Source organism: Pongo abelii, chromosome 1 (genome assembly GCF_028885655.2).
Source record: "Pongo abelii isolate AG06213 chromosome 1, NHGRI_mPonAbe1-v2.0_pri, whole genome shotgun sequence".
NCBI classification, from domain to species: Eukaryota; Metazoa; Chordata; class Mammalia; order Primates; family Hominidae; genus Pongo; species Pongo abelii.
In genome coordinates this window covers 44169008-44386225 of record NC_071985.2, presented here as the reverse complement: position 1 = coordinate 44386225, position 217218 = coordinate 44169008, and the positions used below count along the sequence as shown (strand labels likewise).

The following is a 217218-nucleotide window of genomic DNA, read 5'->3' as shown; positions in this document are numbered from 1 at the left end:
ACAGGCGAACTCCTGGACTTCCCTGTCTATGCTTCCCACGAAAAGAGAAGCATAGCGATAGGAAATTGGAAAGATGATCAATGGCCCCTTGAGAGAATTATACAATACTATGGGCCTGCCACTTGGGCACAAGATGGCTCATGGGGATACCGGACCCCCATTTACATGCTCAACCGAATCATACGGTTGCGAGCTGTCTTGGAGATCATCACTAATAAAACCGGTAAAGCCTTGACTATTCTGGCCCAGCAAGAAACTCAGATGAGAAACGCTATCTATCAAAATAGATTGGCTCTCGACTACTTGCTAGCAGTTGAAGGAGGGGTCTGTGGGAAATTTAACCTTACCAATTGCTGCCTGCACATAGACAATCAGGGGCAAGTAGTTGAAGATATAGTTAAAGACATGATGAAACTGGCACATGTGCCTGTACAAGTGTGGCACAGATTTGACCCTGAGGCCATGTTTGAAAATGGTTCCCAGTGCTAGAAGGATTTAAAACTCTTATAATAGAAATTATAGTAGTAATAGGAACCTGCTTACTGATCCCTTGTTTACTACCTGTACTCATTCAAATGGTAAAAGGTTTCATTGCTACTCTAGTTCACCAGAATGCTTCAGCACAAGCGTACTACATAAATCACTATCGATCTGTCATGCAGGAAGACATAGGTAGTGAGGATGAAGGTGAGAACTCCCACTAATAAAATGAGTGAGTCTCAAAGCGGGGGAATAAGGAAGGAGACCACCCCTCGTATTGTCTTATGCCCAATTTCTGCCTCCAAAGAAAGAAGTAAAAACTAAAAGGCAGAAATGAAATCCACAAGCAGACAGCCCGGCCCCACACCCTGGGCCTGGTAGTTAAAGATCGACCCCTGACCTGATCGGTTATTTGCATAAAAAAGGCACTATGAAGATCCTGTCCTGTTCAGTTCCTTTCTAATTACCGGTGTATGCAGCCCCCAGTCACGTACCCCCTGCTTGCTCAATCGATCACGACCCTCTCACGTGGACCCCCTTAGAGTTGTCAGCCCTTAAAAGGGACAGGAATTGCTCACTTGGGGAGCGCGGCTCTTGAGACAGGAGTCTTGCCGATGCTCCCAGCTGAATAAACCCCTTCCTTCAACTCGGTGTCTGAGGGGTTTTGTCTGTGGCTCTTCCTGCTACAGTTCCTGCCTACTGATTCTGTGAGTCTGATCTTCCAGTTCTAGTTGTTGATTTTTTGAGGCACTAGTATTTTTCCAATACATATTTCCTTCCTCCTAAATTAGCCAGGATTCATTTTCTAGATGTTCATAGCAGATAAACAATACAGTAACAGAAATTCCATACTCTAAAAGTTGGAAGTTGCCTCTTTAGGAAAATCACTATTATCAGTTTGATTTATACATTTACAATTTTTTTTTTCTGTGCAGATGGGCTAAATCTCTGTCTCTCTTTTTTTTTTGAGACGGAGTCTTGCTCTGTCACCCAGGCTGGAGTGCAGTGGCATGATCAGCCCACTGCAGCCTCTGCCTCCCAGGTTCCAGTGATTCTCCTCCTGCCTTAACCTCCCGAGTAGCTGGGGTCACAGGCATGCACCACCACACCCGGCTAATTTTTGTATTTTTAGTAGAGACCATATTGGCCAGGCTAGTCTCAAACTCCTGACCTCAGGTGATCTGCCCACCTCAGCCTCTGAAAGTACTAGGATTACAGGCATGAGCCACCATGCCCGGCCAAGCCACTGTGCCCAGCCTACAGTTTTGTTTTTTTGTTTTTGTGTTTTTTTACATTTACATCTCTCCTAGACCTGGACTTTTTTTTCACATGATGATTTAAGTATTTTTTTTCCTCAGGTGGTGATATGATTTGAATGCATGTGTCCCTCCAAAATTCCTATGTTGGAACTCAAACCCCAAGCTATTAAGAGGTGGGGCCTTTGGGAGGTGATTAGGCCATGCGGGCTTAGCCCTCACGGATAGGATTAATGGCACTATAAAGAGGCTCAGAGGGCTGCCTAGTTCTTCCATCTCTTCTGCCATGTGAGGACAGCGTTAGTCTCCTGAAGGACGCAGCAACAAGGTGCCATCCTGGAAGCACAGAGCAGTTCTTACCAGATAGTGACCCTGCTGGCACCTCAATCATGAACTTCCCAGTTCCCAAAACTGAGGAATAAATTTGTTATTTATAAATTACCTGGTCTGTGGTATTTTGTTACAGTAGCAGGAAAAGACTAAAACAAGGGGATAGCCAACTTTACTGACTAATCTATTTTTTTCATGGATTTGAAATGCTAACTTCAAAATATACCAAGGGGGCCAGATGTGCTGGCTCATGCCTGTAATCCCAACACTTTGGGAGGCCAGATCACCTGAGGACAGGGGTTCGAGACCAGCCTGGCCAACGTGGCGAAACCCTGTCTCTACTAAAAATTCAAAAACTAGCCGGGCATGGTGGTGCGCGCCTGTAATCCCAGCTACTCAGGAGGCTGAGGCAGGAGAATAGCTTGAACCCGAGAGGCGGAGGTTGCAGTGAGCTGAGATCACACCATTGCGCTCCAGCCTGGGAGAGTGAGACTCTATCTCAAAAAAATAAAAATAAAAATATACCAAGGAACAGACTCTCCCTAGAAGGGGCACAAGAGGCCTCAATCAGTGCGTGTCTCCCCGTAGTAACTGCACTTCATGGACTCCTTGGGATTCTGCTAAAGACAGAAATTTTGAAGTTGAATTTAATAATGTTCAGAAGCCTGAACCCCACCCAAATAAAGGATCAGGAAGGCCACCCAAGTTGCCCTACTCAGGGCACATACCTACTGAGGGATGTGTTCTTGAAAAAGCATGCCCAATCTGAAAATGTGTATACCACAAGCTATTTTTTTCCAAAGTAATAAGGGCAAAGGAAGAGGTTAAGAGAACTCCGTCACATTGAACTTCCTAGGAAAATACAGGGCATATGCATATAAGATGGGTTATATTTAACTTTGAAGGGTGCTGGAGTTACTAGAGAGTTTCACAAGTGTTAAGAGGCTTATCTGGGCTGGGTGCATGGCTCACACCTATAATCGCAGCACTTTGGGAGGCTGAGGCAGGAGGATTGCTTGAGCCCAGGAGTTTGAGACCAGCCTGGGCAACATAGCCAGACCCTGTCCTTAAACAAACAAAAACAGCCAGGCATGATGGCATGCATCTGTGGTCCAGATACTCAGGAGGTTGAAGCAGGAAGATTGCTTGAGCCCAGGAGGTCAAGGCTACCGTGCGCCATGTTTGTGCCACCGCACTCCAGCCTGGGCAACAGCAAGAGCAAGACACTGTCTCCAAAATAAAAATAAAATAAAATAAGGCTTATCTGCATTATTAGCATTAACCAACAGAGCTAACCGGCTTCAGTTGCATTAAATGAATACTGTGTGGGTATGGGTTGAGAACCATCGAGATCAACTTCAAGGAGCAGGAACACACCAGCTACTTAAGATGTGCTGCCATCTGCTGGCTAACCTTGTGTTGCAGTCAAACCAAAAGTAGTTACAGCAAAAAATGACAGCCACACAAGTCGGACATGGTATGATAACAAAAAACAAACCAAAGCAAACGCACCTCGTGCTGCACGCTGACCTTCCCTGGTGACTACAAGTGGTGCCTGTCTCTTGGCGGTGGCCCATGGTGGTGCCTGTCAGGCATTGCTGAGCAAGCAAATCTCAGCACTGGGGTGAGCCTAAATAGAAAATTCAAAATACACTACATGCAGATAGGCCAACGTAAGATTATGTGCCCAGTTCCCTCACAGTGTAATAGAGTAGCTAGGCTCGTATATGAACTCACAATGCTGCAGGTTCGTGCTTAAAAGAAGCTGGAAAAAGCATGTCACCCAGGATAGGCTCTAGAAGATACATTGCTATCATCTCACCCCTTTCCTCCACTATCCTATCTCCCATTCCCTTGCCCCACCCTCCAGTAGTGATGATGTAAAGTACCCAGAGCCCAAGAGCCATGGTGGCTGGGGAGGGCCCCTGATGGGAGAGGAACATGTTCCACCCACCTCTCCTAACGCAAACTGAAAGACATCTGACTGAAGGTCACCAGTGGAAATGGAATGGATTACGGAACGTCCTGTTACTATGGGTAGTGAGGTAAGGGAAAACCAAAACGAAACAGATAGAAACCTAAAACGTTAATGTGATCTTTATTATACAGCACATCTGGTATTTGTGTATCCCAACAAGTATACAGAATACTCTATAAAACCAAACCCAACCCTTCAATATTACACTAATGAAGATTAACCCAGAGTCGCATCTCTTCAAAATGCACACAATTAACACGGTCCTGCTGTAACAATATTATGGAAAGAGCCAGGTAGCACAAGAAAGGAGAGAGGATAAAGACTGAAGTGTGTGCCAAAGTCATTGTCTTTTGTTATTGCACTTTTATTCTACACACTTAGTATGTTACACTTTTATTTAACACTGTAATACACATTAGTCCTTTAAAACAAACAAAAAACATTACATGAAGACAAAAGACAACAGGTTGTCCAGACCAATTTTCTTTTCAACCATCTGGGCAAGGTGGCCTCCCCAGTGCTAGATGTCCTGATGCACCTCTGAGATCACCTCAATTGGACTGGATGTTAACAAAGCAGATGAAGTTAAAAATAAAACCCTTTTAGGAACAGTAGTGCTACTGGAAACCTCCAGGAGAGTTTGGAATACAAGTGTCTCAAGGCCACTCCCTCCTTACCCACTTTAACATCAAACAAGCTCTATTCATCCCACCTCCATAATTGAAGGATTAACCTTCTTTTTCTTTTCTTTTTTTTTTTTTTTTTTTTTAGATGGAGTCTTGCTCTGCTGCCCAGGCTGGAGTGCAGTGGTGTGATCTTGGCTCAATGCAGCCTCTGTCTCCCGGGTTCAAGCAATTCTCCTACTTCGGCCTCCTGAGTAGCTGGGACTATAGGTGCCCGCCACTATGCCTGGCTAATTTTTTCTATTTTTAATAGAGATGGGGTTTCACCATGTTACCAGGCTGGTCTCGAACTCCTGACCTCAGGTTTTAAAAAGTGGGTTACTTGATCCAGAAAATCCAAAAGCTTTGGAAATTCAAGAAAACCAACTACTCTTTTGGCAGTGAACTCTTCCAGGGTTGTTAATCCCACTCTGACGCAATATGGATGGACTAGGGAGGCTTCCTGATTATCCGAATGGAATACCAAGCATGCCATCATCTCTCCAAAGCAAGTCCAAAGGGGGCTTTAACTTCCCAAAGTGCCACTGTAATCACCAATTCCCCTGGGCCTCCCAGTGCTAAATAATAAGCCAAAGCCAAACAATAAAGTGTCATTCAGTGCAGTTGTCACTTTGCAACCCTGCAACCCCGAGGCACTTCTTCCATGAGGAAGAACACTTTGTGACCCTTCTTTGGCAGCTCAAGCAAAGACGCAAAAATGCATTTGAGAGCTGACAGGTACTAGTCGAGAGTTCTATGAGTCCCCTATTTCTATCTGTGGTAGTAATGCATTTTTTCCTCCACTGCTTCCTTGAATTTTAGTGTTAAAAACTAGGAGAAGCTGCTGCCTAGGCTCTGTCCCCTTGAAGTTGATGGAGTCAAAAGTGACTCTCTTTGGTCTAGGAACAACCAGCACAGTCCTCCTGAAGCGCTTGCTCAGTCAATGAGCTACTCTTTGCAGAGGATCAGGGAACTAAGGTATGCCGGGGGAAACCCCACCCAAATGAGCCATGCCAGACAGCCCTTGCCATCAGCTCTCTAGGCACGGGGTCAGCCATACCAGGGCCCCAGGCTCCACCATTTCTCCTGACTGGTCTGCAGGAAGGCCTCTCACTCATTTCTGAAACAAAATGAGAGACCAGACTTCAAGCTCTGGCCATTAAAAATGGCCAGGTCATCATTTTCATGCTGGGGTAAGCTGCCCTAATTATGTTGATTAGAAGGACAGACCACAATAAGGGTCATTCTTTCATGCCATCCTTTTTCTTCCTCCAGCCACAATCTCACCTCACCACTTGGGAACACATAAAACCAAAGCTGGGAGGTAAAATCTTTAGGACTTTGGTCATGCTGAGCCCTCTATAACCCAAGTGCTGCCAGACTTGTATGAAAACCTAGTGTCCTCCCAAGTAATATACAATACAGTACATTTCATGGCATTCCATCACTTATAATAAGAATGGATGCCAAAGAACAAAGAAGCCAAAATTAGCTGACAATGTTATAAAACAAAAGCAAAGTATACACACGCTATACACACGTATACCTGCACTCAGCCTGCTGAGTATTTAAATAACATCCCCAAATATCCATATGTGGACTTTGGCTGGCCTAGAGACTTTCAAGAATATTTTGCACCTTTTCTCAAAATACATTTTTTAAAGAAAATGAACTGTAACACAACTACTCATCTCCTTACTTATATCAGTCCCTCCCTTCCACCCTCCCCACTGGGGAAAAAGCTGTTGGGGAATCTGCTAGAGAACTGGTATCTGATAGCAAACTAAGCCATGGGGTAAACTAAAAAGGGACTCTGGGTAGAGGAAAAAAATCTAACCTCCCATATGTGAATGAGTATGAGCTAATACTTCCCAAGAATACTAGGAATGTGACCTTCATAATGGAAGCACAGACTTATGATTATAGCTAGAGTCAAAAGAAAACAGTCTGGAAAGGGAACTATGTAAGACTTTTCCTAAAATTTCATACACAACAGACTTACAACGATTTTCCAGCAAGTAGAGAGTACTTACCCCTCCTTTCTTGACACCTGACTCCCTTGAAGACCCGTCATAGTTCCCAGAAGGACAGTGAGTTAGTGCAGCGAATAGAGTACTTGAAGTATAGCTAAATAGGTGGTAAAAATTCTAAGAATATACTGAACATCCTACCAAAACAAGGCTAAAGCCTGCAGACCCCAAAGACACTGAGTCAGTTACTTTATCATTTGCAAGTAAAAAGGTTATTAGCACTACATGGAATTTCTGAAAGGCTTCAAGAGTTTAGGGAGCTACTATGCTCAAACATATCATGATCAGAGCCCAGGATAGCCAGAGTTAAAAGTTATATGAAAGACCCATTATAGACTCCATTTATACTCCATTAATATTTAAAAGATGGTCATTCTGTCATAGACAACCCTAGAAAATCCCAGCAGCAGATGTGCGACTCATCTTTTTTTTTTTTTTTTTGAGATGGAGTCTCGCTGTGTTGCCCAGGCTGGAGTGCAGTGGCGCCATCTCGGCTCACCACAACCTCTGCCTCCCGGGTTCAAGCGATTCTCCTGCCTCAGCCTCCCAAGTAGCTGGGACTACTGGTGCATGCCACCACGCCCGGCTAATTTGCAACTCATCTTATACACCTACCTGGGGACCTGTTTTACAAACTCTGGGGCTGGACACAGGGGCCAGACCAGTTATTGGGGATTAGGCAGATGGAGGGAGACTACTCACTTCCACTGTCTATTTCCTCGTCTACCTGTTTTTCTGAATCTAATGGACCAGTTTGGTTGAGGAAGGCTTGAAGTCAAGTGCATCTGAGATGCATCAAGGCATCTGAGATGCCTAGAATCAGAATTTCTTTCCTCAAGCACACTTCATGAGGAACCCTCCATAAGACCACCCACCCGCCTCCCACCTTTCAGGGAAACTTCCCAGACACTAGCACACAGGGGTGAGGGGCACACACACAGAACTACCAGAGGAGGGTTTTTCTCTTTCGTCTGCTTCTTTTTTTCTTCTAACAGATTTTTAAAAAGGTAAAAAGAAAGAACAAATTGCGGGAGAAATTGTGGTTAAAAGCTCATTGATCAAGTTTTAAAAACGTCAGTGTGTTAGATTCAAACACAAAAAGAAAAATTTCTGATTGTGTTAAGTTTTAAAAACAAGCTGGTTTTCTTCCAGTATGTTTGTACACAGGCCATGGCCTCCAATCATCTCCCACCTCTCAGTTCTCACCCAAATACTTCGCATTGGGTTGGTTTTGCTCAGACTCTCACTCCTAAGTACCATGTTATCTGGGGCTTTCCCACTTTGAGATGAAAAGAGGTAAACAAAAGAAAAGACTCAAAGGTAAAAGAACAGATTCTGTTCTGGGGTTAGCAGTAACTCTAAATCCAATAACTTATGTGTGTATGTCTATATAGATAGAGATATAGACACACACACACGTATATACATATACACACACATATATGCATACACATTCTATTTTTTTTTTTTTTTTGAGACAGAGTCTCACTCTGTCGCCCAGGCTGGAGTGCAATGGCATGAACTCGGCTCACTGCAACCTTCGCCTCCCAGGTTCAAGCGATTCTCCTGCCTCAGCCTCCCAAGTAGCTTGGATTACAGGCATGCACCACCACGCCTGGCTAATTTTTTGTATCTTTAGTAGAGACGGGGTTTCACCATGTTGGCCAGGCTGCTCTTGAACTCTGGACCTTGTGATCCGCCCACCTCGGCCTCCCAAAGTGCTGGGATTACAGGTGTGAGCCACCATACCTGGCCTCTTTTTTTTTTTTTTCCTCTTTTCAGGGCCTCTTGGTGATGTAACAGTGAAACCCTCCCCCAGAAACCAGGGATATGTGGTCCTATAAATGTAAACACACTGGCACTATGAGGAACAGATAGCTCTGTTTCTAGCTCCCTCACTGGGACTTCTGACCATTGCAACCTGAGATCCCTGGCTGTAGACAGCAGGAACCAGACATCCACAAGTTATTGTTTTTGTCCCCATGTTTTCATAATCCCAGAACTAAGCTCAAATTTTCTGAGTCCTGACTAAACTATTCCCAGCTAGAGCCAAAAATCATGAGAATGAGACTTTTTAACACTAGTGTCCCGCTTGTTGTCTTAGAAGTATATACAGTGAATAGACAGTGGTAACATCTGCCTCCTTTTCATTTGTGAAGCCAGAACATCACATTCCTCAGCTTTTACACATCTTAAACATTTTTTTGCTAAAGGGATAGCTTGGCGCTTCAGTGAGCTGCTGAATATGCTCAGTCATTCAACTCTTCACTGTCCAGGAGTCATCCCTGCCTGGGAAGGTTTCAAGTTTCCCAGCAAGCACCAGTTCCCTTGGGAGTGTGTCCTATAGTGAATAAATGTCAAATTCTCCCCATGGCCAAAAGGTGAGGGGGAAGGAAAGAACTAGAGAGTGAAAGAGAAAGGTCTTTGCTTTCAAGTAGAATCATCTAGTCCTCTGTTTGGCTGCTCAGAATTGGACTTGCAGAGCCGATCCATGATGCCCTGGAGCATGGGCTGGACAATGCCCAAGAGAGGCCTCTTCAAGGGGTCGCCATCCCAACAGGCTTCCATCAACTGCCAGCACTCCTCATCAAACACAGGAAGACGTTCTGGGCGAGCCCCTAGAGAAAGGAGCATGGAAACAAGACCACAGTGAGAGGGACCCAGCATAACAAAGAGGCATGACCAGCTCAAAGGGTGACTTCCCAGTGGGGCTCGGAATACTAAGAATGCAAGGAGTTTTGACTTCGATTGCAAACATCTAGGTTAGAACCCAACAGTATGAGTAATTAAAAAAAAAAAGAAGAAGAAAGAAAGAAAAAAAAAGAAAAACTGGAACACATTAGCATATGAAGCTGAAGAATCGGACATTTTTTAAAAAAGACTTTTTGAGATAGTTCAATAGAGAGTTGACTGGAAGCAAAGGTTGACTTAAATATCTTTTCTGGATTCATGACAGTTTAAACGTATCTATGGCCCTGCTACGGAGTGGCCAGATAGGATGACAGGAGGCCGGGTGACATTGCCTGGGCTCAGTCTGCGCTAGCCAGGGGAGTTAGAACAAGGTAGTACTTGTGGCTCTTACCCCTCCGCACATTGTTCCAGAGATGGTCTTTGCTAGCACACCTCTCAAATGCCTCAGGGAGCTTGACAGAGCCTGAGCAGATATACCAGAAAAGAATTCCAAAAGCGTAGACATCCACGGAATTATCGTACTTCCCTGATGGCAAGAAAGGATGAAACGTAATGAGCCGCGGAGAGTCAGGCAGCAGCATCTACACCACCTTGCCTCAGTAGAGGGTTGGCTTTTTCCAAAGCTTTTAACATCTATTATCTCTCAATAACAACCCTGCCAGGTAGGCAGGGCACATTTATAATGCCCATTTTACAATACAATCAACTAAGACATTGGGAGGTCACAGCTCAATACTAAGAGAGCCAAGCCTAGAACTTGACAAAGAAGAAAGAAAATAAGGCCTTTCATTCTGCTAGGACAGTCAAAAAGATTAATCACAAAAGGTCATATTAGGGAAATAAAGTTGGAAATACAGGTGGGTAGGTATGTTGGAACCAGAATATAATAATTTTTGAAGTCAGGTAGAAGAGTCTGGATTTAGTGAGCAGCAGGAAGTCATTTATGTTTTAGAGTAGGAGGTGACATGAAGAATATAATATTTTAGAAAGATGATTCTGACAGCAATAGGGTGGACTGTAATAGAAACAATAAAAGAAATTTGAGTATGAAGTAGCCAAAATAGAATAATAGCAGTGGAATTAGAAAGTTTTTTTTTTTTTTTTTTTTGAGATGGAGTTTCACTCTTATTGCCCAGGCTGGAGTGCAGTGGCACGATCTCGGCTCACCACAACCTGCGCCTCCTGGGTTCAAGCGATTCTCCTGCCTCAGCCTCCTGAGTAGCTGGGATTACAGGCATGCGCCACCACGCCCGGCTAATGTTGTATTTTTAGTAGAGATGGGGTTTCTCCATGTTGGTCAGGCTAGTCTTGAACTCCTGACCTCAGGTGATCCACCCGCCTTGGCTTCCCAAAGTGCTGGGATTACGACGTGAGCCACCGTGCCTGGCCGAAAGTTTTTTTTTTTTTTTAAGTAAATCTAGAGAAAGAAAAATGATGACTGTCTACTTGGTTCAAATGTTGAGTACGACTACAGCTGTCTCACTAACACCTAATCCTTACATGTATCACCCAGTGAAGGGCTGGGGGAAGACTCGTACATGAAATGAAAGAAATGTAAATATATTGCTAATTTTAACTCTTACCAATACTAATGACTGACCAGGGACTACCTTTCTATCTTCGCTGGCAATGGAACAATCATTCCCATCACTTGGGCTCAAAACCTTGGAGTCATCTTTTAGTTATTCTTTTCTGTTCACTAACCATATCAAGTTAGCACCAAAATTTTGTTCATTCTTCCTCTGAATTAATCTCAAATTTCTCACGTTTGTTTGTTTCAGCACTAACACCAGCTTAATCATGGAGGTAACCATAGAAGACCAGCTATCTGGTCTTACCTTGGTTCTTCCCAAATCTTCTTTACCTACTGTTGCTAAAGCTCATCTTCTATCAACATTTTCCTCTGTCCCCTACTCAAAAGCTCAGTAGCTCCTTAAGTCTTGCACAAGAAGCCTTGATTCTTCTGTGGGAATTTCAAACTCAATGTATTTTATCTCCAACCTTGTTTGCTACTATTCCCCAAATGGATTTCTTTCCTGTCATGCTTATTTCTATTCTGTGATTTTCTTCATTATTTCCCCTTCTTTAGCCTCCAGAATTTTCTCTCCTTCATGCTACAGGGTTATACTATGGGGACAGAAAGTCCTAGAATTAAATCACAGCTCCATTACCTTTTAGCTCAATGTTTTTGGGAGTAGGTTTCTTCATCAATCTGGTCTCAACTTTATCCATTGAATGGACACAAAAATACATCATCATCACAGAATTAAACAAAATATGTGAAAAACCTACCCATACTGCTTAGCTCCAGGTATATACTTAATAAATGAGTTCCCTTCTCACCTACCAATTTCCCAGATCTGACTCAAGTTCTACTCAAAATCTCACCTCCATCACAAAACCACCAAACATTTCCACCTTCATTTATTCCTTCTCTAAACACCAACAGTACATTATATAGCACTTAATTTAGCACTTAATCATACGTTGTGTTGTACTGCTTCCTATTTTACCTCTTAATGTATCTCTATATCAACGGTAAGTTCTTTAATGATAGAGGACAACTCCTATCACGCAGGAGTTATTCAATCAATACTTTATGATTAAATAATTGGCTGATTATGGCAATTATGGCACTAATAACCCAGAGAGATGTCCAAATGGTGATTCCCATTTGTACTTTTTCTTTCTTACTCCTTTACCTCTTCACTTTCCCTGCTACTTGCCTTAGGTAGGTCTCCCCTGATCTGGTTTATCCCTTGCCTGTGCCAGACCTGCCACTAGTGATTGTGGAAACAAGCTCAAGGGGTAGCACTCAGGATTAAATACGCCCTGCCCAGACCCACTGCCTGCCCTCCAGCCTTACCTGTGAAAAGTTCAGGGGCCATATGGATTGGTGTCCCCACAATGCTGCCTGACATCATGGCCTCTGGCTTGCAGAATCCTAAGTCAGTGATCTTGGCACGGTTCTGCTTATCCAGCTGCCAACAAAGCAGGGCAAGAGTCACCTTGTTTCTGATCCTGCACACAGCACTGCTGCATACCCATGCTCAAAGGTAGGTACCTCAAAATAGTGTCACTGGACAGGATTATGCTCTGAAAATGAGTTTTCAGGTGATTTCATCCTTGTACAAACACCAGACTGTGCTTACACAAACCTGGATGGTATACCTGCTACACACCTAGGCTACATATTAATAGTATGGTCTTTTGCTACTAGGCTACAAACCTGTACAGCGTATTACTGTACTGAATACCATAGGCAACTGTAACACAATGGTATTTGTGTATCAAACATACTTAAACATAGAAAAGGTACAGTAAGAATACGGTATAAAAGATAAAAAATGGTATACCTGTAGAGGGCATTTACAATGAATGGAGCTCACAGAAGTGGAAGTTGCTCTGAGTGAGTCAGTGAGTGGTGAGTGAATGCGAAGGCCTAGGATATTACTGTACACCACTGTAGGCTTTATAGACACTGTATATTTAGGCTACACTAAATTTATTTTTAAAAGTTTTTCTTCAATAATAAATCAACCTCTACTTACTGTAATTTTACTTTATAAACTTTTTAATTTTTTAAGCTTTTTGACTCTTTTGTAATAAACACTTAGCTTACAACACACATTGTATAGCTGTACAAAAATATTGGGTTTTTTTGTTTTTGGTTTTTTTAAAGAGACAGGGTTGTGCTCTGTCGTCCAGGCTGGAGTGCAGTGGCACAATCATAGCTCAAGGCAGCCTTGAACTTCTGGGCTCAACGGATCTTCCCACCTTGGCTTCCTGACCAGCTAAGACTACAGTTGTATGCCATCATGCCTGGCTAATTTTTTTATTTTTAGTAGAGATTGGGGTCTTTCTCTGTTGTCCAGGCTGGTTATAGGCTTTCCTTTTTTTTTTTTTAACTTTTAAAACTTTTTTGTTAAGAACTAAAACACAGACATATTAGCTTAGGCCTGCATGGGGTCAGGATCATCTATATCACTGTCTTCCACCTCCACATTCTGTCCCACTGGAAGGTCTTCAGGGACAATAACACACATGGAGCTGTCACTTCCTATGACAGCAACACCTTCTTCTGGAATTTGTCCTAAGGTCCTGCCCGAGGCTGTTCTTACTGGTTTATATATTTACTATATTATACTTTTTATTGTTAGAGTATCTAAAAGGTATAAAAAGATAAAAAGTACAGTACAGTAAATATATAAACCAGTAACAGAGCTGTTTATCAAATATTATATAGTGTACATAATTGTGCTATACTTTTATATCAGTAGGTTTACATGAGCATCACCACACGTGTATTGCACTGTGCTGCAACATTACAACAGCTATGATGTCACTAGGCAATAGGAATTTTTTAGTCCATTATAATCTTTTTTGTTTGTTTTTGTTTTTTGAGGAGTTTCGCTCTTGTTGCCCAGGCTGGAGTGCAATGGCACAATCTCGGCTCACTGCAACCTCTGCCTCCCGGGTTCAAGCGATTCTCCTGCCTCAGCCTCCCGAGTAGCTGAGATTACAGGCATGCGCCACCATACCCAGCTAATTTTGTATTTTTAGTATAGACGGGGTTTCTCCATGTTGGTCAGGTTGGTCTCGAACTCCCGACCTCAGGTGATCAGCCTGCCTTGGCCTCCCAAAGTGCTGGGATTACAGGCGTAAGCCACCACACCTGGCCAGTCCATTATAATCTTATTGGACTACATCGTATATGTGGTCTCACTGACCAAAATGTCATTATGCAGTGCATGACAGTACTTCATAAATCCTGCCGCCAACCTTCCTGTCTCCAGGTTCATTTCCATTACAGGTTGAGTATCGCTTATCTGAAAGGCTTGGAACCAGAAGTGTTTTGAATTTCTTTTTTTTTTCAGATTTTGGAATATATCTATTATATTTGCTGATTCAGCACCTCTAATTAAATATCCAAAATGCTCCAGTGAGCATTCCCTTTGAGGGTCATGTCAGTGCTCAGAAACTTTTGGATTTTGGAGCATTTTGGATTTGTAATTTTTGGATTAGGAATACTCAACTGGTACTGTCTTCCTCCCCATACTATGAGCAGCATGAGGGCAGGGATTGCTTGTTTTCATCTTTGTATTCCCAGTGCTTAGAACAGTGCTTAGCCTGGTACATATGAAGATCCTAAAAAACCCTGGAAGAATGAGGAAGTACAGGTCCATGGAAGGACACCAGGGAAACACTTCAGCGCCTGACTCACCTCCTGACCCCAGGGCAGGAAGTTGAGGTCCTCCGGTCAGCTAAGGAGAGTTTCCTAAAGTCCCTGTAGTTTCCTTTCCTAAAGGTCGAAGAGGATAAGTCTGTCTAATTTGGCTATTGATCAGCCTTTTACATTTCAGCTGTCAATTTTAGTGAGAACGTTCCCTTCCCCTAAACTGCTGTCATCTTTATAAATCATTTAAGTATTGCCAGAAACAACTTAATGATATGCCAGTATACTTTCAAGAGGAGTAGGTCGAAAGATTCTTTACAATTCAAATTACAGGACTGGAGGGTTTCATGACCATCTCACCATTTAAGGTACATTTACCTATCTCAGCCTTCATCCTACATCTCTGATCAAACCTTAAGCAATAACAAGGCTCAGACTCCTCAAAGGCAGAAAGACTATTCTAGATTAAAGGAGACTAAAGAAACATGACAACAAGATATACTATATATTTCCTGGATTGGATCCTGTATCAAACAAACAAACATACCATATTTAGGGCAACTGAACATATTTGGGACAACTGAAAAATGTTAATACAGATTACATATTAAATAATAGTATTGTATCAATGTTAAATTTCTTGGGTATGATAATGACACTTTGATTATGTAGAACAATGTCCTTTTTCTTAGGAGATACTTAGGAATAAAGTGTTTTCTGTAACTTACTTTCTTTGTGTGTGTGTGTGTGTGTGTGGCAGGGTCTCACTCTGTCACCAGGCTGGAGTGCAGTGGCACGATCTTGGCTCACTGCAACCTCTGCCTCCGGGGTTCAAGCGATTCTCCTGCCTCAGCCTCCTCAGTAGCTGGGACTACAGGCATGCACATGCCTGACTAACTTTTTTGTGTGTGTGTGTATTTTTGGTAGAGACAGGGTTTTACCATGTTGGCCAGGCTGGTCTCGAACTCCTGACTTCAGGTGATTCACCCACCTCGGCCTCCCAAAGTGCTCGGATTACAGGCATGAGCCACTGCGCCTGGCCTTGTAATTTAATTTCATATAGCTCAGTAAAAAAGTATGCACACGTGTGTGTGTGTGCATGTATAGAGAGAAAGAGAGAGCGTACATTTTGGAGAAAAGAGAATATGAATTTGGGTGAAGGGTATATGGGTCTTCATGGTACCACTCTTCCATAAGTTTAACATTTTTCAAAACAGTGTAGGGGGAAAAAACCTTACACAATACCAGCTAAGTCTATGATGAAACTCCTCCCTTAGCTTTAAGTCTCACACACTATCTTTCACCATGCTGTTAACTCTACTACTTTCTGATATGGTTTGTCCCCATCCAAATTTCATCTTGAATTGTAACTCCCATAATCCCCACGTGTCGTGGGAGGGACCTGATGGGAGGTAAGGGGCTTTTTCCCCTTTTGATCAGCACTTCTCCTTGCTGCCACCATGTGAAGAAGGACATGTTTGCTTCTTCCCCTTCCACCATGATGGTAAGCTTCCTGAGGCCTCTCCAGCCCTGCGGAACTGTGAGTCAATTAACCATTTTTCCTGTAAACGGTACCCAGTCTCAGGTATGTCTTTATTAGCAGCGTGAGAATGGACTAACACAGTAAATTGTACCAAGAGTGGGCTGCTGCTGTAAGGATACAAGAAATTGTGGAAGCAACTTTGGAACTGAGTAACAGACAGAGGCTGGAACAGTTTGGAGGGTTCAGAAGAAGACAGGAAAATGTGGGAAAGTTTGGAATTTCCTAGAGACTTGTTGAGTGGCTTTGACCAAAATGCTGATAGTGATATGGACAATGATGTCCAGGCTAAGGTGGTCTCAGATGGAAATGAGGAACTTGTTGGGAACTGGAATAAAGGTCACTATTGCTATGCAAGGAGACTGGAGGCATTTTGCCCCTGCCCTAGAGATCCATGGAACTTTGAACTTGAGAGAGATGACTTAGGGTATCTGGTGGAAGAAATTTATTTATTTATTTATTTATTTATTTATTTATTTATTTACAGAGTCTCACTCTGTCACCCAGGCCGGAGTGCAGTGGCACAATCTCAACTCACTGCAACCTCCGCCTCCCAGGTTCAAGCAATTCTCCTGCCTCAGCCTCCCAAGTAGCTGGGACTACAGGTGTGTGCCACCACACCCAGCTAATTTTTTATTTTTAGTAGAGACAGGGTTTCACCATGTTGGCCAGGCTGGCCTCAAACTCCTGACTTTAGGTGATCTGCCCACCTCGGCCTCCCAAAGTGCTGGGATTACAGGTGTGAGCCACCATGCACACCCCGGAAGAAATTTCTAAGCAGCAAAGTGTTGAAGAGGAGGCAGAGCATAATAGTTTGAAAAATTTGCAGCCTGACAATGTGATAGAAAAGAAAACCTATTTTCTGGCTGGGTGCAGTGTCTCACGCCTATAATCCCAGCACTTTGGGAGGCTGAGGTGGGCGGATCACTTGAGGTCAGGAGTTAGAGACCAGCCTGGCCAACATGGCAAAACCCTGTCTCTACTAAAAATACAAAAATTAGCCCATCTGCCTCTAATCCCAGCTACTTGGGTGGCTGAGGCAGGAGACTCGCTTGAACCCGGGAGGTGGAGGTTACAGTGAGTCGAGATTGCGCCACTGCACTCCAGCCTGGGCAACAGACCGAGAATCCATCTCAAAAAAAAAAAAAAAAAAGAAAAGAAAAAAAAGAAAACCTATTTTCTGGGGAGAAATTCAAGCCTGCTGCAGAAATTTTCGTGAGTAATGAGGAGCTGAATATTAACCAGCAAGACAATGGGTAAAATTTCTCCAGGACATGTCAGAGGCCTTAACAGCAGCCCCTCCTATGACAGGCCTGGAGGTCTAGGAGGGAAAAATGGTTCTGTGCGCTGGGCCCAGGGCCCCCCTGCTCTATGCAGCCTTCAAACATGGTGCCCTGCATCCCAGCTGCTTCAGTTCCAGCTGTGGCTAAAAGGGGTCAACACATAGCTCAGGCCATTGCTTCAGAGGGTGCAAGCCCCAAATCTTGGCAGCTTACACGTGGTGTTGGGCCTGCAGGTGCATAGAAACCAAGAATTGTGGTTTGGGAACCTCCGCCTAGATTTCAGAGGATGTATGGAAATGCCTGGATATCCAGGCAGAAGTTTGCTGCAGGGGTGGAGCCCCCATGGAGAACCTCTGCTAGGGCAGTGCGGAAGGGATATATGGGGTTGGAGCCCCCACAGAAAGTCCCCACTGGGACACTGCCTAGTGGAGCTGTGAGAAGAAGGCCACTGTCTTCCAGAACCCAGAATTGTAGATCCACACACAACTTGCACCGTGTGCCTAGAAAAGCCACAGACACTCAACACCAGCCCATGAAAGCAGCCAGGAAGTAGGCTGTATCCTGCAAAGCCACAGGTGTGAAGATGCCCAATGCCATGGGAGACCACCTCTTGCATCAGTGTGCCCTGGATGTGAGACATGGAGTCAAAGAAGACCACTTTGGAACTGCAGGGTTTAATGACTGCCCTATTGGATTTCAGACTTGCATGGGCCCTGTAGCACCTTTGTTTTGGCCAATTTCTCCCATTTGGAATGGGTGTATTTACCCAATGCCTGTACCCTCACAGTATGTAGAAAGTAACTAACTTGCTTTTGATTTTACAGGCTCACAGGCAGAAGGGACTTGCCTTGTCTCAGATAAAACTTTGGACTTGGACTTTTGGATTAATGCTAGAATGAGTTAAGACTTTGGGAAACTGTTGGGAAGGCATGATTGTGTTTTGAAATGTGAGGACATGAGATCTGGGAGGGGCCAGGGGCAGAACGATATGGTTTGGCTGTGTCCCCACCCAAATCTCATCTTGAATTGTAGTTCCCATAATCCACATGTGTTGTGGGAGGGACCCAGTGAGAGGTAATTTAATCATGGGGGCAGTCACCCTCATGCTTTTCTCATGACAGTGAGTTCTAATGAGACCTGATGGTTTTGTAAGGGGCTTTACCCCCTTTTGTTTAGTACTTCTCCTTGCTGCTGCCATGTGAAGAAGAATGTGTTTATTTCCCCTTCCACCATAACTGTAAGTTTCCTGAGGCCTCTCCAGCCCAGTGGAACTGTGAGTCAATTAAACCTCTTTCCTTTATAAATTACCTAGTCTTAGGTATGTCTTTACTAGCAGCGTGAGAATGGACTAATACACTTTCTGTGAGGACTTTTCTTAGGATCTAACTTACATTTACATGTACCCTCCAAAATCACTCAGCCACAGAGGTAGGGTATAATCTTGGGGAAACAGCTCTTACTTACCAGCACATTTTTCAGTTTGATATCACGATGGACAAGTCCCTGGCTGTGCAGGAAGCGGATTCCCTCCACCACATCTAGTGCTATCTGCAAACGTGTCTCCAGGGTCAGCCCAGCCTTGGGGAGACAAAAGAGCTTACTTGTCATGATAAGGCAACTCCTCAATTCAACTGACTATACTAGGGCACATGAGGACAGAAAAGTGATTTTTAAAAAGGGGAAGAGCCGGGCACCGTGGCTCATGCCTGTAACCCCAGCACTTAGGGAGGCCAAGGTCAAGAATTTCAAGACCAGCCTTGCAAACATGGTGAAATCCTGTCTGTACTAAAAATGCAAAAAAGAATTAGCTGGATGTGGTGGCAGGTGCCTGTAATCCCAGCCACTTGGGAGGCTGAGGCAGGAGAATCACTTGAACTCAGGAGGCAGAGCTTGCAGTGAGTTGAGATGGTGCCACTGCACTCCAGCCTGGGTGACAGCAAGACTCTGTCTCGAAAAAAAAAAAAAAGGTGGGGGGAGAAAAAGCAGTTAGGAGAGGGAAGTAGAGGAAAAGCGAGGAAGAGCAAGTTGTAAAGGAGACAAAGCCAGATAAAATCCCTTGCAGGCTGCAGTTAAGCCAAATAGATAACCTCAAATGTGACTAGCAGATAGAACCAAACAACTAAGGCATGAGCTCATTTCTAACACTTGAACAAATTCTGGAACTGCCCTTGAGGCTCAAAGTGACTATTTCTAGGTCCCTCAGGAAGATTTACTTCCATTGCTTTACAGGCCTGGTTAGCCCAGGTTTGGTTTTATGGATTCAAATACCAAAGTCACTTATATTACTTCAATTCAGGGTCTCCTGAATACTGGAAAATGTCACATCACTCATTCAAAAGCTCAAAGGACGTTCTCTAGCTCACTTGTGGAAATGCATCAGACAATGCTTAACTCCTCTGAAATGAAGAGGGAAAGCTGCTTGGAGAGTCATTTTCTTCATCATATTGATTCCTCATGACTCTGGGAAGCATTTCTAAGGTTTCCTCTGCCCTACTTCTGGAAGCCTCCGTATAAACTGGTCCAAGAGGAATCCGTGAGAAGGGATCTACTCAGAGACTCTGAGGTCAGCTTTTCTCTCCTTCTACTCAGCTCCTATGTAGGGAACAGACAAAAGAAACCTCTCTAATTCCCTCTTAGTGGTCTAGATAAGGGAAACTCAACATCCAACTGAGGGTTTCACCTTCACTCAAATAAAATCCTTTAGTAGCTTCTCACAGTCTATAACAGAATTCGAATTCTATGGAAATTCTTAACATTTTGGGTCTTATATAATTTGTTCCCAACATCTCTTTGCACATTATGTCTCCTGATTCCCAAAACGAACCAGCTGCTCCAATGTGCCCAGTGTCCTTACCAGCCTTCAAATGCTCTAGGCATTAAGCTGTTCCTTCTCCCTGCTATGGCCTCTTCCTTCCAACTGCCCAAATTCTACCCATCATGGTATATCTGTCAAACTCAAACGCCACATCTTCCTGAAATGGCTGCTGACTACAATTCTCTTAATAGTGCCTGTCAATTATACCTTCTGATATCCTCTAATGGTGCTTAATGCTGGACCTTGTACAAAGCAGTCACTAATAAATATCTGTTGACTAAACAACAAAAACTAGCTTTATCCTCTTACAGCAAAAATGAGAAAGAAGAGCAGAGTTACAGGAAGCTGTACTGCTCTTCCAAGGAGTTTAGATTTTACCATCACAGGGTCTGAGTGGTGAATGACAGTATTCTGGGAATATAATGGGGTGAAAATAGGTTCTGAGAAATCTTTAAAAATTTTTTTTATTTTTATTTTTAGAGATAGGGTCTTGCTCCGTCACCCAGGCTAGGGTGCAATGGCAAGATCATAGCTCATTGCAGTCTCAACCTCCTAAGCGCAAGAGATCCTCCCAGCTCAGCACCCTCGAGTAGCTGGGACTACAGGTATGAGCCACCACACTCAGCTAACTTTTAAATTTTTTATAGAGACGAAGTCTCCCTCTATTGCCCAGACTGGTCTCAAACTCCTGGACTCAAGTGATCCTCCCACCTTGGCCTCCCCACGTGCTGGGATTACCGGGGTGAGCCACCATGCCCAGCTGAGAAATCTTTAAGGGTTTTTGGAAATAAGTGAAATAAACCCTAATTACTCCAACAATCTCTGATGAAAGCTAAAAGCTCTGAATAAACAGGAGAGGATGAGAGGCTAGAAAGGAACCCGTGGATTTGGCTGCCAGCTGGATCTTGCTCTCTGCTTACCTTCAGCCCTGTGTAGAGATCCCGGTGTAGCCGCTCCATAATGAGGAGCACAGCAATGCTGGAGCCACCACCATAGTTGTAGTCAATGACTGAACCATGGAGATCCACCAATCGCTCATGCTTCGGCAGAGACCTGGAGGGAAGGAGAGAGGTCTGGGCTACAAGGCTTGGGCTCTAATCCTGCATGCCATGCCAGAATGTATGAGACAATAATTTCCAGACCATGCTTAGGACAGGTCCAGAGGTAATGGCCCCCAGTGCAGACAGAGCCCTCAGTACAGACAGAGCATGGCCTCTTCAACAAGGATGAAGAATCCTGGATTCTAAAAACTGATAAGGCTTAAGGACTAAAGAAGAAAGTTAAATGGAATGATGAGTCTGAGAAATTAGGATGGTGGAGAAAGAGCAAGCAAAGACAGTAAAGGCCTGAAAGGGAGCACATGTCTGTTAGACACAAAAACCTAAATATAGAGAGGCCATGCTGTAGCTCTTGGTACAAAATCTAAACCAGGCTTCTAGATTCTTCTGTGGATCTTTCTCTTAGAGATGAATGAGACCAGGACCCACCTCATATAGTGAAATTCCAAAGCCAGATCATTCCAGTGCTTCTCATCTGGAGGGACAACTGATTTGAGGGCACAAGGGAAGTGTCCTCCCCAGTTGTCACACAGGTATACCACACCATACTGGCCCCGGCCCAGTTCCTGTCCCAGTTTAGGTTTACCTATAAGGTACAGAGACAGAGATAAGGCAGGAGGGATGGGAACTTGGTGGGCAGCCTCTGTAAGATTTTTTTTTTTTTTTTTGAGACAGAGTCTTGTTCTGTCACCCAGGCAGGAGTGCAGTGGCATGATCTCTGCTCACTGCAACCTCTGCCTCCTGGGTTCAAGCGATTATTCTGCCTCAGGCTCCCAAGTCGTTGGGATTACAGGCATGCGCCACCATGCACCGCTAATTTTTACAGTTTTAGTAGAGACGGGGTTTTGCCATGTTGCCCAGGGTGGTCCTGAAATCCTGGGCTCAAGTGATCCACCCACTGTGGCCTCCCAAAGTACTGGGATTACAGGCGTAAGCCACCATGCTGGCCCTGTAACATTTTTCATTGTGAACCTGCCTTTAGGGTCAGGAAGCTGTAATCATGCCCAGGGATAAAATTCTAGTGTCATTCTAACCCAATAGAAAGTAATCTAACTGGTTTAATTCAAATAAACTGTGGTTATGTGGTATTTTTATTTTTTGGAGATAGAGTCTTGCTCTGTCACCCAGGCTGCAGTGCAGTGGTATGACCTTGGCTCACTGCAACCTCTACCTCCTGGGTTCAAGTGAATATTCTGCCTCAGCCTCCCGAGGAGCTGGGGTTACAGACAAATGCCACCACGCCCAGCTAATTTTTTTAGTAGAGATGGGGTCTTGCCATATTGCCCAGGCTGGTCTTGAACTTCTGAGCTCAGGCAATCCACCCACCTCAGCCTCCCAAAGTGCTAAGATTACAGGTGTGAGCCACCACACCTGGCCTGGTCATGTTATTTGAACTATATAAATAGCAGGAAGAGACTTTAGGAATTCAAAAACATCAGTAAGGGTTTAGGCAGCTTTGCAAAGAAGCAGCTTTAGACACTAGGATTCTCTGAGGTTGGACATAAGAATGTCAGGTATCCTGAACCATCCTCCAGTTTATCTAAAAGAAAACCAGACTCACGATGAAGCAAGACATCCTGTAAAGAACGGCTTTCCAGAGAAAGGCGGGCCAGGCGGGGAGCATGATCTTTCCGAACCCTCAGCCATAGATCTTCAGTTTTCTCTAACCGGCCTGAGTGGCCAGCTTCTAGCTGGGAGAGAAACAGAAAAAGTACATATGACTTAAGTCCCTAGCTTCAGCTTCCTCACCTGTTATACAGGGATAACAATATCTACTTCATATAGATAATTGTGAGAATTAAACAAGATACATGTAACATGTTTAGCACAGAGACTGGCACAGAGTAGACTCTCAACAAAAACTTTTCCTCCTGGATGCATACTCACATCTATCCACTCTCTGCCTGGACACACCCACTCCCCACCAGTGGACAATCAGATGTCAAACAATTATGAAATAATATAGAAGTTGGAAAGTCATGACCTTCTGTCATTTTTTCCTAAAATACTACATAAACATATAAAATTCCTACTCCTATTTTCTTTCCTCACTCAGTGAAATGGGGAGGAATTAACTGAGCTCACTCCATTCTCCCGAGAGTTAGGAAAATATCCACATGAAAAATTTATTGAAAAAACTTCCTATAACAGGCTAGAAAGAAAATATACTGATGATTTTAATATATATATGTGTATGTGTGTATATATGTATATAAACACACACGCGCACACACACACACACACACACACACATATATATATATGAAGAGCAGAGAGCAAAATATTCCCATCTGGATGAGGCGCTTCTCTGCTTGATCCAGCTGTATTTCCTTTCCTACATACCAACCTGCCGCAAGGAGGCTGCAAAAGCCTCGTGGGAACTATTGAGCCGAGTCCGGAATTGGCTGCAAATGCTCTTAGCCAATTTGGAGGCGCTGAGGCTCTCAATGGCTTCCTGGGCCACCTTCCTCTTCCATTCCAGAGTGATGGCAGGTGGGCTCACCCATGTGATGCGCTGGATGATCTACCAGGATGAAGACAGTGAGATCACCGAGGAATGAGAGACAAGAACCACTACAAAGATTCAGTGTCCTTCCTTTTCTGGGTTACCCATTCATTAAAAGCAGGCTCATAAGATGGGAGCCATATGAAGTCCAAAGTTCCTTTCCAATTCCATCTACCACAAAATCAGGTTCTAGCCAGAGAAAAGCATCAAAGAACACCAGGCCTAGTCTACATGCTCACAAACCCTCAATATATTACATTCAGTGCCAGGGAGTGCCTGATAATCTTTCTGAAGTCAGTAAATAACTCTACATAAGAGCCAGATCAAATTCCAGAACAGAAACCACATTCACAGCCTCCGGCAACAACAAAGCCTAGTTCTGAGAAAAGATTTAGGCTGGGAAAAAGAAATATGAAGAAGCTAGTGTGGTAGAGTCTTATGGCTCCATGAACTATCATTTATCTTTTTTTTCTATTTTTCCATTGTCCACAAAGAGCACCCAACATAAAAATCATTTAAACCCAAAATTTCTGAGAGTTCAAGGGAACAATGTTAATAATTATTTGAGAATAGGCATAAACCAGAATTCTCCCAGGCAGGCAAACCAGAACAAATGGTCACCCTGCCTTAACAGAAGATCCTAGATATCTGTTTCCTACCGGGGTCACTAGGATTCATTTGAGCCAACTAGGGGCTTCCAAATCTTTCTCTAAGTAATAATCCCTACCTGTTTGATTTGCTCCCACAGCATCCTTGTAACTGATGACCCTGAGTGAAATGTGACTTCAACATGATAGGCAGCATTTAAGATCTGAAAGAGACAACGCCAAAGAAAACATGCCCTCAGTAGTGTGGCTATTTCAAAAATGCAATAAATGATACTTATTTCAAGAACACAGTCCAGACTCAGGGTTTCCAAACTTACCCCTCAATATATATGCAGAGTCAACTTAAGCTGATTATTTATTTTGTGACTATCTAGCCCCTTCTACCTCATCTTTATATTCATCAACTTATTTTTTTATTCTTTTTTATTTTTTAGACAGAGTTTCACTCTTGTCCCCCAGACTGAAGTGCAATGGTGTGATCTTGGCTCACCGAAACCTCTGCCTCCCAGGTTCAAGCGATTCTCCTGCCTCAGCCTCCCAAGTAGCTGGGATTACAGGCATGCGCCACCACGCCCGGCTAATTTCGTATTTTTAGTAGAGATGGGATTTCTCCATGTTGGTCAGGCTGGTCTCGAACTCCCAACCTCAGGTGATCCACCCACCTCAGCCTCCCAAAGTGCTGGGATTACAGGCGTGAGCCACTGTGCCTGGCCTATATTCATCAACTTAACTGCAGTTTTACAGCTCACCAACATCTCCCACAGGCAGTGGTCACGTGACAGGAAAACAATAAAATTCAAACAAGATTCGCAAGAAGCTGAAAGGGAAATTCTTGCCTAATTTGAAGCGTGGACTTGTGCAGATTTTTCATGTTATCTATGACACGATGTCTTAAAAATCATTCTTTGTCTACCTGTTTGAGATAATTACTGGTGATGTGAACTGAGACATCCTGAGACTTCTCCAGGCTCTGCAGACATCGTTCCAGGGTTCCGACGAAGCTCTCCCTCAGGTAATCCACTGAGCTGATCAGCTTATTAGCCACTGCCTGATTAAGTCGGGAGATGATGAGTTCCTGGATCTGTCGGATGCAGCATTTGATCTCTCTGGTGCCCACTGGTTCTCCATTCTCAGGGACAATGACATCTATGGAGGCAGAGAAATAAGCTAATCAGTTGTGAGGAAGAAGCAACAGACACACTAAATAAAGTCATCTCCCAAATCAGAACCATGGAACTACCGTGATGATGATGGCTGTGATTCGTTGATGTCTAACTCTCACAATGATCAGGGGTCACGTAACCCTCAACTACTAAAGGCAGCTAAGATCCTGAGAAGAAGCAATTAAGTCCAGGTGCAGTGACTCACGCCTGTAATTCCAGCACTTGGGGAGGCTGAGGCAGGAGGATTGCTTGAGCCCAGGAGTTCAAGATGATCTTGGGTAACATAGTGAGACCTCATCTCTACAAAAAGTAAAAAGATGAGGCAGGCGGGAGGATGGCTTGAACCTAGGAAGTAGAGGCTACAATGAGCTGTGATTGTGCCACTGTACTCCTGTCTGGGTGATGGGAGTGAGACCCTGTCTCAAAAAAAAAAAAAAAAAAGAAGAAGCAATAAGTCTAGAATAAGACTGTTGATTTTGTTAGCTTTTTTTTTTGAGACGGAGTCTCGCTCTGTCACCCAGGCTGGAGTGGGTGGCGCGATCTCAGCTCACTGCAAGCTCCGCCTCCCGGGTTCAAGCCATTCTCCTGCCTCAGCCTCCTGAGTAGCTGTGACTACAGGCACCTGCCACCACGCCCGGCTAATTTTTTGTATTTTTAGTAGAGATGGGGTTTCACCATGTTGGCCAGATTGGTCTCGATCTCCTGACCTCGTGATCCACCCACCTCGGCCTCCCAAAGTGCTGGGATTACAGGTGTGAGCCACCGTGCCCGGCAATTTTGTTAGCTTTTATGTCACATTTATAGGAGGGAAGGAACAACATTTATGAAGTGCAAACTATTTGAAAGGCACTAAAATAAGGATTTTACACATGTAATCTAATTTCATCTTCACAATAACTTTGTTAGATGGGTATTATAGATCAGGAAACAGCCTCAAAGAGAGAACAAAGTAGACATGGGAAGGGGATAGTACAGTTAGGAAGTAATACAGCCAGCATTTGAACCCAGTGCTCATTATTCCAAATCCTATGATCTTTGCAAAATTTCACACTCCCTAGCATATTAATGAGAAAAACCCAAGAGTCAGGAATTTTATTCTATGTTTTGTTTTTTTGAGACTGAGTTTAGCTCTATCGCCCAGGCTGGAGTGCAGTGGCACAATCTCGGCTCACTGCAACATCCGCCTTCCGGGTTCAAGTGATCTTGTGCCTCAGCCTCCCAAGTACCTAGGATTACAGGCGCCCACCACCACGCCAGACTAATTTTTGTTATTTAGTAGAGATGGGGTTTCACCATGTTGACCAGGCTGGTCTTGAACTCCTGACCTCAGGTGATCCGCTCACCTTGGCCTCCCAATGTGCTGAGATTACAGGCATGAGCCACTGCCGCCGGCCAGGAGTTTTATTCTAATCAATTACTAGATAAATAAAAAGTAAAACTCAATTGTCCCCACCATGCTACACTATCTCTTAGGATTAGAACATCTATTAATATTGTAAATCAGAGGACAGAAGAACTTGAGAAGTCAAACTACTTGCAAAAAGATGTGCTCCTAAAAAGGCACTCTCATGTCTACTGGTGGAAACTTAAATGGGTGCCACTTCTTCAGAGGAAATTTGGCAATATTTATTAAAATGTTCAACCAACCAAGAAAAATCTACATACCCTTTGATCTAACTATTTTGCTTCTAGGAATACTTTTTCTTGAGATATACCCTTACAAGTCCCAAGGTGTATATGTACAATGATTATTAATGCAGTACAGTTTGTATTAGCAAAAGAGAAAATAAAAAATAAACAAATAAGCCTGGCCAACATGGTGAAACCCTGTCTCTACTAAAAATACAAAAATTAGCCAGGTGTGGTGGTGCACACCTTTAGACCCAGCTACTAGGGAGGCTGAGGTGCGAGGATTCCTTGAACCCAGGAGGCAGAGGTTGCAGTGAGACTAGACCAGGCCTCTGCACTCCAGCCTGGGCGACAGAACAAGATCCTGTCTCAAAAAATAAATAAATAAATAAAAATAAATAAAAAACAAAAACAAACAGTTTAAATGTCCACCAATGAGAGAATAGTTCAATAAATTCAGGCATATCCATTAGGAAAAGACAAATTTGTATGAATATTTACGGAATGCCCTCTAAGATACATATTAAATGAAAAAGACAAGTGCAGAAGAACATATGGAGAAGAAGTGGGTGACTGGGGGATGGTGTCTTTATAACTCTGAGTTAAGTACTATACATATAGGTTTTATCTTAAAAATAAATTTTATAAAGTGTGAATATCATGATACCTAGCACATATGCATTGTCTTTATTTAAAAACAAACAGTAATAGTAATCTGGCTCCACGCTGGGCACGATGGCTCATACCTGTAATCCTAGCACTTTGTGGGGGCTGTAGCGGGAGGATCGCTACAGGCCTGGGCAACACAGCAAGACCTGTGTTTTTTTTTTTTACAAAAAAAAAAAAAATCTGGCTCCACAGAATATGTGCTAGCTTGCTTCTAAATCTTCTTACTGTTTCAAGGGTACTCAGAAAGCACTTAGAACAAGGTAAGAACAATCGAATACTTTACTGTCTGCCCAGCCTAGCTGTCCTGACCTTCATTCTGTGTAATATGATGCCGGCAGTGATACTCTGGTGTCTTTAATCAAATATTGAGAAGACTTCCTAAGATTTCCACTGCAAGTAACACTTCTCAACAACTCCTCTCGCAGTGGGGAATTAACCAAAGAGGTATCTCTGTTCATCTTTAGAATGACTATAAGAAATCAGGCAACCTATGCTTGCTAAAGTCAACCATACTTCCTTTGTATTTATAAGTGTAACTTAAACTAGATATCATCATTCACACACTCATTGATTCTCCAAAGATGTACTGTATACAAGAGTCTGTGTTATTTGCTGCAAGGAATATGATGATGAATAAGACCCAGATCCTATCCTCCTTCAACTCTAGGATTTTAGGAAGTAGTCAGCAGTACATAAATATGCCAGAAATAAGTTACAGATGGAATGCTATGCGATTTCAAATGACTGCAATTGTTATTAGCTAAGAAAATTAAAGCAAGGCTAAGTGTGGTGGCTCATGCCTATAATCCCAGCACTTTTTAGGAGGCCGAGGTGGGAGGATTGCTTGAGGCCAGGAGCTCAAGACCAGCTTGGCCAACATGGTGAAACCCCTGTCTCTAAAAAAAATACAAAAGTTAGCTAGTGTGGTGGCATGTGCCTGTAGTCCCAGGTGTGCAGGGGGCTGAGGCAGGAGGATTGCTTGAGCCCAGGAGATTGGGGCTGCAGTGAGCCACGACTGCACTACTGCACTCCAGTCTGGATGGCAGGGCAAGAACCTGTCCCAAAAATAAAAAAAGAAGGAGAAAATTAAAGAAGACTTCATGAAAAATGGCATTTGGGAGACAAGCCCTGATGGGTAGGTAGGATTTGGAAGTTCACAGACAAATCAAAGACATTCCAGGTTTAAGGCAGGGTGTTAGCAAAGAAAAAGTAAAGGGAGCGTATGGAGGACAGAAAGAAGTTAAGACCAACTGACATAGAAAATACAGGAAAGTGCATAGTGAGGAAGTAAGACTGGAAAAGTTGGTAAGGGCTAGGCTTTGGGAGGTCTTTAATAATAGGTGCAGGAGTTAAACTTAGTCTGTAGAAATAGGGAGCCAGTAAAGGTGAACTGGGGAAAGAAGTCAGGGAGATCAGTTAGATAACAATAGTTGAGTTAGACTTAAGAAGACAGAATAGAAAAGCACAGATAGGGATCGAATATGTAAGGAGATTAATCAAGGCCAGGCGTGGTGGCTCACGCCACCCAGCACTTCGGGAGGCCGAGGCGGGTAGATTACGAGGTCAAGAACATCCTGGACAACATGATGAAACCCCGTCTCTGCTAAAATACAAAAAAAATTTAGCCGGGCACGGTGGCGCATGCCTGTAATCCCAGTTACTCGGGAGGCTGAGGCAGGGGAATTGCTTCAACCCGGGAGGCGGAGGTTGCAGTGAGCCAAGATCACGCCACTGCACTCCAGCCTGGGCGACAGAGCGAGACTCCATCTCAAAAAAAAAAAAAGATTAATCAGTACTTGGCAACTGATTAGCCAAGGGAAGACAATTCAAGACCATGCTGAGGTTTTGAAGGTGGGTACCAGGAAGAAGGTGGCATCAGTAACTGGAAACAGATTAAGAAGCAGTAAAGGATGGAAATTAAGAATACGGGCTCAGGAATCAGACTGTCTGGATTCAAATCCTGCCTCTAATATTTACTAGCTGTGTGACCTTGGGCAAATTACTTAATCTTTCTAAGCCTTAGTCCCTCATCTAGAAAAAGGAAATAAACAGAATCTACCTAGGGAGGTTATTTTTAAAAAATACTGATGCTGGGTCCCACGTCAGAAATCCTGAATAAGTCTGCAGTCATCTTTAGTGGTCTTGAGCATCTGTAGTTTCAGAAAGCCTCCCAAGGGATTAGGATACTCACAACTGAGACTCTAAAGGGTAACTTGTAAACCATGTCATTTTAATCTTCCATGGAGGTTTATACAGAAGTCAGTATACAAAATCAGCAGCATCTCAGACACCCAAAGACCTGACCAATCACTTTCACCCAATTTTGTTAGTAGCCATTTGTGAAGAATAGGACTGTCAAACGGCTAAAAACACAACTTTGGGAAATCCTCCTGATTTGGGCTTCAGAAGCAGCCTGAAAGGAAATTAGACCACGAGACAAAAAGAACCAATAAACAGGCATGAGCCATACTGCAGAAGCAAAGGTTAAAGCACAATTTACTAACATTCTCCAAGCAGCTCTTCTCCAGCTCCATTAGGGGTTGAGGGGGTACAGGCAGAAAGTGGAGATTAGGGAGCTATTAGGATGAATTTACCAAAAGTTGAGCTAATGTTCTTGGGAAGGAATGAGGGTGGAATCTTCCACAATGATCTTTGAGAGCAAGAGAGGCCACCTTGGCTAAATGGTGGGCTCCTGCTGATAACAGTGGGGTGGATGAAGTTACCCTGAGATTCCTTTAACCTTAAGAATTAACGTTCTTAATTTCCAGCTAGAAAATGGTTAGAGACTCCTCCTGTGCCAGCACCCCAACAAGCTCTCTGGGACCTACCTTTAAACTCCATGTTAGTAGCATCATCCAGAAGTTCCTCCTTCATGGTATTAAGTGTCTCAACAATCATATCCTTCATTTCCTCCTGCTTTCGGTTGGCAATATTCATCAATGATTCATACAACTCATTCTCCTTTTTTCGAGTATATTCCAGACGTTTGGGAGTGATCTGCAGGTCCCGCTGCATGTCAAATGCCTGGTTAATAAAGATGTCAAGGCAGTGGCAGTGCACCAGGTTCAGGGCCTTGGCTGCATCCACCAGGCGAGTCTGTAACACCTGGTGAGAAAACGTGCTCAAGTGTCTCAGCTTTTCACTCTGTTCCACCAACATGCTCTGAGCTTTAGTATCCTGGCCAGGAGCCCCACAGTTCCAGTGACTGCTGCTCAGATAGCCCAGGTCAATTAGCTGGCGATAAAGCGGTGATCTTTCGCTCTCCATTCTCCTGGTTGAGGAGTCTATTATCTCTGAGCCCAGTTTCGGCACTTTGAAAAAGAATACAGGAAAGGAGAAATACTTTCGGATTTCCTGAAGCTCTTGCTCATCCCTCTCAGAGAGTTCATCTTTGTGGAGTGCATAGGTTATCACAGGCAAGAAATCATTCACCAAGTCACCCAGAACATCCACTGTGGGCCGGAGGCCTTGGCATGGTGCTACCACAACGTCCACTTCCTGGATGGGGAAGGGGGTCATATATCAGCGCCTGAGGGTCAGAACCAATCCCTGTCTCCCCAAAGTCCCACACTGAGACCAAAATCCTGATCTATGATGGAACAATTGGACTTCAGTACCCTAGCCATTGATCCACCTCCTTCCTCGGTTACCAACACTCCCTGGTGCAGCCTATGAAGGCAGGCACTCATCTAGAGAGAGTGAAAAAACAAAGTACAAAGGATGGCAACCCCTTTAGCCATCAGATTAAAAAAAAATTTTGGTCTCTGCCTTCCTTTATTGCTTAGACATTCCCACTGATTCCCTCTGATGAAGAATTAAGACAAATAATGGAAGAAAAAGGAATTGTAATGGAAATTATCAGACTGGGAGTGAGTCGACCTGGGGTACTCCTCCCCTTCTTGCTCTCCTCTGACACCTCCATCCCTGCCATTCTGACCTGGCTAACTCCTAAGCATCCTTTTAGTTTCGATGTATATGTTATGACATATCCTTATAGAGCCTTTCCTATCACACAGTCCCAACTAAGCACACTCCCCTTTTCTTAAGGTTCAACATATTTATAATCCACTTCTTTAAAACCTTTCTTTCCCCCATGGGTCTGTAAACTCTTTGAGGGCAGGGACTGGGTCTATTTTGCTTACTACTGTAGCTCCAGTGCCTAGCATGTGGTAAGTCCTAAATACTGTTGAATTAATCAGTTAAGTAGGAAATGAAAAGCCAGGTTCACCAAACATTATTACTGTCCTATTCTGAGTCTGTAGGTATCCCAAAGTCTTAGCCACCTAAGTCTAAGTAATATCTTTAGGAATATGATCACTTGGTACGGCAGAGACCAAGGTTTGCCTATCCAATATCTGGTCTCCATGTTATAAGGGAAGGCAATGTCCTTTACAGATAGGGGTATCCAATAAGTGGGTGGGGTTTCCAGGAAATCCCTTTAGGGTACAGGGGGTGGATTCTACCAGAAAATATGTCCTTTGGCCTTGTCCTTCTTCCTGCTTGGAGCACAGATGTGACAGCTAGAACAGCAGTGATCACTCAGCAGCCCTAAGGCAAACCTGAGGGTGGAAGCCAGCACTAAAGATGATGACACCAAAAGAAAGAGGGAGCTTAGGTCTCTGGTGATCACAGAACTGCCACACCAGCTCTCAGTTACCTAGCTTCAGACTTCTTCCATGTAAGGGAAAAAAAAAAACCCAAAAACTCTATCTTTAAGTTCCTGAGTTTTGGTTTTTTTGTTTGTTTGTTTGTTTGATGATCTGTTACTTACAATTGAACCTAATCCTAACTGAAATGCCCAAGTTCGCTAAAGTGAGTTTCGAGAATGATCTTTAGGCTGGGCGCAGTGGCTCACGCCTGTAATCCCAGCCCTTGGGAGTCCAAGTCAGGAGGATCGCTTGAGGTCAGGAGTTTGAGATCAGCCTGGCCAACATGGCAAAACCCCATCTGTACTAAAAATACAAAAATTAGCCAGGTGTGGTGGTGGGCGCCTGTAGCCCCAGCTACTCCAGAGACTGAGGCAGGAGAACGGCTTGAACCCGGGAGGCGGAGGTTGCAGTGAGCTGAGATCGCCCCACTCCAGCTTGGGCGACAAAGCAAGACACTGTCTCAATTTAAAAAGAAAAAAAAAAACATCTTTGAGGTTTAGAAACAAACCTTCCACAGGTCCTTTGCCTAGTCTGCACTTTCCACTTTGTGTTCTACTTCTTTCCTGTGAAGGTTCCAAACACACAAGAGCATATGTCCATCTACTGCATTTCTATCCATTGCATAGGTTGTTCCTCTGTGTCTCTGACATTGTCTGCTTTGCCTGGCATTCCAGGTATAAACGGTTAACTAGGGACTCACACATATTAATATATTACCATTGTAGGTACACAGACTCCTGATGTCTTCAAGGGTCTGCAAACTCAGAATCAACCCTCCACAGAATTCTAGCATATTTTAGAGTTATAAAAGAACTCAACACAAATATGCTCACGTTTGTGTCCTTAACAGTTATCAGATGTTGAATATTTACTTTGTCTGAAGTCTAAAAGACACACAATTTTGTTTCTTTCAGATGAATATGCTGTTTTTATTTCTTACCCTATTTGAGCAGCAGGTTTATTGATTGATTGATTGAGACAGAGTCTCACTCTGTCACCCATGCTGGAGTGCAATGGCACGATCTCAGCTCACTGAAACCTCTGCCTCCTGGGTTCAAGCGATTCTCCTGCCTCAGCCTCCTGAGTAGCTGGGATTACAGGCACGCACCACCATGCCTAGCTAATCTTTGTATTTTTAGTAGAGATGGGGTTTCACCATGTTGGCTGGGCTGCTCTTGAACTGCTGACCTCAACTGATCCACCTGCCTCAGACTCCCAAAGTGCTGGGATTATAGGTGTGAGCCACCACACCCAGCATGAGCAGTAGGTATTTTTGATTAAAGTTTTTTGTTTGTTTGTGTTTTTTTTTTTTTTTTTTTTTTTTAGACAAGGTCTTGTGCTGTTGCCCAGCCTGGAGTGCAGTGGTGCAATTAAGGTTCACTGCAGTCTCAACCTCCCAGGCTCAAGTGATCCTCCCACCTCAGCCTCCCAAGTAGCTGATACTACAGGTGTGAGCCACTATGCCCAGCTAAATTTTCATTCTTTTTTGGGTATTTTTTTTGGTAGAGATGGAGTTTTGCCATGTTGCCCAGGCTGGTCTTGAACTCCTGAGCTAAAGCGATCTGCGCCTCAACCTCCCAAAGGGCTGAGATTACAGGTGTGAAACACTGTGCCCAGCCTTGTTTGAGTTTTTAAAATCTTTTTTATTCCCAAAAAGCACAAATATCTCACCTTCTCTTCTCACAAAGAACTATGCTATATTCTCAGGTAGGTCACATAACTTTAATTTGCCTGGCCACTTTGAACTCCCTAAAGCTCAAAGTGCTTTTAGCATCTCACCATTTGTCATTTTAGCAAACACTACATAAGTCAATCTACTCTTTATCCAACCCCAAGCCAAGAAGAAATTTGTTGTTTCATCTGTGTCTCAAGTTGCATGGAATGTTTTCTGGTTGGAAGACTAGTCTGATGCTCATCTTGCTATTCAAAACAAACCCCCTTTCACTACCCTGAGTCACACATGCTACAGTATGAATCACTTCAGTCAGGCATATTCAAAAAGTTGGTAAGTAACAAATTTTAAGGTTTAAAATAGAACATACAACTGCATAAATGACAACATTATAATCACATATAACAATGAGATAAAGACTAAAAAGAATCCCAAGAAAGGAAAACAGTTACATTAGGCTGGATGTGGTGGCTCACACTTGTAATCCCAGCACTTTGGAAGGCTGGGGTGGGCAGATCGTTTGAGGTCAGGAGTTCAAGACCAGCCTGGCCAACATGGAGAGACCCTGTCTCTACTGCAAATACAAAAATTAGCTGGACATTGTGGTGCACACCTACAATTCCAGCTACTCAGGAGGCTGAGGCAGGAGAATTGCTTGAACCCAGGAGACGGAGGCTGCAGTGAACTGAGATCACAACATGCACTCCAGCTTGGGTGACAGAATGAGACTGTCTCAAAAAAAAAAAAAAAGAAAAGAAAAGAAAACAGTTACATTAAAGTAAAGAATTATAGGTGAAAATATTTTTTATATTACAAAGTTGCCCTAAATAGATATTTTTTTTTAAATTTAATAGAACTTTATCCATATGAATATTCACAATTTTCAAGCAAAATATCAGCAATTTTCACCTCCTTTCACGCACCTGTCTGTCTCAATTCCAAGACAGGTTGGAGAAGTGTTGTTGCTGACCCTCTTTTGATCTGTAAGAAAATCAGGGCAAACTGTTTTCCCCTTAAAGGGCCTCAAGTGAATGGCTCCTGATCTTTGCAGTCCTCAGCTCAATGGATGGAAAAATAGTCTTTCCCAGAGAAGAGGGGAGTAAAATTTTACCTTCTTCTTCTGATCTAATACTCTAGGCCAGCATTAAGATATTGACTGCAACTTTAAACCCCGTGGATGAAAAGATAACTTAAAATGCACATTTCATCCCTCTTGTTGGCATTTCAAAGGACTTTGAGGTTGATCAGGGGACAGGAAGGCAGTAACATGGTAGTCATTAAAGAACCAGAGGTTTGAATGGGCTTTGTTCAACTGCTGCTAGACTCACGTGTCCACAAAAAAGTTTAAAAATGTGGCTCCCAAGGGCAGTAATTAAATGGATCTTGGCTTTCTTGTTGCTGTTGTCTTTGTCTTCGTTCTATACAAAGTGATATCTGAAATGTAATAACTGGAAGTTTCTCCAAAACAAACACCAAAAACTCTCAAGGACATGACACTTGGGTGGGACTTGGAGAGTGTAGTCTTCGTGGTCATTGATGGAAATAAGAAACACAATTTTGCAGCCGATTAGAGCTGACTGGTTATTGTCACAATCATTCATTTTGTTAACTGAGTACTTTTTGTGTACCTGGTACTATATCATGTACCCGGTGAGATTTTAAGGGGAAAAATATACTTTCTGCTTTTGATAATACCAAGGTGTCATTTCTCGAGTGGTACTGTGTGCTGGGCATTGTTGTTAGTACCCTACATGTAACAGTCAATAAATCCTCATAGCAATCCAAGACAGAGGTGTTATTATTACCATCACTATTTTACATATGAAGAAACACAGTCACAGAGATTAAGCAACTTGCTCAAGGTCACTGGCTAGTGAGTGGAGCTGCAATAGATATTTTTTAAAAGATATAAATCAACCAATCAAACTTATGAAAGGAAAGCCTAAATATTCAAAACCAAAGTATTGTTTAGAAATTTCAGGAAGAATTTTGTTTGCTTGTTTTTTCTGATGGATTATCTTAAAATTCTAGAATAAATTTTCAGGTTTTCCTCAAAGGACCATTTTGTGTGCACAACAGAAACATCAGCCCAAGCTGCCAAGTCCATCTGTAAGACCAATACGGTTGGTTTTTTTTTTTTTTTGAGATGGAGTTTCGCTCTTGTCACCCAGGCTGGAGTGCAGTGGTGCGACTTTGGCTCACTGCAAACCTCTGCCTCCTGGGTTCAAGTGATTCTCCTGCCTCAGCTTCCTGAGTAGCTGGGATTACAGGCATGTGCCACCACGCCCAGCTAATTTTTGTATTTTCTGGTAGAGATGGGTTTTGCCATGTTAGCCAGGCTGGTCTTGAACTCCTGACCTCAGGTGATCCACCTGCCCTGGCCTCCCAAAGTACTGGGATTATAGGCGTGAGCCACGATGCCTGGCCCAATACTGTTTTTAAGAGACCAGTTGACTTTATTTGCTCATAGATGTAAATTCATTATTAAAGAAATGGATTTTGGAAGCCAGGCACAGTGGCTCATGCCTGTAATCCCAGCACTCTGGGAGGCTGAGGTGGGCAGATTGCTTGAGGCCAGGAGTTCGGGACCAGCCTGGCCAACATGGCCAAAACCAGTCTCTATTAAAAATACAAAAATTAGGCTGGGCACGGTGGCTCACGCCTGTAATCCCAGCACTTCAGGAGGCCGAGGCAGGTGGATCACGAAGTCAGGAGTTCAAGATCAGCCTGGCCAATATGGTAAAACCCTGTCTCTACTAAAAATACAAAAATTAGCGGGGCGTGGTGGCACAAGCCTGTAGTCCCAGCTACTCAGGAGGCTGAGGCAGAAGAATCACTTGAACCCAGGAGGTGGAGGTTGCAGTGAGCCAAGATCACGCCATTGTACTCCAGACTGGGCGACAGAGTGAGACTCTGTCTCAAAAAAAAAAAAAAAAAAAAAATTAGCTGGGCATGGTGGCATATGCCTGTAGTCTCAGCTACTTGGGAGGCTGAGGAATGAGAATCACTTGAACCTGGGAGGCGGAGGTTGCAGTGAGCTGAGATCACACCACTGCACTCTACACATTGTCTTAAAAAAAAAAAAAAAAAAAGGATTTTAGGCTTTATTTTTAATTAATTTTTTTTTGAGACAGAGTTTCACTCTTGTTGCCCAGGCTGGAGTGCAATGGCACAATCTTGGCTCACCGCAACCTCCACCTCCCAGGTTCAAGCGATTCTCCTGCCTCAGCCTCTCGAGTAGCTGGGATTACAGGCATGCGCCACCACGCCCGGCTAATTTTTAGTAGAGACGGAGTTTCTCCATGTTGGTCAGGCTGGTCTCAAACTCCCAACCTCAGGTGATCCGCTCGCCTTGGTCTCCCAAGTGCTGGAATTACAGGCACCAGCCACCATGCCCGGCCATGGATTTCGGGCTTTCTAATGGGAGTATGGCCTGATATATTGGCACCCACAAAGAAGCTGCCCATTCCTTTTTTTTTTTTTTTTTTGAGACAGAGTCTCGCTCTGTTGCCCAGGCTGGAGTGCAGTGGCGCGATCTTGGCTCACGGCAAGCTCCGCCTCCCAGGTTCACGCCATTCTCCTGCCTCAGCCTCCCATGTAGCTGGGACTACAGGTGCACGCCCGGCAATTTTTTTGTATTTTTAGTAGAGTCGGGGTTTTAGCATGTTATCCAGGATGGTCTCGATCTCCTGACCTCGTGATCCGCCCGCCTCGGCCTCCCAAAGTGCTGGGACTACAGGCGTGAGACACCGCGCCCAGCCAGAAGCTGCCCATTCCTAAATACACCTTGTACTAAACAACAATGGATAGAAAACAGGTATCATGCTCTCTCTTCTCCCTTCCCCAGTTGACTAACATGTGCAGTTGGTCTCAAAGCTCTGAGTATCATGATTGTCAGAAGATAAGCAAAGAGCTGCTGGCAGAGACCCTGGCAGCAGTACAAATTAGGCTGGAATGTGATATGCGATTCTGCAATACTCAGTGAAGGGATGACTCATGCTTGACGGTTATAAACAAAAAAGGAAGCCAACACTGTCTCCTGGAGACAGGGAGTGAAAAAATAAAAATTAATATAAAGAGGATGAGCCAGAGCTGTTATGGGCCTTAGTATGGCCACCTAAGAGGGAAGTCTGACCTCAGACTGTTTCATGGATGTCTATATCCCTTCTTAGCACCTAGAACAGCGCCTGGCACTTAGTAAGCATCCAATAAATAAACATGGAATGAATTAATGAAGAAATGATGCTCAAAGCCACTTTCAATCGGCATATGTAAAATCTTCTATCTTTCAACTCCCATCCCACACATTTTATCCCACACATTTATCTGAAATTGCATTTGCCTCTACCCCAAGAATAAAGCAATGAGTAAGCATTTTGCTCCTAACTCAATCAAATAAAAAGAATCTCAAGGAATCATGACAGTAACTCATAATTCCTATATTGAGTCACAGTGAATTCCTAAAGAGATTTCTCTTGTAGAATGCATTCTGCATAAATCCATGGAATTTACAGAAGTTGATCTGTTACCACCCATTTTCTTGGCACAATTAAGAAATGCAATAGAGGCCAGGTGCGGTGACCCATGCCTATAATCCCAACACTTAGGGAGGCCGAGGCGGGCAGATCACCTGAGGTCGGGAGTTCAAGACCAGCCTGACCAACATGGTTCAAGACCAGCCTGACCCCATCTCTACTAAAAATACAAAATTAGCCGGGGTGGTGGCGTATGCCTGTAATCCCAGCTACTCGGGAGGCTGAGGCAGGAGAATCGCTTGAACCCGGGAGGCGGAGGTTGCAGTGAGCCGAGATCATGCCACTGCACTCCAACCTGGGCAACAAGAGTGAAACTCCATCTTAAAAAAAAAAAAAAAGAAAGAAAGAAATGCATAGAAAGGAGTTTGCTACTCTACAGACACCAGAATATACTTCTTTAGTTTCGTTTTGGGTATAAAGTGTAAAATGACACTATTTTATTTTATTTATTTTTAAATTTTTTGTAGAGACGAAGTCTCACTAAGTTGCCCAGGCTGGTCTTAAAACTCCTGAGCTCAAGCGATCCTCCTGCCTCAGCCTCCCAAAGTGCTAGGATTATAGGCATGTGCCACTGTGCCCAGCCAATGACACTGTTTCAAATGCCAAGAAGTAATCACTCAATCACTGATGAAGGCTGACCCCTTCCTAAGAATACTGACTCTTATAGGTGAAGAATCCTTACTCCGTAGCTCATGGCACATTACTAAAACTCTATTATAACAAAGGATGATTATACTAACTGATAATTCAAACAAAAAACAGTGGCCTGGCACAGTGTCTCACGCCTGTAATCCCGGCACTTTGGAAGGCTGAGGCTGGAAGATCCCCTTGAGCCCAGGAGTTCGAGACCAGCCTGGGCAATGTGGCGAGACTCCATCTCTACAAAAAATAAAACAAATTAGCCGGGTATGGTGACATCCACCTATAGTCCCAGCTACTCAGGAGGCTGAGGCAGGAAGATCCCTTGAGCCCAGGAAGTTGAGGTTACAGTGAGCTGTGATCACGTCACTGCACTCTAGCCTGAACAACAGAGTGAGACCCTATTTCTAAAATATAAACAAACATACAAACAAAAAGCCAGAAAACAGTTATGTACGCAGGCTAAAGTTGGTAGGTAGCAGATGTCTTTGCTTTCTCTAGAGTTCTGAAGCCTCAGGTTCATATCACATAGAAAAGTATACAACTATATATTAATAATTGTCCTGCCCTTGGACACCCTTGACCTCTATCCTTATCCCCATATTCTAGCTACTTTACTTCCAGTTCTCCTCTCGTGACATTCTCATGGGGCATTTGAAAGGTTTCTCCTGTTTGTTTTCACACAAGGCTGATTCTTTTTCATTTCTAAATAGTTCCCTGAACCATCACTCTTAAATATTAATTACATATTAAGTAAAATACCTCCCTATTTTTGTTATTGTATAGAAAATACCTTGACTTGGCTGGGTGTGGTGGCTTATGCCTGTAATCCCAGCACTTTGGGAGGCCAAGGCAGGTGAATCACTTAAGGTCAGGAGTTTGAGACCAGCCTGGCCAACATACTGAAACCTTATCTCTACTAAAAATACAAAAATTAGCCAGGCATGGTGGCAGGCACCTGTAATCCCAGTTACTCAGGAGGCTGAGGCAGGAGAATTGCTTGAACCCAGGAGGCGGAGGTTGCAGTGAGTCAAGATGGTGCCACTGCACTCCAGCCTGGGCAACAGAGCGAGACTTCATCTCAAAAAAAAAAAAAAAAAAAAAAAAAGAAAAGAAAATACCTTGACTCTTGTTGGTACATATACTTTCCAAAGGGAGCTGCAACCAAACAGGCTATAACATGTTTCTAGGTTATAACATGCCTCAAAGAAACTGGGATCAATGTGAAGGCAAACCAGAGTTTTATCCCAGTAGTCAACATTGAATGGATACGAGCTCATCTCCCTACCTAGTAAAAGCATCAGCGTGTAACTCAGGCCAGATATAAGACTTAGAAAAAACAGAATCACAATCATAGCCCTCAGTAGCCATAGAAAGCATGAGACCATCATGCTAAAAGTAGAAGAATATTTATAATCCCAAACACCCCAAAGCAAAGGCTTTAGCTCTGATTCTCAACTCATAAGCATGAAGACTTTAAGGATCTGAACTCTCTTCTCTCTATCTCAAATGACAATGGATTAGGTAACCAACAAGTTGATAAGAATATATTGAATGGTCTCTATGCATTCTACCTAATAGACAGTCAAACACCCAGGTATCTACTGATGCAGATAACAGTAGAAATCTGAATTTTATTCTCTTGCCACTTACTAGATTGAGAGAGAGAGACAAAATATTTTGTCTAGAATGGAGAAGAGGGAAAGAGAAAGGAGGGAAAACTTCACCTTTTAACTTTTATATACTTCTGTATTATTAACCTTTTATAACAGCTTTCTCCTTTCGTTTTATTACAAAAATAAGCCATAATGAATTACGAAGAATGTTCTCTCTACTAAGAGTAGAAGTATAACTATAAGTAAGTTGGAACAAGAAGCCTTAAGTTTTGGGAGGAGTTCCAATGTGGATGATTGTCAGGGAAAGGATGGGTGACTGAGAGAGCAGGAAATCTTCTCAAGGACACTGATTTATTCAAAGGGAGGAGGAAATAGGCTTACTATGTGCCAGACACTGTGGTAGGTGCTTTCAACACATTCTCTCACTTTAGCCTCATACCAATTCTAAAAGACAGGAATTATAGGCCGGGCACATTGACTTATGTTTGTAATCCCAGCACTTTGGGAGGCTGAGGCAGGCAGACTGCTTCAGCCTAGAAGTTCGAGACCAGCCTGGGCAACATGGCAAAACCCCATTTCTACAAAAAAATACAAAAACTAGCCACGCATAGTAGCATGCACCTGTAGTCCCAGGCACTCAGGGGGTGAGGTGAGAGGATCACTTGAGCCTGGGAGGTTGAGGCTGCAGTAAGCCAAAATCTTGCTATTGCACTCCAGCCTGGGTGACAAAGTGAGACACTGTCTCAAAAAAAAAAAAAAAAAAAAAAAAAAAGACAGGATTTATAGCCCCATCTTACAAATGAGGGAACAAGGTGACACAGCTAAGTGACAAAACCAGGATATAAATCCAGGTCCGTGTAGCTACAAAGACAATGTTTAAACACTCATTGAAGGCCCACTGTGTGTCAAGCACTGTCTGATTTGGTGTTCGGGAAGTTATGAAAGTAGAATAAAAGACAGACTAGATGCGGCCGGGCGTGGTGGCTCATGCCTGTACTCCCAGCACTTTGGGAGGCCGAGGCGGGTGGATCTCGAAGTCAGGAGATCACGAGCATCCTGGCTAACGCAGTGAAATCCTGTCTCTACTAAAAATACAAAAAAATTAGCTGGGCGCGGTGGCGGGTGCCTGTAGTCCCAGCTATTTGGGAGGCTGAGGCAGGAGAATGGCGTGAACCTGGGAGGCGGAGGCAGGAGAATGGCGTGAACCTGGGAGGCGGAGCTTGCAGTGGGCCGAGATCGTGCCACTGCACTCCAGCCTGGGCAACAGAGTGAGACTCCGTCTCAAAAAAAAAAAAAAAGATAGACTAGATGCTTTCAGGGGTCCTAACAATTCTAGCTAGGGTTCTGTATTAAGAAGTATATGCTGGTTACAAAGTAAAGGCTCTGTTATCAAACAAGATAATATCCTCTATGGATTGGCTGAGACATCACAAAAGCAGTCAAAAAGAAAATATTGTTAATAGTCCTAACAACAGTTTTTGCCCGTTGACAATACTTTTCAATCTCTGAGTCTCTGAATTAGGGAAGATTCCCTACCCCATCCATCCTCTACTCAGAAGGAAACAAAACAAATATGTGAGATAGTAAAAACAGAAAGGAAGCCATTTGGTGCAGGAAAGAGGTGGAATCCTAGCAAAGGCAGAAGACAAAAGGAGATTAAGACTGTGACTGCTGTCAGATTTTCGCCTCAAGAGCTAACCCTGGAAGGCCAGAGATGAATCACTGACAATGAATTGAGAAAATACAGCCTCAGCTTCAGGATGTTATTTTGTTTTGTTTTTTTTCACTTTAAGTTCTGGGATACATGTGTAGAACGTGCAGGTTTGTTACATAGGTATGGTTTGCTGCACCTATCAACCCGTCATCTAGGTTTCAAGCCCCACATGCATTAGGTATTTGTCCTAATACTCTCCCTCCCCTTTCCCTCCAGCGCCGACAGGCCCCCATGTGTGATGCTCCCCTCCTTGTGTCCATGTGTTCTCATTGTTCAACTCCCACTTATGAGTGAGAACATGCAGTGTTTGGTTTTCTGTTCCTGTGTTAGTTTGCTAAGAATGATGGCTTCCAGCTTCATCCATGTCCCTGCAAAGGACACGAACTCATTCTTTTTTATGGCCACACAGGATGTTTTTATTTAGTTAGTTATTTTTTGAGACAGAGACCCAGGCTGGAGTGCAATGGCACGGTGTCAGCTTACTGCAACCTCCACTTCCCAGGCTCAAGTGGTCTTCCCACCTCAGCCTCCCGAGTAGCTGGGACTACAGGCATGTGCTACTACACCCAGCTAATTTTTGTATTTTTTGTAGAAAGAGGGTTTTGCCTTGTTGCCCAGGCTGGTCTCAAACTCCTGAACTCAAGCGATCTGCCTGCCTTGGCCTCCCAAAGTGCTGGCATTACAGGCGTGAGCCACTGCACCCAGCCAGGCTGTTCTTTTAAGAGATATCAAGGTTACTATAGTGAGCATAGGGATTAAAAAAAATTATTGCCTCTGAATCACACATATCCTTCATAGGTATATTAGCCTGTAACAGGAACTCCCAGGTTTTTTGGTAAAGAGCAATGTATGCAGGATGGTTACATTTTACTATGTATGCTAGTGTATGCTAGGGTAAAAGGTGAGAGAGATATTAAAAACAAAATAGGATTACTGCCATAAAGAATTTATAATTAAGCATTTGCCTGAACTTTCCACATCCTTTTTAAATATATCACTTCAGTTTCCTTTTTTTGCCACATAAAATAAGAGTTTTTAAAATTTTAATTATACCTCTAGAATATCATTTCTTATTTCTCTGTCCTGTACATATAAACGATCCTTGTTTCTTTTCCCTTGGAGTTGACCATTTTTTGGCCCAATTCCATAGACTCCCTCCTCCAACAGTATCTTCTTGCCCTGAGGATCTCACTCAGCAGTCTTTCCTACCTTTTACCTATCAACTTTTATCTTTTAACCTAGATATACTCAAGAGACAATATAGTATCTAACTAAAGGTAAGTAATGTATAACAAATGTTGGGCTTGTTTTTTTTGAGACAGAGTTTCACTCTTGTTGCCCAGGCTGGAGTGCAGTGGCATGATCTCGGCTCACTGCAACCTCTGCCTCCCTGGTTCAAGTGATTCTCCTGCCTCAGCCTCCGGAATAGCTGGGATTACAGGCGCCTGCCACCATGCCCAGCTAATTTTTGTATTTTTAATAGTGACAGGGTTTTACCATGTTGGCCAGGCTGGTCTCAAACTTCTGACCTCAGGCGATCCGCCCACCTCAGCCTCCCAAAGTGCTGGGACCACAGATGTGAGCCACAGATGTTGGGGTTTGTGTGTGTGGGGGCGGGAGGGGAGGGGGTGTGTGTGGTTTTTTTTGAGATAGGGTCTCACTCTGTCACCCAAGATGCAATGCAGCCTCGACCTCCTGTGCTCAAGTGATCCTCCTGCCTCTGCCTCCTATGTAGCTGGGACCACAGGTGTACGCCTCCACACCTGGCTAATTTTTTGTAGAGACGAGGTCTCACTTTGTTGCCCAGTCTGGTCTTGAAATGCCAATAACTAGACAAAACTTGAGAGAAGCCAGTTTTCTAGCAACAAACAGTGTTTAGTAAATTTGGGGTTAAAATTTTATGTAAACTTGTCATTTTAAGATCCTTTATAATGCTTATGAGTTGTAAAAGCATTAATTACTGAAAATTTTAAAATACCAATATCTGTTTGTTAAAAACAGTTTAGCAAAACAGACAAACAAACAAACAAAAACAATTAGTGGCCAGGCATGGTGGCTCATCCCTGTAATCCCAGCACTTTGGGAGGCCGAGGCAGGCAGATTGCTTGAGCTCAAGTGTTCAGGACCAGCCTGGTCAACACGGTGAAACCCTGTCTCTACAAAAAATACAAAAATTAGTCAGCCATGGTGACGCACGCCTGTAGTCCCAGCTACTTGGGAGGAGGCAGGAGAATCACTTGAGCCAGAGGTTGCAGTGAGCCAAGATCGTACCACTGTACTCCCAGCCTGGGCAACAGAGTGAGACCCTGTCTCAAAAATTAAAAAGCCAAAACAAAACAAAACAAAAAAACAGATTAGCTATTAGTTGAGGAATATAAAGATAAAACTTTACTACTCCAATTGGTTAGAGTTAAAAACGGTTAAAAAAAAAAAAAAAAAAAAAAGGCCAGGTGCAGTGGCTCACACCTGTAATCCCAGCACTTTGGGAGGCCGAGGTGGGCAGATCACCTGAGGTCAGGAGCTCGAGACCAGCCTGGCCAACATGGCGAAACCCCATCTCTACTAAAAGTACAAAAATTAGCCAGGCATGGTGGCAGGCACCTGTGATCCCAGCTACTCGGGAGGCTGAAGCAGGGGAATCGCTCGAACTCGGGAGGCAGAGGTTGCAGTGAGCCGAGATCGCGCCATTGCACTCCAGCCTGGGTGACAAGAGTAAGACTCCGTCTCAAAAAAAAAAAAAAAAGTTCCCCAAAGTAAACCCCACCAGATAACACCATGAGCCAAAAACCAGGTCAGTATGTGGCAGCCCAAAGGGCCAAAAGCACCTGGTGGGGATAAACAGGCTACTGATCAGAGCAGATCAACTGAAGCTATGTAACTGCCACAGTAAATGAAACGCCACCTCCAGGTTGCAGGAATCCCATCTCAGGCTGAGCAAGTTTAATCACTTCTGCTGCTGCTTCTTCCTTTCCTTACAGGTGTTCACAGGAGAAAAAAAAAACCACACACAGATATATCAGAGTGAGCAACTCTAAGGCAGACAACTGTTCCATCAGATTTGTAAGAAGAAAGAAAAAGAAAAGGAGCTGTCAGATATACATGAAGGAAGGCATGAGGGTGGGGAAGGGGGAGTACTTTTGTATACAAAGACACAACTAGTGAATATGGTGAATGGTGAAATGTGCTGCCAACTGGAAAGTGACGATGTTTGAACACCAAATGAGGTTTCAGATACTAATGGCTTGACGGTGTTCCTCTATTGTTGAATTATGAACTGAGAATCTCAGGGGATCCAGAATTAAAAAGGTGGGAATACCAAGCAATGTGGGTCCATGTGAGTTGGCCTATTCTGGAACAAACTGAAAATGGCTAATTTATGAGGACTTTAAAATAATGTTTTAGAAGAATGACCATTGTATAAGAGGGCAGGGGAAATTCTGCTTTGATAATTTGACAGTTCAAAATGAACATTGCATTTCCCCTAATTCAATCTTGATTTCCTTTAGCTAAATGTTTCCTTTCTTTACTACCCTCTTCACAAATCAGATGGAAGGGCTGTTTAGAGCTAACTCACTGGTCCTAAAAATAACTGGAGCTAAACCAAAAGCTCATTCTCGCTGGCATGAACAGTCTTCCAGGTAGCTGCTGTGCAATGCCCCCAGCAGTAAGCTGAGCATTGCTGATGTATCTAACAGAGACAGGAGCCGGGCTGCAGTCAGAGGGCAGTGCTTGGATTCCACAAAGGTTGCAAGGCCCTCTGAGACTCAACATCAAGGGGTTCTAAACTTAGAACTACAGGGATCTGGTATGAGGCCTACATCAAAACCACTGGAGAATAAAGCAGATCTTGAGAAACACTGGCCAAGGAAGCCTCACAAACCACATGAAACAACATGAGAGGCTAGAGAATTCCTCAAGAAAAGAGAAGAGAGAATATATTTTTTAACTATGCTGAGAGAAAGCTGATTTGGTAACTCAACATCCCATCCAAGTAGTCTCCTCAGTTGTTTCCTCTGTCTGTACGCTTAGCACACACCAGGAGTAGGCCCTGGGAGCTCTCAGTAGGAAGACACATGCTCAGATATGCACTTAGGGGGACGGCTCATACTTTCCTTTCTGTGACTTTCTTATATCACCTCAATTTATGGAACAAAAGTAAATGAGCATTAGAAATTAAAAAAAAAAAAATTTAGGGCCAGGCATGGTGGCTCACGCCTGTAATCCCAGCACTTTGGGAGGGTGAGGGGGGTGGATCACTTGAGGTCAGTAGTTCGAGACCAGCTGGCCAACATAGTGAAACTCCATCTCTACTAAAAATATAAAAATTAGTCGAGTGTGGTGGCAGGCGCCTATAATCGCAGTTACTTGGGAGGCTAAGGAAAGAGAATCGCTTGAACCCGGGAGGCGGAGGCTGCAGTGAGCCAAAATCACTCCACTGCACTCCAGCCCAGGCAACAGAGTGAGACTCCATCTCAGAAACACAAACAAACAAAAAAACCCACAAAGTAATGAAGAGAAAGATCTTTAAAAAAATTTTTTTGAGACAGGGTCTCATTCTGTTGCCCAAGTGTTGTACAGTGGTACGATCACAGCTGACCGCAGCCTCCACTGGTTGGAGGATCACTGGAGGATCACTTGATCCCCCAACCCCAGCCTTTCAAGTGGCTCAGACCACAGGTGTGTACACAGGATCTCACTAGGTTGCCCAGGCTGGTGTTGAACGTTTGGGCTCAAGCAATCCTCCTCCCTCAGTCTCCCAAAGTGTTGGGATTACAGGCATAAATCACTGTGCTCAGACAAGCATTAGAAATTTAAACCAATAAAATGAAGGGGCCGGGTATGGTGGCTCATGCCTTAATCCCAGCACTTTGCAAGACTGAGAGGCGGGAGGATCACTTGTGGTCAGGAGTGTGAGACCAGCCTGGCCAACATGGCGAAACCCCATACCTACTAAAAATACAAAAATTAGCTGGGCCTGGTGGCACACACCTGTAATTCCAGCTACTTGGGAGGCTGAGGCAGTAGAATTGCTTGAATCTGGAAGGCAGAGGTTGCAGTGAGCCAAGACTGCGCTACTGTACTCCAGCCTGGGCCACAGAGCAAGACTCTCTCTCAAAAATAAAAAAATAAAAAATAATAATAGTAATTTTAAAAAATAAAATGAAGAGACTAAGAGAAAAAAGTCAAATGATTTGCCTCTCCTGCAGATGGCTTTGTCACATTCCAGGATTGTTATTAAAGGCAAGAATGGGGAAAATCACCACCTGATTCACAGCAGTCATTTCTGCTATTTAACAGTATTATTATTATTTTTTTTTAGAGACAGGGTCTCTAAAATCCTCATGCCTCAGTCTCCCCAGTAGCTGGGACTACAAGTGTGTGCCACTGAGCCCAACAGTGTTTTTTAAGCTACAGGTTATAATCTATCAGGTCATAGCATCAACTTAGTGGGCTGCTACTAACATTTTCAAAAAATGAAGTCGAAGAGAGAAGAAATTATCAGTATGTACTGCAGAAAGCAAAAGTAATATTTCATGAAACTTATATTTCAAATGTATATGTGTATATATGTACTGGGTCCTGAAAGAAAATGTATGTCTTACAGTGAATTAAAATATAAAAAAGTAGCCAGGCGTGGTGGCTCACGCCTGTAATCCCAGCACTTTGGGAGGTCGAGGCGGGTGGATCACTGAGGTAAGGAGTTCTAGGCCACCCTGGCAAACATGGTGAAACCCTGTCTCTACTAAAATTACAAAAATTAGCCAGGTGTGGTGGCGGGTGCCCATAGTCCCAGCTACTCTGTAGGCTCAGGCAGGAGAACCACTTGAACCCAGGAAGCGGAGGTTGCAGTGAACTGAGATCGCACCACTGCACTCCTGCCTGGGCAACAGAGAGAGACTCCATCTCAAAAAAAAAAAAAAAAGAAAAGAAAAAAAAATATATATATATAAGTTTGAAAACCACTGAGCTATTGGAAGCTTGAAGGAACTAGACCAAAACTGTATACTACAGAGAGACTGTGTATGGATGGATGAAATACTTGTGAATTGTGAAGAAGTTCATGGGTCAACTGAACATGCCACAGTTAATAGACAAATATTACTGCCAGAGTTACTATCAGAGCTATTCAAAAACCCTCACATTATCCTGGAGCTAGGAAATGTGAACTCTCAGTTTGAAAACACAGGAAACCACCACTGAAACTGAGCTGAGAGAGAATGGGGGCTTGTTACATAGCCCCCTGTGGCATTTATCAAGATGAAAGAAATATGGACTGTGGAAGGAAATGAGATGACAATTTTTACTTCTAGAGTGTCACAGGCCATGGCCACAACCAAAGGACTCATTCATTGACTGAGAAACTAAGCTTCTTAGAAGTGGGGTAGATGAAGTGGTTATAAGAAAGAAGGAAAGAAGAAACCACTCTTTCAGGTCCTGCCAAACTAGCCCATCCTTCCTGGCACAGTTAACCAAGAGTAAAACTCTGAGTATGGCCGAATTATTTTATCCCTACCCACTCCTGACCCTGCCATAGTCACATCCCCATTTGGTCTAATTAAATAGCCTGGTCCTAACTATCCAGTAGGAAAGGAAACACAGACCAAGACAGAAGTATTTCCTAAGTGATAATGTATAAAGTCTTAGATAATATGATATCTTACGAGATGGCACAGATCTGTGCTCTCTTTGGGAGTTTATGAGAGAAACTAAGATACTCTTCAAATAACAGGATCTCCACATCTCCTTACATTGAGCCAGACCTGTCCTCACATTCCCATGTTCCTTATAAAGTAGAAGAAATGATCTATCCTCTGTACTACTTAGTAAATTAATGGTTAGATCTAAGGAAGAACCCACAAAATTCTTCACTTGGTCTCAATTCCATTAAGAACAATACTCATCCATCATCTATCATTCCTTTTAGAAAGCGGTAACTGGAGACAATTCAAGCAATATCTTCCTGTTAAGAAATGAGAAAGGATTTCTAACTTTGATTACGATTATTCTGTAAAAGCATGCTAAGAAACAAGTATCACATACTCCTTTCATTTCAGAAACGGAGATAAGGAAGTGAGGAGACAAGCAAACTACTCAGGGCCTTGCAGCATGGTAAGAAGAGGCAGGAATGGGTATTGCTACAGCCTTGTTTGTTTTTCAACTTCCCAGATTATGTTCCTCTGACTCCACTAGCCACTGCTGCTCAGAGTTCAGACTATATATCATCGAATTACTTTTTTAGAAAGTCAAAATAAAAGGAAAGCTGGTATATATGTATACAATTGGTATAGAAGTATGAGATTGGTACCTGTAAGAGAGCATGGTGCATCGTTACCTCCAGTTCCGCTAAAACATGAGCAGCATCCTCATTGTTCTCTTGGACCTCCAGATCCTCCTCAGGGATGGTCTCCCAGTTGCCCTGATGAGCAGCCAGCGTGTGCACTAGTTCATACTGTCCAGGGAGTGCCAGGCTGACCCGAGTCTGAGTCCCATAGGTGAAGCGGAGGCGCCGAAGCTTACAGCTCTCCTCACTGCCCAGCTTGGTGGTGGGAAGCACCTGCACCCCCAACAGCAGATTCAACAGCTGGCACTTGACGTTACAATCCTGACCGAGGATCAGTATGCAAGGGAGGCAGTCCACAATCTGCTGGAGATACTTCTCTTCCTTAGGTGGGAAGGAAATGCAGCTCAGTTTGCCTGGTTGGGGAAGGGGAGAGTGGAGGAAGAGAAAGGAGTAGAGAGAGAGGAGTGAGGAAGGGGAGAGAGAGAGACTCACACAGAAATCCCATGAGGATGACAAGGTCCTAGAGGAGAAATTTCTAGGAACCTTGGTTGAAGGACATATCAGGGGAAAAACCCCAGTGAGAAAAGGCTCTTCACATATCAAACAGAATTCCTTTCCCTAGCTCACCCCCTAGGAACAAACTGTTATTTCTACCCAGAAATGTGGGAGTGACCTGATCTTCCCGCCCCGCTCCTTTTTCATTCAGTGGAGGGACAGCCTAAGGAGTTTATAAGGACTCCATCACAAACACCAAAATTATTAAAATAACAAAGCCCGAAAAAACTACACTAGTTGGGATGTGAGCCCAAGGAGAAACATAACTGAATGTGTCAAAATTAAACCCTTCCTTCTGACAGAAGACCTAATACTTGAACACAGATTACAGTCATGTGTTGCTTAACAACAGGCATACATTCTGAGAAATGCATCATCAGGCAATTTTGTCATTGTGTGAACATCAGAGTGTACTTACACAAACCTAGGTGGTATGGGTATAGCCTACTACACACCTAGGCTATAGGGTGTAGCCTATTGCTCCTAGGCTACAAACTTTTACAGCATGTTACTGTACTGAATACTATAGATAGCTGTAACAGAGTGGTAAATATCTGTGTATCTAAACATATCTAAACATAGAAAACGTATGCTAAAAATACTGTACCTTTGTTGACCAAGATACCATCATGCAGCACATAATATAGCACTACAGAGCCCTTTTAAATTATCTACCATATGCGGTTTTAGCTTATGTTCTTCATTGTGACATATTTTACTACTAAATGTATGAGCTATAAATGTATAAAATGTATAAATGTATAAAATGAAATGTTATTCAAGTTTGCATAAGCTCTAGAATCTTTTCCAGTTCATCGCTCTGATAGCTGGTGACAACGTCCCAGCTGCCGAGTCATCTGTTTCCTTAAAACACTGGGTGCTCAATTAACATCAATACCTCCTAATCAAATCACATTCCTTCTGTTTATGGGAGACAAGACCCTAAATAGGACAAAGGGAAAGAACTGCCTATTAGGATAAAATCCAGGCAAATCTAGAAAGAGATGTGATTTATTTCAAAAACATTCTCCTTGATGGACATCCCAATTACCCTGATTTGACCATTACCACATTGTTACCCACATATCGAAATACCACATGTATCCTATAAATACCACACGTATCCTATAAATATGTACAATTACTATGTGTCAATTTAAAAAATCTGTTTTTTACCACCCTTATGTTTTGCACAAAAAATAATAACAAATAAAAATCTAAAAATAAAACAAAAAACAAAAAAAACTTCTCCTTTTAAGGCAACTACTACTAATCTAAATGGATAACTTCCCCCAAACACATTCAACTAACGTTCAAGACAGAACAAGCTTCCTAAAGAATGAGAATCTGTGTTTGAGAAAAATAACCTGAAATTAGTTCACTGAAACTCTCAGCCTGAACTATATCACTTCCTTATTCCTTCAGTATCAGTGTCTGCCTATCTCTAAGATTCAGGCAATTCCTGCATTTGTTCAGAAAAGCACAGACACACAGTACTTAGGCCGCAAAAGGGCCAATCCTTGAGCCAAACACATCCATCATAATTGAAATTTCCGGTGGCACTAACTGAAACAGTATTTGCTTTAGTCACTTAACCATAAGCTGCATTAAATTATTTGTAGGCCATTTATTTTGTTTCCAGAATTGGAAGCAAAAGAGGCCTGAATCAATTAAGAGGTGGTTCTACTTCAAAGTGAACCTACCCAGCTACGATTTCAAATCCCCAAGCATCCTTCTCTTTCACAAACAGTAACACCAAAAGGGTTAAAGACGTCTCTGTTCACGCAGATCCCTCTATGCATTTCATTACGGCCCTTCTTTTCATGTCTGTCTATAAGGATATCAGCCTGGCCCGCACATATACATCAGCAACACCAGACACTGAAACAAGCAAATCTACTCTCCTGGGAAAGAGATGAGTGCCTTTCAAAAACCAACAGAGTTAACTAAGTATATAATTCTGTGCAAGGGTATTTACTAAATACAAGAGTGTAACACCAGACCACTAGTCTACTCTTTTGATCTACAACCTAAAAGCAAGAGGACACAGCCAATTACTTGTGTGGCCACTTAACAAGTAGCAACAGGCCAGTCCTGAGTCCCTTCATACCTTATTCTCAACTGCAGAACACTTACCATGCTTTATTCTAATTATCTGTTTATAATCATATAAAGCAGGAAGAACCATCCTATTTCATCCTCAACACCCGACACAATGCCTGACACTTACCAAGGGCTTAATGTCATAGATTTGTTTGTTTTGTCTGAGAATCCATTTAGTGGGGAGAGCTACCTATACAAAGCTGTAAGCAAACCCACTGAGTACTTTGAAAAGTCCGGTATCATGATGAATAGTTTAAGAGCAACCATCACTCCTAAAAACCTCTTTCATGTGGATAAAAGAACAGGACCCTTCGGCCAGGTGCAGTGGCTCACGCCTGTAATCCCAGCAGTTTGAGAGGCAGAGGCAGGCAGATCACCTGAGGTCAGGAGTTCAAAACCAGCCTGGCCAACATGGCGAAACCGTGATTCTACTAAAAATACAAAAAATCAGCCAGGCGTGGTGGTAATCCCAGCTACTCAGGAGACTGAGGCAGGAGAATCGCTTGAACCCGGGAAGCGGAGGTTGCAGTGAGCCAAGATCACACCATTGCACTCCAGCCTGGGCAACAGAGCAAGACTCCATCTCAAAAAAAAAAAAAAAAAAAAAAAAAAAACAAGAATAGGACCCTTCCATTCATCTTGTGGAATTTAACTACCATAGTCTCAGCTCGAGCAGTAAGAAGTCCAGCTAGACTGTCTTCACCTCATCTACACTTCCTAGCTTTCTTCTATTCCCAGTCCTCCCCAGATTTTCACATAAGTGTCTACGTGTGAATGCATACTGACAACTTTTAAATTCCTATAATAAAAATGGTTTCATCACAAAAAGACCAACAAACCTAAATAACCTTTGTTACTGCTACTACCAGGAGAGTGGATAATAGAGAAGAAAACCAACTAAATCACTTTTCAGGACGAGAGGGAGAGAGCCTCTGCACCTCTGAAACAAAGTGTCAACTACAGGACAGCCAATGAAACAGGCTGCATCAGCCAAAACCAGAGCAGACACACCTCATTATTCATCTGACCCAAATGAACACTTCCGCCCTCCATCTTTCCTACAAAAAGTCACCACAAATAAACTTGCTACTGTCAAAACAACCAAAGACCAGCGCAGTAGGAAAGGGTGCTGAAGTTGATCCCAGTACACTGTTAGAAGTCCATGGCAAACATCACCGTCTCTGTTTTCCAACACATCACTATCCAAGCCCTTTGCTTCTCCCACTAAATCTTTAGCTTTTTCATCCATTTGACATCTCTACCAGATTTGAACAAGGGCATGGAGAGAAATGAAGTTGAAAGCAGATGGTTTTACTCCTGGATTCTCACACACTGCTCAGTGATGTGGTGGAACGCAATATGGAAGTGGGAACAGCACAAGAATGAAGGCAGGCTTTGCCACTCTGACGAGCTCTGTGACCTTGGCAATCCACTTGATCTTTCTGAGCCTTGAAATGCTCGTCGGTAAATGAAGGGGGGTGGAGTTGGATTAGATAATCTTTAACATGCTTTCCAATTCTAAAATGCCAGGTTTTAACTGCTGAAAGAACAATGATGTGAGGGGGATGGGTGGTTGGTGTGGTTGTTTTTATTTTATTTTCAATTATATGTGAATTTAATTATGCAAGTGCCCCTTGGACCACTATAACTGCAGATCAAAAAGTAGACTGAACTAGCCAGGGGCTCTGAGGACCTACAGTGCAGTCTTAGCAGTTCTCTAAAGAAGAGATTAAAAGCTGTAGACTGACAGTAGGAGGGAGGAAGAAAACCTGTTTCAGAGCTGGAGCAGCTGCCTCACTGACAGTTAAAGGACTTCCAAGTTAATCGAGTTTTCTTTTGTAATTAATACAACAGCATCTGCATATGGGCTGCCAGAAGGTAACAGCATGGCTTCTCAGCTGGCTCACATTAACCCTGCCAACTCTGGCTGGAGAAAAAATCATATCAAATTGTCTTAAGTGCAAACCAAGGCTTTTGTTGTTGTTGTTGTTCTTGGTGGTTGTTCTTAAATACAGATTTTGATTTTTGTTTACTTCTAAACAAAAGTTTCAAGCTAGATGGAAGAGAAGAACAACTAAAGCAGCAACCCATTTTGGTTTTTGTTTTACATAACATTTATTGAGCCCTTTCTATGTATTGATCACTTTATTTGCTTCATTTTATTTAATGCTCACAATTCTACAAGACAAGGACTATTATTAACTCCATTTAAAAATGAAGAAATGGGCCAGGCATGGTGGCTCACGCCTGTAATCCCAGCACTTTGGGAGGCCGACACGGATGGATGGAGCTCAGAAGTGAGAGACCAGCCTGGGCAACAAAGGGAGCAACCCCCGCCGTGCCTTTGCTTCTACTAAAAATTTTTAAAAATCAGCTAGGCATGGTGGTGTGCTACTCAGGAGGCTGAGGTGTGAAGACTGCTTGACCCTGGGGAGATCGAGGCTGCAGTGATCTGTGATCACACTACTGTGAGACTCTCCTGAGGTGAGTCACCTGCCTCAAAAAATAATAATAATGAAGATGAGGAAATGGATGCTCAAAAAACCAAACCAGGCTGGGTGCAGTGGCTCACGCCTGTAATCCCAGCACTTTGGGAGGCCGAGGCGGGTGGATGGAGCTCAGAAGTGAGAGACCAGCCTGGGCAACAAAGGGAGCAACCCCCGCCGTGCCTTTGTTTCTACTAAAAATTTTTAAAAATCAGCTAGGCATGGTGGTGTGCTACTCAGGAGGCTGAGGTGTGAAGACTGCTTGACCCTGGGGAGATCGAGGCTGCAGTGATCTGTGATCACACTACTGTGAGACTCTCCTGAGGTGAGTCACCTGCCTCAAAAAATAATAATAATGAAGATGAGGAAATGGATGCTCAAAAAACCAAACCAGGCTGGGCGCAGTGGCTCACGCCTGTAATCTCAGCACTTTGGGGGGCCGAGGCGGGTGGATCACCTGAGGTCAGGAGTTCGAGACCACCCTAGCCAACATGGTGAAACCCCATCTCTACTAAAAATACAAAAACTAGCCGAGCATGGTGGCCAATGCCTGTAATCCCAGCTATTCAGGAGGCTGAGGCAGGAGAATTGCTTGAACTCGGGAGGCAGAGGTTGTAGTGAGCCGAGATAATGCCATTGCACTCCAGTCTGAGTGACAAGAGCAAAACTCCGTCTCAAAAAGAAAAAACAAAAAACAGCTCAGGTTTCTCCATTTCTCTGAGCAACAAACTGCAGAGATAAGCAGGAACTGTACCTAAGTCTCTGGGGGCCAGTAGACAATGCCCCCTATGCCACACTGTTTTCTAATCTGGGGTCAAATGCGATTTAGTAACTGTAGGACCTCAATGTAAAGCAGACTGATACAATCCCTATGAAAGTTGCCCCAAACCATGAGGAAATAAAGCATATGGAGAAAACCGCAGCATTACCACTGGCTGGTACACACTTTCAAAAAATGTTATTCTACCTGAGATCTCTAAAGTCTCTTTGCTAAAACAAACAGCAGGCTCTTTGCAGAGAAATTCTTAGTGCTCTGCTCAACAGTCAGTGTGTATTACTGTTTGGGTGACTACTCTGAAAAGAGAAGATGGGAGGGAGGAAATACTCATGACCTGTTTCTGTTGCTAGTGACTCTTTAGGATAGATATTTTATTTAAATTGTTTTTGGGGTAATAGCAATCGATTTGTAGCAACACGCTCTCCTTCTTGCCTATTTTCCATCCCATCAGGCTGAGAAAACAATACCCCAAAGTATGGTGCTTTGGCATGCTGAGCACTTTGAACTAAAGGAGATTGGAAGGCTTCAGAAGCAAGGTTGCTCTCTGACCTTCTCCTGGCCTCCTGTCTGCCTCCCCTTTTTCTCCCCCTAAGCTACTCACAGAAACCAGAATTCCTCTTCCTCAAGACCACAGAAACTAGAAACCCCGGCCGGGCACAGTGGCTCATGCCTGTAATCCCAACACTTTGGGAGGCCCAGGTGGGTGGATCACTTGAGGTCAGGAGTTTGAGACCAGCCTGGTCAACATGGTAAAACCCCACCTCTACTAAAAATACAAAAATTAGCCAGGCGTGGTAGCATGTGCCTATAGTCCCAACTAGTTGGGAGGCTAAGGCAGGAGAATCGCTTGAACCTGGGAGGTAGGGGCTGCAGTGAGCCGAGATCGTGCCACTGCACTCCAGCCTGAGCAACAGAGTGAGACTCTGTCTCAAAAAAAAAAAAAAAAAAAGGAACTAACTAGAAATCCTCTTCTCTGAAGCAAGCCATAAAACTAGAAAGGTTGCTCTCTTGTCCTCTGAAGACCCTCATTCCAGAGAGGACCTGCCACATCCCACACCCTGGGGGAAGGAATGCACATAGAGAGCCCAAGAATAACCTGAACAGACCAGCCTTGCTGGGTTTCTCAGTCTATTACCATTAGATCATGTCCTACTGTCCAATGACTTTCTACACGGCAGTCAATTCTTCATCAAACCTAAGCATAAAAACAGACAGTTTTCCCTGGGTCTTTGTGACTTCATTTCTAAAGGCTCCCGTGTCACATAAATTTGCTATGCTTTTCTCTTGTTAAACTGTCTTTTATTAGAGAAGTGTTGGCCATGACCCTTAAGATGAGTGAGGAAATCTATCACACCTTTCAGCCACTACCAATCAATAATACATACTCGTGAAAGGTAACTGAAGGCTCTTAAGGTACAGTCTATGTCCAAGGTAGGGAAGGCACTATAAAAGTTGGTGAAATAGAAAATGCTTTTGCTTTATTATACTCCTGTAGCTCATAAAGTTAACACGGACTTCAGAGTTAATTCAGGTCTCAACAGTTATTACTGCAATACTTGTTCCTGGTACCCAAGGATTTCCCTCCTTTGGTAGTTTTAAAAATCTCACTTTTTTTTTTTTAAATAGAGATGGGGTCTCACTGTGTTGCCCAGGCTGGTCTCAAACTGCTGGGTTCACGCGACCCTCCCACCTCAGCCTCCCAAAGTGCTAGGATTACAGGCGTGAGCCACCGTGCCTGGCCTAAAAAAAAAGACGGAGACAGAGCTCAAAAAAAGAAAACACCAGCTCTGTCGCCCAGGCTGGAGTGCAGTGGCATGATCTCGGGTCATAGCAACCTCCACCTCCCTGGTTCAAGCAATTCTTGTGCCTCAGCCTCCCAGGTAGCTGAGACTACAGGCGTGTGCCAAAACTCCAGCTCTGTCGCCCAGGCTGGAGTGTAGTGGCATGATCTCGGGTCAGGGCAACCTCTACCTCCGAGGTTCAAGTGATTCTCGTGCCTCAGCCTCCCGAGTAGCAGGGACTACAGGCAAGTGCCACTAATTTTTTTTTTTTTTTTGTAGAGACAGGGTTTCACCATGTTGGCCAGGCTGATCTCAAACTCCTGACCTCAAGTGATCCGCCTGCCTCAGCCTCCCAAAGTGCTGAGATTACAGGTGTGAGCCACCATGCCTGGCCAAAAATATCACTTCTAACATTGTATTTTCCATGCTTTTATGGGAAGTCAACTTAAGTCCCCTCTGAAAGTGAATGAAAAACAAAGGATTTTTATAGTTAACTGAGGCAACCAGTGACACAAATATGCATTTCCACAAATAGGTAGTGATGTTTTATTTCTTACGATCTATACCAAAAGTAGAGAAAAGAACAAATCCTAAATTGAGAAAGTAATCTTATGTAGTCTTTCTACTACAGTCAATTCTACCACAAGCTTCAAAGTACTGAGCTACAAAAATTCCAGGGACTGAGAGAGAAAAAATTCAGTCCAGAAATATTTATTTATCCTTCCTAAACAAGCTCTCTGACCTTCAGCTAAATTTTAAAGACTGACACAGGAGGCACCCTCATTTAAGGAAAACAGATGCTTAGGCAGTCTGGCTTTCAGAATCTTCAGGACCAAGTAGTACACGCTATTTCTTTGGAAGGGGATAGTTATTGAAGATTAGAGACTGAAATGCACTCTAGTAGGCAAAGCTCTTGCTGGAATCGGAAAAGTCAAGTTGGCCGAAGTCTCTCTAAAGTTATTCTATGTCAGGACCACATTAACATCTCTCACAGCTTTTAAGAAGCAGATAGTATTGGTGCCTGGGGAGAGGAGACTGCCTCCCTAGGGGCTGATACTCCCTGGGAGCCATGTGAAATGGGAACGCACTCAGCAGCATGCTGAACAAGCTCCTTTCTGGGTGAAACTGCTCCTGAGACTGGTCACACTACAGAGGGAACAGAATCACAGCTGGCAGTTGAAGCTTTAATGTATGGGATGCAGAGATGGAAGTAGTTCCTTGAAAGAAGCCAACCCCATGCTTCACAGAGGGCTTAGTTTCTGGCATTTGGAAGGCAGTGTGTAACAGTTTATAAGCATTAACAATGATCCAAAGGTGGGAATATGTCAAAAGGACACAGGAACCAGCTTGAAGGGAAACTCACTCACCAAAGTGGGGACAATTTACGCATAAAAATAAAAAGTGATAGGAAGATATTACAATCCATTGAAAAAATTCACAAGTCTACACTGATTAAATAAACAAGACAAAAGGAAAGCTCTTCTTTACAGCAGACTACAACTAATACATATAGAAGGAATGATGGATATAAAAATCACCATTGGGCTGCACACAGTCGCTTATGCCTGTAGTCCTAGCACTTTGGGAGGCTGAGGCAGGAGGATCGCTTGAGCCTAGGAGTTCAAAACCAACCTGGGCAACATAGTGAGACTCCATCTCTACAAAAAATTTAAAAATTAGCTAGGCACGGTGGCATGTGCCTGTAGTCCCAGATACTAGGGAGGCTGAGGCAGGATTGCTTGAGCCCAGGAGATTAAGGCTGCAGTGAGCTATGATCACACCACTGCACTCCATCCAGCCTAGGTAACAGAGCAAGACCTTGCCTGTAAAAAGAAAACAACAACAAAAAAAACCCCATCACTGAGACAGGTGGGAGTTGTCAGTGAATGCTAGGTCTACTGGAAGGAGGTTTTTTGAGAAACAGGGTATCAGTGAAATACAAGAACACCTCTCCACAAACTAATCAATTGCAAAGGAAAAAAATGGTGAATTCACAAACTAATCAACTGCAAAGCAAAAAATGGTGAATTTTTTTTTTTTTTGAGACGGAGTTTCATTCTTGTTGCCCAAGCTGGAGTGCAATGGCATGATCTCGGCTCACTGCAGCCTCCACCTCCTGGGTTCGAGCAATTCTCCTGCCTCAGCCTCCCAAGTAGCAGGGATTACAAGCATGCACCACCATGCCTGGCTAATTTTTTTTCGTATTTTTAGTAGAGATGGGATTTCACCATAGTGGCCAGGCTGGTCTTGAACTCCTGACTTCAGGTGATCCACCCGCCATGGCCTCCCAAAGTGCTGGGATTACAGGCATGAGCCACTGCGCCTGGCCCTAAAACTGGTGAATTTAAGGTGGAGAAAACATCTCCAGGGATGGGTTGATGTCATATACCCTGTGATGAAAGGAAAAAAAAAGGAGACATTGTTGGGACAGTTGGCAAAACCTGAACAGGGTCTGTGGACTGGATGGTAGTACTGAACCCATGTTAATTTCTTGATTTGGCGAGCTGTATGATGATCATAGAAGCACATCCTTGTTTGGGAGGAATGCATACTGGAGTATTCAGAGGAGATGAGAAAACCTAACTGCACTCAGCTCTCAAAATGTTCAGAAAAAGACTACATCTAATATAGATCAGGAAGAAGAGAGACCGGGTGATGGAACAAACCCATGAAAATGTTAACAACTAGAAAATTTGCATGAAGCAGGTATTGGAACTCTTTTATTGTTCTCGCAATACTTACGTATGTTTGAAATTATTTCAAAATAATTTTTTTAGGATCCAAAGGTATACCTAGCAAAGCGTATGCAGCTCTTGATCTCAGAGGAAAGAGATCAAGAGATAGGATTTTACTTGACAAGAAAAACCAGCCGGAAAAAAAAAAATCCATCAAATACAGCAATAACAGGATTTGAACAACAACAGTTTCTTCACTGTCTCCACTTTTGCCCTGCACATTACCTTCCATCCCATCAATCTTCCTGTGATGTTTACTATTGCTTGTTCAGAGTCTGGGGAGTTCAAGGCACTGATCTAAGCAAGTAGTTTAGGATCAGACTTAGAATCCAAATCCACAAGTCTAAGCAGTATAGACCAACATGATGCTCCAGTATAGAACAGTCGGATGAAAGTTACCTGTAACCATCAGGTTCATTAAATAAGAAACCACCAAGGCCGGGCGTGATGGCTCATGCCTGTAATCCCAGCACTTTGGGAGGCCGAGGTGGGCGGATCACCTGAGGTCGGGAGTTTGAGACCAGCCTGACCATCATGGAGAAACCCCGTCTCTATTAAAAATACAGAATTAGCTGGACGTGGTGGCACATGCCTGTAATCCCAGCTACTCGGTAGGCTGAGGCAGGAGAATCGCTTGAACCCAGGAGAGGCTGCGGTGAGCCAAGATCACACCATTGTACTCCAGCCTGGGCAACAAGAGTGAAACTCAGTCTCAAAAAAAAAAAAAGAAAGAAAGAAAGAAACCACCAGAGGAAGCTTGACTTTGATTTTGCACTGCCCGTAGTGGCCCCTTATGTTTATTAGTGGTAGAGACTATATCGCCATTATACACTAACTACTTTTATCCTATACCAACAAACCACTTTTCCAAGTTAAAGCAGCAAAACTTTTCCAATTCTCTCCATGGGACAGGACCAGAAGAGCATGTCAGTTGTTCAATCAGGAGAAAGTAAAAGAGGTTTCCTCATGGGGTTCTCATATACTAAAAAATAAGAATGACTTTTCTTCTACTAGCTATATTCCCCCACTTTCCTCCTTGCACCTAGATATCGCCATAATATTAAACGCTAAGGCTAGAGTATATCATATGGAATATTCCTAAAACATAAACTCCATACTGGTTCACTCTCACTGTCCCTCTCATTTGAATAGAAAGAGCTTTTATTTAAAATAGTCTTGTAACCTAGCTGCATTTGTGATAGGGCCTTAGTCTTTGCTCTGGCAAGTTTGACTTGATTTAAAAAAAAAAAAAAACCCTGGGAAATTCTCTCCCCATTAAATAGACTAGAAAGTGTTAAAAAAAGATCTAAACTGAAATTTGTCTGGCATAAATAAGGCACTAAAGCTTTTTTTTTTTTTTTTTTTTTTGAGATGGAGCCTCGCTCTGTCGCCAGGCTGGAGTGCGGTGGCGTGATCTCGGCTCACTGCAATCTCTGCCTCCCGGGTTCAGGCGATTCTTCTGCCTCAGCCTCCCAGGCACTTAAGCTCTTAATCTGATGAAACTAAAGTTAGACACTTTGGGGATGAAAGTACTTTTTAAAATAAGCGGAATTTTTTTTAAAAAATCAAAGGCTTTTATAAATACATAACCTGGACATAATTCTTTGGGACAATTCTGATGTATCATTAGTTAGACAAATGAAAAGCAAAACAATCCTCAAGTCCCACTCCCATCATCCTGCCCAGAGCACACCACCCCAGGGAACGGAAGCATGTTATAATAAAGCCCAACTCCAAAGAAACTGGTGGTCAAAAGGTTCCCACAGCCACGTGGCACACAGCTGGGGAATACATCCAAACTGCTCACATTGCCTAGAGAAGAAAATAGAAAAACACACTGCCTGTGACGGGCACTTCAACCAGAACCCACAGGGGATACTGATGAGTCTCCATGCTCTGACCAACTTTCCCTCCAAGAGTTTTGGTTTGGACTTTGGAGGAACATTACGCATAAGGGAACTTTCTCAGAGAGTCTCATTTATAGCTCAAAGCAAGGAGACACATATCTTAAGCATTTCTACATCTGTTCTCCTCTGGTCATGTAAAGTGTCAAGTTCCAGGTTCCACAGGATCACCAAACTCCCTGTGTGGCAAAGAACTGAATCAGCCTCCAAGCCTGGGAATGACCTATGCTGAGACTGGACATCTTCCCAGGGCACTCCAGTCAGAGCTCTGCGAGGTAAAATAGAAAAATTGCACCCCCACACGGACTCACCCTCTGTAGTCTTGTTATAAATGACACTACTCAGATTCCCTGCACCATGTAGGAAGCAAAACCCGTCATCCCTAGAGGCTATTTTCCTGTAAGAAGGAGCAAATTAACCTTAGGTTTTACAACCATAACCAAAAAAACCACATCCACCCATACCTTGTACTTTTCCTACCAGCTTCTCTGTGACTTCTAAGAAAGACAGAAATGAAAGAAGCTCTAACAGTAATCTTCATAAATGCATTCTGCATTTGAACCACAAAAACAAGATGATATAATTTTTCCATCAAAGAGAAAATAAGCTGATTTTCCTCTACTGTCAGAAAGTGGGCAGAACATTTCAATTCTTATTCTTTTTTTTAACAAGACAGAGTCTCGCTCTGTCACCCAGGCTGGAGTGCAGTGGCGCGATCTCGGCTGGTTGCAAACTTCGCCCCCTGGGTTCAAGAGATTCTCCTGCCTCAGCTTCCCAAGTAGCTGGGATTACAGGCACCCTCCACCACACCCCGATAATTTTTTGTATTTTTAGTAGGGACAGGGTTTCACCACGTTGGCCAGGCTGGTCTTGAACTCCTGACCTCAGGTGATCCACCTACCTTGGCCTCCCAAAGTGCTGGGATTATAGGCATGAGCTACCGCACCCAGTAAATTTTTTGTATTTTTAATCGAGATGGGGTTTCGCCATGTTGGCCAGGTTGGTCTTGAACCCCTGACCTCAGGTGATCTGCCCACTTCGGCCTCCCAAAGTGCTGGGATTACAGGTGTGAGCCACTGCGTCCAGCCTCAACTCCTATTCTCATCAATGCCATTTAATCTTACAACTTTCCATATGCCCTACACTCCTACCCACTCAAAGACAACTAATGATAACCAATTTGTAGAAAATCCTCTGGGAGAGACATGATGAAACACTAATCCTTTTTTCCTTCATAACATCAATTTGGAATTAATAATCTCAGTTAGTTGGACAGAGTGGTTCACCAATGTGTGTCCTGTGCCTAGTACGGAGTCAGGCATTAAATAAAGATTTGCTGAGTGAATGAATATTAAGAATTCACTTCCCATATCATGGTGAAGCTCAGGTCTACTGGTATTGCATGCAAGTCATTCTTTGGAACATGAAAATAATTATTTGGGATACTGGCACAGAATGCAACTGCACCTACTACTTGATAGCACAACAGGGTGACTATAGTCAATAATAATTTAATTTTTTTTTTTTTTGAGACAGAGTTTCACTCTTGTTGCACAGGCTGGAGTGCAATGGTGCAATCTTGGCTCACTGCAACCTCCACCTCCCAGGTTCAGGCGATTTTCCTGCCTCAGCCTCCTGCGTAGCTGGGATTACAGGCATGTGCCACCACACCCAGCTAGTTTTGTATTTTTAGTAGAGACGGAGTTTCGCCATGTTGGTCAGGCTGTTCTCGAACTCCTGACCTCATGTTATCCACCCGCCTTGGCCTCCCAAAGTGCTGGGATTACAGGCATGAGCCACCACGACGGCCCAATTGTATATTTTTAAATAACTTAAAGAAAGTAATTAGATTGTTTGTAACTCAAAGGATAAATGCTTAAGGGGATGGGTACCCCATTCTCCATGATGTGTTTATTTCACATTGCATGCCTGTATCAAAACATCTCAGGTATCCCATAAATATATAAACCTACTATGTACCACAAAATTAAAAACAAAATTTTTTTAATAAAAAAAAAAAAAGAATGCAACTGCAGCCTAACTAGTCACCTATCAAATGCATATCATTGTTCTTCTTTAGGGGCCCAGAGAGTAAAATGTGTGTGAATTTACAAAAATCCTTATGTTCTATGGGGCCAAAAAACGCCCTTCCAAAGAAGAAATTAAATTGCATTTAATTTCAAAACATCATTCCAATATCCACCAGCTGTGAAAATAATTTAACAGATATTTATTTGCCCATTATGTACAAAGCACTATGGTAGGCACTACAGGGGGTACAAAATGAGTAAAACATACTCTTTACCCTTAGTGGTACACAATCTTGTCAGCAGGCTAAGACAAACATACCCACAGCTATCATACAAAAGAAAAGGCTGGGCGCAGTGGTTCACACCGGTAATGCCTGCACTTTGGGAAGCCAAGACGGGAGGATCACCTGCGGTCAGGAATTTGAGACCAGCCTGACCAACATGGTGAAACCTGTCTCTACTAAAAATACAAAATTAGCCAGTCGTGGTGGTGCACGCTTGCGATCCCAGCTACTCAGGAAGGCTGAGGCAGGAGAATCGCTTGAACTTGGGAGGCAGAGGTTGCAGTGAGCCAAGATTGCATCACTGCACTCCAGCCTGGGCATCAGGAAAGGAAATCTGGGAAACTCGGGAAGGAGAAGGGGGAAAGGGAGAGGGGGAAGGGAGAGGGGGAAGGGAAGGGAAGGGGAAGGGGAAGGGGCTTCTTCCCCTACGTGGCCTGAGGTAATCTGTGAAAATGGTTCGCTATTCACTTGACCCAGAGAATCCCACAAAATCATGCAAATCTAGAGGTTCAAATCTTCGTGTTCACTTTAAGAATACTCATGACACTTCTCAGGCCATCAAGAGTATGCGTATACGAAAAGCCACGAAGTATCTGAAAGCTACCACTTTACAGAAACAGCGTGTACCATTCCAACATTACAATGGTTGCGTTGGTTGGTGCGCCCAGGCCAAGCAGTGGGGCTGGACACAAGGTCAGTGGTGCAAAAAGCTTGCTGAATTTTTGCTGCACATGCTTAAAAATGCAGAGAATAATGCTGAACTTAAGGGTTTAGATGTAGATTCTCTGGTCATTGGGTATATCAAAGCGAACAAAGCACCTAAGATGTGCCACTGGACCTACAGAGCTCATGGTCGGATTAACCCACACGTGAGCTCTCTCTGCCACATTGAGATGATCCTTACTGAAAAGGAACAAATTGTTCCTAAACCAGAAGAGGAGGTTGCCCAGAAGAAAAAGTTATCCCAGAAGAAACTGAAGAAACAAAAACTTATGACACAGGGCTAAATTCAGCATTAAAATAAATACAATTAAATATTTTTTTAAAAAAAGGAAAGAAAAGAAATAAAGGCATAATCTGTATGAGCAGAGCCTATATTAACTGAGTAACAGGTATAAGGTAAAATTCATATTCCCCTTTATTTCCATAACTTTTTTTTAGGTTTTATTCTGAAAGGATTGTTTTTGAGAAGTGCACTTATTGGAGAAAGATTCCCTGTTCTCTTAACCTAGTAAAACAGAGAACAGAAGCATGGAGAAAGAAAAGGAGAAAGTAGACAGAGCAAAACAAAATATAAAAACCAGATTGGATTTTTATTTAAATCCATGCGTTCTGTAAAAACTACTTGCAAGGCTGAAGAACTAACCATACTGAAATCAGTAATGACTTTTAAGACTAAACATATTGCAAATTATAATAAGCTTAAAGGCAATAATATTTTCTCTTTTAAAAGCAGGCAGGCTGGGCATGGGAGCTCACGCCTGTAATCCCACCACTTTGGGAGGCCAAGGTGGCCAGATCACTTGAGGCCAGGAGTTCAACATCAGCCTAGCCAAAACAGTAAAACCCCGTCTCTACCAAAAAAAAAAATAGCCAGTGTGGTTGGTGCGTGCCTGCAGTCCCAGCTACTTGGGAGGCTGAGGTAGGAGAATCACTTTTATCCAGGAGGCAGAGGTTGCAGTGAGCCAAGATCCAGCCTGGGTGACAAGAGTGAGACTGTCTCAAAAAATAAAATAAGAAAAGGAGAGGGGTGGGAAGGGGGAGGGGAGGGGAGGGGAGGGGAGGGGGAGGGGAGGGAAGGGAAGGGAAGGGGAGGGGAGGGAAAGGGAGAGGAAGGGAGAGAAGCAGAGGGGGCAGAATTTCCCAATCCTTTTTAATAGCAAGCTGACCAGCTGGGCAAGGTGGCTCATGCCTGTAATCCCAGTGCTTTGGGAGGCCGAGGCAGGCGGATCACCTGAGGTCAGGAGTTCCAGACCAGCCTGACCAATATGGTGAAACCCTGACTCTACTAAAAATACAAAAATTATCCGGGTGTGGTGGTGTACGCCTGTAGTCCCAGCTACTTGGGAGGTTGAGACAGGAGAAATGCTTGAACCAGGAGGCAGAGGTTGCAGTGAGCTAAGATCGTGCCACTGCACTCCAGCCTGGGCGACAGAGCGAGACTCTGTCTCAAAACAACAACAAAAATAGCAGGCAGACCTGTACCATGGGAAACAGATTACCCCCGGAAAGGAAGATTCGGAAGGAGAAAGACCAGAAAGGGAAAGGGTGCAAAGAGCCACTGTGGCTGGGGAGGCCATTTCCTCCCAGGGAGCAGGAGATAGCAAGATCAGCAACAAGGGGCCTGATGCCCTAAATGTCAGGGAGTGGAAACTAGAATAAGAGCCTGAGTAGGTAGTGCCACATTATATTCATTCAATCAGATAGTCTCCCACTAAGTAAATGACGGTTCCATACAAGCTGTGGAGCCTGGGTGATGACTCATTTGTAACAGAGTCTCTCTACTGCCAGGGTGTATTTTGTATTCCCATGGCCAGGTCAGAAAAGAACAAAGGAAGAGCTGAAGAAGCAGAACTGGACTGGGAGCCTAGAGACTCGGGCCTAAATCTGCCTCTAGCTCAAAATTGTTCTGTCCCACATTCCATCTTTCTGTTCCTCTCATTCTTCTGCCAACCCCATGTTCCAACTTTCTAAATCAATGCTCACCATACACACACACGCACACACACACACACACACCACTCAAACAGCCACATATATTTAGCATTAATTATATGCCTGTGCTTTGAGGTATATTATCTCCAAATATCACAACAACTTTGTAAGGCAGGCATTATCACTCCCATTTTATTTATTTATTGAGATATAATTCACCCCTTTTAAGTGTACAATTCAGTGGCTTTTAGAATGTTCACAAAGTTGTACAAGTATCATCACTATTTAATTCCAGAGCACTCTCATCTCCTCCCAGAAAAATCCCATACCCATTAGCAGTCACCCTTTATTTGCTCATTTTCTTCTCCCCACATCCCCTAGCAACCACTAATCTACTTTCTATCTCTATGAATTTGCCTATTTTGGATATTTCATATCAATGGAATCATACAATATGTGGCATTGTGTATTACTCCCATTATATATATGAAGAACCCAAGATTCAAATAGGTTAAGTAACTTGCCCCAAGTCACACAGTTAAAAAGAGAATGCACTAGAATAGGAACCCAGGTTTCATTCAAATGCTATGCTTGCTTTTGGCCACTGAATGCTGCCTCCATGAGGGAAGAAAATTAAGAAAGAAAGACCAAGTTTTGGATATACTTGGAAAAATGGGATTTTGTTAATCTAAGGTATTACCTTAGAATAGATTATCTTTTATTAAAAGTAATAAGAACCAAAACTATGGCACTATCTTTACTGAGCTTATGTTGAAATGCACTGGCAACTCTTCTTAACAGATGATGGCAAACTACCACAGAGCACACCCATCCCAGTCTCATCACTGCTGTCACTGTGCTCCACCCCACAATCCCAGCTTCTCCCCACCCCTCAGCCCCATAAAGATGACAGCTCTATAAAATGAAGCTCTAAAGAATCTCCTCTTTCCCAACTTTTCATCCCTTCCCCAAATGTTACTCTGCCACTTAAACTTTCTTATCAGACAAATTTCTAAGACGACCAAGGAAAATGCCTATTTATTTTATTATTATTATTATTATTATTTTTTTTTTTTGAGACACAGTCTCACTCTATCACCCAAGCCGGAGTGCACTGGCATGATCTCAGCTCACTGCAATCTCTGCCCCCTGGGTTCCAGCGATTCTCCTGCCTCAGCCTCCTGAGCAGCTGGGATTATAGGCTCGCACCGCCATGCCCCGCTAGTTTTTTGTATTTTAGTGGAGACGATGTTTCACCATGCTGGCCAGGCTAGTCTCGAGCTCCTGACCTCAGGTGATCCACCCGCCTCAGCCTCCCAAAGTGGTGGAATTACAGGAGTGAGACACCGCGCCCAGCCGAAAATGCCTATTTTAAATAAGTACACTAGTGCTTTTCCTCTTCTTTTAAATGCTGGCACATTTAAAAGGTGTGACAAAAAGAAGGTGAAGAATGTTGGAGAAACACAGCTGTGAGCTCACCAAAGGCAAAGAGCTATAAAAAAAACCTGAGAATTATAACTCATATAAAATGCTGCCTTAGCATTCTGCTTTTTTATGTATGTGTTTTATGTGTTGCACACGTATATAGTTTAGATTAGATTATACCTTTCTAGAGGACTAAGTTCAGGTCTTCTTGGACCTTTTTAATCCATCATCCAACATAAACGATTATTGATGATAATTATAATTATTTTTTCTTTCTTAAAAGTATAGAAGGGTTTTTTGACTGTTGTGGGGTGGGGGGAGGGGGGAGGGGGGAGGGATAGCATTAGGAGATATACCTAATGCTAAATGACGAGTTAATGGGTGCAGCACACCAGCATGGCACATGTATACATATGTAACTAACCTGCACATTGTGCACATGTACCCTAAAACTTAAAGTATAATAATAATAAAATTTAAAAAAAAAAGTATAGAAGGGAAAGACTGATCTTCACTGGCCTAAGGCCAAGGCCAATGTCTTTATTTGACTCTTTATCCCCCATACGCAGCACATTGCTCAGTACATACCAGGCACTCAGGTATTTATTGAATAATAGCTAATACTTACACAGCACCTTAGCAGGCACTGTTTTCTTTTGTTTTTTTTTTTTTTTTAGTTTTTTTTTTTGAGACGGAGTCTCGCTCTGTCGCCCAGGCTGGAGTGCAATGGCGCAATCTTGGCTCACCAAAACCTCCGCCTCCCGGGTTCAAGCGATTCTCCTGCCTCAGCCTCCTGAGTAGCTAGGATTACAGGCATGCGCCACCATGCCCGGCTAATTTTATATTTTTAGTAGACATAGGGTTTCTCCATGTTGGTCAGGCTGGTCTCAAACTCTTGACCTCAGGTGATCCACCCGCCTCAGCCTGCCAAACTGTTGGGATTACAGGTGTGAGCCACCGCACCCGGCCTGTTCTTTTTTTTTTTTTAAAGACAGAGTCTCGCTTTGTCACCCAGGCTGGAGCACAGTGGGGCGATCTTGACTCACTGCAACCTCCGCCTCCCGGGTTCAAGCGATTCTCCTGCCTCAGCCTCCTGAGTAGCTGGGATACAGGCACCTGCCACCCTGCCCGGCTAATTTTTGTATTTTTAGTACAGATAGGGTCAGGCTGGTCTCAAACTCCTGACCTCAAGTGATCCGCCCTCCTTGGCCTCCCAAAGTGCTGGGATTACAGGCATGAGCCACCGCTCCAAGCCCAGGTCCTGTTCTAAACGTGCACATAGATTCACTCCCAAGAACTCTAGAGATCGGTACTGTTATAATCCCTATTTCCAGATGAGGAAATAAAGGCACAGCACAGTTATGATTTGCCCAAGATCATTTGGTTAGTAAGAGGTAAAACCAGGATTCAAAGAAGGCACCACAGACCACAGAACTCCAACAAGACATATTTAAGTCACTCCAATATCTCTTTTTTTTTTTTTTGAGACAGAGTCTTGCTGCGACACCCAGGCTGGAGTGCAATGGCTCGATCTCGACTCACTGCAACCTCCGCCTCCTGGGTTCAAGCGATTCTCCTGCCTCAGCCTCCCGAGTAGCTGGGGTTACAGGCACGCGCCATCATGCCTGGCTATTTTTTGTACTTTTAGTAGAGATGGGGTTTCACCACGTTGGCCAGGCTGGCCTCGAACTCCTGACCTTGAGTGATCTGCCCACCTCGGCCTCCCAAAGTGCTGGAATTACAGGCGTGAGCCACCGCACCCGGCCCACTCCGATTTCTTAAAATTGAGAGGCTTATGACAAATTGCAACAGCTAGGAACTTTACTGGATCATAAAACAAGAAAAATACTTTCCCATGCTGGGCACAGTGGCTCACGCCTGTAATCCCAGCACTTTGGGAGGCCAAGGCAGGCAGATCGCTTGAGGTCAGGAGTTTGAGACCAGCCTGGCCAACATGGTAAAACCCTGTCTCTACTAAAAATACAAAAACAAAATTAGCTGGGCCTGGTGGCAGGCGCCTATAGTCCCAGCTACTCAGGACGCTGAAGCAGGAGAATCACGTGAACACAGGAGGTGAAGGTTGCAGTGAGCCAAGATCACGCCACCACACTCCAGCCTGGGCAACAGAGAGACTCTGTCTCAAAAAAAAAAAGAAAAAGAAAAATACTTTTCCCTCTGCTACTCTTAATACTCCACCCTGCCTTTCCTCAGAAGTGCTCAAAGCCTTTACTTATTTATTTATTTACTTATTTTTTTTGAGACAGAGTTTCGCTCTTCTTGCCCAGGCTGGAGTGCAATGGCGTGATTTCCGCTCACCACAACCTCCGCCTCCCACATTCAAGTGATTCTCCTGCCTCAGCTTTCCCCAGCAGCTGGGATTACAGGCATGTGCCACCATGCCCAGCTAATTTTTTTGGATTTTTAAGAGACGGGGTTTCTCCATGTTGGTCAGGCTGGTCTCCAACTCCCAACCTCAGGTGATCCACCCACCTCAGCCTCCCAAAGTGCCGGGATTACAGGTGTGAGCCACCACACCCAGCCTTACTTTTTAACTTCTAAAATATCATATACATTACATATTCTCTACACTGACCCCAGTGAATTCAGAACTATAAAATGTTAGAGGAAAATATTATTTTGGGGTCCTTTACTCTCTTTTGTGGGTGAAAGTGAGACAATAAAAATTTTTGGTATCATATGGCATTACAGATGGCATATAGACATGAAAATTGTTTTACTACTGTTACCATCCTTATACTCCAATCATTTCAAATTTAGAGTTAATCCCTGGTCTTCTTTCAGTTGCTCAAATACCACACTACATCAACCTAGAGGCACAGTTCCATTCTGAAATGATGCTTAAAACCTACAGGTTTGTTAGGGTAAGAATTGAGTGTTCCTTCAACACCCAATTTCCTATTAATCAGAGACTAACATTCATAAAAGAAAGTTGAGGGCTGGGTGTGGTGGCTGATTACTGTAATTCCAGCACTTTGGGAGGTTGAGGTGGAAGGATCGTTTGAGGCCATGAGCCAGCCTGGGCAACAAAGTGAGACCCCATCTTTACAAAAAATTTAAAAAAGAAAGTTGAGATAGTCTCTGAATAACTTGACCTTACAAAGATGGCCTGTAAATGGAGAGAACAAGAGCTAGTTGTCTTTTTAGGAGTGATTTCTACTTTCTGACATGATCACCTAAATAGCTAGGAAAAGGCATCCCTAAAATATACATATTAAGTGTCCCTTCACTAACTTTCCTTGGTGCATTTTTACCCCCAAACTCTCCACGCTGAAAGGAAGAGAAGCATTTTATGGAACAAAACCGAATTGCTCCCAGTCCTGCCATCTGCACCCTCCCAGGTTTTTATCTGGGATGGACAGACTCCCGATGGTGAAGAGAGTAAAATACGCAAAGATCAGTTGATGATGCAGTCAACTGGAAAAGCCAATGAAGCGAAATGCAAAGGTATATTTGTATGTCTTAAGTTGTTTTTTAAAGAATAAAAACAAGAGCCAACGAAAGTGCCTTGAAAACCTCCATCTCTCTGAGGTTAATCAATTCTCTTTGTTTTAGAAGCAAGTATAAAATAAATAGTTGTTTTAAAATAAGAACAGCAATAAAGGGCTTTTTAAGATAAGCTGTGAGAGAAACTTCCGAGCAGGAGACACCTCTGGAAAGCACTGTTATGGGAGCGGGTGAAAGTACACATTCTGGGGATCGTCTCAGAAAACACTAGCCCTTCCCATCAGCTGTTTTCTGGTAGCCTCACAGATACTAGTTCTCTCTACAAGTCCATTCCAGGACAGTATATTTCTGGACATAAGATGTCAAAAACACAACTTCAGAAAAACTAGTCATCCCCCTCCTTTTATGCTACAAAGTAAAATAAGGTTTTTTAAATTCCTATCCAAACCAACTAAATGGAACGGTATCATTTAGGACCCTGTCATGATCTTAGTATCTTATTTTTATCACCATTTCTGGATTCCCAGTCGGATGTAGGATATTAAGCGCAAAACTTTGGGAATATAAGACCTAACACGCAAAGTCAGAACAATTCATCCAGTTCTGAGCCTCGTGTTCAAATTTGCTATGAGCATCTAAATTCATGGTTCTGAAAATTTTAACAGACCACTTGCATCACATTCCCCAGTGTCTTTTATTATTACTATTATTATTATTATTATTGAGACAGAGTCTTGCTCTGTCGCACAGGGTTGAGTGCAGTGGCACAATCTCTGCTCACTGCAACCTCCGCCTCCTGGTTTCAAGCGATTCTCCTGCCTCAGCCTCCCCAGTGGCTGAGATTACAGGCGCCACCCACCACACCTGGCTAGTTTTTTACATTTTTGGTAGAGACGGGGTTTCACCATTTTGGCCAGGCTGTCCTCGAATTCCTGACCTCAAGTGATCCGCCCCGCCTCTGCCTCCCAAAGTGCTGGGATTACAGACGTGAGCCACCGCGCCCGACCCTCTTCAGGGTCTTTTCATGTTAAATTAGATTCTTAGGACCCACTTCACACACCTATTCAATCGGAATTTATGAGCTAGAGCATGAGACATGGTATTTTTAATACGCCCCTGGGGTGAGTTTAATACACACTTTAGTTTGAGAATCACTAAATTAAATCCACAGACTTCTTTGCTGTTTTGTCCCCAAGATAACTATCTACATGGAATGCCAGTCCTTTCTCCCTTCCAATCTAAAGTTATTTCCTAATTAGACGCAGTAGTTAACAAATCCTCCAGTTCCCCACCAACAGCAGTTTAAAAGGAAGCAAGACGTTAGGAAAGATTAAAGACTGCACGATTTTAAGTGTTTGGGGGCCTCTGGCACATCCTAGAAAGAATCATGCAATAAGAACAAGAGTAGCTAGTTCTCCATTGGCTCAGGACCAAAATGATCCCTTCCCTCTCTTCTTCACCATAAGCAGGAGCAACATCTCTGGCAATTCCCTGGCACCCATCAGATATGATTTCCTCTGGCGACCCCCAACCCTATTTAGAGAATGTCCCCTCTTCACAGAGCTGCCTCATGATTGGTGTGAACACATTTCACATACATCATCAAACCCACACACCCGACTACAGTCCCATGGCCTCCTCGGACTCCCGGGACTCCCTGCCGCCTCTGCTCCATCTCTAAACTGGGGCTCTGACCCACAACTGCGCACCCGCCCGCCCCCAACTCAGAGCAACTTTCCCCACTCCTCAGATTAACTGCTACCCTCTCCGAACGCCGGCCCGCCCCAGGTCCGTCAGCGTACACCCCGGTCCCCGGGGTCCTGCTCCGAGAACTCCGGCCCTCGGTTGCCCCTGGCTCCCGGTCCCCCAGCCGGGCCCTCAGCGGGCCCCTTCCTCCCCTCCTCAGAAGGATGCCCTCCCAAGGCATCCCAGATCCGGCCGGCCCAGGCCCGGGGACCCGGCCACACGACACGACTGCCCCTTTCCGCCTGCCTCTTCTCGGGCTTGTTTTGCAGGGCAGGGGTGCGGTCCGTCCTCCGATTTGCCTCTCCTGCCCTCTCTCTCTCTGGGCTGCCCTCCTTACCCGCCTGCAGCCCGGTTTCGGCGACATCGCCTGCAGGGCCGCGCTCGGCCCCGCCGCCGCCCGTGAGGGAGGAGAGACAAGTGTGGTTGTGGGAGCACTTGATGTCGCGGAAGAACTTCTGGGTCTCGCGCAGGTTCTGTCGCAGCCGTCCCAGGTAGCGGCGGTAGCGGCCGAAGCCCCGGCACAGCTCGCGGATCATTCCGCCGCCGCCGGGGCCGGGACCCGAAACGGGCTCGCTGCCCCATGGCACCCCATCGCTCTCCATCGCCTCTGCCCGCTCTGTCTTTGCGGCTCGGTCCCCGGCCGCTGGCCCGGCCTCCCTCCTCCCCGCCCCCCAGTGCCGAAGGGAGGAGGAATCCGCCTCCTGACGCCCCCGCCTGCAGTCAGCCTGGCTCCCAACCTCCGTCACTGCCGTTGCAAACAAACCAAACCGCAGTGCGCCGCTATCGGAACCTTTCTCTCCACTATCCAGAAGCGTGAGGGAAGGATCGCTGGAGGACACCCTCGCCGCGGGGTCTCCTGGGACTTGCAGTCCGGGCTGGGACCAAACGCCAGAACCTCAAGGCTGAAGGGGAGGCTGTGGATGGGACTGATCCCTTTTGGAGAAAACCCTCACTCGTTCTTGTGTTTTCGCGCTCTCTTCATTTTAAAAAGTGTTCCTAATCCCTCTATGAGCGTCCCTGAGGAGAGGGAAGAGCTGCAGAACCTGAGTGCCAGCAGAAGTGGGGGTCCTTACCGAAATCGTAGCGAAAGATGTTAATAGTAGAGAAAAGGAAGGAAACAAGACTGAAGACACTCATATCTCCATGGCTACCCTAATGGCTCTCTAGTGTTTCGGATACAGTAGATACTGGGGAATCGGCTGAAAGTACCCTGGAAATCGGCTGAAAGTACCCTGGAAATAGGGAAATCTCTTATGTTTGCATTGCGTTCCCCTTTTCCAACTTTCCTTCTCCAGGCTTGGAAAGGAAGGGTGTGAAAGGATCAACAAGAGCTGTAAGCTGAACTTCAGTGGGTTCCTGAAGTAGGGAGACCGGGCTGGGTAAGGGGAAGTTGAGGTTTGTAGCCTTCCAGACTATTTCTGATTATCTTAACTTGGCTTCTGCTGATATGGAGGACTTCCATTGACACACACAGTCACAGAATCCTGGACACAATTACAAAGGGGGCAAAACTTGACGTCACCTCTTTTGTGCTTCCTGAATTATCTCTCCCCTCTTCACCAGGCACAGAGCCCATCTGTATCTTTCTTGCTGTAGAAAGACACCGTCTTTTACCTAGGCCAGACCTCTTCTCTGATAGGCTAGATGATGTAGTTCCTTGACTGAAATTAAGAGGAGATTTGAGTTTGGATCTGGACTCTCCCTATACCTTGCCTTGTGATCTCGGGCAAGACCCCGTTTCATCTTCTATAAAGTAAGGGTTTAGAATGGCAGATCTTTAAGCCCTTTTGGCTTTAAATTTTTGTGAGCCCTGCTTCAGAAATTTTACTTCTCCTAACCTCTTATCGCAGAACACCCAGGTGTTCTTAGCCAAATGATGTCGTGATATTTGGATTAATTGTTGGAAAATGTGAAGGCCTTACCTTTCCAGGGGCATTAGCATTTTATAAAAAGGGGTCACTAATTCAAATGAATCTGTATTTGATAAATGTCTGTGAGGGCTGACTGCAAGGAGGGAGCCTCATGCTCCTTCCCATTTACCCACTCCCCCTTCTGCATTTTACTTGGTCACATATTTTCCATCAGCCATTCTTCTTTTGCAAGATTATAGTCCCCATGCAATCCCCAAAAGGTTCAGTAAAACAGAAATGAAAATAAAAAATGGGAATTTTATACAAAGTAGATACTATTTTTAAAATAGAAGAGCTGTAAGAAAGCAATGTGTAATGATTTGCCACACACACGAATTTCTAGCACAGGAGATCAGATAAGAGCACTCAAGCTGGAGTTATCCAGAAAAGGAATCTATCTTGAAGAAGGGGCAAAATTTGGATAGGTGGAAGTAATCAGAGAGGGCATTGTTTCAGGTAAATATCACAAAGCCCACCCTTTTAAAAACCATTCCTTAGTACTTTACATTTATTTTCAAAAAAGTATAATACACGAATGTGGTATAAAATTCAAATGGTGCAAAGGATATATAAGGAAAAACTAAGTCTTCCTTAGTTTTTCTGTTCACCTCCCAGTCACGTAGTTCCCTTCCCAGGAGGCAACCACTGTTGTAGATATAAATCATATGTAAATAGATCCTATATATGTATTTTATATATGTATTTATATATGTATGTGTATGCATGTATTTTAAATACAAATGATAGCATACGTAATACATATTTGATTATGGCCTTGCAGACTTCTGCACCAAAACATAAAGGTCTGTTTCGTTCTTTTTAACTGTGTAACATACTACCACATGAATTGGCATGTTTTATTTAACAAGTCCTCTATTGGCGGACCTTCAGGTTTTTTGCAGTCTTTTGATATTACAAACAATACTGCAAGAACTAATCTTCTATGTACATCATTTTTAATATGTGTAAGTATATCTCATACCTATTTTTGATCTGTTGAGAAAAGCAATAATTTTTTGCTATTTAAAATCTTAAAAAATGCAAGTGACAATGAGCCCTTCATAAATCATAATAACTTACCAATTAAAATACATATTTTCTTCAAATATCTAATTCAAAGGACAAATGGAGAAAATAAATTTTTGAACGGTAAGAAGAGAGGATTTAAGTTGGTATAGAAAAGTATTTCCTGGCCGGGCACAGTGGCTCACACCTGTAAACCCAGCACTTGGGAGGCCAAGGCGGGCGGATCATGAGGTCAAGAGTTCGAGACCATCCTGTTCAACATAATGAAACCCTGTCTCTACTAAAAATACAAAAATTAGCTGGGCATGGTGATGCATGCCCATTGTCCCAGCTACTCGGGAGGGTGAGGCAGGAGAATCGCTTGGGCTTGGGAGGCAGAGGTTGCAGTGAGCTGAGATTGCACCACTGTACTCCAGCCTGGCGACAGAGCGAGACTCTGTCTCAAAAAAAAAACAACAAACAAAAGAAAAGTATTTCCTGGCCACGCGCAGTGGCTCATGCCTGTAATCCCAACACTTTGGGAGGCCGAGGCAGATCGCCTGAGTTCGGGAGTTCGAGACCAGCCTGGCCAGCATGGTGAAAACCCCATCTCTACTAAAAATACAAAATTAGCTGGGCGTGGTGGCAGACACCTGTAATCCCAGCTACTTGGGAAGCTGAGGCAGGACAATCGCTTGAACCCGGGAGGCAGAGGTTGCAGTGAGCCGAGATCATGCCATTGCACTCCAGCCTAGGCAACAGAGCGAGACCGTGTCTCAAAAATGAGCAGTGGCTCATGCCTGTAATCCCAGCACTTTGGGAGGCTGAGGCGGGTGGATCATCTGAGGTCAGGAGTCCGAGACCAGCCTGGCCAACAGGGCAAAACCCTGTCTCTACTAAAAATACAGAAATTAGCTGGATGTGGTGGCATGCACCTGTAGTCATAGCTACTAGGGAGGCTGAGGCAGGAGAATTGCTTGAACCCAGGAGGTGGAGGTTGCAGTGAGCCGAGATCATGACACTGCGCTCCAACCTGGGCAACAGAGTCAGACTCTGTCTCAAAAAAGAAAGAAAAGTATTTCCTGAAAGTGTTGAGAGTTAAACAATTAATGAAGATGAACACACAGATCTACTTTTTTTCCCTCCTAGAACACCATTAAAATGACAGTAATGGGATTTTTTAAGGCACAGAGCCAGGATAATGAGAGGAGTTGGTAGCAAAAAAGAAAGTGGAAGATGAAAAGCAAATGGGCAAGTTTTAACTAAGAAACCTAATCCTAAACTCAAAGTAATAAAGTTGAGATCCAACCTGATATATATTGAAGAATCCCCTAAGTCTTAGAAACTGGTGACAATAGGTCCCCCCACTGCCTATTGTGGAAGTATAGTTGTTTAAGAGCAGTTAAATCCTGAGGTCACTTCCTCATCTTCAGCTTCTACCCCACCCTCCGAAAAACAAGACTGAAGTATTTATTCTCCAGAGAGGGTTAAATAGCTCTCTGCATAAACAGGGAGATAAGTGAATGTATGGATATTGGATACCCTCTTCATTCAATTCCTAGATCTTTGGCTACCAGCTGTTTACCCTCCAAAGATAAAACTTAAAGTGTCTTCATGAAGGAATATGAGCAGCCCAAGAGGAAAGACCCAAGTTACTGACATCAGAACCGAGATTTTTGTCTGGCTGTTTGTTTCACTGCTGTATCTCCAGCACCTAGAATAGTGCCTGTCACTTAGTAGGTACTCGTTAGATATTTGTTGAGTGACTGAGTGTTAACTGTAGATTGACTGATTGATTGATTGATTGATTAGAGACAGGGTTTCGGGGTTTGCCATGTTGTCCAGACTGATCTCGAACTCCTGGACTCAAGTGATACACACCTGCCTTGGCTTCCCAAAATACTGGGATTACAGGCGTGAGCCATCATGCCCAGCTGACATTTTTTAACATTCAGGAAATCACAAAAGAGAAAGTAAAAACCACTCATACTTTTACTGTTCAGAAAAAAACAGTAGGTTATATTGGTATCCATTAATGTTGTCATTAGAGGAAACGGGATAGGTGAGAAATAGTCTTTCTAACTTTACTTTTCTATTACAAGTTCCTCTTGGTTTGATGATTTCTGGAGAGATTCTGAAGCCTTGATCTTCCTGTTCATGTAGGTGGAAATCATTTTTTTAGAACACCATAAAACATTAACACTTAATTCTTCCATATGAATTAAGAACAGTTTACTAAGAGAAAGTATGACTATTTTCTATTATGCAACATAAAATCAGAATCACAAATCCAAGAATTTTAAAAATCTACAAATTGAAGGAAAAAATAAAACAAAGAATTACATATTATTGAGTTTTACTATATTATATTGAAAAATTATATTGAGAAATATAAGTATTTCTTTACTACTTGTTTGCTCATTATCATCTTGTAAAGTTACCAGCAGGTAGGTAATATTTAGCTCCAAAAAAAGAGAGGACAAATTATGGAAGAAAAGATGAAAAATACAACCCATTAACCCCAATTTTTTTCTATGAATTGGGAAAAGTCACCATTATCAAATTTAACAACCAAACATACTTTCTTGAATCTCAATACTGATTCCCAAGGGAACATGTTTGAGAATCCCTGGTTCTAGACAATCTTGCCCTCTTCCCTGCCTATAGTGTATAATGCTGGCAGTGTTGCAGAACAGTGCTTCTGAAACTTCAGTGTGCACATGAATCGTGGAGATCTTGATAAAATGAACTTCTGATTTAGTAAATCTAGAGTGGTGCTTGGGATTCTGCATTTATTTTATTATTATTATTAATTTTTTTTTTTTGCGATGGAGTTTCGCTCTTGTTGCCCAGGCTGGAGTGCAGTGGCACGATCTCGGCTCACTGCAACCTCTGCCTCCTGGGTTCAAGAAATTCTCCTGCCTCAGCCTCCTGAGTAGCTGGGATTACAGACGCATGCCACCACGCCCAGCTAATTTTTTGTATTTTTAGTAGAGGTGGCGTTTCATCATGTTGGCCAGGCTGGTCTCAAACTCCTGACCTCAGGTGATCCACCCACCTCGGCCTCCCAAAGTGCAGGGATTACAAGCGTGAGCCACTGCGCCCAGCCTATCTTATTTTATTCTATTTATTTAATTAATTTATTTATTTGTGAAGCGGAGTCTTGCCCTCTGTCACCCAGGCTGGAGGTAAGTGAAAGTGCTTTGAAATGGAAATCGGCCAGGTGTGGTAGCTCAGGCCTGTAAATCCCAGCACTTTGGGAGCCCAAGGCAAGAGGATTGCTTGACCCCAGGAGTTGGAGACCAGCCTGGGCAACATGGTGAAACTCCATCTCTACAAAAAACTTAAAAATTAGCCAGGTGTGGTGGCACATGCCTGTAGTCCCAGCCACTTGGAAGGCTGAGGTGGGAGGATCACCTGAGCCTGGGGAGGTTGAGGCTGCAGTGAGCCATGATCATGCCGCTGCACTGCAGCCTGGGCAAGAGAGTGAGACCATGTCTCAAAAAAAAAAAAAAAAAAAAAGAAATCCTGTAAAAATGTAGGGAAAAGCAAGGGAATCAGAGAGAATCTAACCCGAGTTTCCAGTCCTGGCAGTGCTGCTTACTTATTTCATGATCGTAAGCAAATTACTTAGAGCCTCATTCACTTCATCTGTAGAGGAGAACTAATACCCACCTCACAGGGTTGTGAAGATTAAATGACATAATGTGTAAAGCAGTTAGCACCTTACCTTGCACACAGACATGCTTAGGAAATGTTTTCTGTCTGTAGTAACTATTCACATTCAGGATTATGTATTTTTACAAGGAGGATAGCATTTCCAAGAATATTTTGTTTATGAGATTCTCTACATGAAGGTTTATTAACTTGAAGGTTAAAAGTCTATAAAATTGAACTGCTAAATGCTATTTAATTATACATCAAATATCATTCCAATGCTGAATACTTCATCAGTGCCATGCCTGGCTGTTAGGAGGTAGAGCACTGGAGGGAAACAATCAAAGGGAATTTGGTATAACTCTAAACAGAGATCATCTTTGTTTTTACTGCCAAGTAGAACAAGGTTTTCCAGAAATGTTTTAGAGTAACTGATCCAAAGCTTTCCAGAAGCCCTGAACATAATTTTGTCACAATTCATTTTTCATCGGTAAGATAGTAGATCGGCATTGCTTTTCTTTTTCTTTTCTTTTTTGAGACGGAATTTCACTCTTGTCACCCAGGCTGGAGTGCAGTGGTGCAATCTTGGCTCACTACAACCTCCGCTTCCTGGGTTGAAGGGATTCTCCTGCCTCAGCCTCCCAAGTAGCTGGGATTACAAGTGCCCACCACCACACCTGGCTAATTTTTTTTTTTTTTTTTTTTGAGATGGAGTTTCGCTCTTGTTACCCAGGCTGGAGTGCAATGGTGCAATCTCGGCTCACTGCAACCTCCGCCCAGGTTCAAGTGATTCTCCTGCCTCAGCCTCCTGAGTAGCTGGGATTACAGGAATGCACCACCATGCTCAGCTAATTTTGTATTTTCAGTAGAGATGGGGTTTTTCCATGTTGGTCAGGCTGGTCTTGAACTCCTGACCTCAGGTGATCCACCCGCCTCAGCCTCCCAAAGTGCTGGGATTACAGGCATGAGCCACCGGGCCCATCCTCATTATTGCTTTTCTAAGTCTAAATGGCTGTGATCCTTTCTCCACTATGTTATCTGACAGTTCAGTGGAACCCATATTTGGTTTATTTCCCTACCTACCTGGAATAACACCTTATAATTGGTTATATTCTTATCTCTGGGCTGATCCTAGGTGGATAAAGATGGATAGATTAACACCTACCAGTACCCTTTTCTATGTCAATGTTATTTATTTATTTATTTATTTATTTATTTATTTTTGAGATGGGGTCTCTCTCTCTCTCTCTCTCTCTGTCGCCCAGGCTGGGGATGAAGTGGCGCAATCTCAGCTCACTGCAGCCTCAACTACACAGGGTCAAGCGGTTCTACCACCTAAGCCTCCTGAGTAGCTGAGACCACCATGCCCGGCTAATTTTTTTTTCATAGAGTCTCACTATGCTGCCCAGGCTTGTCAACATTATCTTGATAGAGGTTTTCTACAAGATTCTGAAGCCCAATTCCTGAAACATATTCCATCCAGCTTTGTCTATATCTATCCACATATGCCAAGCCCAATGCCTGAAACAAAGAGTATACTCAATATATATTATCTGAAAGAAAATATTTTCTTTCATTCCCCTGTCTGTGCCCTTTCTCCTAAATCCAGCCACCTCTCCAGGGAGGTGGTTTGATGGAAGTGATGGTTAGGATTCTGAAGCAAAGGTGGAAGGCATTCTGGTCAAGAGAACATTCTCTATTCCCAAATTTCAGAGGAAAGAGGGACCTCCACCTATCGAGCTTCACGTGAGCCTCCAAGTGCTTGAAAGAAAGTTCCCGGCACCTAGTTGAGCCACCATCACATATCTCTGTGTTGACAGGGTCCTACCATTTTCCTAGAGCTGATTTCAGAAGCACCAGTCTAGGCACTTTCTCAAAATAGGGCTTAGGGATCCATTTAGGCAAGTTTCCAGTTTACATGCGCAAATTTCTTGCATAGGGACTATGATAAATTTTAAGGATGTGGAGGAATAAAGGGTAAAAAATAGTATTTAAAACATCATAAAAATAAATCCATTTTACATAAGATTTTAACAGTCTCACATTCTAGCATAAAATTTAGGATTATTTCTTCACACTCCCTCCCATATTTATCCATGACTTACCCAAAATGTATCAATATAGTTTATATCATATTTCTTTTTTGTTTTTTTTGAGATGGAGTTTTGCTCTGTCGCCCAGGCTGGAGTGCAGTGGCGCAGTCTCGGCTCACTACAAGCTCCGCCTCCCGGGTTCATGCCATTCTCCTGCCTCAGCCTCCTGAGTAGCTGGAACCACAGGCGCCCGCCACCACGGCCGGCTAATTTTTTTGTGTATTTTTAGTAGAGACGGGGTTTCACCATGTTAGCCAGGATGGTCTCGATCTCCTGACCTCGTGATCCTCCCGCCTCGGCCTCCTAAAGTGCTGGGATTACAGGCATGAGCCACCGTGCCCGGCCCAACATATTTAATTCTTACAACAACCCCGGATAATTTTATCCTTATTTTACCGATGAGGAAAGTGATTTTTCTAAGTCCATATAGCTAATAACACAGATTTGTTTGACTCCAAAGCCCTAATTCTTCTAGCTCTACACAATTTTGCATTCTAATGCTTTCATTTTATGTTACTTAAAGGCGGCTTTTAATGCTTCTATATATTCATCATATTATCCCTTTTAATAATAGCACAATGTTCCGTTCCATTATATTGTTGTGCCTTGTTCCTCATCCAGTCCCTATTCTTGAGACATTTCGGTAGTTTCAGGTTTTTCATTATTATTATTATTTTTGAGATGGAGTCTCACTCTGTCGCCCAGGCTGGAGTGCAAATGGTGTGATCTCAGCTCACTGCAGCCTCCACCTCCTGGGTTCAAGCAGTTCTCGTGCCTCACCCTCCTGAATAGCTGGGACTACCGGTGCCCGCCACCATGCCCAGCTAATTTTTATATTTTTTATAGAGACGGGGTTTCATCATGTTGGCCAGGCTGGTCTTGAACTCCTAACCTCAGGTGATCTGCCTGCCTCGGCCTTCCAAAGTGTTAGGATTACAGGCGTGAGCCACTGCGCTCGGCCAGGTTTTTCATTATTATAAACAATGCTGCAATAAACATTTTTGTTGTTGTTGTTCATATAGCTTATTTTCTTCTTTTGAATTATTTCCTGGAGATCAATTCCCAGGGGGTATTACTGAGTGAAAGAGTATAAACCTCTATATGGTTGTAGCTCTATGGTACTAAACTGCCCTCTGATAGAACTGCACTGTGTCATTGCCTGTTGAAAGAGAGTAATATCTTCTTTCACCAGCACCCTGTGAGAGATATAATACAAGCCTGGGTAGTCTCATTAATGAAAACAGCCTTTTGTCCCTATGTCTGCTTGGGTATGTCCCAGAGCCATATGAGCTGCCTGAAAATGGTTTATGACATAAGGATGCATAGTCCAGAATAGTATCTTACATGGATGGTGTGATTCCCCTTCTCACGAGAGACTTCCTTAAGTGGTCCTTTTGAAGTCACAAGATCAGCAGAAGGTTTTTCAAACAACTGACATTTTCCTCTTAATTCAGAGCAACTCTCCATTCCCATGTTGGAAAAAAGTGTGGTGCCTGTTAGAACTGAAGCCTAGACTTCAGTTAGAATGGCTCATGGTTTACCATTCCAATCTCAGTGTAAAAGAGTTGGGACATTTAGGTAGTTTCACGGTTTTCATTATTATTATTATTATATATATTTTTTTGATATGGAGTTTCACTCTGTTGCCCAGGCTGGAGTGCAAATGGCATGATCTTGGCTCACTGCAACCTCCACCTCCCAGGTTCAGGCGATTCTCCCGCCTCGGTGGGTCCTTCCAGGACACCAAGGAAAGGAAGTCCTGACAGAGCTGAAAAGGTTTGAGGAACTGTCAAGAAGAAGTGAAAGTAAGGAAAAGTCATACTAAAATAAGAAAGCTCTATTCCAACTGGTGGAAGGTGATACTGAGATTATATATTAATATGGCTCTTAGTTATCTTACATGGCAAGAATATCACTTGAGGCTATTGAAAGGTTTAGATCTAAATTAGATGGCACATTATTAGGAACTCAAATGATAGTTGCTATTATTAGTCTATAATTAGACTATACATAGTCTAGGTTAACAGTACAGTAGGCATTATAGAAAAAGTATGGACATTGAAAGGAAGCAGAAGTGGTTTGGCCATCTCTTTCTAGCCAGGTTACCTACGGCAAGTTTTATATCTTCTTTGAGCCTCAGTTTCATTATCTGTAAAATGATACTTAACCTACAAAGTTGTTTGTTTTTGGCCGGGCGCAGTGTCTCACGCCTGTAATCCCAGCACTTTGGGAGGCCGAGGCGGGCGGATCACGAGGTCAGGAGATCGAGACCATCCTGGCCAACAAGGTGAAACCCGTCTCTACTAAAAATACAAAAAAAAATTAGCCGGGCGTGGTGGCGGGCGCCTGTAGTCCCAGCTACTCGGGAGGCTGAGGCAGGAGAATGGCGTGAACCCGGGAGGCGGAGCTTGCAGTGAGCCGAGATCGCGCCACCGCACTCCAGCCGTCCGGCTGTATCGCCCAGCCGTCCCGCTGTATCGCCCAGGCTGGAGAGCGGTGGCGCGATCTCGGCTCACTGCAAGCTCCGCCTCCCGGGTTCACGCCATTCTCCTGCCTCAGCCTCCCGAGTAGCTGGGACTACAGGCGCCCGCCACCACGCCCGGCTAATTTTTTTTTGTATTTTTAGTAGAGACGGGTTTCACCTTGTTGGCCAGGATGGTCTCGATCTCCTGACCTCGTGATCCGCCCGCCTCGGCCTCCCAAAGTGCTGGGATTACAGGCGTGAGACACCATGCCTGGCCACAAAGTTTGTTTTATGGACTAAATGAGAAGGTGTGTTATGCATATAGTAAGTGCTCAACTAATTAATAAATCTATAAACAAATGTAATCAACCAAGTCTTCCCCTACATCAGTGGTTCTCAAACTTCAATGTACATATCACTTAGGAAACTTGTCTAAAAAGCAGAGTTTCAGGCTCCACCCCCAGAAATTCGGTTTCTATCAGGTTGGAATGGGGCCTGGGAATTTGCATATATAACTAAATTTCAAGGTGATTATGTTGCTGGTAGTCCATGAACCATACTTTCAGAAACACTACCCTACAGTCTCAGAGAACAAAGAGAAGAAAAATAATTCCGTTTTAATATGCCATACAACTCTATAGCATGCAGATATAAAATTAAAGAGATCCAAATATTGAATGTTCTATTTTCAAGATGATATTTAGTTCTTCCTTACTTAAAAGAATTAGAATCATCCTAAAGCAGTATTTTATCTTTTTAACATTCATGATATGGATGAATGTGTGAAAACATCTCTTTTTGGAGTCATCTTGATCCCTCACAGAGATCTCTCTCTCCTCCAGACCTTGGTACTTAATTAGCTCCCCTTGGAATGTTGGCAGGCATTCCCATTTCAATCTTGTGTTGTTAATTGACATTTCATCTGTATCTCACCTCCCCAACTGGACTTTAAGGCAGGGACGAATGTCTTTTATTGTTCTATATCCTCCACAAGCATATTGTAAAGCCTTTGTACATGATATGTGTTTCATAAATATATGTGAACGAATGTAGAGATATTGAATTGCAGACTAATATAAATTAGAGTATTACTTACCATAAAGTGACTCAAAATTATAGTTGTGAAAAGGTGAGCTATTAGGCATTTAGGCTTAGAGTAGGGGTGTCCAATCTTTTGGCTTCCATGGGCTACACTTGAAGAATTGTCTTGGACCACACATAAAATACACTAACGATAGCTGATAAGCTTAAAAAAAAAAAAGGAAAAATGTAATAGAGAAACATGTAATAATGTTGAAAATGCTTCTGAGTACATGATGGTTTTTTGTTTTGTTTTGTTTTGTTTTGTTTTTGAGACAGAATTTTGCTCTTGTTGCCCAGGCTGGAGCCAGGCCACATGATGTTTTAAGAAACATGGAGCCAGGCCACATGATGTTTTAAGAAAGGTATTTACAGGCCCAGAGCGGTGGCTCATACCTGTAATCCCAGCACTTTGGGAGGCCAAGGCAGGCAGCTCACCTGAGGTCGGGAGTTCGAGACCAGCCTGACCAACATGGAGAAACCCTGTCTCTACTAAAAATAAAAAATTAGCCAGGCGTGGTGGCGTGTGCCTGTAATCCCAGCTACTTGGGAGGCTGAGACAGGAGAATCGCTTGAACCCGGGAGGCGGAGGTTGCGGTGAGCCGAGATCGCGCCATTGCACTCCAGCTTGGGCAACAAGAGCAAAACTGTCTCAAAAAAAAAAAAAAAAGAAAGAAGTTTTACAAATTTGTGTTGGGCCTCATTCAAAGCCATCCTAGGCTGCATGCAGCCTGTGGGCTGGAGGTTGAACATGCTTGCTTTAGAGTCAGACGGAGCTGAGCACAGATCTTGGACCTATTTGTAAGTGCTGTAACTTCTCTAAGCCTATTTCTCATTTGTAGAGTGGGAATAACACACCTTGTAGGGTTGTTTCAGGAGAGTGTTCACAAGGTTCCTAGCAAAATGTCAAACACCTGTGGATCTCTTTAAATAGTGGACTTTTACTATGACTATTATACCTAAAACTGCCACATATGATTATAGATAGAACTGCCCACAGATATTTATTTTCAGATGTAAAATAATAAACAATCCATTCTCTCTGAGCCAAGCCGATATTTTCTCTTTCTTTTTAAGGTCTAGAATTTTCAGCTTTAAGTAACAGATTGTCCAGAGGTTTGTATGGATTCCCTATAGAGATGGGAAAGGGCACAAAGCAGCCATTTTACCAGTCCCAGGCTTTCACACATAGTAGTACAATCAGGGTTTAAGTTTATGCTTCACAGTCCTCCTCTGTTCATGGCCATGATTATCATTTTTTCTCCCATTACAGAGGAGAAACCAGAATAAAGAATATGCATCCTACCTGAAATGAGAAGCAGGAACTTCTGGCTTTTTCATATTACAGATAGGAGATTCACCCACCCCAGGAATGAAACAGACATTGGAATCTCCTGTGTAAGTCTTAGGGATGCTGTGAGAGAAATGATAACAAAGTTAGTAATCTGGGTTTGCTTACTCCTTTAAAACATTGCCAGTTTGGGCCAGGCGCCGTGGCTCACGCCTGTAATCCCAGCACTTTGGGAGGCCAAGGTGGGCAGATCACCTGAGGTCAGGAGTTTGAGACCAGCCTGGCCAACATGGAAAAACATTTTTAGTCTCTACTAAAAATTAGTCTGCAAAAAATTAGTCAGGCGTGGTGGCAGATGCCTGTAATCCCAGCTACTCGGGAGGCTGAGGCAGGAGAATCGCTTGAACCCAGGAGGCGGAGGTTGCAGTGAGCCGAGATCACGCCACTGCTCTCCAGCCTGGGCAACAGAGCGAGACTCCATTTCAAAAAAAAAAATTGCCAGTTTGGTATCAGAGATTCTGTGTTTTGAATGAAATAATGTATACAATTTCTGCATAAATATAGTAATGGCAGCTTTATTTCTAAAGACAAAAAATAGAGAAAATTATGTCAAAGAATTAGGTGGATAGTATGTTAAACCATGATATCTTCAGTTGACAGAACATTAAGCAGTCATTTAAAATGTTTACTTAAACATACGGAATATGGTTAATAATATATGGAATAATATGGGAAAAGGTAATAATGTTGAAAATACTGCTGAGTACATTTCAAGTAAAAAATAGGATAAAATTTAGTTTAGGCTAATAAGAGCTTTCTCCAATCAGGAGTGATGTAGAGCCTTCCTGGTCCACCCTTCCTTTTAAAATAGCCAATAAAAAGCCTGTGCTTAGGTGGTGGGATTGTGACAACATCAACAATCCAGACAATCTTCCTAAGGATTATTTGCATAGTTTACTTCTCCTAATCCAACACAACTCAATTTCTTTTAAGGAGCGCATTGAGTGGAAGTGGTCATCTCCAACAAAAAGGGAAGAGAATTACATTAACAAACGAGTATGTGCAATGATATTGGTATCAAAATTCAGTGACCAAAATTATTATATCTAGTCCCTCTAGAGAGTACTTTTACTTTGAATCACTCTACTCAGTATGTTAAATCTTAAAATAGCGCACTGACAACCACTTATCCATTTGATGTTTAAATTTTTTTTAAGTATTGCTATGGACTAGGACATAGAATTGCCTTGGATAATCTGCAAGCTTCTTACTATTGGCAAAAAGAGAAGCCTTTTATTTTTCAGACCTAATCGCTTTTACAAAAAGAAAGAAAACAAAACCAAACCCTACTCTACACTTTGTTGATCTTGGCACCTTATCCTCTATAATGAAAGCTTCAACCATTTATCAAACTAAATGAACTGGGTGTTGACAAGAGAGCAGGATTCCATAATTCTGCCCTTTATACTCCTTGTGTATATACTTATTGGTTTAGCAAATTTGATACTACCAGAGTGCTCCCTTTCATTAGTTTAACTGGGATTTCTGTTCACAAAAAGCATTCAGCTTAGCGGGATAATTCTGTCTTTCTCATATGGTATATGGGGGGCTTGGACAAGTTAACTATTTTTGTTTCACTTAGTTTTACTGCGCATATACCATGTGTCAGGCATTTTCACATGCATTATCTACCTTCATCCTCACAATAACCAGTGAAGATAGATAGTATTAGCCCCGGTTTATAGATGAGAAAACTGAGGGTGAAAGAGGTTAAGCTCACAAGAAGTAACCGAACTAGAATGCTTACATGAATTTTCTGACACCAAGACCAATGTTCTTCCCACTAAATCATGTTATTTCCTTGTAATTAACTAGGTGTGCCAAAACAGAATGGAAATGCTACTCCTACATAGAAAATATAATCACTTGCATTGTGTATCTGCAAACTTTTGTCTAATCTTGAATATCAAAACATAATTTGTGCCTATATTTTCCCAAAGAAACATAGAATGATAGAACAATCTAACGCTGTAAACAAAATTTCAACCAACCAAAGTACTTTCAAGTTCTGATTTTCTTAGGTGCTCAAGAATTTACTGCGGCTAATGAAAATTTGCCATTGGCTTCAAACTGGCGGTTATAGGTCACTCAGGTCTCTACACAGACTTCTCATCCAAACTTCTTTGGCAGTAGCACACTTATTCCATAATATGACACTCAGTGAAAGTCAGAAATTGGTGGGACACATTTGAACTCCTGAAGATAGAAGCATTGGAGTGAAATGTGCAACTCTTCTGAAACTGGATGACATCTGTGGTTATAGCTATGGCCCTCACTCTTTGCTAGGCAATGTCCAAGTGCTTTACATATATTACCCAACACCCTGTATGGTAGGTACTGTCATTATCCCTACTTCCAAATAACTCGGAAACTGGAGCATGAAGAGGTTAGCTAACGTGTCCCCACTCACATGGTCAGTGAAGAGCAGAGCTAGGATTTGTCCCCAGTCTGGCCATAGAGCCTGAGTGCTTAACCATTATGCTATGATGCCTCTCCAAAATGGAATGTAAAGTATTAGCTGATTTTATGAAACACACCACAGACTTTTTTGCTGACCTGAATCACACCTTGCAAATATGACCACAAGTAGAAAATGTGGCTGTCATGCTGTATGTATATGATAATATAAAAATCAAACTTAAGACCAATTTTTATCTGGTATAGAAATGAGGCATAATTCAAAATGATAATGCTCTCTGCTTCCTTAAACGAAACCAAATCCCTTCCTTAAACCAAATCCCTTCACTTTCCTTCGGCTTTGAGTCAGGTCATGCAAATGTGTCAATGCATGCCCACCATTTGCTGGCCACCGCATGCCCCTCAAGACTTGCTCAGGGTCTTTGGGGCCGCTGCACTTCTCTGGGCCAAGTCAGGCAGGGAGCAGTATATTCCTCTGCTTGAAACCTTGCACCATGGGAACCTGCCCCCACCGGTTCTGTCTAGTCCTGCCCACGGTCTACACTGGCATCCTGCCATCCCCTCACCATTGAAAATGCTAAATAAAGGCTTATAGCTTTGTGTTTCCACATTGTGCTTGATTCTTTGTGGTAGATGCGGGGGGGTGGTTCTACATTCCCAGCCCATCCTAAATTCCTATCTTCTAAAAGTGGAGCTGCCTAGTTTAGAAAGTAGCTGCTTGGCTGAAGTAAATTCTTAACAAATTAGTCTCTTCTAGGATACACATTAAAATGAGTGGTTGGAATGGGAAGAAGACAGAACAGAAAGTCAAGAAACTCCGACTAGTGAGACTGAAGTGAGGCTACAATGGCATGATGGGTGCGAAAGAGATTGGTAAACGGTAAAATCCTTTAGAGACCGTGTGGCCCCTTCACTGTCTAGGCCAGTGGTTCTCAAAGGGTAGCGTGTGTCAGAATTACCTGGAGGGCTTGTCAAAACACAGATTTCTTGGCTCACTACTTCTGATTCTGTAGGTCTGGCTGGTGGCCAAGAATTTGCATTTCTATCAAGTTCCCGGGTGATGCTGAAGCTGCTAGTCCAAGGACCACAATTTGAGAACCACTGGTTGCTGGATGAGTAAAATCCATTGTGTCCACAGGAGGTATACAATAGACACTCAGATGGGGTTGTTATTATTACTACTCTCCATATCTTGGTAACCCCAACGTTTGCTCTCTTCTGCTTCCAGATTACTCAGCACAGTTTGGCTGAGATTTATGCAAAGAGAGACAGCATTCCTTTTCTACACATCTATATGTAGCAACCTCCTGCCATTAATACCCTTTCTTATTTAAAAGCTGCTTCGCAGTTTGTAAGGAACTCTCACATACGTTACTGTGTTTTTATATGAAATTCTTCCCAATTTCTGAGCATAAATTATGCCAAGTAAAGTCTCATTAAGAAATAATGCACTTAAAGCGGGGGACGGGGCGATGAGGAGAGAACGCCCCCTCCCCTTAGCATTTGCAGCTCTGAATGTAGGCATAGATTTAACTCAGACCAAGTATCCTAGAGGGGATAGGTGTCTCCCTTATGGATAGAAGGTGCAAAGTTAGAGCCCCAAAAAGCAGTAATAATAAACATCCCTCTTGGGCTCCTTCTCGCCAAATAAAGCGAATGGGTGGAGGAAATCCTGGGCGAGCCCTCCTCGGCAGCGTCCCTCAAGCTGAAGCCGAAACTGCGACTCCCACGCCCGCCGCCCCCGCCCCTGAGCTGCAGCCCGCTCTCTGCAATGCAAAAACGCAGCAGCATCGCCCTCCAGCCCTCTCCTGGGGGATCGCACGGTGCAACCAACCCTAAAAACGAGGCTGCGCGACGCCCCCTCAGCCCCGCGGGCTTCCCATTGGCCGGTTGCCGCTGTCACTCTCTCCTAGCCTCGCCTTCCCGCTCCCGGGCGGAGGCAGCCGGGCGGGGTAGGTTGCGCGCTCGCCGCGGGCTCGGGCCGCGGTCGCGGCTTTGCAGCAGGCTGCGCGTCGGACGGGGAGCGGGGCGCGCGGGCCGGGGAGGGGGCCGGGCGCGCTGCGGGCTCCGCGGCCGGACCATGCGGGGCAGGGGCCGGTTGCAGGGCCGGGGGCTGCAGCCGGCGCCGATGGCGGCCGACTAGGACCTGCCCGGCCGGCTGCCCCGCGCCCCGCCTCGCCCCGCAGCCCGGCCGGCCGGGAGGGATGCGCTGTGCCGCCCAGCTCCTCTCCGTCCTGCCCATGCCCTGAAGCAGAAAGTTTGGGGGCCGGGGGTTGTCTCCCTTCTCCCTCCTGCAATGACTGCCCAAGGACTCTTGCTGCCCAGCCTCGACTGTGACCTGTCTTCGCTCCCCAGGTCGAAATGAACTATTCCAAGCTATAACCAAGGCTCCCCTTTCTCGCCCCTCCCACAGCCGCCTTTAAGAATTTTTTTCTTTAATTCAAGAAATTGTGGTCTGCCATCTCCCCTCCTTGTTAATAATTTAGACCCCAGGCCTCATATGAATATAAGAGGGGGTGCGGTCTTCCCCAAGACGGCGCGCTGGAAGGACAGATTCCCCTTGCCGACCCACATACACCATGAAGAGGTGCAGATCGGACGAGCTGCAGCAACAACAGGGCGAGGAGGATGGAGCTGGGCTGGAAGATGCCGCTTCCCACCTGCCGGGCGCGGACCTCCGGCCTGGGGAGACTACGGGTGCTAACTCTGCTGGCGGGCCAACTTCAGACGCCGGCGCTGCCGCGGCGCCCAACCCAGGTCCCCGAAGCAAGCCTCCTGATTTAAAGGTGAGCGCAGACCATCCCCCCGGCAAGCCCAGCCCGCGACTTAGCTTTCGCCACCCCACGCAGAAGTGCTTTAACAGGATAAAAGTGAGGGGAGAAGCCAGGCAAAGGTCAGAGAGGATGAGCGGATGCTTGGCTGGCACCCCAGGGGGGACGTCAGGTACCATTTATGCCTCTGTCTTTCAGCTCCATGTCAGGTCTCTGTGTTTGTTCCCCATTATTCAGCAAACGTTTTAGTGACTCACCCATCCGAGATTGTTTGAATAATGTGTGAAGTGTTATTGGCAGACAAAGGGCTGGAGAAATCCAAGATGCTAACCAAAAAGTGGACAGCAGGTGACCATTAGTTTTCCTTGCTGAGTAAGTCTCTACCCATTGGGATCTGTGTGTGTGTGTGTGTGTGTGTGTGTGTGTGTGTGTGTATGTATGTATGTATGTAGACGGAGTCTTGTTCTGTCGCCCAGGCTGGAGTGCAGTGGCGCGATCTCGGCTCATTGCAACCTCTGCCTCCTGGGTTCAAGCGATTCTCCTGTCTCAGCCTCCAGAGTAGCTGGGATTACAGGCACGCGCCACCACGCCCGGGTAATTTTTGTATTTTTAGTAGAAACGGGGTTTCGCCATGTTGGCCAGGCTGGTCTTGAACTGACCTCAAGTGATCCACCCGCGTCGGCCTTCCTAAGTGCTGGGATTACAGGCGTGAGCCACCGTGCCGGGCCCCATTGGGATCTTTGAGCGCTTTCCTGGATGAAGCTCCGTTTGCCGATCTGTGAAGGGGCGGGGGAGGTGGGGTGGGGGGGAAGGTGGATTTCCTGCCGTTAGGTGGAGCCAGAGGTTAAGATAGTGCTTGGAGATCTCTGCCTGCCTGCTGAACCAACCCCCAGGGTGGAGAACTGACAGGTGGTGGAGCAGTGCTTGGGCTGGTTTGGGGCCTCAGTTCAAGTTGCATACATGCTGAGCCAGCAGCTAGAACCAGAAGCCGAAAGAACTGTTCACATGGAGCTGTTTATTTTCCGGCCTGAGGTTGCCGAGACAATTGGCGAGCTGTCTTGAATATATCTCTATCAATTAAAACAGCAGCTGAGATGAATAATGCACCTTTGCCGGAACTGCCACAGGGACTGCAGGCTCAGGCTTCTCAAGCCAGCTCACCGTCCAGCTGAGCGAGATGTCAGCCCAAGGAAGGAACTTAGATGCCTTGGAGATTGATGCCTCACAGTTATTTTCTCCAGAGAAGGTGCAGGGTCTGGGCTAGGGAAACGGAAAGGACTCTGTTGCATTTAATAAAGCCTGTATCCTATGGCAGCAGCCACTAAGGAGCTCACCAGAATAAGCCAATGCCATTCCTCATTTGGCCTGAGCGGCTCAGAGTCAGGAAGTCAGAGCGCAGGTGAGTGTGTGTGCTCTTACCTGTGTATGTTACCTGTCTGTGTGCCTTGGGAAGGAGTGAAAAGGGGGACGACTAGGTTATTGTTGTGTGTGTTTTTTAAACTTTGCAGTAATTATTCAAATCTGAACTCTGGTTCTGCCGCCGTCCTTTTCAGAGCCTCGTGGCTAGCCTTACGTCTAGAGGATCTCTGTGGGGATAGGCTCTCTCTGCACAGGAAGCTTGAGCTTTTGCCAGGCCCAGGGAGTCCTTGGTGTTTATCTCTGCTGTCACCCCTGAGTCCATCCCATGTGGTCAGGAGGTGTAGTTCCTGTTTTAAGTGAGATGGTGAGGAGGAAGGGGTCCCTTGAATGCTGTTGTAGGGAGGAGGCTAGCCTTCTGCTGCAGACTTCAGCCTCATTCTGAGCTGGTCCAGATGAGTCTGGCCAGCAAACCCTGATTCTTTGATCAGATGAGACCCTCAGCTGAGTCTGTGAGAGGCAGCTTTGGAAATTCCCCACTCTCCAACTCAGGACAGCAGTGGAAACTGCTTTCTCCATTTATTCCCCCAGTTGCCTTCATGAGGAAGATGGGTTGGTCATGGCATGGGGGCTGCAGTGTCTCTGTAGAGGGACGCCTTAAGGGATGCCACATTTCCACTGTATTATCTTTTTTTTCTTTCTTTTTTTTTTTTTTTTTTTTTGGCAGTGCCCTTATTCTGGTCAGAGGCAGATGTAGTAACAACTTTACACTTGATATTAACTGCCATACTGCCCTCAACCAGAATTGAAATCAGGTGCAAGAAAAGGAGGATTCTCCTTACCCCGCCCGCCCCCCCCCCACCCCCACCCCCAGAGAAAACATACCACTGAACCCAGGAATGTGGACCCAGCAGTAAGGAGCAGAAAACCCAGCTGCAGCCTGCTTGTGGGAGCACGGAGAAACAAGCAGGGCTTTTCCTGTTTATCTCTGTCTGCTTCATCACAACATGTTTACTACCGGGTGCAAGGGACTTCCAACCAGATGTGACTTGGGGACTTTCACAGTTTGATTTGCTGTGTGGTCTCGGGCAAATCACTCAACTTTTCTGAGCCTTTTTCTGGTGAAAGGGACTAGGAATATCGGAGTATGTCCAAACTTATTTATTTATTTATTTATTTATTTTGAGACAGCGTCTTGCTCTGTCACTCAGGCTAGAGTGCAGTAACATGACCGCGACTCACTGCAGTCTCAAACTCCCAGGCTCAAGTGACTCCCCAACCTCAGCCTCCCAAGTAGCTGGGACTACAGGCACACGCCACCATGCCTGGTTAATTTTTAAATTTTTTTGTAGAGACAGGGTCTTGCTATATTGCCTAGGCTGGTTTTGAACTCCTGGGCTCAAGCGATCCTCCCGCCTCAGCTTCCCAAGAAGCTGGGATTACAGGTGTGAGCCACCGTGCCCAGCCCCTCCAAACTTGCTTTCCAGTGCTGGAAAAGTTGTTTTCCAATGCTGGCACAGTTTTCCAATGATAGAAAAATTCCATTATTGACTGTGGAACTGGGTAGAAGTTGACTTGTTTTAGATTTGTTGGTGGTACCACAGAAGGGTGTTTAATTTTTAATGCTCCCTACTTCATACCTGTGTTTGGTCAAGGCAGATAAGCAGTTCTGGTTTGCTTTTGTTTTCATTTTAAACTTTGGAGATGAGAACTTTTGGTATCTTAGTTCCACTTCTGTTTTCTCATGACAGCTCCAGGCACTGTGATGAATTAAGTGCATTGGAAGAAATCATCTTGAGAAAGGGGCAAAAATAATAATAATAATAAAGGACTCTGTGTAAAGCACCTCCATAGTGGTTGGGGAGGTAGGGGAAGAGGAGAGAATTTTTATCTTTGCCAAAGAAATCTGAATGGTGTTTAGTGACAGTTAGTGGTTTCGGGGGCTCCTATGGTCTCCCTCTGGTCCTTCAGCACTGTGGACCATCTTGCTGTACACTGTAAATTTCTGCTACAGTGCCCTGGATCTGTGATTATAGGGTGGGAAGGGCCAGTGAAAAGTAGTAGTTAAGCAGCAATTTTAAAACTGTAATTGAAAAATAACCTAAAAATGGACATTGCCTCACAGGAGGCTCATGCAGATACATTGAGGGCCTTCTCAACTGTTCCACACACCTGTGGGACCTTCGGGGAAGATCTCAGTAGACACTCCCGCAACAGGAGCGCAACAATTCAGTCCCATTCTTCAGCCACTTGCAGCTTGGATTCCTGTTGAAACACTCGAGTTCATGTTTCGATTCATTTGTCCTTATTGCCCAGTCTTTTGCTGCTAACAGATTCCCTGCTTGTTGGGAAGAGATGCTGGGGTTGCTAAGCCACAGAGAGTGCTGGCTGACCAAAAGTACACCAGAATTCTACAGCAAGAAAACCCAGTTCCATTGCATATGGGAGGAGAAGGGGTGCTTAGGGGAATACTGCAGACAGGGAGCACACATTCCTGCTAAGAATACAGCATACGGGCCGGGAGCGGTGGGTGGCTCATGCCAGTAATCCCAGCACTTTGGTAGGCCGAGGTTGGTGGATCACTTGAGGCCAGGAGTTTGAGACCATCCTCGCCAACATGGTAAAATCCTGTCTCTACTAAAAATACAAAAATTAGCCAAGTGCAGTGGCACACACCTATAGTCCCAGCTACTTGGGAGACTGAGGTGGAGGATCGCCTGAGCCCAGGAGGTTGAGGCTGCAGTGAGCCATGATCATGCCATTGCACTCCAGCCTGGGCTACAGAGCGAGACCCTATCTCAAAAAAAAAAAATAAATAAATTTTAAAAAATCAAAAAAAAAAACCACAATGTGTGGTAGATACTTCTGAGGCCCAGGATGAGTGGCCAAGCATAAGAGTGAGCTGGTTCTATCCTGATATGTGATGGAAGCCTGAAGGCACAGGAGGAAATTACCGACCTCCCCACCTCTCTCACCCCTTGTGCAGTGGGAAGAATTGAGCCTTTCCTGAAAGGAGGTGTCTGGGGATGCTGGCCATGGGCTTTCCCCCTGGACTTCCCCGAGGTTCTCTTTCCTCTCACAAAAGCCCCTTTAAGTAATTTCCCCGGAGATTTCTGAGCAGTATTAATATCTTTCCCTGAAGAAAAAGGGGGAGCTCCAAATTCCATCATTCCCCTCCTGGTTTGAAGCACTTTTGACTCAAGACTCACTTGGGTTCCAGCTCATGTTCTAGTCACACCATTCACTGGTCTTCCTGCCTAATTAGTGAAGAGCAGGAAAAATAATTCGAAGCCAGGTATCTGAGAGAAAGTCACAACTGAGTCCTGTGTGGTTCTCCCTGCTGGCTCTCCGCCTTTCCTGGTGGTCACAGGCAGCTTCCTCCCCCTGTGAGTGGCCTGTGTTCCTTCACCACTCCTGCAGAGAGCCCACTAGAGAAGGGTTCATGCAGTCAGCAGATACCACCTTCAGCAGGAAAGGTGCTGCTGAATTAAATTGTGAAACATGCTTATAAAAGTGCCTGAAAACATGTATGCAGTTTAAATAACAGAAGCAAAACAGACACCTTGTCTACCCAAGTCAAGGAAAAAAAAAACTGACGTTCCCGAGAAGCACCTGCTTATTTTCTATTTGTTTGTTTCTTATATATGTATTTTTCAAGGCTCAGGGTTTTGATAAAATTTATAGGTCTCAGTTTCTCCTTTTTTTTTTTTTTAAGGCTAGTCAAATGAAGTAGTGGGAGTGGAGTGTTTCTTCATTTTTTAAATGAAGGAGAAGACAAGCTACTTCATAAGAACGTGGGTGGAATGAAGATGTGTGCGTTCCCTGGGGCTCTCCAGGAGTGTTCTGATGGTTGCGATGGCTCTCTGAGGGCCTGCTGCATCTTGAGGCCCAGTAGATATGTTAAGGCTTGAAGATTCCTGCAATCTCAGGTGGGAGCCGGACACCTGGGATACGTTTTATCAGAGGAGGTAGAATTGAAGTATGCCTAAAAACAAGGACATGGGAGGCCAGGCGTGGTGGTTCACACCTGTAATCCTAGCACTGTGGGAGGCCGAGATGGGTGGATCATGAGGTCAGGAGATCGAGACCATCCTGGCTAACACACTGAAACCCCGTCTCTACTAAAAACACAAAAAAATTAGCTGGGCATGGTGGCGTGTGCCTGTAGTCCCAGCTACTCGGGAGGCTGAGGCAGGAGAATTGCTTGAACCTGGGAGGCAGAGGTTGCAGTGAGCTGAGATCGCGCCACTGCACTCCAGCCTGGGCGACAGAGCAAGACTCTGTCTCAAAAATAAAAAACAACAACAAAAAAACAGCAAAAGGAAATGGGAAATTAGTTATTTGGCCTCACTTCCAGCTGATCTCCAGGTCAAATAGGATGAAATACTTGTAAGAAAACCATCATGGAAATACACATAAGTTAAAGGGTACTTAGAGCATCATGCAGTGCAACCAGAAACTTATGGGGGTTAATCAGGAAAGTTGTTCTGCAAGAGGTGGGTTTAGAGCAAGATTTTTTTTTTTTTTGAGATGGAATATCATTCTGTCTCAGGCTGGAGTGCAGTGGTGCAATCTTGGCTCACTGCAGCTTTTGCCTCCCGGGTTCAAGCGATTCTCCTGTCTCAACCTCCCGAGTAGCTGGGTCTACAGGCATGCACCACCACACCGGGCTAATTTTGTATTTTGAGTAGAGATGGGGTTTCATTATGTTTGCCAGGCTGGTCTGAAACTCCGGACCTTAGGTGATCCACTCTCCTCGGCCTCCCAAAGTGCTGGGATTATAAGTGTGAGCCACTGCGCACGGCCTAGAGCAAGATTTTAAAGAAGGGGTGGGATATTTATTACCAAACAGGAGAAGAGGGGCTTTCTAAATGGGGGAAGTGAGGTAGCAAGTGCTTTTGTAGGGTCTTTGCCCTGTTTGACTAGAACGATCAGGAACAATGGAGGGTAGCGCAAATGCTGAAGTTAACCGTTTTGTCCCGCTTGCACCTTATTATGAAGCAGGCAGAGGGTTGGAAGGCCCAGGATTGCCCCACCCCCACCCCCTCCAGCCTTCCGTAATATTCAGAGCAGCCCTGTATGTGGGCTCTGGGGGAACTGGTGACCGATGGGAAAGCATGTGGCAAACGAAACTCCCTGTTCTCCTGCCACATATTGAGTTCTAGATTAATTCCCAGCTGCCCTAGTTGTTCTAGTGGGAACTGTCTGGCAGGCTCAGTATTTACAGAATGTGCTTCTTTTTGTGTATCTAATTATGTCTTCACTGCCAATCCCATTAACAAGAATCTCCTTCAGCAGGGAGTTGAAATGTCTGATAGGACCTAAATTTTGGGTTGAAGTTTTCGAAGTGTGGGGTTATCAGGAGCTGGGGAAAAGGGCTCAGGCAGCTTCTCAGTGGTGGTCTTAAAGGCCAACTCAGAACTCATTTCTGTTTTCATCTCTTCCTTAAGAAATGGCATCTGCCTTTGAAGTCCCCATAGACTACTAGCATGGTACATTTTTGGAATGAGGCCATAGCTGGACAGGGTCCACCTTTGTCAGCCAAACACTTAAGTCTCTCTTCATGTAAGAAGTTAGAACAAAGCTGTTGGGGGATAACAGGTATGTTTTGTGACTGTGCTAGAAAAACAGTTATTTGGCTGGGTGCGGTGGCTCACGCCTGTAATCCCAGCACTTTGGGAGGCCGAGGCGGGGGGGGGGTCACGAGGTCAGGAGTTCGAGACCAGCCTGGCTGGCATGGTGAAACCCCGTCTCTACTAAAAATACAAAAAATTAGCCAGGCATGGTAGTGCGCCCCTTTAGTCCCAGCTGCTCGGGAGGCTGAGGCAGGAGATTTGCTTGAACCTGGCAGGCAAAGGTTGCAGTGAACCGAGATCACGCCATTGCACTTCAGCCTAAGCGACAGAGCAAGACTCTGTCTCAAAAAAAAGAAAAAGAACAGTTATTTTTAAACCAAATGACTAAAAGCTTCCTTACTCCAGCCAGGTTAACTGAGTGATGTCCACCAGGGAAAACAAATCTCGCTGTAAGGACATGAGGCCCCTCCCAAGCCCTCCCTAAGCCATTCGTGAAGACATCACACACATTCTGGCTCCTTGGTCTGTGTTCATCTCCTTCCAAGCCAACTCAATCTTGGCGGTTACTAAGATAATAGAGTGAGAAGAGGGTTTAAACTGCAGCAGGAGAAATCTGAGTTAGACACAAGAAAAGGCTGCTGGAGCATTTGAAATCTTTGTGAAAGGTTATGTCTTTGGAAAAGGTAGTCATCTAAGGATTAAAATCACCTTTGTAAGAAGGATTTATAGAGACTTGGATAGTGGCTGCTCAGAAAATAAATGAACAAATAATTTGCATAGCAGTCTTCCATGTTTGTGTTGAGGCCTCTGTCAGGTAATGTTAGGGACACAGAGATGTAGGCGCTGTAGCTCCTGCTGTCCAGTCACTCATATTGTCATCAAGGGTTCCAACCATCAGCAGGTGAGAAGTTGGATAACAGTCGGAGAGAGCACTAGAAGTGATGTCACAAGGCAGTACACGATTAATTGCAAAATGAATGGTGCAGATAATGAGTGCTTATGTGTTCAGAGCAGGGTGAGATCGCTGCAGACTGGTGTGATCAGAGAGGGCTTTATGGAGTGGCGAGGTGGTGAAGGATGGGTAGGATGCAAAGAGGCAGAGAGAGGGCATGCCATGCTGGGAACTTTAATAAAAGTCTTCTATGTTGGTGTGTGCTGAATCAGTTCTGCCTAAAGACATGGTGGATGAGGTGACCTTTTCCCACTTGCTTTGGCTCCAGGCTGAATTCTCTAAGCAATAAAGGAAAGAGGAATCAAAACAGAATTGAGAATGGGGGAATTATTTGCCCGTGTGCCCGTGAGTTGAGATTTTTTTTTTAAATTTCATCTGTGAGGCTGGGGAATAAATAAATGATTCCAAAAATCTTTCATCACTGGGTTTCCAGTAGGAACTCCAAGTGGGCCTGAACAGTTGCAGCTGCCTACTGTACACCACTGTGATCATCAGCGCCAAACCTGGCGTAATGGTTCCTCTCCTGCTCCTGCCGGGCTCCCCACCCAGAGCTTCTTAAGGGCAATTGGAGACTTCTTCAATCCACTTTGGATCCTAAGAGTAGAACTCTGTGGGTTTTTACAGTGATTAGTTCTCTAATGCTGGCCCTGTTTCCATAGAGACCCTATAAATAGAGGAACGTTGGCGACCTAGGCTGGCAAAGGCTCAGGGTGACCCAGTCACCCCACTGAACCCTCATAGCCAAACTGTTGGTAGGACGGAAGGAGTTTCAAACCCAGGTAGGAGGAAGGGCTATGCAGTCAGCTGCCAGGTGGGATAATTAGCTATAGATTAGTGTGACTTTAAGCTTTCCTGGGATTTGTTGAGAACACAGGGACCTGTAAAAATTAGAAACCACTTTTGGTCATTTTTAACCAGATGGTGCCAATGACACTGTACCCCAAGCATTTTAGTTTTGTATTCATGCAGCTGTGTTTGCAGATTTTGGAGCAAACTTCCCCTTTGGGGGACCCACACCCAGGGAGAAAGACGGATGAAGCCCAACTGTTCAGAAACCACAGCCTTCTCAGGAAGGATCTTTCAGAAGCCATCTAGTCCTCCCTTTCTTCCTGAAAGGACAATGCCACCCAAGGAGATTGGGTCCTTCCTGCCCTTTCAGATAGTTCCAGGGGAGGGACAGCCAACTCCCTTCACTTCCTTCCCCAGGGCACCTCACCCTGGGAAGCTCTCCTTTCTGACTACCTTCTGGCCAGTTCTGGGGACGGCACTTCTTGCTTCGGTCTTACGGATCATGAAAGCCCTGTTTGTGTGCCACCTCTAACTCTGAAGCATCTCAGCTGTCTAATGCATGGCTTCATTTGGCCACCAAAATGGTTTCTGGCAGCCAGGGAAAAGCAAAAGTCAATGTGGAAAAGCAAGTGACATTTTAGGAGCTGGAACCTGTTAGTCAGAGCAGGTGGTGCTTTCTGCTGCGTTGGCGGCTAAGTTCCCTTAAGCTAGTCACCATGGTTTTCCTCACTTCTGAAACTTGTAGCTGGTTATGTGTATGTGCTGAGTTTCTTTTTTTTTTTAAACACTTACCGTGTTATGTCAAAACTCCTTAACCATCTCCTCCCTGACACCCACATGCAGAAGCGGCCCAGCCCTTGAGTCACTTTGCTGTTTCCGCCTCGCACCTTATCAGTGAGGAAAAACCCCTTCATTTGGAGTAATCTCCTCTCTCCACACATTGTTCTTTGACTTCCTTTTTGTTATTTCCCTCCTGCCTGCCACAGACTTTAATAGATTCCTCGGTCTGCTGGGGCAAAGGTCCTGGGGTCTCCTGGTCACTTTCCCTAGGTTTCCTTCAGCTGCAGGACAGCTCAGGGAGGTGGGAAGTAAAGACTTTATAGTTGAGGGTCTTGTCTTATAACATGGGATGGGCAGGTCACAACTGCAGTTCAGGGGACCTAACAACCCTTGACCCAGGCATTTTTGTTTTGCTCCTGCCTCTGATACTATTCTGGGACACATGCAAATACCCTATCTACTTTAAATCTTGAGTCTTGAAATCTTAAGTCTTGAAATCAGTGTATGGGCCCCTGAAGGTAAATTCAATTAGAAGTCGGGGGTTTCTCTGTGTGGCTTGGATGAGCCACTTAGCTATGCTGTGCCTCCGTTTCTTCATCTGCAAAATAGAAAGACTGATGCTATGACGTCTCACATTCCTAGCTCCTGAGATTAGGCTAGTGTCAGATTATAATGACAGTATAAATCGGAACACACTTTGCAAAATGCTGTTGTATAAATTTTAAAAGTAAATTAACCAAGGATTTTAGGCTCCAAGGCAATATGGCAGACATTGGTGGCCACCATAGCTCTCCCCGGCACCTCCACTGGCCTCCCGGGGATAGGGGAGAGGAAATGCCTCAGAACTCTAGGACCTCTGCTGAAGTCTTTAGAAGGGAAACTCTTTCTGCCTGAGTGGATCCTCAGTGTTGGAGAAGCCAGTTTAGGAATGGGGGGAGAAGAGGAAGGGACCTGGAATAGAACACTAGAAAGACAATTCGTATTATGGAATGTGACGATTTGGCAGAGGCAGCTGGGCAAATGCCAGAGCCAGCTGGCCCCATCACAGTGTCTAGAGGGAGGTCTTGCATCAGCTTGGGCCTGGGGAAGAGGGAGGTGTCCTGGCACGTCCCTGGTCTGAAGGCTGCAGGATCTGGCCCGTTCCAAGTCCATGGCAGAGTTGACATCTTGGTTCTCCCCAGCACAGATTCAGGTGAGCCTTGTGACCCTGCCTCAAGCTGGCCCCCAGGGGATGGTAACTCCTGTGGGAAAAGCTGGCATTGTGTAACTTAACATCTCGAGGGCTGCCCCAGAGTTCCGTTCTTGAGAAGAAATCATGGTAGCCTTAATTTCCTCATCTCTAAATGGAGATGTTCCCGTTGTTGCTTTTGTTACTATTTAGGAGAATCAAATGGGATAATGCAGGATACAAAGCTCCTTTAAAACGAAAAACCGTTAGTTCGAGATGAGTTGTGATGATGTAATTTATCTGGTCTGTAAAATGGGTGATGTAAGGGCCTCACCTACTTTGAGGATTCTGGGGATACTCAAATGAGGTGAAAAATGAAAACCCTAACATTTTACACAAATACTTAATAGTATAGTTATTTGTATCCAGCTGTAAGTGCAGCCATCTGCACAAACTCAAGGCTGAGTTGTAAAGTAACCTAAGAGTGGGGTCAGCTCGTTCAGAGGATGTCAGGTTGCTTTTTCTTGGTTTCTATATGGTCTAGATTTTCTGCTCTGTAAGTTTGTTTCTAGGGAAAAAAAAAAAAGAAAATCCAGTCTGTGTAATTTTTTGGAACATTTTTTAAATGACTGAGGTGGCCTGGTGAGATTGTGGGTTGTTCCTCACAGGAAATCCTGCTATGGCTCATTGAGTCCCAAATGGCTGGGTCCTGAGTTTTCCTCTAAGGAGCTGCAGAATGTGAGGTGTCTCCTGGTGCTCCAAGTCTCACCCCTCCTTCCAACAGCTCCAAAGCTCTCATAGAGGGCTCAGCCTGGCCAGATAAGCCATCCCCTGACAGAAGCAGCTGTCTGGAATTATACCACAGTTGCTCGCCCTGGCAGGCCATCCAGCTGCCCCTCTGTGAGCAGTCTTGCCGGAAGAGCAGCTGGAGAACCTCAGCGACAGGGCTAAGAGGAAAGGCTGTGGCCTGGGCAGCACCGGGTTGCAGGGCCTCTATGCTTTGGGTCTAAGGGGAAAGACACTCATTTGGATAGCTTGTTCTGATGTGTATGCTAAAGAATTGGTCACATTACTATGTCACAAGGTTTGCTCATAGAAGTAAAGTTTATTTCATTGCCAACCGTATCAGGAATAAAATTGGTTGCAAATAACAGAAAATCATACTAGAGTTGTGTAGACAAAGATGGGTTTATTTCATGCAACAAGAATCCCAGGATAGGTGTTCACAACTGGTTTGGTGGCTTCATAGACCTTCAAGTTCCCAGGCCTGTCCCTTGGGCTCCACCACCTGTGTGCAGACCCTCATCATCAACCATGTCATCCTGTGGTTGCAGAACGGCCACTGCATCTCCAGGCACTATGTTCCCATTCCAGATGGGAAGATTTGGGAAGGGCCAGTATCTTTATCAGGAAAGCAAAAGTGCTCCCAGAAGCTCTCACCTTGCTTTTCGTTGGCCCAAACTGTGTCACGTGGCTACTTCTAGCTGCAAGGGAGTCTGATGAAGCAGGAATTTTTAGCAAGGTGAGTTAAGTCCTTGCAGTTTGGTTGGTAAGAAAGAAAAATAGATATTGGGTAGGCAATTAGCAGTGTCTGCTACAACAGTATAACTTGATTGTATGACCTTGATTTTCCTGGGGGAATGTTGGAATTAGGCAACTTTGGAAATCGATGCTTGGTGGCCTGAAAGAACTAGTACAGCTTGAAGGGATGTCTAACTTGGAAGGAGGGAAGGACTCGGGGTGGGGATCAATCTAGAGGGATACAACCCCATGAGCCAAGTGCTACCTGTGTATGCCATTAAGCCCCAGACTGAAGCCCTGAGAGCATCATTCCTAGAAAGTCTGAACCTTCATTTTGATTAGGAATGTCCGGTGGAAAACCGTGGGGGCACATTTCTTTCGGAATGAAAGGATGGGTCTGTGTTGCCACCTTTTCGCAAAGTGACCCTTTATGCACGACAGGCCATCCACAGAGATCTTCCAGGTTCAGATGGCTGCATTAGCTATGCCAGTCTACCAAGGACAGATCCTTCATCTTCACCCCCCTACTGACTAGGCAATCAAGAGCTTTCCACTCACCAGGGTTCTTCATCTCTCCCCCTTAAGAAAATCCAGCAGCTGTCAGAGGGCTCCATGTTTGGCCACGGTCTGAAGCACCTGTTCCACAGCCGCCGTCGGTCTCGGGAAAGGGAGCACCAGACGTCTCAGGATTCCCAGCAGCAGCAGCAGCAGGGTATGTCCGACCATGACTCCCCAGATGAGAAGGAGCGCTCTCCGGAGATGCACCGTGTCTCCTACGCCATGTCCCTGCACGATCTGCCCGCCCGGCCCACCGCCTTCAACCGTGTGCTGCAGCAGATCCGCTCCCGGCCCTCCATCAAGCGGGGCGCCAGCCTGCACAGCAGCAGTGGGGGCAGCAGCAGCGGGAGCAGCAGCCGGCGCACCAAGAGTAGCTCCCTGGAGCCCCAGCGTGGCAGCCCTCACCTGCTGCGCAAGGCCCCCCAGGACAGCAGCCTGGCCGCCATCCTGCACCAGCACCAGTGCCGTCCCCGCTCTTCCTCCACCACCGACACTGCTCTGCTGCTGGCCGACGGCAGCAACGTGTACCTCCTGGCTGAGGAGGCCGAAGGCATCGGGGACAAGGTGAGATGGGCCTTCTGGGGCAGGGGAGACTCAGAGGCAAGGGCCATCTGCTGAGGGGCCTTGAGATCTGGGGAGCTGAGCCAGGGGCCCTCCCTGGCAGATACTGACACCCCGCCGCCTGCAGAGTTATTTGTCTTGGTTAAAGGAGTCAGGTATGACTAGGCCAAAAACAAGAGATGATTCCCAGGATGGCTAATTTTTGTTTCTTTAGGGCTTTGTTTTTCAAAATTGTGTTTTGCTCATGCTGATATTAATGTTGACTTGTTTTCCTTAAATGGGCTATCAAGAGGCAATAGGTATAGTAGTTTAAAGCACAGACCGGACGCAACTCTGGTTCTGCCACTTACTCAGTTAACCTCTGTGTGCTTGTTTCACCAATTGAAAATGAGGATAATAATAGTACAGTTATAGGACTAAATGAGTTAATATATATAAAATACTTGGAATAGAGCCTGGCGTAGTATCATCTTTACTATTGGCACCAACCAAAGAAGATAGGGAATCCATGAAGGGTGATTTGGGAAGGAGAAAAGCTAGTCTGGCACTCCATGAATTTATATATTCGTTCTTTTATTCGTGTAACAAGTATCTATTTAATTCTTATTTTGTGTTACAAGAATGAACAAGCCAGTGTTGCTGTCCTTGTGGAGCTCACTCTAGAGGGGGTACAAGTGGGTGAATGAACAGAGAGATGGGAGCTGCTGTGGGAGCTTCAAGGGAGAGGGGACTTGAGGAGAGAGCGAGGAGCTGGCAAAGACCTGTTTGAGGAAACCGTTGAGCTGAATCTTGAATAATTTAGCCAGGGAAGAACTGGGAGAGGGGAAGGGGGAAGGGAGGGCATAGTATGTACAAAAGCACACAAGCTGGTGCTAGGGGTTACTGGGGGTTCATTATGGCCAGAGCATCTAGCACTTTTGGGGATTGACAGGTAGGCAGAGGCCACATCACAAAAGGCCATGCCATGTTGATTCTGGGAGTAGTGTGAAGCTATCAAAGGGTGCTAGGCAGGAAACTGGCAGGACGAGGTTCCTCTAGGTCTCAATATAAAGAGTAGATTGGGGCCAGGCACGTGGCTCACACCTGTAATCCGAGAACTTTGGGAGGCCGAGGTGGGTGGATCACTTGAGGTCAGGAGTTCAAGATCACTCTGGCCTACATGGTGAAACCCTGTCCCTACTAAAAGCATAAAAATTAGCCAGGCATGGTGGTGGGCGACTGTAATCCCAGCTACTCGGGAGGCTGAGGCAGGAGAATTGCTTGAACCTGGGAGGCGGAGGTTGTAGTGAGCCAAGATCGAGCCACTGCACTCCAGCCTGGGAAACAGAGCGAGACTTCGTCTCAAAAAAAAAAAGAAAAAACCAAAAAAAAAAAACCCCAAAAAAACCAACAAAAAAATCAGTAGATTGGGAAGGGAGTGCAGGACGGGAGTTAAGAAGACTTTGGAGCTAGTGCAGTAGTCTAGGCTGCAGCAGTGGGGATGGAAAGAAGGCGCCAAGTGCAGAAAACATTTGGAAGTGAAAGTCAGAAGTAGTAGGTGAGAAAGCGAATAGGAGGCAAAGGAAAGGGAGGCGTAGAGGATGATTCTAAGATTATGGGCTTAGCGGCTTTAGAAATGGGGGAATTCTCTAGTTGAGGAATCACAGGAGAAGGAGCATGTTTTGGGGGGAAGGTGATGAGTTCAGTTTTGGACCTGTTGAGTTGCGAGTGCCTTTGGGAGCTGTCCAGCTAGGGAGGACCAGCTGGTAATTGGGTCTGTGGGGTAGGGGCCTGGGCTGGGGCCAGTGCTCTGGTTGCTGGCACTGAGGTTGAAATCATGGGTGTGGGTGTGATCTTCAAAGGAGGATGTGTCGAATGAGAAGGAGGCCGTGGACAGACCCAACTGACATGTAAGTGACAGGCCAAGCACCAGGGGCCTGAGAGAAAGCAGTCAGATGGATAGAAGTAAACTTGCAGCAAAGCAAAAGAAAAATGAGCTTGAAGGAGGAGGAAGTAATCAGAGTGAAATGCATAGAAGGGGCAGGTCACATCTGGGTTTGGAAATGTGCACAGGCAGTAGCAAGCGGTGGCTGTCGTTGGGAACCGTGGCCTGAAGCCAGTTTCTGTGGATTAAGGAGAGGGTGGAAGTGGAGGCAGGTGTGTAGCTTGGCTGGAAAGAAGGAGGGTATCAGGTGGAGACAGTCTGATTTTGTTGGTTTTTTTAAGTTGGGAAGCACCTGAGCCCACCTCCATGCTGGCTGGAGAGGTCCCTATTAGGGAGAGATTGAAGATAGCAGTGAGGAAGGGGAATTCTCACTGGGGTGAGGTCAGTGAGTAGGTGAAAGGGTGTGAGATCCAGAAGTCAGCATCGTCCTTGGTCACAAAGAGTTACCTGTGGGAGGCAGAAATGAATTCTTACTTTGTTTTTATTTTCTATGGGGGAAGAAACCAAAGGTGCAGGTGTTCATTGAGAGCAGGAGGGGAGGTGGGAAGGGCTGGCTTGAGGAGGGCAGTAAAGGTTTGGCTTGGGGCAGAGCAAGGCTCTAAGCAGGAACTCACGGGTGACCTGTCTGGTGTTGTAGAGGCTCGTAATTTGTGCTGGCAGCACCCTAGTGGTTGCGATTTGTTTTCTCTCTAGTGGTCCTAGCCAGAGGGTAGGAACAGAGCTGAACGATTATCAGGCTAATCCAGGGTTGGGGGTTGCTGGTAGGGCATGTAAGGGTGACGAAGGAGTTGGGGGTTTGTTTGGGTCAGAGAATGCTCAAAAGGTTGGACCTTGAAACCTTGGCTAGCAGAGAAGGAGGTGGGGATAGGAGAAGGCTGATGAATGTGGAGAAAAGGAGATGGGGTACTGAGGGAATGAGGGAGCAGGTACATTAAGAATAAAGAGGAGTGAGAGAGACAGGAGAGGGCATTGGAGTTTACAATTTGGGGGGTGGGATAGGGAAGACAAAGGTCAGAGTATACTCATAGAGCATGGCAGACAAGGAATGAATGGAAAGATAATTTCAGTGGCAAGAGCTGAGAGGCTAGGTTGTGGGATGGGCTGTCCACATGACATAGAGATGCCCCCTTGGACAGTGGTCAGAAAGGAGGGCAGCAGGTAGCTTTGATGACTGGAGGGTGGGGAGAAGAGTGCAATGGCAGGGACCTCAAAGAAGGCCAGGCTGAAGCAACACTGAGTACAGTAGAATGCTGGTCCCATCTCCAGAGGGCACAAAATGAGGGAGGAAGAGGAAGAAAAAAATCACTGTGATTAATGAGGGCTCCGGGGCAAGTGGAGCTGCAATAAGAGCCTGCAGGGGCCCAAGTGCTTGACTATGGGCAGGAGGCAGCTTGTTTGTTGTGGAAGGAGGAGTCTGGAAGGTCCAGTGGGAGGGCGGATGAAAGAGAAGACAGCTCAAGTGGAAGTGAGAGGAGACATGATGGAGGACCAAACAGTTCTACATTTGGGGGATGTGAGGCCCCGTGGATTTTCCAGCGTCAGAGTTCCAAAGGAAACTCAGATACAAAGTTGTTTTTACCTTAGATGATCACCAGAGCAGATCCATCTCCATGTACAGTTTTAAATTGTCCTCTCATCAACACAGACTGTTTCTCAAGTTCTTGTGCATGTTTACATTTGAAAATGTTTGGATGTTCATTCATTCAACAAGCATTTGTGTGTATGCCGTGTGCCTGGCATTGTATAGCAGTTCAGGTTTGGTTTTGCTCTTTTCCAATGTAGAAAGTGCTTTTGTAGACATCATTTCATGAATTCATTAAAGCAATCCTGTGAGATAGCTAAGCCAGGTGAAGATATCCCAATTTTTTTTTTTTTTTGAGACAGAGTCTTACTTACTTTGTCACCCGTCTCGGCTCACTGCAACCTCCACCTCCTGGGTTCAAGTGATTTTCCTGCCTCAGCCTCCCGAGTAGCTGGGATTACAGGCACCACCACCTCGCCCGGCTAATTTTTGTATTTTTAGTAGAGATGGGGTTTCACCATGTTGGCCAGGCTGGTCTCAAACTCCTGACCTCAGGTGATCTGGCTTTCCTCAGCCTCCTGAAGTGCTGTGAACGGGGTGTGAGCAGGGCATCTGGTTCAGAAGCTGTTGAACTACTCTGGGGGTGGGGCGGAGTAGCTGGATTCTGGATTGGTTTCAAAGATCAAGCCACAAAGGTTTCTGATGATTCTATGTGGGCATGACAGAAAGAGAGAAGTCAAATGTGGTTCACAGATTTGCGGCCTGGCAGCCGGAAAGAAGAAATGGCCAATAACTAAGTCAAGGAAGATGGCAAATAGAATGAGTACCTGGCAAGGGGTGTGAGGTGGGGGTGGGAGGGGGGTGCAGAAATCAGAGCTAGGTTTGGGGTACCTTCAGTTTGAAGTGGCTATTAAACGTCCACGTGGAAATGCCAAATAAGCAGTCAGCTGTACGAGTCTGGAGTTCTGGGGAGAGATCCAAGCTACAGGCATAAATTTGGGAGTTGTCAGCATATAGATAGTATTTAAAATGATGGGACTGAACCATTTGCAAGCCTAGCCTCCACTGGGGAGAAGTCTGTTCTCAGAGTGAGGAGCTCTGCACGCGTTGGCTGAAAGGGTGGCGTGGCTTTGTGAAATTGAGAGCTGGAGGAGCCCAGCAGAATGAACCAGGTTGTTCAGCCCTTAATGAGCAGACACTCTGCGTGTAGAGGCAGCCAGGCCCACCTCTCATGGGTGAGTCAATGAATACATTTTAAAAATCAAATTAGAAAAATCCTGTCAAGCAGGAGTCTCCGGTATACAGCTATTTTATGAGGAGGAAAAATGTGAACCTTGCTGTCTTTGGTTGCCTAGGGCTCCCATGAAGACCTCCTGAGCAGGGAGAAGACGTTGGGGTGGGCGGTGGGCACTGTCGGAAGCTGGTGAAGGACTGTGGATGTTTGCAGGGGCCTGGGGGAAGTGGGACAGGCTCATTAGCTGGGGAGCTTCTCTGTGGGGCTCTGCCATGTGGCTCACTGTGCCCAAGATACCCAGATGGGAGGGAGGAACTCTTTTTTTGCTGCTTATGGAAGACGAGACCCAGACACTTTGGGTGACCTGATGAGGGGACGGTTCCCTGGGTTCAGGGTGATCATGGGGGAAATGGTTGTTCTTGTGACTATTTTATATCCTTCTTTAGAACCCTCAGCTTTGTTAAGTGTATGGCCTGGTTGATCTTTATAACACACCTGTGAAGTTGGCAGAGCAGGTGTTATCTCCATTTTACAGATAAATAGACTAAGGCCTAGAGGAATCAAGAGACTGCTTGCCTATGGCACCCAGCTAGGTCTTGGCAGGGAGACAAGGGATCCTAGTCTGTACCCAAGACTCATCTGAGAGGTGACATCACTGAACCCGGCTGGGGACCATTTTATGCAAAGTCTATGGAGAGCAGGTTTGCCTCAGTCCGAGGGGGATGATTTTATCTCTTGGTTGCCATTTCCCCTTCAGTTGCATAGATTTCCTGACCTGGAGCTGTCCTTCTAGGAATGGGCGTGGCCCTGGGGGTCCTGAGGAGAGAAAGGTTGCTTCCCTGTCACAGAGGAAAAAGGTCTTCCAGCCATTAGTAAACGCTGCTCTGTCAGCTGACTCCCCCAGACCCAGAGGCCCTGGGCTGGTGTGAGAAGCAGTAGTGGTTCTGCCCTGATCTCTGGGCATGAATAGGAGGTATTCTTCTCTCCCTAGTAAACACAGCCCCACATGCTCTCTGCAAGATCCCTGGCGGTTACTAGCATCTATTTTTAATTCATAAGCCTCCCCCACTCCCCACACCCCCTGCCATTGTTTAGAACTCACCAGCTGGCTTTCGGACCAGAGCAGCCCTGGCAGGGTTGAGTTACCGAAACACCCTGGAGGCAGCTAAAGTTCCTCAGCTGTCCTGGAGAGGCTCACCCCAGCCCCACCCCAAGAAAGTAGGAGACCTCAAGCCCCAAAGGGAGCAGGGTGTGATGGGGGACAGATAGAGGCTCACAGTCCAGGGAAGCAGCTCAGCCTTGGTGATGGTAATTTGGCTGTTGGTTGTTCCTGCTAGATCCACTTAGTTGTCTTTGAGGTTGTGCCTTCAATTACTTCCCTGTTTAAAAACAAAAACAAAAACAAAACATTGTTGGCTGGGCAAGGTGGCTCCTACCTGTAATCTTAGCACTTTGGGAGGCTGAGATGGGTGGATCAGTTGAGCCTAGGAGTTTGAGACCAGCCTGGGCAACATGGTGAGACCCTGTCTCTACAAAAAGTATTTAAAAATTAGCCAGGTGTGGTAGCGTGCACCTGTAGTCCCAGCTGCTTGGGAGGCTGAGGTGGGAGGATCACTTGAGCCCACGAGGTTGAAGCTGCAGTCAGGCGTGATTGCACCACTGCACTCCAGCCTGGGTGACAGATTGAGACCCTATCTCCATTTTAAAAAAATCGTCATCTCAGCCTCGCCATTCTGCTTTCTAGTATGTATGCGACACAGAAAAGTAACTGCTCTCTATGTCTTAGATTTGTAAAGTGGGGAAAAAATTGTCATCAATTGTGGGTGCACTTGGGCATTGGCAGGTGATTAGAGAATGCAGGTTTTTCATCCATGTGTAGCCTTAACCTCTGGGAGGCACAAGCCCCGGAGACTAGAGAGGGAACCACTGGTTATACGTCCAGTGGAGATGGCGTTGGGCCACCTGGCTCCGCAGAAAACAGATGAGGTCCCCACCCTCTTCTCCCTCTTTTTCTTCTTCTTCTTTTTTTTAACAGCAGTTCCTGGAAAACGTAGGGTCAGAGGGTTGTATTCCCCTTCTCTCATCTCTCCCAGGCCTGGTTAGGCATCAGTCCCTTCTCTCCTTGTTCAGAACCTCTCCCCAGCTGACCCCTGGACTTGTGCATGGAGTGTCAGGAAGGGGACGCAGCGCAAGAGTGCTGGATTTACAGCCAGCCAGCCCCTGACTGTGTCCTGCTTACCCCTTCCGCTCCTGCAGTGTGGCTGAGAAGCAGCACGGGGCAGAGCTGGGAGGGCTTCTGGACAGCTTCAGGAGACTGTGTGGAGGTGCTGGGGAGAGGAGGACTCTTATGACAGGCCCTGCTTTGAGAGCAGGCAGGAAGGAAGAGAGGGCCAAGATCTCACCAGTCATGCTGCGGGTGAAACGAGGAGGGTGGAAAGATGACAACGTCCTGACTGGATGCTTCCCTGTGGCCTCATGGTGTTATCTCCAGGCTCCAGACAGGGAAACCAGTGAAGTTCAGCCCGTCACCTAAGCGAGAGCAGACTCTGAATGCCCTGTGCTCTCCATCCACTCCCACACCAGATTTATCCAACAAGATTTCTTCTCTGCCCCAGCATAAATAAGCACCCCTGTTTACTCTGAAGGATGGTGAGTGAGGGGCCCCCCCAACCCCTGGCTCTTGCCAAGAAGATAGATCTTGGCAGCTGCCCAGGGGCCTTGGTTTGTTTATGTCTGGGAGTCTGCTGGTTCAGAGGTGGGTGGGGCGGGCTCTGCTGAGAGAGGTTTCCAAACATGACCACTCAGCCAGCCGGCCGTGGGGGCCCCTGGTGTATCTGAACTTGTAGGCCAGGTTGCATGGCAGGCTGAAGGGTCCCAGACGGGCCACTCTGCCTGTTCACACAAATGCATCCACCTTCTGAGCACACCACCACGCAGGTACATGCACCAGCCTCTGCCGGCCTGCCCTCCCTCACACCCAGGAGTGGTGGAGGGCAACTGCCTCCTCTGTTCCCCTCCTCCATCCCATCTCATCTCTTCTGCCCTTCTTTCTTCCTCTCTGCATGGAAAGGTCCCTTGGGCAGAGGGAGAGCCAGAGGCAGCCAGATCAGCAGCCCCAGAGGAGCCTTTCAAGACTGTGCGTGTGCTGCCAGTGGCTCACCAGGCCAGGGCAGGGCAGCTGTGTGATTTGCCATGAATTGCTGCTCCCTGTCTCAGTGACTCAAAGCCCCTATTACCCAGAGGCCTTGGGGTCCCAGCACAGCTGTATATCCTCTTGTGCCTGGAGATCCGAGTTTTTTCCTTTAGTCTGATTTGAATGCCTCATGTTCAGGTGAAGCCCTTGCCTTGTAGGGGTCCTGTCTGATTAGGAGAGGGGCCCAAAGTGAGGACTCTGTTTCTGACCTAAAGCTCTGACACCAGAGATCATAAGCTGCAGCATCCTCTTGACTTTTCAGACAGAATCAGCCAGCAGGTAACTGGCCTCCAGAATTAGCCTTTATGCATCTTTTCCCCACTAACACCCACTGACTTTCTTTCTAGATTGAAAATATCGGCCGGGCGCGGTGGCTCAAGCCTGCAATCCCAGCACTTTGGGAGGCTGAGGTGGGCGTATCACCTGAGGTCAGGCGTCCAAGACCACCCTGGCCAACATGAGGAAACCCCGTCTCTACTAAAAATACAAAAACTAGCCGGGCATGGTGGTGGGCGTCTGTAATCCCAGCTACTCGGGAGGCTGAGACAGGAGAATCGCTTGAACCCAGGAGGTGAAGATTGCAGTGAGCTGAAATTGCGCCATTACACTCCAGACTGGGCAACAAGAGTGAAACTCCGTCTCAGAAAAAGAAAAAAAAAAAGAAAATATCCAGTATTCTCCAGATTAGCTCTGGTGTCTGGGAGTACAGAAATCACCAGGATAGAGGGGGCAAAATTAGATAACTTCCAAGTTACCTAGCCAAGATGTGAGGTCATGCCTTGTTGATGCCTTTGTCCCCAAGCTCAGGCAAAACTTGGTGGGAGACAAGCTGTCTGTCTGCAGACACAGGTGGGAGAGGCCAGCCAGGTATCTGCCTGGGCTCTCCAAGGCTGCCCAAAGGGAAGCTGCGCTCAGGGTTCAGGTGTCAGACCCCTATGCCAGAGCTGGTAGCAGTCAGCAAGAGGAGCTGTCTGTCATCGGGTTCCAGACGGCAAGGAGCCGGCACTGATGATGTGGGCTGGGTCATGGGAGTTGGCTCAGGTCTCCCCGGCTACCCAGCACATTCTTCCCTGGGTCTGCCACATCCCTGAGATGAGAAACGTGACCCCAGTTGCCTCCGGGGTGCCAGATGAGGCAATGGAAATACAGTATCATTAACCTGATCCCTGCTTCTGCCTCTTCTTTTCATAGGCACATTTTGGGCTTTCTCTGTATACCCCACAGAGCAGAGGGCACTGAAATAGAAGCAAAACTGAATGACTGAATGTACATACCCCATTGCATTCCTTCTAGGCTCCCAGGGAATCAGAAGCTCCCCTGAGCTGCAGTAGGGAGTTGGGGGAGGTGAGTGTCATTTCTGGGGACAGTAGCCTTTTCCTACCTCCCTTCTCTGTCCAGGGACAGGCTCTTGGACCCCTAGCCCATTTCCCAAATCTTCCAGAGGCCAACCTAGAGGCCTCCTGCCCGCTGCTGCTTTTGTCCTCTTTGATCCCCCTCCAGGTCTGATTCTGGGAGTTCTCACTCTTCCTTTACATTTCCTCTTCCTTACAGTTCTCCAGATACCCCACCACTGGGACCCTAGAGCTGGGCTAGTGTCCATAGCTAGTGAATAATTCAGCAGGCTCAGCAAGAGCTAAATCAGACCCAAGGTGATACTGTGACCAGGAGGCCTCCTTTGGGCAGCTGGAAAGGCGAATCCTGCCCTGGAAAGACAAGTGCTGTGTAACATTAACTTCATTATATAAGGTTTCTTCATTGCCTGAGAAGGTAGCTTCAGATCCAAATATAATCTGGGCCCTGTGCCTGTCCACTGACTTCTCAGGGGCTCAATGGCTTATGGGCATGCCCCCCAAGAGGTGCCACTCATGTCCTTTTGAAAGCCTTCCTGGCATCAACAGTCAGCTGAACAGCATGCTACAGTTTGCAGAATGCGTTCACACACATGTCTCATTTAGTCACATCAGCTCATGGTACGCTCTGAGCCCTTGAGTCAGCAGGAGCACACCAGAATTCGGTGTTTCAATCCTCTGCTTTTAGAAAGGAAATATTCCAAATTATTCCTGGCAAATAGGGTGGGGTAGAGGGTGCTCTGCTTCCTAAAAGTTGCCCAAAAAGGAGATGTGGCTTCCTCTCCGGGTCACTTTCTCTTGGGCCTGTTCCCAGTAAAACCTCCTCCAGGGAGAGTGACTATAAAGGCATGAAATCATCCGTCTTTCCTACCTGCCTGGTACAGATTTTGATTTGCCTAAAAGTGACCTATGTAAGTGGTTCTGTTCACTGCCCAACATCTGGGCTCATGTCTGTGCCCAAGAAGGACTACCTAAACAGGAGTGTCTATGGCATTAGACGGGCAGAGGACCAGCAGGAGAGATGGCATGCTCCCTCCCTGGAAGCAGCTGAAAGGTGCCCTGGTGTGTGTATGTGGGTGCTGCCCTGCAGCTTCCTCCACTCTGGCCCGATCTGTCTGCTTTCCCAGCTCACACAGCTGTACCTATCCACGTACTCCTAGGAAGCATGCCCACCTTGGTTGCTGCCATTCATGCTGAAGAATGTTATCCTTCCTCTCGCATTTCCCTGGGGGTTAGCAGAGCTCTTTGGTCACGTGTGTTTCTAAGAAGATGCACCTTCTGGCTGGATCTGAAAGTGAATACTCGGGGAGGGAACCTCTGAAAAATGACCGCTTTGCAAACCTCCATTTCCAAGCAGGCTTGGTGAGCATAAAAGAAGCCGCCAGCCTTTCAAAGAGGAATCCTCACTGGGAGATTTTCACAGCACATTTGGGGCCTGAAATTTTTTTAAGGCCTCACCTTGTATTCTAAGCTACTAAATTTAGCTGCTTTTCAGCGTGGTTCTTTGCTCCTAAAGCCTATGACTTCTCTAGTTTCCCACCCTTCAAAATGTGTGGTTTGTGATTTTTTTTTTTTTAAGAGAAAGAAAAGTAGGCAAGATGCAGTGGCTCATGCCTGTAATCTCAGTGATTTGGGAGGCCAAGGCAGGAGGATCACTGGAGGCCAAAAGTTCGAGGCCAGCCTGGTCAACATAGTGAGACCTTGTCTCTCTTAAAAATAATAATAATAATAATAATAATAATAAAACTAGCTGAGTGTGGTGACATGCACCTGTAGTCCCAGCTACTTGGGAGGCTGAGTCAGAGGATTGCTTGAGCCCCCAGAGTTTGAGGCTTCCGTGAACCATGATCACACCACTGCACTCCAGCTTAGGGGAAAGAATGAGACCCTGTCTCTACAAGAAAAAGCAAGAAAAATAAGATGATTTTAAAAGGGCAGTGGGGATAGAATGGAAGAATAACAACAAGGCAAAGGAAGAGAAAATAAAAAAAATAAGATTTAAAGAATACTAAAGAAAGAAGGGGCATGGCATAAAAATTAAGGGAAGAGAAAGAAGGATATGGAAGAAAAAACTAAACTAAGGGGAACCCAGTAAAAGGGCTGAGACCTTCCAGACGTGCAGAGAGAAGAGCCTGTGCCCAGGACCTGGGCTTCCTTCCAGTCCACCCTTCTCAGATGACAAGAGCCCATCTGTCACCCCCGCCTCAGGCTTAACTTGGAAGAGTGGAAAGAGTGAAGCCAGAGACCCCCTGCCACAGCTCAGCTGCCCATCCTGTGAATTGATAGTGACCACTCTGTGTCACTGAGATGTGGCCTCCATCTCTGCCAGGCCAGAGAGGAGGCGGCCCAGGGGTGTCCAAGACTGACCAAGAAGTGCAAGTCATGCGGCTTACTCCACAGCTCCTTTTCTTTGCAAAAGAAGGGCTGCTTTGCAACTGGTGTCCTTTCAGAGCCCACTGCTTTAGTGCCCTTGGCAGCTTTTCCCAGGTGTGCCTGCCACTCTCTTTGCTCCTGATGGCAGCTACTTCTTTGGCTTTTTCTGTTTCAGACCAAGTCTTCCAGGTACTGTCTGGAATACTGTGGTTTGTGTATGCATGTGCACATACACCTATGGTGAAGGAGCTTCAGGACCAGTCACCTATTTCAATAAAACTTAGAAAAGTGCCATGTGTTTGCACGAGGACCCTGGGAGATAATGGTCCTATGTACCCTTTGCAGCTAGGGGAAGTGAGACTCAGCTGCACAGAGTCTCTTAGTCTTAGGAGACTCTTGGAGACTCTTAGTCTTAGGCTAGGCACAGTGAATGGAGAGGCTCATTCACCCTCTCCTCCATCTCCTGATGCTACTGGTCTCACTCCCCAAGGCCGCCTCGTCCAAGCTGCTGCTTTGTAGTTGCTCCTGCTTCCTCGCAGTTGTGAAGCGGCATGGACAGAACGTGGAAGCCGCATAGCTAGTGAGTGGCAGGGTGAGGATTTTAGACCAGGTCTTCTGACTCCCAAGCACTCTGTGGGCCACTGAAAGGCTCATCCAGTGCCCAGCGAGCCCAGCTCTGGCACATCTTCCTGCCAGACACATTCACCTTAACCCCCTCTTTTTACACCGTCCTCCCATCACATTTGTGGAAACAGTCTCAGTGCCTACAGTGACTTGACCAAGGTCACTTAGAAAGCATGGAAGTGAGTCTCACGCCCAGGGCTCTACAGGGCCTCTCCCACCATGCCACCATGCTTTGGGCTGCCTGTTCCCCACCCCCACCACAGGAAGCTCTGCATCCTTGGCAGATTTGGGAACTAGCTTGCCTGGCAGACATCTCCCTGGTTCCTGTTTGCTACTTTTCTCCTAGCAAACTATTGGTTCCCTCCTGAACCCGTTTTCCTGCTGTTCAGTTATTGTGCTGATGGGTAAGCCGCTCTTGGAGTGGAGCTAAAACCTCCCATTAGGGAGCTGCCAGGTTCCTGTGTTGGGGGCAGCTCTCCCCAGTTCATTCTGGTGGTGCAACATGGCCTTGCAGGAAACTCTGTTGCTTCTGAGCCCTCCTGATCCCAGGAAGCACAGAGAGACCTACCATGCAGAGTGAACCCCAGGGCTCTCAGCTCACTTGGCCCCTCCTCACCTGTCTCCTGCTGCCACTGCCTTCTCTTCCTTTTCCTCTGCTTAATAAGAAAAAGTTAAAAATCTTAGCTTGGGCTGGGCATGGTGGCTCACACCTGTAATCCCAGCACTTTGGGAGGCCAAGGCAGGTGGATCACTTGCGCCTAGGAGTTCAAGGTCAGCCTGAGCAACATGGTGAAACCCCATCTTTGCAAAAATTAGCTAGACATGGTGGTGCACACCAGTAGTCCTAGCTACTCAGGTGGCTGAGGTGGGAGGATTGCTTGAGCCTGGGAGATCAAGGCTGTAGTGAGGTGTGATCATGCCACTGCACTCCAGTCTGGGTGACAGAGCAAGATCCTGTCTCAAAAAAAAAAAAAAAAAAAAAAAAATACTAGCTTGGTGGGGCCTAGCAGGGAGCGGGCAGAGAAGGGGTATCTTGGCCAGGTGCAGTGGCTCATGCCTGTAATCCCAGCATTTTGGGAGGCCGAGGCAGGTGGATCATGAGGTCAAGAGATCAAGACCGCCCTGGCCAACATGGTGAAACCCCGTCTGTGTACTAAAAATACAAAAATTAGCTGGGTGTGGTGGTGCACACCTGTAGTCCCAGCTACTCGGGAGACTGAAGCAGGAGAATCGGTTGAACCCAGGAGGTGGAGGTTGCAGTGAGCCGAGATCACGTCAATGCACTCCAGCCTGGTGACAGAGCAGAACTCTGTCTCAAAAAGTAAAAAAAAAAGAAGGGGTATCTTGAGTATGAGAAGACCAAACTGTCTTTGTTGCTACCTGAGACAAAACTACAGTGGCTGGACTGCCTTTCATGGCAGCTAAATGAGATAGATCATTTCATTGTTCTACGATGTCAGTATTGAGGGAGGATCAGTCTTAGGCTAGGCACAGTGAATGGTCCAGATGAACATAAGATCTGATCCCTGCCTTATCATTTAATAGGGGCATAAGACCTATTTACAAATAACCCTTAGGCAAGAACAGTGCTTGGTGCCAAAATATAAAGTCAAGATCCAGTACCATAGGAGGGGGATCGTTTGCAGAAGTAGGGGAACTGCCAGAAGTGTTCCGTGGCCCTACAGGTCAGAGCTGGCCCCAGAAATTGGGACCTATGTAATATGCTTTGCCAGGCTTCTGTGCTCACAAACCCCAAGTCATCAGCCAACCACAAATGTTTGTATAGTTTCCATGAGCCCAGGGTATGAGGGCTCCTGATCTTAGTGATTTGGGCTGCAAGCCCTGGCACTGGCTCCCAGAGATAGCATTGGGCCCTTATCTCTTCACACCTTCTTGAATTTGGGACTACCCAATCAACGTGACGCGTGTCGACCATCAGTATTTAAGCCCGGAGTCCCTCACCAGGCTCAAGTGGGTGCAGAATCCACATCTTTCTGAATGACAGTTCTGCTGTGAGAAGCTGCCATTAGAGAGATCCAGCAGGCCCCAGGACTCAGCTGGCCAGCCGGTCACACTGCTCACTGCTCATTGTCCTCAACTGTGGACCTCTGTCCCCCTCTGCTGGCCACTCCCAGAATTTCCTGCTGGGACTGTCAAGATGAAGTCCAAGGAGGAAGAGACTGCTGTGAGTTTCCCATCTGTGTTTTATCTTGGGTGTTTTTGCCAAGGCAATGCTGGTGGAGACTGGGAAGCAGAAGCTAGTGCAGAAGTGGCTATTGGTGTCCAGGGCAGAGACTGGATTTCTGGGACAGGATCTCAGGGCAGAAGAATTCCCCTGGTGAGGCTGGCTGCTGTCAGCTTCCTCCAGGTGGTTACTGGAGTAGAGAAACTGCCTTGGAAGTGATGGTACCTTAAGCCAATGGGGAGGGAAGCAGGGAGAGGAGGAGAGGACTCTGGCTGGAGCTGGCTGTGTTAGGATCTGCCAGGGAGCCCCCCTCCAGGCTCCAGTCTTTTTGGCTTTGGAGAGCTCTTCCCTATCCTGGAAGGCTGGCTGGGAGGCTCACTTCCATTCCGAATCCATGAGACTGCTCTGTTTGTGAAAGGAGCTTCTGATCATGGGAGGCATTTCTGTGAGATGGGAGGGGTGAGGTGGAGTGCCTGTCTTCTGGGTGGTTGAAGGATGCAAGTGCACATGTCATGTGTCCTCGTGCACATCCCTTTCAACCCCCCTTGCCCCCCCCCCACCCCTCCTCATTGATGCCTGTCACACCTGGGCGTCCTTATGCACACAACTCACAGTGGAACAGCTGGACTTGGGGAGGGGCATCTCATCAGAGCTCGGTCCTCCCGCACTCGGTGATCCTCCCTGTCTCCTGCCAGATGGGAAGGAGCAGCCCGTGAGCCCCAGGGGAGGGGGAAATCTCCCAGAGCAATCCGCCCCTAATCCCCAGGCTGTGCCTCAGTCTGGAGATGGCGGCTGCAGAGCCTGGGAGCTCAGGCACACCTGCTCGCAGGCCCCGACTTCCTGCAGCAAGCCCAGTGCTGCCCAGGGTCTGTGACCCCGGGGGCCTGACACAGTCCGCAGACAGCTGGGGCCTCAGAGCCCCGGGCACCTCGTCGCCAGCACGGCTTCGGGAAACAGTGCCCACACAGGTGAGGTGTCTGGTGGGTGGAAGGAGAGAATTTCACCGGGCGGGGTGGAGTTGGGGGATGGGAAAAGGCCTGTTCTGCAGTTAGTCAGGTGGGCTGTGCTTACACGCCAGTCTCTCAGGGAGCTCTCCTCCAGGTATAGAGAACTGTTTGTGGGTGGGAGAAGGGAGGAGCCTTAGGCTGCCAAATGCTGGGAAAGCCCCTGGGGCTGGGTGTGGGCGCCCTGTGCAGGAGGGCAGGTGAACCCTGGCAGAGATGCCTCCAGAAGCTGTGACCATGTGGCACTTCAGCTGGGGCCCAGGCACCTTACTAAGTGGAGGGGTGTTCCTGGTTGTGGAGAAACAGTGACAGGGATGGGGACTGTGAAGGTCCAGTGAGTGCTGACCCCAGGGAGACAGTGGGAGAGGCCATAAGGAGTAAAATGTTTGGGTACTGAGAGTTTTTAGGGAATTCAGAGGATGGACAATGGAGAAGACCTGAATATGAGAGGGGAGCTCGGGGCCCCAACTGGGATCTGTGGGTGTGAGGAGACGAGGAGGGTGCAGGACATTTACTGGACAAAAGGGCTTTGTTCTCCACAGGGCAGACACTGAGAGGAGGATGTAGTTTTCATCAAAACTGAGGGGTGGCCCTAATGGAAGGGGCTAGAAGCCAAGGGTTAGATGAGAGGGGTGTCTCCACCAGGACAAGAGAGTAGCCCTTAGGGTCAGGGCAGGAGGAAGAACTTGCTGGCTACAGGAGGTGGCAGGTGGAAGCCTCTACCTGGTGTCAGCTGATAATAGGCAGCTGGCTCTACGCTGCCTGGAGATGAGTAGGTGCTGCTTGAAAGGATGAGTGAGTGACTTTCCTTGTCTCTCGGTAGTTTGCACCTGAAATCCCCTTGTAGCAGAGCGAGATGCCTTTTAAAGCTACTGAGGGCATGCTCTGCCCTTCAAATCCCCCATGTGGCAGCTGGGGCCTTGCTACAGGGGTTTTGTCACCCCATTGTGCCCCTGGTGAACTGACTCAGGTCCATGCTGCCCCACATGTGTCCCATTCAGTATCTGAGCACGTGGTGCCTGCCCTCTTGAGAAAAGCCGCTTAGGCTCCCAGGCACCAATTAAACCGATAGGTAGGCTCTTTCTCCACCCCCACCCCTTTGCCCACCTGGGAGCACCCGGGTCAGCTGTGATGACACATCCAGAGCTGGAGTGAGCAGCTTCCTGTTACCCACATACCCTCACCAGGAAGGGAGAGAGCCACCAGCCCCACTGGGCTATTCCTGCTGAGTTGAAAAAATGGAATGGGGGAAGCCTCCGACTTCAGGACCAAGGGTTGGAATAATTTTTCCAGCCTGCTCTTGCTGGAATGTTGGGTTGGTACGAGAAATGTCAGGTTTCTTCTCTCCCAACTTTACCATGAGGTCACATGACCTCTTCGGGTTGAAGGATTTTAGCTGGCCATAGGCTTTCCTCTCCATCCTAGTCCGGTTGACCTCCCCTTCCATCTGAGAATGGATAGAAAAAGAGAATCTGAGCGTTCTTTATCCCGAGAGGGCCACTGAAATCAGAGTCACGGGGCAGCAGATTGAAGCATCTCTGCTGAGTCACCCAGGCCTGCCAGCCCCGGGGCCGCACTCGCCTGCTGGGCTCTGACCCACTGGGAGCCCAGACCTTGCTCCCAGGAGCGGTGTTCTGCACGGGCCTCGGCCTGCTTGTCTAGATCCATAGACAAGCCAGGGTTGACACCTGACTCCATTGTCAGGATGACTGGGCTGCCCTGCTTTCCTAAAGGGAAGCATAGGAACCCCCAAAGCTTTTTCTTTGTCTTTTTTTTTCCCATCTAAGAGTGACCTTATATTGTCTTTCCAACTCCTGAGCAGATGGCTAACATGAGAAGGCCCCTTCCTCCCTGTCAGCCTGCTGTGGGTACCCTAATAGGGGTTCTTTGCGAGTCTGGGAAGGGGCTGCCTGCCTCAGAGGGAGAAGGGTCAGAGGTACAGCTCTCTCGTGCAGCTGGGAGCACAGGTGTGGAGCACATGTTCCTTGCAAGTGGCAGCTGTTTCTGTGGTCTATCTTGAAAACTGCTTAATGCATTTACATTATGAAGAAAGAGAACCACGATTCATATTTCCCAATTTACATAGCTAGTGCCCTTCCCCTCCTTCCACACAGCTTCACTTAAGCCTGGATACTTTCTGTTCCAACAGTGTCTACTGTGTGCCTCCCAGATCTCAGAGATCCAGGCTGCTGGGCTAGTGTGTGAGAGGAAGCACCGGTGTCCCATGTCCAGGGCCGGGTTGACACGAGGACACTGAATTCAGGCCCTGGGAGGAGGTGGGAGCCCCAGGAAGTTCCACGGGAGCCAGGGCTGGGAAGCCCTGATCCGGCAGCTCCTTATAATCTGGCAGAGAGCCTAATCCAGCTTCATTTAGTGTTGTGAAAGGGGCCAGGGAGGTGAGTCTGGGGTGCCACCAAGGCCATGTAGAGGGGAGCCCCCAGGTGTGCATGGGCTGAGGGTAGATCTCACTGGAGGAGGAAGAGGAATAGGGAAATTTGGGTCTTGGACACTTGAGAGAACGTCCCAGCTCTGGCTCATCCAGACATTCATCAGCACTTCTTAGCCCTCCACCTTTGTGTAGAGCAAGATGTAAGGCCCTGGCTGGTAGGGTCCCTGAGCAGGGGGCATTCTGGTGTGGAGGGGGATTGTGGAAGAATCATGACTCTCCCTCCACAGTTCCCTTAGAGCTTGCCCAGCCCATTCACAGGGATTAATCTGGAGTCAGGTACCTGTAGAGTGGCCAGCCTATCTCAGGCAGGAGGGGGTGGGGTGAGGAGGTCATGATGTGGGGGCCACAACTCCAGGTGTGGTGCTGGTGGCTGGGCATGGATAGGGAGCTGGGTGGCATGGGCCAAACAGGACTCTGTGATGGTCTGGAGAGAAGAGCAGTGGTTCCTGTGTAGCCCACCTGTGCCCTGCTTTGGGCTGGGGAACCTTGGGCATTTCTGCCTGCTGGTGACTGGGAGTTGAGTGATCTGTTCTGGTCTTTTTAGTCAACCAGCTGCACGACAGGGGGATTAGGAGTGTGTTAGGAAGAGCTGCTGCTCTACTAAACCTGGCACAGTGAGCTGAAGGACCCAGAGACCCTCCTGCAGACCCACTCTGTAATGGGACAATGGTGGGAGCTGCGGCCCAAGCCAGTGGAGGACCCTGGCCTTCCACACCCAGTTGTTGAAACATCACCTCCATCTAGTTCCTAAACATTTTCAGCAACCCCAAGGAAACCCTGTACCCATTAAGCTGTTACTCCCCATTCCTTCCCCCACCCCCACCCCAGCCCCCTGGCAGCCACTAATCAGCTTTCTGTCTCTGTGGATTTAACTGTTCTGGATATTTCATATAATGGAATCATTCATTATGTGGCCTTTCTTGTCTGGTTTCTTTCACTTAGCCTAATGTTTTTGAGGTTCACCCATGTTGGAGCATTACCGGCACTTTGTTTCTTTTATGGCCAAATAGTATTTCATTGCAAGAAATGTCACATTTTGTTGACCCATTCATCAGTTAATGGACATCTGAGTTATGTCCACCTTTTGGCTATTGTGAATATTGCTGCTGTGAGCATTTGTGTACAAATGAGTGTTGAATACTCATTTTCAATTCTTTTGGGAATTGAAAATATCTAGGAGTGGAATTGCTGGGTCATAAGGTAATTCTATGTTAACTTTTTGAGGAACTCCCAAACTGTTTTCCACATCAGCTGTGCTGTTTTGTTTTAGGTATGTTGCACAAAGCTTCCAATTCCTGCACATGCTCACCAACACTTATTTCCTCTTTTTTTTTTTTTTTTTTTTTTTTTTTGAAGCAGGGTCTCACTCTGTTGCCCAGGCTGGAGTACAGTGGTGTGTGTGATCATAGCTCACTGCAGCCTCGAACTCCTGGACTCAAGCCATCCTCCTGTCTCAGCTTCCTGAGTAGCTGGGACTACAGGCATGCACCACCACACCTGGCTGTTTTTTTGTTTTTTGTAGAGACAGGTCTTGCTGTGTTGCCCAGGCTGGTCTTAAACTCCTGGACTCAAGCAGTTTTCCCATTTTGGCCTCCAAAAGTGCTGGGACCACAGGCGTGAGCCGCTGTGTGCAGCCCACTTATTTCCTTTCTAAAAATTACTAGGGGCTGGGCTTGGTGACTCATGCCTGTGGCCCCAGCTACTTAGGAGGCTGAGGCAGGAGGATTGCTTAAGCCTGGGACGTCGAGACTACAGTGATCCATGATCATGCCATTGCACTCCAGCCCAGGCCATGGAGTGAGAACCCGTCTCAAAAAAAAAAAAAAAAAATTATTATAGTCATTCTAAGGGTGTGAAGTGTCTCTTAATTTGTTTGTATTTGTTTTTAAGCACCTGCTTTATGCCCTTTACTCAGTGTTTCATCTCATTGTCCTGATAGCTCTCAGCTGGTAAGTGACAGAGCCAGGATCTAAATTAGTGCTCAACTCCAACTTTAAAGCCCTTTCCTTTACCTTCCGCAGACCCTGTATCCTGTCTCATGGCTGTTCTTTTTGGCAAATCTTTCTCCTTTTCTCACCCTCTGTCCTGTTCCAGCACTCTGAACAGCTTTCTCATCTTTTTCTTCTTGTTCACTAATTTTCTTTCCTTTGTTAAAGTATAATCCCTCTTTCTACCTCTCCCTATCTGTCTACCAGCTCCTTGGCTGTTTACCTTGGTTGCCCTCTCTCCATCGAGTCCTGAAAGGTAGCTGTCACCCAGGGTACATGTGCCAGGGAAGGCAGAGCATGGAGAGCTCCCCACCTTCTTCAGACACGCCAGCTCCCTCCACGGGGAAGGAGAGCAAAGTGATGTTCTGTGATTGGAGACCCAACAGCAGATCCCAGGCATTGTAAACCTCTGTGAGGGGTAGGAAAAAGCCGGTGTCCTGCTGCAGGACTCCCAGGCTGGAATCTTGACCTTGGGGTAGAGAAGAGGGGCTAGCAAGAGGACCAGGATCCCAGCCCAAGGCCCCTCCACACACCAGGCCCAGGAGTGTCTCTTCTCTCATTCATCGGGATTTCCCAGCCAGCTCCGACTCTGCTTCTCAGAGTTGTAACTAGACAGCCTCTCAGGGATCTGGAGGTCTTGGGTTCCCTCCAGGGATGGGGGCAGGGACTAAATATCCTGGAGGGGAAGGATAGGGGGGATGTCTGCTATTTCCTGTTAGCTTGCAGGGTGTTTCTCTTGTTCTCCAAACTTTGAAATAACCTTTCCTGGGTTTGGTCAGCCTGTGTGTGAAGAAGGCAGATCCGAGTGAGATAAATGTGAGGTTTGCCCCAGAAGGAGGCTACCCCATTCTTGATTTGAGGAGCGTCTCAGTGCAGGCTGGAGCTCCAGGCAAACTCTGCCTACATCCCTGTGTCCTTCTTTGCATCCCTGATGGGTGGAGTTGAGGACTGCAGGGTCTAAGGAGGAGGCTGGTGGTGGGGAGAAGCTCTTAGATGCTTTCCTGAGGTTGGGCTCCAGGCTACAAGCAGGAATGAGCTCAGTCTCAATTGGGATCTCGTGGTGAGTCCGTAGTAAAAGTCTCTGGTTGGCAGGGGGAGTTACTGAAGGGAGTTAATTCAGGTGGAAGTGGTTGCCGAGGTGTTCCAGCCTTGAAAGCAAAAACCACAAACAGGATCTTGGTATCTCCCACAGAGTGTTCCCTCAAGCACCCCCCACCACCTCCCGCAGCACACACAAACCTCTTCTCTCTCTTGTTCTGAGGTTTGCCCACATGCTTGCAGGTATACACATACACACCCCTAAGCACGAGAGGGGGCTGGGTGGGCAAGTGGAGTCTGCATGGAGACCAGTGAGATTAAGGGTTACCTCCAGTGAGGAAGGCTGGAGATGTCACCGTGGTAAGTCTTCAGAGGTGATTTTAAATGCTATGGCCAATATTTGGACATTTCTAAGGATTTGCACGCCCTCAGATATGGAGAAGGCAGGACGGGGCTGGGGAGAACTCCTTTCTTTTTCCTTGCTCTCTCAGGGTGTAAAAACCCACAGTCTGGCCGAGTGCAGCATGGCTCAGGCCTGTAATCCCAGCACTTTAGGAGGCCAAGCAAGAGGATCGCTTAAGCCCAGGAGTTTGAGACCAGCCTGGGCAACATGGCAAAACCCTGTCTCTACAAAAAAATACACAAATTAGCCAGGTGTGGTGGCATGTACCTGTAGTCCCTGCTACTGGGGAGGCTGAGGTGGGAGGATTTGAGCCTGGGGAGGTCAAGGCTGCAGTGAACCATGATTACCTTACTGCACTTCAGCACTCCAGCACTCCAGCCTGGGCAACAGAGTGATTCTGACTCAACAAAAAACAAAAAAAGCCTGCAGTCTTAGCTGTATGAAATTCCAATTTCATTGCTGTGGAGTGAGGCTGGGCTGTGGTTGATAACCACTGATTAGACTCTTGCTTCCTGAAAAGGTGGCAGAGGGCCAGCTCTCCCAGCCAAAGGTATCTTAAGCTGTGGATCTGTCAGAGCTACCCAGCCCTCCAAGGTGAGGTTAGGCCCTGAGTTTTGGAGCCAGACAGGATTTATATTCTAGGTTCTTTACTTACTAGTTGTGTAGTCCTGGGCAAGTTACATCTGTAGGCCTTGGTTTTCTCTCCTGTAAAATGGAAATAATAGTGCTACCCATCTTGTGAGGTTAATACTGGGATTAAATGAATTAATAGGTGTAAACACTTAGAGACAAGTCTGACGTATGTCAAGAAATGTTAGTGTCTGAAGGAGATTGGTTCCAAGACCCCCTGCAGATACCAAAGCTCCAGATTGCTTAAGTCTCATACAGTAAATAGTGTAGTATTTGCATAGAACCTACACACATCCTCCCTTTAAATCATCTCTAGATTACGTACAATACCTAGTACAATGTAAATACTATGAAAATAGAAAATAGTGTGACACTGTTGTTTTGTTTTTTGTTTTTGAGACGGAGTCTCTGTCACCCAGGCTGGAGTGCAGTGGTGCAATCTTGGCTCACTGCAACTTCCACCTCCCAGGTTCAAGTGATTCTTCTGCCTCAGCCTCCTGAGTAGCTGGAGCAACCGGAACATGCCACCACACCCAGTTAATTTTTTGTTTGTTTGTTTGAGACGGAGTCTCGCTCTGTTGCCCAGGCTGCAGTGCAGTGGCGCGATCTCGGTTCACTGCAAGCTCCGCCTCCCAGGTTCACACCATTCTCCCGCCTCAGCCTCCCGAGTAGCTGGGACTACAGGTGCCCGCCACCACATCCCACACCCAGCTAATTTTTGTATTGTTAGTAGAGACAGGGTTTCACCATGTTGGCCAGGCTGGTCTCCAACTCCTAACCTCAGGTGATCTGCCCGCCTTGGCCTCCCAAAGTGCTGGGATTACAGGTGTGAGCCACTGCGCCTGGCCCCTGTATTTTAAAATTTGTATTATTATTATTTTAATCCATGGTTGGTTGAATCCATGGATGTGGAATTCTCAGATACAGAAGGCCAACTATAATTGTTATCCTTATCCTTTGTCCAAAACATTTAGAATTTGAGAAAAAGAGAAGAGCCTAGAGGCCATAGGGAAAATATGCCACCTTTCTGGAAGCCAGTGGAGCTGAGTCCTCCACAGGGAAGAGAATAAAATGGGGATATGTTCTGTGACTGGAGACTGACCTGCTCAATCCAGGCATTGCAGACCTTCATGTCACCAAGGAAGTGTCCAGGCCTCCGTGGAGGGACGGAAGGAGCTGGTATCCTGCTGCAGGACTGTTAGGCTCAAGTCTGGGTCCTAGGGTAGAGAAGAGGGGTGGGCGAGGGGGCCAGGGCTTCAGCCCAGGCCTCTGCACCCACCATCAGGCCCCAGCTGTTTTTCCCAGGAGTGTTTCTTCTCCTCTCATTAATGGGGATTTCACAGCCAGCTTCAGCTCTGCTTTTCCATTTGTAAGCCAGAAAGATGCCAAATCAAGGGAGGAGAGAGCCAAGCTGCCAGGAAGGAGCCATGGCAGGTGGAGACTTTGCTATTTTACACTCCTGTATAGTCCTAAAACACTTTTGCTTTTCACAGCATTTCACATCCATTTCTTATTAGCTCCTCCCACTGTCCCCCTAAGTAGGTGGGACAGACTCTGTCCCTGTTACAAAGATGAGCAAATGGCAGTGATACAGCCAGACTCAGAACCCATTTTCTTTTTTTTTTTCTTTTTTTTTTTTTTTTTTTTGAGACAGAGTCTTGCTCTGTCGCCCAGGCTCGAGTACAGTGGCGTGATCTCGGCTCACTGCAACCTCCACCTCCCAGTTCAAGCAATTCTCCTGCCTCAGCCTCCTGAGTAGCTGGGATTACAGGCGTCCGCCACCACGCCAAGCTAATTTTTTTATTTTTAGTAGAGACAGGGTTTCACCGTGTTGGTCAGGCTGGTCTTGAACCCCTGACCTCATGATCCACCCACCTCAGCCTCCCAAAGTGCTGGGATTACAGGCGTGAGCCACCGCACCTGGCCCCAGAACCCATTTTCTAGATATTCTTTCTCCCAAGAAGACAGTGAAAGAGAGCTGGGCGTCTGTGGAAAGGGCAGCAGCTTTATAAGAGAGACAGGTTCTGGGCCGGGCACCGTGGCTCAAGCCTGTAATCCCAGCACTTTGGGAGGCCGAGGAGGGCAGATCATGAGGTCAGGAGATCGCGACCACCCTGGCTAACACGGTGAAACCCCATCTCTACTAAAAATACAAAAAATTAGCCGGGCATGGTGGCGGGTGCCTGTAGTCCCACCTACTCCGGAGGCTGAGGCAGGAGAATGGCGTGAACCCCAGAGGCAGAGCTTGCAGTGAGCCGAGATCGTGCCACTACACTGCAGCCTGGGCAACAGAGCGAGACTCTGTCTCAAAAAAAATAAAAGAAAAAGAGAGACAGGTTCTGTAACATCAAAGGCCATGTGTTGCCTATAAAACTTAATTTTGGGCCGGCGCAGTGACTCATGCCTGTAATCCCAGCACTTTGGGAGGCTGAGGTGGGCGGATCCCCTGAGATCAGGAGTTCAAGAGCAGCCTGGCCAACATGGCGAAACCCCATTTCTACTAAAAATACAAAAAAATTAGCCGGGCGTGGTGGCTCATGCCTGTAATCCCAGCTACTCAGGAGGCTGAGGCAGGAGAATCACTTGAACCCAGGAGGCAGAGGTTGCAGTGAGCTGAGATGGCACCACTGCATTCCAGCCTGGGCGACAGAGTGAGACCCCGTCTCCAAAAAAAAAAAACAAAAAACAAACCAAAAAAAAAAAAACCCTTAATTTTGTGTAGTTCTAGCAATACGGAGTAAATTTGTTGGTATAATCTCTGAAATAAATTTAGGCCAGCTTGATTGCAGGCATTTTTTCTCCCAGGGGAAAAAAGGGATTATGCTGCCTAGATTCAGACTCAGCATCTAATGAGCACCTTCTGTATGCTTTGCACTATGCCAGCTTGCCAGATGTCATCTTGTAGAGCTCTCACAAAAGACCTGAGAGAAGCTGTGATTACCCCCTTTTTGTCGGCGAGGACACTGAAGGTCAGGAAAATGGAGAGATGGGCTTTTTGCTGTCACTGCAGGGAACAAGGCAGGAAGAAGCAGCCTAATTGCAGGTTAGGGTTTTAAATCAGACTACTGGGACAGTTAGACCTTGGAGCAGATCACTTAAGGGAGACTGTGGGTATGAAAGGTCAGAAATTCCGAGAAGCAGAGTCCTGAAGGTATGAGCACCTGCTGGGAGGGCAAGGGGGGATGAGGGGAGACCCAAAGCAAACATAAGAGGGAAGTCCTGACTTCAGGAGTGATTAGGGATGGGGTTGTGGTTGTCCACAGCATCCCCAGGGGGAAATGTAACCTGGAAAAGCCCCAGTGGAAGCCCACAGAGGAGCCGCCCTCCCCTGGCTCCTGAGTTTGGCAGGGCTATTGTTTTCAGTCGTGTTTTCCAATAACTTTGCACCTTGGCAGAATCAAGCCAAGTGACATGTCTGTAATTGGCAGGGACCGTTTCCAGTTCCGGTGCATGTGACTGGGCCACTTTCTTTGTGTTTAACCCCTTCCCCCACATATATCTGACCACACCCCTGCCCCCTCCCATACATACTAAGGGCGAATGATCTGACCCAGCCTTGCTTGGGGTGTGCTGTGTGTAAAAATACATGGGGTTGAGCCATTTCCTGCTGCTTCCGTTGTTGCATGGCGATAAGACACTGGGGACTCAGCTGTGGACAGAAAGATCCTCCAACAGGCTGAGAGGAACCAGGCACCAGGGGAGCGGGGCTCAGGCCTCCCCGCTTTCGGCCCACCTTACATTTCCCATCTTTCCTATCTCCTGCAACCTTTTCCTTCTTTCTCTCCCTCCCCCTTATCCTTTCTTAGTCTCTCTTCTCCTTTCCTTGTCTCTCCGACTTTGGTGCCACCCTGATGTACTCGAGAAGCCTGCCCGCCTGGTGGGGAGTGAAGGGGGCTGTCATTTCCTTCCTACGCACTCACCCTCTGCAAAGCTGGGCGGCTGGTAGCCTCAGGCCCCCAAACTGGTCCCTGCTTCCCTTGGCCTTTGAGTTACTTCTGGGGCTTTAGTCCTCAGGGACCTGGCCAGCAGGGTGGGGGTGGAGCATGCTCCTCTCCCAATTCTCGGAGACTAGGAAGGACTGGGGGCTCCCACCATTATGAAGCGGAAAAGGTTACCAATGACTCTGGAGAGCCGTAAGGTAATGGAGGGCCTGGGAGAGGTGTCAGCAGAGGCAGGGTGGCCCGCCGAGCTGCGTTAGTGAACATGGGGTGGCGAGGGCAGGCAGGCAGGCACCAAGTGTAGGCTTTGGTCAGCCCCGAGGGAGAGGCCTGCTCAAGGCAGGAGCCTTATGAAGTGGTTGAGTCCAGAGAGAAAATTTGTCTCATTCCTCAGAAATCCAACCCCATGACTCCAATGAGGCCTCAGACCTGCCTGGTCCACGTGCTGGAGCTTTAAGAGTTCTGGGCTGGGGCCAGGAGCGGCTCACACCTGTAATCCCAGCACTTTGGGAGGCCAAGACAGGCAGATCACTTGAGGTCAGGAGTTCGAGACCAGCCTGGCCAACGTGGTGAAACCCCATCTCTATTAAAAATAAAAAAATTAGCCAGGCATGGTGGTAGGTGCCTGTAATACCGGCTTCTCGGGAGGCAGAGGCAGGAGAATCCCTTGAACCAGGGAGGTGGAGGGTGCAGTGAGCTGAGATCACGCTACTGCAGTCCAGCCTAGGCAACAGAGCGAGACTGTGTCTCAAATAAATAGATAAACAAACAAATAAATAAAAGAGTTCTGGGCTGGAGGTTCTGTCCCTTCCTGGCCGTGTGTCCCTGAACAACTTGTTTGACCTTCCTGGGCCAAAAGAGGAGCAGCTCTGCCTAGACTGCATTTTGGGGATGCTGTGGGGACGGGATAGAGAGCAGATGTGAGAGCCCTGTGTAAGTGGCTGTCAGGGAATACTGTTCTTGTGGTGGTTGTCTTCTTTTGGACTCCTGCATCCATTTTCTAGATAGAAAAACCAAGTCCAGAGGCATCCAGGGGCACTCCTATGGTCTCCCATGCTTCCTCTGCCTGCCTCTTTCCACAGGTCGACAAGGGAGACCTGGTGGCCCTGAGCCTCCCCGCCGGCCATGGTGACACTGATGGCCCCATCAGCCTGGACGTGCCCGATGGGGCACCGGACCCGCAGCGGACCAAAGCCGCCATTGACCACCTGCACCAGAAGATCCTGAAGATCACCGAACAGATCAAGATCGAGCAGGAGGCTCGCGACGACAATGTGGCGGAGTACCTGAAACTGGCCAACAACGCGGACAAGCAGCAGGTGTCCCGCATCAAGCAAGTGTTCGAGAAGAAGAACCAGAAGTCCGCCCAGACCATCGCCCAGCTGCACAAGAAGCTGGACCACTACCGCCGGCGCCTGAAGGAGATTGAGCAGAACGGGCCCTCGCGGCAGCCCAAGGACGTGCTGCGGGACATGCAGCAGGGGCTCAAGGACGTGGGCGCCAACGTGCGCGCAGGCATCAGTGGCTTTGGGGGCGGCGTGGTGGAGGGTGTCAAGGGCAGCCTCTCCGGCCTCTCGCAGGCCACCCACACCGCCGTGGTGTCCAAGCCCCGGGAGTTTGCCAGCCTCATCCGCAACAAGTTTGGCAGTGCTGACAACATCGCCCACCTGAAGGACCCCCTGGAAGATGGGCCCCCTGAGGAGGCAGCCCGGGCACTGAGCGGCAGTGCCACACTCGTCTCCAGCCCCAAGTATGGCAGCGATGATGAGTGCTCCAGCGCCAGCGCCAGCTCAGCCGGGGCAGGCAGCAACTCCGGGGCTGGGCCTGGCGGGGTACTGGGGAGCCCTAAGTCCAGTGCACTGTATGGTGCTCCTGGAAACCTGGATGCTCTGCTGGAAGAGCTACGGGAGATCAAGGAGGGACAGTCTCACCTGGAGGACACCATGGAAGACCTGAAGACTCAGCTGCAGAGGGACTACACCTACATGACCCAGTGCCTGCAGGAGGAGCGCTACAGGTAGGTGCCTGCCCACCCCCTCCTGCAGCCCAGCTGGACCTGGGATGAGGCAAGGAGCACTGGGTTTCAGACTCAGGGTGTGGAGGCAGTCAGAGGAGCACCCGCAGCGTCCTGGCTGCTGGAAGGGGCCAGCACGAGGCCCTAAGGAGCCTTCTTTCTTTTTTTCTTCTGTATTTTTTTGGAGGCAGAGTGTCTCTCTGTCGCCCAGGCTGGAGTGCAGTGGCGCGATCTCAGCTCACTGTAACCTCTGTCTCCTGGGTTCAAGCGATTCTCCTGCCTCAGCCTCCTGAGTAGCTGGGATTACAGGCACGCACCACCACACCCAGCTAATTTTTTGTATTTTTAGTAGCGACAGCGTTTCACCATGTTGGCCAGGCTGGTCTCGATCTCCTGACCTCAAGTCAGGGATGACATTAATCCCTTCTTCATAGGGTCATAAAGATACAATGAGTCCAGACCAGTAAAGTCGAAGCATGTGAATGAATGTATAGCTTCCAAAACGTGAAACTCCAGTCGGAGCTCCTGGGGCCAGCCTGGAACAGAGCTGACATCTCTCGGCCTCTCCTTCTGTGTCTCCCTCCGGTCCTGTGCTGCCCTTTGCTGCCCTTTGCTCTGTGCCTCTGCATCACTTGCTGCTCACTCCCTGGGCTTGTGGGGGGATCTTTTCCTTAGCTAGCACTTTCTCTTTTTCTTCTCCATATATATGAAGAAGGCTTGGAAAATTGAAGGGAAGCCCCACCTAAATGGATGAAGGAAATAAAGATGTGTTATTCAAAAAAAAACAACTAAGTACTCCTCACATAATAGTCATCTTACGCTATTTTGTGCCTTCAGAGCCGGGATTGTGTCCTCTACACCCATGTCTCCCTGGTACCCAGAGGGCATCTGAGCCTAGGGCTTAAGAGCCCAGGTTGAAGTCAGCCAATCCTTAACTCCTCCCTTCATGAGCTGTGTGATCCTAGGCAGGCTCCTCAGCCTCCACGCCTCAGTCTTCTCCTCTGTAAAATGGAGATGACACTGGCACCTATCTCATGGGATTGTGGGGAGGATCCTATGAGGTCATGTAGGTAAAATGCTTAGCACAGTGCCTACACCTAAGAAGTGCTGTGTACATAGTAGCTTCTATTGTTGTTGCTGTTAAAATTAGAACAGAGCAGAGCTGGACACGTGGGGTGGGCTGAGTCATTGTTTATTGAGAGAATGAATGAATCAACTGTGGGAGAGAATGGAGGCTCGGGGAGCCAGCACTGGTGTCACTCTCTCTCCCTCCGCCAGGTATGAGCGGCTGGAGGAGCAGCTCAACGACCTGACTGAGCTTCATCAGAACGAGATGACGAACCTGAAGCAGGAGCTGGCCAGCATGGAGGAGAAGGTGGCCTACCAGTCCTATGAGAGGGCACGGGACATCCAGGTATGGCCAGGGCGACCTTGGGGGGCCCCAGATGTGCTGGTAGAGCTGGCAGCAGCCAGAGGGTTAGGGTTCTTGTCGCGTGGGGCATGATAGACACAGGCTGGCCTGTTGGCTGGGGCAGATAGGCACGTGGATGAAGAGGGCAGCATAGCGGGGGTGGAGTGGAGATGAGCAAGATAGGCCTGAGGCTGAGAGCGTGCACTGTGCAGAGGCAAGCCCACAGGGCAAGGGCCGCCATGCCCCCCACCTCTTTGATGGCAGCTTTGCAAATGAGTAATTGGAGTTGCCAGGCTCCATCCTGCCTCAAGAGGGAGCCAGCTGGGATTGGGCCAGCTCCTTTCCTTCCCCAGTAATCAAGACTCTCATTTCCTAGCATCCTCCCCAAAGAGTCATCCTTAAAGGGCTCTGACCCCAGTTACAGCTGGTCAACCTCCACTCCTCCTGGCCTTTGGAGAGGAGACTTCGTTATAGGCACCTTCTCAGTGGGGTAGGTAGGTTTTCAGCCTAGGGGTCCTGCCCATCCTGAGCGCCCACATGCGAGCCCCTCTGCCCCCACAGGAGGCCGTGGAGTCCTGCCTGACCCGGGTCACCAAGCTGGAGCTGCAGCAGCAACAGCAGCAGGTGGTGCAGCTGGAGGGCGTGGAGAACGCCAACGCGCGGGCGCTGCTGGGCAAGTTCATCAACGTGATCCTGGCGCTCATGGCCGTGCTGCTGGTGTTCGTGTCCACCATCGCCAACTTCATCACGCCCCTCATGAAGACACGCCTGCGCATCACCAGCACCGCCCTCCTGGTCCTCGTCCTGTTCCTCCTCTGGAAGCATTGGGACTCCCTCACCTACCTCCTGGAGCACGTGTTGCTGCCCAGCTGAGTGGCCAGCCACGCCGACCCCGTGCTCTCCGGCCCCCAGCTGGCCAGACTTCTCCAGGAGGGACCCTTGGACTTCTTCGTGTGTCCAGTTTGGCCTCCTGCCCAAACTGTCCATTCCAGCAGCTCCTGCCCCCTTCTCTGTACTTGCTTCTGTCTGACACCTTCTCCCTGTTGGCCTGAAGGGAGCTTAGAATGCAGCCCTGGCTGGAGATAGTGCGGGCACCTGTGGCCAAGTGGAGCAGATGTGGACATGGGGTTGGATTGTTTTGATTATTTATAGTTACACAAGGACTTCTCCCAGCTGACCCTCAGGATGCCCCAGGTCAGGAAGGCCATTAAGAATAGGAGGAGAGGGCTCTACCTCAACTTTCCTAGGAAAGAGCCCACCTCGGAGATAGCTACGGTTTCCTCTGGTGGAGATGGTGAGGATGAAGGCTGGAGAGTGAGGGAGGAGGCTCTGCTGGCCCCAGAGAACACAGGGATGGGAGGGTCCCTAGCCTTCCGGCACCTCCAGGGCCAGAGAGCAGGCTCAGAGCAGCTAGTGTGGCGCTCAGCACCCCCACCCCACCCCTCCTCCCTGTAGAGCTGATTTGAGGCCTCCTTCTGGGGCTGGGCTCTGCAGGCCAGGTGGGTGTGGCCTGTGTTTTCCCTGCTGTTCTTTCTGCCTGTACTGGATCTGTTATTTTCAGGGAAACAGGCCCCAGGGCCTCCCTGAGCCTCACCCTAAGCCCTTAGGCCTCTGGGAGTGCTGTTGGGTTCTATTTATTTATTTATTTGTTCCTTTGTTCCCTACCCATGCCCCCAGTGTCTTCACTGCTGAGCACCAGGAGAGATCCTGCCCTGTCCTCTCTCTGAAGCCAGGGCCCTTTCATTCCATGTAGCCTCTGGATCATCCTGCCTGGGAGAAGTGGGAGCGAGCCACCCAGCCCCACTCTCCCCAAGCAGCCCTACAGCCGGGATGGGAGGCACGTGGCCTCCCTTTTATCCGTCTATTTATTTTGTAAGTGTGTATTCGTGTGGAGGAGGTTGTTGCTTTATTTTTTTAAGGCTCTGGAGTGTTGTGTATGGTTTCTTTTCACATCCCAGCCTCCCATGGGCACTTCCAAGAAGAGAGGGGATTTCTTGGAAAAGGAGAGAGGAATCCCCTAGAGCAGGGAAAGCAGTGCCTGCCAGCTGTTGTGCACCTTCCTGAGAAATAAATATCCTCTAAATTTTCAAACCATCCTGTCTGGTGTTGGTTGATTAGGTTGTATCTGTGGGAATCACCACGTCTCTCCCCACACCCAAGCATTCTGGGTAACACAGGCTAGGCCTCTCCTGTTGACCTGAGGCCCTCTTCCTCCAGAATCCGACAAGGAACAAGGCATGGCCTAAGTGGTGTGATAGGAGGGATGATATCCACCCCATCCAGGCCTCTTGGAGTCCAGGCGAGGGCAGTTAGGAGAGAGATTGCCATAGCTCGGAGCAGGTGAGCCACCAGCGGCCCGAATGGCAGCAGCCATGCCCAAATGAGGCCACGAGGGGGCAGCAGAGTCCCTACGCTAACGCTTTCCTCCCGGTGCAGCCCCAAAGAAGGCAGCTGCTGGAGTTAGCTTGGTTTTCTCAGAGCCATCAGCCAGAGCACAGAGCACCGGCTCTCCAGGCGCTGGAGCATGGGCTTGAGTGTAGTGACCAGGCCCTCTGTGGCTGCAGCACCCACTCCCGGCAGTTCACACAGATGGGCACCCTAGATGGCACTGCACTCCCAGCAGTAACCCTGTGGGGCTTTAGGAGAGGCCACCTGAATCTCCCTCCTGGGATGAAAAGATGCTGACTTCCAGCACCTGGAACAGGAGGGATGGTGGGAAATGCACCCACCCCAGAGACCTGGGTCCTGGCCCATAGTGAGTAGATGGCAGCCAACTCACATCTGTCTGCACCTCAGTCTCCACATCAGTGGTAGAGGATGTGCAGCAGCTCACTTCAAAGGGCTTGGACATTCTGCAGTTCTGTGGGTCTGACAAATCAAAAGTTGCCGCTGTACTTATGGCCTCAGGCTTGAGGAGACAACAAGAGTCAGGGACAGTGCTGTCACCAGATTGGAGAGAAGGCTGTGCTGGTGCCACGGGGGGTGGCATTGGTGGCTCATCCTCACCCTCTGTACAATGTAAGAGTTTCACTAGGTGACCTTGCCAGGGCCTTCCAACAGTGTCATTCCTGGACCCTGCACTCACCTCCCTTGGGGGCCGCAGGTGGCCTAGAGCCCACATTCCTGGGCCCCAGGTGGGGGGTGGCTGCCCCAGGCTGCAGACATTTCCCACATTCCTCCCCAAGGTCAGGTGCCTTCCCTGAATTAAATGTCACTGCCAACCACAGCCCACACTGAAAGGGAGGAGGAAAAAGGGAGGGAGGGTGGTGGGCATGCTCAGCTGATCCTGAGACTGACAGCGAACAGAGGAGGTGGGGGAAGACCAGCCCCAGCTATACAGGGTCATCTGCGAAAAGGACAGAACACCAGCCTGTGTTTGCCTTATCATGACAACGTGTCTAATAAAGCCCTGCCTGTCCGGGACTCTGATGGTCACTGATGCTTCCTTGTTTGTGTTTGAGCCTTCTCGCCCTTTAGAAAAAAGGGAGTGCGGCCCGGCATGATGGCTCACGCCTGTAATCCCAGCACTTTGGGAGACCGAGGTGGGTGGATCACCTGAGGTCAGGAGTTTGAGACCAGCCTGACCAACATGGTGAAAACCCATCTCTACTAAAAATACAAAATTAGCCAGGTGTGGCACATGCCTATAATCCCAGCTACTTGGGATGCTGAGGCAGGAGAATCACTTGAACCCGGGAGGCGGAGGTTGCAGTGAGCCAAGATTGTGCCATTGCACTCCAGCCTGGGGGACAAGAGTGAAACTCTGTCTCAAATTAAAAAAAGAAAAAAGGGAGTGCATTGCCCCCACTTCAACCTGGCCTCTGCTGGGGACCATTCTCCTTCAGAATGCAGGGCCAACAGGCAGGCCCTTCCCAGAGCATCTGTCATGCAGGTCCCAGCCCCTCACCTGAGGGTCCAGAGGTCTCAGCCAGGCTGATATGCTCCCCTCAGCCTGGGTCCACTACGGAGAGAGTAGCTAAGAATTCATGTTGGAGTTGGCACGTTACTGCTCCAGCAGCACTGAGCAGGCAGGTGGCATGTTTACCGTGCCCGTGCAGAGCTGGCACTCCCTGCCAACCTCATCAAAACTGTAGAGCTACAACAGGTGCAGCCCTGGCAAACAGCAAAGCAGGCAGACAGCACAGGCCAGCAGGAGGTGACTTAACCCCTGCCAGCCCAGGTTACTCTGGAGTGGTTCTGAGCTATGGAGGCAGGGAAGGGAGGAGGAAAGACTTGGGGCCACAGGGTGGGAGAGGAGGGGAGCTGCAGCCTGGGCACCTGGAGGGATCTTCATGGCAGGCTCAATTTCCCCTTCAAAGCCAGGGCCCTTAAGTCAAGTCTGGATCCCAATATTAAGGAGCCAGCAAACCTAGGCTCAAACCCCAGTGCTGCTACTCACCTTGGACAGGGTTCCAGATGCTCTCAGCCCAATCTCCTCATCTTCCAGGAGGAATGGAGATGACATGGCACTGGCTCACAGGCTAGAGTGCAGGAGACTTGACATTCTGCAGGTCAAGACTTAAGCACAAGGCCTGGAATATAATGGATTAACCCAAGACTAGACTTATTACTGCTCCTCATTCCTGACCCTGTGAGATATTAAGATGCAGAAGAACTGTTCAGGGAAGTCTAAGGCCGACCCCACAGGAACATACAAGGCCAAGGGTGGCTAAGTGAGCCTCAGCCTCTGACCCTGGAAAGCCTACTAGAGGTCCTTAGGGTTCCTCTTCCCTGGGAACCCAGAGCCTGCTTATTCCCAGCAGCCTCTCCCCTCGGTCTGATAGACAAAGCTGGTCCAGTCCCAAGAGGCCAAGCTCCAGCTAGAAAGAGGACTGGATTCGGCCTATTTGACCCAAGGTGGCTGCCACCACCCCAACTCCACAAGTGTATCAGTCTGTGGGTCCCTCCCGCCTCCAGCCCATGGTCCTGGGTATGGGGTCTAGGAAGGAGAGCAGGAATCAAGAGGCCTGCTTTTGAGTTGAGACTGTGGAGGTTGTGGGCCTCAGTTTCCCCAGCTGAAACATGGGGATAATCATATCCATGCTGCCCAACTGTTAGGACACCGGTGAGGCTTGTAGGTGTCAGGTATGAGTGCCCGCCCCATGACACCCCAGGATCTCCTCTAGGGGAATGACCTGTTAGAATGCTGCCAGCCATCTGGGGCCCCCAGGGAGGGCTCTGATCTGCCCAGGGACAGGGCTGGGCAGGGCTTGGGAAAGCAGCCAGCAGTGACCCATGGGCCTGACGGCTTGCAGCCAAACTCCAGATGCAGATGGAAGGAGGAAGCTTGGTCCCCACTAGGCTGAGGGGAGGCATGTGGGGAAGGAGGGGAGGCTGATACTTGTCCCAGCACATTCGGGCCTGCTGGCAGGTCCTGAGTCACCCAGACAGCCAGAAGAGCAGTCGGGGTGGTGACAACAGTGATGCCTGCCAGACACAGGGCCTCCCAAGAGAGCACTCCCGCCTTGGTCCCCCCATACCCCAAGGCCCGACTGTCCAGATGAAGCATCCTGGGCCCAGTGGTGCCACCTCAGCCATGCGCCTGCCTCCAGGCAGCCATCCACTAAGCTGGCTCTGATTCCAAAAGCACCAGAGGTGATTCTGAGAGGTCTGGGTGCCCAGTCTCGGCGCCCTGCCAGCCTCAGCTGAAGGTTCTCTTGTTGCTCTTACTTTGTTGTCTTGTTTTGTTTTGTTTTGTTTTTAAGTGAAACAAATTATTTCAGTTTAATTTTCTCAGCATGTTTCTGGTATTAAGTAGTTGTTATAATTTTTTTTCCATAGGTTATTGGGGAACAGGTGGTGTTTGGTTACATGAGTAAGTTCTTTAGTGGGGATTTGTGAGATTTTGGTGCACCCATCACCCAAGCAGTGTACACTGTACCCTATTTGTAGTCTTTTATCCCTCTCTTGTCACCTTACTTTGATTATTCTTTTTTTTTTTTTTTTTTTCTTTTTTGAGACAAAGTCTTGCTCTGTCGCCCAGGCTGGAGGGCAGTGGCACGATCTTTGCTCACTGCAACCTCCACCTCCTGGGTTCAAGCTATTCTCCTGCCTCAGCCTCCTGAGCAGCTGGGACTACAGGTGTGTGCCACCATGCCCAGCTAATTTGTTTTTGTTTGTTTGTTTGTTTTGTTTTTTTGAGATGGAGTTTTGCTCTTGTTGCCCAAGCTGGAGTGAAATGGAATGATCTCGGCTCACTGCAACCTCTGCCTCCCAGGTTCAAGTGATTCTCCTGCCTCAGCCACCCAAGTAGCTGGAATTACAGGCATGCGCCACCATGCCTGGCTAATTTGCTATTTTTAGTAGAAATGGGGTTTCTCCATGTTGGTCAGGTTGGTCTCGAACTCCCAACCTCAGGTGATCTGCCCACCTCAGCCTCCCAATGTGCTGGGACTATAGGCATGAGCCACTGCACCCAGCCTCATTTTTGTATTTTTAGTAGAGACTGGGTTTTACCATTTTGTCCAGGCTGGTCTCAAACTCCTGACCTCAGGTGATCCACCTGCCTCACCCTCCCAAAGTGCTGGGATTACAGGCATGAGCCACTGCGCCCGGCCACTTTGGTTATTCTTGCTGTGATCTCAGCTCCCCGAAGATAAGTCTCAAGTAAACACTTTAGAAAGATCTGAGTGTCTCTCTGGCTGGTCTGGGTCTTACCTAGGGTCCTCTCCGTACCACCCTAGGTAAGAGACCATCCACTCCTACCTGGCGCTGTCTCCAGCTATTACTTAACTGGGGTCCCTCTGTCCTTTTTCTAGTTGGGGTCAGCCCCAGTCACCCATACTGAGGGTGGAGATGGAGAAGAGAGGATTTCCCATGAAATTGGTCATTAAATGAACTCATGCAAGAGACAAGTCACCAACACAGACCTGATGTCTCTCTGACTGGCATCCTCCTCTTTAGCTTCTCAGCCAAGTGTGGCCTGGCCAGGCCAAGGGTGGGAAGACCTGAGAGTTGGGATTCCGACTGCTGAGGAGGAAGAGGCCAAGGAGGGGTTCCCTTCCTTCTTCTTCATTTTCTCCTCTGTTGGTCTTGAAGCTCTTATCATGGTTTGTCAGCCATGGAGTCCAGGTTTGTGACCCCCCAAACCACCCAGCTTTAGGTTCAATTAAATTCAAGAAATATGGTTTTGAGCTCTGGCTCTGTGACAGGCACTGGAGACACAGAGGAACAAGACATGGTCTCTGCTGTCATGGAGCTCATGAGCTAGTGGGGACAGACACACACAAACACACACACGCACACGCACACACACACACACCATCAATACAGGGGCAGGCAGAGATCAATGCTGCCATAGGGCCCGGCAGGGACAGGAAGGTTTACAAGATGTAGAGCTTCCTTCTGATGGGGGCTAGGAAGGTTTACAAGATGTAGAGCTTCCTCCAAGCACTGGAGGAAGCATAAGAAGCAAAAAGGGATCGTGTTCTATAGCACGATGGCTTTGGTCATATCTGGGGTTGGAGTGGGAGACAGGGTATCCATGGCGTGAGTAGCTATGCAGTTATTTCATGCATCAGCACTGCCTGGCCCACAACCCAGAGGGCAAGATACCTGAGGAATGGGCTTCTAAGTCTGTGGCAGTGAGAAGGAGAATGAGGATGGCTTTCAGAGCAGGAAGGAAACTCCACCCCAGAACTCTGGGGCTTGGGGGCTTCAAAGGGGTTGTCTATGCTTGAAAGCCAAAGGCGGCTGGACGCGGTGGCTCGCGCCTGTAATCCCAGTACTTTGGAAGGCCAAGGCAGGTGGATCATGAGGTCAGGAGTTCAAGACCAGCCTGGCCAACATAGTGAAACCCTGTCTCTACTAAAAATACAAAAATTAGCAGGGCGTGGTGGCGTGTGCCTGTAGTCCCAGCTACTCGAGAGGCTGAGGCAGGAGAATTGCTTGAACCCGGGAGGCAGAGGTTACAGTGAGCCAGGATTGCACCACTGGGCAACACAGCCAGACTCTCTAAATTGAAAAAAAAGGAAAAAAAAAAAAGCCAAAGAGAAGGTAAACACACAACCACAACAAAACAATAAAATGCAGGTGCCCCTGGGGTGGGGACAACCCATTGAAAGCCAAAGGGAAGCCAGAGGGAAACTTTGAGAAAGAACAGAAAGAAAAAGCATTCCCTTGAGGAAGAGCTGGAGCCATCTGGCATTCTGGGGATTTGGGGACTGATGCTCAGATGTGCTGTGTGACACTGAGTAGGTAACATTACCTCTCTGATCCTTGTGTCCCCATATCTACACAAATAAAGAACTTAGGATGGAGAGACTGACATGGCTAATGAGTGACCAGGCCCTGGGGGCTGTGGGAATACCTAAGATGGTGTCTGTGTGCAAAACCAACTCAAGGGCAGGCTCCCAATATGGTAGAGGGGAGGCTTATGGAGTCAGGGTGGTGGGGAGTAAAGACAGGTCTGGGGCCGGGCACAGTGGCTCACGCCTGTAATCCCAGCACTTTGGGAGGCTGAGGCGGGTGGATCACCTGAGGTCAGGAGTTCAAGACCGGCCTGGCCAACATGGCGAAACCCAGTCTCTACTAAAAATACAAAAATTAGCTAGGCGTGGTGGCACGTGCCTTTAGTCTCAGCTACTCCGGAGGCTGAGGCAGGAGAATCGCTTGAACCCAGGAGGTGGAGGTTACAGTGAGCAAAGAAAAGACAGATCTGGGACCTGTGTTCTGACCACTGGAGGGGTCCTCAGTGCTGGATGGTCAGGCCAGTGAGGAGCTCCAGGTGAGGACAGGAGCAAGACTTGGGCTCCACTGGGCTTCCCTGGCCTCTCTGTCACCGTCCCCCAGGGGTGAGGCTAAAGATGAAAGCGATACCAGGGCTACCCTCTCTGCTTGTCAGCTGTAAGATTAAAAAGGAGGTGGCTTCCACGCAAAGCAACTGTCATCGACTCTGGTATGATTCGAGGGTGTGGGAAGGCCCCACCCTGGCCCAAAGTCATGGCAATATGAACCCTTTTTCTGTTCAGGCCCTTACAGCTCACAAATGCTTCTTGTGTGCTGGACTGAATCATTGTATCCTCACAGCAACCTGGAGAATGGCCAGAGAGGTGTCACTGGACTCCATTTTATAGATGAGCAAGCTGAGGCTCAGAATGACGAAGGGAACTCACTCATGGACACACAGCCAGTGAACAGCAGACCCAGGATGAACCCAGGTTGGACGACAATGCTCCTGCCTGTAACTGAAGCGTGACAAGCCACATTCAGGTTAGGCATTACTTCTTCATGTAACATGCAGGTGTGGCTGGGTGTGGTGGCTCATGCCTGTAGTCCCACCACAGGAGGCCGAGGCAGGAAGATCACTTGAGGTCAGGAGTTTGAGACCAGCTTGGGCTACATAGTGAGACCCTGTTTCTACCAAAAAATTAAAAAGTTAGCTGGGTATAGTGGCTCACGCCTGTAGTCCCAGCTACTGGGGAGTCTGAGGTGGGAGACTTGCTTGAGCGTGGGAGGTGGAAGTCGAGGCTGCAGGCACTACACTCCAACCTGGGTAACAGAGCAAGACCATGTCTCAAAAAAAAGAAAACCAAAGAAATGGGCCGGGCGTGGTGGCTCATGCCTGTAATCCCAGCACCTTGGGAGGCCAAGATGAGTGGATTGCTTCAGCCCAGGAGTTTGAGACCAGCTTGGGCAACATGGCGAAACCCTGTCTCTACAAAAAATACAAAAAATTAGCAGAGGAGGGTGGCACGTGATTGTAGTCCCACATACTTGGGAGGCAGAGGTGGTGGATCACTTGAGCCCAGGAGGCAGAAGTTGCAGTGAGCCAGATCATGCCACTGTACTCCAGCCTGGGCGACAGAGGGAGGTTCTGTCTCAAAACAAACAAACAAACAACAACAAAAATGTAGGTGCCCCTCTGTTCACAATAGCAAAGACTTGGAACCAACCCACATGTCCATCAGTGATAGACTGGATTAAGAAAATGTGGCACATATACACCATGGAATACTATGCAGCCATAAAAAAGGATGAATTCATGTCCTTTGTAGGGACATGGATGAAGCTGGAAACCATCATTCTCAGCAAACTATCGCAAGGACAAAAAAAACCAAACACCTCACTCATAGGTGGGAACTGAACAATGAGAACACTTGGACACAGGGTGGGGAGCATCACACACCGGGTTCTGTCATGGGGTTGGGGGAGGGGGGAGGGATACCATTAGGAGATATACCTAATGTAAATGACAAGTTAATGGGTTCAGCACACCAACATGGCACATGTATACATATGTAACAAACCTGCACGTTGTGCACATGTACCCTAGAACTTAAAGTATAATAATAAAAAAAATGTAGGTGCCTCTGGTGTGGGGGACAACCCATTAAACACTCTCCTGCTTTTCAGGAGAAAGGGAAGGTTGGAGTTTGGGAAGTTGAGGGAAAAAAATCACTTTCAAAGAGGCAGAAAGCAAGACAAAATGTCTCCAAATTCTGTTGACTTTGTATTTTTTCTCAAGTCTGGGTCCTTGAGCTATGGAGCTTAACTCTAACCCCAAAGGCGAAAAGCCAGGGAGAGGTTGCAAAGGAACTGTTCATGCTTCTGTTCTTCAAACCTGTAGAAACATTGGCTTGGGCCGGGCATGGTGGCTCATGCCTGTAATCCCAGCACTTTAAGAGGCCGAGGTGGGTGGATCACTGTAGGTCAGGAGTTCGAGACCAGCCTGGCCAACTGGTGAAACCCCATCTCTACTAAAAATACAAAAATTAGCCAGGCATGGCAGTGCTGGCCTGTAATTCCAGCTACATGGGGGGCTGAGGCAGGAGACTCACTTGAATCCGGGAGGTGGAGGTTGCAGTGAATTGAGGTCACGCCACTGCACCCCAGCCTGGGCAACAGAGTAAGACTCCATCTCAAAAAAAAAAGAAAGAAAGAAAGAAAGAAACATCTGGGCCAGGCGTAATGGCTCACACCTGTAATCCCAGCACTTTGGGAGGCCAAGGCGGGTGGGTCACCTGAGGTCAGGAGTTCCAGACCAGCCTGGCCAACATGGTGAAACCTCATCTCTACTAAAAATACAAAATTTAACCAGGTGTGGTGGCATGCACCTGAAGTCCAGCTACTCAGAAGGCTGAGGCAGGAGAATCACTTGAACCCGGGAGGCAGAGGCTGCAGTGAGCCAAGACTGGGACACTGCACTCCAGCCTGGGCAACACAGTGAAACTGTCTCAAAAAATAAAAAAAGAAACATTTGCTTCATGCAGGAGCTGGGATATCCAGAGGTGAGCTCGACAGACTCTTTCTCTGTGAACATCTTGAAATCTATCGGGAGAGACAGAGATAAAAATAGGTCAGTGACAACAGAGCTTGGTAAGTGCCAAAATAAAGTCAGGATCTGAGGAAGAGTACAGAGCAACAAACTGCCAGAGGCGAGCTGGATCAGCAGGCAGAGCTCTGTTGGCTCCATGACACGCCCATCATCACACACTTCACCCATCCCAGCGCCTCATTAGCCTTCCAGCCAGAAAGTCCATTTTTTTTTTTTTTTTTTTTTTTTTGAGATAAGGTCTCACTGCAGTGCAGTGGCACAATCTTAGCTTACTGCAGGCTTGAGCTCCTGGGCTCAAGCGATCCTCCCACCTCAGCCTCCCGAGTAGCTGGTGGGACCACATCCACCACTGCACCCGGCTAATGGTTTTTTTATTGTAGAGATGAAGTCTCACTATGTTGTAGAGATGAAGTTCACTATGTTGCCCAGGCTGGTCTTGAACTCCTGGGCTCAAGTAATCTTTCCACCTCTGCCTCCCAAAGCAGAAAGTCCTTTCTGTTACCTCATTTAAATGTCCCTTGTCCAGCAGTGCCCAGTACACCTGACCATGGCCAAGGACCTCACCCTATGATCTCAGCAACTAGAAGACAAAGGGCCGTTAGGCCAGATCGGTGGCTCACACCTGTAATCCCAGCACTTTGGGAAGCCAAGGTGGGTGGATCATGAGGTCAGGAGATCGAGACCATCCTGGCCAACATGGTGAAACCCCATCGCTACTAAAAATACAAAAGTTAGCCAGGCGTGATGGCGTGCATCTGTAATCCCAGCTACTCAGGAGGCTAAGGCAGGAGAATCGCTTGAACCTGGGAGGCGGAGGTTACAGTGAGCTGAGATCACACCACTGCACTCCAGCCTGGGTGACAAAGCGGGACTCTGTCTCAAAAAACAAAAAAAATAGAAGAAAGAAAGAAGGAAGGAAGAGAAAGAAAAAGAAAGAAAGAGAGAGAAAGAAAGAAAGAAAGAAAAGAAAGAAGAAAGAAAGAAAGAAAGAAAGAAAGAAAGAAAGAAAGAAAGAAAGAAAAAGAAAGAAAGAAAGAAAAAGAAAGAAAAGAAAGAAAGAAAGGCGACTGTGGAAAAGGATGATTAGGGATGCTAAGGAAGGTAAGAGGTATTTCATCCTTTTGTGCACGATTGCCTCAGCCTCAACTCCTCATCTCTGGTGACAAAAATGTTTCTTTCCCCCCGGGGACAGGGAGAAAAGGGAAGAGGTCAGAGTGTGCCTTTTGCATCAGCTGTTTTTCAAGTGAGAGTAACCCTTATGCTGAAGTGGCATATTTTGGTGTGGCATATTCTGTCCCTCTTCAAAGATACATGAGACAACATATGCAAAGCATTTTGCATTGTGAGATGCTTATTACTGTCACTTCACAGATGGGAAATGAGATCTAGGCACCTCTCAGGGTCCGGCCGGCAGAAGGTTGAGGAATGCGGGCTCTAACCTACATCTGTCGACTCCAAAGCCACACAGCCGCCCACACAACGTAGCTCTTTTCCTCACCTCGCCCCCTGAGCTCTGGAACACCTTTGTTCCACCCAAACGAGAATGAAGCAGCAACGGAGGCAGCGGCAGGGGAACTGTAAGGTGGCCTCAAACTCAGACTGTCCCCAAGTTGGAGGCCTGCTGGGGCCTGGGAGCACAGCAATCCCCCACCAGGGAGTCTTCCCTCCCCCACCTGCCCACTGCAGACTGGGCACGCCTGCTGCATGTGTCTGACCTCTGTGAACCTCAGTTTCCCCAAACATACAATAACCCTGACAGTTTGTCATTCTGTGCTTCTGAGATGTCAGCCTTAGGAGTTATCAGGGACCCAAACTTGGGCTTAACAGGGGGCAGGATGGAGGCCCTGCCACTCGGACCAGACCAGGTTGTGGTGAGGGGCAAGGGTGGTGCCTCCAGGCACCAACCCAGAGTGACCTCACTCTCTGCAGGCTCCCCTGGGGCCCTGAGGGAGGGTGGGGTGCTGGACAGGCCTGCTAGATGGGAGCAGGTTTGGAAAGAGGTTTAGGAAGGGTGCGGTGGGGAGGGTGTGCCGCTCAGGTTCAGTGTGATCACTAGAGAGGGGCACGCCTGCCTGCATCATCTGCCATGCCAGACAGGGCAGGACAGCTTCTCCCCCAGCCTGGGCCTTTAGGATCCACTGTGTGACCATCCTGAGCCCCTTAGCAAGGTGTGAGCGGGGTTGGACACCCTCCCCTCAACATCCATCCAATGCCAGCCACCAGCCCTGCCTTGCTGCATGATGGGCAATCAGGGTAAGGGAGCCAAACCCCAGTTGCTCTCAGAGCTGTGAGGACAAGGGTGGAAAACCTGCCCTCACAGGCCCAGGTGGCCAGAGGGCTTGTCTCTTTCAGTCACCCTCCCCCAGAGGGAGCAGGAGCAGACAATGGCCACCATGACTCACCAGTGAGCCATCTTCCCCTCCCCACCCCTCCAGCCTGGCCCACGACAGCCTAGCTTGTCCTCCAAGGGAGCTGCAGCCCAGCCTCCCAGGGCCACCAGCTTCCTCTCTCTTCACCCAACCTGGATCCCCCCCTGCTTGTGCAACACCACATCAGACGGTTGTGAAGTGGAGAGGGAGGAGTTTGACCGCTGCAGACCCAGGCAGAGAGAGCAGACTCCTTTGTGAAGGAGACAGAGGCTGCAGGGGCCCAAGTCCAGCCTGTACTCCCCTGCCCTGACCCACAAGGCATCACCCAGTCTCCCCAAACCCTAGGGAAGTGGTCATTGTCATTTATTTGTTCCTTTCTTAGATAGAGCTTGGATCCTGTCTGCAATTTATTCCTTCCTGCAAAATAAAGAATGTGAGGCAGAGGGAAGTCCTTTTCCACTCCAGGAGGGACAGGGCTCTCTGTTGGAAAGTATTTCGTTTTGCTAAGTTTCTATCTGCCTCCTGGTAGACTCCACTAGGCAGTATTTCAAGAAGTTAATGCCCACTTCCAATCCCCATCTAACCTATATTCTTTGCTGCAAACCAAATACCCTTAGTTCTTTCAGTCATTTCTCCTAAGACATGGATTTAAGACCTTTTGACAGCTTGGCCTATAACCTCTGGAAACATTTCCATTTACCCAAGTTCTTCTTAAAACATGATGTCTTTGTCCAGGTGCAGTGGCTCACACCTGTGATCTCAAAGTGGAGGCTGAGGGAGGAGCATCACTTGGGTCCAGGAGTTTGAGATCAGCCTGGGCAGGATGACAAGACCCCATCTCTACTTAAAAAAAAAAAAAAAAAAAATTACTGATTCTCACCAAAAAAAAAAAAAAAAAAAAATTAGCCAGGCATGAAGACATGGGCCACCTACTTGGGAGGCTGAGGTGGGAAGATCGCTTGAGCCTGGGAGATCAAGGCTGCAGTGAGCTGTGATCACGCCACTGTAATCTAGCCTACGCGACAGAGTGAGACTCCATCTCTAAAATAACGAAACCAACCAACCCAAAAAAAAAAAAAACCACAAAAAGCACGTTGTTTTGAACAGAGCACAGTGCTCCAGCTAAGGTCAGGCCAGCACAGAGGGTGCTAATGAAATTCACCTCGCAGGCTCTGGCACTGTGGTTCTCATGAGCTCTGTTAGCTTGCCGGCCTGCACTTGGTATTTTCAGACCCACATAGGCATGTCCTTGTTGAGCAGGTCACATTGGTTCATGAATACTGCCACCAAGGATTTGAGGCCCCTTTGCCACCCCCCGTGGAGGGAGCCCCAGGGCTCAGATGGTGGCTCTTAACAGGTTTTCATCAGACCCTCAAGGGTCTGATGAAAACTCTGCATCGTCTTCCAAGAAAAATGCATCTACTCAAAAATTCTGTATATGACACCAGGACTCCCTGCAGACTATCCTCAGACCCCAGGTTAGGAATCTCCATCTGGAAGCTGATACTCAAAAATAAATTCTGAGGCAGCCTCCCTATTCAAACTGTGGGGCTCAGGGCAAATTCAAAGTAATAAAGTAATAACCTCTCACACGAGTGCTGTGCTCAACAACTCACAATGCACGTTCACGTACATTGCTGGGATAGACCTTAGGGTCTGGGTTATAATTGAATAAAGGAGGTCAAGGCCCAGAGAGGTCCAGTGACTTGCTCAAGGTCACACAGCCAATCTGGGCAAAGTCACTCCAGACTCTCTTACCTTCATGGGGCCTCACAGAAGCCCAACACAATTTGCCCACCAGTGGGGAAGATATAATAGAGAACAGGTTGCATTTGGCCCCTGGGGAAACTGGTCCTGGCTGTGTTCAGCCGGCTCCTGCCGCTGCTCCACAGAGGCACACCCAGCTTGGCCTCTGTGGTGAGCTGTGGTGAGCTGTGGTTTGAGCAGCCTCCCTCCTAACGAAGGCAGAGAGAAGGCCAGGTTGCCAGCCTGTGTCTTGTGAGAAGGAGGGAACCAGAGGAGGGGAAATGGCAGAAACCAGACCTGAAGCCTGAACCCCAGGAACCCAGGGGACAAAGACTCCCTGGCCTCCACTTGTCCCAAGAGTGCAGACAGCTCACTGGCCAGGAGCATACACCCAGGAGTATAAAATGTGGCCGGCGGGGCATAGGAGTCAGGATACAGAGCCATGTCCTATGTGTATGATGTTCACATACAGGCACCAGACTTGACCATGGGAGACCAGTTTTTAAGTTTCCAAGGAATTCTTGCTCCCTAAACATGTACTTGACCCAGAAAACTCTTCAGCCTGCAAGGTCCAACTCCCTCCACGAAGAATCTGTCCAGTGTCTGATGACTAAAGGGCCGGCTCCCTCTTCACGGCCCTGGATTCAGATCCGGCTGAGGCACCGCCTGGTCATTATCTGACTCCTCTAAAGACTGTGCCTCTAGTAGGCTAGAGCCCCGGACTGAACTCAATATTTCGCCCCTGCCCCTGGCAATAGGGGGTCAATGGACATTTGTTCAATAAGCTCTAGACACCAGAAAGGGTGAACTGTTTCTTGGCTTCAGTTGTTCTGTGACTTCAGGCTAAATCCAAAACCTCTGCGGTCAAAGAAGGCCATTGCCACCCCTCCCCACCCTGTTCCCTCTTAGGTGGAAGGCAATTGTGGCCCTTAGAAACCCTCTGAAGAAGCATCTAACAGCTTTTCTCAGGCCAAAATGAGCGAGGGTGAAGGTTTAGGAAAGAAAACTGTCATTCTTATGTCTTTCCCCAAACCAGATTATTTCCCTTTGCTCCAAACAGTTGGCAAAGACGTCTGGGCAGAGAAAGGGTCCTGACTTGATGCACTGCTCTGCAGGCAGCTGGGTAACTCCGGCCTCTGTTGGTTTGCAGCCTGGGCCAGGGCTGGGAAGTTGCTGAGGGGTGGGCTCAGGCTCACAGTAGGTAGGCTGCTGCTTGGGCTTTCAACTATTACCTCTGATCACAATGAATTCATGAATTTATATTAGTTTTATGCATATCTCTTCCACTGGACTTCCAAGCTCTGGAGCACAGGAACCACATTGTATTTAATTCCGGAGCCTCAGGGCCTGGCACAATGCCAAGCACACAGTAAGTGCTCAGTAAGTGCTAGAGACAAAAACGCACTGCAGCCTCCCTGCCAGCCTGATTTCTGGAGCATCCCTGACTCTCTTAATGGAAAGAGCTTCTTAGAGCTTCCCATGCTGACCAGAGGAGGGACTGCCATGGTCATGGGCCCCTCTTCCCTCTTACAGTTCTCTTAGCTGGAAGGCAGGGCCCTTCTCCACTGAACTGCTTCTGAGGCCACTTATTTGTTTATTTCCTGCTTCTGAGGCCACTTATTTGTTTATTTCCAAACCCAAAAATGCTTCTTAGGTTTTCCTGCCACCTGACTTGAAGCTTTGACCACCCCAGCACTACTTCTGCTCTGCCCCATCCAGACCTCAAGCAAGATTCATTCCCCCAGACTCAGACAAACCACACCCCTATCACAACCATAACTATTTTTAGCGGAGCAGGAGGGAGGGGCTGCCGAATGAGCTCACTGCCTATAGAGACTTCAGTCCCCTGCCTCCACCCACCCTTCACTCACCCGGTGTCACTTCCCCCTTTTAATAACAACAACACTGACACCAAGTTTCACTTCCACCACTTCCTGTGGGTTTTGTTCATCCTCAGCTGCTGAGGTTTCTAGAGGGTGGGTGAGTCTCTGGCCCAGCTGCGGGAAGGTCCCTCTGACTATAAACTCTACCCCTAAACATTGAGAGGCTTGCCCTTCAGGTCCTCAGACACATTCACCTTTCTTTTTTTTTTTTTTTTTGAGATAGAGTCTCACTCCGTCGCCCAGGCTGGAGTGCAGTGGCACAATCTCGGCTCACTGCAACGTCTGCCTCCCAGCCTCAAGTGGTTCTCCTGTCTCAGCTTCCTGAGTAGCTGGGATTACAGACGCGTGCCACCATATCTGGCTAATTTTTGTATTTTTAGTAGAGGCAGGGTTTCTCCATGTTGGCCAGGCTGGTCTTGAACTCCTGACCTCGGCCTCCCAAAGTGCTGGGATTATAGGCGTGAGCCACCACACCTGGCCACATTCTCTCTTTTTTTTTTTTTTTCCAGATGGAGTTTTGCTCTTGTTGCCCACGCTGGAGTGTAATGGTGTGATCTCGGCTCACCACAACCTCCGCCCTCTGGGTTCAAGCGATACTCCTGCCTCAGCCTCCAAGTAGCTGGGATTATAGGCATGCACCACCATGCCCAGCTAATTTTGTATTTTTAGTAGAGACGGGGTTTCTCCATGTTGGTCAGGCTGGTCTTGAACTCCTGACCTCAGGTGATCCGCCTGCCTTGGCCTCCCAAAGTGCTGGAATTACAGGCATGAGCCACCACACCTGGCCCACATTCTCCTTTTTAAAGCTGTCCAGAATAGGGGATTCTCTATCCTTCCCTGGGTCAGAATCCCAATATCTGATCTAAGTTCATCCTGTTGTCTAACCCAAATCTCTCCTGCTATTAGGGTTGCCATATTTTGCAGGTAAAAATACAGAACACAGAACACCCATTTAAGTTTGAATTTCAGATAAACAATGAATAGAAGGCCAGGTGCAGTGGCTCACGCCTGTAATCTCAGCACTTTGGGAGGCTGAGGTGGGCAGATCATGAGGTCAAGAGTTCGAGACCAGCCTGATCAACATGGTGAAACCCCATCTCTACTAAAAATACAAAAATTAGCCAGGTGTGGTGGCGTGCGCCTGTAATCCCAGCTACTCAGTAGGCTGAGGCAGGAGAATCGCTTGAACCCAGGAGACGGAGGTTGCAGTGAGCCAAGACTGTACCACTGTACTCCAGCCTGCGCAAAAGAGCAAGACTCCGTCTCAAAAAAACAAACAAACAAACAAACAAACAAAAATGAATGACTTTTTAGTTAAGCATGTCCTATGTAATATTATACTAAAAAAAATTCATTGTTTATTGGAAATTCAAATGTAACTGGACATCCTTTATTTTATCTGGCAACCCCCAGCCTGCTGTATTCCTTCTCTTTTTGTTTGGAGACAGTCTTACTCTGTCACCCAGGCTAGACAGCAGTGGTGCGATCTCAACTCACTGCAGCCTCAACCTCCTAGGCTCAAGGGATCCTCCCACCTCAGCCTCCCAGATAGCTGGGATTACACGCACATACCACCATGCTCAGCTAATTTTTGTGTTTTTAGTAGAGATGGGGTTTCGCCATATAGCCCAGGGTGGTCTTGAACTCCTGGCCTCAAGTGATCCACCTGCCTCATCCTCCCAGAGTGCTGGGATTACAGGCGTGAGTCGTCACACCCAACCTTGTATTCCTTCGCGTGAAAGCAGCAGTTCTCAACCATTTTGATCTCAGGATCTCTTTACACTGTTAGAAATTATTGAGGACACCCAAAGAACCTTTGTTGATGTGGGTGAATGATAGCTACTGATATTTACCATATTAGAAAGGAAAACAGACATTTTAAAAGTAGTAATTAAGGCCGGGCGCGGTGGTTCAAACCTGTAATCCCAGCACTTTGGGAGGCTGAGGCGGGCGGATCACTTGAGGTTGGGAGTTCGAGACCAGCCTGGCCAACATGGAGAAACCCCCATCTCTACTAAAAATACAAAAATTACCCAGGCATGGTGGCGGGCGCCTGTAATCCCAGCTACTTGGGAGGCTAAGGCAGGAGAATCTCTTGAACCCAGGAGGTAGAGGTTGCGGAGAGCCAAGATCACACCATGGCACTCCAGCCTGGGCAACAAGAGTGAAACTCCATCTCAAAAAAAAAAAAAAAAAAATACAAAAATTAGCCAGGCATGGTGGCACATGCCTGTAATCCCAGCTACTCAGGAGGCTGAGGCAGGAGAATCACTTGAACCTGGGAGGCGGAGGTTGCAGTGAGCCGAGATCACGACACTGCACTCCAGCCCGGGTGACAGAGTAAGTCTCCATCTCAAAAAAAAAAAAAAAGCAGTAATTAAGATATCAGTAATATCTCATTATGTACATATGTACAAAAATAATTTTCCAAAACAAAAAAAAATTATTGAGAAGAGTGGCATTGTTCTACATTATTTTACAAATATTTTTTGATTTTTCAATTTTAAATTATGTTAAAATACATAACATAAAATTACCATCTTAACTATTTTTTTTTTTTTTTTTTTTGCTACTGAGTCTCACTGTCGCCCAGGCTGGAGTGCAGTGGCGCGATCTCGGCTCACTGCAAGCTCTGCCTCCCGGGTTCAAGCAATTCTCCTGCCTCAACCTCTCGAGTAGCTGGGACTATAGGTGCCCACCACCACGACTGGCTAATTTTTTGTCTTTTTAGTAGAGACAGGGTTTCACCGTGTTAGCCAGGATGGTCTCGATCTGCTGATCTCGTGATCCGCCCGCCTCAGCCTCCCAAAGTGCTGGGATTACAGGCGTGAGCCACTGCGCCCAGCCCATCTTAACCATTTTTAAGCATATAGTTCAATAGTGTTAAATATATTCATCGATTGAGACCAGAAGGTCAAGGTTGCAGTGAACCGTGATTGCACCACTGCACTCCAGCCTGGGTGACAGAGTGAAACTCTGCCTCGAAAAAATAAATAAATATATTCACATAATTGTGCAGAGGTAGATTCTTATACCTCCATCTGCTGCATTCGGTATGTTGTAATATCACACACCGTGAAGTCTCTGGAAAACTCCACAGTACACTCATGAGAGAATGAGAGTGAAAAAGGCAAATGATGTTTCCTTATTACTAGTAAAACAGTTCTAGGCCCATAATCCAGCACTTTGAGAGGCCAGGTTGGGTGGATCACTTGAGTCCAGGAGTTTGAGACCAGCCTGGGCAACATAGTAAGGCTCTGTCTCTACAAAAAGTACAAAAAATTAGCCAGGGGTGGTGGCGCGTGCCTGTGGTCTCACCTGAGCCCAGGAAGTCAACGCTGCAGTGAGCCATGATCACACCACAGCACTCCAGCCTGGGTGACAGAGCGATACCCTGTCTCAAAACATCACCACCACCACCAACAACAACCCCCACTTCTGACTGTGTGTACCTTCTGAAAAGATTTGGGGAGCCCCCAGGGGTTCCTGGACCACACTTGGAGAACCAGTGCTCTAGCACAATGCCAGAGACTTCAGTGGTGATCGGTATCTACTCCTTTGCCCCGCAAGTTAATTTGGGATGGGGATGATGTGACACCACACGCATGATTTAATGCAATTCCAAGTTGGTTCTTTTTTCTGACACGAGTGGTGCGGATGTGGGGAACCTTGGGGCTAGAGAGACTGCCCCAAAAGGCCTGGGTATGGGACTCAGTTGGGAGGTGGACCAAGCTGACTTAGCTGTGAAGGAGAGAACTGCAGTTCTGTGTTCCCAGAGCCTTTAAAGACGCATCTAAAGAAAGTCACCCCTGCTAGGCAGGGAGACAGAATGGGTGAGCCTGGTGGGAGGCCAGGGTCAAGGAGCCAGCTGTGTGCTATCCACCCCACCCCCAACCATGACTGGCGAGGGAGGGAGTTGACCAACACCACCCCTCACCCCTACATGGCATCTGTCTGCCTATTCTTTTTTTCCCCCTCTTTTTGTGGAGAATGGGGTCTTGTGATATTGACCAGGCAGGTTTTGAACTCTTGGTCTCAAGCTATCCTTCCGCCTCTGCCTCCCTAAGTGCTGGGATTACAGGTGTGAGCCACTACGCCCGGTCTGTCTGCCCATTCTGACCCTCGTGGGCATTTCCAGCAGGGCTGGGACAGCAAGGCTAACATTGCTGATGAGGAACGACTTGGGCTCTCAGATATCTGCTCCACTAACTCTGCCCCTGGGCCCAGGCGCGCAGAGCCCCACAGCTGGGGGGCTTATTCCTTGACTGACCAATCCAGTGACGCAAGAGTGGGGACTGAAAACAGCCAGTTTTCAGTCTAGCCACGTCAACACAAGCAGTCCCATGACAACCAGCTCCAGTGGAACTGGGGCGTCTTACTACACACACCCTTAGCACACTCACCTCTGTGCTGTTTTTTTTTTTTTTTTTTGAGACGGAGTTTTTGCTCGTGTTGCCTAGGGTGGAGTACAATGCTGCGATCTCGGCTCACCTCAACCTCTGCCTCCCGGGTTCAAGCAATTCTCCTGCCTCAGCCTCTCGAGTAGCTGGGATTACAGGCATGTGCCTCGCTAATTTTGTATTTTTAGTAGAGACGGGGTTTCTCCATGTTGGTCAGGCTGGTCTCGAACTCTCGACCTCAGGTGATCCGCCCACCTCAGCCTCCCAAAGTGCTAGGATTATAGGCGTGAGCCACGGTGCCCAGCCACCTCTGTGCTGTTAACATCCATCCTGTAGGTGTTAGTTTATGGCCCCAACTTTATTATAAGTAAATTCCTTGAAGGAGGGGACGTGCCTCAATTGCTTCTGTATTTTCCATGGCACCTAGAACAATAGTAAGGTCTTAATAAATGTTGATGTGTTTATTAGGGAATGGGTTTTCACTTGATTTAACTATCAGATTCCCCTTTATAAGGGGCTGGGGCCAGGAAAGCGGGTGGAGGCCCTTTATTAAACATTTATTGAGTACCTGTTCTCACTCCTTAGGTTTTCTCCGGTGATGTATTGCTTACAAAGCATGTTCATGTGTTGTCTCATTTAATCCTTGCAGTAATGTGATGGGTGTGAGCTGACTGTGAAAGTGACTCTCTTAAGTCATTGCAACGCACTCTGTGGGAAGAATGTGCTAGCCCAGCAAGGCTGTCTTTGTGATGTCCAATATGTGCGTGCGTGGGGAGGCGCTCCCAAAAGCTGCGCTGGGGCAGGGTGTCCTGAACGGGGTTACCAGATGTCTCTTGACAAAGAGGTTGGCACCACCATGAAGACCAATTCAACCAGCTCTCCTAGCCCAGCTTCCATGCTCTTCAAGGAAACTTCCCACCGAACTTCGGAATACCCTCGTGTGAAATTGCCACAGGCAGCAAATGTGCTCATCAGCAAACCCAAGTATCTGATTGGTTTGACAAGGGTTTTGTTATTCATTAGAAATGAATGAATTGGCATGTTGGTTGAATCCATTCCTCTCCTAGAGCTCAGTGAGTCTGCTCCTGAGCCTCCTAGCCTGTTGATAAGCAAGGTTTCTGAGCAGCAAAGTGAGGCTCTGAATGGCAAACAGGTCCTCAGGTGAGCCCGGCCACCATGTGAGGCCCTGTTGGCAGGCCAGGCTCTCCCCAGGCCCCACCTGGCCTCACCAATGGCTCTTGGATTCACAGAGGACTGCACATTGGACTGGGAGACAGGGCAAGCCAGGGGTCCCTTAGCAGAGAAGGGATCCCTGCCAGTAACTAGCCTGCTGTGAGTATGAAGTTGACGCTTACCAAGGACCCTCCTGATGGACACAACAAAGGTGATGGGTGATTGCTGCCAGGGCTCATAAAGAAGTGATTCAGAATCTAGCTGGTGGAACTTTGAAAGGTCATTGCACCTTGACCCTAGCTTCCAGGCAGGACATGTGGTGAGTTCTGCTACAATAGCTGGGTGCCCTCACAGGCCAGAGCTCAGGTTAATGCAGCTCAGAGCTCGAATTCTGATCACGGGAAGAGAATGGTGAGGAGGATGGAGGCAGTGGTGCTGGCTGGGCCCAGAACACCAAAGGCAGAGCTGAACACTTCCACTGGGAAGTGGGGGTTTTGGCCTCTTGGGCTGGGAAAGTCCTGGCCGGCAGTGTCTGTTTATCAGGGAAGCTGAGTCAGACTGAAACCTATCTCCTAAAAAGCTCTGCTATTTCTAGGATTCCATCCGGTCAAAGCCAGCCTCCTCTTCCCTGGGGAATTCCTTTGAGGGTGGAGAGATAGAGGGGACAGACTGGCCTTTTCCTAGACATGGAAACCTGAAATCTGAGTTTTTGCCCATTTATGGACCTGAAATCCCTTCCCCCACCTAGGATGACTCATCCCCCAGCTTGACCCAACTGCCCCTAGAGAGGGGAAAGGGTGAAACTGAGACGGTGGGATTAGCTCAGGGAGGGGGTTGGAGGCTGGAAAGAGAAAGGAAAAGACAACTGAAAAGGATGGGGAATTCCTTTGCAAAGAGTTGGTGAGGAGAGGATTTCAGAGCCAAAAAGAGGCAGAATGAGAAAGAGAGAAAGATTTTCATCCCAGAGGGAAGCTGCATGCCTGGCAGAGTAAAAATCTTCCAGGTTAAGGTAGGTTCAGGCCCTCACCTTGAGTAAATTCTGGAACTTTAGTGTGATCAGAGCCACTTGCCGTGCTTGTGAAAATGCAGAGATTCCCGTGCCCTCCCTGGGCTGTGCTCCGCTTCCAGGCTGCTTCAGGGATCTGAAGTAGGAAGTTCTGAAACACAGAAAGAGGACTGACTGAGAATCCTTCTCCCAGCCTGGGGCCTCTGCTGTATAAAGCAACCCACAACCCCTCTGCAGGTGCCAATGTCAGAGGCAGAGCCCTGGTCCAAGGGTGACATTTCTAACATTCTTATAAAAATCTGTGAAAGACTTTGGCCAGGCCCAGTGGCTCAAGCCTGTGATCCCAGCACTTTAGGAGGCCGAGGCAGGTGGATCTCTTGAGGTGAGGATTTCGAGACCAGCCTGGCCAACATGGCAAAACCCTGTCTCTACTAAAAATACAAAAAAATTAGCTGGGCGTGGTGGCGTGCGCCTGTAGTCCCAGCTACTGGAGGAGCAAGGGGGCGCTGAGGTGGGAGGATCGCTTGCGCTCAGAAGGTCGAGGCTGCAGTAAGCTGAGATTGCACCATTGTACTCCAGCCTGGGCCACAGAGTGAGACCCTGTGTCAAAAAAAAAAAAAAAAAAAAAAGACTTTTTATCAGGTGGAGAAAGCCAGTCCCCACCAGGCCAAACATGCCTCCTCATCGCAGCACTGCCCACCTCCTCACCGCAGCACTGCCCACCTCCTCACATAATCATATCAGAGAAGCTTTGGAAACAGCTGCTTTCCTATCCTAGTCAATAAAATCCTAGAATCTTTACAGCCAGAAGGGACTTCTTCAGGTATCATCTGGCGGGATTTTTCACCTGAAGCAGAAATTCCTTTTAGCAGCAGCCCCCACATCTCTATCTCCAACCCAAATCTCTCAAACTCCAGGCTCCTCATACCAGTTATCTTTGCCTGGAGGCCTAAGTGCCTCTGACTTCACCTCACACCTCCTCCATCTGCAAGTCTTCCCCGTCCCAGCTAATGGACACTCCACTCTCCAAGTTTCTCAGGCCAAAGACCATGGAGTGATTCTTGGTTTCTCTCTTTCTTTCATACCCTACATCTAATCCATCAGGAAAGCCTGTTGGCTCTAGCTTCAGAATATGTCAGAAATCTGACAACTTGTCATTTCTTTACTACTGACTCCAGTCCAAGCCCCATTACCTCTTTCCAGAATTGGACAACGTCGACCCTCCCATGGCTAGTCTCAACAAGCAGAAGAATTTTTTTAATTCTATCTCAAAAAAAAAAAAAATGTCATTCCTTTGCTCAGAACTTCTTGGTGGTTGGCAATTTCATTCTGAATAAAAGCCACAGCCCATATAATGGTTCACAAGGCCCTGTGTAATCTACCTTCCCCACCCTTGTTACCTCTCCTGACACGTCTTCTGCTACTCTCTCATGCACCCTGCTCCAGCATCAATGGCTGTTCTAGAACTTGCAACCTGCTCTTGCCTTGAGGTCTTTGCAATGGTTGTTCCCTCCACCCTGAACGCTGTTCCCCCAGATAGCCACATAGCTAGCTCCACCCCCACCCCCTGCCACCAGGTCTTTATTCAAATGCCACCTTCTCAGGAAGGCCTTCTCTGATCACCCTTATTTAAAATTGCAATCCTGTCTCCTCTCCATCCCCATACCCCATCCTAATTATTAGTATTTTCCTAATTCTTATCATGACTATTTATTTATTTATTTATTTTTTGAGATGGAGTCTTGCTCTATCGCTCAGGCTGGAGTGCAGTGGCACTATCTTGGCTCACTGCAACCTCTGCCTTCCGGGTTCAAGCTATTCTCCTGCCTTGGCCTCCTGAGTAGCTGGGATTACGGGCGCCTGCCACCATGCCCAGCTAATATTTGTATTTTTAGTATAAACAGGGTTTCACCATGTTGGCCAGGCTGGTCTCGAACTCCTGACCTCAGGTGATCCTGCCTTTCTCTGCCTCCCAAAGTGCTAGGATTACAGGCATGAGCCACCATGCCACGTCTATTTATTTATTTACTTATGAGACAGCGTCTCACTCTGTTGCCCAGACTGGAATACAATGGTGCAATCTCTGCTCACTGCAACCTCTGCCTCCCGGGCTCAAGCAATCTTCCCACCTCAGCATCCCAAGTAGCTGGTACTACAGGTGTGTGCTACCATTCCTGACTAATTTTTCTTCTTTCTTTCTTTTTAGAGATAGGTTCTCACTCTGTTGCCCAGGCTGGAGTACAGTAGTACAATCTTGGCTTAGTGCAGCCTTGACCTCCCAGGCTCAAGCAATCCTCCCACCTCATCCTCCCGAGTAGCTGAGACTACAGATGTGAACAACCACACCCGTCTAACTTTTGCATTTTTTCGTAGAGACAGGGTTTGGCCATGTTGCCCAGGCTGGTCTGGAACTCCTGGACTCGAGTGACCTGCCCGCCTTGACCTCCCAGAATGCTGGGACTATAGGCTTGAGCCACTGTGCCTGGCCATGGCCTTTTAATATACTGTATCATTTGCTTATTTACTATACTTGTCTTTCTCCACTAGAATGGATGCCCCATAAGACAAAAATCTCAGTTTTGTTCACAGATGTATTTCCAGAGCCTGGAACAGTATACACTGTCGGCACTCAGTAAATACTGAATGAATGACTGAATGACTGAATGAACATCATACTTTTTTTTTTTTTTGAAACACAGTCTTGCCCTGTCCCCGTGGCTGGAGTGCAGTGGCGTGATCTTGGCTCACTGCAATCTCCACATCCTGGGTTCAAGTGACTCTCTTGCCTCAGTCTCCTGCATAGTTGGGATTACAGGCACGCGCCACCACACCTGGCTAATTTTTGTAATTTTAGTAGAGACTGGGATTCATCATGTTGGCCAGGCTGGTCTCGAACACCTGACCTCAAGTGACCCACCCGCCTCAGCCTCCCAAAGTGCTGAGATTACAGGCATGAGTCACTACGCCCAGCCTGCATGAATGTCCTATGTAGGTGGTTGCCTTATCAAGCTGAATCTAGTGTCTCAGTAGCCCCCACTCACTGGTCCTAGTCCTGGTCCTGCTCTCTGAGCCATGGCCTGTACATCTATTCTCTTTTCCAGAAGATCAACCCTGTCATCTATTATGTGATTCCCACCCACTCCCCTTCCCCTACTTTAAAAGTGCCCAGACTCTTCAGCTAAGACCCAGGACTCTTCCTTTGTCCTGGGTCCATCCTTGTCCTCAAGACATGTGTGGGCTATTAGTTAGCGGGCTTCAGATTCTGACTCGCAGAGCTGAAGTCCACCTCTAGAAGCTCTACTGGAGTGTGGGCACTGTGCTTTGCAGAGGACTGTTGCTTCCCAACAGTGCTCTGGATCACTGTCTCCCCTCTCACTTTATCTGCCCAAGGAGGGCCCAAGGCAGCTGATGGGATGGGGCAGGGGGAGAGGTGAAGGGGTCATCTTGATGGTGGGGACTAACATGCTGCTGCAGTTTCCCTCCCTCTACACAGAGGACTGCCTGGACTTGCCCCGGGAAAGGGCTGAGGATGGGGAGACGATTCTTACCAGGATTTCATGGTCCTGGTTGCAGAAGGCCCTTTGCTGTCTCTCAAAGCTGCTTCCCCACCTCCCCCAACACTCGTCATCGTCTGGGTTCTTCACATTCCGGAAGCACTGATGTGGCACTAAATATTCCTGCAGCTTCAGCCTTCTCCCTTGGGGGCCCACGTCATCGCTGTGAGCCTGGTTTCTGGAATGTTTTTGATATGAAGCATCCAGGCAGGTGAGGGGAAGGGCTGTGCAGGGTGGGATCCACAGTCCCTCATCTAGGTCTCTTTGGAACCAAGAAAATAGATATTCTCTTCCAGCTCAGATTTTCTTTCCCCAGAAGGCTTCCCCCACATCCACCCCCTCACCTTACCCACCCTTCCCTCCACCTGGCCTAGAAGAGGTTACATAAGCAGATGCAGGAGGACACACACAGATGTTAGGACTCTCCTTTCCTGAAAGTCTACCTCCCCCAGCCCCTGCTGAGATAGCACTGATGGAAAGGGCTGTGTCCTCTCCCTCCCTCCCCATTCCACACCCTGCGCGTCCCTTAGGTACAGGCTCTCCCTCCACTGTGTCCTCCTCTCCTCCATCCCCTCCAATTCTAGTCCTGTCCCTCACCCTTCAGCTTCTCGTCGGGCGCAGTGGCTCATGCCTGTAATCCCAGCACTTTGGGAGGCAGAGGCAGGCAGATCATGAGGTCGGGAGATCGAGACCATCCTGGCTAACACGGTGAAACCCTGTCTCTACTAAAAATAGAAAAAATTAGCCGGGCGTGGTGGTGGGCGCCTGTAGTCCCAGCTACTTGGGAGGCTGAGGCAGGAGAATGGCGTGAGCCCAGGAGGCGGAGGTTGCAGTGAGCCGAGAGCACACCACTGCACTCCAGCCTGGGTGACAGAGCGAGACTCTGTCTCAAAAAAACAAACAAAAAAACACCCTTCTGCTTCTCCCACTCACTCTCTCTCTCTCTCTTTCTTTTTTTTTGAGACTGAGTCTTGCTGTCACCCAGGCTGGAGTGCAGTGGTGCAATCTAGGATCACTGCAACCTCTGCCTCCCAGGTTCAAGGGTTCAAGCAATTCTCCTGTCTCAGGCTCCCAAGCAGCTGGGACTACAAACATGCTCCACCATGCCTGGCTAATTTTTTTTTGTATTTTTAGTAGAGACGGGGGTTTCACTATGTTGGCCAGGCTGGTCTCGAACTCCTGACCTCAGGTGATCCACCCACCTTGGCCTCCCAAAGTGCTGGGATTACAGACATGAGCCACCATGCCTGGCCTCACTCTCTTCTTTCTTAGCTTTCTCTTTGGGGCTTGTGGAGACTAGGAAAGGGCACTTGGGAAATTGGCATATTCCTTGTGCCTGCAAAAGAACCTGGCATATAATGAATGCTCATATAATAAATATGGCATATAATAAATATTTATAAATAAACCTGGCATATAAATTTATAGTTCCTTCACTTACATTCTTTTATCCAATTCTCCAAACCCCATGCAGTTCAAGTGAGTCTGTGGGATGCCAAACCTGGGTTTGAGGTCTGATTTCCCCATTTGCTATCAAGTTCCTTTTTTTTGAGACAGAGTCTTGTTCTGTCGCCCAGGCTGGAGTGCAGTGGCACAATCTCAGCTCACTGCAACTATCGCCTCCCAGGTTCAAGGGATTTTCCTGCCTCAGCCTCCCGAGTAGCTGGGCCTAGAGGAGTGCGCCACCATGGCCGGCTAATTTTTTGTATTTTTAGTAAAGTCAGGATTTCACCATGTTGGCCAGGCTGGTCTCGAGCTCCTGACAAGTGATGCTTCTGCCTCGACCTCCCAAAGTGCTGGGATTACAGATGTGAGCCACTGCACCTGGCCTACTTAATGTTTTTGAGTCTCCATTTCTTTTATAAAATGAGAATGATAAAAATAGTACTGAACTAACAAGACTATCGTGAGCATTACATGAGGTAACACACCTAAAGGGCTTGACCCATAAGCACTTAGTGAGTGGTAGCATCCGAAGATGCAATTCTTTCCATCATCAAAACTCCCTTTCTTTTTCTTTCTTTTTTTTTTTTTTTTGAGACCAGGCTGGAGTGCAGTGGTGCGATCTCTGCTCACTGCAAGCTCTGCCTCCCGGGTTCACGCCATTCTCCTGCCTCAGCCTCCTGGGTAGCTGGGACTACAGGCGCCCGCCACCGCGCCCAGCTAATTTTTTATATTTTTAGTAAAGACGGGGTTTCACCGTGTTAGCCATGATGGTCTCGATCTCCTGACTTTGTGATCCGCCCACCTCTGCCTCGCAAAGTGCTGGGATTACAGGCATGAGCCACCGCGCCGTCCCCAAACTCCCTTTCAACATGATCTGAACCAATAACAATTTCTCACTGAATTTATTGCATGCTACCTTACCCTCAGTCTGTAACCTCCTTGAGGCTAAGATCTCTGTTTTGTTTTGTTTTTTTTGTTTTTTTTTTTTTTTGCACCAGGGATACAGCAATTACCTCTGTCTTCTACTAAGCTTAGCACACAAAAGGGCTTGATTCATGAGAGGAATGAATAAAGGAGCACTGCTAACCCCCCAGCTGAACTCTAAGCTTCTGGAGATAAACCCACACCCTGGATTTTTTCCACGTTTACCCAGAGTCTAGCCCAGAGTTCCAGCACTGAGTAGGACCTCAGAGACTTAAGACCTAAGTACCCCAGTGTCGCCTAAGCAATGTCTTGTTTGCTCTCCCATCTTGACCTCATAGTTGCCTTGCCCTCCCCATCTCCTTTGCAGACTCGTGACTTTGCCAGCTCAGCTCTCCAGGTGCGGGAGGGGAGGTCCAACGCGCTCCACTGGGCAGGCACCGACAACCAGCAGGACAGGTGTGTTGTGGGGCCAGAGCCAGAGCTGGGGACGTTTGGAGGCCTCCTGTGACTACCAGAGTGGGTAGGGGTGGGGGAGGGAGGCTGCCTGAAGCCAGAGCCAGCCGGCTGCTGGCCGGCACTTTGTCCTCATCCTCCCTTTCATCCTCAGCCCTTGGAGCCTGGGAGTTTCTCAATGGAGCAGGCGTGTGGGGAATGCTCTGCAGGGGGCTGAGGGAGTTGGCGTATGGTGGGGGTGGACATTCCAGGCATTCTTTGCTTTCTCTAGGAGTCAGGCAGTGAGGACGGAGGGGGGAAAAGCTGCCCAGCACCAGAGTAAAGGGGATTTCTTAGGAGGGAGAGAATAAAGGCTGTGGGGGTGTCTTTACGCAGCAGGAGCAGGGCTCAAGCAGAGAGGAGCAGGGGTGGGAGAAGGAGGCAGGTGGTGGGGGCAGGGTGGGATAATCTGCCAAATCCACTTCTACTTTAGTGCCAAAGGCCGGAAGAGCAAATGTGACCCTGGGCCCAGGGCCTTCCCACCTGTGTGCTTAATAGGGTCAGGCCAGAGCTACTGAGCTTACGTTTGTTTTGATTCGGCAGTTTTTCTGTTTCCCAACCTTGGCAGCCTAGGGGAACCAGTATTAGGAGAAGGCTCAAAAACCTGCTCAGCACCATCCCTCCCCACCTCAATCACCAAAGAGAACAGCAGGGCCTGCTTCCAATCACCTTTCTGGTTTTAATGGTACTTTTTGGCCACGGAGGTCCATTAGGTAGAGACCATTAGGTAGAGACTCAGAGTGTGGGGGGTTGTGGGAGGAGGTGGAAATAGTTGCAAAAATATCTCTCTGTACACAAAACTTAGATGTCATAGTGGATTTTCCCAGAACATAGCATTCACATGATTGAAAACAGCAAGATTCACCTTTCCTAAAACACAAAGCTGAGAACATAAAAATAAATATGGACATTCTAGAGTCCTGAAGGCCTAGAGAACACATCCATAGTCTGGACTTTAGAGCAGCTTAGAGGCAGAAGTTCTGAGTCACTGAGGTCCGAGGTGGAGTCCAGAGGAGGCTGGGCCCCTTGAGATGAAGTCCACACAGCAAGGCGGAGGCTTTTCAAGTCTTTCAGATTCACAGCAGCAACTTCAGGAGGCTCAGGCCAGGTTTGGAGGATGGAAAAGGGAAGAGAACCATTGAAGAAACAGAGATTGTGTTCTCTTACTCCTAGGCTAAATAAGGAAGGGTTAGGTGGGGCGCAGTGGCTCACACCTGTAATCCCAGCACTTTGGGAGGCCGAGGCGGGTGGATCACCTGAGGTCGGGAGTTTGAGACCAGCCTGACCAACATGGAGAAACCCTGTCTCTACTAAAAATACAAAATTAGCCAGGCATGGTGGCAGGCGCCTGTAATCCCAGCTACTAGGGAGGCTGAGGCAGGAGAATCGCTTGAACCCGGGAGGCGGAGGTTGAGGTGAGCTGAGATTGCGCCATTGCACTCCAGCCTGGGCAACAAGAGCGAAACTCCGTCTCAAAAAAAAAAATAAATAAATAAAAATAAAAATAAGGAAGGGTTACTCCAGACCATTCCCAGGATGCCTCACGCACATTAGGGGTGCCACCATCCAGTTCCGGTGGTTGGTAGGAACGGGAATGTGTGTGTAAAGAGGTCTGGCCCCACTTGGGCAGGGAATGAGTAGGGAAGGAGCTGTCCTTAGAAGGCACCATGTGTACAGAGTATTCGTGGGATGTAGGAGATGGGCCCTGGGAGAGTTCTCTTTCCAGGTCTCTGTGGCCCCTCCACGTACACAAGAAACAGGCAACGTGGACTCTGTCGCGGGCATTCCCGTTCCCCTCTCTTTATTATCCTCTTCGTTCAGCAGGGCTGAAGACAGACACTGAACCCTTGACGCATTTCATTTGCCTGCTTCCCACATCCAGCCCTGCCCAGGGCTCCACTGCAAACCGTCTCAGCCTTCTGAGCTGGGATGCAGGTCCTGGGAGGTGGAGGAGAAGGCATCTCCCCTCGGGGTGCAGCCAGCTGCATCTGAGAGCCTGACCGGGCTGGGGCAATGGCTACCCCACTCAGGTGAGCTTTGAGCAGACCCTCAGTGCCTGTCGGTAGGTCGCTGTCACCTCCTGGCAGTCTGTCAGGGAAAAGCAGCTGTCCCCCAAAGGATCCTGCCGCCAGCGCCTCAGGCAGCTTCCAGGGCCCTCTGAGGGGGGCTCCTCAAGCCCCGTGAGGTTGTCCACAGACACACAGCCCCGCAGCGGGGGCTCTGGGAGCCGTTCAGGCAAGTCCAGCTGGTCAAAGGACTCAGAGGACAGGATGCTGTCCTCGCTCACAGCCCCTGAGGGTCGGCTGGCTCGGGCCAGTGGGCGAGGTGGGGCGAGTTCATCCAAGGAGCCGAAGGTGGTGGGGGCCGCGAGCTCCAAGGCTGTCTGGGAGAACTTGCCATTGAGTTTGAGGATGCCTTTGCGATGGAGGAGCAGCCCTGAAGCTTGCGGAGGCTTCTGCTCCTTGGGATCCCCGCTCACAAACACGTCGCCTACGTCCAAGAGCTCCCCAGATTCACTGGGCTCGGGAGAGGAGTAGTAGCCAGACTCACGCTGTCGGGGCTTCTTGAGAATGCCCTTCTTAGGGAGCGGGGGGGCAGCCTGCCCTGGGCTCACAGGGATTGGGCTGAGCTCCGGAGGGTCCTCCTGTGCCCCCTCTGCAGAGGCTGACACCTTCTTCTTGAGAATGCCCTTTGGCAGCTTGAGGTTGCTCTTGCCAGGGCGATGGGCAGTGTCATCAGCCGTGTCACTGTGGAGAGACTGGGCCATGTCATTCTCCTTGCGGGACTTCTTGAGCGAATGCTGGCGCTCCAGGCCAGGGGTGGTGCTTCCCCCACCAGGTGCATGCTGCTTGAAGAAGCTGCACACCTTGGCCCCATTCTCCAGGAGGGGGCGGGAGGAACGCCGGAGCCAGTCAGCCATGGAGGCGCGGGCAGAGTCACTGCCAGGGTGCCCACCCTCATGCGGAGCCTCCTGCTCTCCCACTCGGGTGGCGTAGCCCCAGTTGACCCACCAGTGACTGGCCACATCCTCCAGGGTGGCCCGGCGGGTGGGGTTCACCATCAACAGCCACCGGATCAGGCCACAGGCATCTAGAAGACAAAAGGCAGGTGCTTCAGTTTGGCAGCTCCCAGAATAGGCACTCCCTGTCCCCTGTCCCCAGCTCATCCCCTTTTGAGCTAAGACACTGCATACTCCTGGGTCGGGTACGTCCCTTCCAACCTAGGGCTCTATACATGCCTTGGCCCAGGACAGCTCCCCAGTCCAGACTTCCTGGACTGACTCCTCCAGCTGCCTCTCTGTCCTCTGACCCCTCAGGACTGTGACCCCTTCATGAGCCCTTGTGTGTATGTTGGTGTCTATCTTCTCTCTCTCCATTGAAATTCAACCCTCTGAAGGTAGAGACTGTGTTCAGGGTAAACTGGGGCTCTCACACACTTCTTCCTGCCTTCTGAGTCATAGTGAAGGACAAAAAGATTTCTGAGGATGAGAACAAAAGCAATAGGAAATGAGACAACTGTAGCAAAGAAGATCTAAGTGAGACCTTAGGAACCACTTCCCAAATATAATCAAGCATGCCCCTGTGGGGAAGAAAGAGCTATCCCCTCCTTCCCCAGAGGTCTCGACATTGGACATACGGTGGAGGGTACCCTAACCTGCCATGGGCCATGATGGACTGTTGCCCTTTTGACTTTAGTGCCACTGTGTAGTTCCTGCCTTAGGAATGAGTGAAGGACACCCCAGGCCTGGATAAGAACGCCCACACCTCTCACTCACCAGAGGGTTTAGGTGGCTCCCGGTAGGCCCCGTTGCTGATCTGTTTCACTAGGATCTTATGGTCATGCCCGTCAAAGGGCATGGTGCCATGCACCAGGATGTAGAGGAGAACACCCAGGGACCAGCTGTCCACCTGAGAGAGATGGGGGACGTCAGCAGGGATGCCCATACCAGACGGGAAAATGTTACATGCTAGAGAACTCAGAGGCCAGCACACCTGAGGATGACCCACCTCTCCTACCCAGGGGCCAAGACGGGGATGCTGCAGAAGGGGTCTGAGATGTTGTCAATCGCATTCCCTGGGAGGGACAGCCACAAGCACAAGAGCTATAACCAGGTCATCCCTTCCGGGCTGGGGAAGGGGTGGTTGTGACAGATATCTCTACATCACTCTCGGGAGGCTGGACTGGGTGCTGGGAAAGGTAACAGGAACGAGGAAGGTGAGGAAGGCAAAGAACTAACCTAGGAGTCAGGAGACCTAAGTTCTAGTTCTAGGGTTTTTTTTGTTTTTTGTTTGTTTGTTTGTTTGTTTGAGATGGAGTCTTGCTCTGTTGCCCAGACTGGAGTGCAGTGGCATGATCCTGGCTCACTGCAACCTCTGCCTCCCAGGTTCAAGTGATTCTCCTGCCTCAGCCTCCCAAGTAACTGGGATTACAGGTGTGTGCCACAAAACCCCATTAATTTTGTATTTTTTTTTAGTAAAGACGGGGTTTCACCACGTTGGCCAGGCTAGTCTCGAACTCCTGACCTCAAGTGATCCACCCACCTCGGCCTCCCAAAGTGCTGGGATTATAGGTGTGAGCCACTGTGCCCAGCCTAGTTCTAGTTTTGCCATTCCTGGCTAGACACCTGGCAAGTTACTACTTTTTGGGAGGCTTGAGTTTTGTGCTCTGAAGATGTGAATAACGAGAAAACTAGCCCATCAATCTCCCAGGATCTAAAGTCATAGTAAACGTCTGAGGCAGGCTGGCAGGGGAGAGTGGCCACTTACCTCTGGGCCTGTGTAGGGCTTGCCATTGACAATCTCTGGCGAGGCATAGAGGGGGCTCCCACAGAATGTCTGCAGGAACTTGCCTTGATGGTAGAGGTTGGAGAGGCCGAAGTCAGCAATCTGCAGGATTGAGTCAAACACGGGCACAGGTCATGTCAAGGCCTGGGTTTTTCTGTAGCTCTTGGCCCTCCCTTCTCCAGACCCTGGGGAAACCCAGGCTCCAATAGAAGGAAAGGGTCCCCATGACCCCTACCCCACACTGAGCACTGTCAGCATAGCTCAAGCCCTGGAAGAACGAACCCTGAGGAGCTGTGTCAATAAGGAGCATCTACGCAGAGGTATGCGGGGGCTCCAGGATCCTCACTGCTCCCCAGACCACTTTGTTCACATGGCATTCCACTACAGAGATGCTCTCTCATGCCCATATCCCTTGGAAAGTCTCCCATCTCCTTCTAGAAGCCTAGAGTTTCCAATGCCTCCCTGGAGCCCCTGCTCATTAGATCTGCCTTCCAGACAGACTGTACACTCCCATGCTGACCTCCTTGCCCCCACCTCTCCTGCAGCTGCTAGCCCAGGTGAGACCCTGCATGAGGCTCTAAGGATGTTTAGTGACGGAAAGGAGGGTCAGCCAGATGGAGGGGGAAAGCCAGCACCTCGTGATAATGTCATGGCCCTCAGGAACAAGCAAGCCCTGTAACCAATGAACCACATAAGACTTGAGCTGCCCTTCCTAGCAAAGGGCTCATTCCTGTGTGCACACCTGGGCAAGAACTTGGTGGCAGGAACCTGAGGTCAGCCCAACATAGCTAAGAAGCAATAATGAGGGCAGAACAAACGTCAGGGCTGTGGTTACAGCCCAGGACTCCCTGAACCATCTGATACTGGGGGCTTGAGAACCCAACCCCATCGTCTCGTTGCCCGGAGAGACCCTTTCCCACCCATCCTCAGTTAGAGGCTGAGGCCATGCCCTGGTGCTCCCCACCTCTTCACCCCATCAGAGGGTTATGTGTGTTCAGGGTGGGGAGGGGCTGTTCGTGAAACTCTGGCTCCTTTGTTTATGGTTTTATTGGCCTCTTATCAAGCAGTTACCAGTTGAAGCCCATAATGAAGCACATGATTGGTACAGATAGGAAAGTTCATGCCTGTCCATGTTTGTGCCTGATTATGACGGTTTACTGGCTCTGGCTTCTCTCCCTTCTGGTCAGCATCAAAGAGAGCCCCACCTGCTCTGGGAATTGGCTGGTAAAAGGGAATGAACTCAGTACCAGGGCACCTCAGGGTACAGGTCAAGAGCCACTGGAAAAGACTATGTCCTGGGTTCAGGAAGATTCTGAAGAGGGTCAGAGTGCAGCGTCACCTTCCCAGGTGCCTGCAGGGGCCAGCCTCCCTGTGCCATGTCCTTCCTCCAGCCCTGAGATCTCAGTTTATCCCATCAACATGAACTTCTCCATGCCTAAATTTAACTACTTAAGCATGGAAATCTAGCAGCTGCAGAAAGCAGGAAGCTGGAGCTGGAGTCCTTCATCTGTGGGAAGTTTCCAAAGGGCTATCTAATTGTAGCAGATTAAAGCATGCATGTGTATGTGTATGCAAGTGTGTACATACATGAGAACTCAGGCCGGGCCTGTCCCAAGGTTGTAGCAAACCTGACCTTAGATCTAGACTCCTGTCAGCCTTATGACATCAAAGGAGCACTGATCTGGGAGTCAGAAGATCTTGGTTCCAGTCCAGGCTCAGCCACGCGCTAGTTGTGTGATCTTGTGCAAAGCACCCCTCAGCTGAGGCTCCAGCTCTCCATCCACACAATGAGGTGTTGGAATGGATGATGGCTGAGGTTCCTACCAGTACCAATGAAGGTCAGCCTTGCTCAGCTCCTTCAGGAATCCACCAAGAGCTTAGAGCTACTTGGCTGGGGACAGTGCAGAAAAGCTGGGGTGGGCAAGGAGGCTTCTAGAAATAAGAAGTGGGACTCACCTTGATATTCCCATTGGCATCCAAGAGGATGTTCTCCAGCTTGAGATCTCGGTGGACAACTCTGTTCTGAAAGAAGGAGGGGGCAGTCAGGGGAAGGTCACCAGGGAAGGGAAGATGATGAGGGGCCCAGTCTGGAGACTGAGGTAAACACAAAGGGAGCCAAGTGGGCTTGAGCACAAGTAGGCTGGGAATGCCTATCTTTATTGGCATGTGCTGCAAGAAATCACAGGCCCTTCTATCCCTGGGGAAGGGACTCAAAGTCAGAGACACTGACATTTCCCTGAGAGTCCAGAATCTAGTTTTGCCTCTGTTTCTGTGTGATCCTGGACAAGTCATGGAACCTCTCTGGTCCAAAACAGCCCTAGAGCCCCGGGGACCACCCACTGAGAACATGGCTGGAGCAGGTAGGTGCTCACCTGATGGCAATAGTGCACGGCAGAGACGATCTGCCGGAAGAAATGCCTAGCTTCGCGCTCACTGAGCTGCTGCCGCTCGCTGATGTAGTCATAAAGGTCGCCCCGGCTGGCATATTCCATGACGATCACGATCTTGCTGCTGTTCTCAAACACTGGGCAGAGCAAGGCAAGGAACGTCAGGCCTTCCCAGAGTGCACTGCTCTCCACTGGGGGTGACTCACTCCTCCCCCACCCCAGGCCCCAAACCAGACAGGACCCCCCTCCAGAGATATCTGCTAATGGGGCTATACGGTGGCAAATAAGGGCAGAAGAAGGGCCTTGGAAGTTCTCAGCATCTTCCAGGAGCCATGAGTTAAGGCCAAAGACACTGGCTCATCCTCTGCCTCCTTGGAAGTTCAGGCTTTTGGGAATTCTGAAAATGACCCTGCCCTTTCAGGAAGGCAGAGACGTCACTAGATGGGAATGAAAGGCCAGGCTCCTTGGTTCAAGAACCTGGTACTTTTTCACCTTGTGGCCTTGGGCAAATCTCTTCTAGATACATGAGTAAGAATGCAGGTTTGCTGGGTGATCTTGGACAAGTCATTAAACCACTGTGCCTCAGTTTCCTCATTTGAAAAGCAGGATAATAAGGCAACCTCACAGGGCTGGGGTGAGAAACATAAAAAGTCAGCAGCAGTTCCAGGGCTGGCTGAGCAAGCTGGTATAGGTCTGACATATAAACAAGCACTCGATAAACGGTACCTACGGTTATTTATTTATTTATTGAGACAGAGTCTCGCTCTGTCACCTAGGCTGGAGTGCAGTGGCGTGGTCTCGGCTCACTGCAACCTCCACCCCCCAGGTTCAAGCGATTCTCCTGCCTCACCCTCTCGAGCAGCAGGGATTAAAGGTGCGCGCCACCATACCAGGCTAATTTTTGTATTTTTTAGTAGAGACGGGGTTTCACCATGTTGGCCAGGCTGGTCTTGAACTCCTGACTGTGTGATCAGCCCACCTCGGCCTCCCAAAGTGCTGGGATTACAGGCGTGAGCCACCACGCCCGGCCACAGTTATGTTTATAATCAGTGCCCTCATGCATACATTTGAAAAATAAGGCCAATAATAATGTCTGTCTTGAGGATCAGAAGAGGGAATAAAAGTATATTAAAGTGGATCATGAACTATAAAGCACCATGGAGAGCTGAGTTATCCATCACCATCTCTGACTTCCATCCAGAGGATCCAGGGCAGGGCCTCATGCATAAGGTCTTATACACAGAAGCAATCAATACATATTTGGTAATTAATTGACTGGCTGGGTTCCTGGCAGCCACCTCATCCCAGCTGGCTCATCTCTCTGGGTAGGAGTGGCCCTCTCGCCACTTGAAGACTAGGTAGGGAGTGGCTGGTTCACCAAACTGGCCCTTCTGCCTGGTGTGTGTTAGAACATGTATGTCCATGACATTGCATCTTTGTGTCAAACGGGTCCTATGAGTTTGGCTTGCTTGGCCTGCCCCAGAGCTAATGCTGTCTAGGCTCTGAGAAGGAGTGAAGTGAAGAGGCTTCTCCCTAGAGGAGTCCCAGCTTCCAGGGAATTGGATACATGGCCAGGAGGACTGTCCTTTTTTCCAGGGGGACAGAAGTAAATGGCCCTTATCTGTGGAGGCCCAGCCTCCTGGGGATGCCTGGCGGAGACTCCACCCCTACCGCTCTCATCATCTCTGCAAGGGTGCGTGCAACCCTTGTGCCATAAAATTGGGAGTCAAAAGCCAGCCAGGGCACATTTTGGAGAACAGCTAGGTTAGAGGTCATTTCCCAGGACTGAGGCACACTCACTACCTCACATCCTTTGAAGCCTGTAGCAGGAAAGGGATGAATCTGGGGGAGCCCCTCCAGACACACAGTAACTATGATGTTCTTATCTCTGTTGAATCTGAAGGTGCCAGAGAAGCCATACCCTGAGCTGCAGCGCTCAGTTCCCAGATCTAGCTGGAGATATGAGTGTAAGGCAGAACTCACACACACATGCACACACACACACATGCACACACACACACACCAATCACCACACTCAGCCTAGCTGGAGATATGGGGGTTAGGCAGAATTCATATACACACACACACATATATATACGCACACACACATATATATACGCACACACACCCCAATCACCACACTCAGCCTGGCTTAACCAATACTTTGTCATCTCCCCACTCTTCCCTGAGGGAAGCACACAGAGATAAAATTAGCCTCCTCAGCCACTTGCCTGGCTCTTCATGGGACAGGCTCAAGCCACAGGGCTATGTCTTAAGGCTCTACCCTTAAGGCTCTACCCTTAATCTTTATATGAACACGACTCAAGAGCAGAGACTGCTCTATTTTTTTCCCCACCAGGAATATACAGACAAAGGGCAGAGCTACAGGCTCCCGTTCTTCCCTCCTGTTGCTATCCCTCGCTTCTCATCTAACTGATATTATGTAAAGGCTCGACGCAGACAGGTGTGTGTAGGAGAGGGCTCCCCATCTTTCCTTCGTCACCCTCTCTTGCTCACTTTGTTGTCTGGGTCATGGGGAGGCGGGCAGCTGGAGTGGTGAAATCAGCACTGATGTCAGAGAAGAGGAGGCCAAGAAAGACAAGGAGAGGTAGGAACCAGCCCTGTGGCAGGATGATTCAGAGCCCAGGTCAGACTCTAGGAGGTCTGGCTCTTGGGACGCATAAGAATAGCACCCACGCACCTGAGACAGGTGCAGGTCTATGTATGTTTCAGCCTCCCCCAGATTGCTAAGGAGCTCACTGGGTTGGGAAGGTAGTGTTCAAGTAGGGAAAACCGAATTATAACAACAAAAAACCCTGCAATTCCTTGAGTACCTCCCATGAGTGGAGCATTCAATGACATAAACAGTTTGATCTTTGCAACCACACTGTGATGTAGATGGGATTACCCCATTTTATAAATGAGGAACTGAGACCCAGAGACTAAATTCAATGAGTTGTGCAAAGTCATACAGCTGAGTTTCAAATCCAGCTCCTGCCCTTCTCTAGAGCCTGTATTTTTTTTACTTCTTTATGTTGTTTCTTCTGACACATGTACACACGTATGTGAACACACACATGCACACACATAGACCCCCAAGTTCCAGCTTTAAGAGCCCACTGTACCTTCATGGATGGCAATGATGTGAGGGTGGTTGAGTGATGACATGATCTCAATCTCCCTCCGTATGTGCATCAGATCTTGCTCATCTTTGATTTTGTCCTTCCGGATTGACTTGATGGCCACCTGGGAACAGAAGGCATGAGAGTGAGGAGAAAGGATCGGCAGAGGACACTCTGGGGGCCCTGGTCCTGGTGGTTTGCCTGTAGCCGCTATAAAGGCCACAGAGTACACGCACAGAAGCCACTCCATCCTTCACCAGGGTAGGTGGCAGAGAGGCTGGAGAGCACTTTCTCTAGAAGAAGATCTCACCTGAGCTGAGTGCACATGGTCCATGCAGCAGGAAGGAATATGGACCAGTCACCTCCTTATTCATAGTCTACAGATAGACAAGGAAGGCAAAAACCTGCATTTGCAAGGCTGATGCTTTATGAATTATAAAGCAAATGTGCCAATCTGCATCAGGAGGACAAGGACCAGCCAGTTTTGCTCACCACTGAATTCTTGATGCTGAGCACAGTGCCTGATGCACAGTAGGCATAAAATAACTCCTTGTTGCATTAGTAAATGAACTGGCCCTCACAACAACCTTGGGAGGTGGGCACAAAAAGCATCATCAATACGCTTTACAGGTGAAGAAACTGGGACCCAGAGAGGTTAGATGATGTGCTCAGTCATACGGTCACTAACTGGTGCAAGTGGATTCAACTACTGGCCATCTGATTCTGAGTTTGGTACTTTTTCTGCTGCAGTTCTGTAACTTGCTATAAGCAATCAGTCCCTAGCCACAAAGTGGAAACAACCCAAATGTCCATCAGGAAAAGTAGGGATAGGTCTGGGTGCAGTAGCTCAAGCCTGTAATCCAAGCACTTTGGGAAGCCAAGTCAGGAGGATCACTTGAGGCCAGGAGTTTGCAACCAGCCTGAGCAACATGGTGAAACCCTGTCTGTACAAAAAATTCAAAATCTAGCCAGGTGTGGTGGCACATGCCTGTAGTCCCAGCTATAGGTGCGTGCTGAGGTGGCAGGATTGCTTGAGCCCAGTAGGCAGAGGTTGCAGTGAGCCATGATTGCACCACTGGACTCCAGCCTGGGCAAAAGAGTGAGACCCTGTCTATAAAAAAATAAAAAAAGAAATGTAGGAATAAATTACATGTGGTATGTCCATAGGATGGAATAGAATATTATTCAACCATAAAAAGGAATGGAATTCTGACACATGCTATAACATGGATGATCCTTGAAAACATCATGCTAAGTGAAATAAGCCAGTCACGCAAGGATCAATATTGTATGATCCCACTTAAATGAGGTACCTGGAATAGGCAAATTCATAGGGACAGAAAGTATTAACAGAACGGTGGTTACCAGGGACTGGGGGAGGGGAAATGGGGAGGTGTTGTTTAATGTGCATAGAGTTTCGGTTTTGTAAGATGAAAAGAATTCTGGAGATTGGTTTACAACAACGTTAAATTTAACACTACTGGTACACTTAAAATGGTAACTTTTATATTACGTATGTTTTACCATGTTTTTAAAAATTGGTCCCAAAATTATGAAGAAAAAAAAAAAAAAAGCCCCCAAACACCAGTCTATTCAGTCCAGATGAGAAACGTTCCTCCCCTGACAACAAACAACTCAACAGTTGCTTGCTATCTCAGTGCTTGCTATCTTAGCCCAGTAAGATGAAAAACACTACATGAGGACTAAGCCCTCCAGGCAGTATGTGTGGTGGGCTCAGGAAAGGTGGAGAGAGGCAGGAAGAAATGGAAAGAGGGCTGCCCAGGTGCAGCTAGCAAAGCTCTGAGCCACCGAGGGTCTCGGTCCCTCTCTGCTCCACCTTCCTCAGCAGCAGCTCCTGGACAAAACCCCAGAAAATACCAGGGAGCAGGGCCTGAGGCACGGAGCTGGGGAGAGACACTGCCTGGGGAGTCTGTCACTGTCCCCCTGGGCGAGTCCCCACCCCTTCTCAGAGCCTCGGGTTTTTTTTTTCTGTGAAACAAACAGGTTGAACTAAGAGATCTGAGGTGCTTTCCTGCTCTGAGTCTATGAAATTAGCTGTGCAGATGCCACGGGGCCCTCAGAGGCTGCAGGGCTAGGCGGGAGCAGGGTGGGGGTGGGGTGTCACAGGGCCGGCCAGTTCCTGGCAAGTGCTGCCCAAGGACGCAAATGGTAAATACGAGACTTCCTCTTATGGGGGATAGGCAAGTTGTGAGAAATCTGAAGACCTAGACTGTGGTAAACAGCTCCTCGTTCAATTTCCCAGGAGGGTTTGCCTCCCCTCAAGATTCAAAGGGAGACAGAAAAAAGGAAACCCCTGCTCGAGGGGAGGAGCCTCTAATCCACCCTTTCACAGGGCTCTGGAGGCAGACAATGGCTTCTGGCTTACAGGGGCAGCAGGCCCTGCCGGCCTGTGTTCTCCATCGGACAAGAATGCGGAACAGCCCTAATCCCGTAAGAGGAGCTGCTCACAATGCCCTGGCCCGGTCACCCCGGCAACCGGCCAGGGATGGCGTGCCCTCCACCCCGCTCCTCCCCCAGAGCTTCATCTTTGAAAGAGGGGAGGCCCTGCTCTCGGGCCCTCCCTGAGCAGGGCAGGGAGGACAATGGCAGGCGGGAGGGATGGTCACCATGGAGCCTCCTCCCCAGGATGCTGGAGAGGCCCATGCTGCAGCTGCAGGGGATGCGATGGAGCTATCCCCCTTCTGCTCCAAACCATCCATCTCTCCCTAGTGAGCTAAGCAAAAAACAAAAACAAAAACAAAAACCTGGGCTTGGAATTGGGCAGGAGGCCAGGGGTAGATGTAGAGAGGGCTTGAATCCTCCTTTAACTAGGAGGTACCTCTCTCTCCTGGATTCAACTTGGAGTATCATTCCCACACACCTCTCGCCTCCATACCCTTTTTCCTCTCCCTGAAGGGGAGATTTTATGGACAAGTTATTTTCTCTCTAAAATTCTTTGTTTAAAATAAAACAATGGATAAAGTTCTATGAGCTCTTCAGAGATAAAGGTCCATAAAGAGCAAAACGATCAATCATATATAAACACAAATCCCATATCTAGATAATCAAAACTATTTCAGAACTTAAGATGTACACATAGGCACATCTTGGATGCATAGTTGTGTACTCGCAGATATAATAGTGAAATAAATCATCATAGGCCTAGGGGGCAGAACTCTAAAGATGACAAGGCCTAAAATAAATGAGGTTCCAAAAAAGGGAGAAAGGGGTGTTAGAGGGGCTGGGAGGAGTCTCTGCATGGGGGAGAGTGCACAAGTTGAACCCCAAGATCCATCTCTTTCAACTCCAGAAGCCCATGATTCTACACCAGAATTGTTAATCCTCATTGAACAGTTCCAGCCTCCTGCAAGTTTGTGCTCTGATATCAGGGGGTAGGTTAGGGACCCACCAGGTATCCATATTAGGTCCCAGGAGATCACAGTATGGCTGGCACTTTCCAGGAAGCAAACAAGTTATGTCATCAGGCCTCCATCAGTCTCCAAGCAGGTGGCAGACAAAAAGAGCCATGCATCACCACCCTGGTGGGGCTAGGCCACTGCTCCCCAGCCTATCCTGGCCCCACAGGAGAGGGCTCTAGCTATCTGCTGGCTAGCCTGTCAAAGTAAATTAGAGCAACAGCTCAGGCCTAGACAGAGCTCAGCATACAGAAAATGTTCAACAATTGTTTACTGGTGAACATAAATCGCAAATATTTACTAGTTAAGTCACTGGGCTGATGACCTTTGACTGAGATGGAAGCAGTGCTCAGATAAGATTTTCTCCTCTTCTTCCTAGACATGGGTGAAGTCCACCTCGGTTATAAGGACTAATTTTTAGGGACCTTTGTTCTCATCTGCAAGACAACCAGGCAACTATTCTCTAGAATAAAAATACGTTGATTAGGCTGGGCGCAGTGGCTCATGCCTATAATCTCAGCACTTTGGGAGACCGAGGCGGGCAAATCACTCGAGGCCAGAAGTTCAAGACCAACCTGGCCAACATGGTGAAACCCCATCTCTACTAAAAATACAAAAATTAGTTGGGCCTGGTGATGTATTCCTGTAATCTCAGCTACTTGGTGGCTGAGGCACGAGAATTGCTTGAACCCGGGGGGCAGAAGTTGCAGTGAGCTGAGATTGCACCACTGTACTCCAGCCTGGGTGACAGAGCGAGCCTCTGTCTTAAAAAAATAAAAAATAAAAATAAAATGACTAAAACCAAGGAAGAGGGTAACAATTGCTGAACCAATCACCCAGAGGCAGGAAGGCCACATGCCTGAGACAGTCCTGGTCTAATTACTAATATTGCCCCTTTTACTCTCCAAAGTATCCAAGTTTAGATAATACCATATACAGCCACCCTACTCAGAAGGAGAAGGAAAACCAGATTCAATGACAATAACATAAACTTGAACATCTGATTAGTGGAGATGGCATCAAGAGCCCAGGAATCGAATCCTTATTTGCCCGTATCGAGCTATGCAACTCAACATAAGTCACTTGACCAGATAAGTCTGGTTAACTCATCTGGCTGGTTTTCATGTCCTCATCTGAAAAACGAAAGGATATTTATTCTCCAATCATCTGCTGAGTGCCTACTGTGTGCCTGGCTGGTACTGTGCTAGGTGTTAGGGATTCAGATAAAAAGTGGACAGTCCCGCAGTCCAGTGGGAGGACTGACAATTAATTAAACTCCATTCTATTGTGATAAATGTGGCAGTTGATGTCCCTGCCTGCAGAGAGGCTCCAAGAGCACTGGAGAGAACTTCCTTTGCCTATAGGAGGAGCAGGGAAAACCACCTCTGGAAGAAAAACTGCTTTCGATTTTGAAGGATGAGTGAGGTTTGCTAAGCCAAGGGAGGTGGGCTAGGGAGGGGCAACAAGGGCATTCCAGGCAGAAAGAAAGGTTTGAGCAAAGGCCAAAAAGAAAGAGCCATTCACGAATTTGCACATCAGGATCTCTACGCACCCTTCCAAACTCTAGAATTCTATGCTGAACTTCTTCAGAAATGGGCCACCTGCTACTATGCCAGGAAGGTGCTAGCCAAGTATTATTATAAGCAGCCCCATACTATGGCCACGGTAGCCTGCTTGAGCATAATTTCTGATTCTGTCCCAGTGGTTTTCTTGCCCCTGCAGTCCTAAACATTGGAAAAGGCAGCAGGGTTAATTCCTCATTCTATTTTGCAAACAGCACACACTGAAGTCCAGAAAGGCACACTGACTTTTCCAAGGTTCCACAACACATCAAGACACAATCAGGATTGAAGATGGAAGGATGGTGCCGGGAGAAGCTTCCATCTCAGCCATAGAGATTTCCCTGCCTGCCTCCCATCCCTGGAGAAGGAAAAGCCCCATATCTTGCCCTAGGCCAGGCTGTGCAGTATCACCAGCCACCCCATCCCACTTACAGATATACAAATATGCCCACTCCTCTGCAAACACCCTGGAGAGGTAGGTGCTGTGGCTCAATTGGTAAACACTGCCTCCCTCCCAGGGACTCAGATCAGGAACGATCTGGATTCAGGAGAGGATGGTAGAAAGGTCTTAGAAAAAGAAGATCCAGAGATGCTGGTTCCAGGTGGAGGGAGAGAAGGTGCAAGCTGGGCATCTCTGGTCATAGTTATCACCCAGAGCTGGAGCCAGGATCCTTGATTCCTCTCTGGCCTTTTGTGGAGCAGTTGCTGTCTGGGAAGCAGGGCAAGGAGCTGGGGGATGACCCATTTAGATAATGGAGGAGAGGTTGGGCTGGGCTGGCCCAGGCTGGGCAGAGTGGGGGTGGGCCTAGGGGTGGCTCGCCATCCCACCACACCAGCCAGACAACTAGGCAGGGATCAGGAATGGGCTCCGAGGTGAGCCTGAGCCACCTCCCTATACTGTGCTGCCCCCTCCTTGCCATCCTCCAGCCCCCTCTACTGGGTAGCTGGGCAAGGAGCTTCCCTGCCCAGACTTCTTGTGTGGTTTGGCTGGGGCTCAAGGACAAGAGTGGCCTGCAGCCTCCCTCCCTGCCGCTTAGCAGGCAGGTGCAGAGGGAGCTGGGAGGGCAGTGTCCCACCAAGCAAGCCCTTGGCAGCCAGCCAGTCAGGAGTCCTTCTCTGGAGCTGGGGCCGAAGGAGAGACGAGGACTTTGAACAAAGCAGCAACCAAAGTGGTTTGGCTTAGGGAAGCCAAGCACAATCCATACTCTTTCTCAGGGTAGGACAGACCTCCAGAATGCAGGAATTCCCCAGGAAAGGGAAGGGCAGGACTTCATCAAAGCCAGCCTTGCTGGGATAATAACACTGTGTGTGTCAAGCACTTTACATATGCTATCTTACTTAATCCTAAGAGAATCCCACGAGGTAGGAATAATTATCACCCCTACTTTACAGATAAGGAAACTGAGGTACAGAGAGGTTGCACAGCTGGTAAGCAATGGAGCCACGATTTGAATGCTTGCAGCCTTGACTGTCAGCTAGGCAGCATCCCCAACAAGGTTTGAAACCCTGGAATATAGTGTAGTTCACCCACCCAGAATCCTTCAACACAGTCACTGTATGTGAGGGTGGGGGATGGTTCCCAGTGACTCTTCCCACCTGAAGCCCTGCCTGGAGTGCTGGGAAAGGCAGCGGGAGCTAACTATTGGAATAACAAAGCACACTGAGGCAAGCCTGGGCTCATCTCAAGGCCAGCTCCCAGTCTAGGACTCAGTACTTTGTCATCCAGGAGCCCATATTGCAGGCATGCCACTTACCAGCTACAGGATAAGTCACTTCCCCTCTCCAGGCCTCAGCTACTGTATCTGTCAATGAAGGACTCGGACCACCTCAGTCATTTCCAAACATATTGAAATCCTGCACTGCACTCCAATACATAAAAAAGACAGAAACACTCTTGCTCCAGAGCACCACACACTTGGACTCACGCCCCTCATGGTTCCCCTTGGAGGTAAGACTTCCATGCAGATCATCCAAAGGCTTTGGTGGACTCCACCATTTCAGAGACCCCAGCATGTGTTTTTCTCTTTAGGGGGAGGGGTGTCCAGGGGAGCTGGGTGAGTCCCAGGAGGAAATGTCATTTGGATACCAGGAATGTATTGAAGAGCCAATTTTTGTTTTTCCTTTGATGTCCTCCTAGAGCAGCCATTAGTTCCGCCCACCTGCCCTTCCCTCAGCCAATCCCATCTGGCCCTGATAATCCCATCTAGGCAGGTTGGGAGCGGCAAGTGTGCTAGAAAGGTGGAGAGAAAATTGGGATGGAAGTCACCCAGCTGGCTTTCCTCTGAATCTAGCTCCCACCAACAATCTCAATTCATTTTGGGGGAGGTCTTGGTCAAGCTCCCACACCCCTCTCCCACACTGAAGTATCCTGAGGCACTAGGTCTCTCTCGATTCACGGAGGACAGTCAAGAGGCAGGGGTGGGGTGGGGTGGGGAAGAGGCAATGCTCCAGAATTGAGAAACCATTAGCACAGCAGGCAGCTGCTCTCCAAGAAGGAAGGAGACCCTGAGCAAGTTCCCAGCTGCAGAACTGGGTGGTCTATGGATCAGGGAGGTTCACAGCAGGTCCCATGCCTACTGATCTTGGCTTCCTATGTACAGCAAGAGGCATGAGGCCAGGGAGTATCTTCTGATGTAATAAGAGCTGGAATCCCTGCCTAAATCCACTGAAGTTTGAAAACTGAAAGCTAGTTTATCTCATTCTGGAATCAAATGAGATCTCTCTCTTACTCTCTCTCTCAGGCATGTCCACACACACACCCCACAGTGACCTGGGTCAAGAGCCTGATGGGATCTCTGAACTTCAATCTCAGTTTCTCAGTTTCTGGGCCACCCCAGTCCCCACGACCCAGTGTTCCCACCCCCAAGAGGCACGAAGCACAAGCCACCAGCAGCTATTTTCCAGCTAAGCCCCTGACAAAGCCTGGGTCCAACAGCCTCAAGCCTGGAGCCTTACCGGGCCCTCACACTTTGTAGAAAGAGAAAGAAAAGGCAAGCCAGGAAGTACATGATTGCCCAATAGCTGTAACCTGGCAGCAGGCAACTGGGGACTGTGCCAGGCGATAGCAGGAAAAACATACTCGGTCCTATTGATGGGGCCATAATCTACCCCTTTCTCCAACATCCACTCTCCTTCACCAATGAAATGACTTCTTGAATTTCAAACCAGCTACTGGCTGCAAAAGCAAACACAATCTGGGGAAGTAACTGCTGATGTAGCCAATAGGGCAAACCACACACACACACACACACACACACACACACACACACACACAACACCCTCACAACCAGCACCCAACTGGATTTGGCAAAACATAATAATGCCTAAACCACCTGCTTTAAAAGGCTTGTTAAAATATACATTATATGGCCCTATCCTAGACCTTCAGAATAAATTACTCTGGGTGTGGAACCAGATAATGTAAGTATTTTAAACAAACATCCCAGGTGATCCTTACGTACTTTAAACTCAAGTTTGAGAACCAGTTAACCACTGCTAACTAATTTTGACAAATTTGCCGTCCTTTCTGGGCTGCCCTTTCCAGAAATTCCCACTGCAAGTTCTTGTTTTGTTTTGTTTTGTTTTTGAGACGGAGTCTCGCTCTGTTGCCCAGGCTGGAGTGCAGTGGCACAATCTCGGCTCACCGCAAGCTCCGCCTCCCGGGTTCAGACCATTCTCCTGCCTCAGCCTCCCCAGTAGCTGGGACTACAGGCGCCTGCCACCACGCCCGGCTAATTTTTTGTATTTTTAGTAGAGACAGGGTTTCACTGTGTTAGCCAGGATGGTTTCGATCTCCTGACCTCATGATCCGCCCGCCTCGGCCTCCCACAGTGCTGGGATTACAGGCGTGAGCCACCGCGCCCGGCTATCTCACTGCAAGTTCTATGTGTTAGGAGCAATATAAGTTCATATTTCGATCTTATTCAATCCTCACAGCAGCTTGTGAGGCAGGCTGTTTTCTACAGTTGTGCAAAAGGGGAAACAAAGTACAGAGATGAAGGAAATTGCCCAAGGTCACACAGACTGCTAGACTCCTACACTCGCACCAAAGTAACAGGGCATGTTCTTGAAAAGGCCCCCAAACCAAAAGGTGTCTCTGGTACAGTGGACCCAGTTTCACATTTTCCAGAATCAAAAACTAATCATAATGAAATTTCAACTAAATTTTAGAGCTGGAAAGGACCTAAATGTCAAAACCCACCCCCTGTGCCAGAGCTCCAGTGTGCTGGGCTGCCAGATTCTTGGAGTTGGGGAAATCCACACCTCATCCATTCATTCAACCACACACATATTTACCAAATACCTATTAAGATGGGGTGCCTTCTACTTCCTCTTTCCATTGCACTCTATTGAACAGTCTGGTCCCAGCAAAACTCAACTTAAGTCCCATCCATCTTATCCCAGGACACGACACGATTCGTTTTTCCGCGCCAACTATCCATAGCCTCCCTTTTATTTGGCAATCATCACAGCAGTACGGTGTTGCTGGCTGGGGTTCGCAAGTTTGCGACCACTGTCCCTGCAATCACGGACTGACACATCTGCCAGGGACACCCCACAGCAGCCCCGCAAGCTCAGCGCGGTAAAGACCACGGCTGGCCTCTCCGCCGAGCAACTAGCGAGCCGCCGCCCGCCCTCCTCCGCTCCCTGCCAGCGGCCAAGCCCGAGCCCGCCCCGCGCCGCGAGAGGGAGCCGCACTCACCAGGCGCCCCGAGCTCTCCCGCGCCTTCTTCACCTTCCCGTAGGTGCCTTTGCCCAGGGTCTCCAGGAACTCGTAGCGGTGCCGCAGGTTGTGCTTGTGGTGGTGCCGCTTCACCGCCTGCTTCTTCATTAGGGGCTTGGGCGACTTGATCAGCCCTTCCGCCAGCGGCCGGGCTAGCTCTGCGGCCGAGGGAGTGGGGCCGGAGCGCCGCGCGAAAACCAGCGACTCCATGGCGAGCAGGAGGTGAGCGAGGGCGGCAGGGGAAGAATCAATAGGCTGTGCGGGTAGGGCTGAAGCGCGGGGCACAGGTCCCGCACCAGGACGGGGAGCCACAGCAGTACCAGAGCGCGCAGTAAAGCACAGCATTCCAAGTTGTTATAAACGCCCTGAGCCCGAGGCCCTGGACACGCCCCCCGGCGCCCATTGGCCTGCTCGACGGCGGCGCGTGACCACGGCCGTCCACATTGGCTCTCCGGGGCTCCAGGCCCCCCTCCTCCCCCTCGGCGTGGCCGGGAAAGGTGTCAATGGAGCCCCGCCCACCAGGAATGGGGACCAGGGGATTCCAGCGGAGGCCGCCTGAGGCCCAGAAGCTTACTCTGAGGGCCTTTGGAGATGCACTTGCCTCTGAGTGGCGCTTGGTCCTGGTTAATGCCCTGTTGTTTTATTGTACTCTGTTCTCAGTTGGCAAGGGGCGATCTGAGGGCACTAAAGGTCACCAAAGTATTTCTTCATCCTGAGTAATTTGCTTGTCCTAAGCCAAAATCTATAATTGCTTGACCACTTCATTAAGTCCATAAAAGAGAAAGGGAGCTGGGATGGGACGGAGGCAGAATCCAGCCTAGTGGGAGAGTTAGTGCAGAGCTGTCCTATGGTTCGAGTTCACTTGTCTTCAGTTAGATCAACTTTACTTGGATATTGGAATCCAGTGGCTCTGGAAACTTCTTCCTTATTCCTCAAAGATGGCTTCTTAGGCGAATCGCCTGAGGTCCAGGAGTTCAAGACCAGCCTGGCCAACATGACGAAGTCCCATCTCCACTAAAGATACAAAATTATCCGGGCGTGGTGGTGCGCGCCTGTAATCCCAGCTACTCCGGAGGCTGAGGCAGAAGAATCGCTTGAACCCAGGAGGCAGAAGTTGCAGTGAGCCAATATGGCGCCACTGCACTCCAGCCTGGGCAACAAAGTGAGGCTCCGTTTCAAAAAAAAGAGGACTTCTAAGGTTGAGTAGATTCCCTCAACCACTTGGTGGAATTTATTTATGACGTGTGGGCCGGAGGTGGAGAGAACCCAAAGGGATACATATTTATTTAAAATTTTTACATGCCGACTATCTAACCTGTGTCCCTAAGTCTGAAAATAGTTGCTCCACCCAAGGTTTTCTTGTGATTTTGGTGCCAGGAGCACTGGTGGTAGGTTATGAGGTTTGACTTGTTTTTGTTTTTTTTTTTTTTTGAGACGGAGTCTCACTCTGTCGCCCAGGCTGGAGTGCAGTGATGCGATCTGGGCTCACTGCAAGCTCCACCTCCCGGGTTCACGCCATTCTCCTGCCTCAGCCTCTCCGAGTAGCTGGGACTACAAGCGCCTGCCACCACACCCGGCTAATTTTTTGTATTTTTGGTAGAGACAGGGTTTCACCGTGGTCTCGATCTCCTGACCTCGTGATCCGCCCGCTGCGGCCTCCCAAAGTACTGGGATTACAAGTGTGAGCCACCGCGCCCGGCTTGACTTGGTTTTTGAGGCCTGGAGTTGCTAGGTCCAGAATCTCCACTCTGAGTGCTCAGAGTGAAATGAGAATGGCCACAGGTTTTCCTTCTTGCTTTAAATGGTAGAAAGAGAACATTTCCCCTTTGGCCATCTTGATAACCTAATCCTGTGAAATGAGTATTATTCTGTCCAAGGCCACACAACTGGTAACAAAGTGGTGGGATTTAGACCCTGGTCCTGAGGAAGAGAATGGAGGACAATAGACCTGGATCCTCTTCCCTGAGGGAAACCCCTTCTGCCAGCCAGTTTAGGGCCCTGGATGGATTCCAGCTATGCTGGGGAGCCAGCCTTCCCCTCAGGCCTTCAGGAGGATGGTGCCTCCCCTGTGTATCCAGGGCATGCTAAGGATGGAGAAGGACTCACCCCCAGTGGCTGCCCACTTTTCTACTTCCACTGATCCTTTGATTATTTTTCTAGTGTGAGTTACAGATGTCTCCATCCCTCTCCATGGAGCTCTTTATCTCCTTTGTGACTGGAGAGGATCCATCTTACACAGGAAACCAATGTATCCCTCCCAAATTTGGAGGGCCACAGGAGGTGGCGGCTGGTTTGGCATTCTTCCCTCCACCAGCCTCCCCTTTTGCTGTGGGTTTTCTGTGCAAATAGGATGAGACCCAGAGATAGTTGCCTTGACTTGCTATCTCCTTTCCCCTCTGAAATCTGCTTCTATTCCTGGGGGCTCATCCAGATGATTAGGATTCTCAAAAGGAAGTACGGATAACATAAGAGCAAGCACAGGGCCGAGTGTTGGGGGACCTGAGTTCGAGTCCTGACTCTGACACTAACCAGTTCTGTGGCCTTCTACTAATTACTTCATTCTACAAATACTGGTGCCCACTAGGTGCTGAGCCTGGGGACGCAATCGTGACAAGATTCCTGCCTTTGGAATGTTCTCAGTCTAGTGAGAAATAAACAAGTAAATCCTGTACAGAGGGAGAAGGGTCCATGATGGAAGAAGAACAGATTGCCTTTTCTTTTTTGTTGAGATGGAGTTTTGCTTTTGTTGCCCAGGCTGGAGTGCTATGGTGTGATCTCAGCTCACCACAACCTCTGCCTCCCGGGTTCAAGCGATTCTTCTGCCTCAGCCTCCTGAGTAGCTGAGATTACAGGCAGGCGCCACCATGCCCAGCTAATTTTGTATTTTTAGTAGAGACAGAGTTTCTCCATGTTGGTCAGGCTGGTCTGGAACTCCTGACCTCAGGTGATCTGCCCGCCTTGGCCTCTCAAAGTGTTGGGATTACAGGCGTAAACCACTGCGCCTGGCTCAGATTGTGTTTAAGATATGTATCCCAGGTGGGAGGAGGCTGGTCAGGGGCAGGTTCCTAAAGCCAGGGCTTTTTAAGTTGACACCTGAAGGACAAGTGGCAATTGGCCAGCTGAATCAACATTTCTTCATAAGATGAAAGAATTATACAGATGAGCTTAATATTTCTTTTAAGGCTTAATCTAGCTACACTCCTGTAATTTTTTCCAGGTATCCCCAACACCCAGTGTGCTGCGAGGCACCTAAAAGTCGCTCCATAGATGCTTATGAACTGAAGGAATGGATGTGCGATGGAATCCAAAGATGAAACTAAAAGCACCTACATGTGATTGGGCCCACTCCATTACCAGCTATCTGGCCATGGTCGGGGGGAATCATCTGCAACCTCTTGGACCTTCTCACCCCTGCTCCAGCTTCCTTTGACTACAATCTGAATTGCCATCTAGGTGAGGAGCCATGGGTGACCAAAGATCACAGCAGGTAGGCAAGGAAGACAGACAGCCAGAACAGCATATGACTCGGAAATAATCTAAGCTTCTGAAACTCAGATCTCAAATTCCTTAATGGAGGTCTGGTTGGTGGGAGAGCAAGAGTGCCTGACAGGGAATCCGTGTTGGTCAGGGACTCTGCCACCAGCAGTCTTGGGGAATTCCTGGGTCATGTGGTTGGATGTGTGGATGTGCTGAGATATCTGGGTTGAGCTAAGCTACTCTCAATCCTCCCTGCCCCACTATTGACTCCTGGAAGGGAGACGCCTACCCCCCCAGCCCTAAGTCCCATGGCTGATCCATGTCTGAGGGGGTCATGGGGGAAAGCTGTTTATTGGATCTACTATGTGCTGTGCTGGGAAAACAAGTGGGAACAAATGTCTGTCCTTGTCCTTACACACTTCACAATCTGTGTGTGTGTGTGTAGGGGAGTGGGGGTGGGTCCAGACTGGTAAAAGGGGATTTGAAAGCAGCTCAGAGTGTGGACTGCTGTGATGTGTCCCAGTGGGAGCAGGGTGCAGGCAGGAGCAGAGGTGAGAGGCACCAAGGCCATGCTATGGGGGTCAGGTGAGGGTTGGGAGCAGGTAAGGCAGATCTCAGATACCTCTAAGATGAGTCTGGAGCCCTGAGGATGAATTACAGCCTGTAGTATTCCCTACCTCCCCCCTCCAAGAGAGGGATGCAAATCCTGTTAGTCGCTGGCAAATTGGGAAGCCTAGCTCAAAGCTGCCCTCTTCTGACCAAACTAAGCCTAGCATGTTTTATGGGATGCCCGAAGCTGTGACCACAAGCAGAAGTGGGCTTAGGCAATTTGTTCCTCCAGTAAACCATTCATTTGTTCGTTCATTCACTCACTCATTCATTCATTCATTCATTCATTCATTCATTCAACAAATACGGACTGAGTAATTGCAATAACAGCTATAATAATATGTAATATTTATTAAGCCAGCCCTGGTTCTAAATTCTAAATTCTAGTACGTCTTGCCTAAAGTTTGGAGAATTTTGTGCTGCAAACATTGAAAACAGCCCTCAAACTCTCAATTACCCTGAGAAACCGAATGTTATTCACAGACCAGGCCTGGGAGGGGATGTGACTGCAGGAGAAGCTAGCTCTTCTCCCCAAGCCAAAGAGCTTGCCCTGTCTCCATCCTGGAACGGGAGGGAGTGCACACGCAGAGAGACAGAAGGCAGGCGCGCTGGGGTCCAGTTCCACTTCCACCACCAACCCACACCACGCTGTGGCCAAGGACTTTCTCTTTTAGGGGTGGTTCCTTATCTGTAAAAGGAGATTTGGATAAACCAACTCTCAGTTTTGTTTCAAATCTGCTTTAACTTCTCTGCAATATCTAAGCAGGGACAAATTAGAAATCTCAAGGGCCGGGCGCGGTGACTCACGCCTGTAATCTCAGCACTTTGGGAGGCCAAGGCAGACGGATCACGAGGTCAGGAGATCGAGACCATCCTGGCTAACATGGTGAAACCCCGTCTCTACTAAAAATACAAAAAATTAGCTGGGTGTGGTGGTGGGCGCCTGTAGTCCCAGCTACTCAGGAGGCTGAGGCAGGAGAATGGCATGAACCCAGGAGGCAGAGCTTGCAGTGAGCAGAGATTGCTCCACTGCACTCCAGCCTGGGCAACAGAGCAAGACTCCGTCTGAAAAAAAAAAAATTTAGAAATCTCAGCCACTCGCTTTCTTTTGCCACCTGGTAACTGATTCCTTCAGTACTGGACATTTAGGAGCCCCATTCCGTCTCTCATCCCCAGGCTGGCATAATGTTTTTGGCTCAAGAATTTGGCAACCTGGGCTTCAGGCTCTGCTCTGCCACTAACTGACTGTGACTATAACTCATGTCTCCACCACTTCATGTATGAATAAGAATTATTCTTTTATGCAGCTAACATACTGTGTGTCAGCCACTCTTCCTTAGATTTCCTGTATTCATGAATTCAATCCTTTCTACAACTCTGTGAAGTAGATACTAGCCTATGATATCCCCATTGCATGGAGGAAAGTAAGACACAGAGCAATTAAGGGCCTATGCAGGGTCACAGAGCTGTCAAGTGGTGAAGCCAGATTGCCTGGGGTCCAATCTGGCTCCTTAACAGCACTCCCAGCCCTCATACGTTCGCTTAGAGAGGATTCCTGACTGGCCTAGAGTGTCAAGTAGACTAAGCTGCTCTGCGTCATACTTTCCTCATCTGAAATGACTACCTCCTGGGCTTGCTGTGGGATGAAATTAGAAGTGAGATCGTCAGACTAATGGTTTCCTATCAGTCTGCCTGGGGCTTTGCTGGGCTCTGGTCCTCCCAAGTCCCCTTCCCCAATTTTGGCAGAGACCCAAGAGTGTGTGTGCGCGCCTAGTGTGTGTGTGTGACAGCGAGGGGTTATCAGAGTTCCCTGAGCTCCAGCTGACCTGATTTGGGACAGAAGACAGTTAAGATAAGCTCAGAGCTAGGAAGTGGTCATTGAAACAGCCCAAGGCTGGAGCTTTGTGTTAAGGGAGGGAGGAAGGAGCTAATCTGAGAGAGAAAAGAAAGGACCTCTTAACAACTCTTAGTGCTAGATTTGAACACCTGAAGGAAGTTGTTCTGGGAGTTGGGAGGTGGAGTGGGTGGATATATGTGTAGATTTACAGTCTAGAGGGACTGGGCACAGTGGCTCACGCCTGTAATCCCAGCACTTTGGGAGGCCGAGCTGGGCGGATCACCTGAGGTCAGGAGTTTGAGACCAGCCTGGCCAACATGGTGAAACCCTGTCTCTACTAAAAAAACAAAAATTAGCCAGGCACCTGTAATCCCAGCTACTTGGGAGGCTGAGGCAGGAGAATTGCTTGAACCTTGGAGGCGGAGGTTGCACTGAGCTGAGACTGCGCCATTGCACTCCAGCCTGGGCCACAAGAGTGAAACTCCGTCTCAATAAATAAATAAATAAATAAATAAAGTCTAGAACTTCCAGTCAGTGTTTTAGAAAGGGTCTCCTTACCCCATTGTTAGTAGCGAAACCAGAGATTTTTCTCTTTTTCTGCCCTTCACTCCTGTGTCCTTTTCCCAGTCACGGAGGATCTGTCACTTCCATTGCTGTGCAGTTGGGAAGTGTGGGTGCTGGGTAGTGGAGAGGGGGAAGCTATGCCAGCGACTGGGGAAAATTTTCATGGGATTCCTCCATGGGTCTTCAAGTACTTTCTACTAACTCACTCTATTACATTGTAGTCACCTGAGATCCTTTGTGAGTAAAGGATGAGTAAAGAAAAATAACCCCCCATCTTTACAGGTGTCCACCCTTTCACACTCACTATTTTACTGATTCTTCACTGATCCTGTGAAGTCAGGGCTTCTGGTTAGGTGTTGGGGTGCAGGGGCTGTTGAATAGATGTGGCAGGAGGTATAATGAGCCTGGGAATGGAAGTCAGGAGATGAGGTGCTACACCCAACTCTGCTGCTCGCTGGCCACATGACCTGGGACAGGTGACTTGATCTCCCAGCCCTCAGTTCCCAGTTGTTCAAAGAAGACCCCAAACTTGGAGATACTTTGTAAGCTGTTAAAGGCTCCCCAGCAGGTGGGGGTTTATGGCAGTGGATACTAGGCCACTTCACATTCCATTTAAATGCTGCTCCCTATGAAGGGGCTGAGGGTCTTCCTCCTGGCCCTGCCTCCACTTGGAATGACCAGGCAGGGCAGGGCACAGGAAGAGTGCCCAGAAGGGAGGTGGGAGAAAGTACTGCCCATTGCCACCCCCTGTCCCGTGCCTGGCTCCCACTGGCAACCTGAGCCCTTGGCCTCCCAAGCCGATCCTGGAATGTAAACCCCAAGCGAAGCACATTCTTTAGCCGGGTCACCAGCTCCTGGCCCTTGGTAAGGAAAGGCAGGAGCCAGCATTTCTCTTGGCCCCAAATAACGCTAGCACAATCTGGTACTGAGGGGCTATTACTACAAGGCTGGGTTAATCAGCTGGTTCTCACCCACAGCTCATAAAAAGCTCAGGTCTGACCTAGCACCCCTGTGAGCGCCCACAGTCAAGGGGAGAAGGAACTCAATCCCTAAGAAGGGGGAGTTGAAATATTGCTTATTTCCTGGATCTGGTTACTTGTGTCAGTTGCAGGCCATAGAGGAACTCAGAAGGAAAGGGAGCACCCTAAAGATTCCCTCAACGCTGGTGCTGCCTCTGGACTCTGATTTCTAGCTTTTATTCAACTCAGTTGTGTGCTACATATCTAGATATCGCATGCCAGGCACTCTGTGTGATGCCCTGGGCCTACAAGAGTTAATAATATCATGACAGTCCTGATAAGTACCTTAAAAGTTTTGTGTGCATGGGGATGAGGTGGGGTGAGGAGACAGTGGATTCGCCAGGTACACCATTGAGGGGGCATTCCGGGCAGAGGGGACAGGCTGCTCAGGACAGGGAGTCGAGGAGCAGCTGGACGCATTCAGGGAGCACTGGGCAGAGGTAAGAAGGGGAGGTGGGAAGGGTGGGACTTCATGAAGATCCTTAGAGGGAGGCTGCTTACGCTCCACAAGGATATGGTCGGATCTGTAGACAAGAAGAACAGAGGGAGACTAGCAGCCGTGTGGTGGGTGTTTGAGGGGGAGCCTGAAGATAGGGGAAGTGGAGTTGGGAGGCTACTGAAACTGTCCTCTCAAGGGACGGTGACGGTCTGGACTAAGCTAGTGGCTGTGTGAGGGAGAGAGGAGTGAAGATAATGAGGTCACCTGCCACCCAGGGTTGAGCTGGCTGCCCCGAGGCACTGGGAGCGAAGGTCTGGGGTGGAGTAAGATGAATTTGGAAGGGAAGCTCCAGTCCCTGTTCTACAGATGGAACAGGGGAGCCTGGGAAAGGGATTTGTAAATTACTATTCCCTTACAAATGTTTGGTGTTGAGACTATGAATTGCTAGGCTGTGATTAGGACCAAGGCCCATTTTCTGTTGAATGGCAGGCAGAGTGCCTCGAGGTCCTGTGTCATCCTTCAGGTAAGGAGGGCAGGGTGGGCCACCGTGAGATGGTGCATGGGGCCATGGAGGTTCCCAGCCCTGCTGGCACAGCCATGTGCTCCCTTCCAAGGTTGAGCAGGGGAGGAGCCCCGACAGCCCAGTGAGAAGCCAAGCAGAGCAGAAGGCCAGCAGCTGGCAGCCTGGAGCTCCTTCCTGTCCCATTGTCCATGCTGCAGGCACGCTGAAGGGAGGAGGATAGATTTCTCCCCAACCACCTGGAAACCCATCAACTCTGAAACGTCACTTCAGGCACCAAGTGTTCAGATGAGTCTCTGGCCTCCAGCTCTCATTCCATGGACCCTCCTAGTCATCTGTTTCCTTTTTGGAGGGGGGGCAGTGGCTGAGGGATTATGCATGAAAAAAACAAACTGTCTCAAGAGCCAGGAGAGTCCAGTCTGGATAAATTAGGAACTGGGACTTCCCCTCACTAGGATCTTTCCCAGTTCTTCCCCTCAGGGAGCCATCCAGTCATTTACTCAACACAGGTTTATCAAGTGCTGGTTCTGTGCTAGGCACAGGAGGTGCTAAGCATGTGAGGGTAAGTGAGGAAGACCGGGTTCCCTGCTTTGTGGAGCTCAGGAGCTCTTGTGGAAGTCACAGGACTTCTTGAGTCTCCATTTCTTCACCTGTAAAACACCTCACCACCTTTAGAAGGGTGCAAAAGATTCCCCTAGCCATGATGGCAAACTGCAGCTTGGGGTTCCGGAGGGAGGGGTGAGGCCTGGGTAACGTTGCAGCCACTGACTCCCAAATTAAAGGACTCCGAGCCTGGATGCCTGCCCAGAATGTGAGTCTCGGAATGTGAGTGTGTGAGTGTAAGAGCAAAAATATGTGCATGAACATATGTGTAGAAGCGCATATGGGTGTGTATGTGAACGTGTAAGAGTGTAAGGTGTGTTATTTGAGGAGTACAAATGAGGATAAGTGTGTAAGACATGTGGATTTGAGGGGTAAGAGTAAAGGAGAGTGTAAAGCATGAATGTGAGGTGTGCGTGTGAGCATGAATCATCCTGTGAACGTAAATATGTGAGTGTTTCCATAAGGTGAGTGTGTAAGAGTGGGCAGTTTGTGGTATAAGCATGTGTGAGTGTATTTGTGGGATGTGTGAGAGCGTGTGTGTGAGCATGAGTGTTATGTGCAAGCATGAGAGTGAGAAAGAAGGGGGAGTGTGGAGTGTGTGTGTGTGTGTGTGTGTGTGTGTGTGTGTTGGGACGGGCAGGTCCAGGGTGTGCTGGCTGGAGTTGCGGGAAGCTCATCTGGTATGAAATAGCAGCTGCACAGGATCTGCAAAGAGCTCACTCTTGGAAAGAAGTTCACTTTGCCCTCTGTGCTGCGATGGTGGGTTCTTGGTGCTCTGCTTTGTGGAGTGGACAGGCTGTTCAGGACAGGGAGTCGAGGAGCAGCTGGATGCCTTCAGGGAGCACTGGGCAGAGGTAAGAAGGGGAGGTGGGAAGGGTGGGACTTCATGAAGATCCTAAGAGGGAGGCTGCTTACGCTCCACAAGGATATGATCGGATCTGTAGACAGGGCCTCTGGGGGTTCTTTGAGCCAAGTACCCGCCTGGGGAGCTCAAAATGAACTGGAATATTTGGGAAACAGCCCATAACTAAACCATTAAAATAAAAAGGATCATACCATGGGGGAGCACGCAAACTCTAAAGACATTTTGCAGCTAACTGGCCCTTCCTCTTCCCCCAGGGATTGTCTCTCCCTCCTCTGTCACCACTTGCCCTGTGGGTAGAGAGGGGTGAGGTCTGAGAGGAACAGCCAGAACAGCTCCATCACACTTAGGCTGACCTGCCCCAAACCCTTCCTCTTGAGGCATTAACCCCCCAACTCAAGGTTTGCACAGACTCCAACGTGCCTTCTGAAGTCTTTTCACACCACTCCCTGAAAGGCCCCTTTACTCAGTGTGCTTGGCACCTCAAGTCTCCCTTCCCTGCAGGCCCACTTATAACAGTGGGCTCCTGTAGGGAGCCTTCCCAGAGGCGCTCAGTCCCTGGGGGGTTCTTGCTCTTCCCGTCTTGCTCATCCATCCATTACATTGAGTTTTGAGTTGAATTACACCCCCAAAAAGATATGTTGAAGTTTTAACCCCTGGTACTTGTGAATGTGACTTTATTTGGAAACAGGGTCTTTGCAGACATAGTCGAGTTCAAATGAGGTCATACTGGATTAAGACAGGCCTTAATCCAATGACTGGTGTCCTTATAAGGTCACGTGAAGATGGAGGCAGAGATTGGAGTTATGCCGCCATAAGCCAAGCAACACCAAAGATTACCAGCAAATACCAGGAGCTAGGAGGAAGCGTGGAAGAATTCTGCCCTCCCCGCCCCCAACCCAAGAGCCTTCCAAGAAAGCACAGCCCTTCTCACACCTTGGCTTCAGACTTCTAGCTGCCAGAATTGTGACACAATCTGTTTCTGTTTTAAGTCATCTACTTGTGGTATTTTTGTTAGAGCAGGCCTAGGGAACTAATACATATGGTCATTTTGATCCGCCCAGCTTGCCTGGGTCCTTCTGTGTGCCCTCCTCGTCAGCTCTTGCCTGGGTCCTGCCTTGTGTTGTACTTCTGCAGGTGTTTTATCCTGACATGAAGCTCCTGCCCTCATTCACGTTTGATCTCACTCAGACTACAACTTGTGTTCTCTCTCGAGCTGGAGGCCTTTGGCTCAAAGCTTTGGGCATGTTCTGTAGGTCACATGGTGGCATGGATGGATACACTGACCTCCCTTGCTATTCCCCTTACCATAGAGCTTAGAGACAGCAGCAGGTGACGGGGGAGGGACGCTGAACACTGAGCTGGGTTAGATTTTCATTCCTATCACTTATTAGCTGTGCCACCTAGGTTAGTCACAGGATTCCCAGTTCTCAGTTTCTTCTGTAAAATGAGGATTGGAAAAGGCTAACTGTACCCTACCTCCCATGCAGGAGCTTTGCAGCTCATAAAGTCCAGTGCAAATGCAAGAGGTTAGTAGAAAACAATCCTGGGGAAAGAGAAGTGATGGAGGGCGTGGACTGGTCCACTCTCCTGCAGTTCTGGAGTCTCCTGGCCCTCTCTGATTGCCCAGTAGATGGGCCTTCCATCAGAGAAGGCCTAAAAAACTTGGTCTGCGCATTATCCCAGGACTCCAACCCCAGCTGGGGTTCCTTCTGATTTTTTTTTTTTTTTTTGAGATGGAGTTTCACTCTTGTCACCCAGGCTGGAGTGTAGGGGCACAATCTCAGCTCACTGCAAACTCTGCTTCCCAGGTTCAAGCGATTCTCCTGCCTCAGCCTCCCGAGTAGCTGGGACTACAGGCACCTGCTACCATGCCCGGCTAATTATTTTGTATTTTTAGTAGAGACAAGGTTTCACCAGACGAGGTTGGCCAGGCTGGTCTCAAACTCCTGACCTCAGGTGATCCACCTGCCTCAGCCTTCCAAAGTGCTGGGATTACAGGTGTGAGCCACCATGCTCGGCTGTTCCTTCTGATCTTAGATGATGTCTTAGTGATTTCACTTACTTTCTATTCCTTAGAAAAAGAACTCAGAATATCCCATGCTAGGGATGTACAAGTCTACATCCCTACAGAGGTACAATTCTGATCATACTGCTCTTACCCTTAAAACCCTTAATTTATCCTAACTTCCCACATGCATAAACTCCAGACTCTTTAACAAGGCATATAGTAAGGCCTTCCTTGGTCTGCCTGCCTGCATTTTGAGGCCCATCTTCCCACATCCTCCCCCTACATTCTCCACTCCATGTTTTCCCCCAAATAAGCCAAACCCTTTCCCTCAGTGGGCTTGGGAACACCTCTACCTCTCCTTCAACAACAATGAAATAATAATGCAGCTACTCACTGAACACACATACATCACTTTACATATAGCAGGTAGCTCTTAGCCTCATAAGTGAGGCCTTATTTTGCACATTTTACAAATAAGAAAACTGGGACTCAGAGAGGTTAAGTAATGTACCCAAGATCAATTAGTACATGACAATCATGATTTGAACCCATCTTTCTTGCTGCAAAGCCCGTGATCATCCTCCTCTGTCTGGCTGGTCTCCCTCTTCTTTCTTTTTTCTTTCTTTCTTTCCTTTCTCTTTCTTTCTTTTTTTCTTTCTTTCTTTCTTTCTTTCTTTCCTTTCTCTCTTTCTTTCTTTCTTTTCTTTTTTTTTTTTGGAGACAGAGTTTCTCTCTTGTTGCCCAGGCTGTAGTGCAATGGTGTGATCTCAGCTCACTGCAATCTTCACCTCCCGGGTTTAAGTGATTCTCCTGCCTCAGCCTCCCGAGTAGCTGAGATTACAGGCATGCACCACCATGCCTGGCTAATTTTGTATTTTTAGTAGAGACAGGATTTCTCCATGTTGGTCAGGTCGGTCTCGAACTCCTGACCTCAGGTGATCCGCCCGCCTCGGCCTCCCAAAGTGCTGGGATTACAGGTGTGAGCCCCCGCACCTGGATTCCCTCTTCTTTCAAAGTGAAGTTTGAGATTTATTTCCTGGAAACCTGCACTGAACTCTTCAATTCATCTCAGCTCTCTGCAACCACCCTGAATGGGGTGCCTCTGAGTTGCACTAGCAAAGGCTGACACTGATCAAACAGTAACGGCAGCCATGGTCCCCTGTCTTCCTCCCAAGATGTAACTTCTATAGGGCAGGAATCTAGCACCATGCCAGGCACAGAATAGGTGTTAAATGTTAAATAATGGAATGAAAAAGTTAGAAGGGAACTTTCCTGGGAGTATACATTTAGGAATAATCTATGCCCATTTCACATTAGGAAGCCCTTCTCACCCATTCCTTGCGAATACTCACACTCATTCCTTAGGAAACAGTCTCAATCCGTCTAGATTTTGAGACATTTTGAACTTCCTACATAGTATAGCGCAGTTGATTTTCTTTCCTTTCCTGGTGCTGTTTCACATGAGGCAATGCAGTGCTGTGGTCACAAGTTTTGGAATCAGACCTGGTTCAGTCACTTATGAGCTTGTGACCCTGGAGCCCCAGTTTTCTCATCTGCAAAATGGGAGGATACTACCTACTTCATGGAGTTGATCTGAGGGTTGAAGGAAGTACCTTACCACCTGTGAGAAAGCATTATGATTGCTGTTGTGTAGGTTGGGAAATGAAGACAGGAAAGGTAAGGAGCCTTCCCACAGTGGAAAGTGGACGGGAAAGCCTATGGGGGTGGGGGAGCGAGGCCTGGGCCAGGCCATCTTACCCCAGATCCTGTGCTGCCTCTGCAGCACCATGAGGTACAGGACCACGTGGCTTAACAGACATTCAGTATTTCCCTCATTCCTCAGTGAGGCACCCCTAAAGTCTTTCCAGAATGGACTTCCAAGGGGTCAGTCCTCAGCAGATACCAGCTCCAGCCCTGAGTTGCCCTCACAGGTTCCAGCGGCTAATTCAATCTTTTAGAGCTCTCTGTACTCCCAAGGTTCCGTCTGACCATTCAAAAATGCCTCATTGTCTGGGAATGGTGGCCGAGGCTTGTAATCTAGCACTTTGAGAGTCCGAGGCAGGATGATCGCTTGAGTCTAGGGCCAGTTACTTGGGAGGCTGGGGTGGGAGGATTGCTTGAGCCCAGGCGGAGAGTGCAGTGAACCCTGATCGCACCACTGCACTCCAGCCTGGGCAACAGAGCAAGACCTTGTCTCAAAAAAAAAAAGCTCAGCCCTATCCGTGCATATGGGACCACTTTGTGTGCTTGGAAATGCCCCCTCCCATAAGGCTTGGGTTTCTCTTGCAAGGGGTGGAGGCACTCCTGTTGCTAAACACCTTTCTTGGGTAGGGGATTGAGAAGACAGGATGCCTTTGGAAGAGCATCCCCTAACGCATAGTTCCAACATCCCTTATAGTATCTGCAGCTCCTCCAGCTCCTGTTTCTATCTGTTACTTCAGGGGCTGAACTCAAATACAGGGATCCAGAAGCAGCAGGGGAGGCCTCTCTGCAGTTTCCTCACTAGGGGGCAGCAGCGGCTACAGGAGGCCTCCCAACCCGGGGAGGGGGAAGGGAAATGCTGGGCCAGCAGGTGGCAGTGCCCTTCTTGGACCCAAGTAAGGAAAAAGTCCAAGTACCCAGAGAAAGGGAGGGGAAAAAAATCCGTATCCTGTAAAAACCCAGGTTCCACTTGTCCTTGAAGATCCAGCTGAAGATGTCACACTCCCTCCCTCCAGGAGGCTCCCCGGACCCCTCAGATCCAGATAGGTGATCCTCCTCCGTTCCTGCCTCCTGGAGAAAGAATTACACTATCACCTGATGAGTGATACCTGACTCCTCCAGAACCCTTCAGGACAGGCATTTTATTCATCATTTATTTTAAAAATAACTGGGAGTCAGAAACAGATGCTAAGAGGAGGCACATTCTTCAAGTTTTCTAAAAGAACACTTTCTACTTTGGATAGGACAAAAATGAGCTTTGGCTGAATGAACTGAGACTAGACATAAGAAGGACTAAGCTGCTGATGAGTTCTGAATGGAAGACTAACATGCAGTCTCAAGGCAGGAGAAGAAGAATATGTGCTGTTTTCCTGGGAGTGGGGCAACTGGTGGTGGCTGTGAGAAGGCAGAGCTCTTCAGAGGGGACAGCCAAGAACAGGTGGTCACTGGGGGCCCTACCTAGCCTGAGAATGACGGAGGGCTTGTTTTATGGGGTCCTCCCTGCCCCTCAAAACACCCTTCTGCCCCACCCCCACACCAGGGTGCTAGAGAAGACAGGAATATAGATTTTAATCATTGTGCTGCTGCTATTAACCAGAGTGCAATTAATCCATCTTTTGTGGATTTTGATGCCACAGTGTAAATGAGAGGGTTTCACACAGAAACACTCTGGGGGCCTTCGCTGACAAAAGGGCTAGGCCTCTGGTGGGGAGGGGGTGGCAAAAGGTGAAGTGGAATTAGGAGAGATGTGGGGAGCAGACCCAGGGCTGGGAGACTGCTCCTTCCCCATTATCACATGCCCACCAAGGACCCCAAGAGGAAGGGATTCTTCCTGCCATGGCCTGGGCTGTCCAAGTGAGCCTGACTTCCCTTCCAAGGCAGCTGCCTCTAGCTTCATGTCCAATTCTCGCTGAGTAGATGAGGTCCAGGGTAGGCCCACAGTTGACCACCAAATGGTGAAGAGATATAAGCCAAGGGAGAAGAAAGGGGTTTGGAACCCCCAATCATTCTCCATTTTTCATCCTAAGCAACCTTAAAACTAGTTCAGAGCTGAGGAAAGACAGCAACAGCAGTTTATCCTCTCGGTCAGAATTGCTCTACCTGCCTCCTGGAGATGTGGGTGGGGGGAGGTGGGACTCACAGGAGGGAGAGGTAGGAAATATTCCTGTGCCTTTCTGTGTCTGTGCAGTAAGTGGAGACTCTCTTCAGAGTCAGCTCTGCAGCTGGTGGAGTCATCTGTGCCTCTTACACTTTTCTGAGATTGGTAGGATTTGGAGCTATAGAGAGGTCAACTTAGAGCCCCAAGGCCAGGCTCCACTGGCTGCTAACAGGAGCTGACATTCTCAGAAGTAGCCCCGACTGCTTGGACAAGATCATTCCTCATGTTAAGAGTGAAGTGATACGGTCCAGGGCAAAGGTACTGAGCCCAGAGACAGCTAGGAGTCAGAGACACACAGGGCCTCCACTGCGTCACTCAGACCCTGGTTGACACCTCCCACGGCGAGGAGGCAGTTCTTGACGACTATGCTGGAGCAGGCACAGCGGGGTGTGGGCATGGCAGGGAGGATCTCCCATTTGTTCTTCCCTGGGTGGAATGCTTCCGCCGTCTCCAGGACAGTGGGTTGATTCCCTGAAAGTGTCAAGGGAATCAGACCTTACAAAGGAGTCCAACCACCAATCCATGCCCCACAGTCACCCCACCTCCCTCCGTTGGGCACCTACAAGCAGAAGCCAAGCAAGGTCAACTTCCTTGGCTGCAGGATTACTCCCTTTACTAAGCCAGTGGCTTTTGTCAAGTAGCCACTTTGTCCCTCCTACCTTCTTCCTTTCTGTCTCTTTAAGAGTAAGCTTTCTTTCCCTACCCATTGCTTTTTACCAGAGCTTTCTAGCACACTACTGCCTCACTGCTGCCCTTTCCTAAAAAAGCTACCGACATGGTCCAGCTGACACGGTTCCTTCATGCATGAGTAAAGTGGGAGTTTGTCCACACTAAGTAGACTTGGGGTACCTGGAAGCCCTGCTGCCTGGACCTCTCTTCCTTGATGATGGGGGACTTCTCGCTTTAGAGTCCCTCCTTCAAAATACCAGTAATCTCTGGCAGAGTTAATACATCAAACCCAAGATTCATCTGTTGAACTTATTTGATCAGATTGCTTTCCTGTTCCATGATTGGGCTGGGTATCCAAGGAGAAGAGATTGGTCAGAGGAGGACCAAGGCTAATTCCCTCCACAGTTTGTCTCCAGTCATGCCCATTTAGGGATCTGTGCTCAGCAAGCCTGTGCTGCACGGCTATGGGTGTCTCTTATTCTCTCTGCGTCAGTTTCCCCGGTGTAGGAGGACAGAAAGGCCACACCTGGTGCCCACAGTGGATAGGTAATATCTAGGCTGGAAGAAAGGGAGTGCTTTGAATTTTTTGGAGTAAAGTGGTAGGCAGGTAGTCAGCAGGGAGACAGCACCCTTTCCTGCATATGCAAAGTGCCAAGGATCCACCAAGCACCAGAACCACAATAAATTCCAGCCTGAAAGCGCCATCCTTACCAAGTCCCCCAGCCACTATGACCCGTCCACTCAGAGAGCCGGCCACAAAATCTGCCCGCCGCTTCTTGAGGAAGAATGATCGTTCCATCTTCAGCCATCCCCCTATAGACCATGGATAATGGTGGGTTATATAGAGAGAGTAAGATACAGACCACTCCCACCAAATACAGATTGTGGCCCAAATAGCTTTCACCCTGGGCAGTGTCTTCACTCTATTTATCCTTTACGCTTGGGGAGTACACAGTTCCTCCTGCTGTTTCAAATTCTCTGTGGCTTCCCCCTCTCCCATGCTTGCTGCTCTGTAAGGCATCATCATCCCCTACAATGAATCACCTTGACTTCTGGTTGGGAGGCTAATAGAGGCAGTGAGAGAGGAGTCAGGATCCTTCTGTTTCTCCATCAGTAAAAAGTTAAGAAAAATCCCTCTCTGACCTGGTCCTGTGTGAATATTGTAAGAAAAGACAATATAGGTAGAAAAGGGGCTTTGATAAAAACCAACCAAGCAAAAAGGGGACCTATACCAATGAAGGAATTTGATTCCAAGAGTAGCCCTGAGTGGAGAGGGGTGCTGAGACTTCTGAGAAGCTTTCCCAGCTGGGTAAACGGCCCTGGAAGATGGCTGGAATAGGGGTAAGGGATGGGGAGCCAGCCAGAAGGGCAGTGGGCAGCCAGAGCTTCCTGGGGAAGGTGACCAGCTCACCCTGTTCCATGTCGAATACGTCCATCGTCCGCAGGAACTTGGGCTGCCGGTAGAGGCGACCTTGCCGCAGGCCTCCCAGGCTGTACAAGTGGTTGTCCAGGGTCACAAAGCTGGAGAAGGCCCGCTTATAGGGAATGTTGGGAAACTTGGTCCAGGAGCGAGTCTCGATGTCAAAGACCTCAAAAGCGTTGACCGCGTACTTGGACTGTCGTCCCCCTGGGGACCAGAGCAGGATAGAGGTTGGGCAGAAGGGTTGTCCCTGAGGACAGGGACAGCGAAAAGGGTTTCCCCTTTTGACAGTTACTCATTCATACAGGAAGCTCCCGATGGGCTGGGCAGTGTGATTATCCCCAGTGCCGAGGAGATGCTCAGCACACAGGCACTGCTTCCCATGGGAACTGAGCCAAGGGAAGGAAGGAGGGTAGGTATAGAACGGTAATCTGTCCTTACCCAGCACGTAGATCTTGGAGCCTCGGAGGAAGGAGGTGGCAGCATATCTCGGGGTGGGCATGGGTGCTAGGGACACCCACATGTCCTTGAGCATGTCATAGTGTTGGAGGTGGTTGTGTGGACGTAGGTCCAGGCCCATCCCGCCTGCCGCATATACTCGGTAATCTAAGAAGAAAGGCCATACATGCCCCTGGCTTAGTTCACAGGTACAGCAAGACAGGCCCACCAGCATCCATTGCCTCCCATGGCCAGGCCAAGCTTTCAACCACTGCTCAGCCAGAGTGAGTCATATATGTATCAGTGTGGTTGATAGCACCATTCAAAGAAGCCCCTGCTATAGCTGAGCCTGAGAGTCTGTTTCTTTATTTTTATTATTATTATTATTTTTTTTTTCAGATACAGTCTCATTCTGTCATCCAGGCTGGAGTGTGGCATAATCACGATTCACTGCAACCTTGACCTCCTGGGCTCAAGAGATCTTCCCATCTCAGCCTCCCAAGTAGCTGGGACTACAGGTCCATGCCACCACACCCGGCTAATTTTTGTATTTTTTGTAGAGACAGGGTTTTGCCATGTTGCCCAGGCTGGTCTTGAACTCCGGGGCTCAAGCAATCCTCTTGCCTCGACCTTCCAAAGTGCTGGGATTGCAGGTGTGAGCGACTGTGCCCAGCTGCCTGGGTCTTTTGAAGCCATGGTACGACTACACGCCCTAGTCTTCCTTAGTGTCCAGCCCTTTGGCTAAGCCTGAAACACTGCGTGAAGTTTAGGCCTGGAAAACCCTTTGCAGGTCTTATCTCCTTCACTGTCCTCCTCTCTGGGCAGCCAGAGGGGAAGCCAAAGAGGAGAGGTATTCTTTTTTTTTTTGAGACAGAGTCTCGTTTTGTCACCCAGGCTGGAGTGTAATGGTGTGATCTCAGCTCACTGCAACCTCTGCCTCTCAGGTTCAAGCGATTCTTCTGCCTCAGCCTCCAGAGTAGCTGGGATTACAGATGCCTGCCACCACACCTGGTATTTTTAGTAGAGACGGGGTTTCACCATGTTGGCCAGGTCTCGAACTCCTGACCTCAGGTGATCCGCCCGCCTTGGCCTCCCAAAGTGTTGAGATTACAGGCATGAGCCACCACGCCTGGCTTCAACGAGTAGAGATATTCTTCTGATGCCTGTTCCCCAGGCATTCACAAACTGGAATTTTTAGATATGGCAGGGGCCTTTAGAAATAAGATGAGTCATGCTGTCACTGGCCTATGGGACACCGGACTGCTGCTGGTTCTCTCTGTGTCTGCCAGCCCCATGGGGGAATGCCATTTTCCTTCACAAATTGGGAAACTTGTGGGATCCAGGAGTCACTTCAGCTAAATGAGATAGGGCTAGGGGTGAATGAGGGTGAAGCTTTGGAGAGAGTACTGGTCCCTTTAAGAAACCCTGCCCAGGAAGTGAGCTGGGATACTTTGAGAAGTGAGTCTCCTCTCATTCTCTACTACTCTTGACTGTAGGTGGCCTTTCAAAGGACTTCACTATACCAGAGAGGATGGGTAAGGCATCTGTGTTTCCCTGGGTCTCACCACAGGACCTCCCGGGCCTCTCTTTCTCAGGGAGCCACCCCTGCCCGGGATTCTGTCTGCCAGCAGCCAGTCCTCAATGCTTCTGGCTCCAGGAGGCCTTTATACTTTAGGTGATTGCAGGGATGAGTACTATTTCCTCCTACTTTCCAATCTTATTGGAAAAAAAAATGCCAACCCTAGCCTGAGGCTGGAAGATGGTGCCTGCTAATGAGGAATTCACCTTGCACAAGCTCCACCCCTCCCATCCTGTGTTACTTGAGACGACTCCTCCTGGGAATCCTCCCATCCACTCCTCACTACTGTTTTTGTGCCCAATTCTTACTCATCCTTTCAGACCCATCTGGGTGTCCCTGAACCACAAGGCTGGGTCGACAGCACCGGCTCAGTGCCTCCTGAGTGATGGCACTTCTGTTACCCTATTCCATCACCCTAATTGCCACCTGTTACTGAATAATCTTTGTTTGTTTGTTTCTTTTTTTTTTTTTTTTTTTTTTTTTTTTTTTGAGACGGAGTCTCCCTCTGTCGCCCAGGCTGGAGTGCAGTGGCGCGATCTCGGCTCACTGCAAGCTCCGCCTCCCAGGTTCACACCATTCTCCTGCCTCAGCCTCCCGAGTAGCTGGGACTACAGGCACCTGCCACCATGCCCAGCTAATTTTTTGTATTTTTAGTAGAGATGGGGTTTCACCGTGTTAGCCAGAATGGTCTCAATCTCCTGATGTCGTGATGCGCCTGCCTCGGCCTCCCAAAATGCTGGGATTACAGGCGTGAGCCACCGCACCTGGCCAATCTTTGTTTCTTTCAATAGATTGTAGGCCCTTGAGAATTTGTTAAATCTATAGCTCCAGCATCTGGCACAATGCCTGGCACACAGGCATGTAAACGCTTATTAAACTAACTGCTGAACCCATTCAGTGCCATAGTAAGAGCACAGACTCAATCATCACTATCTGTGTCACCTTGGGCCAGTGGTTTAACTAACTCTTTGGGCCTTACACTGCTTCTCTCTAAAATCAGAGTAATACTAGCACTTACCTCATTGGATAGGTTGTGAGAATCAAAGCGGTTAATGTATACAAAGCACCGATGGTAAGGATTCAATGAATGTTAGTTCTTAATCTTTCAAGACCATTTATTGAGGCCTGCGATGAAGATGTACTCTTTCCCTCCCTTGCTCTCCGTGAGCCTCCAGGCCTTCCATCCTTCTTACTGGGAGGTCACAGAAGCCCCACTGGCCATGCTGCCCTGGGGGATTCTGCACTAGAGTTTCTCTCTAGTTACCTTCATTGGTCAGATCCAGGCTCCTGAAGGCAGGGAACAGATCTTCCACCTCTTTCCTTCCTTCCTGGAGCCTGGCACTGTGCCGGGGACAGAGCAGGTGCTCAAGAAATACTGGTTCCCAATCTATAGCAGACTTGACATGCAGCTAGTATGGTTTAGTAGAAGAGGGAGGGAGGAAGAGGAGACGGAGGGAGGAAGAGGAGACAGAGGGAAGGTTGCACCCCACTGCAAGCCTGTACTGCTCAGGTGTGTCTGAATTTGGTGTCTCCTAATTCCCATTGAACCATCTCCCACAAAACCCTTTGTGTTTCAGCAAAAGAGCTTTTGGAGCTCTAGGTTCTGGGCTGTACTAGGCGTGAAAAGAATGAGATGAGGGGTTTTGAGAAAGGAAAATGAGAATCACAAAACCATGTAGTGAGGACATGCATGCCCTGAGGACTTAGTGAAACGGGCAAGATGTGAACCCTCAGGAACATTCTGGTCTCCACTGAGCGTCTCTGAGATTGGGAGGCAGAGGGGGAGGTTGAAGGTGGAAGAGGCCCCTGGAATCAGGTCCCAAAGCCCTCTCAGTGGGGCCTGGTGACGCTACAAGGATGGAGTGAGCATTGTCAGGACCCCAAATAGGTGTCTGGGGGTGGTGGCACCTGCAAGGCAGGTTTCAGGGGCTGGGATGTGGCGGCGGGAGGTGCAGGCATTCTGCTGAACGCATGGGGTCTACAGAAATATGGCACTAAACTCCACAGCCCACAGCAAATGCGTGTTGGTTTCCATCTGTTTCCCTCCTGGCCCCCCACTTCCTTCTCTCTGGCCGCCCTCAGCCCTGGCCCCACTTGCCTTTGGCCGTGACAGAAATGCCCATGGCGGCCTCACGCAGCATGCTCCTCTTCTTCCACTTGCCCTCATCGATGTTGTACATCTCCACGACCTTCAGGGGCAGCTGATTGGTGCCCACGCCCCCAATCACCATGATCCGCTTCCCCAGGGCGGTGACGGCCACCCCTGCCCGGGCTGTGGGCAGCCGGGGCAAGGCGGTCCACTGGTCGGCCTCGGGGGAGTAGACCTCGAAGCAGTCCATGGGGACGCCGTTGTCGTCACATCCCCCGATGGCATAGACCTGGCCCCCGGTCTCCAGCAGGGAGCAGTAGACCCGGCGGCTGGGCAGTGGCGCCAGGCGCTTCCACTGGAAGTCCTTGACGTTAGGCACCTCCATGGCAGCCTCGGGGAGCGCCCGGGCGCCGGGAGAGGTGCGAGCGCGGGGGTCCACCGGCTACTCGGCGCCGGCTCCCACGGCCCCTATCGCCACCTCCATCTGGCTCCCGAGCGCCGGCCCCAGCCAGACGCCGGCCAGTGCTTCACCGTGCCCCGAGTCTCAGCGGTCCGGCGGCGTCCACGCCTGGCCCTGCGGGGGGAACGCGGCGAATCAAGGGCAGCCGGGACCATGAGCCCTCCGGCGGGCAGCGGATGGGCTCCGCAGCCCCTGGTCAACTTCACCCGGAAGACGCGGCGGCGGAGGGCGCCCCCCGGGGGCGGCACCACACCCTGCACCGCTTGGTCCCCGCCCCCTCCCCACCCGCCGCTCGGACACTGCCCGAGCGCGCCGCGGGCCGGGGCTTTCAGGGGTTTGGGGTGCCGGGCAGTCCCCGGGCGGAGGAAGGAGTTAGCGTCTCTCGGCGTCGACGCCTCTCTTCCCCAGCGCCCCCTCCCCGCAGTCTCGGAGCCCCCGCCCCCGCATCACTTACGCTGCCAGGCCCGGGGAGCGCGGCGGCGAGGCGCAGACGACGCATCACCGGGGAGCCCGGAGCCCCCGCCCGGCTGCACGGGAACCGGGGAGAGGGCGCTCTGTCCTTCCCCAGTCCGCGCGCCGCTGTCACACATGCAGATGAGGAGATGAAGTGAACAGCAGGAAGGAGAAGCGGAGCCGCCGCCAGGGAGGAGGCCGGCGAGCCTGCTCCGCTCCGTCCCCATCCGCAGCCACCACACCTGTGCAGGAATCCGCGTGCGTCCCGGGACACAGCGTGCTGTGACCTCTTTACAGAAGCCCCGCCGCGGAAGCGCTCACCTTGTCTACAGGGGTCAAGGAAAGCAGGGCACTAGAACCAAGCACCCAGATGACGGGCACAGACTCCCTCCGGTGTGGGGGCGGGCTTTTGTGTTTGTTTTGGTTGAAGAGGCGGAGAGGCCAATTACCCAGTTTATCTACAGTACACAGACTCAGTTGACCAGCTAACTCAATAGCCAGCTTTGCTTGGGGTGAGGTATTATCATATAGTTTAACCTCATGGAAACAACTTATGTGGGTGTGATGCACGCAGACCTGGCACAGGTACTTTCAAATATAACATATACACCCACTTGCACATAGAAGCATAACTTACACATCGCCCTTCCCCCACCGAAATAGACACATCCACAGAGACACTGACCAATGATGCACAGAGAGACATGTGGACACAGCCAGAGACACCAACATAGACAAACACACACGGGCAGTTTTTCCATCTGCCATACACATACATGCACAACCCACCACCGCCACCATCACCCTTCACAAGCTTCAGAAAGGGGAAACCTGATGATCAAATCTCCGTCCTCGGCACCAACTCGCAGGGCTTGACAGACAATCCTTGCGAGCCACCCTCTAATACCGTTTACAGGACAGTAGTCCCCAGTAACAAAGGTGCCCATGAGGCCAGAGAACCACCTGGTCTGGTGGACTGCAAGGCCGATGGGATCTTCCTCCTACCTGGTTCTCTCAAATGTAGCCAAGTCTTGAAACACCCAGGCTTGGGAGGCTGGAAGACCTGGGTTTGAATCTTGCCGCTGAAAATTATTTAACTACTCTGAGCCTCAGTTTCTTATACAGATAGATAGATAGATCTATGTCTATATATTTTTTAAACTAGAGTTTTAATTTTGAGAAAATTGTAGATTCACATGCAGCTGTAAGAAAAAATACCCTTTACCCAGTTTCTGCCAGTGGCAACATCTTACAAAACTATAGCACAGTATATATCACAACCAGGGTTTTGAAATTGATCGGTCAAGATACAATAGTTCTGGCCGGGTGCGGTGGCTCATACCTGTAATCCAGGCACTTTGGGAGGCCCAAGCAGGCAGATCACTTGAGGTCAGGAGTTCCAGACCAGCCTGGCCAAAATGGTGAAGCCCCATCTCTACTAAGAATACAAAAAAATTAGCCAGGCATGGTGGCATGCACCTGTAGTCCCAACTACTCGGGAGGCTGAGGCAGGAGGTTCACCTGAGCCTGGGAGGCGGAGATTGCAGTGAGCCGAGATTGCGCCACTGCACTCCAGCCTGGGTGACAGAGCAAGACTCTGTCTCAAAAACAAAACAAAACAAAATAAACCTTCCACCCCCAAAATTATACAATCGAGGCCAGATTTGGCGGCTCATGCCTGTAATCCCAGCACTTTGGATGGCCGAGGTAGGCGGATCACCTGAGGTCAGGAATTCGAGACCAGCCTGGCCAACATGGTGAAATCTCATCACTACTAAAAATGCAAAATTAGCTGGGTGCCGTGACGCATGCCTGTAATCCCAACTACTCAGAAGGCAGAGGCAGGAGAATCACTTGAACCCGGGAAGCAGAGGTTTCAGCAAGCCGAGATTGCACCATTGCACTCCATCCAATGGGCCCATCTTACTACTTTGAGTTCTTGGCTTAAAAATTCCGCTGTTTTTTAGTTCGAATTCTCTGTACTTACAAAGTAAGTGCCTCTAGAACCTTCACAGAGGAAGGCTGTGTCTGTTTTCCCTATTCAATCAGAACTCATAAATTCCAAAAGCATGGGGTGTGAATTCATGAAATTTCATGGAAACACTAAACATTTCCCTTTCTTCCTAGGAGTCTCTATCTGCCTGGAGAAATAGGGAACGCACCTTTACCTCAGCTTGAACTGTCTTCACAAAATCAGAACAGATGATTGGGAAGATTTAAAGCCATAGACCTTCCTCAAAAGGGCTTGTTGGAGTCCATCCTCAGCTTCTCTTGCCCACTGAGCCTTGAGCCTTCTACCAAAGCAGTGCGGCCAGGCTTCTTAAATGAGCCCTCACCACCCCAGCTGGGGCAGCTTAATAAGCAGATAGACAGAGCTCCACTCTGTATATTTGTGTCACTTGTTGAGATCATCTAAGCCCTTGCACGTCCATTTTCTTGTAATCTTAAAACAGCCCTGGGAGGGGTTCCCAGGGTAGGTATCAGTATCCACTTTTTACGGATGAGGAATCTGAGCCTTAATGAGATGAAATCACTTACTTAGGACCATGCAGGCCATTCAGGGTGGGTCCAAGGTATGAATTCCAAATCCAGTGTTCCTTCACTTTATCACAATTAAATCACAAATGAAAGAATTGTGCCTTATGAAGGAAACCAAGTGGGTCCACTCCCCACCTGGCTTCTGGTCTTTATTCCACTGCAGTGAAGAAAGGAGCCCAGGCCACCAAGGAGATTCCAGCGGCTGCCCATACTGTTTGTGCCAGGCAGTGCAGGTAAGGAAGTGCTGGAATCCAGACCCAGAATAGGCCCCCATTCTAAACTAAGTCTCATATCCTACAGGCACCATCTTCTATGCAGACCGTGGGATCTAGGGACTCAGACCCTTGGAAAAGTACTAAGAACAGGATGTCTTCCAGACCATGACCTAATTGCTTGTTCTGGAAGTCCTAGCTTCTCTCCATCTCCCCCATCTCTCTTCCTCTCCGCCAGGTAACATCCTTTAGTGCTTACACGGAGTGCACATCGAGGAAGCTTGTAACCTAGCAACTGCCACTTAAGATTCCCTGAGTCACCTGTGGTTTCCATTGCCTGGGCTGAGTGCACCAAGATGGGGCCTTAAGGAGTGCTAAGCAGAGGGAGAGTGTCCAGTGACTCCTTTGGTCCCTCCCCACCCTATTCTAGTGTGTAACCATTTTCCTGGTCAGGAAGTTCTTCCTCATGTTAAATCTAAATCCTTCTTGCTCTAAAATCTTGCATAACATTGAGCCGGGGTTTCTCTTTTGCCTTAAAAAGCATTTGAGTTTTTAGGCTGGATGAGGTGGCTCGTGCCTGTCATCCCAGCACTTTGGGAGACTGAGGCAGGTGATTACATGAGTCCAGGAGTTTGAGACTAGCCTCAAAAACATAGTGCGACCCTGTCTCTACAAAAAGTAAACAAAAATTATCTGAGCTTCGTGGCACATAATCCTAGCTACTAGGGAGGCTGAGGTGGGAGGATCACTTGAGCCCAGGGGGTAGAGGCTTCAGTGAACCAAGATCGTGCCGCTGCACTCCAGCCCAGGTGACACTGCAAGACCCTGTCTTTCTAAAAAAAAAAAAGTGTTTGATTTTTCCCCTTGATTACAAGGTAGGAGTGGGAGGTTGGGGAATTAGGGGAGGGAAAAGTCATAAAAGCCTCTAAAGATTACGCCTTTGGTGCTGTGGAGTCTTTATTATAGATATTGGTGCATCAATCAAACTTGAGGATGCTCAGCCCCAGAAAAAGTCACTCAGTACGTTTTGGGTTTTGTTTCTTTTTAAAAAGATGGGGTCTTGCTATATTGCCCAAGCTGGATTTGAACTCCTAAGGTCAAGTCATCTTCTTGCCTCAGCCTCCTGAGTAGCAGGGATTACAGGCATGCACCACCTTGACAGGCTCAGTAAGTCTTGGATTTGTTAAGGTCTAATTTACATACAATGAAATGCACATTTTTACTCAGTCTCTATTGTCTGGTAGGCATTCAGCAGGATCCTGCCTTCACTAAATTGTGGTACCTTAGGGGGAAGTTGAGGGTGTTGTGGGGAACAGTTTCTTCCCAATAAACCAGGCAGATTCTCAGTGTGGCAGGCCATGGATGGAATAACTGTGGGAAGGTTTTCAAGGTCTGGTGGAATTCCAAGTGTAGGGAACATTTCGGGAGGATAGGAGGGAAGAGGAGTTGTTTAGTGATTAGCTGCTCCTTATCCCTCCCCAGAAATACTCTTTACCGGAGTGCCCTCTGCAGGGTACCACGCTGGCTGGAGGCACACACCAGGAACTCCCCGAGGCCAGGATCACCTTCTTTACGCAGTTTTCTTTCTGCAGCACCCCACAGACCATGTGGTCAGCATCAGACAGGCTGGATCTGAATCCTGGTGCAGCCACCTCCTAGCTATGTGACTATGCACAAGTCACTTATGTCCTTGAATCTGAGTGTCCTCATCTGTGAAAAAGGGAATAAGAAAATCTACTTTCTAGAGTTGTAGGAGGAAGAAGATGCCAGGCATAGTTCCTGGGCACGTGGTAGGTACCTCATAAAGACTAGTTTCTTTCTTCCCTTTGTGATGGCAAGTTTCTGTACCTCTGACTTTCAGGCTAGTGTGCCCCCCAGAGCAGGTGCCAGTTTCACAAGACAGGCCGCCTTACCAGGGCCCATACCCTCCTGTAGCCGATCACTTCTGGGCCTGTGTCTTAGACAGGATATCTTTTCTCCTAGCTAGCTGAAATCTCATCTGCTGCAACCTAAATTGCATTCTAATCTGGAGAACAGCTGTGCCCTTCCTTTAGCTAATCACCTTCTCATTCCTAACCAGAAGCGTGGTCCTTATTCAGGGAGTGGGGAGTGAGGCTGACTCATCCAATTAGGACTGAAGCTGCCAGCAGACCAATGAAACGGTAGTTCCTCCCCCAGCATAGAGAAGCCTCATTAGGGCCTCCTCCCCACCAGTCCCAACATCAGCCCAGAGGAAGGATTTAGAGCTCACGTGGACTTGATGGGAGATGGCATGACACAGTTGCCAGCAGTCAGAACCAGGATCTGTATGTGATCACATGGCACTGCTGCCTTGCAGGTGGAGGGCTAGAGTCCCGCAGAATGGCCTCAGCTATTCAGGTTCCCTTCCTGACCACGCAGCCTTGATTGGAGAGTTGAATCAGCCACATTCCTTCAGCTATCCTCCCTGCTCCCTCCGGCTCCAGTGCATAGCTGGTGCCTGGAACCTAGAGGGGCTTAGTGGGTATCTATTAAAGAATGCATCTGTTCATCTGTAAGCAACTTCCTGCCTACTTAGGTAAAACTGGGACGTTGGAAAGTGGACCCCAGATACGGGATGATGGGTGAAGGGAGGGGGTCATCTTCGTTTTCAGACTCAGGAGTTGCACAACGTAGAGAGGAAGGGTTGGGAAGCCACATGCTCCTCTGCTGTTTAGTGTGTGCGGGAAGGGATGGTTTTCAAAGACCTCAGCTACTTCCCTGTGCTTATTGAGGAAATCGTAAGAGGAAATGGGGCTTACAATAAAGCCTGAGGATTTGAGTTATAAACAAGGAAGAACTTCCTGACCAGCAATGTCAGAAACTTGAAACACCAGCATGAGGTGAGGTGAGAGGCCACGGAGCCACCTCCTCTATTGCCGCCCGGGGCATACTAGAAAAACACAGGACAGTCAGAAGACCTCTGCTACGTCTTGTTACGATGTAGGCTATGACCTCCAGCCTACGTTTTGTTGTAACCGGGCTGTGTAACTATGGGCAAGTCATATCCATTCTGGTGCCTGTCAAATTAGAAGGAAGGAAGGTGAAGAAGAGAGCAGTTAGAGTCCCTCCCAGCTGGATTATTCTGTACTCCTGGGGTGCTATACAGGTGGGGAGCCCTAGAGAAAGAAGCATTTAGCCATAGTGACAAAGCAGCAGATTCTAGAATGAACATCCTCACATTCTGCCAGGTGATACGATCGCAGAGGTCTGGCCCCACCAGCTCTCACAAGCGCTGCCAGCTACCCCAGGTCCAGTCACCAGTGAGGACTTTATCAGGGCTTCCCCTGGCCACCCTCTCTTGCTACCATCACCCTCCTTTCTCTCCAATCAGCCCAGGACAAGGGGGTGTCTTATGACAGCTGCAGCTGTGGCGAATGGGCTGGCTCCCTATAGACCTTGGGCACCCACCTGCTTCCTGTTGGGTTCTGACCTTTCTGGGGTGCCTACTGCCAGGAGAGTATGCAAGGGTGGCAGAGGATGCAAGGGCTCAGGTCATCAAGACATGGCTTTCTCTAAAAGTGAAAATGTGCCCATTTGTCCCAGGTCACCAGGCTGGGGCCCTTAGGGGGCCTAATCTTCACCCCTTCTCATGTAGAGGACAGCAGAGCCTTTATGGGGGCAGCTCTGCAGAGGAGAAAAGGCTATAGGCTGGGGAAGGCTGCAGCAGACCACTCAGACACGGCTCTTTAAATGCCCATTAGTAAGTTAATATTGCCACTTCCAAAGTCAGCAGCATCCTCCATTCTTCCTAATTAAAAAGAGCTCCACGTCCTGGCAGAGCTGAGAGAGGGCTCTGAATGATTTACACACCAGCCCTGCTGCTTCCAGCTGGGAAATCAGCAAGGAAGATTGATCGGCAGATGGGCCAGCCTGCCTGTCATGATGGTGTGCGTGCCTGTGTGTGCATGTGTGTGTGTGCGCATGCGTGTGTGTGTGCATGTGTGTGTGCGCGCGTGTGTGTGTGCATGTGTGTGTGTGTGCTGAGGCACTGGGAGCTGGCTCTCCTGCTGGCAGGCTCTGAATGAGCAGGGCCACAGACCGACAGTCCAGCCCCATGGAGCTCTGCAGGCCTAGAGGTAGAGGGCCTGCTAGAAACAAAAGGCTAAACAAAAGGAGTTTAGCCTTTTGTGCTCACCCTCACCGGAGTCCCTCTTCCTAGCAAAACTGCCTTATCTGGAAGACAAAAGCTCATTTGTTGTCTCATCCCTACCCAGGAGAGAAGGGGCCACTCCCCGAAGATTCCTCTTGTTTCCACATAGAGATTCCTCACCTGGTACATAGCATATATTGGGCTTTTATTTGATCATCACTGCTCACTTTAAGAGGAGGCTTTCTTGGCCGGGCGCGGTGGCTCATGCCTATAATCCTATCACTTTGGGAGGCTGAGGTGGGCGGATCACCTGAGGTCGGGAGTTTGAGACCAGCCTGATCAACATGGAGAAACCCCGTCTCTACTAAAAATACAAAAATTAGCCAGGGATGGTGGTGCATGCCTGTAATCCCAGCTACTTGGGAGGCTGACGCAGGAGAATCGCTTGAACCTGGGAGGCAGAGGTTGCGGTGAGCCAAGATCATGCCATTGCACTCCAGCCTAGGCAACAAGAGCGAAACTCCATCTCAAAAAAAAAAAAAAAAAAAAAAAAAGGAGGTTTTCTCATGGCCTGCCTCTCCTTCCTTGCCTCCCTCCTAACTCTAAATTTTGTCTGACCCTGACATCCAGTGGGATCCAAGGCTCTGGGCCCTTTATGGGGCTGGGAAGGGGATGATGAGGTTCACAGTTTAGGCCGTTTAGGCTGGCATGACACTCAGCCCGGGCCCTCCAGAGAGCCGGGAAGTGACAGCAGTCACCCTGAAAGGTCCCAGGCCTCTTTGCTTCTCCCAGCAGGCCTTGGGGCAGGCTTGTTGTCCATCCCATGCCTCTACTCACCTCTAAGATCCCCCCAGCCTCCCTGGGCGCCAGAGAGGGAGGTCCCGCTCACTCTCCAGATGGAAGGAGGTGCCAGGTCACTGGGGCAGGACCTGTACAGAGGTAGAGAGTGGCTTTTGCTCTCTCCTCACCTCTCCCCTTCTCCTCTGGCACTTTACATTACACACACACACACACCCCCCTTGTCCCCAGAGAAAGGACCAGGCAGAGGCACACTGGAGAGGAGGGGGTGGGGACTGGAGCTCAGGCATCATCCAGTGCTTTGCTTTCACCCCCGCTCCCTAGGGAGACGGCAATCTGCTGCAGCAGCAAGGTTGCCATCTGGCGTGCTGACCTGTGCTCTCTGTGCTGGAGACAGGAGAGGGCGGGGACGCGTGATGGGCTGGCTGTGAGTGCGTTGTGTGTATGTGTGTCTAAGAAGCCGTGAGAGTCTGGAAAGGTGAGAACCAGGCCAAGCTTTGGGTGAATCAAAGATCTGCCTCTCCTCATCACTCGGCACTCCCGGGGCAGGTGGGTGTGCACCTGAGGATCTCTAAGGAGCCCCAGGAGGCCTGCATTTCTCTCTCATTGAAGGAGGGAGTGGCAGGGCCTTGACCCTTGAGCATCCTCCTGTAGCCTGTCACCAGGAGAATGTGGCTGCCTGCTTAGCACCCAGGAGCCGCGACTCCATCCCTGCACATCACTAGGCAAGAAACAGAGTGACACTTTTATTCACACCCAGACCTAACAGCTGCCCCCAGCGAGGAACCACCACTAGGGATCTAGTGTGTCCTTTTTTCCTCTCTAGTCCTGGCCCAGAAAGGACTGTTTTCTTCCTTGGATGACATCTCCCTGCTTTGGTCCCGGTCTTGGAAGTTATGTTCTGAGAGATTCCTTGATACAAGTCCTCCCTAAATCACAGATTCTACTTCAGTGCAGGGGTCAGCAAACTATGACTGAGGGCCAACCCTGGCCTGCTGCCTGTTTCTGTATGGCCTGAAATCTAAGAACAATTTTTACATTTTTAAATGATTGGGGAAAAAAATCAAAAGAAAAATATTTTGGGATACATGAAAGTGATATGAAATTCACATTTCAGCATCTATAAATAAAGTTATATTGGAACACAGCCACACTCACTCATTTACGTGTTG

At 47.8% G+C, this 217218-nt stretch overlaps 5 protein-coding genes and 1 long non-coding RNA gene across 13 annotated transcripts; 2 read left to right on the top strand and 4 right to left on the bottom strand.

The window, feature by feature from the left end:
- Positions 1–4139: 4139 nt before the first annotated feature.
- DSTYK (dual serine/threonine and tyrosine protein kinase) lies at positions 4140–76423 on the bottom strand. Of its 4 annotated transcripts, none has more exons than XM_024231985.2 (13): positions 74266–76423; positions 50006–50394; positions 30703–31372; positions 25327–25559; positions 24533–24616; positions 23647–23823; positions 22861–22990; positions 21729–21885; positions 21162–21294; positions 18891–19004; positions 12294–12408; positions 9819–9953; positions 4140–9354 (listed from the first exon to the last, which is right to left on the bottom strand). In XM_024231985.2, exons 1-13 carry the CDS (start codon positions 74528–74530, stop codon positions 9167–9169), a joined length of 2790 nt encoding a protein of 929 aa, XP_024087753.1. In that variant the 5' UTR covers positions 74531–76423; the 3' UTR covers positions 4140–9166. The 4 variants fall into 4 exon arrangements, with proteins under 4 accessions (XP_024087753.1, XP_009237187.2, XP_024087757.1 ...); XM_009238912.3 differs by having other exon boundaries at positions 50033–50394; XM_024231989.2 differs by lacking the exon at positions 9819–9953.
- On the top strand, positions 65090–65644 carry LOC100448901 (large ribosomal subunit protein uL22-like). The gene has a single exon (XM_054560152.1). It carries the CDS (start codon positions 65090–65092, stop codon positions 65642–65644), a length of 555 nt encoding a protein of 184 aa, XP_054416127.1.
- Positions 76424–91864: 15441 nt separating the features above from the next.
- Positions 91865–137311, top strand: TMCC2 (transmembrane and coiled-coil domain family 2). 5 transcript variants are annotated; one of them, NM_001132229.1, is given in 6 exon segments: positions 92546–92692; positions 105405–105941; positions 132875–133809; positions 135085–135220; positions 135779–136603; positions 136725–137311. In NM_001132229.1, coding segments are annotated over 4 exon segments (1791 nt in total). In that variant the 5' UTR covers positions 92546–92692; positions 105405–105533; the 3' UTR covers positions 136091–136603; positions 136725–137311.
- Positions 137312–146231: 8920 nt separating this feature from the next.
- LOC129048207 (uncharacterized) lies at positions 146232–160560 on the bottom strand. Its single transcript, XR_010140643.1, has 3 exons — positions 160470–160560; positions 159091–159220; positions 146232–146485 (listed from the first exon to the last, which is right to left on the bottom strand). It is a non-coding gene; the product is annotated as an uncharacterized LOC129048207 (long non-coding RNA).
- A 5581-nt stretch (positions 160561–166141) lies between these two features.
- On the bottom strand, positions 166142–185809 carry NUAK2 (NUAK family kinase 2). The gene is made up of 7 exons (NM_001132868.2): positions 185459–185809; positions 175782–175902; positions 172642–172793; positions 172226–172291; positions 170252–170371; positions 169261–169393; positions 166142–168575 (listed from the first exon to the last, which is right to left on the bottom strand). Exons 1-7 carry the CDS (start codon positions 185687–185689, stop codon positions 167512–167514), a joined length of 1887 nt encoding a protein of 628 aa, NP_001126340.1. The 5' UTR covers positions 185690–185809; the 3' UTR covers positions 166142–167511.
- Positions 185810–198070: 12261 nt separating this feature from the next.
- Positions 198071–207863, bottom strand: KLHDC8A (kelch domain containing 8A). Its single transcript, XM_009238776.4, has 5 exons — positions 207484–207863; positions 203810–203974; positions 203360–203575; positions 202660–202761; positions 198071–201750 (listed from the first exon to the last, which is right to left on the bottom strand). The coding sequence occupies exons 1-5, from the start codon at positions 207857–207859 to the stop codon at positions 201557–201559; spliced, it is 1053 nt and encodes a 350-aa protein (XP_009237051.3). The 5' UTR covers positions 207860–207863; the 3' UTR covers positions 198071–201556.
- Positions 207864–217218: the final 9355 nt, after the last annotated feature.

What these genes read in the sequence shown, in the direction of transcription:
- LOC100448901 (XM_054560152.1), top strand. Translation starts at nt 65,090, where the DNA reads ATGGTTCGCTATTCACTTGACCCAGAGAATCCCACAAAATCATGCAAA.
- DSTYK (XM_024231985.2), bottom strand. Translation starts at nt 74,530, where the DNA reads ATGGAGAGCGATGGGGTGCCATGGGGCAGCGAGCCCGTTTCGGGTCCC. An exon ending in TCAAACTGAAAAATGTGCTG is followed by an intron (nt 12,409 to 18,890) that starts GTAAGTAAGAGC and finishes CTTTGTTGGCAG; the next exon opens with CTGGATAAGCAGAACCGTGC. An exon ending in GGCCCCTGAACTTTTCACAG is followed by an intron (nt 9,954 to 12,293) that starts GTAAGGCTGGAG and finishes TCTTGCCATCAG; the next exon opens with GGAAGTACGATAATTCCGTG.
- TMCC2 (XM_024252902.3), top strand. Translation starts at nt 92,486, where the DNA reads ATGAAGAGGTGCAGATCGGACGAGCTGCAGCAACAACAGGGCGAGGAG. An exon ending in GCAAGCCTCCTGATTTAAAG is followed by an intron (nt 92,693 to 105,404) that starts GTGAGCGCAGAC and finishes CTCCCCCTTAAG; the next exon opens with AAAATCCAGCAGCTGTCAGA. An exon ending in CTGCAGGAGGAGCGCTACAG is followed by an intron (nt 133,810 to 135,084) that starts GTAGGTGCCTGC and finishes TCCCTCCGCCAG; the next exon opens with GTATGAGCGGCTGGAGGAGC.
- NUAK2 (NM_001132868.2), bottom strand. Translation starts at nt 185,689, where the DNA reads ATGGAGTCGCTGGTTTTCGCGCGGCGCTCCGGCCCCACTCCCTCGGCC. An exon ending in AGCCCTACACAGGCCCAGAG is followed by an intron (nt 169,394 to 170,251) that starts GTAAGTGGCCAC and finishes CATCTCTCTCAG; the next exon opens with GTGGACAGCTGGTCCCTGGG. An exon ending in GGAGCCACCTAAACCCTCTG is followed by an intron (nt 168,576 to 169,260) that starts GTGAGTGAGAGG and finishes TTTGTCTTCTAG; the next exon opens with ATGCCTGTGGCCTGATCCGG.
- KLHDC8A (XM_009238776.4), bottom strand. Translation starts at nt 207,859, where the DNA reads ATGGAGGTGCCTAACGTCAAGGACTTCCAGTGGAAGCGCCTGGCGCCA. An exon ending in CATTTCTGTCACGGCCAAAG is followed by an intron (nt 203,975 to 207,483) that starts GCAAGTGGGGCC and finishes CTTTCTTCTTAG; the next exon opens with ATTACCGAGTATATGCGGCA. An exon ending in CTCCAAGATCTACGTGCTGG is followed by an intron (nt 203,576 to 203,809) that starts GTAAGGACAGAT and finishes TCTGGTCCCCAG; the next exon opens with GGGGACGACAGTCCAAGTAC.